The sequence below is a fragment of the Cinclus cinclus genome, chromosome 17 (genome assembly GCF_963662255.1).
Source record: "Cinclus cinclus chromosome 17, bCinCin1.1, whole genome shotgun sequence".
In the NCBI taxonomy this organism is placed as follows: domain Eukaryota; kingdom Metazoa; phylum Chordata; class Aves; order Passeriformes; family Cinclidae; genus Cinclus; species Cinclus cinclus.
This window is the reverse complement of record NC_085062.1, coordinates 5,142,310-5,412,749: the sequence shown is the minus strand read 5'-3', so window position 1 is coordinate 5,412,749 and position 270,440 is coordinate 5,142,310. Positions and strand designations below refer to the sequence as shown.

General features: G+C 44.9%; 8 protein-coding genes across 20 annotated transcripts; 6 read left to right on the top strand and 2 right to left on the bottom strand.

Annotated features, from left to right (window-relative positions):
• Nucleotides 1-44,819: 44,819 nt before the first annotated feature.
• Nucleotides 44,820-47,900, top strand: XBP1 (X-box binding protein 1). Of its 3 annotated transcripts, none has more exons than XM_062504692.1 (6): nt 44,820-45,055; nt 45,136-45,232; nt 45,312-45,436; nt 45,724-45,737; nt 46,015-46,124; nt 46,892-47,900. In XM_062504692.1, the coding sequence occupies exons 1-6, from the start codon at nt 44,847-44,849 to the stop codon at nt 47,447-47,449; spliced, it is 1,113 nt and encodes a 370-aa protein (XP_062360676.1). In that variant the 5' UTR covers nt 44,820-44,846; the 3' UTR covers nt 47,450-47,900. The 3 variants fall into 3 exon arrangements, with proteins under 3 accessions (XP_062360676.1, XP_062360677.1, XP_062360678.1); XM_062504693.1 differs by lacking the exon at nt 45,724-45,737 and having other exon boundaries at nt 45,312-45,443; nt 45,961-46,124; nt 46,892-47,082; nt 47,293-47,330; XM_062504694.1 differs by lacking the exon at nt 45,724-45,737 and having other exon boundaries at nt 45,312-45,443; nt 45,970-46,124; nt 46,892-47,215.
• Nucleotides 47,901-48,219: 319 nt separating this feature from the next.
• Nucleotides 48,220-56,321, bottom strand: CCDC117 (coiled-coil domain containing 117). Of its 2 annotated transcripts, XM_062504696.1 has the most exons (6): nt 56,272-56,321; nt 55,869-56,167; nt 55,197-55,247; nt 54,605-54,838; nt 53,078-53,215; nt 48,220-52,543 (listed from the first exon to the last, which is right to left on the bottom strand). In XM_062504696.1, the coding sequence occupies exons 2-6, from the start codon at nt 56,159-56,161 to the stop codon at nt 52,291-52,293; spliced, it is 969 nt and encodes a 322-aa protein (XP_062360680.1). In that variant the 5' UTR covers nt 56,162-56,167; nt 56,272-56,321; the 3' UTR covers nt 48,220-52,290. The 2 variants fall into 2 exon arrangements, with proteins under 2 accessions (XP_062360680.1, XP_062360681.1); XM_062504697.1 differs by lacking the exon at nt 53,078-53,215 and having other exon boundaries at nt 55,869-56,304.
• A 205-nt stretch (nt 56,322-56,526) lies between these two features.
• LOC134051100 (solute carrier family 2, facilitated glucose transporter member 11-like) lies at nt 56,527-67,552 on the top strand. Of its 7 annotated transcripts, none has more exons than XM_062504632.1 (13): nt 56,527-56,666; nt 57,099-57,169; nt 59,156-59,254; nt 60,817-60,977; nt 61,672-61,796; nt 62,035-62,164; nt 62,663-62,811; nt 63,658-63,845; nt 64,347-64,457; nt 64,565-64,666; nt 65,186-65,261; nt 65,698-65,825; nt 66,733-66,960. In XM_062504632.1, exons 2-13 carry the CDS (start codon nt 57,116-57,118, stop codon nt 66,949-66,951), a joined length of 1,542 nt encoding a protein of 513 aa, XP_062360616.1. In that variant the 5' UTR covers nt 56,527-56,666; nt 57,099-57,115; the 3' UTR covers nt 66,952-66,960. The 7 variants fall into 7 exon arrangements, with proteins under 7 accessions (XP_062360616.1, XP_062360617.1, XP_062360621.1 ...); XM_062504633.1 differs by having other exon boundaries at nt 57,080-57,169; XM_062504635.1 differs by lacking the exon at nt 56,527-56,666 and adding an exon at nt 56,782-56,788.
• A 195-nt stretch (nt 67,553-67,747) lies between these two features.
• Nucleotides 67,748-71,650, bottom strand: HSCB (HscB mitochondrial iron-sulfur cluster cochaperone). Of its 2 annotated transcripts, XM_062504640.1 has the most exons (6): nt 71,442-71,650; nt 71,279-71,375; nt 70,799-70,888; nt 70,133-70,277; nt 69,205-69,252; nt 67,890-68,027 (listed from the first exon to the last, which is right to left on the bottom strand). In XM_062504640.1, exons 1-6 carry the CDS (start codon nt 71,642-71,644, stop codon nt 67,936-67,938), a joined length of 675 nt encoding a protein of 224 aa, XP_062360624.1. In that variant the 5' UTR covers nt 71,645-71,650; the 3' UTR covers nt 67,890-67,935. The 2 variants fall into 2 exon arrangements, with proteins under 2 accessions (XP_062360625.1, XP_062360624.1); XM_062504641.1 differs by lacking the exon at nt 70,799-70,888 and having other exon boundaries at nt 67,748-68,027.
• Nucleotides 71,651-73,036: 1,386 nt separating this feature from the next.
• CHEK2 (checkpoint kinase 2) lies at nt 73,037-84,881 on the top strand. The gene is made up of 15 exons (XM_062504502.1): nt 73,037-73,286; nt 73,804-73,928; nt 74,190-74,337; nt 74,754-74,844; nt 75,800-75,908; nt 76,975-77,028; nt 77,589-77,650; nt 78,110-78,209; nt 78,676-78,762; nt 79,468-79,631; nt 79,847-79,962; nt 81,303-81,388; nt 83,563-83,643; nt 84,232-84,323; nt 84,633-84,881. The coding sequence occupies exons 1-15, from the start codon at nt 73,037-73,039 to the stop codon at nt 84,667-84,669; spliced, it is 1,602 nt and encodes a 533-aa protein (XP_062360486.1). The 3' UTR covers nt 84,670-84,881.
• Nucleotides 84,882-86,626: 1,745 nt separating this feature from the next.
• On the top strand, nt 86,627-193,108 carry TTC28 (tetratricopeptide repeat domain 28). 2 transcript variants are annotated; one of them, XM_062504420.1, is made up of 23 exons: nt 86,627-86,710; nt 92,481-92,759; nt 148,510-148,657; nt 150,273-150,545; nt 151,575-151,705; nt 163,503-164,010; nt 166,619-167,960; nt 168,302-168,825; nt 170,403-170,512; nt 170,729-170,858; nt 171,249-171,467; nt 173,420-173,585; nt 176,272-176,412; nt 180,458-180,602; nt 181,474-181,653; nt 182,699-183,419; nt 185,100-185,224; nt 186,262-186,493; nt 186,909-186,985; nt 189,038-189,061; nt 189,872-190,001; nt 190,526-190,633; nt 191,097-193,108. In XM_062504420.1, exons 1-23 carry the CDS (start codon nt 86,627-86,629, stop codon nt 192,716-192,718), a joined length of 7,419 nt encoding a protein of 2,472 aa, XP_062360404.1. In that variant the 3' UTR covers nt 192,719-193,108. The 2 variants fall into 2 exon arrangements, with proteins under 2 accessions (XP_062360404.1, XP_062360403.1); XM_062504419.1 differs by lacking the exon at nt 189,038-189,061.
• Nucleotides 193,109-199,201: 6,093 nt separating this feature from the next.
• PITPNB (phosphatidylinositol transfer protein beta) lies at nt 199,202-214,779 on the top strand. Of its 2 annotated transcripts, XM_062504506.1 has the most exons (12): nt 199,202-199,232; nt 200,195-200,225; nt 201,052-201,197; nt 201,816-201,907; nt 202,034-202,041; nt 203,163-203,237; nt 204,399-204,482; nt 209,242-209,319; nt 209,806-209,916; nt 210,429-210,551; nt 213,583-213,667; nt 214,524-214,779. In XM_062504506.1, the coding sequence occupies exons 1-11, from the start codon at nt 199,213-199,215 to the stop codon at nt 213,628-213,630; spliced, it is 816 nt and encodes a 271-aa protein (XP_062360490.1). In that variant the 5' UTR covers nt 199,202-199,212; the 3' UTR covers nt 213,631-213,667; nt 214,524-214,779. The 2 variants fall into 2 exon arrangements, with proteins under 2 accessions (XP_062360490.1, XP_062360489.1); XM_062504505.1 differs by lacking the exon at nt 213,583-213,667.
• Nucleotides 214,780-224,517: 9,738 nt separating this feature from the next.
• On the top strand, nt 224,518-255,208 carry MN1 (MN1 proto-oncogene, transcriptional regulator). Its single transcript, XM_062504567.1, has 2 exons — nt 224,518-227,959; nt 254,035-255,208. The coding sequence occupies exons 1-2, from the start codon at nt 224,518-224,520 to the stop codon at nt 254,220-254,222; spliced, it is 3,630 nt and encodes a 1,209-aa protein (XP_062360551.1). The 3' UTR covers nt 254,223-255,208.
• The last annotated feature ends 15,232 nt before the right edge of the window (nt 255,209-270,440 follow it).

Here is a 270,440-nt window from a genome sequence, read left to right as displayed (position 1 = left end):
GTACTCTCTTCTAAACTACCAGGGCAGATATACCAACATAATTAACACCAAAAAGAGTCCATGGGATCCTTTAAGAAAACAAGAACCTTTAATCAATATTAAGTACCTAAAGCAACAGGGAACCATTTCCTTGATGCAATTCCCTTGACATAGGGTGTATCACCTGAGCTTTGAAACCATAACCCGTATCCAAGAAGTTTCTAGTTCAAAATCCTTGAAATATGCTGGGGCACTTTGCACATGCCTAAAAGGGTAAAACTGAAGCCACGACTCAGGTGCTTTTATCCAAGGTTACAAAATCTGTATACATTGCTGAAGGTCTAAAATAACTTTATAAAGAGCTGCACCAATTTTATGTGGGTTAGTATTACAGGGCAGACAAACATTAAACCAACAGACGAAGAATTCTTTGCTCTGTAACTCTATCGCCTAAAAAGTTCTGATGATTAAAGGAAAACTTTCACCCTTTTGCCCTTTTTTATGTCTGCCAGGATAAGGCATTATAGTATTACAAAATGCTGTATGAACAGCTCAGGATCTTTCTACACACTGTCTCATGTATAGAAAAGCTTTGGTCTTTTTTTCCCAATCAGAGAATAAATAACAGCTCTACCTACTTTAGTCCAGAGGAAAAGGACTAAAGAAGGTAGAAGGCCAAAAGGAACAGAATATTCTCTCCACTGCCACTTTCCTCCAGAATACTGTTTTCTGCAGCAGCTTCCAAGTGTGAATGACCCTCTGGATCAGCCTCACCAAGCACACTCTGCAGTTATGTCCCTGGAAATCAATATACAACTGAAGCTGAAAGAGCTTCTTCTTTTCCTTTTACAAACATGTATTAAAGACACAGAATCAGCACCAAGGCCAGTAAGACATGGCCTTCAATGACAGAAAACTTTCTGTCCAGAAAAGCACTCCACTACTCCAAGCCACAAGTAGTTGGTAGATTCTGCTTGGATACCACAAGCTTACATTGTAACAATCTCTGTAGATCATGACAGATAAAATATACTGTCATTTTCCAAAACAGAGGTATCAACAAAAGTGCAACATGAGCATGTGAATTTAAGAATTCAAGCCCAAAACACTGGTGTTACTTCTGATTAGGTGCCCCCATGGTATAAAACACCATTCACTGGGGCTGATGGTGCTTATGACACCAGTCCAAGTGTCTGTCATGTTCTCATCATCTCCTGTCACAATACAAGTGAATGAAGCACAGAATCACAGAACATACAAAAATAAGGCTAAATTAAAATATCTGTCAGGCCTAGGGAGGATCCAGGGTGTTTCTCAATTGCAGACATGTTTTACTTTAAACACACTAAGCAAAAAAGATGATGGACAACCTACAATGGCAACAATAAAACTAATTATTTTCTGTGAGGTGGAAAACTATCAGTAGTTTCAAACTGTCACAGTAAAAAGCAAATTCAAAACACTACAGTGCACAAGCCTCTGAAAAGGAGCAGGACTATTCAGACCTTTTGTGAAGACTTCAACTCTTTATTGCTGTACAGCCTGAAACAACAGACACTCCATATAGCTTTCCCACTTGGAATGTACTTGGCTTGGATTCATCTCTGTCCACATGAATTCACATTCCTACACTAGACAGCCTTTTGGAATAAAATTCATGAGGTTTTGCAGTGCTTAAAAGAAAACATAAAAAACGAGTCAGGCTCATCATCAGGAAAAGTTTTCTCCTAACCCAGGTGTAACCAAAAGGAAGAGTTCCTTTCCTGGCTTACCCCAGGTGTACAGAAGCAGAGCCTGATAACTCAGTTCAGACTTCAGTTACTTTTGGTTACCCAGCCCCTCAGTGTCCTATCTAGGTCTTGTTTCCTTCCTCCAATTCCATTTCCCAGGGAATCTTCTTCTAAAGGAAGGATCCAAAGTCTGAAGTGTATCAAGCCTCAAGTGAAACAAGGCAACCAAACAACGTAAGTGTTTCACAGGGAGGAGAAAAAACATTAGTATACTTCTGTAGTAAGCATCTCCCCTGTCAAATCAGCCTTATTAAACACAAAAAGTGGACTGAGTGCACGTGCTTTTTTCAAAATGCAGTAAGTCACCAAACAGATTTTGAACAAATACCAACAACTTCATTCAACAAAAAGTTCTAGAGGATGCAGAGTGTCTGATTCAGAGACAATCTAGTATTTTGGTGCTAGACTCAGCAGAAGTTGGATGGAACAGAGATATGGGAAAAGGGGCACACTCACAAATATGGAAATATTCCTTGGAGACACAGAGAATTAGGAAACCATGTGTCAAGACTAACAGGTAGATTAACAGCAAGAAGAACTGCAAACACTAAATGTCTGCTATTGAATGGGGTTGGCACAAAGCAGCAACCAACAGCTGTAAGGAGGGCCGAGTCAGGAATCATCCCTGGCATACAGATGTCCAAGGAATCTGATGCCTTCAGGTGTCTTATCAGAGCTGGCTGCTGTAATTGCAATGTCAAGCTCTATTATTTTTCACAGGACATGGAGACTGGGGAAAGCCCCTGATGCCAGGAAAAGAATGCCACACTCAGCAAAATCCAAGAAGCCAGATCTGAGAAACCCCAGTGTAGTCAGCCTCTCTTCAGTACCTGAGAAAATCATGGAACAGATCTTTATGACAGCTATTTCCAGGTACATAAACAAGAAGATGGCAGCTGAAAACGACAATCTGGATTTACTAAGTATAATTCACGCTCGACCAATCTCTATCTTTTCTGATGAAGCAACCTGCTCCATGGATGACAGGAGAGCTGTGGATGTCATTTACCTTGATTTCAGTGAAGTATTTGACATCGCCCTCCTTCAACATCCTTGCTGACAAACTGCTAAGATACAGATTAGTGTCCTGGTTTAATTTTCTTCTTAGCTGGTACAGTGCTGTGTTTTATATTAAGAGTGAGAAGAATGTTGACAACACACTGATGCTTTAGTTGTTGCTAAGAAGTGCTGACTCTGTATTAAAGACTTTCTAGTTTCCCATGCTCTACCAGTGAGCAGGTACACAAAAAGTTTAAATGATTATTTGAATAACCAATATGAGACCAAGAAGGCTGAAAACCAGTCACGTTAAGTCTTAATAACACTGTTTTTTTGCACTTCCTCTGAAATTTTAGCTCCTTACCTATGAAAAGAGAAATTACTTCTTAAGAGTTAAAAAAATTACTTTGTACTCATTCTCCAAGACAGGCTTGAGTCAACTCAGCTGATCGAGATTTACCACTAATTGTCACCACCACTGTGATTTTGATCTTCAGCATAATGCAGCTACTCATACAACTGCATCATCACAAGACTATTTGCTCCTACTGCCTACAAATACAGAATGAAGAATTTAACTTTTCCATCTCCATTTACTCTTCTGTACTGGCACAGCAACCTGTTACAAAAACTGATTTAAGGTTCTTGACTGCAATATTCCAATCCAGCTTTGCTAAGACTTCATCAGAAAGAAATAGCTCAGGCCTTAACTCCACTGTGTCATGCTGTTTGAAAAAGCCATCAGCAGAACATGCCATTACAGATAAGCAATCCAAAACTGTACAAATAGGAGGAGGAATTTTTTAAGAACTAAAGAGTAGGGGTTTTTTTAGAAAAGTTAGGCATTGTTATTGTTTGTTATTGTTTCTGCAGCCTCATGATAAAACATCAGGCTTTTTGTGCTGGCTGCAGCTGGAACACAGCAGCCTTTTCAGAAAAGGTGAAAGCCAGAAACAATTCCCCATCACTCTGCAGCTTTGCCATGCAGAGAAGAATGCTTATTCCCCAGCACAAGTAGAAAACTCCATTAAAACATGGTTTCTTTTCCCTTTCACGCCTATTTTTTTTTTTTTATTTTAAAGAAGTACATCCTGCAAAAAAAACACTGCCACATAAAGTAACATTACAGGACCTGAGCACTTCAGCAGTGCGCTTTTCTTGGCTATCAGCTGTGACTGTGCCATCCAGCCCAGCGGTCAGCATTGAACCCACAAGGGCTTCCACTCAACTTTCTCTATAGCAAGAGCACCAGGCATTCCTGAAATCCTCTTACAGTCCACTTACTCCAGGAAGTATGCCAAAAGAGATGATGAGAAATTCAGCCTATGCTGTAACTGAATGTAAAACCAGAGATACTCAGTTGAGCACATTCACCATGCAGAATAGGCCAGGCATATTCTACAATGCAGACTCGTCAGTACTACACAAAGTCCACCAGATTCTGTGAAAAGGAGCAGTAAGTTTTGAAGAGCAGCCAAAGGAGGTTTTGTTAACTAGGGAACCAGATCTTAGTGCTGATCTAGTTCATCAGCAAACTCAACTCAACTGTGCCATGTTCCAGCTTCAAATCCCTCAGGACAGGAGAAGAACTCCCTGAAAGACATACCTGGCAGCAGCAGCATGTTCCCAGGCATCCTCCTGCTAGGTCTGTCACAGCTCAGAGACACTACAGATACCCACAGCACGTGTACAGTGACAAACGTTCACAAATCTAAACTCAGAACGTTTAGATTTGCAAAGCTGCGCCAGATTTGCTGCATAAGCAGGGATTGTACTGCCCAAGCTATGCAGCTGAGGAATCTATTGCAACAAAGCAGCTGGACACTAATTATTCCAAACACTTTGCAAAGGAATCCCCTGGTCCATTCAAACAGAAAACTGGCATCTCCTTCCTTTAAAGCATCTCAAAAAGCAAAATTTCCATGAAAAGATGTACATAGTGTAGACAATTTGAAGGAAGATTCATTCTCTCAGGAATTTAAGTGCTTTGATTACACTGAGTTCTCCTACCATAGTGTTTGACAGACCAAAGGAAAGCAGTCATGTTTACAATTGTGGCCTTTTTCCTCCCTCTTTAGATTGCTGGAAAGATGCTGACAAAAAGTGCAGGCATAATGTCATTATAGATGGGAGAATCCAAAGAGAAAATCGGGAATAAAATTATACCTTCATAAATTACTTTTAGCAGAAGAAGTCCAGTAGCTACATGATAAAATATTTCTGGCTCTATAAGAAACAAGACAGACTCCCCAAAACACACTAATTACCAAAACTTTAGACATTATCATAACTGGCTGGGAAAAGCAGGATTATCTTACATCTCATGAAAAACTACATTTGTCCCATAGCACTCAAGTGGGGACTTGTAACTGAAAATATTAGGTCACTGCCACATAATGTCCTTGTCTTAAGTCAAAGGCCTGATATGGAGTTATCAATACTTTGCAACTAAGTTTTCCAGCAGAAAATGGAGTAGGAAGCACAAAGACACCCTGACAAAGACTGTACAACATAATGGGATTTGTTCAACCTTAGGGAGTGTTTGGGGCCCAGAAAGAATGAACACAAGGATTCAACAACAACAAAACCCAAACAAACAACAACAAAACCAACAAAACCAAACCAAACAACACTAAACCCCGAACAAACAAGTTACCAAACCCAGCTGACTGAAGCTGTTCATATAAGGAACCCTAAAAGAAATTTCCCTTTGCAATTCCTTGCCAAAAGCACACGAGATGCACACTTAGAAAATCTGGCTGTGATGAAAATTCCAAGACTGTTAGGAGGAAATCAGAAGAAAACACTCAAGTGCACATACCAGAGAAGGTAGTATCTTATTTTACAAAAGCACACAGCTCTGAAAAGTCTGAGAACTATTTATTTGCTGGCTGTATTTCAGCAAATAAGTTTAACAAACAGATTGACAGATCTGATGCTGACCCAAAATGTCACAGTACTGTAAGAGTCCAGACCAGTAGTGACTGTTCTTTGTACGTGCACACTGATTTGAGAAGTTTAAACTCACTACAACAGTTCATTTTTCTGACACCTGAACTGGTCTAGATCCTGGCTTTCCAGGCAGTCCTTGATGTAGTAAGAACTGACTTGCTTCTCCAGAGCCCTCTAGGACCTCTGACAAGAGAAGGTATTATTTTGTGTATTTTGCAATAAGCTACTAACATGCAGAGCTGGTTTGCTTGCATTCAGGTTTGTGGGGAACTTCACTAGACAAACAGAGGGTAGGGAAGGAGAGAAAGAGGAGTTAAAAATAACACAAATTATATCTGAGGCATCCTTTGGGGGAATCCTTTGGGTTGGAAAGTGAAGATCCAATTAAACAGCAGTATAACGATACATTGATTACATCTGGAGATCACCGATACAACCCCCCTGCATCCTATTCTTCTAATTTTGGGTGGAATGCTGCACTGAGGCATTCCAGCTGCATACACAGGTACATCCAGATTATTTTCTTAATGTTTGCTGTAACATATCTTACTTATCAACAACTTACTTACATATCAACATTCCACATCTCTGTCAACTATCATTTTGCTCTCCTTGCCACACTTTGATAAAGATTAATTTTATCACAGAAAAATTGAAAATGGAGATGGTAACATTTGTAAAACTGTGTAAACACTGTTACTTAAAATGTACTGTCATAAACAACCTCACCTGTTCAACTTTCACCACAGTGGAAATTTGATGTGTATTTCTATGCTTTGTTTGATCCCCTTTAATACCATACTTCTTACCCTACAGCTACTGTCCCTGTAAGACTCTCATGAAGGATATTCTCGGTATTTAGCAAAGTCTCATTGTTTGGATTTCCAAAAGTAGTCAGTGTCCATGCAAAATGTGAGCCAGCCACAGAGCTCTAGGGCATCCCTTTCCATTTCACACCACAGCCTTCCTTAACAAGGTGATTTTACCGTCCTGTCTCCAAGAGGAAGCATTCACTGGAGGGAGAGGGAGGGGAGAGGAACAGAAAACATGCACACAGAGAAAGGCTGCACTACAACTAAGAACAGTATTGTACTTAAAAAGAAGGATGGGGGAAGGGAACTAATGTGAGTAGATTGTTACAGAAGTCCTTACTACAACACTAATCAAACTTCCTTTGTCCTATATACACATGCCAAGCAGGAACTCTATTTCTACCAGAAACCATTTTCCATATGCATGACAACATTTTATCTATATAGAGAGGTAATAGCCACAGAAGGGGAAAAAAAAAAAAGGTGAGAATGCAGAAAGAAATGAGGCTTAAAATGCACAACACTCCATTCCATCCCCCTTCCCCTCACGCCAACCTCTCATCTATAATCCAACACAAGAGAGACAACAGGCAAACAGCAAGAGGTCATCTTCAAAGGGCTGGTTGCCAAGGGAGGCCAGTGGAAAGAGCGAAGGCATGTCCTCATCAAAGTCCAGCAGCTGTGGGAGAGCCACAGAGGTGCAGCTTCCCCTGGGGCTGCAGTGAAATTCAGAGATGGAGGATAAAGCTGGAGCTGGCAATATAAAGTGGGCAGCTTTGCACTTTGCTTCAGGGGAAGCACAAAAGAGAATGGTTAGGATATTTTAATCCTTCTCTCCACCCATTTTTGCACTTGAGATACTTGAACTACTATTTAAACTCATCAAGATACGTCGTGTAGAATATGCTGCAGTAGGCAGAATGCAGCAGCAAGGATCAGCTTTCTACTCAGTTCAAAATTAAAATTTTGTCTCAGCAGCTACGCTTAGAAGAGGGATGAAGAAGGTGCAGCAGATAATGCACAGCCAGCTGTAGTTTCATTGCTTCTCACAGAAAACATAAATATATCTTCACAGTTGGAACCTAAGAGACAGTCGCACAATAAACACTGCCTGCAAACACTACCCAACAAAGTATGTGCTCTTTTTCTAGGAGAAACTGTGGAATGATAAATAACAGGCTCCTGGCTACCTGCAGTATTTGCATAAAACTTAAAAGCCAACAGAAGAGCAATCCCAGACTCCGGTTTTTAGAATTGTCATAACTTTTTGAGGCATTTTTACTAATTACACACATGATGACCAAATGTAAAAATTAAACCCCTAGTCCTCAAATACAGCAAAAGCAGCTGCAAATGCAAGCAGTGAAATCTAACAGATTAAGTAAAATCTGAACACAAAGATGAATCAAAATTGCTCTACTATGAAGAAAAAAATAAAAATTCAAGAAATAATTAAAATTTTAACTTTGTAGTTCTCAAAAGCTAGGAGCTACCTTATTTTAGAAAACTGTCATTCTTCCCTGATAGAACCAGTACTTTCTTATTATGTTCTCTTAAGTGTCTTAATTAGCTGACAGAGCTTAAAAATACAGTTGTTCAATTATCAAGTAATGGTAGGATGGAAATAATTCCATTATATTTACCTCCCACATCATACCCAGTATCTTCCCCAAAACAGACAAAGAATGGAAGCAGCTGGCATCTGCTAAGGATAAACAGACACACTTCTTGAGCATGTGTTTTGGAGCATGAAGTTTGAGTTGCTGTCAGCACAGTGGCAGCCTGAGTGGTAATTCAAATGGCACTGAAGTGACATGGTTTGAACAAATCCTCTGGGTTGCAACACAAAGAAAGCTGTCAGCAAAAAAGGTTTTAATATTTAGAAAATTCTCGATTACTACCTTGACTGCAAGTCATTCTGGAAGTACCATTAGGGAAGGAGAAGACAGAACAGCAATACAGTCAGCTTTAGCTAGCAGGAAAAAGAAATTATTTTTCAAGGCTGAAATGTAATAGCTCATAGCATAAAGATGTACTCTGTTTCTCAGTTTAGTATGTGAACTCATCTTTGAATATTTACATAGACACTCTTTCAAGATTCTATGAACCAATCTCTGGCCAAGAGAAAAGCTCCTTCAGTCTATGCTGCACAAGATGCTCTTGAAAGTTTTTGAAAATGATGAAAAATACAACAGCATTTTATGTCTTTCAGAGCGATGTGATGGAGACAAACAAAACACCGTCTCTGAGACTGTGCCTCAGAGATGTGCTCTCAACTCAGTGGTGGAATAAAGATTTCTCAGTTCCCAGAGCATGCCCTGAGGCACAGGCCCAGCAGAGGTGGGATTCCTGCACTGCCTGCTCTCACTGCCCAGACCAGACTTTCCAGCACCCACTCTTCTCCACACTCTCCTCCAGCTGCTCCTCCCTTATATCAATTCTAAGGAATTGTATTTATTCCTCGGTCTTGGTATGAAAGTACCTGCATACTCTGTTCAGTCTTTCCTCACTCCTCTACCATAAATCACCCAGTTCTAACCCAGTCTACTGCAAATCCCTTCACACATCTCTCTTAAGACATTAGAGGAAGAAAAATATTGGAATCAGCTATGGGTATTATGGGTCTTCGTTACTTCTTTGTAATGCTGCTATTAGTTAGACTATTTTGGACACCTCCCCTTATTTCTTACCTTTGCACAGATTTCTCTAAAGCTTAATCTTTAACATTTCTAAATTTACAAATAGTTGACTTGAGGATAACTATCATATTCCTGTGCTGAATTTTGTCATAAATTACAAAGCACTCTCCTGCTCTCTACATTTAACTTTAGCTTACATTGCAACAACCAAAAAAACGTTCCAAGAAAATCCCTGTGACAGTTTAAAGTCTGAAGGCAGTGTTCATCTTAAATTGTTTTTCAAAGTTTGCCTTTTGGTCAGATTCTTGTTAACTTTTCATAAGACATTCTGGACCAATACACAAACCAGTCAAGTTTAGAGAAGTTCAGTTTCCAACTCCAGCTGCCACATGCCTTCTCATATGCCTGTTCCCCCACTTTATGCTCCAAGCTTTCCTCTCCAAAACTTATAATTTGACTTGATAACCCAGATTACTTCAATGGATTTGTATTCAACTTATGGCTTCTGCCCACGTGAAAACATTTCAAGGTGCTAGGTAACTTCTAGAGGGAAAGGACTCAAAAGGGAAAGCAGAGGTCTCCAAATAGGTAATGTTTGCTTCCAAACTGTCTCTTCTTTCTCCAGCATCAAGTTCTCAAGAAATTACTTCCACAGCACCCTTCATGCTCTGCACCTGCTTTGCACATTTTCTGGCAAAATCCAAACATTACACCTAGTTTTATGTCACTTTATGTCAGTTATGGCAGTTCTCTGTCAGCTCCAATCAGCACAATCTCTCTGACCTATATAGTGTGGAAATACCAGTAAAGCCAAAGTCTGCTGCAACTACACAAGATGAGGTTCTGGAACAGGATGTATGCAACAGAACATGATCTCCTTTACTGGAAGGAGAGATGTCCCTGCCCAGAGAGGAACTGAGAACTTTAAAAGAAGTACAGGCCAGTAATGTAAATAACGTGCCAAGAGTTGTTCCTGTAAACATATTAAGGTTTAATATTTGGGTTTTTCCATAAAATAAAAATACCTGGTGCAGTGGGTTCACCATTTCAAGTAATGAGTAATGCACTGTTTCAACACCTTATATTACAAGAATTCAGTGCATATTGCAATCTTTCATGTTACCAGACAGAAAGCACTCAAATCCACTGGGGAAAAAAATGCCCTTCTTAAAAACTACCACCTGATGGCAGCCTGTGGCTTCGGTCCTATTGTTCCAAGTGGCAACTGGCAACCATTTTGAGAGAGATTAGCTCTACCCTGAGTCACCACTGAAGAATGCTCAGTAGTAGAGAGAATGACTTGAAAATAAAAAACTAGGCTTAAGTCTAATGTAGCACATTGCTGAACTAGTCTCTGCAAACATTCCCATTTCACACACTGTGAAATTGATCCTCCCTCTTTCAGCTCTGATTTATTTTATTTTGCACAGGAAATAACCAACTTAAATGTAACACAGGCTCCACAACTCAGTCCAGTGCACAATTCATAACACTTGGTCAGATCAAAAGCTGACTTGATGGCCAGTTTCACTCGCTGCACACAGCCTATGCTTCGACATCTTGAACCAGAATCTGAACTATTCTGCACTCAACTAATTATCACTTCTTTGCACTTTTTCATTTATCAAAGGCACTTGCAGGAACTTAGCACTTGGTGCCCGAAGGAGACAATTAATGTTATTTAAAGTCAAACTAACGATAGTGAAAGTTTCCCGAATTCTGGAGACCTGATGCGCTCCCTTTTTATTACAAGGAATTTATTCCTGATCTAAGAGCAAAAATCAATTCCACTTTGAATAAAAAAACTACAAAAGCGAACTGTTTTACAGAACAGTAAACCAGAATAGGTTTTCTTAGCTTTTTCTAAGGAATATTAATGTACATACTTATCATATTACAGCACCCTATGTATGGGTGGAAAAATCCAGGTACCAGGAGTTTCTGAAGTTAATTTTTTACCCCAATTAAAATAACAAGACAAATTCAGCCTTAAATTTCACATGCTTGTGCTGTATTTCAGGATACTTCAAAAGTTCTTCCTCCGTTTCCCATCTCTTTCAGGTGATTTCTCAGATGATTTCTCCTTCATATGGTCACTAATCTATTGCCTCATTTCTCCTCTCTTCCAGACTAGCTCTTCACTACTTCCCTCCCACCCCATGCTGCCCCTTTTTTCTCATCTAACTCCTCCAGCCCTGACATACAACCCATGCTATTAAGTCCAGTAAAGCCTATTGGCTTGGGTTTAGTGCTGTGTGTGATTCCTGCTGGCACACCTCAACACTGAGGTATGCCTCACTGATTGGGAAATTAATGCTGTAAACTGCACTCCAAAAACACAGCAGTGTGGGGTGAATGAGTGCTGTCTGCAGGACATTCCCCTCACATGTCACAAAGTTTGGACAGTGCAATGAATGAGGTAAGATACTATGAGAAAAGAAAATACAGTGTTGTGGTTAAAGCAGCTGAATGCTTCCCAACAGACGGGCTTGCTTCCTCTGCCACAGGATTCCTATGCAATGTTGGGCAAGTCATAAAAACAGCCATGCAGGGTGTGACCAAAAATCCAACCAGCACAGTATCCTATCTCCAACAGCTGCTAACTGCAGAAATTCGGAGATTATGAAAAGCAGAAAAATACGGATTTATTATGCTTTAGCTACATCCTATTAATTATGGCTATCAGTGATTAAGACTTCCAGAGCTGATACTTCATCCAGAATACTGTGTTTAAGTAAACGTTGCATCTATGTTCCATGTTTTTACCTAATTCCTTTGGAATGACACACATACTTATGCTTTTTACACCATCCTACAGCAAGAAACACAAGGACTGTTTTTAAGATGTACTTTCTTTTGCTTGACTGTAAAGCTGTTTTGTGAACGTCAATGAGAATGTTCTCATAATCCTCGGGTCACAAGGAGTAAGCAGTAATTGTTCCTTAATCAGTGTCTCTACATCAGATTCAAAGTCTCTTGTCAACAGCCTTCCAAGCTGACAAAATTCAGGTCTTTTCCAGTGAATGTCACTCTGCTACATGACTCAGCTGATCCACAGTTTGTGATCTACCTGTTCCTTTATCTAGTCTCTCCTTCCAGTTTTACTGTGCACTGCATGCAGCATTCATGCTCTTGGAGCCCAATGGTGCTCACCAAGTCTTCTGCTTTGCTCTCTGATAATTTGCTCTTACCTTTCCTACTAATTGTAACATTCCATGAAATTTTCAGTGTAAAGAATAAGATCTTCAGAATACATTTTATTCTTAAGAAGGAAAAGAAATCTTAGCCACAATTTTGAGAAGCTTTTTATGTTGCTTCTTTGTTCTTCCTGGTGCATGCCTCCAGCCTGTATTACAATTAACCAAGATGAGCACTGATAACCTGCTGTACATGCAGCTGTGACTTGGGAGAATCCCTTTAATCAAGGTCCATAAAAGGCACATTCAACCAGATAGAAACAAAGGGACCGGTCTGCAGAAAAACGTGACAGACACAAAAATAAAAACAAAGTCAATGGAATCTGTGCCGAATCACAAAAATAAACAGGAAAGGCTGGGCATTGTGAAAAGAACAACCACACTCACTAGCACATCTAGGCCCTCCACTGCTGGGGAGCTGCTAATTTTGTCTGTAGTATTTAAATAACACTGAATTGGTGTTCATTTTTAAAAATACATGTAAGAGTCCATTCCATCAGGCATTTTGAGAATAGTTTATCTATCTATAGAAAGCTAATATATATCACAATCACCAAAAGCCACATGAGAAAAACATCCGTGCAGGAAAAGCCATGGTTAGGATGCTTCATTGACTGTCATACAACATGCAGCCTCTGTCAGGTAGCTAACAGCACAGCAAAGTATTTACCATCAGTCTTGAAACAGTCATTCTAGCTCAATAAATCACAATACCCCCCAAAAAAGAAATACAGCCATTCAAGTAAACTTCTCATTCTATCACGAGGCTACAGACAGAATAACTGTATTTGTACCTGTAATACTGTCGTTTTCTACAAAAATTTAGCACATTTTCTCCTAGATTAATAACCTTTTCTAGTTTCTTACACAAAAGAAAATCTGAATCAACAAATCAGACATTGTAGCTGACAGTGCTAGAGCTCTGTTCCTATATATACTCCCTCAGGCTGGAGTCTGAGTAAAACCTGTTCATGATCAAACTCATCTGCTCACTATCATCATCAGCTTCCTGTTCATTCATCAGTATATGAATGGTTACAATAGGGCCATCAAGACAAAAGATGGCTTCAGAGGGAATGTCTAACAGAGGAAGAAGTTACATCAGCCTGACGCTCCTTTGTTCACAAAGCTCTGACCATTAATAGCAGCTAAAGACAAGGCAGCTGCTGCACAGAATTAGGAAGAGACAGAAAGAACAATTACTTCCTGGCAACGTTTTTTCCCCTGCAGCTCAAAAAAACCCTCTGCAGAATTCACACTGAACAGTAAGAGAATGAGAAAAATTCTGGAGATTTAATTGTCTTCCCCTCCAATCGTGTTAGTGAGCAATTTAAGTAGGTACCTGTCAGACATGGCAATAAAACTGCTGCTCTACACCTCCTACACTACATGCAGCAACATGGACTCCACTGCTCTTCAAAAATAAAGTCACAGTGTGCAGCAACCCCCAAAATCAAAACAGATCTTCCCTGTGTGCTCTCAGATTTAGACAACACATGAAGTAATGGACTGGGAAAAAAATATGAAAGAAAAGCCCACCAAGGGCTCTCCTGTAGAACTTGATCCTTATGGGAAGACCTAAGCCACAAGCTGGCAGAGCCGGGAAACATGTACTGCAGAATTCTCACCATATGCTTGCTCTAATCTTACATTCCTTCACAAATATCTGCTACTGGTTTCTGCCAGAGCCACTGAAGCAGAGGAACTTTTTTGGTTAACTCAGCATGGCAGTTGTGTTAATTCACTTGGTTGCATGAATCAAAAGGCCACATATAACCACTGGCAGAAGTGGCTGCACAAACTCAGTAGACCATACAGAAAACCAGCTAAAAACTCTTTTTTTTTTTTTCATTCTGGTGCTCACTAGAAGAAAAGAATGGGGATGCTATACTGATGGCAGAAATCATCAATTTACCCTGTTCTATGAGCAGAGAAACCTCTGCTTTATTAACTGTCTTCTACAACAGACTAGAACAGTCTGTCCTTCGCATATCTGGATGGAATTTCCAAAAAGAATGTATTTTAAAGCAGAAAGCCATGATAACTGCTAGGATTCCCATCCCAGAATTTTTCTCTAGCCTCTGTGTAAGGTGAGGGGAAAGTGCCTGCAGCAGTAACACAAGTACATGTCAGAGCCCATCTCAAACCTCTGTAAGATGTGCAAATTTCCTGGTGCCTGAAGGTTTGCTAAGTAGAAACCAAAATCAGAGTATTTCAAGTGTATTGGAGCACTTTCTATTAGTGTCAAGTATCAAATCACACACATCTGTAGAAGCAGCATAGCAGAAGAGAGATGCAGGAGGGTGAAGAGAAAAAGTTTTGATGCTGACCAGCAAAATTTAGAAATTTCCAGATGAGGCAACACAAGAATGCCATTATCATCCCACATACTCCACAACAAAGAAGATTAATCCCTTTTTCATCAGGAACCTTACTACTTGCCTTGTTAAGGTAATAAACTGATTCAGCAGACTACAAATGTAGCTTTGACCCCAGAAGAAGGCATTAAAGTTAACAATATAGGCAGTCACCTTTCCTTCATGATAGATTTTCAAACTTTAGAGAACCACAGTTTTGTGTACTAGCCTGAACTGCACTGCAAATGGTCTCAGGCATACAGGGGAAGGAAAGCTGTAGATTTTGCCAGCAGAAACAACCACTTTGATCTCTGGCATTCTGGAATACATTTCAGGACTGAGATAATCCCATTAGGCCTTTCTTCTAAAACAGTAAGTGAAACAATGCAAAATGGTGAAGTTGATTTTAAATTTTGGAGTTAACAGCTTCCCAAAGACTTACAGAGGGATGGGCTCTCCCTCCCATGGACCTCCAGTCTCTGCCAAGAGACGCACACAGGCTTTGCTCACCATCTAAGCAGAAAAGCTTGTCCTGCCTGAGTTCCAAACATGTGTAAAATCAATGCAACTATATTAATTGATATGCACTGCCTTTCTGGTAGTACGTACTCATTCAGGCTTTGAGTCATGTGTCCATGTAACTTTTGGGTATCAGACTGGACTAGCTCAGGTCATTTGCCACACTCCACACAGACACACCTTTGGGTGGAAAAGCTGGACTGCCATGCTCTTATGTCACAATTTCACAAGGTTCCCTTTGAATTACAAAGGTGGGACCTTAATAAGCAAAATGAAGGTTCAGAAAACATATTTCTACAGCTGTAGCATATAAAGTGAGGTCTGTAACAGAGAAGATTGAAAACTCCCTCCACCCCTGCACATCTGTTCCAGAGAAGTCCTACCTCTTCTTCCCCCTTTCCACAGATAAAAGGGGAGAACAACTGTTTCTTTCCCATTCACAGCTTGTGCCTGAACAAGCCTGGGCTTCTTGACAATGGATCTGGTTTATCACTTCCCCTCCAACTCCACCTTGCCTGTGCTTAACTTCTTTTCATACAAGTCCCAGAAATTTTTAACCACCATTCTCAAAAGAAAACAAAATAAGCTTCTATTTTAATAAGGACAGCAGCCTGAAAACAAGCATTCCTTCCTACGTCATATTCCTACTTCATTCCACATGGATACCACAAGTGAGGGAATACCACATGCAGAAGTTGTGCAAAGTAAAATAAGAAAAAATGCAACTTTGCAGTCACTTCAAAACGTTTGAGCTCCACACTGTTCATGAAAACCTTCTATATACTGAGGTATCCCTGCTCTATCTCTGTGGCACATGCTTCACCTCTCTAAACAAACAAGGACTGTCTTTGTGCCTTTGTTTAAATTAAGAAAAAGAAAAAAAAAACCAACCTGTCTCACAGGCTGTGATTACATCAGCAAGAGCATTCTCCTTTTCTCTATCAATCCTCCCTTACTCAGGCTTTGAAGAGCCTCTGTGTGCTGCTGCCACTTCCTTTGATCTTTCTATTTTATGCCCCAGGGCCAGCCCTGATAATATCTGCTTTGCCTGCACAGTTTTGGAAAAGGCAGCAGCACCCATTCCTGTCCAAGAGCAGCCTTGTGAACACACTGCAGCGGCATGTGCACCCTGTGCTCCCGGAGCAGCAGGCACACAAACACACAGCCTGCACACACGCCACTGCAACAACATGTGGGCAGCCTGCCTGTGCCTCCTGTTAGCGCCTGCATTTCCCTCCTCTTAGAGGGGATGACCGTGACAACTCATGGGTAGTCTTTCAGCTAGGCAAGGCAACGGCACGAACCCTAGAGAAAAACTCTGCCTATTTTGGCAACTAAATTCTTGACACTTTTTTTTGTTCAAAAAGAAAAAAAGGCAGAGGTAGAAAGCTAAAGACTGAGTGGCAGAGCAGCAGGGAAAGAAACACAGAGATGCTACGAACAGTCAAGTGTCTGATTCTTAAATGAGTAAAGAGGACAGGACACTATCATTATTACTACTTTTATTATTATAGATAACTCAGAATTGGAGATCTGACCTGCAGCACTACCATCATAGTCTCTTCAACAGAAATAGCCAGATATTTTAATGTTACCCCTCATCAGCTGATGGGGAAATTGCTTTTCATCATCCCTTTAGTGGCATTGCTAAAAGGAAATTTGTTTTCCTCACTTTCATGTAATGGCATATCCTCAAAAAAAAAAAGCATGCAAATACTGACAAGAGATTATTAATCCAAGAGACAAAGTGTTGCCCTAGAAAACCAGGGAGCAACCTCAGTCTGTCTAGTTCCACTGCTGGTCCTGGCAGGAGACACCACGTGTATCAGGCCCAGTGCGCATCAGGTTTTGCCGGTGGCAAGGTTTGTTCTGCAGAAGCAGAACCCAGCAGTGCCATGCCCAGCTCTGCAGCACAGGGCACACAGCAAAGGATACACACAGCTTCCCACTGTACAGCACTGTTAACCCACAGCTTTTCTTACAAACATCATATTTGGGTTTCCTCCAGTTGGAGCAAGTGCCACTACCGTCATTGGCTGTCAGCTCTTGCTACACTGAGAGCTTATAGCCTGGCTAAGGTGTAACATCAGGCCTCAGATTTCACAGGTTCTAGCCAACTCTGGAAAGCTCTTGCAGCAAGAGTTTGACCTGCTTTACACCACTCAGCAGAGGTGAATCCTTCTCATCCCAGAGCAGCAGGGTGCACTTCACTACCAGATCACATCAGAAGTAGTCAAGGAACTTAAAAGAGCACCCCCCTGTTTCTCATGCCTTTACGGGAAAGGGTATTTTTAATCTCTATTTTTTGCAATCTGTCCTAATGCAAAAATTTCTAAGAACTAAATAGCATTTGAAGAATTTCAGAAAGAAAGCCTTCACACTGAGACAGTGATGGCAGGACTGAAAGAAACCCTGACCTTCCCTGCCATCTCTCCCTGCTCCAAGCTAAGCCCACTGCAAACTGCTAGCTACAACCCCATTCCAGGTTTTACACTCAGCCGCTCCTCCTAGTACTTCAAAGGAAAAGTATTTTTGTACAGCCCAGCAAGGAGTGTAAACTGTTCAGCTGCTTCCAAAGCAAGATTATTTAACTCTTAAGTACCCAATAGCCCTGCCCTCAGCAAGGGATTTCTGTGTAAAGAAAAAAAATTTACTAGGAACCTAAACATTAAGTCTGATGTGTTCATGCCTTAACTAAAAAATAACATGCCAATAAGTCACCTTCCCTTTTCCCCTCTTGTTTTGGAGGCAAGAAAGAGGTCAGAAAAATTAGGACTCATAAAATCAATTTGTGAGGGCCACAGAATCACAGAATGGTTTGGCTTGGAAGGGAATATAAAGTTCATCTCATTTCCAATCCCCCTGCCAAGGTCGGGACACCTTCCACTAGACCAGGCTGCTCCCAGCTTCTCTGGGCAAACTGTGCCAGTGCCTCACCATCCTCAAAGTAAAGAATTTTTTCCTAATATCATACAGATACTTTCCATAACACATTACGAATTTGTTTATACAGCTAGAGGACTTCATTTCTCTTCAGTAATGTCAAGTCAGCTATAACTATCTAAATACCTTCTGAAGTTGGGCCAAAGGATCCCACAAATCCAGCAAACTCCAGTAAACTAAATGCTTCCCTTGACCTCCCACCCATTCTCACAGTAGTGTCAAGCTGGAGCACAGGCTTCCTAACAAACAAAACCTCAAACAAAGCTTTGCAGAAAATATGAAAATAGCCTGGCTGTCTTTATGCTGAGAGAAAACTGTAAAGGTAGACACTCAATGTTATTTTCTTAAACTAAAAATGAGACTAATTTAATTACTTTTGTTCCAAAGTTCCTCGTGAAGTTTGAGTTTCCACACTCAGCAGTTATTTCCCTACCACTTGGGGCACACAGTGAGTGGGCCACTGCCAACCACTCCCCTCCTGTTCCCTGGGCTCCCAATTTTTTTTCAGTCCCAGATGGCTCACAATTGTATACAAACACTTATAACCCACCTTCCACCAACACAGAGATCCAGGGAAAGGCACTCATCTTTACATTAACAGAAGATGGGTGAACTTTGATCTCAAACAAGCCACTTCATTTTGTCTGACATCAGCATATATACTCAAGCATATGCACTCATATATTTCAATTACAGATTCTGCAAAAATCATTGGGATTTACTGTATCTAAGCTTTTTTCTGCTTGGTTATTAAACAGAGGTTGCCTATTAATTAAATACAAAACTCTTGCTTACAGTGAGGCTGTCCATGCCATTTTTATAATTATGCTTTTATTCTATACTTTATTTTTTATATCACAGCTTGTCTGACTTGTATTTGTACAAGGCTACACTCAAACTTAAGATCCATCTTCTTCACTAAGGCACACCTGTGTTTAAAACACTCAAAATCTGGTAGATATGCTGCCAAAACCTTCATCCAGATTACAACACCAGGTAAGATATTGCTGCATTTTTAGTTTGGCCATTTTAGTTCTTAATTTTTCTTTCCTCTCACACACTAAGCTGATACTTCAAATAACTGCATCTATGTTACCAGCACAGAGAAATAAATCTCAGATTCAACTCCTCGTTGCTTTGTCAAATGTTATCCTATATGTGCATAATGGAGAAGGGGTTCCTTTGGAGAGGTAAAGGCAAATATAAAGGTGAGTCCCTTTCTCTGAAGGAGAAAGTAAACAGTGTCTTCTGCAGCACTGCTACAGCAGCAGCAGCACCATTATGATAGTTTTGCTAATAAGGATTTGGGATTTGCCACAGTAAATAACTGTGCTCCCACATTGCCTTCTGTCTGGTGGCATTAAAATTTCTCTTTTCTTCTCCTTTCCTTTCAGCACTCACTTATTTCAAGGAAGTCCCAAAGCTCTGAGAGCAGGACAGAATTACCATTAGGAAAGTCAGGGGTGCACATGTGGAAAACACAAGCAATAAAACTGGTGTGTGTGTGTCTGTGTGTGTGTGTGTGTGTGTGTGTTAAACACATTTGGGTGTGCAAGGCAATGAAGCATAGCCAAGTGCTTCTACCTCAGACCTGATCTTGCTGAATGGAGGAACAGTCTCAAGTTCTTCTCCTAAAACTCTTAGGAATCTTTAACATCCAGCCCGTGAGCTGCCTCTTCCGACCTCTCTATGGTTTCAAAACTATGGTTTCAAAGTTAAGAACAGTCAGAACTAAAGACAATCTGTAAAACTACAACTTACTGTGAGAATTTAATGTGATAAAGTTGTTAATTTCATGTTCATAGTTTTCTACAAGACCTGTCTCAGTACACAAGATGGACAAACGGAGTAAGGGTTAAAAAATTAGAAAGGTTACTGCCTATAATAATTTCTTATTTGAATGCAAGTTGAAAAGTTACCTTCAAGATTCTGTGCAAACCTGAAAGTGGCTAAAAAGCATCCCCAGTATATATGATTCATATGGCTGCCTGAATAGCTCCTTCACTGAGCATCTCTACAAAACATGGGTAAGCAACTCACACCAGAATATACAGAAGTAACAGCCACTTCTACATTCTTCAGGCTTTTGAATTCCCACTCAAAATATTCATTGTTCTAGGTGCTGCATTACTTCACTACTACTGGCTAATATCGCAACAGCTGCATCACTCAGCAGCAGAGCCTGACGAGTCAGCACAAACTCTACATATAGACAGGAGATCCAAAATTTCAATTCTTTTTCCAAAGACTATGGAAACAGCTTGGGCAAATCACAACAGCAGGCTTCCCAGACAGATAAACCAGAGAGAGCTCAGTTGAGCTGTATGTGAAAACACAGCTGTGGCTGTTTGCAAAACTTTGGTGCTGCAATTGACAGCTACGAGGCAAAGTGTGTCACAGAGAATTTCCATGTCATGCAGCAGTGCCTGTGGCTGAATGTCCAATACAGTGCTCAAGGTCAACTGCCATGCCCAGTCCTTCCCAGTGCTGAACTGGAAGACTGGACAGAATCCAAAATATTTGATAACAGATCACTATTACCCGGAAGAAGTATTAACTCTATATCAACATTTTTGCGCAAGTGATTGATGCAAGGGGATGTGTCAGGCCTGAAAGAGACATTAAAACCTATTTTGAAAGTTAAATTATTGTTCTAATATTTTATTAGGGGAAAATGAAGCTCCGCCTTTCTCATTTTCAGTCTGGAGACAACTTCAATCAATGCAGCAGCTTAAAATCTCACACTACAGTTTCAGAAACTTGATTTGGCCTTAGGCAGGTAGGCTGGGGACAGGTGGTTGGCAAACACTTCTTATCACAAAACATACTATAAAATGAAGTTGATGACAAATTTTCAGGATTCTGCTATATACACTACAAAAGTAGTATATTACCTAACAGACTAGCACACTGATGCATCTATTCATGCATGACCCATCTTTTGGGTAATATTAGAGCAAGAAAAATGTAAATCCCACTGGAACTTTGAGATGTGTCTGAATAGCCAACTTTTGGATCTGCTTATTTGCACTTTAATTCTCTCTGTCACATCCCTAATTTTGACCCTAAGAAGGGCACTGATTTCCAAAGCACTACTAATTAGCTTTATTCAAGAAAGCTAAGGTCTCTTGAGATAAAAAATACCAACCCTAGTTTCTCTGCCTGGAACCCATCTGTGAGTAATTCCATCATGAAATATCAGAGCATGACAGAAATAGTGCCACCTATAAAATTGTCCTGAAGGATAACCATGACTCAGGCACCAGTGATTATTTTAACAGACCCTGCAGGGCTGGGTTGGGAATTCCAAGATTCTACACCAACCTGGCATTTGACTTCAGTGTCCTTTGAGACCTGGTCCATGTCAAGGAACCAGAGATAAGATATAATAAAAACAACACTTAAGTAGCATCACACATAAGAAATTCTCTCTTTTCCTAATTTAATTCTCTTTTAGTGCACATTTGTGGCTAGATATAAAGAGCTTTTATCAAATACCTCCAACTGCAGGTCTAAATCAATCACATTTCAAAACAAACCGAAGCTTTCTTCTCTACCCTCAAAGATAGATGAGAAGAGAAATTCAGCTACACAGAGATTAACTCTGAATTAGTTAGAGGTTATTATAATTTTTTCATGTCTTAATTATTAAAGAAGAGTGGGGTTGAAACGTTAGGATCATGAGCTTTATTAATTCTCTTGCAAATCATTTTCACCTTCAAGTACAGAAATAGTTTTGTGTTTCCCTGATAGTGCCCTGAGAATTCACACAGGAACTAGAAGGAATTAGAAAGTGAGAGTTCAAAGGCAAGAAAAAGGCACCAGGAAATAAATCAGAGGTCAAACCTAATTTTTTTTCCCTTGCTCACCCACCCAGATTTAATATCAGTCACTTGTCCATCAGGGCTCCTGTAACCAGGCTGCCAGCCCCAGAAACAATCTCAGGCTACAACCTGAGAGCATCAGGGCCCTTCCAGAAAGCTGCTCCCCACCTCCTCTCCATCCACCCCAGACAGCAACAACGTGAGCTTGGAAAAGCAACCTGTAGGACAGCAGGGGAGAACTGCTGCTCTGCCAGGATTAAGTGCCAAATTTTAAACTCTGTGAATGAAGTTTATTCACCCACTGAATAATCCAGTACCTGCCTCAGTACTAGAAATTTGATCCAAGTCTTAACATCAGAGATCAATTCCCCACCAGCTAATGAGAGACAGGAGCAGGCCAACATCAGAAAATGCATTTTCCTAAAACATGCATGATTTCAAAGCAATCTTTTCTAGCACGTCAGTTAGGCAGCATATGCTCACCTGTTGTAAACAGAGCATATGTTTTGTTCTAACCCATTTTGTTCATGCTTCCAATAATTTGCTTCATTCACTGTTAGCAGTCATCCCTCAGCATCTGCAAGGACATTTCATTGACAGGTTTCTAAATGGAAAAAAAACAAACAAACAAACCAAACAACACAGCTCCCCATAAATTCCCAGTCAAACAGCACATTGTTAATTGCTTTAATGATTACTACACACTTATAAAGGTACTCTGTATCCTTAAGAAGTTGAAGGAGAAGCACTGAAAATTCCTGCACTTACTCTTAAAAAAAGAGTATTTTTAATGTAAATTGCCTTATCTCTAAATAGATATTGGTTTGGTTTTGTTTTTTTTTTTTTAATTATATTCTTCTAGCAGCTGTCTCAGCTTGAAAAGGTAAATAAAACCAACTTCTCTTTCCAGAGGCACAATTTGTAATGTTAATTCCATATAAGACCAACAGCAAAAATCTGTGAATTCACGTAGAGATTCTCTTTCAGACTAAGAAATGCTATTCTGTGCTGAGAAATGGAGCCCTGCAGTTGGGCATGGACATGCCACATTATCATGCTGACACCAAGATTAAATTCCTCTATCATACAGTTCATGAACCATTCCTTAAAGCAGAGTAGCCATAACCACCATGCCTCTACAGGCAGAGAAAGTGCTAGAGGATATTCTCCAGCTGGGCAGTGCAGTGCTTACAGTTTGCTATACCCCAGCAACTGCTTTAGTATGGCTTTCATCTAAGGCTTGTTCAACTTCTCTCTTGTTCTTCTGAGCATCTCTTGTTTGTTGTTTAAGCTTTTTTTCTGGTAACAGCGCTACAAAAAGGTCAAGTTCCCTGCCCTACAACTTTCCCTTGACAGATACTTAGGATTCCTACTACTTTTCTCAGTGGTTCCTACCTGGACTAGTCCTAACCTAGGTCAAAATTCTGCTGTCTTAAGAATAAGAACAGATTGCATCAGTTTGTGCATTTTGTTTGAAAGACTGCAGAATCCATTCTATCTGGAATATCTTTATAATGACAAAATTTCAACATTCACCTACTCATTGGATAGTACAACTGTTAAAAAACACCATATATATAATTCTTAATTAGTGCTACCTAGTTTGACAAATACCTTTATCTACAAGGTTATTCACTAGCATTATCCTTACCACCCAGTATGTTTTATCACTTACACAGGAAGCAAATATTTTCCCAGCTTCACCAATTTGAATTCTAAGACACCAAGTACAACTTCAAGATGGAAAAGTAATTTGATTTGCAAACATTTTCATTGCAATAACATTTAACCAGATGTACGCTACTGTCTATTACTTCCTACTAAGACAAAAGCACACTTTTTGACAGAGGGAATCACAGAATTATTAAGATCAAGACCAACACCACCATGTTCACCACGAAACCATATCCTTGAAGGCCACATCCACACCTTTTTGAACAATTCCAGAGACAATGATACCACCACTTTCACTAGGCACTGTCTTCCAATGCTTAACAACCCTCTGAGTGAAAATTTTTTTCCTAATATCTAATCTAAAACTCCTCTAGCACAACTTGTGGTTGCTGGAGAAATCCTGCCCAGAGACAGAAGCACTGAGTACTACCACACTTGATAAATTTTCCTGTCTCACAAGGATATTTCAGGGTATGTAGGGAGAAGGAAAACTCCCTTTGTTAAAAACAGTTTGGAGGGAGGAACTAAAGAAAAATGAAGTCGCTATCACATCCACCCATCCCTAGACACAAGCACTAGAATGGCACTCAGCAGCCATGCAGCTCTTTCTCTAGTTTTATATATGACAAAGTTCTGCTTACTGGTATATTGTAGAAACCCTCACTGTTCCATTAGTAAGTTACGGGTCTCTATTTCCCTGCTGAATGTCAATAGTAAGAGAAGCCTTACTCTTTGAGCAAACTGCTGATGTCAAATAGACAAGCAAGCACTTTCTTCCTGTTGTTGATTTCCAGTGCTATTTACCACCTAGGCAGTGACATTGATTTCACTTGCTGAACTAGAAAAGGCTGTACCAGCAGAGAAGTGCATCTACAGCAGAAATGCATAAACCCACAGACCTTTTCCTCTGGGGGCTGTGCATTAAAGCAAATTATCATCACTGAAAGGCAGAATTTTTTACAAAGTGAAACCATTCAAAATAATACATTAAAGAATCTGCTACTTCAATAATGCTGTTCCAAGTTTACCTAGCAGATCATACTGTAACACAATGTGTATGGAACTTCACAATAAATGGTGAGTGCAGCAGAGCAGGACACAGGAATCTGCCCAAACTACCAGCATCCATGCAGAAAAGTTCCAGGAAAAAATGCCATTGCTTTGCTGTCCCTGTTGGCCATAGCAAAGTTTCTGTGGGTCAGGACATCAGTAATAAGAGAGTCCACACGACATCCACAACACAGGGCTAGGAGGATAAAGCAGAAGGGAAACATGGCAGGGGAAGGAAGAGAAGAGAAGCCCACAGCAAAAGCTGAGGGAGAATTTTCTTATGACACACACGCTGCCTCCTGTGGCACCATCAAGGTAAAAGTTCAAATCACAGCCAGGCCTAAGACACCTAAGCCAGTGGCATTTTAAATGCCCAAACCCTACACCTCTGTTTCTTCAAGTACAGTGCCAGCTCTGAGTACCAGTGCAGCACGGAAGTCACTGAGGCAAAGAAGCCTGAGATGGGTTAAAACTTGACTGAGAGCTCATCCATCAGATGTCTTTTTTAAGAGTCCTGACCAAGTCTGGTCAAAGTTTCATTCAAGTCAAACAATCTGAGTGACAACTTCCTTCTGAAACTTTTTTTCCATAATTTCTGATCAGCTCCTACTGAGAGCCAAATCCTAAGTTTTCATTTCCTCTTCACACCACAACCCTCTCCTTCCTGAGGGTATATGACAAACACTTCTGTGATTCCTGAGGGTGCTCCAGGTCTGACCCACTGCAGACCTACCTGAGTTTATACAGGTAATAGAGAAGGATGGACTGTAACTGGATTTTGCTCAAATTCTATTTTACTGATTCTACCTCTTTTACAATGTGTCTGTAGCAAGGCTCAAACAAGGAGCTGCAATCCAGTTCCTGGACTACCCCCCAAGCTGAAGGAACTAGAAAGGAAATCAAGTGGTTCCCCCTGTAAGTATTTAAGCAATATTTCTGTAACATAAAACCACTCTGATGTCTACAAATCCAAAAGAGACCAAAGAGTAAACAGAGGGAAAGAAATTTTGTTGTGTGAGGAAGAACTTCTGCTCCAGTTAAAAAGAATACATACTGGAGTGATCTGAAGCTGCCTATAAATATTCAAGAACATCAAAGCCGGTCCTGTTAAATTAAAAATGCTGTCACACAGATAGGAACTAGCCTCTAGCACTGCCAGCTTCAACATGTGAGCCTCTGATCTGAGAGGCAGAGGCTCAGCTCTTCAAGAAATTTTATTCAACATAAGAAGAGGAAAAAAAAGTGAACCAGCAGTTGAGTTTAATAGGGATATTAAATACCTTATGAGTGAGCTAAGTAGAGCTTAACTCTTTCAGGACACTTCAGCCCTCTCACTGAAAAGGACAGTGGCTTCTTCCCATACAACTTCCAAGGCTGGGATGTGTCTAGGCTCCAGGGACATTCTTATCCAAGCCCCTGAAACAAACACCTAACACAGACTTTGGAAACAGAGAATCTGTTCGTACTGCATACCTTACACATACACGTGCATACATTTTGGCTGACTGTTCTACATCAGAGATCTATGTTTAATACTAAAGCTGTCCAGAAAGATTTCAAATCACCTTTCCACAGTTGCCTGAAGACAACAGGAGTGGTAGACAACAGGAGAGCAGACCACTTCGTTTGACTTTTGTTATTTGAGGAGATTCAGCTCTAGTGTGAGAAACTTACCCCAATCTGCAACTACAACTGTGTTATTTCACTTAGAAAAAACTCTGTCAATTCCCAGTATCCAAACCCAAGAAGACTATCCCTGACAGTTCTGAATGGGAGCAGGGGGAACTCTGGCAGAGTAGCCTTCTCAAATAAAATAGTGGAAAATGAAAATACGATCATACTTTGGAAGTAATTTTGCAATAGACAGTCCACAATGTCTTCTCTTCAGATACAGTTTTGGGATGTAAAAGATATTATCTTTTAAGGAGGCAAAACACTGCTGGCTACCAGGCTGGGGATACCTTATGTCTGAGCGAAAAGCTGTCTCCAGACCTTGGCTCTTCTTAAATACTGAACTCAGCAGCATCCCTTGGCACTGTTTCAAGAGTTCATTTCTTGCTCCCAGACCTGCTACACATCATCCAGGATATCTGCCAGCTTGGCATCCAGATCCTAAAATGTTCACCTACTCTTTATTCTCACAACAGGCAAGACAGCATCTGCTCTAAAAGGCTTATAAATAAATAGAAATCATGTATGGGAAAATATGCTAGACCTATTAAAATGTAATACTGGAATGGTAACCAATACCCTTCCCTGTTACAATACACACCTTTAGAGACTGCCTTAGGAGAAAACCTGGTGTGCCTAAGAAAAGGGCAGCAACTGCTTCATTGCCTATCCTAACCTCTAAAGCCAGCAAAGACAGGTTAAACCTCGTGCAGCAGGAACAGAAAACACTAGTGCACACAACTAGTATGCTGTGCATCTAATATTGATGTTTTATCTATGGAACACAGGTATTATTATTATTATTATTATTATTATTATTATTATTATTATTACTGCTGTTAGTAGCATAGAACTGATCAAGGCTCAATGAAGAGTGCCACCATTTAGCCAAGTGCAAACAAGAAGTCTGTAAATCTTCAAGGGCAGTCTCTGTGAGGAAAATAAAATAAAATAAAATAAAATAAAATAAATAAAATGTAAGAAACCTCACAGCCTTTAAAAGAGGTTCTTCTCCATGAACCACAGAACTGTGAAACTGACCCATCAGTATAAAAAGCCCAACAGAGTACCCTCTGCATTTCCAATTCAGTCCTTCAAAGATACATTTCTTAATGTGTCATCAAAGCAGATGGTTTAAAAGCTCAAAACTTGCAGTTTCAAAGGTGAACTCAACTGCAATTTTGGTTTGCACCTCTTCTGCTTGGGGGAGGAGGGGCAGAGTGGAATGGATAAAGCAAGAAGAAGAGAAAGATTTTTCACAGCCACACTTAAACCACTTTTTATTGTGTGTATTTTTTTAAAGCAGGCAAGCATCAAAAGCCTCAAAGTAGGAAAACAGATCTTGGCACAAACTAGGCTCTTTTCTGAATTAAAAGCAATTTTTCAAACACTACAAGCAGCAGTATTTGAAAGTTGCTTACCAAGCACATGCAATAAATTCACGGTAGGAGGCACATACTTGCAACATGCATGCCTGTACAGCTAATTAAACAGTTCTACTCAAACCATGACTGCAGACTCTAAAATATGCCCCTTAGTTCTTCTCAGGCCAGTCACCACCTTACTGATTCTTCCATTTGCTTTATTACTGAAAATTATGCAAAACAATAAAACAGCTTAAGCTCAAGGAAACCAACAGAAAGCTTAAGCTGGCCATCAGCTTTAGAAAACAACTAAAATCCTCACATTAATGCACCGAGTAACATGCGCCTGGGAAGCCTAGAGAGTCTGCATATATTAAGCTGCATATTTAAGGTTGTACTTGTGTCTGGAACATAACAGGCACCTAATCAACCTTTGTAAACTGGCTCTTCATCTTAAAGCCAAGTGCAACAACAAAAGCCTCTAAGCAGCATGAAAAGGAAATTCAAAAAAATGAATGAAAGCAGTCCGCCACTGTAGAGGACACCCGAAGTCACCAGAGGCTTGTTTTCCTGAGCACTACTACTCAAACCTAATGTAAGCACAGCTTCACCACTGGGATAAGTGAAGTAAAATGCAAATTTTGGGAGTCTCAATTGGGTATCCACAAGATCACACCTCCCTGGTCACCGCTGCTTTTTGCCAAGCAATGGAGAAAAATGCACAAAATAGAATTACTTTTTTGCTTAACATGAATCTTCTGTTGCTATTTTAACAACTTCAAACCATGTCTTTGTTTAAAAACAATCTATTTTTCCTTTGCTGATCTCTGTGTGTGTGAAGGACCCTCCTTTTAAGTCAGGAAACAAGAAATAAGGCCAAGCATTCAACTTGCATTCATTCTGTTTTTACATGTGGGCACACATTCTGGTTACACATATTTGAATACTGAAGGGCAGATGCCCAAAACAAGAGATAGTATGTACCAGTTAACACTTAATGCTTCCTAAATCGAGCACTTCCAATGTAGTAAGTGTATTAATGCAAACACATGTACCACCTACATAACTGGGTAGAACATACAGCAGGATTACTGCATCTAGATCTTATCTTTCCTTAACCAGTCCAATGCTGGCCTCCTGAAAGTATCTGTACTTTGAAAAGCCATTTCTGAAAGTTATTTTGGTTCAGAAGGGCCTCACTTTGCAATTCCAAAACAAGAAGACTGTAATAAAAAAGGGAGCCTTTTTAAATACACACTTCACCACAGGATGGTATAAACTGGAAGAAAATTACTATGTATGCTAATCAATGGTTTTATACAACTACTCAAGACTTTCCTATAAGATCTGCTCGCAGTAGAGCTGCCTGAGGTTCCTTCCCTCTGAGTCTGCCACACTGACTTATGTCCTCTACACACTCCACCTGGAGTCATTTCAGAAACCCTGCACGAGGCAGAGCACTAAAGAAGCAGCTGTGCTGTCCACTAAGGGCACCAGCGAGGTGCCCAGGGGGACTGAGTGCCAGTTCCACCCATGGGGCATGGCTGGCCACAACTGCTGGTAACACTATGAAGTAGGCTGTAATTATATATAAACCACTGTAGTCACATAGATCCAGTCTAAACATAAATATATATAAATGAAAAAAATTCTCCAAATGGATCCATGTTTAACAGTTTTTGAGCACCACTGTTCTCTGGGATTTTTTCCTACTTCCACCTCCCAAACAGGCAAGAGGAGCACATGGAAAAGGAAGGGCTCAGCATCCTGCCACCAAAGGCAAGGTTTTCAACAGTACAGACCTTCAGCATCTGTGAGGAAGTTTAACTAAACATATAGCCATATGCAGAAAAGTTACCTGAACTCCCTCCCACCCACAAGCTGTTTTCCCCACTCGATTCCCCACCTTTACGTGGAAGTAGAGAAATTTCAGTGGTTGGTCTGAGTATTGAGGCAGTGCTGTGAGCTTTCTGGTTTCATTTACTTACTTAACCTACTTTACTCTTCTTCCTCTAAATGGGTCACATTAGCATTTTTTGTCCTTTCCACTGTATCTTCTCCATATTTTCCTATCTTTTACTGCATTTTCTTACACTGTGCCTCCCACCTTTTCTTGGAGGGACTGCCTTGGTCTTGCAACAAGGTTCTGATAGAAGGATTCTGGTATTGCTGCAGCTCTGAGCAAGTAACACAGATACTGGAGCTTCCTCCAGAACCTCACTGTAATTAATCACTGAATTTGGTATCTCCTCTTTGGATCAGCCCCCTCCCATGTCTTTTCACCACCATTCTAAGAGACACCTTAGATATTGTAACATTGAAGAATTAATAAAAAAAATACGCATCCTTATTTACAAAATCACAGCTAGAAGCCAATGAGAACAGGCAACTCCTTGTGAAATAAGCCAGCGTTGATGTGACTGGGGTGGAGCTCAGGGTGTGAGGACAGCGCTCAGTGTCAAGACAAAACAGTACAAGAGGATAAAAACCTAAACAAAACACCTTAACAGGCTGTCTTCAACTACCCCCCACATCACAGTACACAGCAGGATAAAGCATGATTGAAACTTTAAAAAAAAAAAAAAAGTACAGAGGGAAGGATAAAACTGTGAAACAGCTGGGCTAATCTGTCCTGAGATCAAGACCAAGCCTCTGCTGCAAGCAAGATGCCTGTGCATTACACTCTACTAAGGCTGTCCAGGTACAACAACCATGCAAGCCTTTGCCTAAGTGATCTCTTACTTTGAAAGCAAATTGTGCTTCCTTTAAGGACATAATGACAAAGCAAACCTGAAGCCCAGATAAATGTATTGTGCCTGATGTCCTCAGGATCATTACTGCAAGCCACAGATTTACAGTTAGGTATGGAAACTAACACAAACCCAATCACAGGCGTCTTCATATTCTAAGAGGATAACTAGCAAAGAAAACATTCAATAAGACAGTGACTCAAAGCCACAAATAATTCCACTTCCTCATTTTGAATGGCCTTCAGGCACTCAGCAAGAAGAAACTTAACCTGTGTGATCACAAAAGAACAACCAAAAAACCCGAAAATACGTATTTTTGTCTTCCACTCAAAAGGACTCAAACATTCCCTTGGCTCGGCCTCCTCTGATCATGGCTAGACATCTTATGTGTCTGTACAGTTATTTCAAGTCACTCCTTTCAACACCATTAAAAATTGCCAATGCTTCAGAGTGCAGTTTGCAACCTTTAGTAACCTTTGCATTTTGAGAAAACTGAGAGAAGATTCAAAGCCATTGAAGTAAGGGGTGGGAGGAAGACTGAAGAAAGGAACACATATGCACTGTCTTGCAGTCCAGTTTGAGGCCTTCCCACCGTCTACAAGATGGGCAATAATTTGCTACTAGGAAGTGTCATGCAAGAAGTTGGGAAGTGTCCCACTTCTGTTTTCCTCTGGAGCTTAAAAGCACTGAGTTATGCACATTCTCCCCAGACTGTTACCTTTTAAACACAAAAAATATATGCAAGTGGAGATCATTACATCATCTACACACTACTCCAGTTCAATGACTACATAAAGTTCATCATTTCCCTGCTGAAGCTTCCAAGCAGAAACAAACCAACCAAAACACAAACTTTTGTTGCACAAGAAAAAACACGCATAATATCCTCAAATCTCTTCTCCATGCTGCTTCTCTCCAAAATTACATGTATCAGTAATCCACCCATATTACTGTATTCAGCAGTACCTTTAAGGCAGGACTACAAAAAAGTAAGACTGAGAGAAAAATTACAATGATGAACGCACATCATTTAAAGTTTTTGACACATCACAGGCATTAAATTCAATCCTCTTTCCCAAGCACCTCGCCTGAGCAGTCCATCACAATCACAGCTTTTTAAGAAACATGAGATTAGATGCTCCACACTTTAGCTATCAAGCTGAACAAGCAACAGGAACAGGATCTTGCCAGCTGCAAGCAGAATTAAGATACATAATCTCACTCTGAGCAATAAAGCCACTGCTAGTCAAATCAGTGATTTTTACTGCCCAAGCACTGTCAGTCTGTGGCCGTGTAACATTTAGTTTTGAGACAAGACTACATCTGAACTTTTGCCCTGAATACTATGAGAAGTTTCAACCATGGGGAGTTCTCCAGTCATAATTTGTTTCAAAGCAATGTATCATTTTAGAGGTTTCAGCAAAGTCTGGTTTTCACAGTCACTCTCTAACCAAACATCTGCAACTTCCAATCTCTCAACCATATCAATGGCCAGTATACTGGCCCAAGAAACATGGGATATTCCAGCATGCCAGATACCACCAAAATGGTTAGACTTTGGAGCAGTTTAAGGACCAGCTGACACAGCAACCTAAGGATGAGTTTGCTGAATACAAACTGTGGCCACATGAAAGAAGACATACGAACATTTCATCTCTCTGAAGAGTTATTCCGGGGAGACACTTGACCCTAGTAAGATTCATCCACAATAACTTGAGAAACAATATAATAGCACACCACTACTGGATAGGAATCTGACCAATAACCAGTTCAGGAGTGGATGTATGACCTATCAAAAGCTGAAAGTGCATTGTTTCTTAAGGTTGGGGTTTTTTTGTTCAGACTTTCAAGACCAATGAGTAATTGATGCTATTAACATAAACAAAAGTAAGCCTTTGTGTAGTCCCAAAACCACAACTCCTTTGATCCATTCTTTAATGTGTGCCTGATTTTCAAGAATTTCTAATATTTCATCTTAAAGAAAAATGCATCTTATTCTAGGAAGAGCTGTGTGCACTGACAAAGGGGCTGGGGCCAAGAAGAGCTTGCTTCACTGACTGATGTACAACTAGCTGCTGCTGAACAGGTTCTGAGTGGCAACAGCTTCATGAGCCTTTTCTAAACCTCACACTGAACTTCACATGATGATCCAGAACAGCGGATTCAAAATGTTCTACAAAAATACAGCCTAGCTGGGGAAAAAAAAAAAAAAAGGGAGGCAAGACAATGCTGTGAAAATCTTTATCAATTTTGGCACTGATAAACTCTTTCAGGGTGAGATAGAGGAAGCAGGACACTGACAAGAGATGTTGTATGCAATCTAAAACCTCAACAGTGAAAACACAAGTGATAGCATTCAGTCTAGCTGCTCTGGAACAGTATCTGCCAGATTCCCTCCTCTGAAAAAAAAAACCAGCAGCACACATAGCTTATGAAACAAAAAAACTCCAAACCTGCCCATGATGTATGTTATCTAGAATGCGTCCAGATGAATAAGCAAATCAATTTCTGAGTGATAAATGACTGTAAGAGATTTGCCACATCATGTGGCTGTCGCTGCAGTCTTTCCTATTTGGGGTGCTGTCTATTCAGGCACAAAGAGGAAGCTGACAGGTGATGTTACAAACAATAAGGCCTGTAAAAGTCTATTTAATACACTTGTTTCAAGTTGTGCAAATCTGAGTCTTAACAGAACAGTTCATTTTTTTCCACTTTTGCTTACAGTCACCAAGAAAGCATGACCTCAGTAAATGGCATTTGTTCTGTTCTTAATACTAACACCTGACACAAAAGGAACCTTTGAAGTCTCCTGCTGGCCTCAAATACACTATTAAGTCTTAAAATGAAAAAGCCCTAAAAGGTTAAAAAAGTCCCTGTCAGTTCCAGCCCCTACTAGCACCACCTCTTCTAAATGTCATAATTATAACGTAATTGTTCCATCCCTCTTTTCTCTGAAAAATTACCTTACATCAGCAATATGTCCTCACAACTCTTCTGCCTTCAAGAAAACTTTTATAAGAAATCCCAGCTGAAACTGTTTTGAAATATAGTGCGTTCATAACCAGTATTCTCTACTTTTAGAAGTTAATTCAATAATAATGTATTTGTGTTTGTTGAGCTTTAACAGCTGTTTTTCAAACCTTCTTGCTATCAGTTAGATTATTTTAAATTTTGTATTTATAGTTACACGTGTATGTATGTGTACATATGCATACATATATGGAATGCAAACAAATCAACCCCACAGCTGTTAAAGAGAAATAAAGATTGCTATTGCTACCTGCTTACCAGTCAAACTTACTAAAACAACATTCATGTAATTTTTCCTCTACTTAGCCAAAGGGGGAAAAAAAATAACGTCAGCAATTACAAGCGACTACAAATAAACTAGATAAGCACTTCAAGAGTTTCAGTAAGAGTAAAGGATAGTTGCGTTCAGCCAAAGACAAGAACCATTTCTCTGGCGAGCAAGTCAAGCACAGCTCTGTACGAAGCCCCGCTCCGAGGGACCCCGAGCGCAGCAGTACCGGCTCCAGCTCCGTGCGCCGTCGGGCGCGGAGCGGGCAACGACCGGCACAGCCCGAGGGCGCAGCACCCCACCGCTGCCGCGGCACTTCCAGCGCGCGGCCCGGCCGCCCCCGGAGCGGAGCGGCCCCGCACGGCTCCGGGACCGGCAGGGGCCGCCCGGCGCGGCGCGGCCCCGCCTCCGCCCGCCGGCCCCGCGCCCGGCGGAGGGGCGAGCGGCGCGGAGCCCGCCGCGAGTGTGAGGCGGCCTCGGCTCCGCCCGCTCCCGCCGCGCACAGCCCGCGCCGCGCGCCCGGCTGTCAAAGCGAGGCGGCCCCGCGAGGTGAGGCCGGCTCCGGGCCTTTGTGCGCGGGCGCGCATCTGTCACCGCGTCCCCGGGCCGCGCGGCGCACGTGGGGCGGCGGGCCCGGCCCCGCTTTGTGCCGCAGGTGCCGGGCCCGCGGAGCCATCTTGGGGCAGGCGGCGCCCCCCGGCCGCGCTCACCTGCACGATCTCGCCTTCGGCGCTCAGCGTGGCCCCCGCGCGGGAGAAGCGGCCCTGCAGCCCCGTGGTGTAGGTGGTGTAGTCGCCGCTGGGGCTGGACTCGAAGAGCACCACCTCCACGAACGCCGTCTCCTTGCCCAGCGCCGCGCCCGGCGCCGCGGCCAGCAGCACCCCGAGCAGCAGCACGGGCGGCGGCAGCGGCGGCACGGGCAGCCCCGCGCCGGCCCCGCAGCCCCTCATCGCGCGGCGGGAGGAAGCGGCGCTCCGCCGCCGCGCATCTCTCCCGAGCGGCTCCAGCTCCGGGGCCGGGGTCCCGGGCCGGTCAGCGTCCCATGGCAGCGGCCCTCCCGCCGCGCTGCGCCCCGCTCCTCGCTGCCGCGCTCCCCTTCCCTCGCCCCGGCTCCTCTCCGCCCTGCCAAGCCGCTTCCCTTTCATCTGCTCCACGTGACGGCCACCACGGGGTTATCCCCGCCCTCCGCGCCGCGCTGACCCGCTCAGTCCCTCCCGCCGTGCACACAGCGCCCGCGGCCCCGCCGGGCCCGGCCGAGCCGAGCGGTTCCCGTGGCTGCCGGCGCCCCGGCCCGGCCCGGCCCGGCCCGGCCCCACGAGCGTCTGAGAGCGAGCGGCACTCGGGACGGCCCTTCTGAAATCGGCCTTCCACGCGGCCGGGCCTGCAGGGCCGGGACGCGAAGGGCGGCCCCGGCGACCTGTGGCGACCGCCTGGGCCCGTGTCCGCCGGGCAGCTGCCAGCCCGTGCCGGGGCTCCCGCGTTGCCCAGCCGCGGGCTGCCGGCCGCGGTCCGTAGCGGGTCGGCCGCGCCGCTTGCGGGCGCTACCGCGGCTCGCGGCCGCCGGCCGTGCCCGGTGGGTTGGGCACGGATCCCGGGTGCCGTGGCTGCGCGGGGCAGCCCCGCGCGTGGCACAGCGCGGGTGGACGCGCCCCGGCGGGCGGAGCGGTGCTCTGGCAGCGCACGTACCGCGGGCAGCCGTCCTCCCCAGAGACACCGCTGCGCTGCGGGACGGACGTGTCTAGGGCAGGACTCGCTAATCGGACCCCTGATCCCAGTCTCCTGGAAGTGAGTTAGGGGAGGCTGGGTTTCCTGGGCTCTTTTGCTTGGCTGTAAGTGCGAGTCTACAGAACCTCCATCAATGTTGAGGGGGAAATGTGTTGGTAATGATTTTTGTTGTAATCTCACACAAGAACTGGACGTCAGCCAATCGCACGTTTTTCCATTAAAAGTATGTACAGCTAAGTCACGGAACTCATTAATACATGGTGTTACACAGCCTAAAAATATAACTCAGTGACGAGGAGGATTGAGACAAACTGACCCAAGATCCCTTGTTGGCTACAAAACACAATGTTTGGAAACAAAAAGCCCAGACCTAGCTCACTGGCAGAAGAAATAATAGCGCAGTCTATAAATGGCCAGCTCTTTTCCTACATATACTTTGTCACAGGTGGAGACAAGGTAGTGTTTTCCTTAGCATGATACAGCGAGCAATGTTAGCTTAACAACTCAAGGAAGATTTCTTTGGCGGCAAAGGGTCAAGAAGGGATCACAAGACTACTACAGTAAGCCAGAAAATATCCACCTAAGACTACGGTACAGTGGATCAAAGGCCACAAAACAATTGCATGTTTAGAAAGGGAGATAGAAGGGACATCACTGTGGTGCTCTATGCAAATTTAGATGTCGTCAACAGGTGCAAATTTTTGATTACAGGTATGTTTCAGTACAATTTCAGAAATTCATGGCATCTAGTGTACTAAATATAAGCATTTTAATCCCTTAGTACAAACTACCTCTACTTGATTCTTCACCCATGTGGGAAATGGTTGATGCATAGTCAACATACAATCTCCTACATCACAACACAGGAACAGCTTAAACTGTCTGAAAACTACCTACGGAAAAAGATGTGAATGTGGCTCTATATAGCAAGTGGATAGATCCTATGCTTAAAATAAAAGTTGATGAAGATCTGATCCATTCCACTTGGACTACAGACATAGCAAAATTGCCTTGGAGCAGCCTCACAGTCAAATACTGAGGAGTGACATGAGGCACTAGGTCTCAGTTCACCAAGGTCCCTCGACTTGGGCAGAAATCCAAGCAGGAAGTTACAGGAAGAGAATGGACTGTCTATCATTAAAGCATCAAATATTTCTAATTGGCATCCTGCCCAGTTGGCAGTATACAGTTCACAATTCAGTTATGCCATAGTACTTCAGATATGTTTTCTTTTTTTTTTCCCTGGATAACAAACTGAGGCCGAGGGTCTGAATACAGAAGTCTTAAGAATTTATAACTACAGCTGAGGACAGTGAGAGCTGTGATTTGAGCATAACTAAATTATGTGCAATGTCAAATGGTCTGAGAAAGCATTCTCTAGGCACTCAGTCTCTTCTTCCAAGTAACAAGTGAAAGAACCAGAGGAAAAAAAACTCGGGTTTCACCAGGGGAGGGTTAGATCGGATATTAGGGAACGTTTCTGCATGGAAAGAGTTGTCAAGCTGTAACAGGCTGCCATGCATAGAGATGGAGTCACCATCCCTCTGGGGGATTTAAAAAATGTGACACTTGGGGACACAGTTTGGTGTTTTAGCAGTGCTGGAGGAATGGTTGGACTCAATTGTCTTCCAGATCTTTTCCAACATAAACAGTTCTATAATTCTATCTCAGAAGCAGGCAACACTAGAGGATGCTTTTGACACTGGACTTCCTACATCTCATTTCCCTTGCAAAGAAATGGATATTATAGAACCCTCCTCTCTCTGCTCTTGAGAGAACACAAAGTTAGTGAAGTAGCCACATAATACTGTGATGAACGTTACAGAAAAAGCCCAAAACAATCTCCTCAGAGCAGACTGGCTGTCTGGAGGAAAGATGAAGAGACTCATTGACACACCCACATCTGCCTGTCCAGGTGTTTTCAGGAACTGATAACTCGGACTACTGCCCACATTCCCTACATGTTTTCACACTGTGCTCTGCAGAGTTTATTCCGTAAGTAAATGATACTGGTGTAGCTCTTAATAAGCGATAGGAACAAGTGCTATCCTTTTCCCAGTAAATTCAAGGACATGTACATGCCTGCCCTTTTCCTCTGAGCCAGAATTGCACAGCACAGAGTTTTAGGGCTGACTTAAAGCTTTACTCAGACACACCCGAGTGCTTGCCGAGCCCTTCGCTGTAAGTAAGGAGCAGCGGCAGCTCCTCACGCTCCGAGGGGCGCCCGGGGCCGGCCGGGGAGCGGCCGGACGCACTGCGGCACGGCCACCAGCAGATGTCCCCTGCGGGACGCGTCCGGGCCGCTGCGGAGCCACAAGTGCGGCTGGAGGTGCCTGACATCGCGACATGGGTTAAAAGTTATCTCCCACAGCCTTGCATCTTCACCTTCTTCATCATCCTCTTGTATCTGCAGCCAAACTTTATCGTTGCAGCTTGGGCGAGAAAGCCCATCGTAACGGACTTTTTTTTTTTTAATATTTATGGAAGTGATGCTTTCATCATTATCATCAATTATTCTAAATTAAAGTAACAAACCGTTGTAGCTTGTCAGCTTAATTAAAGACCAAAAAGAAAAGTCCGTGGATATTTGTACTAAGAAAAAAAATGTCGTGCCAAATGGCTTTGCCTCTTTCTATTTAAGGTTTGGAAACACAATTAATCCAAGTAAATCAGCATGGAAGCAATGCAAATTAACCAACTGACTAGCCACAGCAACACAAGAATTGTAATTATACCATTTTTTGTGAATAAAAATTTAGTCAATGTTTCAATAGTTAAGGTTTCCAATGTTTTACACAATGTGTGGTCTTGTAAATCTGTAAGAAGGGGAAATATGGTTGAGGAATCCTTTACCTCTTTGTACATGTAATTGTCTACTGAAGGGAAAAAATAATAATGAACCAGGTCTTTAAAACTGAATTATGTAGATGGTACTTGAAATACCCTTATTAAGATGAATTCAGTCATTTCTTTTTGCAAACTATTGCCCAATACAGAGTACAAGCTCAAATAAGAGTTGCAAGACAATACAGCCATGCTTGATGCTTTCCTCCAGAGTCTTCACCAGGCAGGCACTGCAGATCATGTTACCAAAAAGAAGAAAAAATAATTCTAAGAAACAAATTTAGGAAATAATTTCTATGTGCTTTTTGATAATCTAAAATCTCTGACAGGAGCAGAATGGATTCAGAGAAAATTTGGAGCCATATTTTCCAAGATTCTCAGTATCTATTCTGCAAGAAAGATCCTGAAATGCATCTATACCAATGTTTTTCACTGTGCTCTTGTATTCCTGAGATTGCTCTGTGTCACATCTACCCACTTGCAGTTCCAGTTGCACTAAATCCCAGACTACTGTTAATTTCATGTGCTCATTATGTCAGTGCTTAGCAGTTTCCTCATTCATAATATTGAAGGAGCAGCCAATGAAAAAAATACATAAATAACATACCCTGCATATTTCACGGAGTCATAATTATATACAATCTAGATATTGACACTTATTTACATAATTCAACATTGCTATTAGTGTTTCTGGAATAAATGTAGGGTACAAGCTGCTGTTCATGGAGCTCTACTTCAAGCAATAATATAAAATGAACAATACCTAAACATCACAGAATAAATTTGAAGCACATGATAAAAGTGCAGGATGTATCAGCTGCTAATACTAATTGCAATATGAAGAACTCTATGCTAAAACCAAAAAATAGATTTCACTAGTTCTGAATACCAAAAGCAAAAAAACAATCTTAAAATGTTACTGGATAAAATGAAGGAATTCCTATATTAACAATGGATTCCCTCGTGTGACGGTGAATTAAGCAACTATTTACTCTATTTCATCTTGGGTTATCTATTATATTAAAGACTTGCCTAAGTTAAAAGATCTGACTGGCACTTTTAATTAATCACCTTAAAATACTCATTTTCCACATTCAACTACTATTATAGGCTCTATTTAACTAGTAGATTAAGGGCTTTAGCTGTCCCTACCTGTTTACATAGGAGTTATCATTAAAGTCAGTGCTAACACAGCAAATCAGTGAAGCTAGCAGAGACAGACCATAATGGATTTGTCCCTCTCTGAACACCACCTGTTACCCTGTGCCCTCTGAGGAGTCAGCAAATCAAAGATATAGGAGGCAGGAGATGGGTTATTCTGATAATATCCCCCACGTTTTGGGTCCTGCTGAACCTACGCTGAAACAGAACTGATTCCTGACTTGACATTTCCTGATAATTTCCTCTTTTCATACAGCGTCACATGACAGTTGGAGACAGGGTTCTACATACAAAAGGGCAAATGGAAGAATATAAGGAAATAAATTCAAAATTACAAAATGAGAAAGCTTCCAGGACTCTCAGGGGCTCTGGACTTCTAAAATAATTTCATAGCCTAGGGAAGGTCTAAGAAATAAGAAAAAGTTTTCCCTTTCAAAAGCTGGCAGTGCTCCAAAGAAGAGCTGGCTTCTGCCAACAGGAAATAGCCATCAAGTTTCCTAAGCATGGTTGTTTACCTCCCTGGGTGTCTTCCAAGAAGAGGTTCCAGTTCTGAACCAGGATGTGCAAACAGAAAAACTTACAGGAACAGAAGCTTTTAGGTATGTGAGATTTCAAGTGAAGTGTTTTCCTCAGAGAGCTTGCTGAACATGTGAGACACTGGCACAAAACTCAGAAGAGCATTGTGGGTTCCCTGGGACAGCGCAGCAGCAAGTTCAGTCTCTCCTGTACTGTCCAAGCACATTCTGCAGCATCACCCCAAACAATGCACTTGCTGTATCATCTCAAATAAGTGTAGGACCCTTACCTTTTTTCTTTTGTTTGTGACTACCACCTCTAATGTGTTATTGTGCATCAGTGTACACAGGTGAGCACAACATCTCTCCATGCACAACTCCTGTGGTATCTCCCAGAACCTCCAAACCCTGTGTACTCTGCACAGCTCCCTGGTCCACATTTTCCTGCCAGCAGGAAGAGAAAACCCTGCAGAGGAACTCTGTGCTTGGGACCAAGCTAGAAAGAGAAAAGCCAAAGAGCTGAAGTAGGACTACACGTGGAAATAGGTACTACAGTCAGACAAACCACAGCAAAGCACCACAGTGCCAACAGCTGGACCTTTTACAGGGAAAGGGAATGCATGAATGGAAGCAGAATTGAGAGAGCAATAGAGCAATGGTGTGGGAAGAGGATGGGCCAAGCTGGTTGGAAGCAGAAGCCAGAACAACAAGCAAAGCCCAAATGACAGCTACAACCTCCTCTTGACCTGTGGGATTCCTGCAGAGATCAGGGTGCTCACCAAACAGATTACCTGACCTGAGGCCATTTTCCTGGCTAAGTGACCAATGCTGTTTGATTCTCAGCTGGAGTCTCTCAGGGACTGGCAGATGGCATGAACCTTCCCAAGGGCATCCAGTGGCTATGTTTAAAGATCTGTTTACATGACTAATGTTTGCAGAGTTTTCCAGTAACATTTCACTCTTCCAGAACTGGTAGCACAGGGCTGCCAACCTTTCTGTTTACTGTGGCGTGGATATCCTGTCTTCTTTTAAATTCCCATCAGTGGTTTGCTCCAAGCTCTGAATGTGCAAGAGAAATTTGCTTCTCTGACAGAAAGAATCACATCAAGAGATCTTTATCTCAAAATATTGCCATGTCCTTGTAAGCAGATAGATTTTCCCTTTATTCCTTGACAGTGTGAGGGGGATTAGGAAGCTGTCTCTACACTGGGACCTCTGGTGTTTAATAAGCATGTCAGTTTTCTGGAAAAATTAGTAAATTGACAAAAAATTGCAACTGCTACAAAATTATACACATTTGTTGATTTCTGGTCTTGCCTGAGACAAGTGAATTCTTGAGTTTCAGAGGAGTCTAAAAATGAAGAAAATTGGAATTACAATGCAAGTAAAATTCAGGGGGGAAACACAATGGAGATTCAAAGAACCTTCTGAGACTTTTACAGAGATTGTTTGATCTCAAATTTACTGTTATCGCTCAAAAAAAAAGATAATAAATCATTAGACTGTTTTAAGAAAAATCTGCCATCTTGTGTTCTGTAACAATAGAGAAAGGAATTACACACACAAAATGTCAGAAGCTGTGAAACGTGAGATTATTTTGTTGCCAAAAAATCTGTGATGCAAAGAGGTCACTACAGAAGAAGGCCACAATGGAGGCTCATATTTCCTAAAAATTAAGTTAATCAGTTGTTATACATTCCTGTCCACCTGGCCTTTGGACAGTCTGCTTCCTTTCTCCCCTTTTTTACAAGGTACTGCATTGAAATTTATTGCTGCTAATCTACCATTAAACCTGGAATAGGGCACAACCTCTTTGAATGAGCGCGGTGGAATTGAACTGTCCAAAGAAACTCCAAGGTGAGCCTCAGTGCCTAGGGCTTGCTTGTGGCAGTGCTAAGAGAAGGGAAAGCCAGTGTCACTTTGGACAGCAAGCAGGCAGGGTGGCAGTTCCTTGCAGTAGCCAGAGGATACAGATTCTGCATATTCCCTAAGACTGAGAGCACTAGAACTTTGAAAGATGTACTCCTGAATCCCAATGTGTAATGACAAAATTTAAGAATAAATAAAACTAGTTTACAGGTTTTGAATAACCTTGTTTTAGGCTGCAAAACAGGTTCTCTTCTCCTTTAATCAGCTATTGATACAGGTATGGGAACACTTCAGCTGTTGTCAAGAACTTGGGGGCCTGGGCCACCATCCAAGTATTTTCAGACACACATTTGGCAAGCAAGTTCTTTCTCAGATTATGATTATAAGTTAATTTTACTTTCCTCCCCTATTCCCCCTTTTCTCATGTGTAGATAACATTCAACACACGTTTCTTTCTCTCTATCTGAGATTACACAAGTGCAAAGCCTCTCCACCTTCGTTAAACAAAATTATTTCCTTCCTCTGGTGGGTTGGCCACTTGGAACATAAAACATAAAGCTATTTTAACAGGAACTAATGTGGTTTCTGGCAGGACAGCCAACAGTATCTTTGTTGGCACATCCTTGGTGATAGTGCTGAATCCCCCATGGGGTGAAGGCAGGGTGAGAAGTATTCTTGAGTCACGTGGATCACAGGATTAAATCCAGTGACTGGAAAAAAAAAATACGAAGGTTGGAATGTGTAAACAGTGAAGGGGGGAAAAAAGTAGAAATCAGAATCAGACTTGAAGCTTTTTTGTTAAAACTCTCTGAAAGGGTATCACAGTGGTATCACCTGCTTTATGGACCTCTTTTACCCAGTGACTCAACCATATATTCAATAAAACACTTTATATATCCTAATAGTAGTAACATAATATTTGTGAGCCTAAATATATTCTAAGCAACTGGACCAGAGCCAGTTTTAGTACTACTACAACTATTCAACAGGACTAGAATGCAGGGTGTCATGCACTTCTTTCACTAGCTATTACTGCCAACACTAGACATGCTAATGGATGCCATTATTATATTCAGTAACAATGGACACCACCAGTGCCAAGGGCAGCTTCCACTTTTGTTGGTTACACATCACTGTGAAGCAGCTCATATTGTACATATTTCCCTGCACTTCTGTGGTTTATTCATGATCACAAGTGTTTGTTGCAAAAGGAAGCATGCCTTACATGGGCTCTGGTTCCACATATAATTAAATAGGAAAATTAAATCACCTGCGGACAGAAGGTTAGGATTTTTCTTCAGTCATAATGCCAAGACATTTGGGTATCTTTATGATAAATAATTTCATGATAAATCAGATCTCCCCAGTATAGCTGTAAATACTACAAATCAACAATGTAAGGCAGCCCTGTTCACCCCGTTCAACACTTTTCTTGCAAATAAGGGCTTCTTGAAATGGATGTCTGAAATCTGAAGCAGTTATTAGCACTGAACCTGCATTTTGGTAGAAAACAGTAGCACTTTAAACTGGGATATAGAATTACAGAAGAAACATGAGCCCAAATCCAAAAGAGACACAAAAGAGAAGCAGATAGTTTTCAATGGCCAGCATCTAAGGGGCTTAGCAGGACCAGAACAAATAAATTTTTTGCACTCAGATTAAAAGGCTTATCGAAAAATGCCATATTTTTCACAAAGGTGTCAAAGTAGAAAGATGAACTTTCAGCCTTAGCTCAATGTCATGCTGCAGTGCGCAAGAAAAGAACAAACACAAACTTACAAATGCAGTTTGTTCTCTGTATCATGAAAGCCTGGCAGAACTCCAGTCCTGGATTAATGCCAAGCCAGCACACCAGTGTCTTTGATCTTCCAAAGCTCGTGTTTTCCTTTAGTGTCCAACATCTCAACTAATTTAAAATCAATGTACAAATGGCTTTCAGAAATAATTGTGAGCAGCCAAAGTCTCGACATTTCATAACTATTCAGGTCGTTGGCAAGTGTCACAAGTGGAAACTTGGAAAGCTTCAGGCACCGAGCTGTCGACAGTTCAAACACCCCTCGATGCCCTGCACGGCTGTGCTTTGCTGTCGGTAGGTCGCTGAACACCTGCATTCCCATGGGCAGAGTATTTCTGGGCTCTCTACCTACAAAACGTTTGTCTGAACCCTAGATCTATCAGATTTGACACCAACCCATCGCGGCCGGGTGATTTTCTTCGACAGGCACCACAGAAGTGTGGAGCTCACTTCGCTCACCGCACAGCACTGCTGCATCTCAGAACAGGCTGGGGGCAGCCTGGGACACCCCTGAGGGATTTCTGCATGGTCTCCTGCAACTTCCTCTCGTCAGTCACGAACCTTGCCGCTTTTTTAGTCTTCTCAGCCCATTTTCAGCCCATTCTTATGGCATTTGCTACAGCTCCATTCGTGGCATTTGTGTTCCCCATTATTATGCTTGTGTTACTTGTGACAGACGGGCTCCAGAAAGGAGACCAGAGAGAGGCTTCCGCTGCATCGCCCCTCCAGGCGCGGTTCACTGCCTCCTCAAGGAGCTGGTCAACTTCGGCGACCGCCATCGCGGGCGGGCACGGCTTGGGTGGGCACGGCCCGGGCAGCCACGACAGTCCCTCACGGTCCCTCACGGTCCCTCACGGCCCCAATCTCCCCAGACACCCCTGCAAGCCCCGCCCCTCGCAAGCCCCGCCCCTCGCCGCCCGCAGCCCTCTTGTCTGATGCAATTTGCTTCCCCCCTTGCTCGCGGCCTAGGACCAATCACAGACTCTTCCTGCCTTGGCGTCACTCCCCGCAGCCAATGAGCAAGAGCCACGATAGTAGAAATCCGGGCGTGGCGGCGCGGGCCGCAGTCGGCCGCGCTGGTGACGCCGGGCGGCGTGTCCGCTGTACTCCCGTGCCGCCATGGCAGCGCTGCCCGGTGCCGCGGCCCCGCGGCTGCTCCTCATCCCTAGCAAAGCGGCCGAGGCTCCCGGCCACGCGGCTGCCCGGCATCTGTCCGTTGTCCTGCCGACGGGAGCCGACCCCGGCGTCCCGGGGATGGAGACCACGCAGCCGGCCCGCAAGCGGCAGCGGCTCACGCATCTGAGCCCGGAGGAGAAAGCGCTGCGCAGGTGAGTGGGGACCAGCGGTGCGAAGGCTGCGGCTGTACTCGATGGGTACAAGATCTGCTGACAGCCGCTCTGCCCTGCAGGAAGCTGAAGAACCGGGTGGCGGCCCAGAGTGCCCGCGACAGGAAGAAGGCGCGGATGACAGAGCTGGAGCAGCAGGTGGTGGAGCTGGAGGAGGAGGTAAGGGGCTGGGGGAGATAAGGGGCTGGAGGAGGGGGAGGAATGGAGCGGCCTCCCTGCCTCACACGGCTCTTTGCAGAACCAGAAGCTGCTGCGGGAAAACCAGCTCTTGCGGGAAAGGACGTGTAACCTCGCGCGGGAGAACCAGGAGCTCCGCTGCCGCCTGGGTTTAGATGCTCTGAAGACGGAGGAGGAGGGTGATGAGTTCCAGGTGAGCCGCGCTGCTGCCGTGTCCGCCCCCGCCTTGGGCAGAGCTGCCCCGCTCTGCAACCTCGGTGCTGTGGGCAGGGATTTACTGGAAATACCTTTGTCCTCCATATGGAGGCTCTCCTGAAACTCAGCAGGTGCCAAGTCGAAATGAGTGCCACTGGTAATGTGAGAGGTAGAAAGCTGACTTGTTCCAGGCTGTTTTAAGACAGTTTTATCTGGTTTTCTACCTTTTGTTATAGAAGTGAAGTAGAAATTGTTACAGTCACATAGGTGGGTCTCAGACGTGGTGGAGAGGGTCAGGCAGTCATTTAAAAGTGTCAAACAAAATAAATGTGCCAGTGTAGGGAAGCTTCAGCTAACCTTGGAAATTGTCTTACCTTCAGGTTCTTACAGAACAAGCAAATAGGGAATTTTATGTTGAAAGCCTTTGCAGAAAAATGATAATATTCAATATAATGTACTGTACTGCCTGTGAGAATATTTTCAGTGACTAAGGTTTTTTTTTTGTCTTGGTACAGGTTATGAAGGAATCCCAGGTGGATGAGATCAGATTGGTGACCGGGTCCGCTGAGTCCGCAGCACTCAGACTACGTGTTCCTCTGCAGCAGGTGCAGGCCCAGCAGTCACCATTTCTGATAGTTTCCACATGGATTCTGATGGTGGGGATTCTTCAGACTCTGAGGTGAACATCCAGTCCTATACAAATTGTCCATGAAAGTAGGAACCACTGTAGATTTAAGACTAGCGTTGTAACGTTTTGATGTTAAACCATTAGATGATATCCATTCATAGTTGATTTGTTTTCTAAATCTTGGACTGCCCTATCTGTGGCTCAGAAGAGCTGTGTTAGGCTGTGTCAGGTAAGTATAGGAGTTCAACACCACCCACATGAAAAAACCCAGCCCCCACAGCTTTGGTCATGTACAGATCTGCCTAAGCCAGGTTCTGGTCTGTGCTCTGTATAGCCAGCAGGCACGGTGGTGTTTGTACTTCATGCGTACAAGATCTCAAGGAGCTTCTAATAGTGGCTGTAAGTCTCAAATGCATGTATAAGTCTCTGGGATTGCCAGTACCCTTGCAAAAAAACCTGTGGGCAAAGAATGACTGTGCCCACATGGGAACAGATTGCCCAGAATGGTGTGGAATCTCCCTCACTGGAGATAGCCAAGAACCATCTGGTGCAGTCCTGTGCCATGTGCTCTATGATGACTGCTGGTGCAGGGAATTTGGACCAGATGTGACCTACTGTGGTTCCTACCAACTTACCATAATCTCTGAATTTCTGCAGGATAGCGAACTGCCTTAACTGTGTGTTTGATATTCTTGGTAAAACAACTGTGATTGCATCAGTGTATTTTAACTTGCACCTGGGGGTTAACAGATGCTGTATTTGGTGTTTGGCTGTAACAGTAATAACCTGTCTTCCTAAAACTGCCTTTCATTTTGCAGTCTGATCTCCTACTGGGCTTTCTGGACAGTCTGGACCCAGAGATGTTTCTCAGATATGCTGATTCAGAGTCAACGTGCCTGGAAAAGCTGGAGGAAGAGATCTCTGGAGAAACAAATTCCATACCAACCGCCCTGTCTCCCTCTTTGGGGTCCCCATCAGCTAAGCTGGAAGCCATTAATGAACTCATAAGGTTTGATCATGTGTATACAAAACCCCTAGTAGTGGAGATTCCTGTCAAAGTGGGCAACCAAACCAATATGCTTGTGAAAATCGAGAAAGAAAATATCTCCTCATCTGATGACAAAGCCATCCCTGAAGTCCCAGTGTCTGTGAAGAAGGAACCTGTAGACAGCTTCATGCCTGAACTGGGCATTTCTCATCTGCTCTCTTCTTGTCATAGCCTTGAAGCCTCAAGCTACCTGTTGGATGGCTGTAGTGACTCTGGGTATGAAGGATCCCTGTCGCCCTTCAGTGATACATCGTCTCCGCTTGGCGCTGACCACGCGTGGGAGGACAGCTTTGCCAAGGAACTCTTTCCCCAGCTCATCAGTGTCTAACCTGGTAGTGTTAACTCCCCTTGGATAAATGTCCTGGAAGAATATCAGCATATGCTCCTTTGGAGGGGTGTATGTGGGGAAAATCCAGTCCATACAGAAAAGTGTTTCTCATCTTTACCCATGCTAGTAGATAGCATGAGGGTATGAAAAAGCCTAGGGTGTCCTGTCCTGCCCTGGCTGCCCCAAGTCAGTGTTTGCTTAGGAGAGAGGCAGGTTTGTTACTCAATAACTTGCTCATCCTCTATGTACCTGAAAATGTTTTGTTTTCGGGTTAAAATTTTAATACCAAAAACTCAAGTGGGATATTCATGTATAGACAACTGGGCTAGACCTTAATAGTCTCTTAAGTCTCACAGCTTCACTAAATGCTTGTTTTCCATTTGCTATGTAGAATTGCTTTGTCCATTTAATATTTAACTGTATCAGTGCAATTAAAATGCAGTGCAGCTCACTGACCCTTTTTTTGCCTTAGAACCCAGTGGGGAAGGGAGAGTATCTGGGCCTTGGAGCATTTAAGTTCAGGTCCCTTGGTGTCTCATCCTACCACAGTGCACTGATTGATGCTCACAGGGTGTCTTCAGCTGGATGCTTCAGCAGTTCCCTTTTGGGATGTGGTAGGGGGGTTTATACGAGGGCCAGAGCTACTAGGGCAAAACCTTCATCCTCTGTAAAGCAGGCAGGTGGCAGGAACTGAAAGTCTGAATATTCAAAAAGTCAGCAGTGGTGGCACCCTAGTGGCCAGTCTGAGGGGAGGTAGGTATGAGACAGTGTGAAAACAGTTGCAGATTCTTTATTCCCACAGGAAATCCAAATGGCCTTGGCAGGCAGGAGCCAATTTTAAATACCACAGCAGGACTTCTCATTGTCCACATCCATTTGCTGCAGTATTTATCACAATGTTAAAAACACTTGGAGAAACAGAAGAAATTTTATACTGAAAATGAGAGCTGTTGCAGGTGTTGGCACAGCTGTTCTTGGTTTCAGTACTGTCATGTTTTGCATTCTATTTTGACAAGAATAACTTGGGTGGAGAGGAAAGAAAACTAGAGATGTTTCTGTCAGTAACATTCCAGGTGACAGGAGTGCTTTGGATGACAAGCTTGATTAACCTAGCTTATAATGAAGGCTTCTACCTGAAAAGTGGGTAGAAGTGAAGACTACAGCTGCACAGTATAACAAATTTGGATTGAAAATTCAAGTAGCCAGAAGAGTAAGTTGCTTTACTTTCAAGGTGGTAAACAGGGATGACTGCAAGAGTATCAAATAAATTGTTGCGAGTCCAAAAAAAAAAAAAAGTGAGGATTTGATCTGTAGTTGTGCATTACATTTTGTTAGCACCCTTTTACAGAGCCCCACCCCCTCCTGGAAACCATGAGCAAGCCATTTCAACATCTAAAAACTTCAAGGAAAGTGTGGTAAAACCTTTCCATCACAGGAGGACATGGGATGTGCTTAACATTTCAACCTTGTTAAGCACAGGAGACAGAAATGTTCAAGGACAGGGTCTTTACATTGTTTTGCGTCCCTTTTTCAATTTAACAGCTCTATCCTGGCATGCTTTATCCTGACTTACTGCAAGCACTATGTCCCACAACAAGCTGTTAATAGTTCCTTAGATGTCTTCCACTAAAAACACCAAGAGTTCTTGTTTGGCAGCTAGAGGCCTACTACAATTTTCTACCGGAATCAAGTCCACTATGATGGTACACAAAAAAGAAAAATCTTACATTCCAACAAAATTATTAAACTCTGAATTTAAAACTTTACTCAAACTTCCCTTAACTTCAAGAACACCTAGCTTGCTTAGTGCTGAATAGTTTTACTCTGAAGTAAAATAAAACATCTGAAAACACAAACTATAGCAACAGCTACTGGTAGCCCTATTGCTCTTCTTTCCTGGCAGCTTCAGGTTTATTATTCTACCCTGCTGTTGCCTTCCCTTGTCCTGCTGAATACTGTGGAAGAAAAAAGGGGCATGTCTTTGCCATAACATAGTTAAATTCAAGTCTTCTTAAGCCAGAAGAGTACTTTACTGTCCAGCTGAAGGACTGTAGATAGTGTCCCAAGGTTTTTTCACTCTTACCACGAATGAAACAGTCATCTAAAAAATATTTTAGAAAATTTATTGAAAACTGACATACAAAGGGTGATTTGGTCCCAAGAGAAGACAGACCAGAATCAGATCTTCCATATTTCAAAATAAGGTTTTCCCTAATACTGCATTGCATTTACCATCCCATCTGTGAACAGCATTAATAAAAATCTTTTAATGACAACAACAAATAAAACCCATAAATACAGAAGTCTGTAAATGCCCACAGCTTGATCTCTCATCCAGTCACCCTCTCCAAGTGATTGCTGTAGCTCAGTGCTCCTGTCACTTGGTTCCCACTCTAGCCCACTCTTTTTATCAATTTAAGCAATTCAAACCCACTGTCTCCTATCTCAAGGGCAGAAATGCATTGTGAAAAAATGAAAGCAAATGTTTTCTATCAAAGCAAAATTCTTAAGACAACTCTTTCTCCATCTCATAGTCTTTGTCAACAGTCTACCACTATACTGTTTTAGATGGCAGGTAACAGATCAGTGATGCCCTACTGGCATTGAATTAAGAGGAAAGACACCTCTGAAAGTCAACCTTTGGTACAAACCTAGCAGGGAAAAAAGTATGCTTAAAAGCCATCTACAGCAGCTTCTTGTTCTGCAAATCTGATATGCAATTTGGTGTTTTTTAAGAGGAAAACAACTGCAACATTTCATATATTTAGGCCTCCTACAGTTTTTTTGCATCTTCTATTGCAACTTCAGTGTTGCTGAGATGGTTTCATCACATTTTTGAAATTTTCATCCTTTCTTTTCAGTTTATTTAGGATTCAGAGCTTTCCCCTGAAATACTTCCAACTCTGAACTTTCACTATAATCCAGCAAGCTGAAAAGCAGTTATTTACTTGGAGGCACCACATTTTCTACCTGCAGTGACTACAGCCTTCTCCAAACTGCACTGCTTTATGTTCTACTCAACCACTGGAGCACATCAAAGGCTGTAGGTTTTAAACACCTTCAGCAGCTTAATAACACGTAAGAAATATTACACAGTTCATGCAAGAGCTTCATAGCAGACCCTGAAATGAAATTAGGCATTATAGCAAGATAGGCTGCACCTGTTCTTCAACTTAATGAACCTTCCAGAATGGTATAGGTGTATACTGGTTTCCAGAGTAAACCTAATCAAGTGCTGGAGTGTTTCTAGTGAAGCTCTGAAATGTTTTATCAAGAGACAGAAACTTTTAGACAACCTTCAACAAAAGCAGCAAGATAAACAGGGTTTAACAAACAGGCATCTTGAACAACCAAAAGGAAATGAAGCATGACTGCAGAAACAGAAGCTTGATTTTAAACTTTCAGCTATGGGTTATTCAACAGTAAAGAATATTATCAGAAGGATTATCTCTTAACTTGCAGAAGAAGAGTAGATTTTCTTACATGAGCAGCTGTGTTACTTTGTACTTGCTCCTTTATGTCAGCAAGATGTCAAAACCAGATTGGGATGGAGGACTCTGAACAGAACCTGTTACTGGGAAAGGGGTTTCTTATGAAAAGCTTGAATTCAGGTATCTCTGAGAAAGCTGAAGGACTTATGAACAAAAGATAAAAACCTTAAACAAGTTAGAGAACCTTAAGCATAAGGAACTGCTGTGCATTGAGAAAATGTACAAGCAATAGCTTATTGTGGATTCCTTTCCTTGGCACCCTGTGCAGGGTAGAAAATTCTTTTGGCATACATCTGTATAAGCAATTAGATGCTATGTTATTGGCACATACTGTGGCTTAAATTTTATGTCTATAGATTCTCTCAGGATAAAGACAGGCATCTCCTTTACTTCACTACGTAAAGGCTGGGACTTGGGTACAGACAATAATCCAGCATCTGACCCTCCTAATGGCAGCAAGCAGCTCCCTGTTATCTGATTTACTTACCCTGTTTATCCAAATTAATGGATGCCACTCATCAGAAGTTACACTGTCTTCAACTGACTTTCCAAATCCATGCATACAAAGAATCTTAAATGTAAAATGTGAATCTCTTTGCTGAGAAGCACTTTTCTCCAAACTTTGCATTGTTTGGGGAGGGGAACATCAAAAACCCACAAATAAAATTTAAAAGCCAATGAACCAAAGATGACTGAAGTTAGCAGGTATCCTGCAAATTATAAATGCTGGTTTTACTTTCTACAAAGCAAAAGACTTCAGCTCAGCTGTAGTATTCCTTCCCCACCACCCCAAGGATTGTATAATTTCTACATGTGAGTTTACATCAAGTCCAAACAGATAAGATGGTGTGAAAAGCTGTATTACCAGAGGGGTTGCTTTTCTGTCAGTCACCAGATTTGAAGGTATTTATTCCTCTACATTTTGTAATTCAAATTAAACCAAATGGCCAAGCATAGTATGTGCACCAGTTTCAATGGCTCAGTAAGAGAAAGGTGTGGCTTAAGCCACAGTTACATTCAGTATTTGGATTTTATATTTTACCAAGGACAATTAAGAGGATATTTCACCATTAAGCAAGATGGAAAGCTACTTCCTTGTTCCAAAGGCCTCTGAATTACCTTTTGAGTAAAAGTAAGAATATTTAACAGATAGGAACACAGAAATCTTAGGGTGTTTCCTGGCCAACCAATGATTGTGGTGTGCTTATGGTTGTTAGTAAGAACAAAAAACAAGTAATATAACTTCAGGATCACACATCAAACCAGAAAAAAAAAAAAAACAACAACAACAAAAAACCCCATCAACAATAAGCATCAGAAGCTCACCACTTCCAGTCTAAAATCTGGCATCTACAATTCCATTTCTTCTTCTGCACACCCAGATATTCCCAAACTAGCATATGGATCTGGAGACATGGCAGTCTGTTGTGATGCAGGGAACGTTTCAGTCTGTGGGTCAAAAGGAGCTCTTGGTGTTGGCTGCTTAGCTTGACACACTTCTGTACTTTGCTGCTTGAAGTTCTTAACAGAAACAGACTTCAATTTATCTGTCATGAATTCAGGAAGAGGTTTCCAAAGCACCAGCTCCATAGAAGGACGGCTCCTAGAAGGGATGGAGTTTCAGTAAAATTTAAGTTCTCCAAGCACAGCTATTAAATGCAGAAGACTTGTATCTTCATCCTTTGAGCTAGCCAGGAACTATATTCCAGAACATATATACATTTTTTCCCCCCCTTACTAAATTTCCTCTTCCCTAACTAGTTCCATTATTTCTAGTTCTAACCCTTTATTTCCTCTCCGTTTGCACCAAACTTGACCACTGTTGATCACACTTCAGGATCTTCTCATTTTGAAAACTCATATACATAAAACCAAAACTTAGATGGGTTCACTGAACAAATTTCACTCAGTAGAAATGAGGAGTACAAATCAGATGCTTGATGACCACTACAGTTACACTGATTTCTTTTTTGCACTAGGATAGATTTTCCTATTTTTAACCATATGAATGGTCTGTTATGCAACATTGGCTGCATCATGCAGTAATCAAGGACATCTCCAAAAAACATGAAACGAGGTCTCTCTTTTCATTTGCACGTGTTCACTACATAGCACCATGATTTCCTCCAGAACTTACATAGATTCTATTATTTTCTTTGTCAGGACTTCACCAAAATCCCTCTTCATCCCTTTCTTAAGGGTATCTGACAGGATAAGAGTGGGCAGATTGCTAACATTTCCATCAGCATGAACTTCCTCATCTTCATCAATTATCCTAGGAATGGAGGGGGAAGAGGGAGATAAACACTATTGAACATACTGTTAACAGGAACATCCACTGCAGACTACAGTCACATCTACGTGCTCTGCTCTGTGCAGATCTCTGACCTAGGCTGGGTACCAGAAGCAGCAGGGCCATGTTAACATGAGTCTCTCTTGGGCCAAAAATAGCCTGAGAAGGACTCATCACACAAGCCACTGGAGCAGCTATGCCACTTCTAGTACCTGAGGTAGCTTTGTTACCCCCTGTGTTATGCCAGCAGTGTGTGCAGACATACACTGAGAGAAAATAAACAAATTCCCTCCAATGGAAACTGTACAAGTCAGTCACATTACACAAGTGAGTCTCAGCTATGCAGCTGCTTCACCCGCTCAATTCCCCAAAACTGGACTTTGAGAATTATTGCCAAGGTACTGAAATCAGTGCTTCACTTTTTACAACGTTGTGCCAGTTTCTGAGATCGAATTGGCACAAATTGTTGAAGTGTTTAGAACAAATAGAAACATCTTCTTTGTTTTTGGTAAACCTTTTATAGAAAATTTAGCAGAGTAGCTGGGAAGAATAGGGGACAATCCTCCAAGAGGACTAAAGCAGACATAGACAGATAACAGAGACATATTTCACTACTCTCATTTACCCATGAAAAAAAAATAGCAGCCAAACAGTACCTTACTTCTCCTTATACATCATCTATGGAGTAATCTACAAAAAAACCCTTGTTTTAAAATTTCTGAAACTTTTGGCTTTTCTAATCATCTGCAGTGGTCATTTTAGATAGTTTGGAATACCAGCTCAACTGCAATTAACTGATACATACACATGCCATTCCCAGAAATCTTTCAAGGGCCAGAATGCACATAAATTTATTAAATGACTACAGCAGACTGTCTATAGCCACCCCATTACCCAACATCACACCATCAGCAGGACGGCTCTCAGCTTTACTGCAGTATGCAGAGAGACCTCTCTGGTTTATGCTAGTCTCTACAATGGCAAATTCACACCTATTTTAAGTATTAATCACCGAACAAGCTGCAGTTGGTTGAAAAAAGCTGAGGTCAAGCCTGAGCAGGTAAATGTTAGAAGCTGAGCTCTGGATGCTCAAAGAAGAGCATTAAAACCCCATTATGGTATATTAAAGCTGCATTATAATTGTGAGCAGGGTGTTATTTACTCAGCATCTCCTGCTCTAGCATCCTCAACTTTAGATCAGCCTGAAGACTCACAGGACCATAGGTAGCCTAAAATAAAAGAATTTGAACATAAGGTTCATCTCAGACTTACAGCAGTGTTATCACACTGTTAAGTGCTAGATTTACCCCTGAATGCCCACCAGAAAAGGGAAAGCTCAGCAAAGCCAGGCTACTCAATCCCTGCATTTACCTGTCCTCAATTTCCTGAAGTTTCCTGCGAGCAACCTCGCATTGCTGTTCCCCCATTGTCTGATCCATTTCTTCACAGGGAATTTCTAACATGGCAGTTTCAGGACCGCTGCCACCATACTGACTTGCTACCTCCCCAGCTGCCTGCTGACCTGCACAAAGAATCCATTCTTCAGTGCTGGGATTCAAAGGGCAATTTTTGGCTCCTGTCAGTCTCTTCTTCCGCACAGGACAGCTAGGAAACAAAGTAAGTTTACAATTGTCAAAAAAGAAACGTGGCATTCTACAGGAACAAACATTATAGAAAGTGCATTTCAGCAGCATTGAGACACTATGGCGATGCAACCTCAACAAAGATAAATCCACATTGCTCTTAGTAAAAGGTGAGTACCTATTCAGGAAAATCAGTGCCACACAATTAATAAGGTAACAGAAATTGATTTGGGCTCATGTGCCATTCAAGGGAAGAGTTCCAAATGGAAACTATTATAGATTTCCTTCCTGTTTGTATCGTAGGTGAGATGTGCTCAAATCTTTTACAAAACAAAAAGCAAATCAGGATTTTTCAGGCTATAAAAGACAAGTTAATTTACCCTTCTGCCTCTTCTTCTAGCTTATGCTTCTTTCCACATCGCACAGAGACACTACAAAAGAAAAACAGTTACTTAGCTTCAAATCATATCTTCAGGTTACACTGATATTTTTAAACAGTATTTTCCCCCCTTTAAAAATTTCATCTGAAATCAACAGTCACAGTATGTCACCAGCTGTGAAGGGAATAAAAGTTTGGGACAATAAATGACCACTTTGTTCCAAAGGAAGTCAAAGGTGCCCGTAATTGCTCAGTTCTCTGAACAGAATTCCACGCAATTTTTTTCTCCTTTACGTTATTTATTTTTCCACAAGGGGCAAGACCAATTTTTTGCTAAAATTCAAATGCTTCAAGAGCAACACGTGACCCAGCTTGGGTTTCTTAATAATCTGGATCACAGGGACATACTCAAAAAACACTGAAAAAAATACATTAGTTTCAAAATATGCAAAGATGCTGGTGCGCTCGATCACCCTTCTTGCCTCTTAAAAGGCTCCTTCATCCCGCACCAGACAGCGTCATGATCTTTAGCCGAGCACAACACAATTCTAACCTCCTTCCAGTGCAAGACTGCTGCAAGGAAACAAACCCCAGCTGCCTCGCAAAGCACCCGGAGCATTCCCCACTGCCGGCGCTCCGGCCTCGGCCCCGCGGGAACGGCTCTGGCACTTACTGGCTGCGGCTCCTGGTGAAGGAGCTCACCGGGGCCACCGTCAGCCCCTCGTGGTGGCTGCCGAGTGCGGCCAGGGAGGCCAGGTCGAAGCTGCTCTGCAGACAGAGGCCGGAGGATCCGTCGACGCCGTCGTTTCCGATCCCTGCCATGACCATCCCGGGTGGCTGCAGTCGGCCGTGGCCGCCGGCTAAGGGCTGCGGGCCGTGGCGGTCCGGGGTAGCGGCCGGCGCCGTGGGGAGCTCCACGGCCGGGCCCGCCGGGATGCCCTGGCAGGATCTGCCTAGCGCTGCCATTTCCTGCTGCGGGGTAGAAAGCGAACATCAACGCCGCAATCCGCGCTGCGCTACGCGTCGGGCCTGCCCGAGGACCCCCGCACGAAACCGCTTCCCTCCGCAGCGCTCACCCGGGCCGGGCCGGGCCCACGGCTGCGGCCGCCGCTACAGCCCGGGTCCTTCCAGGCCTTTCGCCCAGATCGGATAAGGACCCGCGCGCACTCTGGGAGTTGTAGTCCCGAGCGCTGTGGGACCTCTGGGAGTTGTAGTCCCGAGCGCTGTGGGGCCTCTGGGAGTTGTAGTCCCGAGCGCTGTGGGGCCTCTGGGAGTTGTAGTCCCGAGCGCTGTGGGGCCTCTGGGAGTTGTAGTCCCGGGCGCTGTGGGAGACGCCGTCTGGAGCGGGGTCCCCGCCGCTGCTATGAGGGCGCCGCGGGGTGCTCGAGGAGGGCCGAGATAGCCCCTCTCTTGTCCGTCTCCCGGCCTAATCCCCGTAGCAGGGCGGGCACGGTCCGGCAGCCAAATCCCGGTCAGTTGAGGAGCTCAGTCGGGTTCGGGGAGGTGGCGAGAGGAGCTGAGCTCCGGGCGGCAGGAGGGAGGGAGAGAGGGAGGGAGGGAGGGAGTGAGGGAGGCATGGCGCCCAGACGCACGGTAAGCGCCCGTCCTTGTCTTTAGTTGCGGGAGGCTGCGGGGCTCTGCGCGGAGTTAGAGAAGGACAGTGCGTGTACACAGTGTAAGAGGTGGGAAAGCTCCCTGAGGCTGCTGTGAGGCTTTCTCGAAGTTGGACATCCCTGTCACAAAAAGTTCCGTACCGCTGAGGAGAGTCCCAATGGGCGGGGGGAAAAGCCCAAAAGCGATCAAACAAAACAACAGAAAAGAAAAGCTGTGTCTAAATATATTAGTAACTAAAGTTCTTTGGCACCTGTTTTTTCTGTAACGTAGTTTATTAAATTTTGCAAAGGAAATGTAATTCAGCCCATGCTCAGAATGGAGCACCAGCCCCTGCTCAGAGGGTCTAGCTCGCCCTGCAAGGTAAGCAGAACAATCCTGGCCTCTGGAGGTGGATCCTGTAGGGAGTTTATAGTTTTAGCAATGATGTACAGATGTGGAATGTGCGGGTATTTAATGTAAGCTTTTAAGTAGAAATACATTAAGTGATTAGACTGATAAAATTTTGCGCTTTCCTTGGACACCTGGCTGTGTTGGAAAACTGAAGCTATAAAACTGAGTTTTCTGATTCTCATGTTTTACATTGAATACAAATTGAATGTTGTTTGTGTCATATTTCTGAGATGAGGTGAACGCCCTTTTAAACTGTCAGGAGTTGAGTAGCTGACAGAACTCATGAGGCTGTTTGTTATCTGTGCTATCTCCAAACTCCAGTGTGAGACAGCATGCCAGTGTCATGAGTCCAGCTGATTTGGGCAGGAAGAACAAAAGATCTGTCATGACAAAAACCTAAGTTATATGATGTATGTACATTATTTTGGGTTGTTTGTTTATTTTCTGTCCGTTCTAGATTCCAGGTTGTACCCATAAAACACACAAAATAGTTTTACACATAAAACACAAAATAGTTTTACAGTACTTAGTTAATAAAAGGGTGTGAGTGTGCAGTGCCAGTATTTACCACATCAGGTTTTACTTTTTTCTGCCATACTCACTGCAGCCCTTACTTATTACTCTTGATTCATTGCTTTGGTTGACATTCAGAGAAACACTTTTTATTCTTGGAAACGGTAAGGAAATGTTAATTAGATTTTACTTTAAAAGATCAATTTCAACTTTCAAATTTCAGTCCTGAAGGAAGGAAGGAAGGAAGGAACTTTTGACAAATTGTCTTTAGGAAGGATACAGCTCTTTCAGAATACAGTACAGTATCTGGAATAATGCAGCTTTTCTGGGACCTGGACCAAGAATGAGAATGATGAAGAATTAGTCTACATACTTTACAATGAGAAATTCAGGGAGTACTAGTTTATTAAAATAAATATGTACAGCCTTTATATATGAAGGAAGGAGAAATTCACTAAAGTGCCTTTAATACAGGAGACATTGTGTCCAGCTGAAGTTAGTCAATAAGATGTTATGATAAGACTTAGGGCCTAATTTGAAACAAAAGCTTTTTTAGACATTTGAATTTGATGTTATTTTTAGTATGATCATATTCAGTAAAAAGTAAACTCAGAGAGCACTGCATGAGGATATAAAATAAAAATCTCTGGAGATCTCTGGGCATGGGGCTGAGAAAAGTACATTTTATGACCAGTTATGTTCTTGAGATTTGAAGGTATCACAGTAGTAGTTTGTGTTGACCTTAAAACCTGTGAATCTGTGACTCTAGGAATTTTAGTTTGTAAATACTGATTTGAGAGTGAAACTAGGTGATAGATATTGAAAAATAAAAAAAAAAATAATACATGCCAATATGCCAATAAACTTTAAATTGAATATTATTACCAGTGAATAAATTACTGTGATTGAGGTACTAAGGCTTTATACCTGCCAAATTGCAGACATCGAGTAATCATTTTAGGGACTTAAAATATTGTTTAGAGGGAAAATAAAATATTGTTACTTCTCAGATCTTGGTTAAAATATGACTCACAGAAATTGAGATTTGGTTAATTCTTATACTGAGTTGTTTTGTCTCTAACACCAAACATGAACAGTCACAGCATTCCTGCATTAAGGACAGACACTGTGAGCAGTGTGGTTTATGCAAAAAGCATTTACTCAGTTTCCAATAACAGCTGTAATGGTTTTGTTGCCTACACTTAATCTGGAGACTTGTAATTGTGGTATTTCTAAAGGCTATTAATGCTCAGGGCCAAAGCAGCCTGAAATGCTTCCCGTGCTGCAGGAGTTCAGATGTTTTGTTTTTTTTTGTTAACAAATACTTTCACTGCTACAAACTAAATACATGATGTATTTCACCATAATTTTCTTTTAGCTATGACGTGTGTGGGCTCAAGGTCCTATCTCTTTTCATGCCCATGACTTTCTTTTGTTCCCCAGCTCCCCAGCTGGACGTTGCTCCTGGCTGTTTGTGCTGTTGGAATTGGAGGGACCTTTCAGTATGGGTATAATGTCTCTATTATCAATGCACCCACTCAGGTAAAAGCTCATCTTTTGTTCACTGGGCTGTTTCCTCTCTGAACTCGGCCAAGAGGCCAAATGTGCTTTTGCTGTGATCTCAGTGGGAACTAAAGCAGTCTTCCTCTCATATGAAGGAATCTTGTTAATTTGCCACGTGGTTTGATTTGCATTTGTGTGTGAGTAACTCCCATCAGAGGTATTCTGTGTCAGACAAAATGCCAAATAGGCCATATAAATACCTTTATTATTAGAAGGACTAACTGAATAAGTTATAGATTTTTGAATTGCCAAAACAGCCCAAAACACAAAGGGTAAAATAGACCAAAACATTTTCAGTTGGAAAGGACCTACAGTGACTATCTAGTCCAACTACCTGACCACTTTAGGGCTGACCAAAAGTTAAAGCATGTTACTAACAGCATTGTCCAAATGCCCTTGCAGCATTGACCACTTGACTAGGAAGCCTATTCTTCTGTTTGATCACTCTTTCTGCAGGATATCACCACTGTTTCTCCAAATGTCAAGTTTAAACCTCCCCTGACACAACTTTGAGCCATTCCCATTCTTTCTATCACTGGGTAACAGGGAGGAAGGATAGTCACTATGTACAGGTGTTCATCACAATGCAGATTAATGAAAAATATCATCTTAGGGAATTAAAATGTTTCATCTGTAGTGGCTGAGTAACTTGTAGGTATTTTCACTTACTTGTTACTTGAGCGTTCTTTGCTGTGGCCTCCAGGATTCTGCGTATTTTGTGGATGCTCAAAGATTTGAGCGAGTGGTCTTGTGAAAGTGATGGGTATCAGTTTTTGCTGCCAGCTGATTTATTTGCTTAGGAAACTCTGATGAATGAATTTGCTTCAAGGTTGTATGCTTTTTACAAAGCTTAAAATAAGCTCTTAGTGAAAGAACATGTCATACGCTGTGAACAGAGGGAGAATTCAAGAAGTTTGTTCTTCTCTAGTCTTTCTTTGCAGGCAAAGAACAGGAGCCTCTGATTACAGATACATACCAGTTCAAGAGTTTCTAAAGGCAAATTTTAGAAAACCAAGCATGTAGAATAACAGCTTAAAAGCTCTGACACATGAATAAGAAAGTTGGAGTATTATTAGAGTTGAAGAAGGGATTTTGCTATGATTTTTTGGGTTACACTAAGGCAGGGAGATTTAGCTCAAGTGTCAGAATGAGTCCTCTGACAATAAATTTTTTTAGGTTGCAAGGCTTCTGTGCTCTGAGATGTTCCTAGAAACAGTAGGGCCAGCCATCCACCCTGTTACTCTCCTTGTTCAGAAGGACCTCAGAGCTCTCTCGTGGCAGTGCATGTCAGGATTGTGTTTCTCCTCTGTTGCAGCACCGGAGGCATGGCACAAAGCAGAGCTGCTCAGCAGCCTTTGAGGTGTGTGGGGAGTAGGAAACACAAGGTCTTCCTTGTGATCAAGGAAGATTCTGCCAGTCAGATGATATCTCTTAGAATTAACTCCCAGACCTGATTTTCAGGATTGGGGTGAAAGTTATTTGTAGTGCTGTGTGTAGGGCTGTATAAAATGCTACACATTCACCACTCTTTTCTACCGCAGCATATACACAAATTCTTAAACGAAACCTGGAATAGTCGTTATCAGAAGGAACTAAATCCAGATTTGCTGACTTTTCTTTGGTCTGTCATTGCTTCTATCTTTTCCCTCGGAGGCCTGTCTGGAGCCCTGATTGGAGGCAGCATGGCAATACGGCTGGGCAGGTCAGTTGCAGCAGCAGGCATAGAAAAGCATGTTTGCTTTTCCCACCTTCTCACTGGAATAGAAAGTAAATAAATGGCAAAATAGGGGGAGGAAAAAGTACCTTGGGTACCTATCCATGTTTTTTCACTTCAAAACTGAGTTTTATAATATAAATTTTACAGCTTATTCCAATGTGACTTTCAAGTCTGAGCCCTGAATTACAACCTTTGACTTAGTCTTTGCATTACATTTACTGAAATCTGAGTTGGAGAATGCACACAGAGTGTGTTGGAAACATGAGTTCCTCCCTGACACATTTGCAGCCCTTGTGCCAGTAAGGACATGCTGCTTTATCTGTTGCACTTCATTTGTCTAAATGAAGAACACTCACTCCTACCTTGTCAGGCATTTCTGTCATATATTATTCTTATGTTTAGACATTTTTAAAAATATAAGCAGTTGTATCAGATATCTGGGTTTCCAGATACTGCATGTTTCTTCAGTATAAAGTCTAATTCCCCCCCATATTATCAGAAAGGAAAACTGTATAAAACCTCACATTATTACAGATTTCCTTACTATCTGGTTGGGGTGGGTTGTTTTTGGTTTTGGGGGGGCGTTGTTTGTTTTAATGAGTTTTTGTTTGTTCTGTATTATTATTATTATTATCATTATTATTATCATTATCATTATTATTTTGTTCCTCCCCTTTAGGAAAGGAGCTCTTTTGATGAATAATGTTATAGCAATACTAGCCTCCATTTTAATGGGGATCAGTTTTCCTACAGGATTGTTTGAGTTACTGATTGCTGGAAGGTTCTTGATTGGCATAAATTCAGGTGAATGATTTCTTATTCCTACTATCAATAAACTATGGAGAATGATAAATTATTGTTACTTCTCATCCTTTTATGATACGTTTTTTTGATGAAGATGTTCTGTAGTTTAGTTTGGAATCTGAAGGCAGCTAAATTAATAGGAAATTAACTAAGTCCCATTTCATATGTGTTTTGGTTTAGTAACTCTTTGCAAAGCAATTTCTATTGATAGGAAAATGTTTCTTCAATTTACTTGCAGGTATTGGGCTCTGTGTGCAGCCTCTTTATATTGGGGAGTTTGCCCCAAAACACCTAAGAGGTGGCTTGGCCATGGGGACTTCCATCTTTCTGACTGGGGGAATTCTGACAGGACAAATAATTGGTTTGAGGTAAGAAATGTTTTTTGTTCCTGTTTCATGTTAGTCCTGTGTAAAGAATTCCAATTTCCTGCAGTTCATTGCAGAACATTCCTTGTGCCATTGTAGCATTAGAATTCATACAAGGTCCCCCTGGGGTAAGAATATCCTGCTTAAGTCACCTTATTCCTATAACTGCCAGCCATCAGTGCTGTCTCCTCAGGGAAGTGTCAGTTTAGATGGGTCACCAGAACAGCATCAGTACAGCAGCCACATTTGAGCTGAGTTCATGTTTTCTGCCAATTTCTTGCTGGAGACAGTGGATGTTGGCAAGACAGGACTTGAGAGCAAAGGACTCATGTTTCTGTATCACATCACTACCACTGCTTTTGTCCCCTGTGTGATCAGAGGAAGTTGCTCAGGCCTTCATCTAGCTGGAACTTAGAAGTTCCAAGAGCAGAGGCTACACTAAATAATAACCAATAGCTAATTATTATATTTCTTTGCCTTCTTTTTCCACATTTCTCACAGAGAATTATTAGGTGGAGAAAAGCATTGGCCTCTGTTGCTATCCAGTAGCTGCATTCCAGCATTAGCGCAACTTTTATTCCTTCCATGGTTTCCTGAAAGTCCCAGATATCTTCTTATTGACAGAGGTGATGAGCTGAGCTGTGCCAAAGGTAATATCCAGCATCTATACTTTCTGTTCTCCAGAAGGGTACAATGAATATATTGGGTTCCAGATTCTCCTTTTATCTTTATCCACACAGAACAGTTGTATCATCTGGTGCTTTTTGGCCCATGTTCTTCCTACAGTGAGCTTATATGGAAGAAGGGATTGTAGAACTCAGGAGCCTACAATGGGTTATGAACAAAACTTTATTATCCTGTTTGAAATAAAAGTTCATTGACTGGATCTTCAAGCTGATTACTCTTAGTGGAAAGTTCATTATCAGGATCATCAAACTCTTACTGTTAGTCTTAAGAAGAAAGATTCTCACTTGAGATATATTTAATCATCAGGATTTTAAAGGAACAGATGCTGTATACTCTTTAAGTTTTAAGACCATTTGTAAAGATTTTAGTCTGGGATCCAAATGACTTTTGATTATATTTGCCTTAGGAGAAGGATTTTCTGTCTTTGCTCTAGCTGACTAACTGCATCCTACTGGCAACAGTAAAGTCAGGGCCATAACAAAGAAATATCTGCCTAGAATTTAAGAAAAGCACTTCAAACTGGTAAGAGTGTCCTTTAAGGCAAAGACTATTTGAAGGTCTGAGGTTCAGATACAAAGTATTTGTCTGGTGAATATTTCATGGTCAGATATTCCTCTAAAAAGAAGCAAAGAAATGCCACAGAATTTTCCAAATCCACCACAGAAAAAAAATGTTGAAAAAACAGCAAGGAACAAGCAAGTCACAAAGCAAATTTTTTATATCCTAGCAAAAGCCAGGTCATTATGGAAAGAGATATTTCCCATGAGTTGTAGCTAATAGGTAAACATAATTGTTTTTTCTCTTTGTAGCTTTGAAACGATTTCATGGTTCCTCAGAGTATCACAGGGAGATGGAAGACATCCAGCGGGAATGTTTTGCCTTAGATGGGGAGAAACCCAAGAAACCCTGGCAATTATTCACTGACCCTGGTGTGAGATGGCAGCTCATCACCATCATTGTGATGACAATGGGCCAACAGCTCAGTGGCATTAATGCTGTAAGATTTCATATGAACAAACAGCTTATATAATTACTTCGTTTCCACCTGTTTTTCAGTCATTTATTTAACACAAAGGATCCACATAGAGAAGCTCAGAGAAATGGGATAAGTGGGAAAGAATGTCCTTGCATTATTTTGGTGTTTCTCTTTCATTTTTTCTCATTTCTGTGTTTCTGGTATGCAAAATTTTTTGAAGAATGACTTGATACTTCCTCTGAAAAAGTAAATAAAGGTGGATCAGCTTATCCCAGTGTGTCTGGCTTAAGAATATTAAGTATATTCAGTAAGTTGAATAATCCTATTGGCTTTTATGATAGCAATATGTTTACTTAGACATTAATTTAACAGATTGTTATTGCTGCTTATGTTGAATTAGTAACTCACAATATAAAATAAACTGATCTATATGTTTAGTATGAATGTGACTCTGTTTCCAGACAATGTTTTGAAAACCAGAAAAACCTCATTGTTTTTGTTGTGTTTTTTTTTCTGTTGTAGATTTATTTCTACGCAACTTACGTTTTTGAACAAGCTGGGATCTTGGCAGAAAAAATCCCGTATGTGACACTTGGCACTGGAGTTTGTGAATGTCTCACAGCCCTCTCCTGTGTAAGGAGCAGTTTGTTCAACCTCCCAGTACAGAGAGTAACGATTCTTGAAGAATATTGGTAAAAAGGAGATGAGTATATTAACAGAAGATTGTATCTCGTCCACAGGGTTTGCTGATAGACTATGTGGGAAGAAGATGCCTTATCATTGGGGGTTATCTCCTCATGACATTCTGGTGCACTGTTCTGACCTTCTCTCTGACTTACCAGGTGCAAAGGACTCGTTCCTATTAGACAAGGACAGAGGAGTGAAAGGGGCACTTAGTGACCTGATAAAGGGGAAAGGGTTTAAACTGAGAGTAAGTTTAGATTAGGTAAAAGGAAGAAATTCTTCTCTGTGAGGGTGGGGAGCACAGGGTGCTCAGAGAAGCTGTGGCCACCTCATCCCTGGAAGTGTTCAAGGCCAGGTTGTGTGGGGCTTGGAGTGACCTGGGCTAGTGGAAGGTGTTCCTGCACATGGCCAGGGATTGTGGGATGAGCTTTAAAGTCCCTTCCAGCCCAGCCTACACTATGATTATGTAATTCTATGATACAGTTTAGTAAAAATTACTGAATGAACACTAAATTCCTCTGAAGCAGAACTGTTAAATAAATTAGCTATAAAAGAGTATTGAAAGACTGCTGGTCTTAGTTGAAATAAAATACAAAAGGAAACATAACTGTTAAACCAGACTTTAAAACTGGATTATCGAAATCTGAACCAAACCTTCTCATTGTCTTCTGTTTCAGGAGCTGTACTCCTGGGTGCCTTACATGAGCATGACTTGTGTATTTGCCTTCATCTTGAGCTTTGGGCTGGGCCCAGGTATTGCACAGGAATGTGTGTGAGTGGTAGAAGGTCTGGGAGGGCTGGGCTGTCACACAGGCAAGAGGCCTTTGCAGCACAGCTGCTGCTGCTCTGGCTAAGGAACCAAATGAGGCCATCCTGCAGCCCACAACTGTGTACCATGCACACTTCTGGTGAGGGAGAACGTGTGAGGGAGACCTTAGTTCTGCCCTTCAGAGCACAGGGGTTCTACACTTGTCAGAAGGGGCCTGCTGCCTGATCAGTGCTGCTGAAACGGGGCTGTGTTTTAGTGGGAAACTTCCTGCAAGGGCAGTAGCCTCAGCATTGTGCTGTTAGGAATTATAAGAGATCAGCTAATGGCATATTCAAAAGCAAGTCAATCTTTTGTAGCATTGGAAAAACCTCAAATGGACATTTAGCACAGTTCTCTGTTCTGTTTCTGAACCATCCCCAGGTGGCATAACAAACACCCTGACAGCTGAGTTATTTGTGCAGTCCTCACGTCCTGCTGCCTACATGATCGCAGGGACTGTGAGTTGGATCAGTTTCTTCACAGTTGGAATGCTCTTTCCCTTCATAGTGGTGAGTATGCACAGCACAATTTCCATTTCATCTGCTCCCAGGTTCCATCCCATTGCTTCTATTGGATTATATGCACTTGTATATATTGTTGACACTTGACCAGGATGCACACTGCCCCTCAATTGAGTTTAACTAGGTTTTATCCCTCTTAAAATAACTTTTCACACATCAATAATCCCATTATAACATGATAAATGAAAAGTGGAAGGAATGTGCTGGAGGGCAACGTTCATGTTCAGATGAAAGAAACCAGAGAAGGTATCAAAATCAGGAAACTTAATCAGATACTGAGATTTAGATAAAATATTTTTTTAATTGTGCCTTGCTTTTATGGCAAAGTAATATCGAGGTGATACCTGTGGCCAGTGAGTCACATCTCTGAGAACTTCCTGAACTGACAGAGAGTTCTGTAAACAGAAGATTCTTAGGAAAGGCAAGACAGGCTTTCATCTCCAGCTTTGTATTTTTAGTTTTATCACATATTCTTGCCAGCAAAACCTGCAGGAACAGCATGCATCAGGGTATCTGGATCTGCCTGTCCTTTTTTCATGGTTGAGCTCTGCTTCTCCATAAGACAGTTGTATTTTTTCTTAATGTACAGCATTGAAAAATATTAACATTCAGAAAAACTTAAATTACATAATCTTAAAATACGTGACAGCTAAGTAGCAAATGTTGACTTCTCCCTAGATTGTGAGATTTAACTGTTTAAATGGTTTATCTTATTTTTAAAATAGAAGTATACCCAGTAATTGCACAGCACTTGACACTCTTTTATCTAAAAAGTTACAGGTAAAGAATAGGTTGAATGACACTTTTTAAAAACATCTGAGCAGCAATATTAAATGTGAATGGAAACAAAAAGCTTATTACACTTGAAATATGTTACAATCACATTCATTTTCAGAATGGACTGAAGCAGTATTGTTTTGTGGTGTTCTTACTGGAGTGCTTCTTTGTTGCTGCTTTCATCTTCCTCATAATTCCTGAGACAAAAAACAAATCTTTTCTGGAAATCAAAAAGGAATTTCACAAGCTTAATTTTGGAAGAAATGCCAGGAAAAAGGAAACAGAGCTTTATGAAAGAAGACAACTTCAAGATGAATTTTTAAAGACTTCTGCATAATTTCACAAATGCTACAGAACTTCAGTGAGAATTATGAACAGTTTTCTAAATTAGGAGTGTAATACATGATCAAGTGGCTTATTAAATCTTCCTGCATATTTAGAGGAAGTGTAACTAAAGGCAAGTTAGTATTGCTGAAATACTATTAACAACATATTGTATTATCCATAGAAAACTTGATATTTAGCTGTAACCTGATGCTGTAGGATGCAGAAATGCCAGGGGGGATGTTCAGTGAGCCCCTCTGGCAGATTTCTGCAGATAATTCAGTGATTCTTCTTGCAGTTCAAAGCTCTGTCTTTGTTTTGGGTCATCAAGAGCATCCAAATGCTTTGCTGAGTGTAACATTCTAAGTTTTAACAAGAACTTACACAAGAACTGATAACTGATAGCTTGCATTTGAAATATTCCAGTTTAGTAGAAATAGGGGTATTTAGTTTATGTTTCTGCAATTAGGTAACTTTGAAAGCCTTAAAGGCATTACTCATCCAGTCCTACTACTGTACTTGTACAACAAAATACAGCACCTCTCTGAGTTACTGGTATTGGTAATAAAAACTTTTATCCTGATAAAAGAGTTCCTGGGGTTTCAATGTGGTTTATTTTTCCCCCCTAACCTAGCATCTTAACATTTTAAACTATGCAGCAGGGTAAAACTTCTAGTTTTGGAGGTTAGTTTGCATCAGATTGAGGTACATACCAAAAGCACCCTACCATCTTACCCAGTACAACTTTTCCTGGCTGTAAGCATTTCCAAATGCCATCTGCCACTGAACTGCTGAGGCAAGCATGGGATTTTATTTATTTTATTAATTTATATATTTTAATTTATTTTCTTTATTTTATTTTTAATATTACATTTATTTTCCTTCTCTCAGCTTTTAATGGAAGTATAGGAAACAAACACCGTTGGTCTGATTTTGATAACAAAACCATCTGTTTAATTGAAAATAACACTAACTCTTAATAGCAAAGGAGGCAACATCAGGAAGGGACCTTCTTGGCCTTTAGTTTATCCTCTAAGTTTGCAAAATACTTCATTTTTGCTAGCAGCTTCTTGGCTTCTTGAAGATCATCTAAAATGAAATAAAACAGTTTACAGAGGGAGAGGTGAATTTGCATTTTCAAAATGAATCTCAAGACTCCAGTGACAGCACCTGTTTTAGTACCAAGACTTGTGAGCTGCAAGGACTCAGTCACTATTAAAGCCATGCTGCCTATTGTTTTAATCTGGGATGGTTTGGGAACATCTCAACTCAAATGTTCCACAAAACGTGTAACAATGAACAATTTGGAAAAGAAACGTTAATGAATACCCTTTAATGACCTCTGTGGCTGCAGAATTGATCTACTCACTAGTGAAGACAAATGTTTCTGTTTGTTTTAAATGTGTAAAAATAGACCAACTGACATAACTGAACAATGCAAATCAGGAGGAGTCTGGTCTGGATAGTGCCAATTCCAAAACTGATACCGAAAGAATTTCTCCTCAGTTGAAGAATTGGAGGGGGAGGGTAGTTTATGACCTAGTGACAAAGACAGATGCAACACATTCCCTCTCCTGGCACAGAGTAACAGAATGTAACCCCTCACAGGCAGGCCCAGCCAGCACTGCTTTGATGCTTTCAGTTACACACACCCACACCTGACAAACCTGCAGCATTCTGGACCTGGCACAGAGCTACAATGGTTTCTTCCCAGCTTCAGAAGCTGGGGAATGATTCCAGCTTGTGCCTAGCCATTGGCTGTAGAATAAAGTTATGTTAATTATTGCACAGGAAGTCCCCAAAACCTTAGGCAGAACAGGCCTTAACTTGCCACACAGCTTCTGTGGTTTTCACTGCAAAGAACAGCACTCACTGTTCTGCTGCAGCACCAGAACTGCAGAATAACATCTCCCAAATTCAAGTGTGAAACCTCAGAATATGTCTAAGATGAAGTCTGTCCTTCCCAGTATTCTGGGAAACAAACAAATAATTTCTTAACATCTACACTGCCACTCAAAATTATTATTTAGATGCAAGATGAATGGAACTTTTGTACTGGACTTTGTTTTTAATGTGAGGTCCTGAATTTCCCAAATCAGCAGGAATGTCAGTTTAGAAGTGCTTATTCTAAATACCTAACAAAGAACCTTTGTCAATGTAGTACTTCTGTTCCATAGCTCAGGAAATATTTGCCAGTAACAGAATGTGGAGCTTTAAGCATTTGACAGGTATGTATGGCAGCTAAAAAATTCATAAAAACAGGTACCTCTTTCAAAAGCTGCAGCCACCTCTCTGGTCAGTTCTTCTTGTTTAACTGCAAAACAAAATATTTCATTTACTTTCTATTATATTTAGTATATTTGATACCACTGCATTCTGACTGCCTGTGGGGGGGGAAGTTCATTACTAGTTTCAGCCTATGGGAGCCAAGTGAGTTTTTCATAATACTGCTGTCAATGTAATTTTAATTATCATTTCAAACATGTATTTCTTTGTTTAAACAGGTATACTGACAGCAATTCCAATGCACATCAATGGTCACTAATTTCCCAGCAATGTAACCTATTTCCAGTCTGTCAGTTTACCCTGCTAGAGTTAATTTTCTCCTGTGGTACTCAGTTTTTATTCTAGTTATTGTAATTACTTTTAGCACATGGCTGTTACTGCAAAGAATCAAATAGAGCAGTAAACCAAATGTTCTTGGTGTCACCAACAATATAAAAAGAAAGTTGCTTGTGTAAGGAGAATAAACACTTAATATAATGGCTGCCAGATGAAGAAGGTGAAAGAATTATAATGCCGGTATAAATAACATTATTTAATGTGGTCAGACAACCATTTTATTCAACTGCATTCTGACAGGTTTTTTCTTTGGAACAATTGACTAGCCCTCACCTGATGAAGGTTGAGTAAATTCCTTTTTATTGTCCATATATATTTCTTTTGACATCAGAATAGGTTCTTCTATACAAATGTTCTCAAGACAGATGTGATGTTTAGGTGCATAAATGAGTAAAGACAGCATTGGAAAAGGGGGCACAGGGCAGAAGCTCTTGCAGTGAGTCAATTCCAAACTAACTCAAATTGAAGACATCACAAGAAATATACCAAAAAAAATAAAAAGCTTTCAGACTCTTGTATTACACAAGATCCAGTATAATAGTTCTGTACAAATTCCTCAGGTCATAACCTACCTTTAATTAAAGTTTCAATTTCTTCAAGCTTATCCTCATTTTTGGGCTCTGCTAACTTCTCGTTAATTTCCATGATTTCCATAAGGAATGCTGAGTCTGCATCACAGTCTGTCTCTTGTACTGGCTCCACTCCACTCAGCTCCAGCTGGCAGAGGAAATGGGAATTTGAAAATAAATATTCCCACATCTATTTCAATGGGAATTATTTTCTTTAAGTCTCTTATCTCACAGATTCATAGCTGATAAACCTACAGCGCACAGAGTCAGGCTGAAAGTTAACTCCATACATAGGCTGACCATAAAAACCAGCAGTTACCCAAAGCAAAAAAAAAAACAAAAAAAAACAAACCCCAAAAACCAAACAAAAAAAAAAACTACATCAAAAAGGCTGCCATGGGCCAGACAAATTCTAAATAAGCAGTCATGGCCAAACACCACGTGAGAAGTGAAAGACAAATTAGTGTAAGAGGAGTTGCAAATGAGATGATACGCTGCTGCTTAATTTTTGGACAAACTTGGTTCTGGTCTCCCTTCAATAGCTGGTGATCCTCTTCAGAGGAATGCAAATTAGCACTTGAAGGACTGAGTCGAAGGTGCGGTCCCTAAGAGCAGCACCAGCCCCCAGGGTTAGCTACGGGAACACTGCAATATTAACGGAGACCTTACTAGATAGAGGCCTCGGCTCAGAGGGTTCAGCAGGGTCTGGTACGCCTTGTTGATCAGGGAAGAGTGTTGCTCAGAGTAGTACTGCTCTTTCTGCAAATGGATGGCAAATAATTGGAAGCTAGTAACAAGTGGTGAGATACACTTTGTTACATGCTGAACAGCAGCGTCCCTACGGCAGCCGGTGTGTGAAACGGAGAAGGCTCTGTGGACCTGGGGACTGTGTCACTGCGCTCAGCTAAGGCCGGACGAACCGCAGCGGCCCCTCATCGTCCACCTCCACCGCAAATCCACGGCACAGTCTCTTCTGAGCTCCGAAAGACAAACACGGGCGAATCCCCTCACTCCCCGAGCGGGAGAGAGGTGGGGACTCGACACTGCGACCCCGCCACGCAGCCGAAGGCTAAAGGCGAATTCCTCCGGCGGCCACCGAGCCCCGCGGGCCCCTCCCGGCCCGGCTCCCCCGCCCGGCCCGGCGCTCACCGGCGGCCTCTGGCCGAAGCGGTCGGGGTGGACGGCGCGCTGCAGGCTCCGGAACCGCCGCCGCAGCTGCCGCTCGTCGATGCGGAAGGAGCGGTCACTGCGGGACATAAGGCGGGTGAGACCCGCGGCCGGCCGGGCCCGCGGCCGCCCCGCCCACACTCACCAGTCCATCAGGCGGAAGAGGTCAGGCCGCGGTGCCGGCGGCTGCAGAGCCTGGCAGCCGGGGCAGAAGCGCGGCGGCCCATCGCCGCCGGGGAGCGCGGCGCCGCAGCTCCAGCACGGCGGCCCCGGGGCGCGGCCCAGCACGGCGGCCCCGCGGAGCGCCCGGCGCGCCCACCCGAGCTGCGCCCGCAGCGCCGCCCGCATCGCGCCCCGCTCCCGGCGGCCCCCGCGCGGGCCGCCCGCTCATTGGCTGCGCTCGGGGCGCGCGCGCAGCGCGCACGGCGGCCCCGGCCCGACGGCGTGAGCCCCGCGAGCCGTGAGTTCGGGTCCCGCTCCGGCCCGGCCGCTCCCGGCCCTCCTCTTTCCGCTTCTCCCGGGACGAGGCCGCAGCGCTCGGTGGGGCCGACGGGGCCGTTGGTGCCGGTGCCGGTCCGGGGTAGCAGTGCTGTGTCGGGCCGGGCGCTCGCTGCGCCCGGCAGTGCCGCCCTGAGGCTCGGCCGCTCCGCTCCGTGCGAGGCGGCCGCTGGTGGCCCGGCCCCGCGGTCTGAGCGTTGAGGGAGGTTTAGGTTGGATAGGAAGCAAAGTTCCTCTGCGGAAAGGGCTGCCCGGGACAGAGGTGAGGTCACCATCCCTAGAGGGGTTTCACAGCTGTCTGGATGTGGAACCAGGGGACAGGGCCAGTGGTGGCATCGGCAGTGCCGGGGAAGCGGTTGGACTCTGCGGCCTCTGTCTTTTCCAGCCCAGAGGGTTCCGTGATTCTGTTCTGTCTGCGGGCGGAGCCCTGAGCCTCGCCTGTGCTTGCAAACCCCCGTAACAAACGGGAGGGAACGCGGGAACTCTTGCGGCTTTAAGGCTCTTAATGAAATGTAGCAAACCGATAAGGAGAAGTTACATTAAACTGTGTGGTAACCAGCTGAAACCCCTACATATGCGGGCGGTAAGGTTGGAAGGCTCGTGGACGTTCCAGGAGCCCCGGTGAGCACTGATGTGTCGGGGGAAGCTGGCTGTAGGGGCGGGCGTGGAGAAGGAGGCACCGCAGGCTGTGAATTTCCGTCTCTAACGGGGCAGGGACACGAGGGAGATGCTGTTTCTTGCCATTGCTTGTGCCAACAGCTGCCGGGGCTGTGCTGTTTGAACCTGGCAGGGTTACGTGCGGTGATTGTGTACCGGCGTGATAAATCTCTGGGGCACTTTCAAGAAAACCTACATCGTTTTATAGTTCTTGCTCCTTTCAGTTTTTCTCTTTGTGTTGGGGGAGCAGCCGTGCTCCCTTTGCTCCTTGCGGGGATGCTCTCAGAGCACAGCCCCTGCCCGTGTGACACAATGTGAGCGCTGAAGTCCCCGGTAGCGATCCGGGAATAAGGGTTAGTTCTGCTTCAGAACCAGCAGAGGCCGCTCCACGTTGTCATTGAAAAGGAAAATCATTCTGGTGTGCAAAATTCCTGGGAATTCACGTATAACCCAGACATGCACGTTTTGTTTGGAAGTTTTACTTATTTGACCCTGAGAATGGACTTGGACATTAATAGTGAGTGTTTGCCAGTTTTACTTTTCTGTAGTAATTGTATTTTTTTTAACATTCTCTTTTAAGCCATCATGTCTCGAGAGACTGGAAGTGAAACACAGCAGTCACAGAGTGCCCAGCAGTCACAGAGTGGTACCAGTTCCTCTTCCAGTGGGTCACAGAGCACTAGTCAGTCTTCCTTAAGTTCTGGGACTCTCAGTTCCTTGGACACTGTTCCCACTCAGGAGCTCCCGTCTATTCCTGAGGATCAGGAATCTGAAGAGCTGGTTCCTCAGCCTTGGGGTCGACTCTTTGCACTTGGAAAAGGTTTCATCAACTGTGGTATGTGCATATTGTAATACATCTCTTGGTTTCTTTGTAGGATCTCAGAAAAGTTCTGAGCAGCTTGCTGAAGAGCAGTCTTTTCATTTTCAAATTAGGTACAAGAAAATTTAGGTATGCAGCTTTTTGCTATAATGTTTTATTCCATGCTACATTCCAGTGTTTACACTGAGTACTCGGATACACAGCTTCCACAGACTTACAAAATTTCTGGGGTGTTCATGTTTTTTGTTGCATGCTTAACTTTTTACAAACGTTATAATTTATTTTATTTAGTTATACGTCTCTGTATTGCTGAAGATGAACTGAGAAATACTACTGCTGAAGAGGGTAAAATTATTAAAGGATTTGACAAGGTGTGGTGTTTTGTATGAGTTAAGACAAACTTGATTCTATGTGAAAAATCTTGTCTCTGTTACCCTATTCATTACCATTTGGCATCATTCTGTAGTGCCATAGTTATTGACTTCCTGCAACATTGTCTTCTCTCTCTGCTGTACCTTCCCCTCCTCTGCAGACTGTGTGAATGAGGAATACTGGTTTGGGAGGGACAAAAGCTGTGATTACAGTTTTTCTAAGCTGGGATTGTCTGAGACTGGCTTCTACCAAAACTATAGCAAGAAGCACTTCCGAATTTTCAGGGTAAGTGCTAAAAATGTTAACTGTGTCTATTTTGGCATAATTCAAAAGGAGACTTTGGGGCAGAGATCCTAAAGAAATCGAAGTATCTTCAGGGTTGACTCCTTTAATGACACTCTAGGCCATGCTCCATTTACCTGGTTTATTAAACAGCCTCAAGGTCTCATTTTTAAGTCAACAATAGTAAATTTTTAGAGTATCATGTCTTTATTGTAAAATCATTTGTTCTTTACTGTCATTTTCTCCACTTTTTTTCTCTTTGAGGAAATTGGTCCAAAAAATTCCTTTGTTGCCTACATTGAAGACCATAGTGCAAATGGGACATTTGTTAATAGAGAGCTCGTTGGAAAAGGGAGAAGGCTGCCACTGACACACAACTCTGAAATTGCATTGTCTGTACAGACCAATAAGGGTAAAATGTGCTTTAACTTAAGTAGATTTTTCATGTATTGACCAAGAAGTTGTTTCTGCATTGATTTGAGTGTGTTTCTTGGGAGCTGAGCTGCTTCATGGGCACCTCTCATTAATAGGTGTTTTAGTACTCACATAAAAATTATCCAAGTCCCTGTCAACTCTAGGGAAAAAAACTGAAAATGAAAACTTAAAGTTAAAAACTGTTGTGAATTTAATCCCAAAATGTAATTTTTCAACAATAAGATCACCTTGCTAAGCCATAGCTGGTGTAATTTATAGCATATATTTAGTTTTTTCCTCTAGCAGGCAGTACTTTCTTTCTGTTGACTATAAAAGCTCATGAAACATAGCTGTTTGTTATAATAAAAATTTTAAACTTCATAATAGTAAAATTTTCTCCACTTGTCTTCTCAGTTTTTGTATTTTCTGATCTTACGGTGGATGATCAGATGATGTTTCCTAAAGAATTAAGAGAGAAATATATCATGTCAAAGACTTTGGGAAGGTAAGCATCCTTTTTCCCTCAATAAAAAGGGTTCACTTCATTATCAGTATCTTGTGCTGGAATTATTATCACTGTTTGCTGAGCTGCTGTTTTAAAATAAAAAGGGGGAAAAATGATAACATGTGAATAAACATGTTCTTTGCAACACTTTTAACAGGAATTTTGGCTTTGTCTCTGTTTGGTTTGGGGGTTGTAAGCTGCCACCAATTGTAAAAACCAAGTTTTGTTTTGGTTGTTTTTTTTTTTTTTCTGTAGAAGAGAATGGTCTGTAAATTCTTAATGAGTTTTTAAAGTTTGTGTATTAATTTACTCAGTGTCTGGAAGTAGGAGGACAAGCTTTATGTCAGAATACAGCTTCCTACAATATCACTATTGAGGCCTTCAGACAAAAAGGAAAAGAGCTGTCCAGGAAAAAGGAAAGAAGCTGTTTTAAATGGGGGCTATTTTTTTCTCTTTGGAAAGAGTTGGCCACTGAAGAATTTGGACATGAATAATTAAATTGAAACAAATCCAAGTGGAGACCAGAAGAATTTCTTTCTGTAATATAATTGCTATTTAGTAAAAATACAAGTGTTATCATATATTCCTCAGATTTGTGCAGTCCATTGTTGAGATAACTTTTCCTAAGTTCTCCTAAATGCCTTTGCATGAAGGAATTGCTGACAGAGCTTGTCTTTCTTATCTGCCAGTACATCTGGTACAAACAGAGTAGCTGCTCTGCATATTGACTCCTGCAGCATTCAACAAATGGCCTTTGACAGCACTTACTATTTAAACAGACCTTCTAACTCTTGAATGTTTCCTGAGAGGTACTGTAGACTTTAACTGTTGAATACTTCCTCAGAACTGGCAGTGTGCCTTATTCAAAAAGTTAGAAAGCAACCAGCTCCAAATTATAAATGAAATTATATTTCATTTGCCTGCACTTGTTGACAGAGCTGTGCTCTTGTTTTAGTGGTGCCTGTGGAGAAGTCAAACTGGCATTTGAGAAGAGCACGTGTAGCAAAGTCGCAGTGAAAATCATCAATAAAAGGAAGTTTGTGGCCAGTGGCCTGACAGAGGTAGTAAATATTTTTGTTTGTCTGCCTTGGCCACCTTGCAGTGGTCCTGGAATATTTTGTAACTTCTCTGACTCCTCAGATATCTTCAAATGAGGATTTTCATACTTAATGTCTTCTGTGTTTAGTTTCAAAATGCTTTTTGATCTTGTATGAGGTACAGAATTCTGTAGGGAACACTTGTTTTTATTCCTTGCCCACGTTCCATTAGGTTCATCATTTAGGACTGTTAATGTGAGGTATACAAGGGGTGGTGTGGAGTCTTGTAGGGTTTGCTTTATGTCCTAAAATCCATCAGATAAACACATCATAACCAGCAGTCTTGACCAAAAATGTACCAATAATTATGATGAATGCTCCATTGTAATACATTTTAAGAAAATTGTATGAAACCTTTTGGGAAGGGCTTTTCATGTGTCTAATGGCAGAAGCCAGAATTTGAAGAAGAACAAGGACAACTGGCTCAAGATACTATTGTGAATTTTAGTTACTAATATGTGCTATTCTACAAAACAGACACAGGAGTATATCTGGAATGTTGTGCATGGGTTAAGTCGTGTATTCCAAGATGATTGATTTGGATTGGAAGAACAGCAAGAAAAAAAGTAAACCTGCTGAGTTGATTTCATTAGTTGAGCCTAAGCCACAGATTATAGAATCTGTTTATGTTATCATGCAAAATAGGAGAGAGTAGCATGTGATTTTAGGTTGGCCCATCTGCAAAGCATCTTGAGCATCTTGGAGGGAGAAAATACAGGACAAGTATATAAGCAAAAAGTTGGGGGGTTTTTGGTGTTTTTTTTTTTTATTTGGAAATTAGTTGGGGATTTCTAACCTGCAGTGAAATTACATGTCCAGAGCAATATCTTGCTTCAGATAGTGACAGCACTCTGTTTATTTAATTCACTGAAGACACCTTATCATTTTATGGAAAAGAAAAATTGTATGTTATGATCACTAACAGTAGCAAAAGGTATGATATGTTGTCTTTTCTGGTACTGTGTCTTATTTCTCATGTCTTATTCCAGAACAGCTCTGTCTTACCCAATATGGTATTTGATTCTTTTAATAGAACCCAGCTTTAAATATCAATACAGAAATTGAAATTTTGAAGAAAATAGATCATGTGAGTGTTACTGTACATTTTTATTATTTTTATGCTTCTTCCTGTATGTACTTTAGTTACTGACCTTAGTGTAGTAATGAAAGAACAATTTTATCCATTTAGAAATATGTTAAAGGATGTGCATAATTTTCCTTGTAAATTATTGAATGGGTCTTTTTTTTTCTTCCTTTAAGTATATTATATCCCAGCAGATTTGAGATTTTAAAGCTTTGGATAACTGAGATGTAAATCTGAGAGGAAACATCACGGGGGAAGGTTTTACCTGAGCTACTGTTGCAGAAATTTTTATTTGATTCAAGTTTTTGTAAATGCTGTGAAATAACTAAATATAAAGACTAGTTCTCACTGGCAGTTTCTTGAATTTGTATCCACTCTTTCCTCTGCATGCAAAATAGATAACATAATAAATAATGTTGAGGGTGTGGTCTGGGGTGTCCACAAATAACTTGTGTTAAGTGTTAGTTTAAGTGACCTGGTTTGAAATATTGAAATAAGAGCTTTAGGATTAAATTTTACAAATTATTCTATTTTGTGTGTCTCTGTATTCCCTTTTCTATTAGCCTTGCTTAATCAAGATTAAAAATTTCTTTGAAGCAGAGGATTACTACATTGTTTTGGAACTGTAAGTAACCTGTTTGAAAGTAAATGCATACACTGAAATGGTTTTTTTCGTAGCCACAATGAACTGTGAAGATTTTGCTTGTTTTATTTTGTTTTCCTATTGCTGCCCTCCACTGTTCTCTGAAACCTTTGTAAGATTAGGAGCTAGGATAACCAGAAGAAATCATCCTTCTATGCCTGGATATTATTTTCTCTGCTGCTTTTTTTATTTTTATTTTTTTATTTTTGAACTTGTAAGAGGGGCCTGATCAAAAACAGTGTAAAAACTCCCAGTGAAGACTCAAGAGATTGACCTTAACTCAGCCATGCATGTGCTGTGTTTAGGATGTTGCTCATTCATTTTCAGAAATATATTCTTTCTCTATAGCCAGAATATCCAAATGTTTTGATCTTAGTCTTGTCTAGTGGGATGAATCTTTTGGAAGTTATATGTTGGCTTGTTAACCTGCATTTGTTTTAGGATGGAAGGAGGAGAATTGTATGACAGAGTGTCAAGGCCAATCAAGATGAAAGAAGATACCTGCAAGTTGTACTTTTATCAGATGCTGCTGGCAGTAAAGGTACATAATCAGGAATTCTACAAAAAAGAAGTCAATAAGATGAGTTTATCTGTCATTTGTCCCTGCTGAAACCCATGCAAGCAATCAGCACAGCGTTCTTAACAAGTTGGTTTGACAAGAGAGAGACAGAAAAGCAGAATTTCTACAAAGGTGACACAGAACATGGGTCTGCACACTGCACTGAGATTTGACATTTGAAGCACGATGATTTCTAAGGGTTTTTTTTGTTTCTTTGTGATGGCATTTTGGTGTTGGTGTTTTAATTTTTTTTTTTAAATTTTGTTTTGTTTACTTTTTGCTTTATTTTTAAGGGAGAGTCCCATGTTAGGGAGCTTCAAATGCATGCCTGACTCTTACACAGCAATTTCAGTTACCCTGCCATTGCCATGAGAAAAAATTGAAAGCTTGCATTTTAAAACAATTTAATAGTCTGTTTTTCCTTAATTGCCCATATGTGTGTATTTAGTATCTTCATGACAATGGAATTATACACCGAGATCTAAAGCCAGAAAATGTGCTACTTTCATCTTCTGAAGAGATATGTCTTATAAAGGTAAGGAAACTCACATTTCTTGTTAATGGAGAGATTTGGGGGTGTTCCTTCATATTCTTCTTCATATTTCATTAAGCATAGCCAAAAAAATATTATGGAATTAGTCATACAAACCATGAAGTTAACTCAAAACATAAACCTTTTCTTTCATAATTGTAATTTTACTTTTATGGATATTTCAACCCATACACTGCATACGTAATTTCAAATGTCAATTTTTTCCACCCAGTAAAATCTAAATTCTTGAATTACAGATAGCATTCCCACAAATGTCCTGTCCAGGCTGTATGGTGACAGGGATTTTTGTTGTTGTTTTGTTTTCTTTTCTTTTTTTTTTTTCTTTTGTGTTTTTGTTTTTATCCTCCAGAGAAAGCATTGAATATATTTGCATGATGAAATTCTTATTTTTCACAAAAACTCTTCTAGTAGGCTACAACACCTTTATTCTGTGGTTGTCAATTTATATCCAAATCTGAGAGTACTTTTTGGTAGTGTAAAGTGTGATCCTTTGCCATATTTCTCCCTCTTCCTCCTCTCCCATTCTCACTTAATAGTATTTGGGGTGACTTCTGTTCATAGTCATGTACTGGAGCTGGCTTGGAAGGAAGAAATTAATGCTACCTCCTGATGTATGTCTACAGTATGATGTGTTCTAGTACAGTCCGTCCTAATATGTAATCTGGTGTTACCATTTTTAAATACAAGATTACAGATTTTGGACAATCCAAGATTCTTGGAGAAGCTTCTCTTATGAAAACATTATGTGGTACTCCCATGTATCTTGCTCCTGAGGTTCTAAATTCACTTGGGACTGCTGGATACAGCCGAGCTGTGGACTGCTGGAGTTTAGGAGTTATTCTTTTTGTATGGTAAGATATTGTGTAGATGTACCTTCACTGGGCAGTCTTTGACATACATGGCTTGAGACTTGGCAACTTCAGTGTCTATATGAGGAAGTAAAAGTGAGTTTAAAACTCTACACGTAAAAAACCACTACAATAATAGATGCCTTAAAATGTGTGATAACAGTGTTTCATTTGCTATGACAAATTAGGTGTTAATGAACTTGTTTTCTTTCATACAGCTTGTGTGGATATCCACCATTCAATGAGCAAAATACTCAACTCTCTCTGAAAGACCAAATCACTCGTGGCAAATACACGTTCATCGCAAAAGAATGGAAGCATGTGTCAGACATGGGTATGACTCCAGCACAGTGGGTAGTAAAATATCTACCTCTTTTCTTGTAGTTTTTGTTTTCCTTTATCCTCCTTTTAGCTGCATGGCACATTGTGTGTTAATATGTACAGTTTTTAAACGAATATATTAAAAACTTTACAGTTCATTGTTAAAGCATTAGAAAGAACACTTACTTTATTATTGAAGAGATTTCTTAGCAGTATTTAGCATAATTAACCACACAAGTATAGAATTTGTGGGCACGTCTATTTCTCCTCTTTTCACTTTTTCTTCTGACTTTATCAAGCTGGTCTACAGACTTTGCCTAAAGATTCTTCAAGTGTTGTATCAAAAATACCAGGAATTTAAGGAATAAGAGTTAGAATTCCAAAAAACAAACGTTCCGAGAGAGTCCTTTCATGGTGCTAGTCTTTGAGCTGAAAGTATCAGTCACATTTGAGGAATCATCTATTATGTTTGGCCCACTGTAAGTCAAAGTAGTCTGTAAAACAGTTTTTGCACAGTAAACTACAATCGTTATTACTGTCCGTGTGCTTTTAGCTTTTCAGGACATTTTGTACGCACAAAAGAATTGTAGTATTTACCTTGGACACTTCTTTGTATGTACAGAGGAGTTTGTAATAAATGATGTAGTCATCCTTTGTCTAATAAAACTTATCAAATATAACTCCTTCCCGAATAGTTTGAAGCTTTTTCAATAATAAATCAGACATTCATGAGAATGTACAATCTTAACATAATTTCCATTGTCCTCCTGGTATGTATTCAGAATAATCTGATCAAATGAAAAGTAAATCATGCTGAAATTCCTTTATGGGAAATTTGGAGTAATAAAATAAAAATAAATGCCATCTTTTTCACAGTGTCTACTAAGCAGTTTCCTAATAAGATGAAAGTTTGAAATTGTTGAGCATACATGTTTATGTTCTGTCTCTTCTTTCCCAGATGGATAATCTGCTTTCCAAGACACTGCAAACCAGGATAAATTAAGCTGTCTTTACTTTTCCACAGTGATACTGAAGCTTTTAGGGAGGTGCTGAGCTTCCTGTGCATGCTCAGACCATAAATTGTGTACATGCTAAATATATCTATGGGTAATTCTGGCATCCTGAGAACTGTTGAGTCGTGTACATGTGAAGGAAAGATAGTTGCAGTCTGTAGCCCTTCCCATGCACAGAAAAAAGAAAAGTGATCTGCCCAGCCCGCAGATCATTTGTACATTTTTGTGCATTGCTTTGAAGGGGTATAAGGCACATTGTCACACATTATTTTTGGTGTAGGCATATTTCAGATAATGAATGTATTGATCATATGCCAACCAGCTCTTTTTATTATCTTAGCTCTGGATCTTGTGAAGAAGCTGTTAGTAGTGGATCCAAGCAAACGTCTTACCACAGAGGAAGCCTTAGAGCATCCTTGGCTTCAGGTAGGAATTGAGTTTTATCTGAAAGCTGAGTTGTTTGGGGGATAACTTGTTTATGTCTTGTGTATTCAAAGATTTAGTCCCTGTAGAGAGACTGCAAAAGCAGCATGGAGTAGTGTCCTGAATACCTTCTTCCAATACAATAAGCAGCTTCTGCATCCTTTCTGAGACACCTCTTCCCAGAATGCTTTCACTTGTGAGGATCAAGATGTGTTTTTTAGAGCCCAAGTCTGACTGTGGTTCTGGTAGGATGGACCTCTCCTTCCAAACATTGTAACAGAGCCCCATTTCCTCAGATGTTTGTGTGGACAGGCAGTGAAGAGTTTGTTTCTGGCAAGCATCCAGTACTACTTTGGTTTTATTCTGCTGTGCAGGAGTAAGTGTCCACGGTTTGGGAACCCTCTGTGTAGGAAGTGATGGTTTCCCTGCCTCCTGTTACAATCTAATTAAATTTGAGAGAGGTAGTCTTTAGGTGGTTTTTTTTCTTAATTTTGGCAAAGGTGCCCACTGGAACTTTGAGCTTTCTTGAATATTTTTGCTTGAAGAGGCTGAAAAGTGTCACCCAGCCTACATCTGAGCTATGCAACAGGTTCTGTTTATTCACACCAAGCACAATGCTGTTCCTGTTCCCTGATGGGGAGCGGGAGAGTTTCAGATGCTTTGGTAAAGAGCATAAGAAACAGAGGGGGAGCAAGGGAGTGTCTCTCAGTGTTCAACAGCTGATAGTGTTCTGAGACAAAAAACATGTGTGGATGACTTTTTAAAGTGATTAACTTGTTTTGATTATGCTCCTGGGCATCAGGAAACATTTCCTGGAATTCATGGATTTTACTTACTGTAGTTTTGTGTGTAACATCTACAGCAAGTTAATCAGATATAGATTCTTACATTTGAATTATAAATCCAAGTAGAAAAAGTTATTCAGAAACCTTGCAACACTGATTTTAAAAATTGCTGGTATGCATAAGGGGGAAGGGGAAATAGATTTAGATGAGCTAAGAATTTAAGATATTTCTGTATATAAACTCAAGTTTTTATTAACTTGATTATATATTCCATGTAAGGACATATCTTACTGTTAAGTTTAATACCGAAGACAGGACAGAAGGTTCCAGAAAATATCACAGCCACAAATCCAGATGTTATGTAGCACTCAGATGCTGTTCTTTGAACTATTTCCCTTCAGGGGCTGTTATTAGGAGTGTCAGGTGCTCATAGGTGATGCTTGGAAGGGCAGCATCCAGCATGCTCAGTTCTAGATATCACACACGTTGAATACCACCAAAAGAGCTCCTGGGTCCTGTTACTGTGAGTAGTGAGGAGTTACTGGCTCCTCTCTCCCTCTTGTGTTGTCTGGAAGTATTGACTTTACAAGTCAGCAGGAAAAAACACATTCTCTCTGTTACCAGCTGATGCCTCTTAGCCCTCTGGTGATTTTGGGGACACTAGGGAATTTTTCAGGTACTAGAAGTAAACATGTTCTGCAGATTTATTTAAACTAGTAGTGCTTGCAAATTTAGTGTTTTCAAAACAAGTTGTTTACTCCATCCTTTGCCTAAATCTACAACTTTAAAACTTTTTGAGCTGCATAAACCTAAGTACTGCTCAGAGGAAATGTTTTACCTGTATTTACTTAATAAAACATTTCTTAAAGGTATATAAACAATTAACTGCTGATTCTGCCACTGAAATCTTCACTGAAGTCTTTTGAATTGCACAAGATTAATTTGGTTGCATGCTGAAGAAAAAAATGCAGGTCTTTTATTACATAAATGGAAAAATATTTCTTACCTTATCCATCAATTCAAATCTAGCCACAATCAAATCAGGTGACACTGGAAAAGAAAAATAAGTAAAATTATATATAGAATTAAATGGATATTCAGCTCAAAGCCTTTTTGTAGCAAATAAGTATAATTATATAAAAAAGAGGACATACTGCAATACTCCATTGCTTAGGAAAAGGACCCTCTCCACTGCCTTCACCTAAAATAACTCAGTTAAAACAGCTGAAATCCTTAGGAGCTCAATGGTCTTTGTTTCTCATTGTCTCTAGCAGTGAATGTCCCATTCATTTCTCTTTGAGTTTCCCAGTCTTTGCTTTACCCTTAAATATTCTATATACTACTTAAATGCTGGGGGGTTTTTTTGTTTGTTTTTTTTTTTTTTTTTTGCAGGATGAGGATATGAAAACTACATTTCATCAGCTACTTTCTCAGACATGTAGCAATATGAATCCACCAGAAACGTCAAAAATGGTATGTGCAATAGATATTTGAAGATTAATATTTGATGCACAGAGAAACTAGGTTTTGAAGTAATCTTTAATAAGAAAATAAGTTAATTTTGAGAATTTAGAGAAATGCATGTGTATGTATGTGACAGCCTGCTGGTTAGTTCTGCTTCCTGAAGAGCAGCAATGGATTACCATGCTTTGTCAACACTTTGTTTAAATGTGTAGAAACACTTGTCTAGGCTTTAAAGGATTATTTCTATATTTAGAATAAAATTGTTGAATGTATGGGGTTTTTTTAATGGATCCAAGTCACTAATGTTTAGCATTCAAGTGAAAATTCTCATGCCTGTGCAAGGTTAGGACAGCATTGTGCTATTCATCCCCAGATGCTAATTAGGAAAATTGTGAGCAGTAGCTCTTTCAAGCTGGGAACAATGTCTTATATCAGTACCATGAAATATAATTAGATAGATCTTGGGAGAGAAACATGGGTTAGTCATGCTGCTTTTTTGGTTACACTGTCCAACATCTCTAATTCTGGAGCAAGCAGAGCAGTCAGGTTCTGCCTTACCTGGTTGCCTGGATCCATCCTGCTGTGTTTTTCTTCCAGCCAACCACAGTGAGAAAGCGTCTCCATGAAAATGAGGAAGAATATGGCTCTGCTAAACGTGCTGTTCCTTCTACTTCGTTTCAGAAAATGAGGTGAAAAGGAAGAGAAAGTGACTTTGTTAATGACAACTTTTTTATGGAAAGCAGAATTTTTTATTAAGAAAAATCTTAATAATGGAATAAATGGTTGAAGATGTATAATTTCCAAATAAAAATAACTTTGTAAGACTGAAGTGACTGCTGTGCATGCATGAGAATCTGCACAATTAGTCATGTTCTAGGCCATCCAGCTGTCTAACTCAAGGAAAGTATCAGAAAAACTCCTGAACTAAGTTACTAACAATGTTTTAGGCTAGCCTCATCTCCAACTACATTCTCTGATTTTTCTTTTCCAGTTTTTAGGTTAGGCATGGAAATAATGCTTAGTCCTAATAGATGAAGAAGGAATACTAAACTTGCTGAGCTTTTGCCTGCGACAGAGCATTACCTGACACAGTGCTGCCCACAGACTTCTGAGGACACTTAGACTATTTAGTTCAGATGTAAAACTTCTGATGGAGCTTGAGGTGCTCTGTGCTTCAGGTAAAGCTCCACAGTAAATGCTGGACTGGCAGACTCACAGCATTGTGCACTGGGATGGGGCTGATTGGCTTCCAGAGCAGCAATTACCATCTATATGGTGTTTTTAACATGTGTATATTATGTTTATTTCTCAGGGGAGGGATGAGTAAGAGGAAACATGTCTGCAAGAGATGAAACGAAGATGTATCCTTTTCCTGTCAGGGAAGAACTAGGAATTGAACTGAGAGAGAAAAACTTGCTTGTCTGTTAGGTGAAATTTTTGAACTGTGTGTCTCTTACTGAAGGATTATTAATTTAATTACTGACGGAAAGAACAATTTAGTAACTTTATTCTTCAACATGCATGTTCTGGTTAAAGGCATCTACTCTTAAGTTGACTTGTAAAGAATAAACCCCAATGCATCATGGAATAAACTCATGTCATGTAGGAATTAAGATATTGATGAGTCGCATTTCCTATATGTGCCCATTGCAGAGATCTTGTGTATTTTGATATATTTGATTTTAACCAATGTCAGTGATAAAATTCTGATTCCTGTACATTGATATCTTTCTTACTGGATTGGATGGGGAAACATCCATGGGCATCTGGATGGAAACAATACCAGCGGTTCCAATCCACTCCAGATACCCTGGGATGATAGAACAAAGGTGTGTCTGTCCTTGGGGATGTTCTCTTCTGGTGCAAATCTGCCCCTGTCACATCCTTAGGGAGTTCTGGTGCTTACTGTAGTTTGTTTGAAGTAGAAGGGAGCACTCAGCTGTCATTTGCTACATAAAAGAATCAAAGGATGCAATGTGTTTGAGCCAGATTTGTGTCTTGGTGTACTGCAAAAGCTGATACCTTTGCGCTTTGGCTACCAGTTACTTTGAAAAGGCCTGCATCATTGCCGATGAAAAGGTAATTTCCTAGCTCCTACTTACACTGTCAATTTGGTTTTAGATAGAAATAGAAAACTTCTATAATTTTTCCACCCTTTTTTTTTTTTATTAGATTAGATTAACAGTTGTTAGATAATCAGTAACTGCTTTGCTTGGGTCCTTTCCCTGGGTCCTAAGACCAAGACATGCTGTCCAGTGATGTCCTAAATTTGATCTCACTCATTTGATGGCAACATCTGGGGGCTATGTGTTCATCATTTGATTGCAGAAAGCTTCCTCAAATTTCAGACTCATTTTTTTTCTATGGAAGAGTAAGCTTCAGTACAGTGAAGTGGCACCCAATTTTCACTTGGATAAGAAATTATTTCTTTATCACTTACTGTCCTGTAGCACAAGAGTCTTCAGCATAATCCATTTAGCCTGTTCATATCAAGAGGCAGGATGGGTCACAGCAGTTGGAAGACTTAGGTTAACCGAAGTGCTGAGGCTCGCTCTGCCGGCCCGTGCGGTGTTAACAGCGACCAGCACCACCACCTGCGCTCCGACGTGGGCTCCGCTTACTCTCGACCTCCGGCTGCAGCTGCTTTTAGGCGAGGGTCCCTCACCATCGGCAGAGCGACGCTGGAGCTGCATCCTCGGTGAGGACGGAGCTCGGCCGAGAGGCGACCGCTGCCCTTGCCGGAGCCCGCAGCGGTGGGGCCGGGGGAGCCAGGGCGGCAGCCGCAGGACGTCCGGCGAGGGCCCGGCGCCGTCGGGCGGGGGTGCCCGGGGTCCGGGCGGAGCCCAGCCCCGGGGCGGGGCCGGGGCAGTGCGGGTCCCACTCAGCCGGGCCCGGAACGTGGCGCCGGGGGCCGGAGCGGGATCGGCCTGGCGGGGGCGGCGGCGGCCCCGGCCCCCGCAGGAGAAGGAGGAGGAGGAGGAGGAGCAGCGCGATGGAGCAACAGGCGCCGCCGCCCCCGGCGGGGGCCGTGGCGGTGGGCCGGGCTCGGCGGGAGCAGGACGCGGAGCCTCCCCGGGTGAGTTGACGCCGGACGGGCAGCGCCGGAGCGGTCGGGGAGGCGGGAAAGAGCCGGCGGGCCGGGCCGGGCCCGGGCACGGCGGGGGGAAGCTGCGGGGCGCGGGCTGGCGGCCGTCCCGGCACGGAGCGGGAGCGAGCTCGGCGGGGGCGCAGGCCCGCCGGCCCGAGGCGCCGTGAGGGGCCGGGCGGCGGTGGGGCAGCTCCTGGCGGGGCTCCGGGAACGGCAGGCCGAGCGCTCGGCTCCGCTCGCCCCTGGGCACCTTGGGGTGTCGCGAGTGACCGCGCTGCCTGGGAGCCCCTGCGCGGGCGGGGGTCCCGCCGCAGCCCCGGCCGGGTCGGTGCGGAGCGGAGCGGAGCGGCGGAGGGCCCGGGCCTGGCCCCGAGCGGGGCTTGTGTGCCCCGAGCGTGCTCGGCCGCCGCTAGCTGGAGCGGGACCCTCGCGAGCACAGAGCTCGGATGTCGGCATGGGCATTGTGCTCGCTCTGGCGCCCCCGTAAACAAACTCGAATCCCGTTAAAATCTGCGAAGTTTGAAGGTAAGCGTGTCAGGTGTACTCGGCAGCACTGCCGAGCTCCTTACGTGGTACGGAAAGTTGTAACGAACTTCTTTGTTACTGACAGAACTTAGAAGCTGGAGGTTGGATTGAGTCTCGGCGCGTCTTGGGTGACAGCAGATGTCACCACGAGCGTGGCTCTGCCCGCGCCCTGGAGCACAGATTGGCGATCAGCGGTGCTCGGTGTGATCCCGCTCCGCAGCCTGCGCTCCCGCAGTTTGATGTTGCAGTCGCAGGGATGCCCCTGGCTATCGCCAGTGAACAGAGAGTTGAAATCCAGAGAGCTGGGTGCCTATGTCTTCTTGTCCTTCCTCTTCTTTCTCTGGTGTTGTTAATAATTTTAGTGTCTTTCGTATTTCTTGGAGGTTTTCACAGTCTTAGATAATACCTCTCCTGTGCTTTCTTCTGGTGTGAAACAAGAGCTCTCCAGGTGCTAATGGAACCCTTTATAGGCTCTTTGAAATGTATATGTGGCAAGTGGATAAATTTCTAAATGGATGAGTGGATGTGCCCTGAATGTTGCCCTAACAGGTGTTCGTGGAGTGAGGTTACTGTTCATGCCTGGCTTTTGCTGAATTAGTGGTTCATCACTCCCTCTGTCTCCATCTGGCTCACAGGCAGATCAGAGGGAAAGGTCTGTTTCCTCATTGATACTTTATGATTTAATTACATATATAAAAAATATTATTACCAAAAACTAGCTTTAAAATCATGTATGAACCAAAAAGTACTGTTTAAATTTAACTATGGGTTGCACAGTTGTTATTACAAATTTTAGCGAGAGGTAGTATGCCTTATATTATATATGCCTTATATGATCTAACTGCTGTCACAAGTGCAGATCTCTTCAGGCTCATTATTGGAAGCTCACAATTTCTTTGCATTTTTAAGAAATTCTTTAAGAAAAAAACATTTTCTATAGAAAATTTTGTTTAAGCTCCAGATAAGAAAAAAATCTGTTTCTTTCCTTTTGATAAGTTCTTATCATCCTGCAGTGGCTTAATCCTCCAGTTTTGGTGGTCTTCCATTTCTTTCCACACTATTTCTGTTGAAATTCTGCTCTGTTTAGGGGAAGGTTTTGTGTGGTTGGCAAGGTTTCATATCTGTTCAGGAGTGTGGTAGAGCCTGGCTGAAGTTCTGGCTGCTGGGAGGTTTCAGGGACAGACTTCATGTGCTTTATTTAATCTTGGTCTCCTGTTGAAGCTAATTTCTATTGCAGAAAATCAAGAATACCCCAGAATATGTGGAGAAAACATAAGACCATTTTACAGATTAAAATATAAATTGGGTAGAAGTTGTCATAGAAAGAAAGCTCAGTTGCTGATTTTGGAAACCTGTGTTTAGCATAAGATACTGTCACTCTTTCTTTGCAGAATCCATTAGGAGTGCCAATTTTTCTGCTTGCCTCTTTGTGGTTTTTTTTCCTCTTCCTAGTTAATTTTTGAGCTATTTAGATAATTTAAGATATAAAAATTCTGCATATCACACAGTATCTTTTTTGAAAATTTAAACAATTTTTTTTAAAAAGTGTCTTAGTTATGGACTTGCCACCCAAGGCATCATCTGTATAAGGCATATTTATTTGCATGATGTAGCATTAAATAAGAGGAATTACACACAAACCAACAAGCTCTGATGCGTTGATAATGATTTAATGTTTTGATAAAACATTTGCTTTTGTACCACATTGTTTTCTTTAGTCCTCTTGGAGCAGAATGGGGATTTGCTGTTATCTCTTCTCACTGGTCTTACTGGAACTCACTGTGAATTTGTTCCCTGTGGCTTTCTGCATAGCAATATCCTGTCCAGACACATCTTTTAGTGTGTATGGGCACTTCTTTTATTTGATGGATGTTCTGTAGAGAGGACTAAGTTTAACAAGCTCGATCAGTGAAGACAAAAGTTCTTGTCAGATAAGTTTTGCTGTATATTCAAGTTCCTGTTTGCTTTGGGGGTGGTTGGGAGTTAATTTCTTCTTGAGAATGAAAGGACCAAAGAAGATTGTGTGTGTTTTAACACTGCACTTGCATGGCCAGCAGGGTTGAATCCGGAGCACCTTCTTGCAGAGGATACTTTTTCACCAGTGAAGGAAATTTGTTGCTGAGTCTGATCTGAAGCAGATATTGTGGAAGCTTCTGTCTGATGTGACCCCTGTAGTAGCAGCTGATTTCTGCTGTCTTATGCTGGTTTGAAGAAGTAATACTGAGAAGATTAGAGAAGCGCCATCTTCTACTTTGTTAGAAATGTATGAACTTCTAACTCAGACTTTCTCACTAGATCCTCTTCTTAGGAATTAGAACCACTAATTTGAACTTCATTAGAACCTTATTTGTTCTGCTGCGCTAAGAAAATTCTTCTTAAGCATTGGTTTAGTACATGCAAGCACCTTGTGTAGCAAAATGATAGGCAGCCCAAATATGTGCATTACCATCACCTTCCACTGTATTAACAGGAGAGGAGCAGTGGTGACTGGAAAGTGGGGAATGGCTTTCTAAGGAGTACATTTTGTGGGTTGGTACCATAATCATAATCTTTTTTTATTTGTGGTTTGAGTGCCAGAGTGACTCAGTTTTACTGTTTTAGGGTTTTTTCTTTTACCTCATGATGTTTTAGTGCCTTACGTAGTTCTCATGATAGCAGGAATTAAACGGTAACATATTCCACAAATTATCATAGTTTCTTTTTTTTATTTTTTTTTTGGTGAGATTATTTAGCATCACAGGATATTAGAGGCAGAAACCACTTCACTTGGACCGAGAGGATGTCTCCTCATGGATTCTCCTTGTTGTTGCAGACTCACAGTATGATTCTGGAAGGATCTTTAACAGCTTTGTGTGTTCATTTGTTTGTGCATAATAAACTGCCAGAAAAGACAGCTGTTGTTGGACTTGTCTCACTGGTCTCCTCGAGGTTGTGCTGGGTGCTTTGTGCCCTTGCAGAGGCCCCAGTGCTCTTGGTGGTCCTGGGCATGCACCTTCAGGTGACTGAGCAGCAGAGTCCCTGTGGTCAGGCACAGGGGTGGGTGAGATGGCCACTGCTACCCCTGAGCTCTCCAGGGTGGGGCTGGTGTGCCTTTGCGTCAGGCCAGGCCTCCTGCTGGAAGCAGTTATGGCCACAGCTGGTGAGGAATCTATTGAAATAGATTTATCTTTTTTCTTGAAATATTTATCTTTTGAATACTGAAATTCATGGCTAGTTGTGGTACCACTTGTGGAAGCTGCAGTCGTTCATTCTGAATGTGATGGAAGCATGAGAAATACATGACATTTGGTATTTTTCATTGTCCCTGATGCATGTCAGTGACCAGGAAATACCCATGGAAGGAGGCAGCAGCCACCTTTAAAGACACATGAAGAAACTGCTGCCCCTGGCACGTGGGTACTCACCAGCCCTGTTTACTGCAGTACCTCCAAGCCTTCTGGTGACTAATCACCTTTCTCAAGGTTTCCTCATCTTTGTGTTTGGACACGTGCCCCGTAGTAGCTGCTGAATCTTTGTATTCAGTTTTTGCCCTCAGGTCACAACAAACCATCCATGTGATGAAGTTTATTGTCAGATGCTCACAGATGTGTAAGTTATTGCACTGCTGGAACGAAGCAATGTGTTCAGTGCTAGCATCAGCAAGAATAGTACAGAAAAAGCAACCTCATAGATGAGAAGAAATGAAGTTTTGGTTCTACAGTAGACCATAGCTCAGTCTAGTACAGGAGAAGAAGCAGTACATTTACTGACACAAAAGAGATTTCGGTTTTAGGAAAAATATTTTTGTGATGAAAATCCTGAAGCACTGTAAGAAGATTGCCTGAGTAAAGCATGGAATCTCCTTCAATAGAGAAGTTTAAAAAAAATTTGGACAAACAAACATTGTCAGAAAAAAATGGATATAATAAGAAAAATAAGAAATCAGTAGTTTCTAACTTGACGCTTTTCTATTGTTGTTATTTGACTTAAGGAAGAAAAGAAAAAAAAGTCTACAGACCAATTGATCCTTGTGACAGGATGTCAGTTTGCAGCTTGCTTCCCTTTCCACCTTTAAAAATATGCCCCAGCTGGCTCTGGTAATGTATTTAAGCCCTGTGGTTGTTGTGTTGTGGTAACAATATGTGATATTCTTAAACTTTTTTAATCTGCAGGACTAAAACTAGATGATACTACTTGTAATTATAGTAGTCTAAACCTTTAATGAATATTTTCAAGTACTTTGTATGTTACCATATGTATTGTATTGCCTGTTGCCAAATACTGTTACTGCAGAACTCCCAACTGCCTTTTGATCAGAGTTGGACTGAGATATTTTTGCTGAGTTCTTGAGTATCCTTGGGAGAGAGTAGGGCTTGCATGACAGAAACAGCTACTGGCTGCAAAGGAGTGGTTGAAGAAAATGTGCAATGTAGGAAGTTAAATAAGGAGAAAAGGTGTACCACAGTCAATGGAACTATGACTTTCTACAGCTTGCTTTAAATAATGACTTATAATTAGAAAGCTTAAATCTTTTTTTCTTTGTTATTTTCTATTATCTGGAACTGTCAGTGTGAGAGGGTGGCTGTGCCAAGGATGACTGTTCTGTTGTTAAAATAAATTGTATGTCCCACTTACTTTTGTGAGTGTATATGATTCTAAAAGCTTCTCCTTCCTTTCCCAGATATGAACAATTTGCAGCTGCATGTCATTGGATGTAGAGATTTGTGAGCAGAGGTTGTGGTGCAGGTTCTTTGGTTTCCAGAGATTTTACACATTTTTCCACTGTTTGTGTGTACCTGTGCTTCTCTGTGATCTGCATATCAAACTTCAGATGTACCAGCATCATCTTCATACTCACAGCTGCCACCTGTTCTCTACCTGGCCACTCTGCCTAGTGCTGTAGAATCAAATAGTGTGGCTGAGGAGAAAAGCACTTCTGAGTGTGTGGAGTGCAGCATATGTAAACAGACTGCAGCTGCTCTTGTGTCTAGAAGACATCATTCATAGGGAATGATGTGTTTTGCAAGACTCTGTTATTCCTGTACCCTCAAAAAGGGATTCAATAGATAAACAATTTACTTTCTTAAGAATCTTTTTCTGAATTCATAATTTGTTCTGCAGTGATGCTGGTGACTTTAATTTCTGCTGTACAGTTTCTCATAGTTTGATCTCTTTTTTATTTTTTTTTTCCTCTTTTGAGTAGCATTTCTTACAAACATATAATTTCTCCCTTCCCCCCCCCCCCCCCCCCCAGGTTTCTTTCTGTGGATCAAAATCCTTCAGAAGAAAAAGTCCTGACAATCCAATGTTGAGCAAAGCTGAGTTTGTGGAGAAGGTTCGCCAGAGCAACCAGGCTTGCCATGACGGCGATTTCCACACGGCAATCGTGCTGTACAACGAGGCCTTGGGGGTGGACCCTCAGAACTGCATTCTCTACAGCAACCGTTCTGCAGCCTACATGAAAATCCACCAGTATGACAAGGCCTTGGATGATGCCATCAAAGCACGACTCCTGAATCCCAAGTGGCCAAAGGTAGGGAAGTGTATTTGAACTCCTGTGGGATTACTGGTCACATGTGTAGCACCCAGTGTAAAGGAGTGCATGTATTTCTGTACTAAAGTCTGGTTTTGCTGAAAGCTCCAGATAATAGTATGTTTTCTGTTTGAAAGTTGTTTGACTTGAGTTACCTGTTGGGTATTAAACAGTTTTCTGTGTAAGCATACTGTTCCCCAATGGGAGTATGCTACTATTTTACTGTTTTAACACAGCATGGTTCCTGGGTTGTGAAGACCAGACATCTGTTTTAATGTTTAATGTAGCCAGCATTCATCAGTATCCAGGAACATGTGGTTCCAAAACTTTGAGAGGCAGCATGGAGGTTCTTATTAGTACATTAGAACGATAAAGCCTTTCAGAATACTATTCAAAGAGTGTTTGTGTGTAGTATATTCTGGACAAACATTTGAAGAAATATGTATCTTGGCATTCTCAGTGAGACCTGACTATGTAAGGAAACATTTGTAAAGAGTAAATGATGTTGGTTGCCTCTTCCTCCTGGGCTTGCTTCCCACCAGCTGCCATTGCTTACTCCAGTAGCTGCCTTGCCTTGGCTAGTCCAGGGCCAGCCCTTTGTGTGCTAATTGGTTTTAACAGCATCTGCTCCAGATTCCATTTCTCCTGTCAATCCCTCACACATCCTTGTGAGCCACTTTAGCTAAAGGGGCAGTTTAAGAGCAGACTCATCACCCAGGTTCCTCTCCTCAGAAATTAGAGCAGGTGGCAAGCATGGTGCTCTGCTCCAGCTGGGCTCCAAATTATTGAAGTTAAGTTTTCTTCTATTTCTAAGCAGATCTCTCTAAGTATTGTAGTTTCATTTGCAGTTTTTTATTAGCCTCTAGAAAAACATTTTCCTATGCTTCCTTAAGACTTGAATTAGTTCACATTAGAAGAAACTCCTGCTTTGTCAGGGAGATGATTTATAAACTTCTAAGTTATGCTGTTGTTGAGTAGTAGTTTCTTTGGTCTGTTTTTCTTTGGTCATTAACTGGTTTCTATTAGCGCATGTCATAAAAGATTTTGTATGTTTAAAAGTAGAAAATTTTGTTACTGTCATTAAACTCTAGCTGCCCAGGTTGGTTGGCTGCCTGCAGGTGGCTGAGGAGTGTTAAATCCAGGGTGCCTGTGCTCAGTTTTGTATCCTGGTTCTAAGAAGTCTGGTACTGATTTAATACAGAGCTGACTTAGATGAAGAGTTGTGCAAAGATTTCATACAAGAATACTTTCAAAATGCCAGTCATAGAAGTATAACTACCTTTGAAATTATCAGTGGAAAAGATTTGTTGATCAAAATAGAAGATAAGATGTAAAAGATATATGAGCTTAAAAAAGCTATCTGTGTTACATGAAGGCATTAATAGCAGTCAGTTAAATACAGACATAATAGACTTAGGTATTGATGCAGTACTAAGGTGAAATATTAAAAAAACCCAAAACATTCTTAATAGTAAAAAAATGAGATTTCTTTTCTTCAGGTAGACCATATCAGTGAGTTTAAAAACGTGAAGTAACTCTGTTTCAATTCTATTTCTGTTATTAAACGTCCACCTGACCTTAAGCAAACTCTATTTCTTTTTTTTTATTCTTGTCTCACAAAAAGTCAGGAGTCACTTCTACAGAACATTTTGAGCCTCATTGGTGGAAAAAGTACTGGAAGACTTAAATGAAGTTGCTATGATGACATAGTATCTGTTCTTGTTTTATTCCATCCGTGTGTGATGGGTATCTTTCTCTGTGATACAAAATGTTTATATACTTCAAAAGTTACTATCAGTTGGCAGTGGAAGAGTCAACATAGCTTTTGCAGGCATCCTGTCCTGAATAAAGCTCAGCCACAGCCACTGGTTGTATCTTCCCTTTTATCTTTTCACAGTGCTATCTTCAGTATGTCAGTGCATCACACACTTCCATCTTTTCTTTCAAACCTTCATAATCCCATTTGGTATATTGTCTCTGGTTTTTTAACTTTGAAAGATTTGGTGTTGTTTTTTTTCAGATCATCCCTCAGTATTTTGCTTCAGAGGCTGTGTCTCTGCAATCTTTTGTTGTCATGGTTCTTTTAAGACTTTGTATGTAGAAACAGATTTTTTATTTCATTTGGGCTGAAGGTACAGTAGTAAATATAAACATGAAATGAATTTCCCTTCAAGGCTTTTCATTAGCTGGACTGAAGGTCAAAAAGGTGTTGAGCAGAGATGTTTTGTTAGGATTGGAGTTTGGCTGTGCTGCCTGCCTTCATTGGCACAGTTGTGATAGAAGTCTCATAAAATTATCTTGGCTGGGAGTGTGGCTTGGCTTTTAGAAAGGAGTAATGATGCTACTAAAGTAACTGAAATGATGAAAACCCACAGCTGAATGAATTAATTAATTTTTTATCCTCTGCATGTTCATTCCACTGGAGTTGTGATGTTCACACCCTTCTACATAGTACTTCCCTTTCACTTTGAATTGTTGTTTCCACAAATCATCTGCAATGACTCTAGGTTTTAGAAGAGAATGAAGAATTTTAGCAGAGCCTGTCTGTCTGTTACTGATTTGGCAGCTCCACAATGAGGGTGACTGCTGGCTTAATACACTGAGGCCATTCACTGCCCCTCTGTCTTCATTCTGTGTCCTGAATTTGTGTTAGTTTGGTGAGGACTGGCTGCTTCTAATTTAGGCTAGATATTAGAAAAAAAAATTTCGCAGAAAGAGTGGTTCAGCATTGGAATGGGCTGCCCAGGGAGGTGGTTGAGTCACCATCCTTGGAGGTTTTTAAAAAAAGACTTGCTGAGGCACTCAGTGCCATGGTTTGGCTGGTAAGGTGATGTTAGGTCACAGGTTGGACTTGATGATCTCCAAGGTCTTTTCCAATCTAGTTTATTCTGTGATTCTGTTTTCCTCATTTTCAACACTTACAATCTCTTGCAGGTCTATTTGTATTTTTATTACATATTCAATCCTAACTTTAGCCAGAACAAGGAAAGGTATACTTTGGGGAATGAATTAACTAGTCTGGTATTGACTAAATACCAAAAATTGCCTGGTTTTGAACACAAGCATTTCAAAAATGATACCAGAAAACAGGCAGTGGTGTTCAGAAGCTTAGAGGAGCTGCAGATAGTGGAGTGTCAGTTTGCAGAGTGTCCCTGCACATTACAGGGATATTTATTTCCTTGTGTGTGTTTGTGTAACTTGGCAGCCTGAGACAAAAGGAGGGCTCTGTCTGAAGTTGAAAACTTGTATATTTTGATGTCAACCTTTATTTACATTTTTTTTTTTAAATAATTGATTTTTATTGATAGAACAGAACTGGGAAGATCAAAACTTCTGTGTACAAAGTCTAAATGAGTTTATTAATTAGCCAGAAGAGGGAGCTTAGTAGGGACAACTGCTATTTGGTTAGAAAAGCCTGAGTTTTAAATACAGAACCTGATTTCCTTTTACCTAGGAAGCTGAAAAATTAATTTGAATGCAGGATTTTTGAGTTGTGAACTAATAAATGTTAGTTTCTATATTTCTTTTCCTCCTTCGGGTACAAACTCTATTTCTTGGGTAGTTTGTTAATTGTTGCTTTTTTGCTCCTACTCTACTTAATTCTTGTTAACATCAGTTCAATACAATCTGTGGCTGAAAGTCATGCTCTTAACATCCCCACCCCAAGGTCTTTCTTTAAAGCATTAATTAATATTGGGTAATGAGCAGGTATGTTTATACAAATGCATATGCTTATCTGTGCAGCTCAAGACATGAACAATGAGAAAGTGATTGCAGAGACAAACGTCAGATGTCTTACAAACCACAATAACTTATTGTGTGTGGCTGAAACATATTTATACCAACAGCACATAAACCAGTTCATAAGCTTTGTCTGAGAGAGTTGGCTTGTGAGTTCTGCTATATGAAAATTGTTTTGTGTACCTAACACTGAGAAATTCAAGGATAACAGAATATTTCAGGAATTAAACTGCGTTTTGGAGATATCCAAGAGGCAAATCAGATCAGGCTCGTTTTGTTCTTTGATTTCCCACTGAACAGTTTTCTTTGTTTTGCTGTTGATCATGCTCTAGAAAATTTTTATTCTATTTCTCTTCACAGCTGTGCAGCCTTAGGCTAGGTACATGAAAATGAAGGGATATACATTATGTGACTCTGATACCTGAACAGTCTCTCCTTAGTTCTTGCTGATTTTGAGATATTTTGAAATCCTCACATTATAGGAAAAATGCTGTGGCTTAAATGGTTTAAGTTTGGACCTAATTCTGTGCTAAAATGTAGATTTCACTACCCACTGAGTGCTGGCTCAGTGCTGTGACAGCTAACAAAAGGTACAAACAGCTTACTGCTACTGAACAATTAACTGGGTTTTGGCATTGATTTATTCTCTTAATCTCTCAACAGAAAAGTTGTTCATTAACAGGAGATGAAATGACTTTGTCAGACTTGAATACATTTGGCTAATAGGAACATTCACAGCCTAAGACAAATGGAAGCAAGAATCACAAAGATGGATTTTTTTCACCACTCTGAGGGCTACCTTGATTTTATTTGATTCCTTTGTGTCCTGTGTGAGTAGAAGGATGCTGACTGTACCATTCAGTGACTCTGCTGTTTGAAGCCCCAGGGACTGGTGCTTGAGGAGCAGCATTCCCTGAAAAGCACAGTGGGTTGCTGAGTGAAGGGGGCCAAGCTGGCAAACAGATTTGAAGATCAGGGTTCAGCAATGATCTCTGATTATTGCAACTGTTCAAGCCACTAGGCAGGGAAAGATGTTATTTCTTGAAACAGGACCAACCTTTTTTTAGAGCTGAAACACCATTTAGAGAAAAGTTGGATAGTCTGGAGAATGCAGTTGATGCAAAAGGAATGCCCTGTGCGTATGTAATTCAAAAGTAACTAGGATGAATTACAGCACTTTTCATCAGGCACAGATTTCTCTTATGGTCTGTCTCTCCTAATTTAAAATTACCATCTCAATTTAAAAATGTGGCTTTGTATCTCTAGTGGAGAAAAAATATGAAAGACCAGAAAGAAAGGGGAATTCTGAGCCATGGAGCCTTTGGGTGTTTGCAGTGCAAGAAGGGTTTAGGTGTTGTCGTCTCACTGTGGGGGAATTTGGCAGAATAGCTTGCACTGGTATTTTGTTAAGTGACTCCAGCTGTCAGTCATGTTAGCAGGACTTCTACAAGCAAAAGAGACACTTGCATGTCCACTTGCACCTCTCCTGACTGTTTGCCCAAACCTTCACATGCTCTAGCAATCCTTAACAACCTCAGAGTTTCTCCATGAATGACAAGCAGAGTGCCGACCCTCGGTTGCATGTAAAACTTTTGAGCAAAGAATGTGGCTTGACCACATAACTTTTTTCATGAATAGACCTCTTGTTTTTAATTTGATGAGCAAGGAACTTTCCAGTCCTGTCCTTCAGCTTACAGTCTGTCTTTAATTTGCAGAAAGTTGCATTCCAGTTTTTCAGACATAAAACCATTTAACAGGCTTTTTTCACTTTGCTAGAACTTGTGTTACGTTATTGTGAGATTTGTGCATTTCTTTCTGTCTTTTTGTGTTGCAAAACCACAGCGTGGTTGAAGTTGGCTGGGACCCTTGGAGATAAATGCAGGGTCAGCTGGAGCAGGTTGTCCATGACTTTGTCTGGTCAGGTTTTGAATATCTCTAAGGGCAGAGACTCCACAGCCTCTCTGGGCAACATGTTCCTGTGTTTGACCACCCTCACCAAAAAGTTTTCTGCTCTCCCTCCCCCCTTCTTTTTTTTTTTTTTTTCCCAATTAGATATTTAAATAATGAGCATCATGTAGTATTTTGATAGCTCTGTGGAGTTAACGTTTTTCCCAACAGTCAAGTTCACTGGAGAAGTATTCTCTGTTCCAGAAGTGATGGTTATGGCATTGCTGGGGAAAACCTGCTGTGCAGATAAGCTGTATAGGTTCTCCTTTCCCTAGATTCTTAAAATTACAGAGCAGTGGCAGTGCAACATGAGAGTGGGGGACAGGGACACAGTGAACCAAAGACACTATAGTTATGTCATCCTAAAAATAAAAGTACAGAAATACATGTTTTCTCATGTTATGGCTGTCTGTTTTAAACAAGTACACAAGAAAAATTGCTCCTTTCTAAAAAATTGGTTTATTGCCTTAGAATTGGAAAAGCTTACAGAGGTACTTGAATCTCAGCATGCAACAAATCAACACAAATTTTCCAAGCACTTACTGTAGGGTTTCATTATTCCTTCCTTTGTTTTCTGGAACCCTTTTGTATATGGAATAAAACAACTTAAAATTTTCTTTTATGGAATTAACTGCAGTTATTCTATTTAATCTAAATGCTGTAATGTAAATTTTTCTCCTGGAAGGTGCTAGTTTTTTGCCCCACAGTTCTCTTGCCACTGGAACTAGTTATATTACTGTGCAGAAATGGTATAGTACTTTTTATTCCTCACGTTTCTGAATATCCAAAGCACAAATGCAGAAGTAATTCTGAAATGAAGAAATGAGGATTGATCTGCATGAGTGATATTTAAGAAAAAGTATCTTGTTACCTGTTCATTGAGATTAAAGCTCATTACCACAGGATAGCATGTTAAGGCTGCCTTCATTTATTTACACAATACTGGGTTTTGTACCCCATAATTTCAGACTAAAGCCTTAGCATGTGTTGTTACCTCTTTTTCTCACCTCCCCAAACCTTCAGGAGTTAGTTGCCAGATGATTTCTCTGCTCAGATTTTAGTTCTTCAGTGGTTTGTTCCTTCGATTTGGTTATTCTTAAGAATGAGATACTTATTCCTTGTTTTTAGTCAGCCTACAAGGATTGAGTTTTCTCATCTTGGTGATTAGTTCCTTTGATTTCCATATTAGTGACTCGTTCTGAAGCTGTGGATTGGAGTGATGTGTGGAGAAATGAGTGAAGCACATGAGAGGGCGCTCTGTGCTCAGGCGTTCAGCAGGGCCTGGGGTCTCATTTCAGCTCTATGCAGATATTCACATATTTCAGATATTTTAAGTGGAATTTCCTTAATTTCTTTGCACAGTTGGTGCTGTTCTTGCTGCCCATTGTGTTTGTGTGTCATCAGGCAGGAGTGGCTGGCGGGGCAGTGCTGGCAGATCCAGCTCCTGAGGCTGCAGTGTCACTGATGCTCAGCAGTGGAAGGAGAGCAGCTGTTCTGAGCTTTCTGAAATGGTTTGCTTTACACTCATGTTATCTGTACACATTTGGGTTTCTCTGCATTTTAATTGTTTGTTCTAATTTTGTTACTCTAGGGTCTGTAAGCCCCATCTAATTTTTCTTTTGCTACAATTACATTATTTGCTGCTTTGATTAATCAAATCACCAACAACCCTGTCTCAGATGTTTTTGGTTTTGTTCTGAAGCAAATAGTCCTGTTTTTCTTAGGGTTTGCTATCCTGGGTTCATCCCAGCTCTCTGAATTTATGCTGTAGTTCTGGCTGGCCAAGGACTGGAATTTGAGCAGCATAAGGGAGACTGCCTAAGAGGTTGTGGGTTAAAAGGAGGGCATCAAGCCTTCCCCTCTTTTGATAGCTGCCCATTGGTGGCTGAGTGACAGTAAAGAACAGGAGGGGATTTGAGTGGATTCAAGGATGCTGTGTCTGCTTTCTCTGTAATAGACAAGAATGCTCTTACAAACCTGCATTTCTTGTTTGGGTATACAGTCTGATACATCCTGATATTTCTGTACCTCACTGGATCCTCATTACACACCTGTAATCTCAACTGGTCCCTGAGGAAATTAAATTAAATTGAGAGTTTGTGAGAGCAGTAGGCAGGAGAAAATACTAAAAATGGAGAAAGCAGGAAATTGCCTTGACTAGCAAGTCAGTAGGAAGCACTCAGGGATGCCATTTACACAGTGTACTGCACTGTGCCAAGGGCAAGAAAACCCAACCAATTAGCAGGGGCCTTGCTGAGAGCTCTCTGACAGCTGGAAATACATCCAGGGCTTAACATTCCATCTTCCTGGCCTTCTAGTGCCAACAGGGGTTTGTTCAGGTCATTCCATCTCACTCCCTGTAGCCAAGTCAGATGTGAAGTGTCTGGTCATGTACAAGTAGGAAATGCAGCACAGGGATAATTGCTGCATTAAGCACGGGCATTTTCTGAGAAAAGAACATGATGGCACTTCAAACTAATGCAAGCAGGGAAGAGGTTTGTGGCAATTATTTTTATTTCTATAAACCTGTTGTTCTCTGAGTCACTGCTCCATTTGTGTCCGAGGGCACTGATGTCTGAACTGCTGGATGAAGCAGATGACATTTCCCTTTTGCCACAAGCATCTTTGTACATGATTTCTCTTTTGCTTCAAAGAGGAAATTATAAAGCCCCTTGTGTTACATGGAACAATAGAAATAAATGACTGATAGTTCAGCTATTATCCACTAACAGAGAATTTACCCCTGAAATTTAAAAGAAAGGTTGAACAATGTTGTAATTTCCATCATGTAGTGAATAGACACTCTAGTTTTAATTTTATTTTCTGGATTTATGTTGGTGTTGAACTCTTCCTTTCTTCCCTTCACTCAGGAATGTCAAGTTTCTGTCCTGGAAGTCAAATAACTGAATTTCTCTAGAAGTTCTTAGAAGTCTATCACAGACACAAATTTTTTTATGCTCTTCAGTGAAGTTATTTTTGTAATTCCTGATGACTTTACCAGAAGTTGGCAGTGGTATGCAAATTCCTGTGTTGCTTTTTTCGTTCTAAAACAGATGAGGAACCAGTTCATAGAAAAAAAAAAGATCATATGAATATTGATGTATATCAAAATAATATAATAAAGGATTTTTTCTTAGTGTTCAGTATTTGAGACTGTTCTCCCCAGGCAATGTATTTGATGGCTTTTGTTATTCTTGTCAGGGTCAAAATTCTGTTCCATGTGCTTGATAGGTGTGTAACTGAAAACTATTCCTTTAATTTTTCTTGTGTTAGAACTAATACAGTGCTCACTTCCCCTAGTGGAAAACTTATTTTTTATTTAGACAAGTGTTAAATTCATGGTTTTATGATTAATTTTTAATGAACTTCTTCAAAGATGTATATCAAGCCCTAGATATTCTGGATGCTAACAAAGGGAGAATGTACTTGGATGAAACATTTGTTAATAGAAGCTTGTCTCATATGGGAAGTGGAAAGAAACTTCTTGAAACACTGCATTAAATGGGTACTTCAGGCATAATTTTCCAACTTTTTTCAGGGTGAAAAAGGAGGTTTAATTTTTGCCATGAGTTATGTAATCTGTGTTTTACTTCTTGTGGCTTGTCCTTCACAAACACAAAATCCAGTGCAAGACATAGCAGAAAATAAAATAAATAATTAAATAATTTAACGCTAATTTAATAATTGCTATTTTGCATAATTAAAGGTGATTTCATAAACCCACATTCTCACAAGCACTAGGAACCACATGTCACAGAATCACAGAATCATTCACAGCCTCTGTTCCCTTCTGCTGATAGAAGGTGTTGGCTGTTCCTTGAAAGAGGCTGTGCTGAGACTGAAGGGCCACGCCGTGGAGTTTAAGCTCTGGTGGGTGGGAGATGTTTAAGGAAACAGGAACTGTGGGGAGTATTTTCCTGGCAAACATGTCAGACAGCTGTCAGAGATTTTCTGTCAGTCTTTCTGTCCTCAAGGTCACATGTGAGCTGTTGTATCTTCATTATCACTGATGGACTTCTCAAGAACTGAATTTCCGAGCCCATTCGTCCTGTAAAGCCATAACATCTAGTGGAATTCAGTTTCATAATTTTTCTAAATGTGTGAAAAAGCTGATGAAAGGTGATTTTATTTCTGTTACCATGGTAACATTCAGTTCTGTGTTTGCTGGACAGCTCCCCCGTGAGTTGGGCAGAGCATGGTTGGGTCCTGCCTCACTCTGTTGGACTTTTGTAATAAGTCAGGATAGGAATTCTGGACATATTTTATTATTTTTTTATTTTATTTTTATTTTTTCTTGCACTGTAATTCATTCTTAATTGGTCCAAAATACAAAATAATGGTTCTCCTTTGCTCTTCCTTTACCAGATGAGTAGGAACTGGAAAACAATCTAATATCAGATTTTGTTGTAAGTGTAACCTTCAGCCCTCTTCAGTTATCACACAGGAATATATGTAAGCTTCTTGATTTTCATTGCTTGGACATCTTGTTTTGGCCCTGATAGCTCTCCTGCAATGAGCCACGGTGTTACTGGAGGTTTGAAATCACTAATAGTGATTAATTTTAATGACAGTTGCCCTGAATCCTCTCCCATGCCTTTAGAGGTACATGTCAAGCTTCAAGGCCTCTTATTCATTTAAATCTTTGCTGGGAACACAGAGTAGTAGTCTCACTCCAGAGAATTCAGATGTGCGATGTGCTCATGTTTATTTTATGGTGATACATCTCATTCAGTTGCCATTGTTACCAGGCTGTGCAAGGAAATTACTTTTTATCATGAGTAGGGTGGATAGGAAATGCATGCAACTGTATTTCAGGGAGTAAATTTTTCATGGTTATAGCCCATGGGTACTAAATAAAAAATGTCAGCTTCTTGGATTTGGTTGCACTCTAAAAGTGTGCCGAGAAATTAATGGCTTCTGTGACTGTTTGGGAAAGGACAGCTACACCACTGAGCCCTCCTAGGCTTAAAGCAGAAAATATGTGCACTTAACTCAGATGGAAGTGTTTGGTATTGCAAGGTAGAGTTACTGAGGCTTTGGAGTGCTGTAACAGAATAGGGAATGCAGCAGAAAAGGAATGTGGCTAAGAGGAGTGTGTATAGTAAACGTAGCAGCTTACTAAAGAGCCTAAATTAGTGCTCCAATGAATAAAAAAGAAATCAGTTGTCTGTATGATTTTGTGCCCTCCCACATTTGTTCTGCTTGATCTCACACTTGGGCTGCACTGAGTGAGGATGCTGATCCTGGAGTCTGCAGAGGGAGCAGCAGCGAGCTCTTAGTTAATGATCCAAACCAGCAACTCATTCCTGGCTCAGACACATCCATTGTCTCTCACACAATTTCTCCTCCTCCCAAATACTAATGCTTTTGTTCTTCTGTGTCCTCACACAAAACTGTGTTTATACTAAACAAAAAAGAAAAAAAATCACAGAAAAGTAATTTTTATTGTTTGTAATTTGGAGTGCTCAGTACTGTTAAGTACAGTGATAAATCATATCTGGAACTATAAATATTTTTATGCATTTGCAAATACGGTGCACATTGTGTTGAGTTTGGTTGGTGCTTAAGAAAAACAGGAAAATTTAAAATTTGTATGAAAATAACCATCTGTATTTCACTAATTAAAAATTTACGGCAGCTTCTGTGAATTTGTGTTTTATAAAATCTCACTGTAGAACAGAAAGAAGCAACTTGAATGTAACAGATCTACAACTCTCCATTCTGTTAATCTGAGTTGAAGACAGTTTTGCCAGGAAGGTAAATGCAGTGAGTTCACTGCTCTTTCAAATGCTGAGGCCTCTGAAGGGCTTTTGTGTACATTTAACTGAATTTTTTTTTTTCTTTCTATCATGGTAAAGAAGGTAGTGTTTGCATTTTTCTTTAGGTACCTCTGTGAATCTCTGTAGTGCTACAATCCCCTAAAATTCTAGCAGTACAACATAAAGAAAGCTTGTTACCTAGTTATTTCCCTTACTTTGGGGTTGCCCCAGTCCCTTGGTCTTTGAAGTGAACAGTAGCATTGTTCAAATTCACACTTTCAATATTGTATAGCCCTCAGGTTCAGCCTGAGATTGTATATGAGGAACTGGCTCTGAAGGTGAGGTACTCACAGTTCATCTACTGTTTTTTTAGTGAGGTGGCAATAATAGAGGTGGAGAAACACATACTGTTTGTGATCTGGAGGTACAAAAATTTTATTGCTGGAAATGCACAGGAAACAGGCACAATAAATTTTTTTTACTCTTGAAATATTTCCAAGCTTCTAAATAGCTAAAAAAACCCCTTGAACAGTATCTGGCAGGTTTTTATTTTACCTGAAAACAAATGGAGGATATGAATATTTGTCTAGTAATACAGAGCAGGCTAAATGTGCAGTCAAAAATTTAAGCAGATGTCCAAAACAATTGGTTTTTATAACCTAAAGGACCCCCAGACACTTGCACCAACAAAAGTTGTTTTATTTTTTATTCCCCACTCACAAAAATTAACCATCTGCTCATTAGAAGTGTTACAAATGGAAGAGCTGAACTGGGGCTGGTATGGCTTGCAGCTTTTTGGCAGCTGCTGAGAGACATAGTAGGGTTTAGTAGTACTTTTCCTAGAGTCACAGAATGGTTTGGGTTGGAAGGGAACTTAAAGCCCACTTGTTGCAACCCCTTGCTATGGGCAGGGACACCTTGTACTAGCCCAGCTTGCTCCAAGCTGTGTCCAGCCTGGCTTGAGCACTTACAGGGATCCTGGGGCAGCCACAGCTTCTCTGGGCACCCTGTGCCAGGGCCTTGGCACCTTCAGAGCCAAGAATCCTAAGTGACATGGAGGTGCAGATGTCATAAGATAACAGAAGTAACAGAATGCATGAGCACAATTTACATCCCAGCAATGCCTGTGCCACATTCAGTGAGGTCAGGAGCCACTGAGGAGGTCTCTGCCACATGTCACAGGCAGTGGACAGTAGTGGGCACCTTTGGAAGACTATTGGGAAATTTCTGTTGTTCGTACCAATGCAAGACTCAGTCCTCTGGGAGCTTTAAGTCCATATTCTATGCTTATTGTAACATAGAATTCACAGGAAATGGTTTGGGTGGGATGGGACCTTTAAAGACCGTCGAGTCCAGATGTGTTTAAACCAAATGTGCATCTCTAGGAGGTGTACAGTTTTTGGAACAAGCTATGGAACAAGAAGATACGGAGGAGATTTTGTAATTGAAAAATGTTTATTTTGGTGCCTGACTGGGACATGTGCTGAGATCTGTTCCTTCATGCAGTTTGCTGGCTGTAATGTTTGAGGAGCACATGGACAGTGTGTTCGGGTGCCTAGTATTTCATGGCTAGACCCTCATCATGGCTAAGATGCCTTTAGGGGCATCTAAGAGCTACAGAAAGTGACATCTTTTATGATAATGCAAATAAACTTTAAGCTGATGTAGGTTTACCTGCAGTCTGTTTTCCAAATACGTTTCAGTTATCTTTGTAGTCAAATCTCTTTTCAAGTTGTTCTGAAACATAAAAATCAAGTGAATATATTTTCAGCTCTAGTTTTTTGATACTGCTGTAGCTGGGTGAACTGGGGAACTGACTGATGCATTTCAAAGGATTAACTGAGATAATTTTTGAGTTAATTTGATTTTACATGATTATAAACTTAGCTGTGAATTAAGAAGATTCCTGTTTTTACATAACTAAATAGCAGTTGATGCTGAAGAACTCATGCTTAGAACGCTGACACTTTTCTCAAAGATAAGTGTGCTAAATAGAACTGACCTTTATTTTGAAATGAGCAAGGGTAACTGCTAATGGAGAAGATGATGAATTAAGATTATTGTCTATTGAGCTGGTACTGGCACCACCCACAGCTGTCACAGTAGTAGCCAAGCTGCAGGAAAGGAGAATACCTCTTCAGGCAGGTGGAGAAGGTGGGTGGACACAGCTATTAGAGGATAGCTTTGATAGCCCTCTCTATTTTGCTGTAGCCATTCCAAGAAGGTAATTAATCATGTTGGGCTATATCTCAATGTAGGGTTGATGCACTGCATTCTAATTAAACTCATTAGTGCTCCATCTCTATGATCACAGGATAGCTTTTCTTTAAAGCTTCTATAAAGACTCTGTCAGGAATAACTTGCCATTAAAACTGACACAGAACTGAAATTCAGGAACATATATTTCCTTGCATTGCTGTTACAAGTGAGGAAGGGTCAGAAATATTCTGGACTCCTTGAGTCAAAGCAAACCACCCCATAAAATGAGAGTAAGAGTGCCAGACTGACTCTTCCTTCTTTCAGTGGTTTTTTTTTTTTTTAATCTGGTATTTCTAAGGCTTTTTACTTTATCTGCAGTTGGGATTCTCTTTGTATCACACATATCCCTACCAAAAGTAAAAAGGAAAATACATTATCCCTGGAGTGTCATATGTGGCAATTAATTAATCTGAGATTTTTCCAGGGGAAGAGGTAATATAAACAAAACACGTACATTTCAATGTGAGAAACACTACATAGTTACGTGTATATAGCATGTTTTAATCTTTATTAATGAAAAGCAAATTACTTAGTTTAAACACTGGTCATCACTGGAAAAAAAATCTTAAAATAATAATATTTTTTTTAATAATACTGGATGTAAAGTAACTCAGGGACATTAGCTGGGTGATCTTTCCAAGAGTGCTCTGAAGTGAATGGCAGTAGCCACAATTAGTGAGTGCAGTTACCTGGTGCCAAACACAGCAGCTGGGCTTGGGAACCTTCAGTCAGGGGGACAGGCAGTAGGAAAAAATTGCTTTTTCATTTGGGAGGGCAGTGACTTGAAATCATGCAAGTGCCCTCATTTTTTCTGTTCTGGAACATTGGACTGATATCTGGAAATGCTCTGGTGGCAAGCAAGGGAGATGTCAGTGGAATCACTGTATCCAGAAGTGCAAGGACTGTCTTGGAGAAATGGATTTATGGGCTGTTGCTGCCTCCAGCCAATGTGCCTGGTAATTTGTGATAAACCTGGCTTCTGGCTTTGTCCTGTTTCTGTGGATAACCTCTGAGTGACCCTTGCCTGATGAGTGAGTTGGCTCTTTTGCACGAGACCATTTTGCATGAGAAGAAAACTGAAATTTGTCATTTTGAAATATCAATCTGTTGCAGTTTTCCCTCACCCTTTGAGAATTAAGCCCTATTTAAGAGGAATCAGGCTTGGAGACCTTGTTTTTCACCTCTGTTAGTGAAATTATTTCAGGGAAATCTTGCAGCCTTATCTCTCATTGTGACTTCATGACCAAGTAGCATTATCTATATTTCTATTTCCTTCTGGCTGATTAGTTTGGGATTGATAGCAGGAGTTGGAGCAGAGAGCCAGTTTTGGTAAATTCCAGGGTCTAATCATGCAGCAGTTCTTGGCTCCAGGGCTCTCCACCACTGAGTGTGTAACTCATGGACCTTTGATCTTGGCATTTGTTTGCCTTTCTTTAAAGATTTTGAACATGAACATTTTTCAGGTAATAGAATTATTTTTCTTCTGATTTGCCCTACAATGTAGAACCTATTTTCTTAAGTGTGCCAGGGAGCTTCCTTGCTGCTGAGACAGTGTTAAGTAATGAGTATGACACAAGATGAGCCATTAATCCCATCTCCAGAGAGCGTTCAATCTGTGTAGTGCCACCTACTATTACCCATAGCAAGGAAAAACAAACGTAGGTTTCTTTGGGAAATGCAGATTTCCCAGTTTTCAGGTTGTTAAAGGGTTAAAAACCCACTGTGAGTGAAAGAAAAAAAGGGCTGTTCTGCTGAGAAGTAGCTGAGTAGTTACAGCTTTGTGCAAAGAGAAGCTCTTTACAGGCAGGATAGAATAGAAGCAATTTAGGAATGATTTGAAAACTGTTTTTGAGTAATGGGTGTGAGTGGGAGAGCGTGCAGCACTACAGATGAAACACTGAACAAGATTTTGCAAGGGGAAAACTTTTGGGGCTGGAAGTTAGCCCTGTTCCCCCCAGGGATGCTGGGGCTCTGTTTTGGTGGTCTGTACAGTAGAGACTGCTCTTTGGCAGGCTGAGGAGTGCATGATGTCATGGGATGCAGAGCACATGCACGGAGAGCCAGGAACTGCTGTTCGCGCCGCGGCGCTGCCAGATGTGCGCGCTGGAACGCGCTCTGAAAAATGGGAAAACCATCTTTGTAAAGATGCTGAGACATGTCCTGTGCTGAGCCTGCTCTCAGCCACGGTGTGTGCCGAGTACAGATATGCTCCGTGGGATTTCTCAGTCCTGGAGCCCAAGTCCTGCTCATGGGAGCAGCCTATGTAGAATGCCTTTCCCAGTTTTTTTTCTGAGATGAGCTCGGAGAAATTCCTGTTTTATCCTGAAAACTTACTGAGGGCTCCTTCGTAGGAATTACTTGCAGCAGAGGGGAATCAAAGGGATCTATTGGCTTCAATTTTCACTTGTACTTCCTATTAAGAATGGTTCCACATTCCAGCAGAGGCTCTGGTGCCAGACATTGCTCTCTGTACTGATGCACAGCTCTTTCTGCAGATTAACTGGCCTCCAGGAATTATTTGAATCTCTTACCCAACAGTTCTCCACATGCAATAAAGCCAGAGGTGGGTTTAAGCTTTTCTGTGTTTCAGGGTGACAATACGGGTTTTTTTCCTAGATTTTTTCCCCCTGGATTTTGAGGTCAGCTGAATTTTTTTTTTTATTCAGTACAGTATGTGTTATCTGGTCATTGGTGTACAGAGAGTTAAATATAGTTTTGCTTCTCCCTCCTTTTGCACAGGCTCTAATTAAAGGGAGGAGTGGAGATGCTGGAAGGCAGCAACAGGAGAACGCCTACAGAAAGTCAGGAATTCTTTATCCAAGTGGAACAACATTTCAAGCTTGAGAGATATTTTTCTGTATTATGTATATTTTTTATGTTTACTGATGATTTTTCCTGCTAAAAGGATCGTTGCTAACTAATAGTATTATAATCTTGCTGGTCTGTGTACAAGACTGCAAAGAAGTCTCCTGCAGTAGTCACACAGGTAAATTGCCACTCTGGAACTGTGCCATTCTGAAGGATCTGCTTAAGGGTACTCTGATGGTTGCTTGAGAGGAATGTGAGATCTGTGAGTTGCCAGAAGGTTCATGTTTTACACTTGTTGAGTAGAAATTGTTCTGCTGAGCTCAGGGACTGTACCACAGCAGGGATCTGGTTCATCCTGTCTGGGATGCCCAGGCATTTCTGCCCTGCTGGTGAGGACTGGTGCTGGCAGTGAGACCCTGTCCTCAGCATGTGGTTGTGATTCTCCAGCTGGAAAACTCAGGAGGAAAACTTTGTTCTGTGCTGTTTTGATAAGGAAGGGCATAGTCCTGTAAGTGTCCCTGTGCTTGGATAGGTGTGATTACTGCTCCCAGACATCAAGGCATAAACTTCTAACAAGTGGCATCAGAAAGGAGTTTTCTTCCTCATAAACGAGATGCACCATTTGTTGTCTTCTTCATCTTGTAGAAGATGGATCTACAAGAGGTATGTTCCCAGATTTTGTCTGTTCTCTTAGAATGATCAGGACACAAAGCAGAATAAATTACTGACTTAATAGATCAGGCTGTTAGATTTAGGGACCAACTTGTCTATCTGATGTGGGGTTCCTGTAGCACCTCAGTTGAGGCTAGCAGCAAGAATATTTTATTTTATTTTATTTTATTTTATTAGTTAACTGATTTTTATTGAGCCTGGAATTCTTTGGAATAAACTGTTATAAAATTGATTCAGTTTTAGGACATTAAAGTCATGGTTATTAGGCCTAAACCTTTATACACCTTAATTAGAAGAAGAAAGACAGTACACTTCTCTGAAGTGTAAATATGAGCTTATTGGCAGCATTTTGCCTAAACTCTGATGTTTTTAGAATGGTGGTTGGGCAGCAGTGAAAACCTGACAATCACTGCATTTCTGACAGCCTGCTACAATGTCATGTTGAACAGTGAAAGTCTGTGCCCAGGCAGAGAGAATATATCAAACTAATTTGTCTCTCTTTTGTCTGTCATTGCTTGTACATGCAGTGTATAAAGAAGGCATCATGTGTAGCAGTGTAATTCAAGATCTGTAGAGTCTTTTCCATTTCTCCTAGATCTTAATAAATTTAAAGGTTTTTTAGTTAATTCTTCCCCTTTTTTATTTTTGCTTTTATCATTCAGGTAATTCCTTCCCACACTTGCTTTTTTAGTATTTCTGACACACATTCAGAACCTGCTGGCAAAGCTACTGTGTATCGGGTTAAAGATACTTACCACAATCTTTTTTTTCAGCTATAATTACTTAATGACATTTCAGTTCTAATTGTGTTTTCTGTTCTGCATGGTGGGGCCTGGGCTTTGGGGTCTGTGGGTAACAGCAGAGTCCTTGTTCTGAGGGATCCAGACACATCAGCTGGGACGTTCTGGGGAAGCAGATAATGTTATTTTTTCTTGTTTGCCCAGTGCCTGTGCAAAAAGCCTCTGTTTCTAAAGTGTCTGCTGATAATCTCACTTTTTAAAATGGAAAATTCTGTGCTGGAGAAAAAGAAACGTGAAATGAGTACAGGTGACTCTTCAAGACTTATGGGTCTGCTGCAGGGTCACCTTTTGTAATAAAACTTCAGTAAGAAAAGATGCTAATTGCAAAAATAGATTATGGAGTAATCTCATATCTAGTAATTAACTTCCATTTACATAACCTTCAAAAATTATTTTAAATCAATCTGTTATCATCAGTAAATGCTTTTATGTAGGTGCAGATTGATTTTTTTCTTTTTTTTTTTTTGTTTTTGGTTCTTGCAGATAGTTCACCTCTCATCTTTCCTGTCAGGCATGAATTGAAAGTGCTGCATGGTTGGCTCCTTCTGTTTCTCCACAGAGAAAAATTTTAGTACCACTTTAAGCCTTATGCTTTTTCAGTGCTGGATGTTTGAGCAAGTGAAGGTAAATTAAGCAGATGTGTTCTGTATTTTTAGACTGGAGCCAACAGCTGTCCTAGTTATTCTTAAATGCTCTCACAACTTAATGCAGAAAAAAGCCATTGAGGTCAGGTTCTGAGAAAGTCTTGTGTGATGTAGCTATGGCTTCACTGTTGTAGGACAAAGCTGACTGGGGTTGCCTTGGTCACTGACAGGGTCTCAAGTGCCTATTTTGATGAGCTCTCCTAATTTTACTGTTTGAACTAGTGAAGCTAGCTAAAACTGCATCAGAAACTCTTCATGGTGGTGCTGAAGTGGAGATGCTTCTTCTCAGCAAACTGCACTAGATGATTGTTTTAGGTCCCTCCCAGCTGGAACTATTCTGTTCCAGCAATCTTAGATGTCACTCCTCAGAGAGGCCAAGTTGTCTCTGCTCCAATGATTTCAGCCTGTAGGGTTTTACAGCACCTTAAGGTTGTTCCCCACTTTTGAAATGGTTATCTCTGACATGGCAATGACAAGGTATTCTTCAGATTAACTGTAGCCTACAGAAGAATTACCTTTTGAACATCTATCTTTCTGAAGGTGATTTATCTGATTCTGCTTTTGAGGGTCCGTCAGCTGTCTGTAGACACTTTGTCATTGTAGAGGAGTTCAGTTTATTTCTTTCCTCTGTTCTCTTACTGCTACAGCAGTGAAAAGGGCAGCTGTGAGATACAGCATGCTGTGCTTTGGGAAGATACGGTGCTGCATATGGATAAATTGTGTCACATCTCTTATTCATACAGTCTTGACTGAAAATGTGAACAGACACAAGCGAAATTCCTAGTACACATTTTACAAGAAAGTTCAGCAGGTGAACTGCCTATCACTCTATATCAGTAAGAGAAGAGTCCTTAGAGAGTTTTAAGTGCTGTTTCTGACTGTTACAGGATCTTTTGTTGAGTATCTCAGGGCTCAGGATTAGGACAGCTTGTGTAACATGCTTACATTTCCATTGTGTGGAATAGAAATTTAGAATAGACAAAACAGATCCTTTATAATACAATGCTTTTATTGTGTAGCCCTTTCAGGCAAAGCTAAAATGAATTTTTATTAAAACTTTGTAAATGCTTCTATGATTTCTTTAAATTTAGAAGGTATGATATTTGTCCTGGAAAACAGGACAAATTTAATGTGCAGAGTAGTCACCAAACTCTAACTCCCTCTCTGCTCACCTGTAAGCTCCAGAAAAGCTAATTGTTAAAGCAATAAGTTTGACTCTAATTTTCAGGTTTTTTATATCATTGTCAGGTGTATCTGAAGTCTACCTCTTTAGGAGAAGTGTTTAAGTGGGGATGTGATTTTAAACCATGATTGAAAGGTTTCACATTTAATTTGCTGCTAGGTTTTGGGAGTTTGTTGGTTTCTCTAGCATATTGATGGATCTATTTCCTCAGTGTTTGAGTTTCTTTAAAGGTACCACAGCCATCCTCTATCCTGCTTCATGTTATTTCATATTCAAACACAGAATTCCTTCATTTCAACACAAACCTTTCCTTTGAATTAATTGCTCCTTCCAGTAAATTATCATCTCAGGTCTTTAGTCCAAACAGCATCATACCAGGAAGGGCAAGATTGTTTTCAATCTCACTACTGTCTGAATGTAAGATGACACAGCTTGCAACTGGTTCTTTTGGTAAGAATTCATACAAATATGTTGAAGGTGTGCTGTGAGGAGCAGGCAAAGGGGACTATCTCGGAGAATAAAAACAGTGTTTTGGTTCAGGAACCTGATAACATTGTCAGGATACCTAAAAAACAGTTTAAATATGTATAGCCTTCTCCACTAAATTCATGTAAGTCTCCCATTTTGGGCTAAGAAGAGCTTATTTGAGGCTGTTATGCCCCCAGAGATGTTGATGATGTGAGTGCTGGCAGATCCTGTGAATGGCTGGAGTCACTGGGTAGGGTGTGGGGATTGGGGGGGCAAGGGAGGAAGAGCAGCTCTCCTGGTGAGAAGTTTCAGGTGTTAGTTACACGTGATTTATTTGGCTCTCCTTACCTGAGACAGCAGCTGGTGATGGAAGTTGTAAGGGAAGAATGGGAGAAGACCCTTGTCCAGGAGAGGACAGATAGCAGAAAGGGTACTTTTCTGTGAATCTTTGCCTTCCAAGTATTGCTTTGACCCACATCTTGCCTGAATTACACTTGTCTCCATAGCAGCAGTAATTGTACTTCCTATGGAAAAAAGGAGGGGAAAGTCATAATTAGAAGCAGGTCCCAAACATGGCTTTCTGCTCAGGATCATGTAAGGGTAGAACTGAAGTCTCCCAAGCCAATGACAGAGTCTCAACAGTTGTGAAAGCAAGCACCTTCCTTGGTAAGATGCAGTTAAAATTTAGGATATGTTTCCTGCCCACTGAACTACAGAAATATGTTTTGCCATAGGACTATCACACAGGTATTTCACAGGCACATCATGTATATATAATACAGTGCCAGCTGAGGTGCCAGCAGGGACTCTCACTGCACTGTCAAGGGAAGGATGATGGAACAGGGCACTGTGGGCACTGTTCTTCTCTCTCTCTCTTTCTAATTCTTTCCTCTCTTTCCCCCATTATCCTCCCCATTTTCCTTTCTCTTCTCCGAGGCGTGGAGTAGGGCTTTCATTTGAAACACAGAAAGATGGCATGGACAATGATGAAATGTTGACCCTTTATTTCCTGGAGGGTGTGAAATAGATGGAGTTTTGTCACAAGACTCGGTCTGTTAGTTAAAAGAGAATTTCCTAATTCTTGCACTTGAAGGGAGTTCCCTCCTCCCAGGTTTTCTGAGCTCCTTTTTCCCTTTTGCCACACTTGCTCAGCAGCTACCATAGCTCAGTCACTTGTGCAGAGTCTTATCTGTAAACCCTTGTGAAGTGCTGTATCTGTCTGCTGCTCTCTGGCTGGAGGGAGGCAAAGTGACAGAGGCAGAATCACTGTAATGAATTGAAAGCTGCTTTAATAAATTCAGAAATAAAAGGACTTGATTTCATTATCCTTCATGAATTTGCCAAGAGACTCAGCTGTTAGGAGCTTGGTCTGCAATGCTCTGGCTGTGTGGGTGTTGCTACAGTGCTGGCATCTCACAGCTGCCAGCCCAGGCAGTGCACAGGGAAGTGCAGGTTGTTACTCTGAGTCTTCATGTACCTGCTGCACACTGTCCAATTTAGCTGCTACCTAAGTAGAATGACACAATGAACTGAATTCTCATGCTGCTTGGGTAACTTGACTAGCAAACTGCTCAGCAAGCCTTCTCCAACAGGCCCTTTTCCTACTTGCAGTGTGGGATTGCTTCTGGGTGATGCTCACGTGGGTTGAGCTGAGAGAATTTCAAGGTGTAACAAAGATATCATCTTAGAAGTTATTGAAAATGAAGGATTATGCAAGAAATGTGTTAGTACATTGGATAGTTCTAGGTTCCTGCCAAAGATTAATTTGAAGGAGACACTTTAAAGGGTTTTTTATCCATTGAGCTGTAAGATTGAGAGCTATCAGATATGTCTAATAATGCACAGCTTGTTTCTGATATTTACTGATGTAGGAAAGGAGGACCAGATACTGATCTATAATGCAGATTTTAAAAACACCAGTAAATCAAGAAAAGTAAAAAAATATAAGGTATTGGTATAGACTGTCATTTTGCTGGGTGATATTGTGCCAACTGGCCAAAACTATGATCATTATTTGCTCTAAAGTAGTAAAATAAATATTTTTATTTATGTATTTCCTTGTTGCTAGACCTGAGATAATTGGAAATAGTGTCACCTTTATCTTATCTCAAGTTCCCTTAGGAAGCTTAACTCACAATCCAATGCTTCAGTCAGGAGTCACAATACAGGGAGGGATGAGCTTTGGTGGTTGCAGCTTCTTTACACAGTGTTGCCATAATGGGCAAAAAGTCCTTCATAGCAATTGTTAAGCCATTAAGTGTAACATTTCAGTCTCTCACAACTGCTCCTGCATTACTTCCACTTAATCATCCTTCTTGGGAAGAATTTCAAAAACCTCCTGTTGATTATGTCAAAACACCACATTTTGTGATCTGTCTGTGAATTTGATGAAGCTTCCTTCTGACAGCAACGTGGAGAGTGGCATTGTCTGAATGCTGAATGTTTTCTGAGGCTGAACACTTATTTTCTTGCTGAAGCACGGACTGCTATGTACAGAACTTTTCAGAATTGTCAATACCAGTTTTTCAATTTATGGAAATCTGACTTTCAGGGCCCACTGGCTCTGCTGTTGATGTAATAGAAGGACAGAGCTCTGTGAGACACTAGCTCTGGAGAGTAAAACCAGCAGAAGTTCCTTTTCTGCTCAGCCACACCTGTTCTTTTCAGTCCCCACTTCATTTCAAAGCTTTGTTTTTCACTTGCATCCCTGTGCTGCCATATGCACTGTCAATAATCCGGGGGGATGTGTGGGAACAGAAACACGGGACACAGAGCTCGTGTCTGAGGCTAGTGTGGGACAAGGTGGGACCTGCTGAAGGCAGCTTTGGGGCTGTGTTCATGGCAGAGTACGGTCACTGAGGAAGGGAGTGGCATCTGAGCATCAAGGCTAGAGCTGAAATAGCCCTGTCAGTGTTCTGGCATCCCTGAGACCCAAGGCACGGTGTCCTTCAGGACTGAGGATCTGCGATGGAAAAAAAACAACTCTTGTATTGCCAAGGGACCTGGCAGTGAGTCTTTTTTTGATATTACATTTGCCATTAAGTTTATAGTTTACCTCCGAGGTGCTACATTGTTGGTCATTCCTCACTGCAGTGAAAAGTACACCTCTGCACCATTTCAGTAATATAAGCCCAGAGTTCACTTGTGTTGTGTTCATGCCCTAAGGATTGGTAACTCTCCTGAGCCTGTGTTCATTTATTAGAGCAGTCTCAGAACAGCCCCCAGAGCTCAGGCTGAAGCTCTGTGATGTTGGAATAACTGGCTCCTTGGAGATGGCCACGGTGCCCAGCTCTGCCTGCAGCCCCAGCCCTGGCAGCGACAGCTTGACAGGGAGCGACTTCAGCCACACCATGGAACTGAGGTGCACAGCGCTGCCACTGCAGCACTGCTCCACCTGTCCTGGGCCCGGGTGCACGCGTGTGCCGGTGACACAGGGGCTGACCCCGTGTGCCGGTGACACGGGGGCTGACCCCGTGGCCGTGACACAGGGGCTGTCCCCGTGTGCCGGTGACACGGGGGCTGACCCCGTGGCCGTGACACAGGGGCTGTCCCCGTGTGCCGGTGACACGGGGGCTGTCCCCATGGCCGTGACACAGGGCCTGTCCCCCGTGTGCCGGTGACACAGGGGCTTTCTCCATGGCCGTGACACAGGGCCTGTCCCCGTGTGCCGGTGACACAGGGGCTGTCCCCGTGTGCCGGTGATACGGGGCCTGTCCCCGTGGCCGTGACACAGGGCCTGTCCCCGTGTGCCGGTGACACAGGGGCTGTCCCCGTGGCCGTGACACACGGCCTGTCCCCGTGTGCCGGTGACACACGGCCTGTCCCCGTGTGCCGGTGACACGCGGCCTGTCCCCGTGTGCCGGTGACACGCGGGCTGTCCCCATGCCGGGTGGCACCGACAGGGGGCGCAACAGCCGCTGCCGCGCGCAGCGCCCCCTGCCGGCCCTGTGCCCCTGCGCCCACGCGGGTTCGCGTGCGGCGGGGGCGGGGCCGGGCGCGCGGCGGGGGCGGGGCCGGGCCGGCTCCGCCCCTGAGCTGCCGCGCGCCGGGCGGGCCGGGCCGGGGCCGCGTCCTGGTTCGGGTCTCGCCGCCCGCGATGCGCCCGGGACCGACCGCGCCCCGCGGGCCCCGGGCGTGACCGGTGCGGGCGGAGCCGCCGGCTCGGCACAGCCCCCCCTTCCCCCCCCCCCCCCCCCGCCCATGGCCCGCGCGGCCGGGCCGGCTGCTGTCCCGCGGGACGCGGCGCGGGCCTGGTGGCGGGGCCGGGCAGCATGACCGCGGGCTGCGGCCCCGCTGCGCCCGCCGCCCCAGCGCCACCTTGATGCTGCACGTCCCCGCTTTACAAATATGATGAAATGGCAGCCCCGGAAGAAGGTGAGTGCCGGGAGGGTCCGCCCCGCTCCCTCTCGCGCTCCCCTGGCCCGGCGCTCGGTGCCGCCGCTCGGTGCCCCGGGCGGGATGCGGGCGGCGCTCGGGCCGCGCCCGGCGCGGCTGCGGGGCCGCTCCCGGTGCCCGCGGAGAGCCCCGCGCGGGGCGGGCGCGGGGTCCGTGCGGGGCCGCGGCGCAGGACGCTTTTCCTTGGCGCTTGGCAGCGCATTTTATGGGTATTCTTTGAAGGGAGAAGCCAGCAAACCGAGTGTGCTGTGCCGCCCCTCTACGGCAGTGACCCTTTGCTCCTGGCAGCTGTGGACCGTTAAACTTTTTATTTTCTTTTTTTTTTTTTTTTTCAATTTCGTGGGTTTTTTTCTTTCTTTTTTTTTTTTTTTTTCTTTCGTTTGGGAAAGCCTGCTTGAACCAGCAGGGCTCCTTCTGTAGCATGTTGTGCGATACTGTGTCTTACATCAGGGAAGAAATAGAAATCATATGTGAAAGGCATGAGAGTGTCTCTGGCTGCGAGCGTGAGACAGGAATAAACGGTGTTAGTCTGTCCTGGTAGGAACGTGCCTTGTGCCACTGCAGCTCCGGGTGGTCAGTCAGGCTTTGTACACTGGTACCTCATCTTTTTCAGCTAGTCTGAAGGTGTTCCTTCAGGTTATTTTTTTTCAAACAAGTGATTGTACCTAGTGAGAAGAGTTCTTATTTCAAGTCATTGTCTCATAAGAAGGATAAACAGATGACAGTCAAGCTTGGTGGGAGTGTCAGTGCATTTTTCAGGCCCCTCTGTGCCTCCTTTCAAACTGGTTTTAAGATGTCTACAAGCTGTAGATTTTTAAATGTCTGTTTTTACTATTTTCAAGTGAATGTGCAGTCACTCCTGTGGTTACGGCTGTGGAAACCCCTCCAGGCCATGGTTACAGCTGTATTGACTGAACCACTGAAATATTATTCTTGGCTGTTGGCTGGACTCCTCGGCTCTGGAAGATTCTGTTCAGAGTGTCAGGATTCACTCGGCAGTATTGGCTCACCCACTTATGTTTAAATCACCATGTCAGATGGTTATTTTTCTTCTCTGCATTATTGTCTGTGTCCAAATCGAGTTGATTTTGGGCAACCAAATTTGATTGTCTAGAGAGTACATGAGACAGCTGAACTTCCCTGAACTGTCAGGCATCTTGTCTGAGCAAAAAATAATTCCTGTTCCTGATGTGATGCAAACTGTGTTCACGTTAGCCTAGGCTGTGTTTTCAGCTGTAGTCCTAGTGAATCTCAGCAGAGGTTATTTAGTCCGTGCTGCCAGCAGCCTCACGTGAGTGTGGCTGGGATTTCTCCTGGCCCAGTGCCGTTGCAGTGCTGCCGTCATGTGCTGCACTGAGTAGCCTCAGGGAAGAGGCTCATGCAGACCACGCAGGAGGTTTTGCTGCCCCAGGTCTGAGTAGCGTAGAAAATGAGACAGTGCAGCACTGAGTGTACCTTGGTGCTGCTGGTTCTTTCCTCAAGTGACTTCCCAGAAGTTATTTGCCTGCCTTGTCCCTATTAGAAAAGCCAAATAAGAGAGCTGAATGCATGTGCTGCTTCACTGAATCAGGAGTCTCCCTTGATCTATTTATTTATACTCGTGTTCTTTTGCTTTACCCGTGTTCTTATTATTAGATGTTTAAGGTGTTTTGCTCATTCAGAGATATTTGCTTTCACAGCTGTGAAACGGTGCTGTGTAGGATCTCATGCAGTTTATTAGTCCTGTGTGTAACCCTGGAGTATGCTCCTTTGTCTGGTGATTCCCAGACACAGCTATTGCCTGGAATGTGTAACGGGTTCTTTTGCCTTCAGCAAGTGAAAAACTGAATTTGATTGTGACTGAAATACTCCTGTTCTGTTGTAAACCATGTGTGGTTTTAAGTTTAAAAAATCATTGTTGTTTACTAATTTTTTTTCCCCACAGGCATCAGAACTAATAAAGACACTTTTCCTGTGGACTTTGTTGACTCACCTCTGGCTCCACTTCCTTCCAGGTTCCCCCTGCATCCTTGCTTCTAGTCCAGAGCAAGGTCCATGCTGGACAAGTGCCCTGGGACACAGGCACTGGGCCCAGGAGCCAGGGGCTGCCAGCGCAGTGTGTGAGTCTGTTGCCTTGGGAAGTCAGGCTGGAATTCCAGCATGAGACATCCCCTGTGTTTGGGTGAGCACAACTGTGCCTCACAGGAGCCAGTAATTGTACAGGATCTGGCTACAGCCGTGACTGATTCATTACATTGATCATATTCTTTGAAAAGCATAAAATCAGTCATGTCAGTGTGTTCAGTGGCTCAGTTTCTAGGAATTACATAGAATCCTAGAATTGTTATGTTTGGACAAGATCACCAAATCCAACTGTCAACCCTGCATCACCATGTTCACCACTAAAGCATGTACCTAAGTGCCACGTCCACATTTTTGAACACTTCCAGGGATGATGACTCCACTGCTACCCGGGGCAGCCTGTGCCAGGGCTGGGCAATTCTTTCCATGAAGAAATTTTCCATTATATCCAGTCTAAACCTTCACTGGTACAACTTGAGGCCATTTCCTCTTGTCCTATCACTTGTTACTCAGGAGAATAACCCCCAGGTAGCTACAACCTCCTTTCAGGGATTTGTAGAGAGTGAGAAGATAGATCCCCTGCGAGCCTCCGGTCCTCTAGGCTGAGCCTGCCCAGCCCCTGCAGCTCCACTCCTCATCAGATTTGTACTACAGACCCTTCCCCAGCTCTGTTTCCCTTCTCTCATGACCTCTTCCATGATCTTCTCTGGCACTGAGGGCAGGCTGACAGTCTTGTAGTTCTGGAACTAAATATTTCCCTTATCAGAACCTGTTTTTGAAGATTCCTTTGGCTCCAGGGTACAGTTGCTGGCAGAGCCACGTGTGCTGCCCACAGGATGCTGGCTCAAGTGGCTCCCTCATCAATGGAAAGGGGATTTTTTGCTGGATCCCATTGCCCTGGACTTTCCTTGGCCAGGATTTGCTGCATCCTCTGGGCTAAGGGGAGAAAAGAATGGCATGGATGATGGCATCGTCATGTTTGCTAATGCAGATTAGTGAATCTATGGATAATAATAAAAATGTTATTATACTTGTGAGTGCATAATGGGGTACTGGAGTAAGGGTGAGAGCACTCCTGTCTGAACTGTTCAAGCCAGCAAATTGTGTAAAGTGCTTCATGTTTATGAAATGTACCTTGTTTTTATATAGGAGCAGTGTGGGAAATTCTGCCTACTTGAGTCTGATAACAGCAACTGGTTTAGGTACTAAACAAAATTGCATATTTGAGTCGATTGCTAATCAATTCTGTGACTAACTGCTAGACAAAACCTGAACTGACTGTAGTGGGTGTGGATGTCATGAAGGGTTCAGTAAATCATCAATAGCAACACAGTGCTGAGCTGAAATATCTCTTTGTTCCTGACTGCCACAAGTTAGGCATATTTACCAAGAGCATTTCAGTAAGAAGATTCATTCATGTGTAATGCCTCTGTGTACAAACAGCTTCTTCAGTTTTCCTGGAGTGCAGAAGAAAATATGCTCTTAGTAAATTCATGCAAATCTCATTATCTCTCTGCCATAACTTACTCTCTTGGAGATCTGTGTTTGTTTTTTGTAGTCTGAATCTGTATATTATGGTATGTCCAAGTCCTCTGTTTGGATTTTCAGTATATGCTCGAGACTGAAATAGTGCATTTCATCCTGGTCACTGTGTAATAGTAGGATCCAAAAGATCAGATTTTTTTTTTTCTTTTAATCTCTAACTTGGTGCCACCATTCCTGGCTCCATCTGTCCCTGCTGCTACAGACTCTGGGCACACAGACTATGTTCTACATGGGAGAGGAGCTGTTTTCTCACTGTGCCATTTGGAGCTGAAGTGGAGTTGAATGGGAGTGTTTATGTTCCTGGGACAACCTCTGTTATTCACTAGAAACAATGAAATACCTTTTTGTGACCTTGTTCTTGTCAGTAATGATGTCTGTGTGACTCTTACAAGCAAGCACTGTGGGGAATCTACAGTGATTGCAATCTGTATTGTATTGCAGCTCAAATGTCACAGGCTGTGGAGTCCTTTTCCATAGGGAATGGAATGGGCTGGTTCCTGGGTGGGCTCTTGGTGTAAAAGTCACTTTTTCACTCTGTATTGTGTGGTTAAATGGGTTATGCTGTGGGAAAGGAATAGGGAATGCTTGCAAATTATCAGTAATTCCTGCAAAGGAGCATGAGCTTAAGTGACCTTGGTGTCCTTCTCTGGGCAGGTTGGCAGGTGATGGGCAGCACTGGGGTTGGTTGCAAGAGGATTTACTGATGTGGCAAATCCCATGAGTTTTCTAAGCTGGAAAAGCAAACTTGTTTTCCAGAATTCTTTCATATTAGGTGAAAATAAACAAACGTGATTTTCTCTGAAAATATTTTTTTCTTCTCCTCTTTTCTCACCCTTGCTTCTTTTCCCACTTTTGTAACTGGCAGTTATCGGAGGAGTATTCATGAGCTTTCCTATTTTATATTTCTTAAGATACTTTTAAAATCTAATCTACCCTCTTATATGCTTAAATAAACAGAAATGGATAGTATTCCTGACCTGTTAAATATTGCAGATCTTTTCCATTTAAGGCAATACAGTCCCTGGCTCTGGAATGATGTTATGCCTGAATTCATTGTTATCTGAGCTGGTAATCCGTCGTTCTGCTGTGATGGACCACTGTCCTGCCTTCCTCTTAACAATGACAGAAATCAAAAAGCTTCTTTCAGAGAGGGGAGAGCATGAGGGCACCTCCTGGAGGGGAAGGCTGACTGGGTGGGAACAGGGCTGATAGAGCTGATGTGAATATTTCCAGTGGAAAAGTCTTCAAAATCCTGTTCGGTCTTACCTTACGTTTAATCAGATTTCTGTGATGAAGTGTGCACTTTGTAACTGCAGTGCATTATCTGAGGTTTTTTATATCTGATAATATTTTCTATATCTTCACTTCCAATCTTATGGGCATATAGAGATATGTGACACCTGCTTGGTGTTTCAAGCTCTTTTTCTGTACTGTTTACAGCAAAGACCCAGCAACTTTTGAGGGGACAGTCCCCTAAAACGTCATTTTGTCCCTCGCTATTAAAATTGCTATTGCTTTTGTCATCTCTTGTGCTTCAGGATCTCCTGCTGTATGGATGATCGACTTCCACCTGTCTGTGACCATTTAGTTTTCCAACACACTGAACATTCTTTGATAATACTGTTTACTGTTGGGTCAGTTGTGAGCTCTGATAATATTGCTTTGAAAACTCATGTTCTGCAATGCCTGGAAGATGCTGTGCTACGAGCAAGCTCAGCCCATCACTGATGGCTCAGGTGCTGCAGAAGATCAGTGAACACTGTGCTCCACTTTCCACAGGCTTGGAGCAGGATCTGTTTTGCTGTATTGCTGGAAGGCTGAATTGGGATATTATACAGTAAAAGAGATGTACGGGGGCATCAGCAGTGCAGTGGACTGTTTCCACAGTTGGTCACAAGAGATGTTGGATTGTACATATTTGCTTATGAAAAATAGTGAATAACTGACATTACATGTTCCTGACAGACATTTTCCTTATGCACAAGGAGAACAGCTGACAGACATTTTCCTTAAGCACAAAAGCAACAAATGCAAATATTAGTTTCTTGTAACCTCTGGTATTTTGTTTGCGTTTATACAGCTTTTGCAAATACTGGAGCAGCTGTTGCCATACTTGTCCTTATTGCCCAAAAAGGAATATATATCCAAATGCTGTCTAGGAGCCTTTGATTCACTCAGCAGAAAAGAACTGTATGTCCAGTATGCAGTGTTAGAACTGATCTTCCTTTGATGTAATCTGTGGATATGATCTATTCCTCCTCCTCTGCATGCACTTCTAAAAATCTGTATCTTTTAGGCTTTATAAAAACCTAATGATAGGGTCATTAAGTAGGGTTTGGTGATTCTTGTTAATGTTATCAAAGATAGATGCATATTTTGGCAGAGCAGAACTGTGGGTTAATCAGTGTGATGGCAACATACAATTCACCAAGAAAATATTCCTCCTCTGTTTCCTAAATAGAGCATTTGATGGGAATGTCCTTTGCAGTAAGTGCTGTACTGCAGAATTTCAGTGTAGAAGATAATTACTTGTAATTATGGAAATTTCTGCAAGGGAAATGGTTTGAATTTGTTCCTGTTAGGAAATGGAATTGCTGTACTTGCAATACTTGAATCCTTTTAGATGATTAATGCAGTCTTCCTTAATTCCTGTATATGGGCCTTGTAACCTTCTGATACACCTAAAATCATCTGTTCAGTCCTGCTCATCCATTTGAATTTCAGCTAGAGCTTACTTGGGTTTAGAAGAAAAATCCATGACATGCGCAAAGCTTCTCTTAAACTGTGTCTGTTACTTTAAGAGCTGACAAAAGAGGTTAAAAATGAGCATGAAGTTAGATGTAGGTGAAGGTGAAAGAAGAGGATGTGATAGCTGCCTAAGGTCAGAACTTATGCCTTATAGCAGGGGTGCATGATATGTACATTGTACCTGCATTGCACCCTGGGGTCAGGTTGGATTTGTAAGCACTGCTCTGCACAGCTCATCATCTTGCTTTGTTTGTACATGTTTGTCAGAGTTCTGTATTTGAATTGAACACTGGAAAATCATTTCATGATTTGAAGTCTTTCTGATTAGTTGCAATGTCACATCGCAGTGTTTTGTGGAAAAATGAAGTCTTCAGCTGCCAAATGACATTAGTGCTTTTTAGCATATTTGTAATATTCTTCTCTGTGTTACTTTATTTAAGCAGAAATACCCTGCTTGGTAAATTGACCCTTGTAATAGGGATTCCTGGGTCAATTTGTAAGAACAGTGGCAGCTTGTATTGCTATGTATATTTAACTGGAACTTGGAATATTAGTTTGGCAGGAGAAGCTAAGCATACAAATCTGAGAAAATAGAGGCAAAATTCGATACAAGTTGGATGGGCTGGTTCAGCCGTAGAGTCTTTGGGAAGGAGAGCTTGCCTCTGAAGAAATGGAAAAGAATTCCCTGTGTGAGGCAGACACAGTGGTTTCATAACTGGGCTTAATGTGGGGCAACAGCAGAAGCCCAGCGGAGTGGGTTTTTTTTCAGAGATGCTTGTTTGAAAAGGTTTGGAATAATGAATAGGGAAATGTTCTCAGATTGCTTTTTCCTATGCTATGAAAACCAGGGCTTTATGAATAATAAAATACCTGTCTGTGTCATCAGTTTAATTGGAATAATCTCTGAGACCATTACTCTTTGGTTAGCCACAGTTAAAAGTGTCAGTAACATTCCTACTGGGTTATTTATTAAAGCTGTGTGGATTGTGCTTTCAGCATAGCTTGGGTTTGTTCCCCAAAAGCACATCTGCCTGGCCAGAGCTGCTCCCTGCTCCTGCCCTGCTCATCCTGGGACTGTGCTGCTTGGGAGTGACCCTCAAAAAGTGTGTTTGATTGCAGAGGTCTTCCTTGGTATCTCGCTATGCTCTGAGCCTTGGTGTTACTGATGTGATTATTTTTTTTTAAATAAGTCATGTTTTAAAAAAACCTGTTTTTTCCATTATATGAAAACACAGGTCTTCCTGTCAGAGTTACTTATTGTTTCTTTTATTCTTGTTTTTATTATTTAGCAGCTTACTACATTTAATGGAGTAAATGAGGACGGTGAGATGAACAGAAGCGTGACAACTTTCTGCAAACTATGGTTACATGGTTTCCAGGGCAGCACTAACAGTTCAGTGCCCTTAGCTATTTGAATAACCCAGGTGTAGGCTTGTTTAGTTTCTTGCCTGATGTATGCTATATTGAAACAAAATTGCACAGCTGAGATGGGAATGTTTGTGAGGTAAGGTAGTCTGAAAGTCCGAATCAGAATTGTGCATAGTGGCTTCAGTTGCAAAGAATTTCTATCCTTTTATTGGAAAACAGCTTGTAGAAGCACTTTTTTGTGGTTACTGTACAAGTGATTGAGTCTTTTCTGGACACAGGCTGCTGTTTGGCCTGCCATGGAGCACCATAATAGCTGGGTATTGCAGTGGTGAGTCGAGCTGAGATGGAGCTGACACCTCAGGAGCTGGGCAGGTTCTGCAGCCTGGGCTCAGTGGTGTTCAGGGGAGGCAGGTTCTGCAGCCTGGGCTCAGTGGTGCCCAGGGGAGGCAGGTTCTGCAGCCTGGGCTCAGTGGTGTCCAGGGGAGGCAGGTTCTGCAGCCTGGGCTCAGTGGTGCCCAGGGGAGGCAGGTTCTGCAGCCTGGGCTCAGTGGTGTCCAGGGGAGGCAGGTTCTGCAGCCTGGGCTCAGTGGTGCCCAGGGGAGGCAGGTTCTGCAGCCTGGGCTCAGTGGTGCCCAGGGGAGGCAGGTTCTGCAGCCTGGGCTCAGTGGTGTCCAGGGGAGGCAGGTTCTGCAGCCTGGGCTCAGTGGTGTCCAGGGGAGGCAGGTTCTGCAGCCTGGGCTCAGTGGTGTCCAGGGGAGGCAGGTTCTGCAGCCTGGGCTCAGTGGTGTCCAGGGGAGGCAGGTTCTGCAGCCTGGGCTCAGTGGTGTCCAGGGGAGGCAGGTTCTGCAGCCTGGGCTCAGTGGTGTCCAGGGGAGGCAGGTTCTGCAGCCTGGGCTCAGTGGTGTCCAGGGGAGGCAGGTTCTGCAGCCTGGGCTCAGTGGTGCAGTGGTGGACATGCTGCCCAGGGTAACACACTGCAAAGATTGTTAGCCAAGATGCTTCTCTTAGCCAGTGCTCTGGTGCAGAGTCCAAAGGGACTGTGCAGGTCTGGGAGCTGCTGCCACCTCGGATTAATTAAGATGTTGTGTATTTGTAAGGAAGCATTCCAAAATGTATTCTGAACTAAGCACCCATCAAAGGGATAAAACCAACTGTCTGACCTCCTGGTAAACCATGCTGGTTTTCTTTTAGATTTCTTTGTATTTTTTTTTTTGTACTTCACCATTACTCTTTTCTGATTATCTTGTAACCTGTCAGGTGATGATATGAGCTCATCTACCCTGAAACCCAAGTCTGAAATAGAAGGCAATTCCTTTGATACTCTGGCAACTATCCATATTTCCCTGACAAACCTATTAATGTTGTGACTTCCTTCAGCAAACACCATTTAGGCAGGCTATCCATGTGCCTCCTATATGGATGGCTGCAAGAGTCTATTCTGCCCTCTCTTAAAGTGGAATCATACCTAAGCAAGTATGAACTAACATCCATAAAACATTCTACTATTTTTACCCTTAAGTGGCAGGAAGGAGGGACTTAGTTGATACATAAAATATCCAGCTGTGTTATTCATGTTAATTAGGCCTTTGCAGAGACTCTTATGACTTGGCACCATCCCATTTTCCATAGAAATGTTAGTCTGTTGTGGTTGGAGAGCCCTTTCATGAATTTCTGGGTTCTGAATTTTAGCTCTTGCTCAGTTGCAGACTTGTGACAAGGATATCTGGACAGAGAAACACCTTTGCTAGTCTCTCACAATATGTAATGCAAACCACAGCTTTCCCTGCCTCAGACTTGCTATAAATTCTTCCCTGTGATGGTGCTGAGGCCCTGGCACAGATTGCCCAGAGAAGCTGTGGCTACCCCTGGACTCCTGGAAGTGTCTAAAGCCAGGTTGGATGGTGTTTGGAGCAACCTGGGATAGTGGAAGTTGTCCCTGCCCATGGCAGGGAGTGGAATGGGATGAGTTTTAATTTCCCTTCCAGACCAAACTATAGAACCAAACCATAGAACTGGTAATTCTGTGAACAATTTCCTTCATGTGGAAGAGTGCAGCCCCTCAGTCTCAGCAGTGCATACAGATCACCTTTGATGCTGGAACCAGCAGTGTCTTGTTAAAACTGCTGCTCTTGAAAAGTCTGGGGGTAAGCTTTGTTTGGTGTAGAAAGAGTTGAGAAATAATTTTGAAGTAATGTTTAACTTCTGTCTGTGATTTTCTGAGATCAGATCAATGCAGCTGAGATTAAAGAAAGGAAGAAAATATCATCCTTTCAGGAAGTAAAGTAGCTCCCACAGTAAGTGTTCCTACTGAGCTACAGTTTTCTTCAGCATGCCACCAGTTACTAGCAGCACTATAAAGAATAGATTTCTTAGGTTGTGTGAAAAGCAGGTTGAGCTGTAGAGTATTTTGCAGTGAAGAAATGTGCTTGAAAGTGAGCCAAAAGCTGTCATTTCCCTTTTCATCTATTAAGAAGTACATTAACACTGTCAATCATCAGGCTTCAGAGGTTAGGCAAATACAGCCAGTATCTGCCAATAAAATCAAAGATTTAACACATCTCGCTATCAAAGTTAGATTAAAGAGAGGAATTTACCATATGGGCATAAGCCCCAGCTGTGCTCCAGCTCGGGTGACTCTAAAGTCCAGGATCCTTTGAAATCTGCAGTTAAAGCAGTGTGAGTGGCTGTGCAGTGCTGGGCAGCAAGGCCAGCACTCCTGGGCGTCCTGCACCTTCTTGTTCTGGGGAAGGGTGGAGGGCCAGCTGTGGGAATCAGCAAAACCTGTCAGCACTTACTCACAGGGTGTCCCAGTTGTAATGCAGCTAGTTGGATGGTGATGAGTTGTTTGAGTACAGGTGTCACTTTTATATGTTTTTCTCAGGCATTAATTCTGTTCTTTGTGTGGCTGGCAGAAGTTTAAAGCATTTGGTGGATTCTCTGCGCTGCTTTCCTTTCTAACTGGCATTATCTTCTGAGCAGTAGCAGCAAAGTCCATCCAACAGTCCAGGCTAAAAATCAGCTAAGTTAGCAGAGAAATTTCCATCATCCAGGGTAGCTGTTGGATCTGGGTCTGCCTGACCATTTTATGCCAGAATTGCTGAAGACAGTAGTGTATATTATTTTTCTGACACTGCAGATTAAGCTTAAGACCTTGTCAAACCTTGTTTTTACTGTCTTTTCAGAAGTAAGTTTGTTTATGGTTTGTTGAGTTTTTTAAATAGACCTCCTTGGAAGTCTTCAGAGTCTATGGAAATGTCCATTTCCTCTCATACCTCCCATCTCTCCCACCACAAAGCTTTTTAGCACTTTAGCAGCAGTTGCTTTTCTCCCTCTGCAGCTAATTGGATATTGCAGCAAGATTGTTGGTGTTTGTGCATGCTTGTTTTCATGGGAAAGTGTTTCCTGGGCCCAGAAATCTCCATATTGTACAGTACTCAAATTTCCTATGAGCCAAACAAGAACTTCTGGGGTAATTTTTTTTTTTTTTTTTTTCTTTTGTGGTTCTGAGTGTTTGCAGTGACTTTGAGGGTGTGTTGGTGGTTCAGTATGGCCAGTCTTGCCACCTGGTTCAGGGAGCTCTGGAGAGCTCTATCTTATTTTTGAGTCTTTCCCCATTTTTGCCTTGAAACTGGATTTTTTAATTTGTCCTGGTTGGGGAATAGGACATCTAGATCAGACGAAATGAAATTGTAAACATGCTACAGCTCTGTAAGTTAAAAGCAATTCAGCTGTTTTAAATGTAAATGGTATAGGATTATATACTTGATTTGTTATAGCTTCCTAATTCTGCCTGTCTCAGCACTTTGCTGGCAGTTAATTGCATCAGGGCTCAGAGAAACATTCCAGAAGCTGCTGAAGGCAGCTTTGCCACAGTCTGACACACTTCTCCCTTGGTTACATAGCAAATGGACACTCTGGGATAATTAGTAAGGAGGAGCTCCAGTGGCCTGGGCGCTGTTCTTTGCAGCCTTTTGCTTATGAAATCCTCTCTCTTCCAAGTCTAGAGTTATTTTGTTTTGGATATTGGTGTGTGCAGTGATTAGAATGACTAAGTCTGTGTTTTGGTGGGTAAAGAAATGTAGGGAAATGTTCAATATTTTGCACAGGCACTCAGTGAGGGAGATACAAAGTTCCCCCAAAGCCACAATTACTTAAGCTTTTCCCATTTTCTTCAATGAACAGAAGTCATCCTGGGAGAGTAGTAATGCATTTAGGTTCTCACTATTACAGAACCAAAGTCTCAGCAATAAAAATGCCCTGTTCAGTTTGATCTCAGACAAGGACTTGTTGGCATTGAGATGGGAACTGCCCAGTTACAATCATGCTTTAGTTCGAGACTCTGAGATACAGATTGAATCACTGTCTTTCTTGTCTCCATTTTCCCATCTTCAGCATTTGTTTTCTTTCTTCTGTAGGTCAACATCCCTCTGAATTGGTTGTCTTTGTGCCTCACAATCCTGACTGGCTCTGTACATGGTATTTAAAAAGCAGGACATGATAAACCCCAAACTGTTAACGATTAGTGCAGGTGAATTGCTCTGTGTAGCAAGCTGTCTGATGTGAAATAATGCATTAGAGGAAAATTCTCCTAAGGGAAATTAGAGTTGAAGATGCAGGTGGACCGTGTATCTGTCTCTCCTGGAGATGATGTGTCTTCTGAGGCATAATTAAAGTTCTTTGCAATTATTTTCACAATACACAGAGAATAGATAAGTGTGACAGTTGAATGACAAGCATATATGCAGACTAGGACAAGCAGAATGGGTGAATATAGTTTTCTGACTAAAACTTTTTTGTGAGCTGAATTCACAGCTGTTAAGAGATAGACATGAAATTGAATCTGCCATTCTAGATGCTGATTTCTTTTCTTCGTGCTTCTTTTTGTATGTTGAACCTCTTAGTAGCTTTCTTCCCAGATCCTGCCCCATTCAGGGGTTGTGGTACATTGAGTCTGTGGCAGTGGAAGCTGAGGGGATGGTCTATGGCTCGTTCTGCTGAGTTTAGAGAGAAGTAATGTCCCTTCTGGTGTGGTAAGGCAGTAACAGATCCATTAGCCTTCACACAGAGCTTTTGGCTGCCTTGGTAAGTCTCCTGTTTGCTTAGAGCATCTACACCCTAGAGGCTTAAAAGACTGATGACCTGCCAGGTGCCACATTTACTTCTTAAACAGGTTAATAGTTTTTCTAGTTTTAACCTTAATCTTGTCTTGTTAATCATCTCAGCATTGACTGATTTATGTTTTTGTTCCAATAAGCAGTTGAAACTAGGACTCGCCCCATTATAGAGGTTAGCTACCTTAACCTGTACTCACTTGGATTGCATCACAGCAAAAGTGACCTCAAATCTTGCACTCATTTCCAGAGGCATTATTAACAAATCTGCTGGAGTCCTTATGGTCCTGATAATGGTTGAACTATCTACTTCCATGAAAAGTCTGTGGCTTCTGTAGTAAATCCTAGAACGCCTCAACCCCACCCCAAGGTAATGGTGTCATGTACACGGGTGACCTTTGGAGCTAGGATATGTCTCATGCCATTTGTACCAAGTGTCCAAAGGATCATTATCTTCATGTGAAGCTGTATCCCGTGTCTGTCTGGGTCGTGACAATGAGTGGAGGAATTACCAGGAGGTGTCCCCACTCTCTGTATTGGCTGCTGTTTCATTTGCCATATCCAATTGAATCCGTTTGACCAGTACAGGTTCCAGTGGGACTCAGGCATTTCCTTGCCTGATACTTATTTTCATTGGAAAATAGTCTTTCACAGAATAATCCTGAGTTGGAAAGGACCCAGAAGGATCATCAAGTCCAACTCTTAAGTGAATGGCCCATATGGGGATGAACCCCATGACCCTGGAATTATTAGCACTATTCTCTAACCAACTGAGCTCCTCTCAGGCTCTCACTTGACCAGCTTTGAATCTGTTGAGGTGTTCAGCCTGGTCTGGTTGGGCAGTTTGAATGCAGACAGCATTGATGCTTTTGTCTTGTGCAAAAGGTTACTTAAAGCTGCATTGAAATCAGGTTGTCCCTTAACCACCTAGACCTGTTTTAGGGGTTCTTATTATGGGGTTTTTACACTGCAGCCCTGTGCCTCATTCTTCTCCAGTGTGCCTCCATCTGATGGGGAAAGTCTGAAGTGCTGAGACTCAGGAACTGGCTTTGTTATGGACCAACTTGCAGGAGTGTTTTCATTTCCATTTGTCTCAAGTATCTCACTTAGGAACACACGAGGGAAAGAGCCCTTCTGCCACTACTGGAGTGTGTCCTGCTTGGCCTCCTGTCCCCCCAGGGTCAGGCCTGTCCCTTCTCCTGCAGCAATTCCGCCACAGCCCCTGCTGCCAGGGAGACACAGCACCAGTACCCATTGCAGTGGTGCTGAGATGCAGCTCCTGCTGTGCCTGCGCTTCCCATCATGCTGCTTCCATCAGCATTTTTATGGTTTGAATCCTGCTTTGATGAATTCCATCTTCTCCATGCTCAGAGCACAGTGTCCTCCCAGACATACATTTGCAGATGTAATGCTTTGTGACCCAACAGAAGCTGTCTCTCTCTTACTCTGATACCTTTTAATCATTTAAATGGAGCATTTTGAGCTGTTTCTAACATGTGTTTTTCGCATAAGGCTTCTCCTGGCTTTCACATGATGTGTAAGAAGTCAGGAGATGTGCATCTTCCGCAGAGGAGAGGTGGTGCTGTGCCCATGGGATCAAGCTTGGGATACCTGTAATTCTGGTATGATTAGGGACCCAGTGTAATCCCTGTGCATTAAATGGGAAGTTTTCTGCAACAGGCAAGTCCTGTGGATTCTGATGTACCTTCCTTTGCCAGAACTATAGCAAAGAATACGCTAATCAGGCAACACATCAGGATAGAATTTAAAGGTTTTTTACGTACTGGCTGTCAAATTGGAGTCAATTTGTTGTAATTCAGTTTGGAAATGGTTCAAAATTGGTTCTGAATGATGGCACACAGGTCATGTGTAGCCTCTGAAGGTTCTTATGCTGGCCAGGCCTTTGGTGGAGGTGTGAATAGTGTCTCCTCCTCTGGTGGGATGCCAGGTGCTTGATCAGTACAAGCAGGGCTCATATCACTTGCAGCTGCTGCAGGATTGGCCTGTGGTAACTATAAAACAGTTCTCAGGATGTGGGCAGGGCCCTGGCCTTGCTCTGTACACCATTTTCTTGGGGTATTTACTTATTATGAAGCTGCTACAGGAGCTGTAGTTCTGTAAAACCCTGGGACAGTCGCCCTGGCTTCTTCAGAGCATCCAGCAGGAAACTGCCCTAAAGTCCTGGTGATTGTATAAAGCACTGATCAGTTTATTGTTTTAATTTTCATTGTGGTTCATTTCAACTTCTGGCTCCCTAGCATTCACAATACAATTCCATCTTTGTTTCGGTGTCACGGTCTAATGTGTGGTGGCTGGTGACAGTGCTACACACGGAGCTTGTGGAGTCTCTCTGAATTAGTTTGCTCACATCTGTGGGAAGAACTGTAGCCAAAAACCTCTCTTTTCAGAGGATTAGAATCACATCATTACTGGAGGGAGTTCAGAGAAGAGTGAAAAAAGTGATTAGGGGCCTGGAGGGACTGATGTATGAGGAAAGATCAAAGGGGCTGAATTTGTATCATTTGGATAACTGACTGAGTGGGGAACATGAAAGTCTGTGATTATGGAATGCGTACAAACTGGGATGTGTCAGGGAGAGATTATTCAATGTAGGATGATGGGGGCAGTGGAATTACAGTAGAAAGGGGCAAGCAGCTGTTAAATAGGAAAATTTCCCAACAATGAGTTTGGGTATTCATTTGTCTCTTGCTGTAAATCCAGCAAGACTTGACTTGTGACTTGAGCTATTGCTTTTTAATTTACTGATGAATGCACATAAAATGTTTCAAATAGAGGTGGGAATGTAAAGTGAAGATTGATGCAGCAGTGGCTCTCTGGTTTTATGTCCCTTTGGCCTCTGTGACTGCATCTGTAGGGTCCATCCAGCTTGGATGGGACTCATTGAACAGAAAGCAATGAATCATCAGGAAAACACCTTTCCTGCCTTTTTCATCAGTTTAATGTGATCAGGCTGAGAAGAGGTCACCTCTCTGTCCTGCTGCAGGTACTGGGGATTTCAGAAGATGAATATTCATAGAGTCAGTAGCTGTGTTGCTTTGGTTCAGGAGTTTGGACTGCCTGGACTTTAAAGTGGCATCTAGGGCCTTACTTCCAGAACCAGCAATTGCAGAAATTAGTGTTGTTTTAGATGGTATTTCCAGGATTCTACTTTCATGCCTTCTGCCAGTTGTCTGTGCTCTGTATTTCATGGCAGCTACATTCCTACCTCTGCCACTGAATTTCATTAAATGAGTCTGGGCTGCTGTATGAATTGACTGGTTATCTTCTCTACTGATGTTAACAATATCTTAATAAATGCAAAACATATTTTGGAAATTCCAGGCTTCAGTTGCAGCTGAAGCTTTTCTTTGCCTTCAAGCTGAAGATCTATTTTAACTGAAGTGGTGGCTTGAAAGTTTTCTTTCCTGCCTGCTTATAATACCAAAGCCTGGAAGGAGAGTTGCTGTCATTATTAACTGTATTTTCTATCTTGTCAGTAGTTTAAAGAAAATCTTTTACATTATCTTACATATCTTTGCCAGCATAAACTGTCATAGCACTTTTTAAAAATTTTTTTCCTGTGTAGCTAGGAATGATAAATAACCTGTTTGAGGCAATGTTCTGTGGCCTGTGCTTGTGGGTTAGCTTTGTCCCTGCTCTGGGAGGCTGTGCTCAGCCACATGAGGGCTGGCACGAGCCAGGAGGAGCTGGGGCATGCCTGATGTGAGGAGATGCTTGGCAGGCTCTGTACTGAGTCTTGTGTGTGCAAAAGAGAAGATCAGTGTGTATGTGTAGGGTAGGAACGGGTGTCTTTGAAGGCAGTGGATTCTCTTGGCTTTGTGTATTTCAGAGCAGAGGCTTATTGACTCAGATACATGAAATAGTGATGCCTTGAAGCAGGATTTCCTTTGGGATCAGTCACGTGAAAGGGCAAAGGGGAGATGATTGAAATTGAAACCTTCAGACCCTGCTGAATTACTTTTTCATTTTTTTTTAAATGGGACTGAATTACTGAAGGAACATTTACTCCTACCCAGGTCTGTAACTGCTGTGTCCATCTCTGGGATAGATGAGAGATGAGATGTGGCAGGGGTAAGGTGCTGCATGGGGCATGAGAATTGCCTGTGATTGGAGCTGCTGTGTGTGCTGGCCATGGAACAGATGTTCTTCTTGGGGATATGGTGGCTGTTGGCTTCTTTTCCCCTGGATTGCTATACCGAATCTCCCAGCTGTATATGAAATGCATAGCCACAGAACTACATGTCAGCATCATTATTTATAAACTGCTTTCCTCAATGAAAGGATCTGGTGTGAGAAGTGCCCAGTGTCTGAGGTGGTATTTGCCAGTGTTACTCTAGGACAGCAGCTGATGGTTGGCTGACAAGCAGGCAGTCTTATGGGGGGCAGGTTTTCTGGTAAAAGTTTTTTTTTGTGAGTTTTTGGTTTGGTTTTTATTATGAAGAGACTTCTAACACAATGTCAGAATGCAAATACCAATATGGTCCTCAAAAAGGTTTGTCCTAGGCAGGGTTAAGAAGCTTCAGGCTCAGAGTAATTTTCCTGAAGAGACTGCTAGAGGATTTTTTGATCTGCTAAAGTATGTTTGGCTTATTTTCTGCCTGTAGACTGCCTTGTGTGAGAGCTATTACATTGCCATTTTTCAGAGCTTGGCTGTGTGTTTGCAGTTTTGCCACAGTAGCATAAACATGTGCAGAATCTGTGTGTTCAGTCCCTGTAAAGGATGGCCCTAGCACATTCCTTACCAAATGATAAATAACAAAATATCAGTTTTTTATGTTGCAGAAAAAAATTAGAACACATAATAGTGTAACATATTTATAGCAATTCTCTATATTATATTCAGTGTGTGGGGATCTGTGTTTATTCCTCACAGATCCTCTGTTTTTCTTGTATTTTTATGCCCAGAGATTGACCAGGAAAAGCTTTCAGAATTGTGATTCTTGAATATGTTGGTTGAGAAGTGCCTTGTGGCAGTGAATTACTGCTAATGGCTGTCAAGCTGCTGCAGACCTCATTGCACAATGCCATTAGTAGTCAAAGAACTCTCTATATCTTTATAACCAAGCAAAGATTTTACAAGGTGCAGTAGTTTTGGTCATTATTACTCTGTTAATTGTGTTGCAATTGCTAGCAAAGTATTGTTTCTGCTTCCCTTTTTGAAGTAAAAGAAATTGTGATGAAGAGTAGGTTGTTATCCTTGCCTGTACCATGAAGGGGAGCTTTGAAATATTGATGGCAATGCTGGTGTCTGAGCACAGAGGAGTTTACTGCTGTGACCTTCTGCTACCTGGGCTGCAATTCCAGATGGGGATTCAAATTCCATGAGCATGTGGCACATCTCACTTCTAGCAGCACGCAAGCTCTTCATCTTCTTGACAAGGGAGAGCAGGATTCAGCTGTTTCTTCTGCACAAGTTGGTGCTGCACTTCAGTGGTTTTGCCTGTGCAGAAAGATAGAAAATTTTTTGTACATTCTTATAGTCTTCCTGCAGGTTGGCTCTCCCTTTCCAAGTGTCCACTTCCCCACTCAGTTTGGTGTCCTCAGCAAATGTTGTCAGGCTGCACCTCTCCACCACTGTGTTCAGGAATACACAATTCTGCAAGCTTTTCCTGATAAAGTCCAATTGTACAGCGGTGGTTTGAGGAGTGAAAAAGTGCATGCTCAGGGACTGGGCTGAGAGAGACCCACTGAGTTCACAGATCCATCAGATTCTGCATAGTCTAGATTCCAAACAGACCAAAATGAGGCATCAAAATATATTATTTTAAAAATCTTGATGCTTAGTCGCCCCACCTCTTGCATGCTTAATTAACTCCTCCTTCATGTGGTTTCTGAGTGCAGAACAGGAGTCAAAACAGTCCTTTTAAATTGTGTCATACAATTGTCTTTTTTGCCCATGAGTCTGTTTGAGTGGAAGGAGCAAAGCACGGCTGGAATTTATAACCTGTGACTCTCTTCACTGAAAACTGTAATTTTCAAAGCAAATCTCTGCAAGGGGACCATGTTACTGCGATTTCTCATGCAGTATAAATAATGTTCTTTTCAGTTTACATCAAACAGAGCAGGCCATTGCTTCCTGATCCAGTGGAAGCTCTGGTAATTGCTTCTGTAGGTTCCATTTATAGATCAGACTTCTATGACTAAATTTAATTACTTACAGCTGAATCCAGTGGAAGTAATAAGTTCAAAATAACCTCTGTCATGCTGCCGTGGAAGCAGCATGTTCCCAGGGAAAGGCACTTCCTAATTGCTTCATTTTTCAGGAGAAGTTTTTAACTTTCACCTATTCATTGTCTGGTCAAGTGAAGGACGGAACTTTGCAGGACTCTCCCACTGAAAACTGTGGGCTGTGATGAAACTCCTGTGTCTTGCCATTTCCAGGTTGTACTGAGTCACAAATAGGTGGATTGTGGGGAAGGGCTGTGAGGATTGCATGCCTGTCTTGCTCCTCCCAGGGGATCCAGGCTGATAGTGGCCAGAATCACCTGCAGGTCTGCAGGAGCTTTTGTCTGACCCAGTGTGGTGGTTGTCATCTTGCACAGAGATGTCCTTCTTGAGCTGTGGCACCCTGATTGGAAATATATTTGGAGATGTGTGATGAGAAAGAGCAGATGCTTTGAAAGATTGTCATATAATGAGAGAAAAGCTTGGAATTATTTACTGAAGTGTTAACAAAGACCTAAAGGATGATGTTCTTGTTTTTCACTTAATTAGGCAAGAATTAAATGGAAGACTGCTTAACTGATCTGCAGAAAAAATTGCTGCAGGACAGTGCAGGGATGTAGTGACACTGGTGCAGTTGTGGCAGTTGTGCCTTTCCTTACGTCTCTGTTTCTATCCCACTGGATACACACAATCTCAGACCTGCATTTTCTGATGTTCATATGGTCTGTTAGCATGATTGATCTGTGGCTGGCTGTCTCCTTTCTGTTGCATATGCATGAGTGCACACACGTGCTCATTTAAGTGAATTTGATTTCTTTATTCCTTGTCTTTTGCCTTTGTCTGGCACGTTGTCATTTAAATGACCAGTTCTTTCCAGACTCTTAAGTGTCACTTTTCATTTATTTTTGAAACATTTCCCCTGCCTTTTTAGCACTCAGGTGTTTTCTGAAATCCAGTTACTGACAATCACCAGTGCACAAATATCATTGTATCAGCGATGACATTCAAGAATCTTTGAAAAGTTTGTCGTATCGTATCTTACAAATAATGAATGGATGTAATTAATGCCTCAGGAAATTTACTGCAATTTAATCTAGACCCTTTCATCTAAATGATATTTTTAAAAGAAACAGTTGAAAAAAATTATTACTGTGAAAGCCAAAAGAATATGTGCAAGTGTATCTGCATCTAATTTTTTCCCCCTCAAATAATCTGATACGTTACAAAACTCTTGTCAGCACAGGTGGAAAGGGGAATTCCTTGGTGACTGCTTGCCTTTTCCACAGGGAAAGCTACAGGCGTGCAGCTCTGCTTTTGAATACTGCTCCTTTCCAGAGAGATGCTCAGGGGAATAGCTCAGCTGGGAAGGATTCCTCTGTCATTTAAAGGATGAACTAGGAGGTAATTACTCATGCTGCCAGGTCAGTCAGTATTGATGGGGGCTGTTTCAGGATATTAGTATGTGGGAAAGTCTTTGATTGTTGAGAATTGATTTCAATCCTAAAAGCTTTGTTGTTTGTGACCTGCCTGTGTGCTCATATTATCTGAAGCAGATTTCTAGGAAAGCAGATTGTCCGGACAGATTGAGCTGTGCTCTCTGATCCCATCATGGGTGGTTGGGTGTGGCAATTGTGGAATTCCACTTGGAAATGCAGGGATTTTTTCCTGCTGCCATGCAGTTATTGATTACATAGGCTGGGTGTGGATTACTCCACAGATACCTGCCCAGCAGTGAATGCTAAAACTGTGGAAAATTTAGCCAATAAAATCTGAGTGCAAATAGCTACCTGACAAGTTCCAAATGATGTCTGGGCAAAGGCTGTGCAGCGTTCATGGCCTGCTCTGGTAAGTAAGTGGTATTTAGTGCCACAGAGCTGTGGCTGGGGGCATTGATATACTACAGACAGGTGAGCCTCTGGATCCAAGCTGGATGAGCCTGAGTCTGGGTGACAGGATGGCAGGTGCCAGCCTGAAGCCAGCACAGGAGAGCTCCCTGGTCTCTTGTGCTGAGCAGCAGCGTGGGGCAAGGTGGTGCTGGGCAGCACTAAAGCAGCTTCAAAACCTGTGGGACCTCATGCACAGGGCATGACTGAAGGGTCTACACATTTTTATCTGAGCTTAGTGTCTGGAAGGGTGAGTAGGTTGAATTTTCATCACCTCTTCCCTCTGGACCCTGTTCTTTAGTCTGTTCAGACCTATTCAAGTGTCTTGAAGCGTGCTGTGAGTGAACAGCTGATGACCCAGTGCTGACACAGAGATAAATTATTCAGTGTGTCTTATTTGGGAATTCAAAGCTTCATGATGAAACCTACAAAACTGTATTATGCTTCTGACATTCTGAGATTTCATCACCGTATCGTCAATTATTCACTGAGCCTGCTTGTTCTCTTCCCGGCACTCTGACAGGGCTGCAGGCCAGTGGCAAGCAGCAGGCAGGGCTTTCTTCTCTTTGTTCTCCTGCTTGCTCTTGGTACCCTGTGGGGGAGACTTGCCTGGTGCTGTACCATATTAAACCTCTCACCCAAAGTTCAAATTTGTACAGTTCACAGACAGGGGAGAGTTTACAGCCATCCCTATTGCTGGAGCTTTCTCAGTGAACTGTAATTATTGTGAGCTTTCTCTTTCCCTAGAGACACAGTTTTCACTGTGGCTGCAATTACCCTGCACAAATGCTGCAGCTGAACAGCAGCGACCTGGTTGTCAGAAAATCCTCTGGGAAATGCCAAAAGAGAGGCCAGCAAAAGAGGAAGTTGCAGGAAGAGCTTCAGGAAGGGTTTGTCATTGGGGGCAAAGCTGAGAAGATCTGTGCTGCTGGTGCCTGCCTGGTGCTCAGGGTTCTGCCTGTGCCCAGGGGCTCCTGGCTGGAGTGGAGCTGTCACCTTGGGGTGTTGTGTTGCAGAATGCTGAACAGATCCTCAGCACCATAAAACTCAAACTGTTGGTTTTGTAGGGGCAGTTGCTGTGTCTATTAGTCAGGAAAGAATTAACCAGATTCTGCTGCTGAGCAGCTCCAGTGAACTGGGACTCCCTTGTCCCTTGGCCAAGCTGTGGTCCCAGAGCAGGACACTGCTTGGTTTTCTCCTCCAGCATTCCTGAACCGTGCCTCTGGAAGTGCAGGATCTCTCTTGACTTAGCATGTCCCCTCATATTTGTACTAGGGAAGCTCTTCTACCATGTGGCACCTGCCTGCATCAGAGTCCAGATGTGATGAGTTCCCACTAGCTGGAAGGAACTGTGTAACAGTAGACATTTCTTGTTGGTTTTGGTCTCTCTGTAGCTATGTCTGCATGATTCTCAGTTTCTATACAGCCCTGATAACTTTCTCAGGAGTCCAGGCTTGAGCTCTGCAGGCAGGCAAGCCCTGGCCTTGTGAGAAGCTCTTCTGCTGAGTGCATCCTAACAGAGCAATGCTCTGGTACCTGCTGTGTTCGTGTGTGGAAATTTTAGTCTGTGGTGGATAATTTTAGAATAGAGAACTGAAATTAATACTATGAACTCATCGCCTGACGAAGGAGAAATTTTCCTGTGGATGTACAGAAAAATATCTTCATTTCTTCTGGGATTCCTGGGGGTGGAAAGTCTGAATCAAGGCTGGAGTCACCATACCAAGGCATGCCAAATACCTCAGAACTTAGAATATTTTCTTCCAAGCCAAGACTTTACACAAGTAATGGAGTTCACAGGATATATGAGAAAGACCAGAACTTGTCTACATAGACACAGCTTTTGCTTTGTTTGTCATCACTTGAATAATTTCAGCCAGATGAAGAACGGAGAGAATGTATGAGAAGGGAACAGAGCCTGCCCTTTACTGGCTTGCCCTGGGCACAGAACTTAGGTATGGCTGTCATTAGAAAGCGTGCAGCCTCTTAAATTCAGGTATGTTCTGTAATAAAATGGTCTCTCCTGCCCACTCCTGTTACTTGAATTAAGTACAGTTGTAACTTAAAGGTTACTTAAAGATAGCATTAAGGGTAACTTAGTTGTTGGAATAAGGATTTCCAGGATGTCGCCTAGTGCAGCTTTTTGTCTGTGGAAGAGAGTGCCTCTGCACAGGGGAGCTGCCTGTGTCCTCCACAGAGGAAGCCTTGCTCCACAGACACACATTCAGTAAATGGGAATAATAAGAAATTTGGCACTTCTGTGGAACTGACACAAATCCAGTGAGTTCAATGGCAAAGCTGGAAATGCAGCCGGTACTCCTGCTGTTCTCCTGGCCTGTAGGAATAGAAGCTGCTAACTAGCATTTGGAATCTATGGTGCCATTTTCTGTAAGATGAATAAAGGAAGGTAGATTACATTGTTTTCTGGTAGTGCAGTACAGTCAATGCAATGTTTTGTGTTCCTAGAGCACCCACCCTTGCTGGCAAGGGACACTGTTCTTTCTTGGGGTTGCAAAGCTGAGAAGAAGCTGGGTGCTTGCTAAGGAGGGCAGGGAGCTCTTCTGCTGTTTTGCCTCTTTTCTGAAGGCACAAGGGGATCAGTCTGATGGGTTGTTCATCTCATGGCTGGTGCAAGCAGCTGTGTGAAAACCCCAGGGATCATGGTGAAAACCAGCTCTTTGTGTTGGTTACCTTCCTCAAGTTGGGGCTGATGTGTGTGAGAAGGAAGAGTCCCCAGTCCTTTGCTATTCTGCCCTCAGTAGGGCTCCTTCGTATGAAGGATTTTACAGTGTATTAGAAAATGAAAATTGCTATTTTTGGACTTGGCTGTTGCAGCCCCACTGAAGAATGACACCTATTCTGGAGTCCATCCAGACACTGTTCTAACAGCAAAACAGAGAAGTGGTAGGGCAACTAAAATAAAGCAGATGTTTAGCAGGGAAATAATTTACAATTGGCCAGTTTGATGGTACCTCTTGACCCTTTCAGGATTGTTCAATAAAACTGGCAGTTTCCATAGCAACTACTAAATTACTTGGTGCTTCAGAGATCTGTGATAAAAGAGGCGAATCAAATCATTGTAGGGAAACATGGTGTTGATGTTTCTCCCCTTTGCATTACAAGAGTAATGATCTGGCAAAACTTGCTAAATGGGACGCCCCTGCTGAAGAATTTTTCCCACGTTCACTTGGGCCAAAGGGATTTATGTTTCGTACTTTTGCAAATTTGATTTTTCCCCTCTCCCCTGTCATCAGCTTTGTCCTTGGCAGGCGGTGCTGGCTGGGCGCTGGCAGGGAGACGGTGAGCCAAGAGGCAGGAGCCCGTGTGAGCAGTAGGTGTGTGCTGGGCTTCTCTGTCACAGCCCCTGCTGAGCATCAGGTGCTTCTCCAGGGAATATGGAACAGCTCCCTGCTGCAGGTACACTGCAGCCACCCACCTGTGAACACGTGGCAGTCACTGTTATCCTGTGCTCTAACTACTGTGTATTTCATCTTCTGCTCTGCTCACCTGGAGATTGTACTACTCAAACTTTTTTTGTACTTCAGCGGTAAGAAAGGATGTACCTTAAGATCAGGGCAGTCTTGAGAATGGATCCATGGAGATAAGGATAAGATAAGGTGTGATAAGGAAGTGGCTTTGGGGCTTTGTTTTCCACAAAGCCCATCATATCTGGCAGCTCTCGGGGTGCATTTTACTTCTCTTTGAATGTTTGGTTGTATGCAGAGCTGTTGCTCTTGTGGAGTCTGCTGTGTTGGAAAAACTCAGTGTTAAAATCTTGAAGTGCTAGTTCAAAATATTGCACTTAACTCATTCTTATGACACACAAATCACCATTTACTGATCGAAGTTTATCTGACTTTCAGCAGTTAAAAAGATTTTGAGTCATTTGGGCGAAGTCATGGTAAGCCAAAGTTTTTAAAGGGCTGTTAAATGACCTCTGCTGTATCTCAGTGTCTCAGTGCAGACAAGAGCATTTCCAAAACAGCCCTAAATGCTTTTAAGATTCACAGCAGTCAAACAGCAGCTAAAACCAGGAAGAGGTGGGATAATTGGGAAGTGCAAGACAGGGATTTTACAGATGGAGAGTGAAGCCAAGAGGGCTCAATGTTGCAGTCCAGAGGAAGAATACCTGGACTGGGGAAAATAATGAAATTTACAATGTATATCATAGTACAAGGCCGAAAGTAAACTAAGCACTGGGTAATAATGATGTTCAAACCAGCCCTGCCTCTGTCCCAGGCTTCCCTGAGAAGCCACCGACTGGTGTCGGCTAATCCATTTAGTTTAAGTTTTGTATAATTCTCTGTTAAATATGTAATAGTATCTTACAAAGACTGGTGTTACTTCTGAGCAGGATGAAAGGTGGCCTATCTTTTCTTCTGCCATTTCTGAAATAAGTTGTTTAGCCAAAAATTGTGCCAAATAGTCCCGGTCCTTGTGGAGGAACTGCAGCAGATGCTGCCTGTTGCCCTTAGGCAGATGAGGCTGGTTCTGTTTTCCTTTTGTTGTAGTTGGGCACTGACAGGTTGGTTGTTACTCCTCTAGAACACTTCCCTGCCTCCACTTATAGCTGGTTCTTGCTGTTAAATGATGTTTAAGAGTTGTAGCTGATAAAGACAGGAAGATTGTCTCCTGGCACCTGCTGTTAGGGAAGGAGAGGGATGTCCCCTCTGAAGAGGGGTTCCAGGATGTAGCTGCTGTTCCTAGAGGAAGCCTGAAGCATGTGAGAAAGGAGGAATAAGGATAAGCTCTGTGAAAAGCTGGGCTGTTTACTTCAACTAGGTAAACAAAGGTTTGACTCTATTTACTGATTAAATTCGATTTATTTCAGGTGGGCAAATGAGCTGTGCAGAGAATCCCATTAGCAGGTAGTGGAAGCCCAATTAATAAGAATGATTAAATGCTCTTTGGATAAAACCGGGCAAGTTATTTTACACACACATGCACACACACCCATCTTGTTTTTCTCTATAGGCTCAAGGGGGCTTAGAGGAAATTTCCATTTCTAAGTAGTGTAGTTCTGCAAGAGGCATCTTGGAAACAGGTAGAAGATAAAGAAACAAAACTGCAAAGACAACAAATCTGTTGTGCTGATTCTCCAGGGCAGGCTGACAGCTGTGATTCAGGTGTCAGCCAGATGTAGGACTGTGAAGGAAGAGTGTTACCTGGGGTGTAACCTTAATTTTGGGAAAGCAGGAATTCAGCTCGTGTGGTCAGCAGCAGTATTTATGCATGTGCTACATGTGTTCTGAATTAAAGTGCAGTCTTCCCTCTCCTCACATTCCTGAAATCCCACAGCAGAGGTTTGTCCGTATTTTTCTCTAAAGTTTGGCTGTAAAACAGTTACAAGGGGAGAGGACAGATTCAACCTGGTGCCTGGCCCTGAGAAGCTGTGGCAGCTGTTCACACATTGCCTCTCTTCTGTTGTTCCCTTGCATAGCTCTGGGCAGCTGTGGGCACAGCTGGCGTGGGCAGCCACGAGGGGCAGTGGGGTCTGACTGCACAAGAGGTGTTCTGCAGGCTGAGAACAGGCATTAAATGCATCAGAGATTATTCCTGCTATTTTTGGCTTCATCTCCTGATCTGGCAAACCAAGGGAGCATTATGGAAGAAGCATTTTCTGTGTCTTTGCCTTTCCTGCCCTGATGGCCAGCTGTCCAGGGTTTGAGGCTGACAGCACGATGGGGGTGCTTTGAGTTTCCTCCCCTGTGTACAATGGCAGCCTTTGTCCAAGACCAGGGTGCTTTTTTTCAAGATTTGCATGTTTGTTTGACAGGAGTTTTTTACTGCAAGTTCTTCTGATGCTGTTCCAGTTTTGTTTCTCTCTGTTATCCAGTTAATGTTGGCCAGCATTGCACCATATCCATGAGCCTGTGGTGTGAGGTTTGGTGGCAGAGGGACCAGGTGAGCCCTGGCAGCGCAGCTGTGGCCTGTGATGGCAGTGGGATCCCTGCAGAAAAGGGGGGTGCAGGGGGAGGCATAGGAGCTCCTGAGCAGGCAGGAGAGATCCCAAATGTAGAATCTGTTGCTGCATTCCTTGTGGGCTGGACATTGACTTGGTTTTATTTAGCAAAATCTTGGGGAACTTAAAGGTCCCATTCATTATTTGCATGCCATGTCTTTGTACTGTATTTTTATCTTCATTGCAAATTTTGAATTAATTATAAACCAGTTACTGTTGCCTAAAACAGTTCTTGCATATTGATATCAGAAGATTTAATAAAAATTTCAGCTCCCCTCTTGGTATTGGCCATTCAGTTATGACATTTGCATTCTAATCCTGTTTTAGATTGCACAGGGAAATCTAGAATTCAGGGATGGGATCTCAAATGGGACTTAGATGGGATCTCAAATGATGAGAATCAAAAGAGTTAATAAGCATGTTTGTGTTGCCCGGGCACTGTAGCCATCAGTCCAGTGGCAACTCCTGGTAGGACAGACAGAAATTCTCCTTTTCCATTAAATGGGCTATAATAAACACAGGTGGAAAATACTGGTGTGTACAGAAACTATATGGGTCAATAAATCGAGCTGAAAACATGGGACTTGTGCTTGGAATTGTAGAGAGGGGCTGTGTCTGCCTAGGCAGATACTGAGTGTGCTGTGGCCTGGCCACCAGCTGGCCCTGGAGAACTGCCCTGGCCGAGGGGCAGGGCTGTCTCTGTGCTCTTCTTGTGCTCGTACAAGTTTTGTAAAATTAAGTTGCGGGTAGGGAAAAGCAGTAAGAAACTTTATTCCAGCATTGAAAACATGGAATGTTCTGAAAAGCGTGGGGCGAATAGGGAAGTCTGCAAAAATGGGTGACAAAACCTGAATGAGGTGAGAAGATTTATTCCCCTTTGAGTCCTGTGGGAGTGATGCCACTTCACCTTGCTGGGGTCTGTCCTGAGGCCAGCAGTGTGAGCAGCATCTGTTACAGCAAGAGTGTTTTCCATGGAAGTCTCAAGTGCCAAATATATTTTGCCAGTTAATTAATTAGAGTAACTTATTTTTGCTTCCAGAATATCAACAGTGCTTTCAAAGTTTTTCTGGATAAAAGGTGCTGTCTATTCTTTGTCCTCCCTCCTTCCCTTGACTGCATGAAGTTGGGTAGCTGGGCAGAAGTGCAGCCTGTTGTGCTGAAGGCTGAGCCCACCTGCCTGTGTGAGCCCACACTGGTGTCTGATTCTCAGAGATGTATGGGAATGCTCACTTAACAGCCTCTCCAGCAGCATATCAGGGACTTGATGAGATTGGCTGCTTCTTAGAGCTGCTTTGGACTCTTTAATCCTCTTCCCTTCCCAAAAAACTCCTGCTGGCAAAAGCTGCATCCCTGCTCTCCCTGTCCTTCTGTGGGCAGTGGGTGTGCTGGGCAGAGCTCAGGCTGGAGGGGTGGGTGCAGGTGCTGGGAACCCCTGACATGCTGTGGCTCTGGAGGTGGGAACAACACAGCTGTGTCCATCCTGCTAAAACAAGGACAGGAGAAAAGAGTTCCCATTGAGGGAGATGCATCTGGTGCCAAATTCCAGCTGAGAGTGAGGCTTTCTTCTTGCACAGTGCCTTGTTCCTGGAAAGTGTGGCGCAGAGTCTGCAAAAATGAAAGAGATGGTTCCAGCTGTCTGTATTACACTGAGAATGCAGAGAGTCAGGTTAGAAAACACCTGCTGTTCTGTCTTGTCTTTAGTGAAACATTGCCTCTCTCCTTGCTTTAATCTACTTAAAAGGAATTGATCATTTTTTCTTATTTGGGATCACTGGAAAATTAATGTCACTGTTACTGTAGAGTGAGCACTGTAGTATCTTCACATAATGTGATTTAAAATTTAAAGCTCTCCCAGCAGGGGAAAGCTCTGTCTGTGTTGGGACCAGGAGCTGCTCCTTGGCTCATTCCTTCATCTGCAGCTGCTGGCTCCCTGCCTTCCCTTTTCCTCTCCTCTTCCAAAGGGTGATTCTCACCATTTCCGCTTTGCAGACTTTTCCTCTTGATACAGTGTCTTCATTCCAATGCTAAACTAACTTGTGAGTGCCTTTTGGGGAGGAAATAGGTGATGTGAATGCTTTTTATTTAGTTAGCTAATGGTCTGTGGAGAACACAATGTGCAGGGAGCATTCTTGTGTATGCTGGAAACTGGAAGAGGAAGGAAGGAAGGAAGGGTTTTTTGCAGGAGAAAAATGGGCCCAAGTCGTACTTTCTGTTATGATTAATGGATTTCTCTTTTGGGCTTTGAATGTTGTGTTTGTATTCAAATTAAGTGGTTTCCAGGGGCACTTCCAGGAATAGACGTGGGGAGCGGATAAAAGCCCTTTCCATAAAGGATCTTCAGAATGTGCGGAACTGAGCTGTATGGTCGTGGGTCTTGCTGCGTCTTGTCTCCTCCTGACACCTGGAGCCTCTGTTTCTCCTCCACGTGCAGGGTTCAGAGGCTGGGGATTCTCCTTTCTCAGCATTCAGGATGTGCCAGTGAAGCACAGGGTGCTGAAGATGCCCACACACCACATGGAGCTCGGTGCTGGCAGCTGCGTGTATGTGCCCTCCTTCTGCAGAGCTGAACCAGGCAGGCACAGCTGTCCTGGACCAAGCAGCCTTATGGGCTGGAAATGTCCCAGTCACAGTCGTGCTGTGTCCAACTCCCTCTGTCATCAGGCAGTAAAGAATGTAATTAGATGGTAATTCTGTAAAAACAAGACTTAATAGTGTACAGCGTGATTTAGGTGACACTTCACACTCTGCTGGGAGGACTTGTGCTTGGTGGCTGCTGCATGTTGTTAGTTCTTTGTATTTTCTTTGATTTAAAGCTTCATGCTTGTAATCTAGTTAACTCTCAATTGGGTTTTCAGTACAGTGGCTTGTTTGGTTCAATAAGAACACATTTATACTAAAGGTTAATGAAAAGCATTTTGCTTTCATTGAATTCATTAAAAGGGGTTATACAATCAAGACTTACTAATGGAAAAGAAATTAAATATTCATGTCTCTAAATTTCTCACATCATTTCTGATTTTCCTTAATCTCTGCCTTCCTGGATTGGAGTCCGAAAGTTAGAGCCTGAATGCTCTAACGAGTTAAAAAATTAATTAAAGATTTCTTCTGTTTAAGTAAAAGGAATTCCCAGATGTATACCTAATGTATCTTGAGTACAGGTCTCTGTGCTGTTATGGATGAAGGGAGAGTGATGATGTGATGTGCTACAAATACCTGAGTACTTTGTAAATACTGGATTGTGTTTTCTGTGTTTTTTTCCCCAGTATCTCCCAGGCAGCTCTGGATACCCTTTGGGCCAGGGGTTTGCCTGTGCTTGTTGTGTGAGCAGAGTGTGTGTCTGAAGTTTCTGCTTTGTGTGTAGGTTCCTGGTATGTGTGGAGATGTGGGAGCTCTGTTTGGCAATGCTTTGCAGCTGCATATTGATGTTACTGATGTAGAAATGGAGATACATGGTGATAAAAGAGATAAAAGTTACTTTGAAGGTATTGCAGGTTCCCATAAATGGTTTTCTGGAAAATAAAGAAATGAAGAAAAATGGTCTTGTAAACAGTTTCAGGATTATGAGTGTCTTGTTTTAGTCTAAGAAGCTTGTACAGATCAAGGTATACATGTGTACGTGTGTGTGTGTTGTATGTACGCCGTGCTGGACAGTGTCTGTCTCAGTGGATGTGAGTGGAGGAAGAAGGCTCAGCTCCGGGCTGCATCTTTGTGTTGTGTTTCATTGCAGCTTGAGCTTTCAGTACATTTTGGGCCCTGCTAGTAGTGGATGTTGATATTGGACTCATTTGCAAGAGCTGATGAGAGAGGAAGTAGGTTTCTTCTGTGCTGTGTGGGCCAATACTGCAGAGGAGGGTCTTGAGAAAAAGCACCTGGTTATAAATAGTTAAGAACTAATATCTGGCCACGTCCAAGGGGGAAGGCTTTGCCTTACTAGTAGTGACCAACCCTGGTCTCCAGAACAGTTCCGAGGCCTTTCTAAAGCCCGAAAGGCGATCAGAGTGAGGAGGCACACGCTGGTGGGGTTCACAGACCGGACTGCAGTGTTGGTGGCATTGGCTGTAGCCAGCCATTGATCGTGACCAGAGAAGCCGGAGCGCGACGGCGCGGCCCGTTGTCCACGGGCGTGAGGTCAGGGCAGCCGTGTTATCGGTGCCTGTTTGTGATGGCTCGGTGACGGTGACGGGCATTGCTGTTGCCTCTGTCCCTGCAGGCATACTTCCGTCAGGGCGTGGCCCTGCAGTACCTGGGACGCCATGCGGATGCGCTGGCAGCGTTTGCGTCGGGGCTGGCGCAGGATCCCAAGAGCCTTCAGCTGCTGGTCGGCATGGTCGAGGCCGCCATGAAGTCTCCCATGCGAGGTAAGCACACGGGGGTTCTCAGGGGTGTGACCTGCTGCTGAGGTAGCCAGAGGTGGGAGCTTCAATCCCAGCGTCTGAGGACAGGAGAACTTAGAGGCCTGAAGGGAAAGATTTTAAGGTTTGGCTTCTCTGCAGAGCAAGGAGGATGCCAAGAATGAAGCCTGAAGTTACAGGAGGAACAAAAACTATCCTTCTGGTTGAGTGGGACAGTAGGATGGTGATAGGCGGCTTGAGGGGCGCTGGAGATGAATCGGAGTGGGTTTGTACAGCAGTTCCCATGGAATCCTTGTTCTTTTTTTTTTCCTTTCTCCAGTATTAGTGCAGGCAGAGTTGTGTGCTGCTGTGGCTCTGGCTGTGTTGTTACTGTAACAACTTCCCACAATGTTTTGGCTGGGAGCAGCGCATCTGAAAGGCCTTAGGCCAGTGTTTGCCCAGAGGAGCACATCAGCAGCTTTTCTGTGGTACTAGTGTCTCAAAACACAGCATTCCAGAAGGCAAAAAGGCTGCTCTGCTAATTCACTTCTGTTCAAGCAGTGTTTGAAATCACAGAGACCTTGAAGCCATATGAGCTGTGCAGTGTTTGCCTCTCTTTCATCATGTCCCCGTTTCCAAGATTTTTTTTCTCTAGAGGGAGGGGGTTGTCTCCTCCTAGCTCTGTTTCTCTTTGCAGGATTTGTGTTGCAGTGCCCTAGTGCTGTTAGTCAGGAGGGAACATGGCAATTGTCATCCTCAGCATGTGATGCTGGGGACCACAGGGCTTAGGAGCCAAGGAGCACTGAAATGAAAAAATATCCTTGTTGGTGTTTCCTTTTTAACAGTGTTTTCTTCATCCTCCAAAATAAATTCATCTGGAATTTTCTGTCCTATACAGCAGTTTCCTGGTGAATGCAATTTGATTTGCTGCCCAAAGGTATTAAGGCTGCTGCTTAGAATGCAGGTTACATGGTATTCTGTGGGAGCATCCCCAAATTTGGCAGGATGATCTCTGGCCAACCGCCCTGCAGCTGTGTATCAACTGTGCTCCCTGCTGCAGTCAGACAAACCAAAGCAGTTGGGCAGGTCCAGTGCTATCATGCCACAGGAGCACTGTCTCCTGCAGAAGGAGCAGCTTCTTTCTGCAGTTTTGGTCACCACTCTTAGCACACATCATGTGCTTGGGTATCTGGACAGGCACATTTTTTGCAAATGTTCATCTGAAAGTTTGTGCTGAAAGAGCAAAAACTGCAGTGCTCTCAGACACTGCAGATGGCCCATTTCCAGTTTCCTACAAAATTCCACAGATATCTTCTGTATTTTTTCTGCCATTGGGACTTCAGAGCTCACTATGAGACTGCTCTGTGCTGAGACTGCTCTAAGTTCTATTCTGCTGCCTTCCTGAAATGCTTTCTGCAAAGCAAACAGCAGCTTGCCAGGTGATCTGTCTTGATATGCCAGATCTTAGATGGTACCTTTGAGCCCCAAGCTCCCTTAATAAATCTTCATTGGATTTGGGCTGTCTGGCCCTTAAATCACGTGTCATTTGTTTACCAAAAAAATCAAGATGAGTTGTGAAGGTAATTCCTGATGCAAATAACTTGATTTGCTGAGTACCTCTGTCTTCGGTTTTGCACTTCAGAGTCCTTGGAGCCCACCTACCAACAACTGCAGAAGATGAAGCTGGACAAGAGCCCCTTTGTTGTGGTGTCTGTGATTGGCCAGGAGCTCCTGACTGCAGGCCACCACGGGGCCTCTGTGGTGGTGCTAGAGGCTGCCCTGAAGATTGGCACTTGCAGCCTGAAGCTGCGGGGATCAGTGTTCTCTGCACTGAGCAGTGCGTACTGGTCCCTTGGGAACACGGAGAAAAGCACTGGATACATGCAGCAGGACTTGGACGTAGCCAAGAGTTTAGGTAAGAAAATCCTCCTTTCACTCCTGGAGTGCTGGGTTGTGACTGGTGAAACAAATCAAGAGCTAGGGTAGTGATCAGCATCTCTCTCGAATACTCAGGTTTCTGTGGGTTTCACAAGCTGTTAAATCCAACCTGAAGCTTCTGAAATGTGCAGTCTGCAGGTTTGTGCATCCCTGTTTGCCTGCTTGTGTGAAGGGACAGATGATCAATGGATGTGCTAAGGTTTTACAGGGTCTTCTAATTACCTGATGTCGTGTATGTGGGAACTGCTCTTATTCCCTGTGTAGACTCAGGCTCAAAACCTTACATGAGTCTTAAATGAAGCCATCTGCTATTCTAAGTATTTGATGGACAAAAGTACTCACTCGGAGATTCTGGGGCAGAAGCCAGGGAAGGAACAAATCAGTAGTGAAGCAGTGATGAGCAGAGAGTGTTTAAAAATAAACAAATTCAGAAGTCTCTCTTGAGTACAGTATATTCTGCACAACAGTGAGAGCATTCAGCTTTGTGGGATGCTCTAGGAGAGCAGACAGGTGTGATACAAAGCCCTGACTGTGCAGAGCTGGAGAGACAATGCCCAAAGGCTCGAGCCAGGACCCTTCACTGAGAGCATAGGGACTGCTCTCTTGAAGATGGTTGTGGGTGTATTTTGTACATCTGAGCAGAGCTGTGCTGCAGAATTGCTTTCTGGAGAAAGCTAGAATGCTTTGCGCATGTTCTAGGCCTTGGCCATTGACTGACCTTCGCAGTGCAAGCAAGGAATAAACAGGGAGGAATGGAAAATTGCCAGGTGTTAGGCCACAGAAGAAAGTAAAACAATTCTAAAAATAAGATTGATGGCTATTGCAGAAGTTTCTGAAGGCCAGCGAAGAGGGAAGTTTGGCTGTGTATTAAAGATAAAGATGAGTTTGTTCTAATGCTGGTTCTCACACCAGGACATGACTTGTACCTCAGGTTTCAGTCTTCCCACTGGATACTTCCAGCAATGCCTGTATTAGCTAATCTTTGTTTTGTTTGCATGTGACACAGGTGACCAGACAGGAGAATGCCGAGCTCATGGAAATCTGGGCTCTGCATTCTTCTCCAAAGGAAATTACCGGGAAGCCCTTACGAACCACAGACATCAGCTGGTGCTTGCCATGAAGCTCAAGGACAGAGAGGTAGGAAGCTTATTAAACAGTCAAAGCTGGCTGTCTGCACTGCATGGTTTTCCAGACAGATTTGAACATATCTAAAAGCCTTGTTGGTCTGCCCTGTTTTGCCCCAAGAATTTGGAAGCTGTGACTTCTCCTCCTGGGTGTCCACTTGCCTTTTGTGAAGGAAAGTCTTTGTACCAGTAGATACGATAAGTGAGTGCAAGGGGCAGGATGCTTGGGTTGTCCAGTTGTCTCCCCATCTCTAGTCTCTGAGCAGGTCCTTTTGCCTCCCTGTCCCTTGCCATCCGTGTTCCTACAGCACAGAGGCTCTGGGCTCCACGGGTAGGAGCTGCTGCTGGGTCAGTGTTAGTACCACATTGCTGCAGCTGAGCCCTTGCTGTCCTCAGCACATATGCCAGTGTTATAGATGCTGCTGACCTGGACTCTGCCAAGCTGCATCCTAAGTTGTGCTTTTTCCAGACGAGAAATGGGCAAGATCCCTGTCCTCAGTGTTTGCATAAAATACATTTAGTCTAAACACCAGTGAAAACAAACAAACAAACAAAAAAAACTCATGCAGACCTGAAAACAAATTATGCAGGATCTGCTTTGCCTTGACCATTCAATTATGCTGGGCTCCCTGCCAGTGCACGGACTGAGGAGGCTGTCCCAAGGGATTTCTACTGAAAGTTCACTGTAAGGACAGAATCATATTTTAGTGCACAGATACAAAATCTATCCCCTGCTCCAGGGATGCCCCTCTACTGTGAGTGGGAAAATGGAGACTGGTGGTTTCACGGCAGGCACAGGGAAGAGCTAGAGGCGGCAGGACAGGTGAGAATTCATGCAAGCACTAGTAATTTTGGGGGAGATCTAAAAACTGAGGAAGATCAGTTTCCCACTGCTAAGTTGTGGAAAAGATCTGCTAGAATTTACTGAATGCTTTACTGCTTTACTAACTTACTTGGCAAGTTAAAGATCAAGTAAGCCTTGGAAAAATGCATCTTTCAGTAGGTTGTGGAAGGACTGTGGCTGGGGGAGGGACTTCCTAGACATTTTCTTGATTATTTTACCAGCTGGAAAACCTCTTGAATGACTCCAGATTTCCTTGTTTCTGTTCATGAAGAGCAGAAAAGCTGTTTCTTGTCATTGTTTGTGCAGTTTTCTTGATTGGGGTCCCTGTTGCTGCTAACAGGGTAACCTGTGTGGCTGCTGCTCTTCCGTGGGGCTTCTTGTCCAGCACATCCCCTGTTGTGGGGCCTGGAGGCAGCAGCAGGGAAGTTGATGTGCTGGCATGAGCACAGGAGCCCCAGAACCCCAGGCTGGCCTGGGATGTGGGGCTGGAGCATTTTGCCTGGTCTTCAGCCCACTGATTTAAACAGATCTTACTGGGGGGGAGTCCAGGGAATGAGGGCTAATCGTAATAGCCCCTAGATCATGACACATCTGGGCACATAATTAACAGTTATTGACAACAAATGACTACTTGGTTTAGCAAGAAAGCTGAGCTTCTTGGATTTCCTGTAGGATGTAACCACAGGAAATTAATTTGGCGCTTTCTGATGACATCATCTTGACCACAGAGCTTCCTCTGAACAAAAAGCTGTTTTTCTTGGCCTCCTTTGCAGACATTTTTATAATGCAAATGTTATAAAGTTGCAGTAGACCTGATGTGAATTCCAGCAGAAGGGAATTTGGTGTGCAACTGTAATGAGGTAATTGTTTTACCCCTGACTGTACAGAGAATTGGCAGAAAAGGTAAAAAGTGCTTCTTTGTATGGGATACTGCTGTCTTTGGAGAGGCTGTCGGGCTCTGAGGCTGCTGGAGCGAATGTTTGCTGGGTAGTGCTGCCCATAAAGGGAGGAGGAGGTTGCAGAGGGTCTGTCTGGAGCATTCAGGTCTGTCCTCCCCCATGCAGGCCTGGAGAAGGGGAGCTGTCAGCTGAGCAGGGAAGCATCTCAGCTGCTCAAGGGACTCAAGACTTAACAAGTTTTTCTTCCTTGGCACAGGAGTCTGTGCAGCTCCTGTTACAAACAAAGGCTATGTGTCCAGGCAGGCCATTTGCTCTTTCAGTCGCTGTGGGGAGAATTTTGAGCTGTTTTGTTGTACTTGTGTCCAGAGAGAGCATGGGGCAGGTGTCGCTGGGGTTTGGCATACCTGTAGTATCTCTAAGAGGAGATTTTGGGGATTTGAACACACGTGTGGGTTTGGTCTGTGCAGGTGAGGGAGAAGTCTGGTTCTTAGTGAGATGCTGTGAAGGGCACCATGAAACAGCTGTCTCAGGTAAGGAATGGGTTGGATTTCTTGACCAGCTGCAGTGGCTGGTCGGGAAATTCAAATGAGCTAGTTCTGTGGATATACCTGTCCCTGCTTCCACCATGGCACTGGTGGCAGGGTGAGCATCACTGGTCACGTGGCCCGATGGCAGCATGTACAAAGTGTAAGCATCCCATTCTGAGTGAGGAGGGTGCTGCACAGCCCATCTGAGCTCAGAGGGAACACATAGGCAGGGGTGCAGGACTCTGGCTCAGCGCATGTGTGCACCTCAGGAGCTGATCTTTGGGCATCTCTCTTGGCACTAGCTCCAACTAAGGCCCACACAGTTTGTGCAGAGGTGGAAAATAAAACTTTGCTGGGCTCTTGAGGCCCCTAGGTAGAGGCTTGTGTTTTCCTCACTCATTCAGAGCCAGCTGCAGGCTGTTGGAGTTCACCCACTCCTGTCCTGCAGTAAGCAACTGCTGCCTGTGCAGGGATAATCACCACTGAACAGGAACGAGAGGGTCCACTCTGAGCAGACCTGGCTGCAGTGGACTGAAATGTAGTCTTTACTTCCTTGCTGATGGATAAAGAGTCTCAGCCTTGTCCTAGAGCAGCAGCAGCCTCATGTTCTTGTGATGTTCCGTGCTCTCTGTGACTGAAATGTCAGTACATGCTGTCCAGCAGTTCACATGCTGAGGAAACCCCATTCTGCTAGCTTGGGCTGCTGCTTTTTTTTCCAGTCTCTGCCTAGTGCTCATGAAAGAGCTGCGAGTTGTATAAAGAGAGGTTCCCCAAAGCAGCAGCCAAGGTACTGGAATGTGCCAGAGGAGGAGTGGCAGATGATGTTAGCAGGGAAGACTGCATCACATTATTTTAGCTTGTTGTCTTGTCACAGAAGCTGGCTCTGATGAGCAGCAGAAGCTTGCAGCCTGTTTCTTCTCAGAGTGGTCTGAGGGCTGCAGTTACACCAGCCCAAGATGGAGCTGCTGAATGTTATGTCTGTTCTCTATTTCTGAATTAATTGTTTTGTTTTTAACACCAGGTAACCTAATCTTCTGGAAACCATCAGGTAACTTGTGTAGGTAGGGTGTGTTGATGCCATATCACAGGCTGTGATTTAGACAAAGATTATGCAGCTGACGAGGTATGCCAGGATCAGAGGAAAGAATGGAATTAAAATGTAAATGTAAAAGCTTTTGATGCCTGTAGCACTAGTCCCCTGCATCTCTTTTCATTGCTAGCTGCTCCTCAGGTGTCCAGAACTGTCTTGTGTTCGATATTCCGTAAGGCCAGAGTGTAGAGCCAGGGATGTGTGATTTCTTGGGATGGGTTGGGGTGGCCCTATTTGGTGATCATTTTGAAGGGCCTGTGTTATTTCCAGAGCATTTCATTTAGAGAAGTAATACTTGAGTTTTGGAGCTGTGAGTGGCTGACAAGCAGAAATGGACAGGGAAGCTGTGGAGCCCTTTCTTGTGTCCAGTGTCCAAAACCTCACAAAGGCTGTGCTTGAATCCTGCTGTGCAGAGGCCATGGACACCACAGGAACTCTGCAGTCTAATAGCTCCCTTCTCTCCTGGGCCTTCAGACGCCTTCTATTACAGCCCCACTGTTCAGAAATAGCAGGGCAGGATGGCAAGATCATAGACTAACCATCATGAAATGAGTGCTTGTGCTGCCAGCATGGAGCTCTTGGGAAGGATTCTGCTGCCAGAAAGCCACTGGGTGCTGGCAGCCCCTCTATGTTGGCTGGCAGGCACACTTTGAGCTGAGCTCTGCCTTTCCCTGGGATGCAGCATCTGTCTTCACCATGCAGGAGTGAACAGAAGGTGTTGGGTGAGAAAGAGGATTGATTATCTGCACCCCTGAATTCTCCTCAGGGCTGGGGTGAGGGTGCAGCTGAGCAGGAGTGTGGCTGAAGAAGGGCAAAGAGCTGAGGACAGACTGACAGACTGTGTCAGTACTGTCTTGCCCCTGGGTCAACTCATGATGACCAACAGCTTGCAGCAGTCATTCCTGGCCTGGTTTTGAAGGGATTTCCCTCCACCTCCCTCTGGAAGCAGCTATTTTTGGAAGGAAAAGGTGCAGAACTGCTGGGACTCAGTGCCCTCTTGTTGCTGACCCTTTGTATCGGCCTCTGGCTGCTGCCCTGGACATCTCCATGAGCATCTGTGGCTCTGGGAATTCTCTGCAGCAGGTGGGTGTGCTCAGTAACTGATGAGCCAGGTTCTGCTGTCTCAAGATGCTTTTTAAAACAACTGCAAATGTAAGGCAGAGTTCATGTTTGCAGCTTCAGCAGATTTTGTTCAGAAAGGCTGACTGTTTGCAGGAAATGGGAATGATGAAGATGATAATTAGAACTGGGTAGTTAAGTAGCACAGAAGAAAGATGTTTATTAAGCAGGCTTTGGTGGGTTTTCTGTGTCACCTTGCTCTGGCGTATCTGTGAGGGTTCTTACATGGCAGGGGAAATACCAGAATACAGAAATACCCACTGGAAAGAGAAACCATGGGCTTTGCAGCACAGGAGACTGCAGAATCCATCTGGGTGCTCTGCTCCTTGCTACAGAGGGCATTGCTGTGGAGCTGGCTGCACCTGGAGCCATGGCTGTCCATCCCTGGAGGAGGAGTATTAGGGAGTATGGTTACTGGGACAGACGGTCCATGGTTGGATTCTGTTGGGAATTTGAAGATTGTGCAACTGTCTGAACATATTTTGTGAGCAGCTCAGCCACTGGTAGTTATTTAGCTTTGCAGTTTGGTAGTTTTTCCCAGTCCTCTTCAAAGCAATGACTTTCAGTATAAAGCTCCCACATTTGGTAAACTGCAGCTCCTTGCTGTCAGGCTGTTCAAATCAAAGATCAAATTTCACCTTCTTGTTTCCAGAAGGAGATGCAGAAGGAAAGATAGATCATTCCTTTCTAATGAAATCTGTAAATTCTGTAAAGCCAAGTCTCTCTGCCCTTTCCTGAGGGGAAGGGGAAATGCTTTCCAGGTGTCCCTCCAGCCCTGCTTTGTCTGTAAAGCCACATCTTCAGTCAGTAGCAGGGCTGTATGGATTCAGCTTTTTCCCTGAACTTTTATGAATTCTGGTTTGGGGCAGCAGAATGGGGATTTTTTCTGTTCTTCTGACTTAGAGGATGTGCTCCTTATTGGCAGTCTTGGGTGGAGTGTGGAGGATCCCATGCATTCATGAGCTGCAGCTCAAGGGAGCCCACGGCAGTGTCCCTGCCTGTGGGATGTGTGTGGCACTCAGCCATACAAAGAGGTGGTCTGGCCCTGGGGCTATCACATTTTTCAGAAAGGAAAAATCTGAAAATCTTATGACCACAGTTGTTTTGTTATGTTTGCAAACAATCTGGAAAATGAGGACAGGATATAAATACCTCACAAATGAGAACTGGAAAGAGTCTTCAGGCTAAAGCAGTTTGTCATGCCTGGAAACATAGACTAAGATGTCAGAGACAGGCTGTGATGAGGAAATGATTCCAGCAGTCTTGCTTTATTAGGGATCCAGGGCAGACTGCCTTGTACCCTGGAGGAAGGCTGAGTGCCAGCTGCTGGGAGAACACTTACCAGTGGAGTTTACTTGGGAATTGTGGGTCCACTAATGCTGCATTACAGCTTGGACCGAATCACCTATGTGGTTGAAAGGATGAGTTCAGTGATGTGAATCAGCCTTAGTGCTTGACCTTCAGCATTTGGATTTGTATTCAAGAGTATAAATTCTTTGCCTTTCCCTTTCTGTCTTCAGCAGTTTTTTTAGTCAGCTTGACAGGATTCATACAGGTTCGTCTGGTTCAGAAGTGATAGGATTAAGCAGAACAAAGAGAAATCTGACTGGTGCAGGAAATTTGGGAATGCACTAAAAGGCCATATGCTTTGTTTTGTTTGGACTTGTGACTCAAGAGGGAAATGTAATACTTCCTGAGGATCTCCTTTAAATGTCCCCATTTGACCTCCACAGCACATGGATTTTAGCTGAAAGAAATGCAGTCTTCTGGTTTTGCTTTCACAGTGTCTGCAAAGCTCAGCATGCTGCTGAGGCCTGGACCTGCTTGCAGGAAAAGAAATGAAGCAGAAAACTCATGCAAGAGCTGCAGCTGCAGCACTCCTTGGGTTTTCAGGAGGCCCACCTCAGCCAGGGCTTTTCTCCTCTGTATTGAGTTTGCAGTGAGGGGATGTCCAGCTTATGAGCAAGAGCAGCAAGGGTTGGCACAGGTCAGCACACTGCTGTAGGAGTTGGTGTTTTCTTTGCCTGCTCTGAACTTGTTAGATCCAAGTTTGTGACTTGCTGGCTTATTCTTCCTGACTGAGTTTGACCAGGGTATGAGTCACTCCTCAGGGTTGCCACGGTGGAGAAACTTGTGGTTTAAAATGAGGAATACTTACATCACCACTAAAAATGTCAAGTCAGCCATTCTCCCCTAAAGTGATTGCTCACAGGAGCCTTTCAGACTGTGTCCAGAAAGCGACCAAATTTGGACTACTTGGGGTAAAGATAGATCAACCCCAGGTGATGTGTAGGCTCGATGATGAGATCTCCTTTGTAGTGTTCTTGGGCTGGTGTATTTTGTGTGATTTCTTTGTGGAATGAGTGGAGCTTTGCAGAGCCAGAAAGGCAGCCCACTCTCCCAGGTCCCCAGTACCACATGGTGAGTGAGGGGTGTTGCACCAGTTCCCACAGTGAACATGAACAGCCTGGTTACTATGAGTGACAGACAGATTTATTCCTAAAAAAACTGAGTGGAATAGCTGTTGCTTCAGCTTTCCAGCAGGACCCTGCTAACTTGGTCAAAGCTATTTTGTAGAACTATTCTGTTAAGGGTGCAGCTCAGGTATACTTTTGCAAGTGTTCTAGGCAGAACTGGACACTTTGCTCTTAAGTGGTAACGGAAGAAATGGAGTCAGTGGATTTTCCACTGGAATGGAGCAGCATTATTTTGGTCTCTGAATGAGCACCTGAAAGTCAGCATTCCCCTTGGAGTGACTGAATGGTCTGGCAGTCAAACCCTTAGTACTGCTCAGGTTTGTTGGGATTCATGTACTTTGTGTGATACTTTTGCCATGGAACAGGGAGAATGAGAAGTCCTCTGAAATGTTAACAGTTTCCTGACTAAGTAAGAACAGAGGGGGCTGGGAGCAGATTGTCAGCACAGTCCATTGAAGGCTCTGTTGTGAGCAGCAGCTCTGTGACACTTGCAGAGCTGTGGATTTTACCCATTAATCAAGTGGACGTCAGGAATACCTCTTTATGCTGTGTGTTTTGAGTTTCTTATTGTGTCATTAATTCCTGGTTGTTCTCTTTCAGTTAGTAGTTACAATGCTCCTTTCAGGCCTTCACATACTAGTGCTTTTGTTCCATGGCTTTGGCTTTTTTGGGGTTTGCTCTTTGGTAGCTCCTTTGTGAAAGACTTGAGAACTTCTACAAGTAAATAGGGATACCACAGATATTGATTGGTAAGGATATTGATTTCAGTGTATTTTTCCCCAGGAAATAATTGCCTAAAAGCAAATCCATTCCTTCTTTCTGCATACTGATCATGTATAAGAGGGGAGGATATTGTCTGCTGCTTCCTTTCCAGTTTTCTAAAGCATGGCACACAAAGGAAGAAGCTAGATGTGGTACTGGCATATCAGCCTCACTTTTAAGGGAGGAGAGAAGGACAAGTTTTAATTTTGATGGGGCACCTGCTCTGTTTGGATGTGAGACTTGTTTTAATGCATAAATCAGGTGTTGTCCAAGCCAGGCTGAGGCATACCTGTGGATTCTGAGGAAATTATGAAGGGGCTTAATAGAAGTGGAAATAAAGGGCCATTTACAGCAAATGATCATTTTAGCAGGTCCTGGAACCACCCCCATCACAATGCTGTCCTACTTGTGTACACAGCAGTTACTTAGTCCTTACCTGTAAACAAATAGCTCCTGTAGAGAAAGGGATGGGATGTGTCCCTGGTGTCAGTTAACCTGTGCCCTTCCTACCTGGGACAGTTACAGCAGCACAGGACACAGTGAGATTTTACTGTGTGTGGTGACACTCACAGCACTGAGCCTGTGCTTTCAGAGCTCTGCCTTTGTCTGTTCTGGAACAATCTGCTCCCCTCAGTACCCTCAGAGGGCTCTCAATGAACCAGCACACCTTTGCTTGCATTCAAGAGCAAGGATATGCAGGTGAGGGGTGATGGGATGCAGATGAGGTTGAGGATGAGGAGGTACACTGGTTTTCAGAGGTGCTGCTGCCTGCCCCCAGTACAGCTGTGATGAATATGCATGGTAGCATGGTAATCTGCTGGATACAGTTCCACTGCATCTGTAGGATCAAGCTGCTCTTACTCTGTGCCCAGAGGGAAAAAATTGAAAGAAGCAGCATGCAGCAGGGCATGCTCCATCTCTGATCAGTCTTAATTAGTGTCTGTGTTCAGGGATTAAGGGTACCTTATAGTGATATACCAGACAGAGCATTTTCACCTCACCCATTTTAGGATGATTATAGAGGGTTCTTATTTAAGCAGGCTGTGCAGTCAGGTGAAGACTTGTTTAAATGTAACATGATTGGGAAATGACCACTCTCTGGCAAGGGTGAAATACCCAAGGAGTGCATCTTTCCAAATTGTCAGGTGCCATTCTGTGATGCACATGTGCTTAACATCAGATTCTGCTTTACTCAGCTGAAAAACCTGAGCTGGCTGTTGCTTCTGAGAGAAAGAGAGCACTTAGGAACCTTTTTCAGAACTCCCTTCTGTGCCTCAACTCAATGGCAGAAGAATCTGCTTTCTATTAAAGTGATAAATTGCTTAATTGGAGGTGTAAGCAATCCCCACTGTAAAATTTGTCTTTGTCAGATACATAAAACATTGATTTTCTTTGTTTGCTGTTGCAAACCCCATGTGGTATGGAGCTGTAGTCTCACATCACTCTGCCACCAAGCAGAGGCGTGTGCTATCAGAGATGGAGTCTGTTTGCCATGTGTCAGCCGTGTGCTGTCCCTGCCACCACAGGGCTCTTCTGCCCCTGACCTGGGAACACCCCATCCCTCTTGGCCCGGTGTGTGAGCCACTTGGGGTTGCCTGTAATGTGGAGGATTTTATTAAATACCCAGTCATTAATTTATCTTCTGGAATCTTATTCCTAATCCCCTGAAGTGAGTCACTGGAGTCACCCAGCAGATGTTATCACCAAATTGTTCCTAAACACTGTCATAAGTGCCAGCTCCCCTTACTGCCCCCAGAGCAAAGAGAGCACTGATGGTTCTCTTGCTTGAGGATTGCTGCTTGGATTGGATTGGGTTATGAGTCAGCCCCAGCCTGGGGAAGCCAGAAGTGCCACAGGCTGTCCTCATGCAGACTCCCAGAGGGTTGAGAAATGCTGTTCTTGGATCAGGTAACAGTGGAAGCTGCTGCAGAATCAAACATGAGGACCATTGGTATGAAGGACACATCAGAGGGTAGAGTGGCCTTCTGCCTTGTCTGGATGAGTCACAGCCTAGCTTCTAAAATCAGCCCCAGCTTTCTAATCAAGTTGTGCTATTTCTCGTCAGTTCTTCACCCTTTATTTTCTGTTTCTCTTTTTGTCTCCTTCAACTTATTTTTCTTTTCTGCTTCACTAGTCCTCCTGTCACATCCTGGTTTAGATAATCCAGCCCTGGGCACTCAGGCATGTCACCCAAGCTGTTTTTGCACGCACTGAGAATGATTGCCAAGCTTGTACCCTTCATTCTAGGTCTTTACTTGAAAGCCTGGGCATGCTTTTGGGCAAAGGGATTAGGAGCCCTAAGAATAAACATTTCCAGCCTCACTAATGTCAACTCCTATCATCTGCTGCCCATTCTAGGAGACATCCTAAAGATTTCTTCCCATGTGCGGGATATGCGGTCCCTGCTTCTGTCAAGTTTTTCTTGTGCACACACAATCTGAGATCTGCTGCTTTCCATTTATGCCTCTTTTCCCCAGCCATAGCCCATTAACATCATCCGAGTCTCTGCCTGATGGCTCTTGGCCAGAGCTGATCTCCTCAGCAATCTGCACGCATGGATGTCCACTTTTTTTTTATTTTAGCAGCCCCAGGAGACACCAGATTTCACTGACTCATTGTTTTCCAGAAAGACTCTTCCCAGCAATAACAGAAGTTCTGTTGCTGGTGGTGGCCGGTCTTCCAGAATTTCTGAACTTCCAGGCCGGATTAGTTCTCATGGCATTGAACTGGGCTCCACTTGGCTCAGAGGGTGCTGCTGCCTTGATCCACAGCAGTGGGCACATTGCTTCCTATCAGAATGAAGGGAGCTCTGATACATCTTGAGTCCTGTAATGAGCCCCACTCAGTACTTTGGTCTGGGCTTGTGGAAGATGGCTGAATGTATCTGTTTTTTTTCCCTTTTCTTCCCTACTTAGGTTGCAAATAACTTAATGCTCTGTATATATTAAGCTTCATGAAGTTTTATGTAAAAATGGATTCAAATTCAGAGCAACAGTTTTTGTGCTGGCTTTTTTGCAGCCTCCAAACAAGCTCCCTCAAACCCTCTAAGAGCTCTCCCTCATGGTATCAGCCAAGAGTTTCTGTCACTGTGCTGCTGAAGAGCCTGTCCAGGGCCAGACCACCCCAGTTCTGCAGCCAGTCTGACCAGCATGGAGCAGGACCCAGTCCCAGTTCTGCCTGTGGCCACACTAGTAGCAGCTGGTCTGACCTGCACTGAGGAGGGGCTGGGGCCACTGCCAGGACTGCCCAGGAGCTGTGAGTGGCAGCCCTTGGCCAGCTGATGCCCTCACCCTGACAGCTCCTTTCAGGAGGTTTGGAATTGGGTCACAGCAGCAGCTGGGGAGCAAAGGAGATGCACATGTAGAAGCTGCAGAGGAGTTGGGGTCAGCTTGCTGGAAGGAACAGCCTTGCTGAGGCAGCAGGCATGTGAGAACACATCCCTGCCCTTGGCTCCTTGCCCTGCTGACTGGTTGGGAGCTGTGGCTCTGCCAGGTGGAAGGCGAGTTTGCATCCTGGGAGATGCAGGGGGCAAAAGAGTCTGATTCTCAGATTATTTCTCTTATTAAATATGGCTGTTTCTTGGTGGTAGGAAGTTATGTTTTCACAGAGCTATATTTAGGTAAAATGTGCCTAAGGGACAGAGGCTCCAGCTATTGAAATGCTGTTATCTTTACTCCATTCCCAAGGTTGTATGGGGCTGCACAATAAGAACTGTGCTATTTGGAGCATGGTGTGCTTGGTGAAGCACAGGTGTGGAAGAATGTTGGTAACTGCAGCAATCATTCTCTGTCTCCCCAATAGTCTTTGCATCTTTGTAGTGCTGTCCTTCCCCTCTGCCAGGTACAAACATACACTGCACATATCAAAGAAAGAGGTGGTGCAACCCATGTCTTCCTGAGTAAACCCCATCCATTCCTGCTGCCTCCACCTAAGCTGCCCTGAGCAGTTTAGAACTGCAGAGAGCAGGTTTTCTAGTTGGTAGTCACAAGCTTTCACCAGAATGGCCTCTCATGGTTTCAGTTTCTAGGACTGGGGCCATCTGACTTGTTACCATGAATGCTTGTACTTACATTGTCTCTCTTCCCCCTGCAGGCAGCATCCTCAGCACTGAGCAGTCTGGGCCACGTGTACACAGCCATCGGGGACTACCCAAATGCACTGGCTAGCCACAAGCAGTGTGTCCTGCTCGCCAAGCAGTCCAAAGATGAGCTCTCTGAGGCACGGGAGCTGGGCAACATGGGGGCAGTGTACATTGCAATGGGGGATTTTGAAAATGCAGTGCAGTGCCACGAACAACATCTGAAGATCGCCAAGGAGCTGGGGAACAAGCGGGAGGAAGCTCGAGCCTACAGCAACCTGGGCAGTGCTTACCACTACCGCAGGAACTTTGACAAAGCCATGTCCTACCACAACTATGTGTTGGAGTTGGCCCAGGAGCTGGCTGAGAAGGCCATTGAGATGCGAGCTTATGCTGGCCTGGGCCATGCAGCTAGATGTATGCAAGACCTGGAGAGGGCTAAGCAGTACCATGAAGAACAGTTGCACATTGCTGAGAGCCTGCAGGACCGAGCTGCTGAAGGCAGAGCCTCCTCCAATCTAGGTAAGGTCCTGACACGGAGCAGAATTTGTCATGGAATGCTGAGACTATCAGAGCTGCTGCCAGGATGCCCAAGATCTGCTGTGTGCTGTCTTCTTTGTCACCCCAGTTTCACCAGACTGCCTTAATAAATTAAACAGACCCTTGGCAGATTGTGTGCTGCTGAACTGTATTCCATGTTCAATTATTAAATTCCTTAGAAAAACACTAGAAAGCACAAACTCATAGCAAAATGGAAATGAAAAGATAAAATGCGTTTGAGGAGCTCTTCAGGAGTTAGGAATAAATGTAGTTCTTGCACTAATGTGAGGAGCGATGTGGTTTGTTATCTGGCCATTTCTTTGGGAGCTTGTCAGCAGGATATGTCACTAGATTGCTGCCTTGAGAGGCAAGTTGAGAGACAAGTGGGTCAAATCCTAGCTAAGTTTATACATATATATATATATGTATACTCTTTGAAATAGTGTGTAGGAGTGTTGTGTTCTCCTAAGGAGCAGCATTGGCATGCTGCTGGCAGGCTGGGAGAGACTGAGTTAGATTAAAGTGAAGCCTGTTTCTCCTGCTGCCTCACAGCACCAGATGTGGGAGCAACCAAGGATGCATTTCCATCTCTGCCATGGCTGTGGCAGTTGGTGCTGCCAGTGTTCCAGCTGTTGTTTGGGATGTGTTCTCAGTTGGCTGGGAACAACAGAACAGGGCTGGTGCTGGGATATCAAAATAAGTGTTTGTTGGCAGCCCCTGAATCCCAGCCCTTGCAGGCTGCCCCACGCTGTAAATCAGCTCCTGTTTCTGCTTGGCAGTTGGCACTTGGTTCATTTGTAGATGCTAATTGTACTCTGATGTTATCAACAGCAGGTAATTGAAAAGAGCTTGATGAATTACTTAATTTCTCTTAGTAGCTGAGTGTTCAGGAGCTGAATGAAGAAGATAAGGGAAGCTGCAGAAAACAAAACAGTCACTTTTTTTAATTAGCGTTGCAGATCTCCTCCTTTATACAAATTGAGGCAGATCCATGGGGCAAAATAGGTTTGTAATGCAAAAATGCTTGTGGGTAGTTTAGCACAAGAGAACAGTGAGCATGAAAAAGGTTTCTGTTAATGTGACAGCACCCAGCAGGCAGGAGGGCTGGGAGAGGAGGCCTTGCATGAACAGCAAAGCACAAACTACATTCCCCATCTCTTCTCCAGTCTGGGACCTTGTCTTGGGGGCTCTGTGGCTCTAGTCCTGGGGAGACACAGAGACGTGAGAGATGAACTGGTGCAGCAGAGAATATTTTCCAGTGTTGGATTTTAGCCTAAATATAACTTCAGTTGGTATGCTGACTCAGCCACTCCACACTTTGTGTTAGAATAGTTCTCCTAGTGTCTGAGCGCGGGGTCTCACGTTTCAGCTGTTATTTGGCTATATTTTTGTCTTCTCTGTCAGAGTTAAGTTATACTGGAGAAAGGGAACATGCAGTTCTTGTTGAGACAATCTATTACTGTTGTTTAAAATGCATCCAGTACCAATCAAAAAGTCAAGTTTTAATTGTCTCTTTCATCTAATCCACATGCAAAATAAAACCTCATCAAAATAACCATGCTGACAAGCAAAAAAATGTATCTAAATGTGTGTTTCCAGGCCAGAATGTTAGAGTTGGCCTCTCTGCTAAAGCAACAGACATCTTCTGTTGCATTTCCCTGATGCAGATGGAAAGCACCCTTAAGTGTGTGATCCAGTGTTAAGTAGGGCAGACGTGGACTGTAACAGAGCCCAGCTGCCGCAGTGTTCTGCAGGGAGATTCTCTGCTCTGGGAGGAGGTGAGCAGAAGGTGATGGACTGAGGGTGAAGCACAAGCTATCAGCCTTTCACAAGTTGTGGAGTTTAACCAGAAGTCTCAGGTTCTCAACCTTTGCAAAGCATCTGGTATTTCCAAACATTCAGGCTCCATGTGGAAACCAGGCTTTCCAGCCTATGCTGCTTTTAAGAGTTCCCACTATGATGGAGAGAAGACACTTCACACTATTAGAACACAATTTAAAGTCTCTTAGTGCTGCCTCTTTGCAGCTCCAAGAGGACTTCTATACCTCTTTTCATGTGCTCATCATGTTGCCCAAGGATGACAGATATTTTCTCTTGAAGCTTTTGCAATTATTGTCAAAACTATTTCCAGGACCTCCTTCAGTGGCTCCCAAACCTCCAGGCTTGTTCACAGGTCTCTGCAAAGTAGCTACAGACGTTATTAGCGCAGAGTTTTATTGAAGCGTAGGTGGTATCATCAGAGCTCCTGTTCCCATGTCTCATAATAAATGCAAGATGATTTGACTGAAATTGAAAAGCATCTGCAAGCGCTGTCTCACTCAATGTGTTGAGTCTGAGCTCTGGAGCTACCAGGCATCATTTCTGGAAATGAACAGCAATTTTATAAGGCCAGACTGTGTCGGGTTGTTGTGATGATTGGGTGCTTTTGTATAACATAAAAGCTAAGCCTTCCCTGGGCTTTCCCTGTTAGAAGCAAGGAGACAGTTTGTTCAGAAGGGGAGTATGAGGACTGGGCTGCAGGCAGTCCTGGTGTGCAGGGTTCTGCAGAGGCTTAGTCCAGGCTATTGAGCCCGTTTCTGTTGTTTTTCAGGAATCATTCACCAGATGAAAGGCGACTACGACACCGCGCTGCGGCTGCACAAGACACACCTGTCCATAGCGCAGGAGCTGAGCGATTACGCGGCCCAGGGCCGAGCCTATGGCAACATGGGCAACGCTTACAATGCCCTGGGCATGTACGACCAGGCTGTCAAGTACCATCGGCAGGAGCTGCAGATTTCCATGGAAGTCAACGACCGTGCCTCTCAGGCATCCACACACGGGAACTTGGCAGTTGCTTATCAGGCACTGGGTGCCCATGACCGTGCTCTGCAGCACTACCAAAATCATCTCAACATTGCCCGGGAGCTGCGGGACATCCAGAGTGAAGCACGAGCCCTCAGCAATTTGGGCAACTTCCACTGCACGCGGGGAGAGTTCGTGCAGGCGGCCCCGTACTATGAGCAGTACCTGCGCTTGTCCCCAGAGCTGCAGGACATGGAAGGCGAGGGGAAGGTTTGCCACAACCTCGGCTATGCCCATTATTGCCTCGGGAACTATGAGGAAGCTGTTAAGTACTATGAGCAGGATCTTGCCTTAGCAAAGGATCTTCATGACAAGCTGAGCCAAGCCAAAGCCTACTGCAACCTGGGCTTGGCTTTCAAAGCCCTGATGGACTTCAACAAAGCAGAGGAGTGTCAAAAGTACCTGTTGTCCCTGGCACAGTCTCTGAACAATTCCCAGGCCAAATTTCGAGCTCTGGGGAACTTGGGGGATATTTTTGTCTGTAAAAAAGATGTACATGGTGCAATAAAATTTTATGAGCAGCAGTTGAGCTTAGCCCATCACGTTAAAGACAGGAGACTGGAAGCCAATGCCTATGCAGCCCTGGGCTCTGCATACAGGATGGTACAGAAGTGTGACAAGGCTTTAGGTTACCACACGCAGGAGCTGGAGGTGTACCAGGAGCTGGGGGATATGTCGGGTGAATGCAGAGCACATGGTCACCTTGCTGCAGTGTACATGTCGCTTGGGAAGTACACCATGGCCTTCAAGTGCTACGAAGAGCAGCTGGAGCTGGGGCAGAAGTTGAAGGACCCCAGCATTGAAGCCCAGGTCTATGGTAACATGGGCATTACCAAGATGAACATGAATGTCATGGAGGAAGCGATTGGCTACTTTGAGCAGCAGCTGGCCATGCTGCAGCAGCTCAGTGGGAATGAATCTGTACTAGATCGGGGCCGAGCATATGGAAACCTAGGAGACTGTTATGAGGCTCTGGGAGATTTTGAGGAAGCTATAAAGTATTATGAACAGTACCTGTCTGTGGCTCAAAGCTTGAACCGTATGCAAGATCAGGCAAAGGCCTACCGAGGCTTGGGCAGTGGGCACAGGTAAGGAGCTGCACGTGTGTTCTAATGTTGGTGAAGTACAAGTACAGTCGATGCAGGGTGGTACTGATGGGGTGTGTTTGAGGGCCTTGGCACACACACGCAGTGATGTGACACAGGAGTGAGTTAGAGTCCTGTGGGTGCTGAGGGCTGTGCTGACAGCTCAAATTATGAAGCTGATGTCACTGCCCACAGAGGGGGAGGTTATTCAGAAGTGCTGGGGATGTCTCCTAGGGGAAAGCCTCTGACTGGAAGATTTGAGCTGGCCTCTGGGGGAAATGGCAAAACACCTTCTCTCAAGGAAATACCGGCAAAATAAACACTGTTGTTTTCTTCCCTTGTAGGGCGATGGGAAGTTTACAGCAGGCTCTGGTGTGCTTTGAGAAGAGGCTCGTAGTGGCACATGAGCTGGGGGAGGCATTTAACAAAGCCCAGGCTTACGGGGAGCTGGGAAGTCTGCACAGCCAGCTGGGCAACTACGAGCAAGCCATCTCGTGCCTGGAGCGGCAGCTGAACATCGCGCGGGAGATGAAGGACCGAGCCCTGGAGAGCGATGCTGCCTGTGGCCTGGGAGGGGTCTACCAGCAGATGGGCGAGTACGAGACAGCCCTGCAGTACCACCAGCTGGACCTGCAGATCGCCGAGGAGACCAACAACCCTGCGGGCCAGGGCCGGGCTTATGGCAACCTGGGCCTGACCTACGAGTCCTTGGGCACCTACGAGAGGGCGGTGGTTTATCAGGAGCAGCACCTCAGCATCGCGGCGCAAATGAACGACCTTGTAGCCAAAACTGTGTCTTACAGCAGCCTGGGAAGGACTCATCATGCTTTACAGAACTACTCTCAGGCTGTGATGTACCTGCAGGAAGGTAAGAGGATGAGTTACACTGCAGAGCATGCAGTGGTAGGGTCAGAAGGGTGGAAGGGAGACCTGAAGACATGGAGAGGTGAGGTGCTGTAAACACGGCTCAAACGGGATGTGTTTGACAGTGGCCTTTCATGCAGAAGCTCTTGCAGACATCCACAGCTACTGCTGAGCATCTGTGTGAGTAGCTGTCTGTGGAGCTGTTATGGCCAGCCTGCCATCTCAGTTGGAGCCTTCTTGGTGTCCTCTAGACAAAGCATGATCTGTGCCTTCCTGGGGGCATCTTAGGTGCCTCCGAGCATGAATCTGGACTGTACCTAGCAGAGTCTCCTTGTAAAGATTTTTGTGCCTGAAGGTGTAAAACTCCTCTATAAATGGCATTGCATACCAAGATCTGGCTCTGGGAAAACCACAGAGTATTATGATGAATCTCTGTGATCCTGAGAGGTCTGTTATGAGAGATTTATACCTTGCTGGTATCCACCTGCCTCTTCTTATGTGTTTACCTAGGAGCGAGACAAAGTGTGTGAATTTCTCTAAAATCTGAGTGAAACAAGTGCAGTTTGATAGAGAGACAAAGGAAATTCAGCCTGAGGTGTCCTGGAGCCGTCTGCCACTGCTGAGTTCTGGGTCAGTGCTGGCCTGGGAGCTGTGCTGCTGCAGGGGTTGCAGCATGCAGGCAGCAGCTGATCAAACTGTGGGCTCTGATGCAGCAGATGAGCAGTGTAGCTGGAGCGTATGAAGCTGGAGGCTGAAGGATGTATTACATCAGTTAGTTTGGTTTTCATGAAACTGACCTTGGCAGGATTCCAGTTTGCTGTTGGAAAGGGAGAAATGAAACACAGCTCCTTCTCCTGGTGTGCTGCAGAATTCCTGCCTAGCCTGGGAGTGCTAGCTGCTGCTGAGCTGTGTGGTGACAGCCAGGGCCCTGCTCCCCAGGCTGGGGCAAACCTGAGGTGCCTCAGAGGAAGTGTCCCTGTTGTCAGCAGAGGCCACCAAGGCGTGAGGTTTGGAGTGTGTGGAAGCTGGGACAGCATAGAACATGCTGCTGGAAGTGAAATGAGCTCCAGGTTGTTCAGGCCAGGCTTCTGCCCTCTGCTCTGGCTCAGCACATAAACCATGCAGAGCCTGCCAGAGGGCCAGGGAGAGTTGATGGGAAACAAACCAGGAATGTGGCAAGAGGTGTCTTTTCTGGCAGTGTTTGACAGCAAAGTGTGATTTTGTTTGTCCGTGTGGCTTTTACGGTTTAAAAGTTGAACTTTCTGATAGGGACTTACTGAATGTGTCTCAGGGGATGGCCCCTTAAGCTCACTTAGGGGGGGCTTAGTCCATGGAAGTGTCTGAGCCCTCTCATGCTGGTGCTGATGTGAGGGCTGGCAGCAGCTGCCCAGCACTGGTACTGCCCCACTGGTCATCCTGGTGCTGTCCCTGCCCTGCTCACCATCCCACCACTGGTGCTGCCCCACTTTCTGTCCCAGTGCCAGCAGCTCACAGCTGTCTCTGCCTGCACAGGAGCCCTGTGGGACTGAGGCCACAGCCCCTTCTCCCCTCTGGCACTCTCTCACTCTGACTCCTTTTCAGGACTGAGGCTGGCAGAGCAGCTGGGACGCAGAGAAGATGAAGCAAAAATCCGTCATGGCCTCGGCCTCTCCCTCTGGGCGAGCGGGAACCTGGAGGAGTCCCAGCACCAGGTACACCATGGTCTGCCCCGGGCTGGGGGCTTGTGGCCTCCAAGCCCGCTGAGTGGTTCCTATTCTCAGGGAAGAAAATGTCTGCTGTGTCCCAGGGAGGGTGTGAGCCAGAGCTCCCCAACCTGAGGGGATGCTGGCCCTGGATGTTCCTGCTTTCCCAGCCAGTGCTTTGAGCAGTGTCCATAAGGAAGTCACTATGGCTGTTTTCCCTCCCAGCTGTACCGGGCCTCTGCACTGTTTGAGACCATCCGCCACGAGGTGCAGCTGAGCACGGATTACAAGCTGTCACTCTTCGACCTGCAGACATCCTCCTATCAGGCCCTGCAGCGAGTTCTTGTCAGTCTGGGTAAGAGATGCCTTCAGATGCTGAGGCTGAACTCCTGGCATGAGCCAGGACTTGTGGGGTGGCAGTTCTTGATGTGTCCTTTGCTCCACAGCTGTCCAAACACGGCACAGCATTTCTGTTCCAGGACAGCAACATGGGTGTTTGGCTTTGGGGTGCCTTTGGTTCTTCTTGCTCCACTGATTTGCCTTTCTTTGGCTTGCTGTGTTATTGCCTGCAGCAAATATATTCTGTGGGACTGTGTTCCAGTGCAGAGACTGCTCTTTTGGGAAATAGGTGACACTGCTTCCCCAGGTTTCTGTTGGGATTGGGATAGCAACTGTCCCCGTTCCATGAACATGGCACTGCAGGCCATGCTTGTGTCAGGTCTGAGAAATGGCTTTGTCTTTTCAGGTCACCACGATGAGGCACTGGCAGTAGCAGAGAGAGGACGAACGAGGGCTTTTGCTGACCTGCTCGTGGAACGTCAGACTGGGCAGCAGGACTCAGATCCCTATTCTCCTGTGACCCTTGACCAGGTCCTGGAGACTGTGAATGGCCAGAGGGGACTTGTTCTCTATTACTCACTGGCTGCAGGTTATCTGTACAGCTGGCTGCTGGCTCCTGGGGCAGGTGAGCTCCTTTGTGGACACAAAAGCCTGGGAACAGACCTTACAAAGGGAGAATAGGAATTGGGACCAGAGTGAATGTAGGAGGGAATCATTTCCACCTAGTACCTTAAAGCTGAATTGACTAAAAACTACGGCATAGCCACAGCAGTAATGACTCAGAAGTGCTTATTCAGGACTTTGATGTTCATCTGGAGATGGAAATGTTTCACATACTTAATATTTTCATTTTTCAACCTCCACTCTGTATATATTTCCCATGGGGCAGAACAGAAGAGTAATGAAATTCCAAGTATGTTTGCTCTATGAGAATCTTCTGTGCATAAGAATCCCTACTTTAATTATAGTTCTATGCTTTTTTCTTCCAAAAGCTTTTGACGTTTATTCACTGAAGTGGATTGCAGAAAACAGAAGGGCATCCCCACTTCCTGATATGCCATTGAACTGCCTGATCCTCACATGAATGTGGGAACACTTATCACAGAGAAGCAAGGAGGATTAATTTGAAGAGGATTGCTTTTTGCAGACAGCTGTTATTCATTATCTAATAAAGTGATGACTGTAAATTTTAACAAGTTCTTTCTGGATATAATTTAATAATTGCAGCCCTTCATCATGACAAAGCTAAAGAGATAAAAAGCCCTCTTTAGATTATATGAAAAATGCTTCAGAAAGGGAAGGAAGCACTCGCACATGCCTGACTTAGATGGGATGACAGTGGGTGGAAGACATGCTTTTTGGGAGCGTTTTGCAATGTTGCATGTCTGAGTGTAAGATGGGATTCTCCTGATGTGCATTTGGTCACTAATTGGCTCTTCAGGCCTGTAGTTTGCACAATGAAATGCCAGTAATTCTATAGTATCACTATCAGGCTGAGCTCATTAAAATTATATGGATCAAGTGTAAGATTTGCTACTGGGCTTCATGATCAGTCTCCTCCTCGTCCAAAATGACTCTTGGAGAAAAGCAGTGTTTGAGTCCATGGTTTGTGACTGCCTCTTTGAAGGTTCTGTCAGGTGATGGGAAAGGGTGCAGGCTTGGTGCTTCGGGGGTTTTGCTTAAGAAACTTTGTTAGGAGCTCTTCAATAGAGACTCTGGTCCAGCCATAGTGACCTGTTCTTGTTCACTGACAGAGGGAGTAGCTTCAGTTGCAGCCCAGGGTCCTCATTGTCCCACTGATTTGGAACTCTCAGAATGTCTTGGCTGTTGCTGTGTTTGCTGCTGTTGCTGCAAGAAGAGTTGCTTTATTCTTTGTTCCTCCACTCTTTAACTAGTGTAATAATTGATGCTGCTAAGGCATCTAGAGCAGGCTTTTACTGTTGATCACAAGCTGCAGAATTAATTATATCAGGAAGAATAGACCAGTCTGAAAGCAGGCAGGTTTTATCTGCAGTAGCAGTGGAATTCTCAGCAAAACAGGAAGTGGCCTTTATCTGGTTTACCCATTGTGAAATGCTATCCTTTAATAATTCACTGTGCTTTAATCCATCTTCTTTCCTTTTATAGAGTGAAATCACTGTGTCTGATGTGAGGAGGTTCTGCTGTAGTAAAAACACTCTGTTTCAGCCTTGTGTGTTCAGTTAATTTGCTCAGAGACTATTAATAGGTATTTTTCATGTGCATCAATTGAAACGTGAATTACTGTAGTAGGAGGTTTTATGGAAGATGTGGTTTATAATTTATATGAGTGCTGCAATAGCAAAGGCATTCTGAGCATCTTGTTAAAGCTCTCCTCTGCCTTTGTGCCTTTGGGCCATTATCTGCAAAGTACAAACCCTGATTTTAAAAACAAAGCTGGAAATGCTGGAGAAGTTCAGTGGAGACCTGGCACAGAACATTTTGCCCCAGTTACGCTGAAAATGCCAGAAGCTTGGGGCCATTCCATTTTCTTAGACAGATGCTGGCAGCACAGTTCTAGCCCTGCAGAAATAACCTTCTGATTCTGGTGCCTTGCAGGAATTCTGAAATTCCATGAGTATTATCTGGGTGACAGTCTGACAGAAAATGCTGGGGACTTCCATGAAGCCAACAGCGTGGCCCTGCAGACACTGACAAACTCAGCACTGGAGCAGCACATCTCCAGCGTGCGGGAGGCTCTGGGAGTGGACTCCTACTACACCAGGTGAGTTGGGATCAGGGAATCTAACATCCTGGTCTCTGCTCTCCCACCTGAATTTATAACATTTTGGGATGAGCTCTTTTGCTGAGAAGTCTGAGAACTGAGAGTCAGAGAAGGTGCAAAATTTTCAGTGCAGCAACAAAAAAATGTGGTGGTTTTTTTTGTTTGTTTGTTTTTTTATGTTTTTTTGTTTGGTTGGTTTTTTTTTTTTGTAACCATGATTATTTTCCTGCAGAACGACTTAATGCACATGCAAATAAGATCCAAACCCACAGGCTGTGTGGTGAATCTGTAGGTTGGATGAGGAAGCAGGTGCCATGTCTGACTACATATGGACAGATTTCATCCTACTTACAGTTTCCAGTGTAATTAGTTCTCTTTCAACAGTTTGCTTTGAAAGACTGCAAATGCCATAGGAATTCTAACCACCCCCCCAATGTGGCTTCTGGCTATAGCTGAGTAAATAATTTAGAACCCACATGTTGATTGTTGAGTCCTACCCTGCAGACATGCAGATATACAAGATCCATAACTGAAATCTGCAGCTGGACCTCATGCAGCAGTTCTGCAGATACAGTTTTTTGTTTCATTAACTGTTTGTCACCACAGATTCTCCTCCTGGCAAAGGCAGTCTTTCAGTCTTCAGGTTGTGGGATGAGTTTTTAATTTGCTAGGATGTCTGCTTCTTCCTCACTTTGTGGTAATGGTAGGGGTATGTTTTTGGTTAAGGATTCTGGGTTTAATGCTTGTCTCCAAGATCCTTGACCAGCGTGGTATGATCATAGGCAGATGTTCTTTCCCCATGTCAAAATCCTGTGCAAAGACTAAAGCAAACGAATCTTGGCTGTTCCATGTGGGTGAGCATCACTTTCTACTTTGAAACTCCTTCCCTGTGTGGTTCAAGTGCTTCCCCTCAGCTCTGCTGATTCCACTGCTGTCCAGCCCCCCAAGGCCCCAGCAGAAGCTGCCAGCCTCAGTCCCAGCCCCAGAGAGCAGCAGGGTGTGAATATGCATAGCACATGTGAAGGAACTTGAGTGCTCAGTCCCTGGCTTGCTGGAGGTGCTCTAGGGTTGAGGTTGAGGAGCTGGTGCTGTCCACGCTGCTGTGAGCAGGGTCACAGGTACTGCTGAGTCTCCAGTGCATGTCTTCACACTTCCAGGAGGGGAAGGGATGCACTGGGTGTTCAGTTCCACAGTGCAGCCTTCAGGTTCTGCTGGAAAGGTTCTTTTCAGTTGGTCTAATTAATCCTCAAAGTAAAGCATTCTTGCAAAAAAAAAAAAAAAAGTGGAAAAAGGATTTTAAAATCTGCTTGAACTTGTGTCAGAACAGACTCCATTCTCTTTAGGGAGAGCATGTGACCTGCTCTCTTGGGTTCATGAACTCAGGATTTTTGCCTCTTTAAGGAGCTGTGAGTGTTACTCCAAACTGTGCCAGGACTCAGAGCTGAGCATGCCTCAGCTGGAGGAAAAATGCGAAGGGAGAAGCTGTTGACAACCTTTTCTTCTCCCTTTTTCCTCTTATGTTGTTTTTTTTTATCCCTGTCTGTGGTTCAGCTGTTCCCCCTTTCAGTGCTCATTAAGTAATTGGCTTTTGTCAGGACTTACCAGGTTATCAATCATATTGACTAGGAAATTCACTCACAAGAGATCCATGATCCATACAGCTCTTGTACAGCTCCATACAGCAACTTGTGCAGTTGATTGCAAAAGTATGGGTTATATGTTCATTTAATTCCTGTGTTCTTTATTGGGAAACATGCCCTTGAGGAGAGGAGTCAAGCTGTCAGGAACCCAAAAAGAAGCAGAAATGAGATGCAAGGAGGCTTTATCAGGTAGCATCATAGGTTTATCTTAAGTGTACAGATTCCAAGGTTTGTGATGTGCCATTGTTGTGGTTTAGGAATGGTACTCACCAGTTTATTCTTCCACTGAGACTCTCCAAACCCCAATACTGCTTGCTTCCTTCCTCCCCCTCTCTCCCTCCTTCTGGTGGCTGGAGAAGAGAATTGGAGGCACAAAAGGTGAAGATCACGGGTTGAGATAAGAACAGTTTACTGGAAACAGTAAGGAGACAGTAAACAAAGAGTAACAGCAACAACAAAAGTGTACCAAATAGAGAGGATGGTTCACATGCAAAAATTTAGATATTAATGACAGGAGACCAGGAATTCAGAATTGTTGGGCTGTTTCTCTGTATTGCTGCTGCACTTAGGGCATTGAATAGAGTAAATCGTTCTGTGCTTTCCCTCCTTGTATAACAGGAGTGGCTGCACAGCTCCCTCTGCTATGTCACTCTGCCAGTGAAGGAAGTATGTGGAGTTCTGAAAAGGATGTGCTCAACACGTGTTCTTAGGCAGATAAGGGTGGAGTTGGTGTTTCCTGCAGACTCAGCTTTTCAATATTGTGCTGCAGCTTTTGAAGTCTCTGCCTGCAGTGCACAGAAAGGGTCCTGCACTCCCACCTGTGTGTGCCACTCACTAAACCTTGAGGAATCCCAGAAGAGGAGGAAATGGGGCTGGTACTCTCTTATATATACCTGACAAAAGGCAAGCCAGGGAAGATTTGGCATTAGCATTTGGTTGAATTTCTGTTTGAAAAACATTTTCACTCGAACTGGCCGAGCATTTGTCATGTAGCTGTTGCTTCTTCTTGCATCAGTGACCCCTTCATCTCTCTGATTCCCCCCCAGAGCCTGTGCTAGCAGTGAGACAGAGAGTGAAGCTGGGGACATTATGGACCAGCAGTTTGAGGAGATGAATAACAAGCTGAACTCAATGACTGACCCAACTGGCTTCCTGAGGATGGTCAGCAGGAACAACCTATTGAACAGGTAGGGAATGCAGCACTGCTGTGGGGATCAGCAGCAGGAGATGTTGCGGTGATGGGCTTCTCTCTAAACTGCAAGTTTAGGTGCAGCCAATGCTCTAGGGGATAGCCAGCAAGGACTGGTCCCAGTTGTAACTGATGACTGTCCAGAGGAGCAGCTGTTCTGAATTTGCACTTCTCCTGGCCAAGTGCTGATTTTGAGACTCCAAGCAATTGCAGGGGAGTGCTGTTTTGTCCCTGCTGTGAGATGTGGAACTTGGAGCTCTCTCCTGCACACTTGTTATGGAAATACATGTTTCTGTTGATCACAAGTGTTGTACAATTAGGTGGCAATCTGCTGCATTTCCAGAGTTACAGGACTGTACTAGCTGCAAGTCTCCACTCATTTTCTGCCTCTTACATCTTGTTCTCAGCCTTTCACATGACTGTGCTGATTAGGGCTTAGGGCAACCATTTGGAAAGAAAATTGAAGACAGAATTTTTCCAATGTGGCTGTGTGATGCAACCCAGGGTTTCTGACTGGATCTGTGCTCGATTGTGATTTATGAGCACAGGATACCCTAGGCCTTTCTCAGCTGGAAAAGCAAATGTGATCAGCCTGGAGTGTTGTGAGCCACCACTGGAGCTTGTGAACTGTTACAGCATCCCCATGGAACTGGGAGCTGCCTGCTGACACCAGCAACTGGCCTGGTTTTCTTCTCAGAATCCACAAGCATATCTGTTCAAGCTGCTACACTCATAAAACACTATGAGTACTTGCTAGTTTTGGATCACACAGAATTGCTGAGATGTTTTGCTAGTTTATCAGGCTTAGAAAGAGAGGAGATTGCCCCTCTAATTACAGGGGAAGGTAGGATGTGATTCTGTTTCAGGGAATGCTAATCTTCAGTAGTACTGAAGTGGCCAACCATGCCTCATCTGTCTTTCTACTCCACAGTAGCCACATACATTACTTTGAATCCAGAGCTTAGCTCAGGTGTCTGGTCAAGTGAGTAGTTTGCAGCTCTTAGAAGCATCAAGGGTATGGGGCTTCTTGGGCATTTACCTAAAGTGCCCTTGGAAGAGAAGCAGGGGAAACATTAGAAGCAGCTGTGTCTGTGATGTTTTTGCAGTGAGTACTTGCAGTGAGGTGAAAAAATAAGGGGACACTGCTTAATGGCCTCCCTGCCTGCCCTTCTCCTTTTGCCTGTGAAGGGGGACCTGGGAATGGAGTTTACACTGCCACATCTGTTTGCAGCTGGCTTGCTGAGCCCTGAATTCAGGTTAGGTGCTTTTAAGCAGAAAATGGTAGGATTTTTTTGGTCAGTTCTGCTTAGAAAAGCAAACTTGGAGGGATGGCAGTTCACATAAGAACTTCTGAGAGGAAATGAACTTTGGAGGAGTAGGAAGCACTGACGGAATGCTGTGGAGATCTCAGGACTGGGCAACAGCTGTCTGAGCTGAGGATGCCACTGGTGCAGCCACCAAGATAGCCACGGTGGCCCCTGTCTTCGTGCAGCTTCTATTTTCTCTGCTCCTTAGGTAGGGCAAGCTGATCAGGATCATTGGAGCCTATTGCTGCCCTCAAGGGGTGACAGCTTGCCCTTGAGAGCTATACAGCTGACCCTGTCCAGAGCAGAGGGATGGGGACAGCCCTGGGGGGCTGGGCAGCCCAGGCAGATGGGACAGCAGTGGCTGGGGAGTCCCTTCTGTGGTGGTTCTCTGCCATCCAGGATGCAATACTGCAGCTGCTGACATGCAGACCACCCTGGCAGAGAGTGCTGTGTGGGCTGTGGGATTTTTGCAACCACTAGTGGGTTCTGGAGATACTTGTGGATCTTTGAAAGGATCCACAGGGAGCTCAGATCTGGCTGTTTTCTGGAGCTTCCTGCAGCTTTGTATGGTGTGTGTGTCAAGGCCCTGAATGTGGATTTAGGGCTGCATCTTTAGGAAGAGTCTTTTTGAGCAAGGCTTGATGGCTATCCAGCTTCCTGAGGCTGGATCTCTGCAGCATCAGGCCTGACTTCCAGCACTCCTTCAATGGCTGTGCTTGGCCACGGGGAATATTTGACTTGCCCAAAATCCTAATTAGTGCTAAGGCAGGAGCAGCTCCGTGCTGATTCTGAGATGAACCCCTGCTTCCTGCCCAGGCCCAGCCTCTCATCCTCATCAGGCAGAGCCAGCACCTGTGAGGCTGGTGGTCAGCCAGGTCAGTCTGACCCTGTTCTCTGAGGCTTTGCTTTGTTCCTGCATCTCCAAGACAAAGGGAGGGAGCAGAGCTAAACCCTGGCTGTTTGTGCTGTTTCTCTGCTTGCTGCAGGCTAGGCTGCATGTACAAAGGGTTATAAATCAGCAGTGCTGCAGAGTCTGAGCAGAGGCTTTCAAATGAGAGATTTCACTGTTCAGACATCAGGGAATCCTTTGCATTGTAAGAGCAAGGTGGAAATCATTAGTGCACCTGGAGCCTTTTGTTGACTTCTTTGGGAGGAAAGGATAGACTGGCCAGGGCTCCTGGTCAGCTCCACTTTCCCCAAAAGATCTGTCCATCCTCCCCTGTGGATTTGCTCACTCTGTGTACACACACCCCCCACACACACACACAGGCAGGAGATGTGAAATATTTATGGTGCTTCCTTGGTTTTGTTCTCATAAAAAGCAATCTGAGTGGTGAAGAAATAAATCTAGAGCTGCTTGTCTGGGAAACCCAAAATGCAGGAAGGCTTTGCTGATTTGAGTAATCAAGCCTCTATTCCCTGCAGTAAATGAGTGTGTAACGATTGCTGAACATGGTCTGTGGGGCTGGCAAGTGCTGCCTGCTGGCAACAAGCTGCTATGGGAGGATCAGGGCACAAGGTCCTGGGGGACTACTGGGATATCCCTGCACAGATTTTCTTTCCTGATCTGATTTTAAAATCTGTGCTTCATAAAGCTGAACCCTGCAGCCAGGTGCTGGAGTGAAGCAAGGCAGATGGGTGTGAGGGGAGCACACAATGCCAAGCCTGTGCTGATCCCCTGTTGCACAAATTCCCCAGATGAGTTTCCAGCAGCTCTAAGTAGCAGCAGGAGCAGCATACCCGTTCTGTCACTGGAATCTCTGGGTTGGAGAGCATGGGCAGTCAGACACCAGGCTTCTTTTGACATTCTGAGGTTATTCCTATGTGCCTGTAAGATGGAAATTCCTTGTGGGTGGCAAGAGCATTTTTTCTTCAGAGAACTATAGGTTTTTAGGCATGATGCGAGCTGGGCCAGGAGGCTTGTTGCAGCAGCTGAGGATAGAAACAGGCAAAAATGCAATTTCTGAGTCTGCATGTTGGTAGGTATCAGAAATGGCTATGGGCTATGTCCCAGGCCTCCCTACCTTTCCTTTGAGGTCCACCTGCTAAAATGTTTTGGAAAGTTACTCTTTCCATGTAAAATGGTTGTTCATGGCCCCAAGCCATGAAGGGTAATGTTTCTGGGTAACGTTTCTGGGGAGCACAGCTGCTTGACTAGTGAGCCCAGAATGGGGCAACTTCATTTCTTCAACAGGGCAGACACTTGTGGCTGCTAATGCCAGGAGATCACGTGCAGAGCTCTGTGGGAATGTCAGAAATATCAGAATGGGCACTGGGCGTTGTACAGCAGAGGCAGAAGTGCAGAAACTTGATGTCTCGTGGTTTGCCTGGTGTCACATTTCCTCTGGTATCATACTAGGTCAGTTTGGGCTCAACCTAAGTGCAGATCCTCCTGTGGCTGTGGTCAGTGCTCAGTGGGTCTCATGCCTGCCTGCACACAGCTGCTACTCATAGGTGTACAGGAGCAACTGGGAACAGCACTTCAGGCACTAGAGTTTGTAGAGAAACTCCATAAGCAATGGTAAATGCTGTCTGCAGCTGATTCATCCTGCCATTGATGTCACTGTTCACTGAGGTGTGAGGCTGAATGGGAGACTGAAGTCCTCCCTTGAAGGATCTTACAGAGCAGAGTCCCCTGGATGACAGGGCCTAGCTTGTGTCATTGTTGGAAGTCAGGGCAGCCACGGGGCAGCTCAGATTCCTGCAGCTAACCTCTCCCTTGGCTTTTGCCCACAGGAGCTGCCAGAGCATGACCAGCCTGTTCAGCAGTACCATGTCTTCTGTTAAGGATGGAACATCATCACTTCCAAGGAGGCAGACTTCTTTCTCCAAACCCCCACTCCGTGCTCTCTACGACTTACTGATAGGACCCATGGAAGGAGTAAGCCTTTGGCACAGACACTTACCAAAACCCTCTCAGGGTGGGACAACAAGAACAGACAGCTTGGGGCTGGTTTCTGAAGTGTGGTATTTCCACAGAACAGTCTGGGTTGGAAGGGGTCTTAGTGACCATCTAGAGACAAGGCTCTAGTCCTGCATACCTTCTGTTTTTTGTGTGCTGCCATTGTTTAAGCTGGAGCAAATTTCAGTGCTTTGAAGGTATTCTTTCCAGGAGTGAAAGCTTATTATTTTTATGATACACTAGATGAATAAATTTCTACAGTTACAAGAGATCACAGTTACCACATTTTGTGCCCAGTGCATGTTCCCTATTGACTAATCTCTCTGCTTTACTTTTCTGTCCATAAGATGCTTTGTGGTTAGATCTTTTGGTGACTCTGAGTTGAAGACTATGTCAAATGTGTGGAAGTGCAGGCATGGGCACAGTCTGTGTGTAGATTGTTCGGTCTTCAGAGGAAAGGGCTATTTAGAAATTCAGTATCAGAAAAAGATATTCTCTGACAAAGGGTGAGGTGATGACAATACTGACAAGATGTAGGTGATTTGGGTTAGACAAGGTTTCAGGCTGGAGCAGAAGGAGCTGCAGTACCAGGCTGAGGCCAGGATGATGACCCAGAGTGGACAGGTCATTGTCCTCAGTGCTCACTCATCCCAGTGGAAGTGGCAGGGCACAGGTGAGCAGCAGTCCAGCTGCACAGGACATGTGCTCATCTGTCACACACAGCGTGGTTCTGATGTGGGTGTTTCCAAACCCAACACAGGGTCAGACTAGAGCCTGATACTCAGGAAGTGCAGGCAGGGACAGGGATGGAGTGAAAGGTCCAAACGAATTCTCTCTCCTTTCTTTTCAGGGTTTGATGCATTCCAGTGGGCCTGTTGGGCGCCACCGTCAGCTGGTCCTGGTTCTGGAGGGAGAACTGTACCTCATTCCTTTTGCTCTCCTGAAGGGCAGTTCCTCCAACGAGTACCTCTACGAGCGCTTCAGCCTCATTGCAGTGCCATCCATCCAGTCACTGAATCCCAGCTCCAAGGTCTGACACTGCTTATGAAACCTCTCTCACAGAACCTCTCCTGTGGGTGCAGGTCCTGGTACACGCTCAGAAAGCAGCAGCTCTGTCCTGCTGTGCCAGACAAAAGAACAGAAACCACAAACAGGCCACCCTGGGTCTGAGGAGCATGCTGAGCACCACAGCTCTGAAGTAGGTTTGATGTAGTTCCTGCAGCACAAAATCACAGCCCCAGGCATGCCAGGAAGGACAAGGGGATTGGATCATTTGGATATCCTCCTTTATAAAGGATTGCATGTGCTGGGTGTGGAACTACATGGCAGACTACAGAGATGTAGGTGTCTGTGATCTGTGCTGAGCTTCCTTGCCAAGCTGATTGTCCTGTCACATTGCTGGTATGTTCACCTCCATTTTAGCATTCTGACTGGGGAAGGCCACTAACATGGACCAAAGCTATGAGGGAAAGCAAATCCCACAGATGAATCCTGCAGAAGTATCTTCATGCTGACGTTTGGCAGCAGCATTTCTAATGCCCAGGTCTCTAGGAGAAGTCACATTTGCTTTTGCTGGGCAGTGTTTTGTGGCACATCTTGGTTTGCCCTGGGTTAAGCACAATCAGTGGAATGGCAAAAGGGTCTGAATCTTGTCAGCATTACTGCTGTTCCATTCAGTATCAGTTGTATGCAGCATCTGCTGCTGGCAGTGCTGACACTGATCTTGGAAATACAAGTACAAGGAACCACTTAGTGAATGATTGCAGGTATTGTTCCAGTAATGTGAGAACCTGGAATCTTCTTTATGTTTTTGGCTCTGCTGCAGCCTTCAAAGGGACCTGGGCTATATCTGTTGCTTTCTGTTCTTACGTTTTGTTCACCCAAGATCTGGGAATAGAAGTCTTGACCAGACTCAGAGATGTTCCTTGGAGCAGAAGAAACTAAAGAAATGCAATCTTCCTGTAATTATGACAACCGAACTTATGCTTAGAGCCAAAGGGACAGGATATTTTATTACCAGCACCATAAAAACCAGATCTTTGAATGTCATTTTCTCTTTCTCTTTCTCTGTGTAGTCCCATGTGAGGAAGAATACTCCTGCTTACTCCAGTTCTACCTCAATGGCAGCTGTGATAGGAAATCCCAAGCTCCCTTCAGCAGTTATGGACAGGTGGCTGTGGGGACCTATGCCCTCTGCAGAAGAGGAAGCATACATGGTATCTGAGTTACTTGGCTGCCAGCCCTTAGTCGGCAGCTCATCGACAAAAGAGAGAGTCATGAGTGCCCTCACTCAGGCAGAATGTGTCCATTTTGCAACCCATGTCTCCTGGAAACTGGCTGCTTTGGTCCTGACACCCAACACTGACAGCAACCCAGCCAGCAGCAAGAGTTCTTTTGGGAACCCCTACACCATCCCAGAGTCTCTTAGGATGCAGGATGATGCCAGTGATGTGGAGAGCATCTCGGACTGCCCTCCTCTCCAGGAGTTCCTGCTTACAGCGGCTGATGTGCTGGATCTGCGTCTTCCTGTCAAGCTGGTGGTTCTTGGCTCTTACCAAGAGTCCAACAGCAAAGTCACTTCTGATGGAGTCATTGGCTTGACAAGAGCATTCCTGGCTGCTGGGGCTCAGTGTGTCCTTGTCTCACTCTGGCCCATTCCTGTGGCTGCTTCCAAAATGTTTGTGCACGCCTTCTATTCCTCTCTCTTAAACGGGATGAAAGCCAGCGCAGCCCTCGGAGAAGCAATGAAAACCGTGCAGAGCAGCAAGCAGTTCTCCCATCCAGCCAACTGGGCAGGTAGGAGGAGTCTTCTGGACAACTCAGATGGGGTTTTTAGGGAGCTGCCAAACTATGTGAGCTAAGCAAGGAGCAGTGCTGGCAGGTAATTGGGAGCAGTGTGTGCCCTGTGCTTTCCCGGAATTCAGCCGCTGTGTCTCAGACCCTGATTCATCTGACTGTGACTGAATGTCAGTGTCACAGGACTCATCAGCATTTCACTGGGCACAGTAGGTGGGTATGGATTGGGTATAATTAGAAGCAATTGTGAGGGGAAGTGTGTTTCATGACTGGAAAGAAACAAAAGTGCAGTACAGCAATTCATTCTCTGTGTTTGAAATCTCCAGGCTCTTGCTTCCTGTGTCTGTGGGATGGAGTCAGCTGGAGCACACAGACTTTTTAATGGAAAATTTAGTGACACTTCAACAGGAGACAGAAGTGCTGCTAGAAGCAGCAGCAGCAGCAAGGAACTGTGATTTCTGTGACATAAAACCCTGTAGGGCTTATTCCTTTGGTCCTGTTAGGAGAAAGGTTTCCCTTGCTTCCATTGGGAATGTCTCAGCAGTGTCAGCTCCTTGTGCAATGCTGGTGCTTGCTCCCTCTCAATTAGATCTGTACGTTTGAGGTTTGGAATGACAAAGTCTCAAAGTTCAGCAGTGCTAGTTGCTGTGACAGAAATATGTACAGATAACCTAATTTTTGTTCCTGGCATGAGGCCTGGTTTTTGGAAGCTGCAGACATTTCCCAAACTGATTTTTGCACAGGCAGCAGAACCATGTTATTTAGCTCAGGAAATTGTGGTAAATATGGCTCTGGTGTGAACTGCACATGGCTGGAGGAGCATGAGCTTGTTAAAATGAGTCAGGCTGATAATGATTTCGGGCATGTTGAGTCCAGCATTGGGGTGTGGTTGAGGTAGTACCAGCTGTGAGCTGAGTTCAGGTTACAGTCCATAGTTAAGTTGGGATTTTATTTGCCTTCCAAGATTTTTCTGTCTCAAAAGAAAAGAGCACTAAAAAGCCCCAAAAGTGACCACTTCCTAGGCAGAAAAGGACAAGTGTGGACATGGTGCTTGGCATTGCCAGCAAACAGAGGCTTTCAGCTGCTCAAGCTGAGTACTGCCCCTTCCATGGCACTGTGCATCACACACAGTCCCTGACTCCCACTGCTGACCCTTGGCTGCTGACCCTGAGTCTTGGACAGAGCACCAGAGCCAGGAGTAGCTGCATCCTCACTGCATGTATGAGAGGGGAAACATAGAGCTCTTTGTGCTGACATCTGGTGAGTCTGGCATTGAATGGTGCATGAGCCAGGACAGGTTTCCGACCAGGACAGTGAAAACTTTCCGTGTTCACAGTCCTGTTCTGCCACCACTGTTGGCATGTGTTGATTTCCATGGCTATAGACGAGACCTGGAGCATGCCTGGACAAGTTTAGCTGCAATCCAGTGTTCTTCTGCTTGCTTGAACAGGAAGATGCTATTGATTTAATAGCAGAGGACAGTAAGAAGTATCTAGAAACTTTCTGGAAGTTCAGTCTGAACAACTGGGCAGGGAATGGGAAGCGGCTCTGGGAGAAAAAATGTCCCTTTGCACGGTACAGTGAGCCATCGTTCACTAGTCTGAGGGCAGAGGACATCTCTGGTTTGAACATTTTCCACAACAACAGGAGATTCATTGTCTCTCATTCTGAATCCTGCAGGCTTCATGCTTATTGGGAGTGATATGAAGCTGAACAGCCCTTCTTCACTGGTAGGACAGGCCCTGACTGAGATCCTGCAGCACCCTGAAAGGGCCCGGGATGCTCTGCGTGTCCTCCTTCATCTGGTAAGGGAAAGGAAACGCTGTCACAACAACGAGTGACTCCACAGCCCATCTAGTCCTGAGACACCCTCACCTGGGGGCATGAATGGACCCATGAGTGGAACAGCAGCCACTCCCACTTGAAAAAAAAATTTAAAAAGATACACCTTCATTCCCCATCCCCTGCCATGACGTATCCTCTTGCAAAACTCTGGGTCAGTGTGGAAAGACTCGGACACCTAAGGAAGTGTTCAGTGCAAAAAGAGGCAAAGTAAGCAAAATCTTAGATTGTATTGTGACAGAATCCTCCCCAGATCCATCTGGTTTGCATTAGCTGTTGAATTGGGTTTCTGCTTAAGGGGTAAGCATTGGGATTAATTGTTTATACAGGGAAATAGCTATGAACATGGCAGTCATGGAAACACAGAGCACAGTCACTGCTGTCTGTGCATATTTGGAAGATAAGAGGCCCTTCTGTCCCCATCTGTGCCACCAGTCTGTCCTGGGGAACAGTGGGACTGGAGCCAACTGCCAGGTGGCTGGAATGATCACTCATGGCTTCTAATACTTTTCTTCCCAATACATCATCTGTGGTCTCACAGGAGTGTGAAGTATCCATAGAATGAGGGAAACCTGTGAATGTTGCTGGTCTTCCCAGTTACTGGGGTTTGTGGACACTCATCTCTCTTTCCTGTTTGCTGTGTGGCTGCAGGCTCTTTGTCTGGTAATAAGCAGTCTGGAACCCCAAGGTGAGTCATCTTTTGGGGAGAATTGCAGCTGCCAGGCTTACAGGAAACTATCCCAAACAAACTTCTGCTTCGTTTCCTGTGACATTATTGTTCCCAGAAAGTATTGACACTCATCACTGTGATGTTACAGCTGTGAATGCTGAATTACTGGAGCTTCTTTTTTTTCAAGGCATTAATGTCCTCTTGCGTGAGCAGGCCAGGACCAATCTTGGATTTGCTGTCTCCCAGCCTGCTGTTCCAGTCTCTCCTCTGTGTAAAAAGAGGCAGTCAGTAACAGCATCCTGTACAATGAGCTGTGTCATTTCCCCACAGGTGGAGAAATCATTGCAGAGAATCCAGAACGGGCAGCACAACTCCATGTACACCTCCCAGCAGAGTGTGGAGAATAAAGTTGGTGGCATTCCAGGCTGGCAGGCACTCCTCACAGCAGTGGGATTTCGGTTGGACCCACCAGCCAGCGGCCTCCCAGCAGCAGTGTTCTTCCCAACCTCGGACCCTGGGGACCGGCTGCAGCAGTGCAGCACCACCATCCAGTCCCTCCTAGGTGAGAGGAGGCAGCTGTGGGCCCTGACCAGGCAGACGTCAGCCTTTCACACCTTTCTGTGATGTCAGCATGTGAAACAGGGATGTTGTATGTCAATGAAATCAATGTATTGGACTGGAAAGAAGTTCTAAAAGTAATATTAACTGAACACTTTGTCACAGATGAGAATCATTTCCTGCTGGGTCAAGTAAGCATGATGTGACTGTTCCTCTCTCTCAGCTCTCAGTCAGGAAACCTGTCATCAGATGCAAAGTGGGAAGACCTTTTGCTTTGTGGAAATTGCTGCTGCTTCCAGAGTTGTCCAGTGATGTGGGGGAGAGGTTTTAGGAATTAGCTGAGTGTGTTTTCTGTTCAAGTTTGTTGCATTTCTTGTAGTCAAGAAACGGATACAGATGTTTCTGCTGATGTTTTTCAGGTTTGCCTAACCCTGCACTTCAGGCACTTTGTAAACTTATCACAGCTTCAGAAACAGGAGAGCAGCTTATCAGCAGGGTGAGTTGGGAGGTTTTCTTCCAGTACCAGGTTCCAAATGGCTCTTCACAGGTCAGTACATTCAGAAGTATGCAGAATGGTTGATGCCCTGGTTTACCAACCCAGAGCTTGCTAGGGGACTTGAGGGTTGAAATTCTAAACTTGATTGTTTGTGTGAATGAAAGTGTGTGTCCAGAAGGAAAATATACAGGTGGGTTATTGGGCTGCGTGGCCCTGGGACTCCCTGTTCAGTGACAAGTGAAAGGATGATCCCTACAGCACTGTGGGGGAACTGAGTAACAGATCCCTCATTGCTGTTTGGCCGTCCCGCCTAGGCCCACGTTGGCTGCTCATTACCCACTGTATTTACTGAAGCTCCCAAGGTATGGTTGGCTTTGGATAGTGCAAGGTTTGTCAGAAAACTCACTGAGCCTGTGCTGCTCGTGTGTGTGCTCACAGCTCCACAGAAAGGATTCCTGGTCTTTAGGGGAAGGGCAGTGCTACCTGTGGTGATGGGACTTCTCCCTGCTCCTCTCAACCTCCTTCACACTCTTTCCTTTCCCTCTCTGGAGCATGCCTAGCCTAACCTGACCTTTCTTTGTGCCACCAGCCTGGCTGCTTTCCATTCCATGGTTCATACTGTCCTGAGTGCTCCTGGAATGAGGTTTCTCTTCATCATTTGCCTGCTTTAGTACGTGGACACACTCACACAGGGAATGGGCCTATATCTCACTGTCTTTCCCCTTTCCCAATGCAGAAGCACTCCAGGCAATGCTGTGGTGGGGAGCTGGGACTGGTTCTGTGTGGTGTTGGGCTGCCCTTCCTTTGGTGACATGGAGTCTGCAGAAAATGCCAGAGAAGAGCCCCAGCTTCTCTGTTCCTTGCTGAGTGACTCTGGCAGCCCACTAGGATGAGTCTGCTCCAAGGAAAGGGCTCCTGTTAGGATCTGCAGCAGAGTTTGAGATGTTCCCAGTGCCCTTGGTGACCAGTGTCCTCGGTGGTATTTTGCCCCTTGCCTTGGCTCTTACCAGTGCCTGAGAAGTGTGTGGCTAACTTCAGGGTTATCTCCCTCATGGTCACCCAAGGGAGGCCAGGTCTGAGGGGTGTGAGTAGGACAGGACAGCATACCCATGGCTCAAAATGCCTTAGAGTGCTAATGAGGTGGCTTTCATTATTGCTGCCCTGCCTCAGATAATTAAATTACCCAAGGAAAAACATTCAGCTAGCTGTGCACAAGTAACAAAAGGCACACTCACCCTTTCCTCACTGCCCCACAGAGTAAATACTGGCAGGGATATTGCAAATTTTCTTCCATAGCCCAGACCCCTGGCAGAATTCCCTTTTGCACCAGTCTGTCCTGTTACATGTTGGTTTTCAACAGCTCTTCCCTCCATTGTGGTTATTGCTTTTTCCCTCTCCTGCCTCTTGGCAGTTCACGGTGTGAGCAGCTGGAGCTCTGCCTGTCCCAGAGGAAAGCAGACTTTGTTCCAGACAGAAGCAGGATGTCAGACATTTCAGTCAGTGGGTGCTGCTCGTTGGTTTTCCTGAGTGGGTGACTGGCATCACAGGGGAGTGGGTGCTCTTGGTGTTGGTGAAGCAGCAAGAACCTGTTGGGAACCTGAGCAGCTGCACTGGATAGAAAATGCTGATAATAAGAGAAGGCAGGAGTCATAAAAGAGAGAACTTCAGACTACTGCATGTGCAAGGAAAAGTTAGGGATTTCTGACTGCATTGAGCACCAGTACTGTGTCCCAGAAGAAACAAGAGAAGTGCTGTTTTATGTTCAGCCTCCTGCCAGAGTGTGGGTTGGCCTGGGTGTCTGCCTGCTAAGTGTCTGAGCTGTCATGAGCTGGGCACTCCCAGATTCCAGCTGCCTGTTCCCATGCTGTTGGATTCACAGCTCAGGCCGTTCCCCTTGCTCCCTTCTTTCTCTGGACAGAGCATCTTGCAGTCAGGGTGCAGGCTCTCACATGGATGTGTCCCTGCAAGGTTCCTCAGCACAGGCACTTTGTAGCACAGAGTAACCCATGTTCTTTTCTCCTCTTTTCCTTTCTTGTTACCTGCTGTCCGAAGGCTGTTAAAAATGTGGTGGGAATGGTGAGTATGACGTGCACGGGGATGACACTGCTGTGCAGGGTGAAGTGCCGGGGTCGCTGCGGACCCGTGCCCTGTGCTGCAACGTGTCTGCACCCACTCTCAGGCCTGGGATTTGCTCCACAGAGCTACTGTGGAAAAAAGGCCTGCGTAAGCTTTTGTGGGTTGTGAGAGATGGGTGGTCCTGAGGTTAGCTGCTCCCTGATTAATGGCTTTCCATCCTTGCTGCCCTGGCTGTGTTGGTGAATTACACAGGATGCTGGCATCTTAACTTGTGTCAGATCTTCATAAACACATTTTCTCTCAAGCTTGCTACTCCTGTCCCTTGGGCACAGTTGAGAAACTTCTTTTCTGGAGGCCATGGAGATAGTAGGAAAGTCTTCCATGGTTTCATATGTCTTGTTCTGCCCAGTTAATGAGTTTCTTAGGATTTGCATAAGGAGTATGGCTCAGTCATGGAATGGGCTTTAGTATATTTCTGTGAGCAGCCCCAGAGTATCTTTTTCCTTTTCTTTCCCTTCACAGATGTTCCTGCTGTGCTTCCTTCTTGCTCAGTTTCCACTGGCCACCCCCCAGCCCTCACCCCTGGTCTGTCCCTGCCTTTGATGCTGTTCAAGTCTGTCTGATGTTGCTGTCCCTGAACTGTCCTTCTTCCCAGACCTTCCCATCTCACTGCTCTGTTCAGGAGCAGCAGCTGAACTGGGTGTCCAGGGAAAGGGTGTCCAGGGAAAAGGCATTGCCTTATCTGTGGCTGTAAGAGAAGCAGTGATGTGACTTGTAAGGAATGGCTAATGTCTGTATTGCTGTCTTCAGCTGCATCAAGTCCTGGTTCAACTTCAGGCAGGCGAGAAGGAGCAAGATTTCCCCTCTGCACCAATCCAGGTCTCCATCAGTGTCCAGCTCTGGAGGCTGCCTGGCTGTCATGAGTTTCTGGCAGCTCTAGGTAGGAAAACACTTCTTCCTGTTGTCTCTCTAAACCCATCACTGGTGTCTCATGTGGGGGCTTGAAGCACTGATAAGACTCACAGCTTCACATTTGTCTGCCTCCTGCAGCCCAGCCTGCATGTGCCAAATTACAAGGTCTGTTCTCTTTAGCTCCATTTCTGTGAGAAAACCTGGAATTAATAGTAAATGGTATGGCATGCAGGATACTGTCCCCTGAGATATGTTTGGTATATCATTTCCTAACAACTCAAAATAATTTGCAGCTACAGAAGTGTTGACTGGAGTGGTTTGTTAATGAGTGTGTTCCCAGTCCAGTGCCACAAAGCTCCTAATACCTGGAGAAGGTGTGCTTAAACAGTAATAAATAATAGACAACAAACTGCACAGGATAGGTCAAGTCATCCTTCCAAGGCTGCAGGCTGCCATACCTCTCTGTTCTGTCTGTTATAAATGAAATAACTCTTATTTGAGACAGAGGATCTTTCTGTGAGCTGTAATTTTCTGTTCCATGTCCCACTACAGGTTTTGACCTTTGTGAAGTTGGCCAAGAGGAGGTCATTCTGAAAACTGGGAAACAAGCTACCAGGAGGACCATGCACTTTGCTCTACAATCCTTGCTGGCACTTTTTGGTAAAGCTGTTCAGTGTGTTTTTGCTCTTGTGTCATCTGATGATTTGATCAGAATGGCTTCTGCTGAAATCTCACACTCTCATCTTTGCAGAACTCACACACGTGTCACACAGACCAAAGTGACACAGAGACTGGAGTAAATGTTATTTTTGTATAAAATGTCTGAGCAGAAGCTGGAGATAGAGTCCAGCGACTGGAGGACATATAACATTCTTTGTTGTGAGATAAAATGATAATGAACTGACAACTTCCATCTAGGCTACCTGGACAGAGGTTCTTGCCTGGACTGTACGCTTCTTTTTCCTTACTTAAGTAGTAGATGGTTGTTCTGAGGTAGCATAGAGCCTGAGGGCATGTTTTGTAGCATTTTCTCTTAATTCTGATAGAATGTTTCCTGGCTTTATTTGATGTTATGGTGCATCTGGGGGCATGTTTGTACATACTGTTGCCTTTCCTCTTTTAGATTCTACAGAGCTGCCCAAGCGCCTTAGCCTGGACAGTTCCTCATCACTGGAGTCACTGGCTTCTGCTCAGTCTGTTTCCAACCCTGTGCCCCAGTATCAAAACCCTCCATTCTCTCCTACCTGTCCAGACAGCATTGCTTCAGATGCCATTTCTGTGTACAGCCTGAGCTCCATTGCTTCTTCCATGAGCTTTGTTTCCAAGCCAGAGAACATGCTGGATGGCACGGGACATAGAGGACGCCAGGATTATGAGAGGCCCAAGAATATCTATCCACACAGGTCTGCAGCTCAGAGCCAGCTGTCACCACAAGCCACTGCAACCAGCAAAGATGAGGAAGAGTATGAAGGTTTCTCTATAATCAGCAATGAGCCTTTGGCCAGTTACCAAGAAAGCATAAAACCAAGGTTTTCCCCTGATCACAAACAGCCCAAAACTAGTCAGAATGGAGGCATTAAAGTATCCATCAACTCCAAAGGGAGCATAAGTACTCCAAATTCTCCTGTTAAAATGACTCTCATCCCCAGCCCAAATTCACCTTTCCAAAAAGTTGGGAAACTTGCAAGTTCTGATACTGGAGAATCTGACCAGTCTAGCACTGAGACTGACAGCACTGTCAAATCCCAGGACGACAGTAATCCAAAGCTTGATCCGCAAGAGTTGGCCCAAAAAATTCTGGAGGAAACTCAGAGTCACCTCATTGCTGTTGAACGTCTTCAGAGAAGCAGCAGCCAGATAAGCAAGAGCAACAGCTCGGAGGATGGGGCTGCCAGCCCGGCCGGCGTGTCCGCGTTCCGCTCCTCCGAGACCAGCGCCTTCAGCCGCCCGCTCAGCTGCAGCCAGAGGAACCAGTCCTCACCTCTTGCAATTAAACCAAAGCCTCCAACGAGGAGTTCGTCCCTTCAGAAGGTGAGCTCTGGCTATAACAGCCCCACGACGTCAGAGATGTCAAACAGAGAAGGCACGGGGCAGTACAGTGGGCAGCCATCTCCAGGTTGTGATTCACATGGGTCCCTTACTGAGCAGCCTCCTTTTAAACTCAAGTACCCCAGCTCTCCTTATAGTGCTCACATTTCTAAATCACCCAGAAATATCTCTCCGAGCTCAGGGCATCAGTCTCCCGGTGGCAGCACTCCATCTCCTGCTCTTTCTTATTCCTCAGCTGGTTCTGCTCGCTCAAGCCCAGCTGATGCCCCAGACATAGACAAATTAAAATTGGCTGCCATCGATGAAAAAGTGCAAGCAATTCACAACTTAAAGATGTTCTGGCAAAGCACTCCCCACCACTCCACTGGCCCAATAAAGATTCTCCGAGGAGCTCCTGGAACAATGACTTCTAAGAAAGATGTCCTCAGCTTGCTCAATTTATCACCACGACACAGCAAAGAAGAAAGTGCAGAGAAGTTGGAACTGAAGGACCTGTCTGTTGGGCAACACCTTGCTGCTTCACCACAGAAGATCCCTCCAAATGGACACAGACACCCTGAAACCACAAATGCCATGACATCAGCTCATTCCTCACCTGGCAACACTCTGGGAGCTGTGCGTCCCCTGAGGCTTCCAGCTGGGAATGGGTATAAATTTTTGTCACCAGGAAGATTTTTCCCTTCCTCCAAATGTTGAAATGTCCCAAGTATCAGCTGATGACTTACAGTCTTGTTGAAGTATTTGCTTCTGCCCACTTGCCTTTACCAAAACAGAACCAGTAGCTAAGCAGCCGTGGTCATGCCCTCAGCTGGCAGTGCCCAGAGATGGGACAGGCTGGCCTGCTGTCACTGTGGGGGCACACGGCCTCACACACATGGGTTTTCATTTCCCTTATCAGGACCTTGGCCAGACTCACCTGATAAGAGGTTCTTTGTAGTATTCAGTATTTGCAGCAGCAGGTGCAAAGCATCTGGTTGTCTGTTCATTAAATACTGGCTTTTAAGCCACCTCCTCATATTTCTTAACCAGAAGTTTTACAGCTGGCTTTTTGTACAGATATTACACATATCAGGGGTTGGAGAGGAAAGGGAGAGGAGGCAGAACATTCCTGTGTACCACAAAGAACTTAGGTACAGGTCTCTGCCTGGAGAAAGATGAGCCATTCACTCGACTGCTTTCAAAGGCTGACAGAGGAGAAGACCACATGCCTCTAGATACCTCTGCCAGGTTGGCCAAACCAGAAACTGCTGTCAGTAAAACTCCATAGCAGCAGGATCTGGCAGTTCTGTTGCATCATTTAGAAACTGGTGAAAGAAAGGCAAGAGGAGAGAGATGCCCCATTCTAAAATCTGCATCTCAGGTAACTTTTTTGGAGGGAAAGCCCCCAGATGAGACTTTGCTGGTTGGTCTGCTCAGAGGAAATATTTGGGGCCTAACAAACCAGGTGAGCCTGCATGTGTGGTAGTGAGTGTGTGTCAGAGAGACAAGTTCTGGTTTTATTGAGTGCTCTGGTCTCTCTGGCAAACCACATTGTGAAGGTAAACTTTTTATCCTGGCAAGTTTTGGGCAGTACTTACATCTCTGTCTGCTCAGTGAGCACAGAAAAGGATTACAGATGCAGCAGTTCAGAACATTATTTTGCAGTTTCACAGCAGGCAAGAATGTGGCATAAGTGTGTGTGATTGACATCACTTGACCAAAAACATCCCTCCTTGATCCTGCTAAATCATTGCCAAGGCTCAGGGCAGGCAGGTCTGAGCACCTTTTCCCTGCTGTAGAGGCAGGTTTCCTTTGGAGCAGGTGTGGAAACAAGTTTCATTTGGAGCAGGTGGGCCAGTGTAAGCAGCTGTTGGTGCAGCTGGAGCCAGAAGGCGAGGCAGCAAGCGGAGGGGCTGGATGCAGAACCTGAGTGCCCTCTGACATGTGGAGGAAAGGGGACCAAGAGCACCCTCAGGGCAATATATAGTCAGCTTCCCTAGGCTAGGTGGGGTTTAGGAGTTAGGGACAGGCTGGAGATGGTTTCTAAGTGGCTGTGGAATGCAGTGATGTGATCAGGATCCCAGTGATGATTTACATGCACTGAAGCCGTGGGCATGCAGCAGCACTGACCCCACCACGTGAGCTCAGATCCACACAAGGTATTCACAGGCTGTGAAGTCAGAGCACTGTATCACCAAGGTTTTTGGTGTCTGTTCTGCACTCCCAGAATTGGCTGAGTGACTGAAGGCTAATCACTTCACCTCTCCGTGCCTCGTCTTCCCTTTCTATCTAAATGGGGATAGTAATACTTACCTACCTACCTCACAGAGGTGTTGTGAGGCTGAACTCATTAGGCCCTGAGTTTTAGCTGGATCTTAAGTCAACTTCCAGTCTTGCAGCTGAATGGAGAGTGCAGGCAGCTCTGTGGATGTACCAGGGGTACGTTGCTGATGCAGAGAATTGTACTTAGCATGGCTGGATGCTCTTGTTGTAAACATGGATCTGATAACTTGTGATTTTCTTAGGGATCTTGGAGGACAAGCATGATAGCAGGGCAGAGAATTCAGTTCTGATACGGAAACATGAAAATGCTTAGGCTCAGCTTATTCACAAGGCATAATCAGATGTGTGCTGTGAGAATATTCTGGAGTCTGCTGGTTTCAGGAGAATGTTTTCCTTTTTATCATCACAAGAAATGAAGACAATTACTAAAGGCAAAGGATACTGGGCTGGGTTGTTACAGCCAGCTAACAAGGGAGGGGGGATCACCAAAGTTTTCAGTGCAGAGGGAAGGAATAGTTACCTACTCATACACAATGTAGCAGAACAGTTGAGTCAATCTGTTCATCTCATTATGATGCAAGTTATTTGTCTGTACATGACATCTTCCTGTGATGGTTTGGTGCTAAACATCATTCGTGTCATTTGGCAGGAAAAATTACAATAGTGGGCCAAAATGAGTCAGCACAGCGTCTGTCCTTTGTGGAGACAGCGGTGCTGTTGATCATGCCACTTGCTGTGGTCACAGGACTGCTGAGAGACTTGCTCTGTTTCTAACCAGCATAAACTTTTTGAAACGACATCCCAGGAACACCCAGGATGGAAGTGGGCAGCTTATTGTTTATAGCAACAGCAAATACTCCCTGTAGTGCTGCATAACATGCCAGAAATAAGCCTCTTTGTTGTAGATTACTTCTGTAACTAAAGGATTTTTTAACCTGTAGAAATTCTATGCTGCCATTTTGTTACAACCCATTTCTGTGCTCCAGCAGGTTTCATGCTGGCTTAAAGCTTTCAGACAGAGCTAAATCGGGGTGGGGGGTGTGGGGGAGTGGTTCTTCTGTTGTTGTTTTTAAGGAGGGGGGAGCATTAGAAGCAGGGAAGGGTTTGGATGTAGAGAAAGTTCAGTATTTGGGGAATTTGATGTTGTATAAATATGGAAGGTGAGTGTCACTAGAACAAGTCTTTTGGGAATTAGGTCTCCATTGACTTGGCACAGGTCACTTCCATTGGCTTGCCGGGAGCCATGAAATGCATGCTTACTCGTGGCTGGGAGACACTGCACACCTTGTCCCTCACTCCTCCACCTCCTGAATGAGAAACAACCCCTTTGTGAGGAAAGAGTTGTATCAAGTTTGCCCAATACATGGAGAAGTTCAGGAAATGAAAATCATGTTCTCCATTTGCTATTAGAATTCCTTCTGTGGGTTTAATGCATTTGTCGTTGTTGTATTTGTGCATGGTACAAGTGACAACACTGCGTAATACAGTGAGCAATAACAATTAGGTATTAACCACTTTCACATTAAACCTGCCACATGCAGCCATTCCCCAAGGTCACAGAAAGTTTTGGTTTTGCCCTGTACGTTTTACTGTGAGATTTCAGATTTTTTTTATTGACTGTCTTTAGCTCCAACTAAATGGGAACAGTAAACAACCCCAGTGATCAAAATCTAGTTTAATTTGATTTTGTTGGTTAGCCTGTACCTCTGGCCTGATACTGGTTTTCCTTCTGTTTAATCATAGCTTACTGAAACAAGGAAAAAGCATTGAGGGGGTGCTACACCCATGCATATCACTCTAGGCCATATTTTCATTCATTAGGGCAAGCTCGTTCTGTGAACATCTCTTCCAAGTTGCAGAACAGATCCAGAGGCACAGAGGTGTCTGTGAATCTGTTAGGAAGCACTGGTAGTTTCAGCTGGATGGTGATAATGGGTTTGAGCAGTTTCGGGTTCATTGCACTGCCATGCTGCCCAGCAGGGCTGCACGTGTGTGTGGACACTTGTCCCCTCAGCTACAGAAGAGCACTGGAGACAGTGACCCAGAGAGGATGGTCAGCAGAGGCTTCCCAGCAGCAGCCCTTCAGCACTCGCTCTCCCTATGTGCAGTGTTAGCCATGTTTGGCCTCTATGGACTTTCTTTGTAAATTAAAACTCTGTTTCCAGACAGCATTAAACTTTTTATATTATGAAATTTACCATGTAAAAAGATTTTCATATTTTTATTGAAATTGCTAAGGCATTTGGCCTTTTCTTCTTTGTGATTTCAGTGTCTATTAAAGCATGAGTTCTCTCAGTGCCTCAGTCTCTTGATCTGGAAGGATGTTGGGGAAGGGTGGTTGTTGGCTCCCCTGTGTGACTGTGTTGTGTGGCTGAAACTCACAGAAGTTCTCCTCAGCTCCCTCTGGAACTTTCCTCCCCTTTTTGTACAGTGCAGTGTTCTTGTTAGCAGTGCTCATTGGAAATGGCTTTTCCTTCTCCTCACAGGTGGTGGGAGCACCAGTATTTGCTTGTGTCTCTTGTAGTCAGCAGCAGGACTCACAGGGCTGTGAGGATCTCTGAGGGTTGTGAGAGAACCCAGTGCTAAAGGGATGAGAGTCTCCCCATATGCTGCCAGCTGGAACCTGATGAGTTAAATTTTCCTTCTGCCCCCATGTGAAAAGTGCCCTTTGGAGACAGTGGAAACCAAACCCACAGAGCTGTACTGGGGCTGCAGGACTGCACACTCAGCCTCTGAGAGCAGCCACTGGCAGTGCTGGTTCTGCCCCAGAGTGAGCCTGGGCTGGAGCCCTGCCATGAGGAGCAGCTCTTGGGGAAGCGTTCCCTCCATGAGTGGAGCTGTGGTGGAGCTGGGCTCAAGTGGTTTGTCTGTGCCAGCTCTGGGGTCAGTGGGATGTGGCTACTTGTGTCTCTGTCGTGTGTGGCAGGATGCAGCTATAAACAGAGGGTGTGGGGACTGAGCAAACACCAGACAAATGTTGTCCATATGGGGAAGGAGCAGCAGCAGGGACTGCACGCTGCTAGCGTTTTGAAAAACCAAATAAAGGAAAATCCTGAATGCTTGGGGAAACAGTGATTTACAACCCCCTCCAACTGTGCCCCAGCACAGCCCTGAGCACTGCTGTGCCTCATGGCCAGAGCCAGGGCACCCTGAGTCACCACTCAAGGACTTCCATGGAAATACGAGTCCACGGGAAGAGCCTGCCGCGGGTTTTCCTTACAGCCATTTATGCGGGAGAGGAGTTGGGCAACACCAGATTTTACCTGGATTTCTGTTCTTTGTGTAAATGCCTCCCTGGTTCTGGCTCCTAGCAGAAGAAATGTGGGGAACAATGTGCTTCTCCAGGGAAAGGGGAGCCAGGGGGCTGCAGAGAGGGTCATGGGTCACCTCTGGGGAAAAAGATGCACCATTGCACACAAGTGGAGCGTATGGTTGTTTTTTTTCCTTTCCAGTTTACCTGGTTTTACCTTTATGTGTGCATTTTAAACAGCAGGAAAGTGGAAGTCTGCATGGCTGTGTAAAACATCTGGGGAAACAAATGAAAGCTAATTATCAGGAACTAGAAAGCAAATCAATATATTTAGAATACATTATTTTAAGTAAATCCTGTTGTTTTCCCTGAATTACAGCTTTTGAGAACCTCAACGTAGAAGTATGCTTCCTGGCTGCTTTGTTCTTAGGGCAACATTTTGCCACAGGATAACTTCAGTCATTATGTAAACCAGGATAAAGCCAAATTCAGCACACAGACCATGCTTTGGGTGGTCCCATCCCTCTGCCCCCCCCCAAACAGGAGCTTCGTTAGAACTTGTCCCTGTCATACTCCCCTGCACTGGCCAGTATCACTGCCCCAGCACACCTGAGGTACCATGGAATTCCTCTCCTCCAGGAGCAGTGTTCCAGGTTCCTCACAGCCTGGAAGCCCACTTGGGGATTTCAGCCTTCTTTCGATGTTTCTGAGCTTTTAGACTTGCAGACTCCTTTGATTTTGTATCTTTAAATGCTAGCTGAAGGTCGAAGCCCCAGCCTGGCTAAACCTTGTTAGGTTGTCAGGTCGTCAGGTCATAATTAATCCCTATGGTCCTTCTTGTGACTACGATGGAGGCTAAAAGAAATGGTCTCACAAGAGGGCGGCATTGGCCGCGGAAACCGAGTCTCTTAAGGATTTGGTGTGCTTTCATTTGCGTGGCAATACAGGGGCAGTCCAGAGTTAACTAGGATCCGCGGGTAAAGGATTTTGCTTGAAACCGATTGTAAAAGGGATTTTAGTTTCCCCCCGCCGTGTGACAGAGGCAGTGGAGGGGCCGGCAGTGACAGAGCGGCGCTGCTGGCACCACGCGACCAGAGCGACAGTGCCAAGGCAGGCGGAGCCGCACACGGCGCTCGGTGTCACGGCGGAACCGGGCTCCCCGAAATTCATCAACACTGCAGCTTCTCACTTCCCACACGCCGGGAAGGCGCTGGGGGTGACCCCATTCGGCAACGGCGGCGTTCCGTGAGGGCGCGACACCGCGGAGCGGACAACCCGGGCTGTGCGGCACAGGCCCGTCCCCGCCCGCCAGGCAGGCAGGCAGTGCGGTGGGTCCGTCCCGCGGCCCCCAGCCCCACCCTCGCTCTCTGGCTCCTCTCCGTGCTCTCGCTCCCCGCCGGGCCGGGCTCCTCACTGCCCTCACCGGACCGCCGCGTGCGGCGCCTCGCGATGACGTCACCCCGTCGGCAACCCCGGGACGGCGGATGCGCGCCGGAGCCGGCCCGGCGCGTTCTGATTGGCTACTGGAGGGTGAGGTGTGCGCTCGCGGGAGCTGCGCGCTCTCGGATTGGCGGCTCTCTGCGCGTGCGCGCCTGCGGGCGAGGCGCGCTCGCGATTGGCCGCGCGGGCGGGGGCGGGGCCTGGCTCGGGAGCGGCGCGTGCGCGGAGCGGCGGGAAGATGGTGCTGATCAAGGAGTTGTGAGTGGGGGCGGCGGGAGCGCCGGGGGGGCCGGGGCTGAGGGGAGCGGGCACCGGGACCACCGCCACCGCTGCAGCCACCGCCGCCGCCCTACCCGGGCCACGCCCCGACGGGTCTCCCCAGGCCGCGCCCACCGCCGCCGGGGCCCGCCCTGATCCGCTCGTGCCGTGTGGCCCCGGGGTCGCCGCTTCCTCCGGGGAGCGGGGCCGCTCCGCTGCTCCGTGCGCCGGTGCCTCCGTCCCGGGAAAGGCCGTTGGACAGGGCAGGGACGCGACCCGAGCGGTGCCGAGCGGTCCCTGCCTGCAGCCAGAGCCGCGGCCCCGCACCGGCAGCTCCGCGAGCTCCGGCTCTCGGGTCGGGTCGGGTCGTGGGGAGGCGGCGGGGCCGCGGGGGATTTCTCCCCGTTTTCCTTACAAAGCGGCTCGGATGGCAGCGGTGACAGCCCCACAGTGGGATCACAGCCCTTCCCTGCTCCCGGTTCCCTGTTGTGGTGGCGCCGGGAGCTCCACGCCACTGGGTAGATCTTTCCCCTGGCAGCTCCTGCCAGCAAAGCTGGTTTGTTTCTCTGTCCCACCTTTTGGCTGCTAACTACTTCGGAGTCCAGTGGCTGTAGCCTCAGTGGTAGTAAAGATAACGTGTAGGTTCAAAAGTTTATAAACAAATTTAGCATAGCACAAAGTTGTTACGAGAGAGCTGGAAGTAGATCCCAGATTTCCTGGCTCTTTTGTGCCGCTTCTACTATCTCCCGTCCCTTGTCTTTCATTTTGTAACATGTCTGGCATTGAACTTTGCTTGGGTTTGTTCTGTTATATGCAAAGCCTCCTTGTCACAGAGACTTCTGAAGAGAAAACTTGAATTGGCTCCTTCTGACACTTCTGTCTTGAATATCTGTGTTATATCTGTTATCTGCAGGTGAAGTCTAACGATTAGTTTTACTGAATTTTCTCTTTTCCTCTTTCAGCCGAGTGGTTTTACCTTGCTCAGTGCAAGAGGTATGTCCTGATCCTCCCTGCTTTATTCAGACTGAGGGTTGGGAGGGGATTTTCTGTCAGAAGTGTGACCAAACATTCCCTGTGCTGTGGCTGTGCTGACTGAGTGACACAAGTGTGATCCTTGTTCCGATCAAGGAATTTCCAAGGAAGCAAATGCAGCACAGAGCCTTGAGGTGTTCTGAGCCTTCCACTGCTGCCAGTACAGTTGTGCCCTGTGGCAGCACTTTGCTGCTGATCCAGCACTGAGAGTCTCCAAGCCTTTTTCTGAAGCCACAGGTGTAGGAATTTTCTTCCCAGATCTGAAGCCAGCAATTCAAATGGCACTGAAGTACATTTAAATGAGAGTCATGATAGGATGGCTATCGTGGCAGAGTGTTTAACGTGCTTCTGAGGGAAACATTGCACTTGTTCTGCAGTGTGTGTTTCCTGGGTCCTGTAAGGGCAGGATTTAGTTGGTTGAAAGTGTGAATTGGGAAGGCTCAGAGCTGAAATTGGTCACTCCAAAATCTGTAAACTCACTATTTCTTGGTGAGGCAGAGAATGACAAATACACTTAGGTCTTGGGACAGGAATAATGAAGTTATGGTGTGCACCAAAGTGCTGGGTTCTTGTGGAACAACCTGTAGACCTGGTACTTGTGAGCTGTAGATATGTGTTGCCAAAAAGTTGTCAGAGTTCACTGAATTTATTTTATATGGTGTATTTTACTTTGCTGATAATCTTTTTTGTACTACTGAATTGTCAGAGGAAACAGCTAATTGTTTTTAGCATGTTAAAAGTTTTAGCCAACTTTGGTGCTAACATTTGACTTCTCTTTCCTTTTCAGTATCAAGTTGGGCAACTTTATTCTGTGGCAGAAGCTAGCAAAAATGAAACAGGAGGTGGGGAAGGAATTCAGGTCTTAAAAAATGAGCCTTATGAACAGGATGGAGAGAAGGGACAATATACTCACAAAATCTATCATTTAAAGAGGTGAGAAAAGCCTTGATGCATGTTTTAGTCCCTTGGTAGTGAGCAAGAAATGTTTGAAAGTGAGGGTAGCCTTCCACTGTTTGCTATTCACACACTTGTGTGTGTTTTCCTGCCACTTCCTAGTTTTCTGAATTGTGCATGAGTGATCTGGTGAGTGGGGAGATGCGATGGGTGAATTTAAATATGTGGGATACTTGTCTGGGGTAGCTGGAAGAATTGTGTTTACTTGCTCTGGACAGGAGTCAGAGATGAGTGGGACATAAAGTTAATGCTGCAGGTTAGGAGCTGCTTGCCAGGGAGCTGGAGGTGAGGGCTCTGAGCAGTGCTCTTCTTCAGCAGGTCTCTTTGCTGCTCTGCAGGAGAAGGGATAGCACAGCCTTCCTTGTGATCACGCAGCTCACTCAATCACCTTATCATTGTCTTTCCCATTTTTTTCTTAATTATGTCGTGATCAGGAAAAATTTTGAAGTTCCTGTGTATTTCACTGCAGGTGACCACGTACGTCATAATCCCTCAAATGCTTGGGTAGAATGTGCCTTTCTTATTGGAGTGGAAGGAACCAGTGAGGAATTTCAGCTGTTAGGATTTTAAGCACATTGTCCATGTTTGTTTTCCCAGTAAAGTCCCTGGGTTTGTAAGGATGATTGCTCCAGAAGGGTCCCTGGTGTTCCATGAGAAGGCCTGGAATGCATATCCCTACTGTAGAACAAGTGAGTGTCCCCTGTGTGTTCTTTTCTTGGTGTTTTTGTATGTGAGACCTTTGAGAAACAATTGTATCTAATAATGCTCTGTGTTTTCTTTTCCTTTTCATTGCACGTGTTTTCCAACGACACCAGTTGTGACAGTGAGTATTTGAAATCCTCCCAATTATATATTGGTATTTTTGGAGATGTATTTTGTCTGTTACTGCCACTACAATTGTCTGGCTCCAGCCTGACATATGTGCCTTGCTAGGACTCCTGGTGTAGAGCTCCTGTTAATTTATTTGTCTGCACATGGCTGTAATTAGAACTATAATTTATCAGAGAAATTACTTCGTTTTCTGTGTGTTCTTTTATGCTTTTAATTACCATTACAGATGCATAATGTCTGTCCTGGGAAGACATAATGCTAAAAAAGATGGGAGGGGGAAAAGTGACATAGCAGAGACTTCTACACTCCTGAATGCAGGAAGAGCAGTGAAATGAAATCAGTCCCTGTCTGAAATGCCATTGCTGTAAAATGAATTCCTGCCTCAGTTGAAGTGGGGTAACTGGGAATCTAAATGGATGAGTGCAGCTCAGGATTTGGGTTTGGTTTTTTTTTTAGTTGCATGGGAATCATGTCATTAAGATTTTAATTCCATTTTACATGTTTTGGTGACCTGTTTAATGAAAACTTACTAGTTAAATGTTAAACTGCTTTATCTGCTCACTTGCAAACATGGTTTAGATTGTTACCATGTGGATGTGATACAAGGAGAAACAAGTGAGTTTGAACTGTTGAGCTTGACTCACCGTGATACCTGTGCATTCCCTTCTGGAATCAGCAGGGCTCTCTCGTTCTTTTGAGATGTACAATTTGGTGGCAGCTGGACCATTATGATCCAGCTTTATGGTTGTAATTGTGCTGTACAGTAACATCTAAGTGCAGGATTAATAATTTGAAAATTACTTGAACATTGAGGTGAAGAACTTCAGGGTTGAGGCAGCAGGACAGCAAATGGCAGGGTTATTTCTACTGGTGTGCACAGGTAGAGCTGGATTTCTTAAACATGACTGATTTTAATTTAGTACTCACTGCTTTAGTTCAAGATTATCATGTACCTGTTTCTGTGTGTAGGTAAGGGGGCTGTTTCTCTGGTAATTTCTGATAGATTGTGTTGCTAGTCAGAGATTAGTAGTGGCTTGTGTGAAGATATACCATTTATCTAAACTAGAGCAGAGAGGTAATCAGACTTGTGCTTTTTGCTTTTAATTCTTACAGAATGAATACATGAAAGATGACTTCTTCATAAAAATTGAGACCTGGCATAAACCAGATTTGGGAACAACAGAGAACGTGAGTGGGGGTTTGGATACCAAGCCTTAGTGCAATTGTGCAGTTAGTACAGATAAAGTATTCTGTACCTGGTGATGGTGGATAATTATACTGCATAAAGTCAATGCCTGACCAGTGAGTAGAACAAGAAAAGCATTTTTCAAGTCCTTGCAAGGTGGTGAAGCTGTCTCATCTGAGGAGATCCAAGGACAGAAGAAGGGGTCTGGTGTTTATGTTTAGAGGTCAATACAGGTGCTTGATTCTCATGCAAATCCTTAAATAGCTTTTTGGCAAGTCCTTTTTTTTTTATTTCCTGTTCTTTTACTATAGACATACTATTGAGAGTTAGGCTGACAAGTTTATTTGAGAACAGGTTTCTCAGGACCACTGGAGTTGATCTGTGAATGCTCTGTAGTTAAATATTGAAGCTGCCTCTGTAAATTGTCCCAGCTGGTGATATTCTTGTTTTTCTCCCCAGACAGCCAATTTGGTTCATGTGTCACTTCAGGAAAATTTTGATCTGTAGTGACAAGTATTTATAGACCATCCAGAGAGGAGTAGATCTCAGTCTGTTCCCAGTGCTTGGGTGAGCTGTAACTCTGGATGTACTACACAGAAGGGGTATTGTTCTTGAACAGCTCTTCTGGCTGTGACTGAGTTTAGGTGTGCTGGACAGACCACAGGTGTGCAGGTGATTCCATCCTCAGACCTTTACACACCCTCAGATTACACCTGGTGCACCTTCAAGGCAGTCCTATGCTTCAGGGAACCTATGAGATCAGTTATGTTATTGAAATCTTCATATTTGCACTTGGAATTTTTACACCTTCTTTCTAGCTTAAAAAATTCATGGAGATTATGGAATGGGTAATGGTTCTAATTAGAGCTTGATTTCATTAGTGTTAACCAATGTGACAGATGAATACAGCTTATTCTTAAATCCAGGTTTCCTGAATGCACAAGACGTGAAGGCTTTGTGCTGGTTTAAAATTGATTAATGAGTGAATTAAACTGTAACTGTGGAGATCATTCCCTTTAAGAAAGGAAGAGGAAGAAAGGGTAGGTTTGCAGAATGCTGCCTTTAGAGCATCCTGAAAAACTCCCTGGCACACACATGGACTGCACAAGGTGCATCACTGTGTGATTCCCAGCATGGGAATAATTCCTTCTCCTTTTTTGCAGGTTCACAATTTAGATCCAAACACATGGAAGAGTGTTGAGGTTGTCCATATTGACATTGCAGATAGAACTCAAGTAGAACCAGGGGTAAGTAAATGTTCTCTGGTGGGACTGGGGTGTAGCATGCAGCTGATTCCACTTGTGCTTTGTGTTGGTAGTGAATAAGATAAAACTGTGTGGATTTCACCCAACAGACACATGAATGTCAGATGTTCTTTTCCTGTAGTTTCTTAATCTTTGTTCAGTGATACTCAAGCAATCACCAGTTCTCTCTGAGGGGTAATGTCTGAAATCATTTGCTTTGTATGGTTTTGGATTTTTTTTTTTTTTTTTTTTTGTTACGATGCTTGTTTAGGAATTATAATTCTAAGTGGCTGGGTGAGGTTTTTTTTGTCTGCTCCATCTTTTAGGGAAAAGAAATAGTCAGTGTTGCCAAACGAGAGTTTTATTTGTACATTTATCTTCTCAAACACAGTTTTACCTGGAAAAGCTCAAAAGTACGACCTCAGGTAACAATAGAACTGAAAGAGTGGAGCTGCATCTGTAAAATCCGGCAGTGTTGAAAAAGTTTTCATGTATTCAAGTTATATCCTTTTGTTCTGTGAATGAACACTGTCCACCCTCCTGTGGTGCTGCAGTTACTTTAGTTTCAGAGCTACAATCAGCATAAATATGAAAATATAAGTTTCTTTAAGCTACTGATGGCATGCATGTGCTGACTTGTGCTCATTTAAGTATGTATAGAAATAATTTGGGTGACAGCAGTGACTTTCTTTAGATACACATTTAATCCTGCCTTCTCTTAATCATCTCCAGTATAGAGTCTGTGTCACTTTATGTTGTTTGTATATAAAAGTGACTTCCCAGGAGAGAAATACCTTTTAAAGTGTAAGCAAAAATGAACACTCGATTAACATCAGAGGAGGTTGTGGTTTTGGAAACAATTTGTAGAAAACTAGAGTGTAGTGAAAACAAATTGAAATCAGGTTTTCAATAGCTATTTTTGTACAATGAAGGCAGTAAATGCTTGCTTAGGTCATAGTGGATCTTTATTACTTGAAAGAAAGTTCTGTGAGTACAGTTTTATATGAATCAAATTACACAGGCCTTAAGAGTTTGGATTTCTGTGTGCTGTCTGTTTTTCTACAGTTTGAGGTAATATATTGGACTATAAGAATTGCTCTTCTGTAGTCTGTAAGGAAATGTTAAAAGAGTCTCAAGTTGCAGAGCTTGATAGGTGGATCTCTCCCATTTCAGACTTAATTTATCACAATAGGCAGCTAAACAGCTCCACGTTATTAGAGCTGAACCTTGGAATCTTCATGCTATGACACATCCCATGGGACAGCCTGTTTGTGTACAAATATGATGTGCTTTTAGTTTTATGCCCCTCTTTTCATTCTGTCCTGGGTGTTTATAAATACTCATCTCTTCCAGCCTCCTTCTTAGAGACCTTTAACTTCTTGTTCTGGCACCACGATGTGCGTCCGTGATAACCAGGCTGGTGTCATTTCTCATTTGAACCTTGGCATTCTTTCAAAGGTGATCTCAGGCAGTGGTTCCCCTGATAGCTGTGCTGTAGCTGCAGGGCTCTTTAGGAGATGGGAGTGACTGCAAGACATTTTTTATCAAAAGTCATTTAGCTAAACCTACCTAAAACACACGAGTGCGTGTCAGGGCAGTGTAAAGTGGTGCTGGTGACTGTTTCAGTTATAAGATATGGGAGTATGACATACTTGGATAAACCTGATTTTGGTCTTCTGTTGTGCTGTGACTGAGCACTCAGGGCTGTGGATGACATTGGAGGGAAGTGCTGGTAGGTGTTTCCTTCCACAGGATCTGCATGTGAGCTTTTTGCTCAATAACATCAGTAGTATGTACATTCTCTTGCTTAAAACACTAATACAGTATTGACCTGGAAAGCCAGAATTTGTGTCCATCTACCTAGTTAGTGTGATCCCACTCCCATGCTCAGTTCCATTTTCATGGGTTTGCAGATCAGGTATCAGACTTGTGTAATTTTCCCGTTGGGTTCTAAAAGTTTTCTTAAAATCATACTCTTGTGTATGTGTGCTTTGAATTTTTATACCATTTGATAGTGAACCATGAGTTCTCAGGAGCACTGTTACTACTCTGAGCAGGTCTAAAGACTGACAGTGAGAATTGTAAAGAAGTGTCCAGGTCCTGGGTTTGTTGTGGTACTGCTTTATTGTATATGGTTCATAGACTCTCTAATTCATTCTTGATAATAGATGGTTGCATTCCTGCATATTATATTGAGAATTTAAGCAGAAACTGCCTGTGAAATGTTATTTGTGTGTTTCTTTGAAATGGTTTTGCTCCTCTGTCTTGTTTTGCTGCTGCAGGCTGATGTTTGTCTTTCTAGCTTTCCAGGGAGCTTCATGGGTTTGAGCTGTAATATTTGCTCCAGCAGCTGCCTGTGTTTCTTCCTAAGAAGGACTTGTTGTTGTCAGGAGTTAAGCTCTTGCTGCACAGATATTTTCCTTAAACTCTGCAAAGAACTGTTGTTTATTTGTACTTTGGCTCTAGTCCAGTCTTCTTCCCTGCATGCTTGTAGGATTTGTGTGTAGAGAGGAGTTCCTGCAATGCTGTCTTGTCCATCTAGGCTTTAGCCTATAAAGGGTTTTTCCTGTCCTTAACACGATTTGGGTTAACTGAGTTCTAAAAGGTCTTGGTTCAAAGCTTCTGTCTCTAGCATAGAAAACTTTACTGTGACTCATCTGTTTTCTTGGAATTTCTGTTTTCACTCCTACATCTTACTCATAGATAACATTTTCTTCCCCAGTGTTTCCAGCTGTGGTTATTTTTATGCTCTTGCCCTAAATGCAAGAGCACAGTTGCTTTTTACCAGTGTCCCTGTGCAATGGGAGGCAGGATTGCAGGTAACAGCATCGTGTAGACTTGAGTGTCCCTGGGGAATCCAGACAAATCATGTCACTCCATAAACCAGGCAGATCAAGGCTGCACATGTAGCTCAGTTTAAATGTCTCATGCCTCACACCACTACAGTGAGCTCTGCCTTGGCAGGATGTTCCCACTGTGAAAATAAATTCAGGGTTGTCTCAATGCAGTACCTGGTTTTATTTATAAAACTGGCACTAAGATGTGGAATTCTTGTGTTTCTGTTTGGCATGCTGCTGCCCCAAACCAGCAGCAGTTCTGACAGCAATTGGTTACATAGAGCAAAATTGTTTATCCATTGCTATGGCTTGATTCACTTTAATGTCTTCTATCCAGTGGTTGAGTGAAGTTTTTAAAAGGCAGCCACGATCAGTAATTTAAAACATTCAATGTATTTCTGTAAAAACATTTTGCTGTAGTATTTGCATAGGTATCTTAAAGGTGATTTAAATGTAAAGAAGATGACTCTTTTCCACACAAGGATTGTTAAAAAGTAATTTTTAAAGAGTGTATCACATTGAGCCTCCAGGACAATGCAGAAACTGAGGATTCCAGTGGGTTGCAGCTGTCCTCTCTCACAGTATTTGGAAATAACTTGTGAGATGAGAAGTTGTTCTCAGACACAGCCAGTGGCTGTGGCTGAATGCAGCAGGAGGGGACTCAGGGCTGGTTACTGGGTGCTGCTGTGTATTTGCTCTTTGTGGTGTCTGTGCTTTATTGCAGTAAAATCATAAATAAGTGGGACAGGTGACAAATAGGCTGGTTCCTCAGGCTCTGAGGCAGGGGAAGGCTTGTGGAGAACCGTGGCAGCCCCTGCTGAGGTTGGCTGACTGTTGTGTGAGTTCTTCAAACTAGACTATTCTTTCATCTTAGAGAGAGAACTAGAGTAGGGTCCTGGCTTGTGAAAGTTCATAAAACACAGATTAGCAATGGGATTGAAATGTCTTCACTCACTTTGCTGTTTCTAGGAAATACCTGCTCAATTCCTAAAGTATATGTTTGAGTCCTCAATATGGAAGTTTGTCTGAACACCTAGTAACGTTTTTTAGATAAATTAGGGTTTCTTCAGCCTATTTTAATATGCAGTTGTATCCAGTATGTTAAAAGAACTGGGAACAGTGAGAGAAGACTAGGGAGAACAAAGTGTAACAGCTGATGTTCTGTAAGTGCAATCATATTCCTCTGGGAGGACTTCCTGGATTTTTCAGCTCCATTTGGCTTGCAGTAGGTTTTTGTAAATGTCAGAATGTCTGTGAAAGCATTAACAGTTAATATGTGTAGCCTTTCTCTGTAGATTCAGAATTTAGTCTGGAAGTAGCCTTTGTTCCTCTGTGCTGAGGGAAGGAGCTGGAGCTGAAATCTGATGTGATCTTCAGCAGCCAGGAGCTGCTTCACTTGTTGGTGTTTCTTTCACTCCGTGTGCTGCAGATCATGACTTCACTGAAACTTTATTTAAAAATGAAATCTTAAATTCTGCTAAACTTTATTGGGCTTTTCTGTAGCAAGCATTTGCTCTGCTTTGAAGCAACTTAAATTGTTGGATTGTGTGGGTGAAATGGTACTCTTGGATAAATGCTTTTTATATACACTATAAACCTTACTTGCTTTCACTGAGCCTAGAGTTTTTAATCCTTTCCTAGTTTCTGTGGCAGCATTTTTATCAATCATTTTCATACCCCTCACCAGTAAAATTCAGTAAATCCATCTGTTGGAAGCATTTGTCCCTTTCAGCTCTGTACCCACTGGCTTTCCCCCCATGCACAGGGGTTGAGCCGAGCTGTCCATGGTGAGGCAGCACCATCCTGCACCCATCCTGCTCCAGAACACTCAGGGAATTGTTTTGGCAGCCATGAGTAGAAGCTTAACACAGTGGGATATTGAATCTGGTGGTGTTTCCTGATTTTCAGAGTGTTTTATGTTGCAGGACTACAAAGCTGATGAAGATCCTGCATTATTCCAGTCAGTTAAGACGAAGAGAGGACCTCTGGGGCCAAACTGGAAGGTATTAGGAGCTGCTGTTACAGCCTTATGAAGTCTTTATCAGCAGAAGTTCATGGTTTATTCAGAACTTGGCTCAGCTCCAACTGAGGAACAGATTTCCTGTGGCCCACCCAGCACATCCCCCATGTGACACCCCAGTGACACCCCAACAGCAGCACAGAGCTTGCCAGGACCCCCTGCCAGCCATCAGAATCTATCCCAGCAGGGAATGGGCTATGTGTGCCACACTAGAGATGCCCACAGGGGTTGAGCAGCCCAGTGCTGTGCCCTGGAGTGAATCACAGGGAGGCTGTCAGGAACAGCCCCACGTTATTGATTAGAATGTTGTTTTTCTGTAATAACGCTTATTATCGTAACAACATAGTTGTATTTAATTGATTTACTAGAAAATAATTATTTATCATTCTAACACACTAATTAGAATTATAACTTCTAATAATTAAAATTGCAAAGTATTAAAAACTTCTTTTCTATTATTGCCAAACAGAAGGAGCTAGCAACTGATGAGGAGTGTCCCAAAATGTGTGCTTACAAATTGGTGACCATCAAATTTAAGTGGTGGGGACTGCAGAACAAAGTCGAAAACTTTATACAAAAGGTGAGTTCTTCTGCCTTTTGGGGTTGTGTTGATGTGGGGGCTTGAGCAGGAACAGTGGTGCAGTTTCACAACCAGGGAATTCCTGTCCATATCCCCAGCCAGTCAAACAATTTGTGTCTTGGTTTGCTGCAAGTGGGGCTTCACTGGTAGTATCAGAACAGTTCTCTAGGGGAAAAAAGCAGTCTTCAGGAAATGGCTGTTCTGGTTTGGCTGCTGCTGCCTTGGAGCTGGAACAGATTTTAACAACATTCTTCATAATTCTCAAGTAATGTGAATGGCTGAGTTTTCTTGAAACTTTTTTTGATAGTGAAATTTGTTCATTTTTTCTATGTTAAAGCATTTTGAGAAATTTTGCGTTGAATTTAAATGGGATCCGGGGGTGTGAGGTGGCTGAACCCGTAGCAGTGTGAAGCAGCACTCACTTGAAGATTTTAATTCTTCAAACTGAGCAGCTGCTGTCATTTCACCAGCAAGTCCTACCTGCGATCTAATGCTTGTTTATCTTCTTAAAGCAAGAAAAAAGGATATTTACCAACTTCCACCGCCAGCTGTTCTGTTGGATTGACAAGTGGATTGAGCTGACTATGGAGGACATCAGGAGAATGGAGGATGAAACCCAGAAGGAGCTGGAAGCGGTAAGAAAACTTTTTTTTTTAAAAAAAAAGCTCAGATGTGCATGCTTCTACCTGCAGATTTATCTGTGCAGAAACTGAGGCGAGTTGTGTGGTGTCCATGCCTGTGTGTGTGTTTGGGCAATTGCTGGTGAGCGCTGTTGCCCCTTGAGTGCAGCCCCATGTGCTTCAAGCTCCTACATTCTGTTGTGTCATGCTGGAGGTGGCTGTAAGGTAAGTACCTCTGATGTCATTAAGTGCAGGATGTCTGCCCTGACTGCCTCTGTGTTTATGGCACCACTCCCATTGCACAAAGTCCCATTCAGGGCCCTTTTGCCACTTGTTGGTTGGAACTCAAAGCTGTCACTGTCCTGTTCCATCACGTGTCTTGCTTTGTTTCTTTTCTAGTTTTCACTAGCTCTGATTACTTTTTCTCTTCAAGCATGTTTTCAAGCAAGTTTGTATCACCTGTCAGCTGTTCCACTTCTAATTAGCACACCAAACCAAAGTTTTACTTCTGAAATGGAAGTCAGTAAAATCAGCTGACATCATGTCAGTTTTCCTGCTTTAGTGGCAGTGAGGACCAAATCTGTGTGGCCTGGTGTGTCATGGGCTGATGTCTGGGAGAAAGCTCAGACTTAGGGAACTGTCACTGCTGTCTCCATTCAGAGGAGGAGGCCACCATAGGCTCTTCTTCTGTAGAGTCTTTCTAGGACATGACCTGTGGCATGAGCCTTTCCTGTGTTAAATCCTGCTGGCATTTTTGCAGTTCTCAGATTTGTAGTTGTATTTTCTTCCCATTTTGACAATTGCCTCATCCCTAAACCCAGTCAGGTTACCCAGACAATTCCAGTGTCTTGTTCCTTCCAAGACACAATGTGTCTTCAGCTACAGCTTGCTGTTTGCATGGTTTGACCCATTCCAGTCACCTCTAACCTGGTTGCCTGAGGCTTCAGACCAGCTGTGGACAGGGGCCCTGTGACACATTCTGTGATCTGTGCCTGGTGCATCTTTGCTCTTGGTACCAAACCAGCTGCAGCTCCTCCCTCCCCACTCATGCTCTCCAGAGACTTTCCAAACAGTGTGGAACAGCCTGTGTTGTGTAGGGATGTTTCCTGGCTGTGGAAGAAGTGTTTCTTCACAGTCCTGTGCTGAGCTGTAGCACCAAATGCTCGTTTTCCATAAGCTGGAGGGTTTGGGTCAGCAGCCCCAGAATACCCTTTGGACAAGGCTGGTGTTCACTCACTCTTGCAGACTTTGTTCTCTCATGGACATTTGGGTATTTTGGCAGTTGTTCTCTCAAATCATGGGGGGTTTCTTCTTGAATTCTAATTCATGCCTGATCCTGTTCCTATAGCCACCTGTTCCCAGGTGTCTGTGGAGGAGGAAGCATAACAGCTGTCCTCTCTAAACTGATTTTTGCCAGAAGGGTTCCCTTTTGCACATCCCTAGTTCTTCATTTGCACTGAAACAGACTTTATCCAGTTTCCCTGGGCAAGGGTAGTGGCAGTGAGGAGTGCACACCAGGGGTGTGCTGGAGAGAGGCAGCAGAACCTGACACACCTGTGTGCATGATGAAATGATTCCTTTGTGTCTCTGTGGACTGTGGATGTTGTGTTTCACATTTCTCACTGGTAAGTAGCTCCTTTTAAATATTTTTTTCCAAAATATTTGCTGCTCTTTTAGTTCTTACCTTAAGCCGAGCCCAGCTCATGTATCTCTGGGTGTAACATTTATCCTCATTCTTAAGCATCAAACATATTTACTTAATACTTTCTCATTTTGCAAAGGCAAATTGTTTTTTGCAAATATCTTGTTATGGAAGATGTTAGTGTCAGGAATTTGGAATTTGTGTATTGTTGAAAGAGTTGGGTTGCTTCGGTTTGATTTTTTTGCACAAGGTAAATGTATGATGTTACACTAACCTAGATTTCTGTGGCTATTGTGAAATGTGAGAGGAGTGAGGACCTACTGTCTCAAGGTTTTTCCAATTGTTGCAGGAGGGGTATCTACAAACACCTATAAATGATGTCATTTCCATAGGTTTGTGGTGCAGTGCGTTATTGGACAGCCTAAAGGCAAAAGTGTCACGGCCAAATGATATGAATGCTAGTTTTATCCAAAATAATTTGTCATCTTGCTTCATATTCAACTACTCCATCTGTTGTGCTCACCAGTAACTGCCATTACATCCCCAGTTCACCACAAAGTGTGTTTATGGCCAGGACCTCTGGGAAGTGAGTGCTCAGGGATGAGGTGCTCATTGTGACAGATATGTCCATGCCCCTGTCCCTGCAGAGTGGTCAGGAATGGACAGGGCTGCCCTAGGCAGTTCTGTGATGCTGAGAGCCAAACCAGGCACAAAGCAGGGCTGGCAGTGCATGTTCTCTCCCACACAGTGTCCTGGTACTCTTCCCCTTCTCATGAACACCCTTTCTTCCTTCTGCTCCTAGCTGATCTTTCTCTGGGTTCTGTGCACATTCCAGTTCTTTTGTTGCTCCTGTGCTTCATCTTCAGTCGATTTTTTATAGTCAGGATCTCTGCTTTTGTTATTTTCTGTTACTCTCTGAACCCTCATCAGTGTTCTTCCGGAGTTTCTCTGTCCCAGTCCATCTTTTTATCACTGTTTATGTTTCACTTGGTGGATTCTGTCTCTGGCTGCTGGAGATGAGAAGCACCTCTGCTCCATGAAACATGCATCGGCTCATCAGTGCAGAGTAGGAAAGCATCTGGTCCAGCCAAAGCCCTGTGACCAGCCTCTCTCATGCCTGTGTGAGGGTAGAGATGCCACACTGGGAATCCTGAGCGGTGATTCCATGCTGGAGCATCGTGGGCTTGGTAAAAATTCAAGCAGCATTGTTTACAGCTGCTCTCCAGTTCCCAGGTCTCCTTGCCAAAAAGAAATACCATACCATGGCCAAACCCCCTGAACTGTAGCTGGTCCTGGCCCTGGCCAGGGAGAAGCAGATCCTGGCCCTGCAGGTCATTCCTTCTCTCATACTAACCACGGTGTGGCAGGTTCTGTGTGTGGAGCTCACGTTTTATTTCACTTCAGATGCGTAAGAAGGGTTCCGTTCGAGGCACTTTGGCTGCGGACGTCTAGAGGAGTTCTCTGTAGGTTCTGAGGCAAAACGAGCTGTGTAAGTCAACTGCTGGATGGAAAAGGAGAAGAGGGATTAATGTTCTTTTGGATGGGAATTGCTAGCAGAAATCATCTTAATGTCCACATAACCCATGTGGGCCTTACCTTCCTCCTGCTCGGTGGTGTGGTGTGGTGTGGTGTGGTGATCAGCAGGTGGGACTGACCCACGGTGCCCAGGACACCCCAGATGGGCACTGATGCAGGCACTAAGGCTGGGAGCAGAATTCCTGCAGTGTTGGCCACCTGCCCTGGTGTCTGATGCTCACCCAGTGCAGGCACCCGAGGTGTGGGATATGCTGCTGAGTCCTGGCACCTGCCCCTTCTAGGCACCAGTTAGACACGCCAGCATGGCTTTGCTGCACACCCAGTAGCAAAGTGGTCTGTGGACTTGGTCCATGTCACTTAGGGCAGCTGTGGAGCGTCACCTTCCAAAGACGTTCAGTTCTTGAAACCCAGTTCCTCCCAGTCTTTACAGACACTGAACTGTGTCAGAGCCATTACTGCAGGAGCAGCTTCTCCAGGAGCTACAGCCTCCTGGTGCTTGTGCCCAGCACTTGGGTGCTGCTGTTCCTCACAGGGACTGATGTAACATCCCAGCCCAAGGTGCCACATCCCACTGATCTGTGTGGGCTCCCCAGTGAAGGGAGCTGCTCCCACCCCAGGGGGCAGGTCCTACCCAAGGACAGCTCCCACTGAAATTCTCTCAGGAGCCAGCATTGCTTTGGTGTGACTCTCAGTCCCGGTGGCGTTCTGAGTCCCTTGTCCTGCTTTTCCCTGGAGCTAATCTCCCTGCATGATTGGAGCTCTGTCTGAAGAAGCTGCTCATGCAGAAATTGCACTTCCTCTCTCCACAGCTGCGTAACCAAGGCCAAGTGAGAGGAACGAGCGCTGCCAATGACGAGTGACGCCGGACGGACGCCGGTGCCGGACCTTGGCCGTGTGTGTGGGTGCATGACTCTGTATATAACTCCACACACACATGCAGACAGAAGGGGTGGTTACAGTGTCTCTGGGTGCTATACCTGTCCTAGCAAAGATTCCAAGGAAACTGCTTTCATTATGTATACCCCAAGCAAATAAAAAATCAACTGAGTAGTGTCATTTAAAGGATGAAGTTTGCTAACTGGTTATGTTCATGAATGTCAATACTGGACCAATTTCTGCCCTACTTGTTTTCTCTCCTGTCCAAATCACTCTGCTCTAACTTGCCCATCTCTCATTGTAAAGGAACACTCAAACAAGTTAATTTCAGTCTTATGTCTTCCCTATGTGATGAGTTTTTGGAATAGGAACAATGAATGTATTTATAGCTATTTATTTCTGGATTGTCATTATCCTCTAGTCAAATCAGAAAAAAATTTCTGTTAGTGGAAATTGGAAGACTTTTACTGTTGAGTAAGTTTAACCCAAACTTTACCCACTCACTGATTTAAAAGAAAAAAAAAATAATGTTTTATTGGACTTTTGTACATTGAAATGCTAACAGTTTTCTTCATTAAAATTGGCAAGATTAAGGAAAAATGGCTTGTGATTTATAAAGTAATTTACAACTTGAAATTTTCCAGAAGCTGCTTTTTAGACAAGTACACTGACAGTACCTGTAGGGCATTTTCCAGTGTATCTTAGGCTGGGCAGTGGGGACAGGGTCAGTCCTTCCCTCCAGGAGTACTCCTGCCAGTGCAGTGGCTGTTTTCCAGAGCTTCCCTTTGGAAGCCAAGCAGGCATTCTGGATTTCACACACAGCAGTGGAATATAATTTTGACTGTAGCTGTTTTCATGTTGGAAATACACTTTGGGAGATGTAGACTTTCAGACAGGATGACAGTTTCAGTTGTAGCCCCTGACATGTTTCCCTGCTGTCTGTGAGGGGCTGATGTGTGAGAGTCCCTGGGAAAACAAATGCCTCCTGTAGGAAACTCCATAGGAAAAAGGTCTTCAGCACATTTAAGGAACTATTCAGAGCACATAACAGGGACATTATCTCAATGCTTGTTGGATCAAAGAAGTAGTATTTTAAAAAGCACTAGTTAGATAAAGATCTGTTGGTTTCCTCCCAGTACCCTTGGCAGGGCAAGCCTTGCCTGACTTCCCAGGAGGGCTCTGGTTTCTGTTACCAGCAGTGACAAAACATTGCTGTCCTGGCAGCATGGGCCAGGTGTGCTGTGCACCTTGTCCTGGTGCTGTGCACGATGGCACTGCCACACCTGCCCGGTGCTGGTGTCTCACCTGTGCCCTGCACCCACCCTCCAGCACCACAGTGATGTGTTTGGTTTCCTTTCTGGGTTAGTTCAGGGATTATTTGTCCTGTCCCACCAGGAGGCTGGGCTGTGGTAAGTGCAGAGACACGGCACACACACAGAGGTCGTTGAAGTACCCTGGAAGCCAAGGGGTTAGGTCTCGGTGCTGGAGCTGTGTCCTGCCATTGTTCATGTGTTGCAGTGCAGAGGGAAAGGGGCCCTGTGACTTCCATGGATTTGGACTAGTTGTGAAAATTTGAGAGAATCTTGTAGTGAATGTACAATGTTTAGTTTCCTTTGGCAGTCTCTGGTGTGACTGACAGTAAAGGAGGCAATGAAATTTAATTAAATAAATTTGATCACAAAAAGCTCTGTCTCTTATCTCAGGCACTCACATTTTGCTCCTGAGCTGGTGTTTGGGGTCCCACTCTCACCCAGGGCTGCGTTTGGTTTGGGATTTCAGGCTGAGCAGCACCTGGAACCTTGACTCTCCTGAGCAGGGAGGACTCTGTGCTGTGGCTCCCACTGCGAGGTGCTGGGCTGGCAGAGGTGGGACCCGGGCAGGTGGGAGGTGCTGAGGGGCTCCTGGGTGTCCCTCCCTGGCTGGTCCCGTTCCTGGAGCTGGCTGAGCTGTCCTCAGGGTGGGCCCAGTGCTGGCTCTGGGGCAGGGTTCTTCGTGCTTGGGTTGTGCAATCACCTGCTGCAAACCAAGGCTTGTACAGCTCCTTTGGTAAATGCAGAATTGAATTCTGTCTTTACTACCAGCTTGTTTAGCTTCCAGATGGTGAACCAACAGGAAGCAGTGGAAGTGTAACGTAGTTTTGATATAATGGATATGTAAACGTGATAGTTACTCACTGCAATAGACTGCTGTGAACCATATTCCAGCAGTAACCTTTGAAATCCATCACTTGGCTATACACAAGTGTGATCTAAAGGAGACTTGTAAGGAATTTGCTTTTTTTCTGGAGGACTTTAAATCACTGAAGAGAAAGGAAAATTATTTCTGTCTTTTACCTTTACATGTAGACTGAGAAATGTCAGGAAAAAAAATCTGTGGAGATTTTGGGTCTTTTGGCCTTTCTAAATATTTTCTGAACAGTCTGAAAATGTCCTGTAAGGCAACTTACTCTGCATTTCCAAGCCCCAGTTGATTTATCCACATTTAGGAGCTACATCAAGTCCTTGAAATACAGTGCTGTGGTTTTATGGCAAAATCTGAAGCACGAGGCTGCTGCTGTGGTTTTTATTCAGTTCATACAATTCAAGAGTCTTCTCCATTTAATTTTATCTTGATAAAGTCACTGGGAAAATATTTTCTTCGAACTTTTTTAAGTTTTAATGAAAGACTTTCTACTTGCTTGAATTGATGTGGAAAATTAATTTTAATCAACAGCATATAATTGTGGGGAAGCAAAGATTATCCAGAGTGATGGCTGCAGACATTTCATTCCTGGGAGCCTCCTCTTCTTGTTGCTTGCTGTGGGCAGAAATCAGTGTGCAAACCCTACCACAAACAGAGTTCTGGCACTCACAATGAAGATTATAATGATAATGTGTCAAGCCCAGGTTTTGGCGGCAGATTTTCAATTGCTTCCACCTGAGGTATCACCTGCATGAGGACCCTTAATGTGAGTTAAGTGAAATCTTGTGTTGCTGTCCCTGTCTCCTCAGCAGTGGCTGTTTGAGGTCCCACCCCTGGCAGTGGAGCCAGGAGGGTGCCTGGTGTGAGGGGATATGATTTCTTTGCAGTGCACCTAAAGACACAGTCTGGAAGTATTTCTGCTGCTGCCCTGTGCCTTTTTTTGCTGGTATGCTGGTACTTGTTCTGATAATCGTAGTCACTCTGTTCTGGTGCTTGTTCCCCACTTTTGCTATATTTTATGCTGTATTTTTTAAAAACCTCTCAGCAGGCACCAGCACAGCCCCAAATATGTTGCTGTTACCCTTCAGGGATAATATCTGCTGTCCATGCTCCAGAGCAGCCTTGGATTTCTCATTGCTATAAGCCCTAATTTAACTTTAAAACTTTATTCCTCAGGTTGGAGATACGGTTCTTTCCTGAACCCCATCTACCTTTATTCTTAAATTTTTCTGTCTAAAATTACATGGCTTTCTGGTTAAGAATTGCATATCCAAGACACAGAAGAAATTAGTGGTATTTGTTGAACCTGAACTATAGAGCTTCTCCAATCCCAGCTAAAATCTTGTTACGCTTATTTACCAAAATTCTGTTTTATAAGCTTGTAGCACCCTCTAGAACAACACCTGTTGTTCCTTTTGCAAAAGGCTGTCTCCTGTGTTTCTCACACAGAGACACACACAGTCCAAGGTAAATTAAAGGAATGTGATGCTGAAAAACCCAGTAGTCACTGGCTGAACTGTACCATGAAAAGAACTGAGCTACAAAAACATGGGAAGTCCCTGAAAAAGGCTGGAAGCAAAATGACCGTAATTGAAATGTGAAAGCAGCAACTTCATAAAGAAGTAAGCGAAGAGGTGGCTCTTTGTAAATGATGATCTAAAAAGTGTTCTGGGTTGTGAGACCTCATTTCAAATGTATTCGTTAAATAATATTTGAATCATTTAACAGTTTGAACTCTACTGCACTGCTAATATCTTCAGGGGATTTTTTTTTCTTCAGTAACAAAGGTGCCTTTGTTCCCGCTCAGCGCTCGGGCTGTGCTTTGGATATTAGTTGGAAACCTGATCACCCGACATCACTCCGAGGCTGCGAGTACAATGTGAGTCGTCTGCAACCCGGATTAAATCAGGCCCTTTGTACAGATGCTGAGGGGCCGTGATGGTGGAGGAGCGATGGTTATGGGCAGCAGGAGCTCGTTAACCCTTTGTGGCTCTGGCGAGTAGTTGGGAGGTTTGGGGGAGGCTGTGGACGAGGGGCAAGGGCAGCCGGGCCAGCTGTGCAGAGCAGCCGATAGTGCCGGAGTGATTCCTGCTGGAAAGAAAATAATTCTGTAAGCGGGGCAGGTGAATTCATGGGATGCCTCTTCACTACCGTGTGTGGGCAGGGGCACTTGATGTAAATTGGAAAAGTCAGGACTATGAGCCGAAGTTCAGGAACGCACGTCGTGTGCTGTTAAACTTTCTGAAGTAACACGATAAATAACAAACACAGGAGCAGCTTATTTGCCTGGTGGCTGTGAGTTCTGCGCCCCAGGGTGTCGAGCATCCCGGCAACTCCAGGATGTGCAGTGTGTTCTCCAGCAGAGCCAGGAGGTCAGGGAGCCCCGGGAGCCAGGGTGTCCCCAGTCCTGATGGCAAGGGGAGGATGGAAGTGCAGCTGTGGCATCCCAGGGGATGGCAGGATGAGGAGAGGAATCACCAAGGAGAGTGCTCTCCCCTAATACTTAGGGGAAATTAAGTCATCAGGACTTTATCGAACACCCTCTGGCTCTCTCCTTTCACAGTAATTCAATTTATAAGATGATGAAAAATGAATTAACTTTTGTGGTTTTCTGGCATCACCCACAGTGAGCCAGACTTTCCAGATGCTCAAAGATTGTTCTTGCTCCACCATACTTACATAAATTCCCACCTGGTTCAAGTTTAGGAAAGCAGCAGAACAAAGTTGGTCACACAAACTGCACCGTAAAACACTGAGGAGAATTAAACACCGATTAGCGAGCCATACAAAGAGGTGCTATTTTGTTATTTGTGTTTCACTGAGCTATTTTAGGAAACATAAAACTTTTACTGTAGCCAAACTAATTCACTACTTCTGTCTGTTTCTGTTGTGTTGTATATATATTGTGTGTGTATATATATATAGTTGTGCTGTATATATATATTTATTTTTTTTAATATCCCCTTCTCAATGTAATGTCTGATCCTACATATGTGTTTTTGAGATGGGAATTGGAAGGGGAAAAACAAAAGCCCAAGCAGTGAACTGTGCTATGAACAGGAAAAATTGCTTTAAGGTTTCCTATGTTTTTACTAATGTACACTGTCAGTGTCATGATTTTAGCACTGTCCTGTTTTTTGAGTCATCCAAATTATATGTTCAATCAAAACATATTTTTGGTGTTTATTTTATGTACACCAAAGTGCCCCATGTGCTGCAAAAATTTTCACCTAAATGGCATAAAGGGCTCCCAATAATACTAAATTGGCAAAAAAAAGCTGTTTGCAACAATGGAAAACTCTGCTGAAATTATGAAAATATAATGATCTATACTGAGGAACCTGTAAACTCAAACAGGAAAAAAATACACAGCTTAAGGTTGCAGCCATGTAGAGGAACTAAAACCAACTGAACCAACCTTGCAGAAGAGCCAAACAGGAAAATCCCTGTGAAGGGCTAAGTTCTGAAATAGCTGTCTATCCCTATGGGAAATTACTGAGGTGGTTTTAGTCCCTTAACTCTGTTTATTCAGCTATGCATTTGTTAAAATGGGAAGCAGTAAAGCGCCTGAAGGAATTTGGTTCAGTCTTTCTAGAAACCACATTGTTGGTAAAACTAAGCATGACATTTTTACACCGGCAAGGTGAACTTCCCAGAAACTGAATGCAAATCAGGTTTCGCTGATGAAATTGTCTTTAATCTCAATTACAAACCATGTCACCTCCAGACACTCAAGCAGGGAAGGACAAGGAGTGGCAGAGGTTGGATCTCTGGAAGTCCCTACATGTTGGTTTTTAGCTGGTGCCTCCCAGCTCAGCAGCGTGGCTGTGCTGGCAGCAAATCCCTGTGAGGCACCATGTGCAGAGCAGGTCTGCCTGCTCTGAGCACAGCCTGGACCATGCCAGGCCCTGGGACCTGCCCAGAACAGAGCCCTTCCACACCCCAAAATCTTCTGTTCTCAGGAGCTCAAGCAGATGCACACAGACAGGCTCAATCCCCTGCAGAGTGATGCCTTCCCTCGGGAGCTGGCTCTGTGCTCCCTGCACTCACAAGCTCATCTAATAATTTTACACATTTGCTTCCTGCGTCCGGTCCACCACCACGTTCCCTGTAGTTTGAGAGACATGAGATACAAGGGTTTCCTCAAACTGTTCCAGGCAGCAATGCTGAAAACTTTACTAAAAATATCAGGTGACAGATTTGGAGACCTGTCCTTCAAAATGTTACAATTTCTTTCACCAAATATCCCTGCTAGAAAGGGAAATCCCTGCCAAGAGAAACCCATGAGCTCTTTTGTGAAGTGGCTGTTGGGAGCCCCTGCTGCAGGGCCGGTCACCGGGGCTGCTGTGGGACACAGAGGCGTTGGTGGCACCACGGAGGACAAGGGAGTGGCTACAGCTGAAGTACCTGAAGCTGCACTAAAGACAGGACACCTTTGGAGAGCTGGGACTACGAACACCCCAGAGAAGTGAGCTTGGGTTCCCTCCATGTCAGGGTTTAAGAGGCTCTTGCGAAGGGCTGGCTGAGCTAAAGTGTCTCGAGCATATGGGCTTATTTTGTGCAGTTTCTGTGGTGGTTTCTTCGTTAGATTTTCAGTGGTAATGAGCCCACACAGTAGATTGCTGCAGGGAGAAAAAATCATTCTGAATAGGTTTGCTGAATAATTATGAACTGAGCTGAACTCTTACATTTGCTTACTAATTGTATGGTCCGTGATGTTTTATGTATGATGCATTCATTTTGTTAAAAAGGATTTTTTTCTTTTTTTTTTTTTTTTTTTTTGCTGAGCAGCAACTTTTCTAAGTGCAAGTTAAACTGTCACAGTGGAAAGAGCTGGATTTAAGTCTGATGAATTGATGTTGTTTGAATTATTTTTTTAAACATCAGTCCCACTATTTGGTTTTTAGAGCTTGCAATATGAAACCCAAAATTGTGCTATTGTCTGGAGAGTTGAAATAAATGAACCCCCTCAACTTCGGATTTGGCAGGCACAATTACTATTGTTAATTTAGAAAATAATCCCCAGCAGCTACAACTATTTAAATAATGCCTTTCCTTGCTTCCCCCAAGATGACCAAAACCCCAAGAATGAAAGTAAAAATATGTTTCATAAAATACACTTTTCACTGCTTGGTCTGATGGAGAGAGGCTTCCTTCTCCTTGGCTGGGGACTGCGACCCTTTGTGACACAGGTGAACCGACAGTGCTGGCCACAGCCCAGGGCCACGCTCCCACCAGTGCTCCCAGCCCCGTGCTGGACACCGGGAGCTGTGGGGCAGGTTGGCAGCCCCAGAGCACAACTCACGTTAGGAACAGGGGCTGAGCCAACTTCCCACATGCACACCACGGGCCAGCAGAACTTCACAGCTGGTATCCGACCTTGCCATTCCAAGCAGCTCCCTGTTTTTACTGTCAGAATACTTCGCTGAGATTATTTCCATGTTTGCCATTGTCCAGTTCAGACACCATCTGGCTCCCACCCCAATCCACGGAAGGGGTGCCGCTGGGTCAAGCCAGGGCTGGGGATGAGAATTCCCTCTCCAGCGCGACCGCGATGGCTCTGGAGGAGGGGGGCTCAGCCCTAGAGCGGCGCACAGACTCGACGTGCGGGATGCAGCCCCGAGGGCGACATCGCCGCTGGGCTAAGGGCCGTTCTGTGTCCATGGCGAAGAGAGGCTCCGGAGGGAGCGGCGGCATCCCGGGGCGGTGGGCCGCCTGCCCAGGGCCCCCACAAAAGCGGCAGGACGAGCCGGGGAAGGGAGTGGCGGCGGCGCCGGTGCCCCAAGACGAATTTGGGCAGCCGCTCTCGGCGACTCCGCCCGACATCTCCCGCACCGACCCCGTCCTTCCGCGACGAGGAACGCTCGCGGGTCCCGGCCCGCCCCGTCCGGCCCGGCTGCCCACCACCGGGGCGGAACGGGGGCACGGACCTTGGGCCGGAGCGGGGGCTCTATGACTGCCGTCGGAGAGGAGCGGGGGCGCGGACACGGAGGGGAGCACGGAGAGGGGACATGGAGAGAGGACACGGAGAGCGGATACGGAGCGGGGACAAGGACAGGGGATAGATACGGAGAGGGGACACGGAGAGCGGATACGGAGCAGGGACACGGACAGGGGATACGGAGAGCGGATACGGAGCGGAGACACGGACAGGGGATACGGAGAGGGGACACGGAGCGGGGACACGGACAGGGGATACGGAGAGGGGACACGGAGCGGGGACACGGAGCGGGGCCTCGCCGCCCGGCGGGAGTGCGGCGGGGCCGGGCGGGCACCAGGGGGCGCTGTGCCCGTTCGGAAGGGCCGCTCCGACGGCGCGCACGCAGGCGCAGAGGGGACGGCGCTGGGGGAGCCCCGGGCGCGGGGCCGCCTCTGACCCGGAGGTGCGGAACCGGGGTGCGGGACCCCGGCCGGCGCAGCTGTCGGTCCGAACAGCTGTCCCTATGCTGGGGCCGGCGGCCTCGTCTCTCCTTCAGTTCCTCCCTCCGTTGCCGCCGTTCCCGTAGCGAGGAGCGAGACATCCCTTTCGTTCCTTTGTGCCGCGGTCGCACCGCGAGTGCTGCGTTTTCCACCCCGGTGCCCGCCCCGCAGCTCGAGCCCCGCGCCCCCCTCTTCCCCCCTTGTCACTTCGCTAAGTAATAATTTCCACGTCCAATTCCATTTCTTCGCCAGTTCTGAAATCTCCAGGCCATCAGCAAGGAGGATAGTTCACATGAAAACTAATTACACAAAATCAATATTTAATCACAGCGCAGCATCCTGATCCTGCAGAAAAAAATCCCGTTAAAACTCTCCTGCCATATACAAACAGTTCTCAGCCGCTTATTTATAGATCTAATTTTTTGGTGGGAGCAATATTCATTACTATTTCTTTAAACTATCGACATGTGCGTCCGCGAGCACCTGAAGCACCGTGTCCCGCCGGCGATCTGTGGGCCCCCGGGCCTGGTGGGTGTTTGTCCCTCCGGGGGAACGGGGTTGTGACTGCCCCGCTGCCGCAGCGCCCGCTCCCCGAGAGGCTCCGTGCGGTGCCCGGCTCGGGGCGGGCCGGCGGGGCCGCTCCTGCTCCCGGGCTCGGGGCTGCCGGGCGGGTTTCGCCCCGGTGGCTCCCCACACCCGCCACCTGGTCCCAGCTCCAGTGGCCCCTGTCCCGTTTCAGGACCCTGTTTCGGGACCCCGCGCACCTCCCGGCCGCCTGCGCTCCGTGCAGCGGCACCGCCGGGCACGGGGGGCGGTGCGGGGCGCGGTGCGGGCGGGGCGCGGGGCCGGCGGCGGAGCCACCTTAACGGCAGCTCCGCCCCGGACCGCGGCGCTCATTGGCGCAGCCCCGATGGCTGAAATTCATCGCTGAAATGCAAAACTTGTTGCTGCTCCGCCAGCGCTGGGTGAGAGCGCGGCAGCGCGCGGGGAGCGCGGCGCAGCCCTCGCAGCGCCCGCCCGGCCCCGCGCCCCGGCCCCGCCGCCGCCGGAGCGCTGCGAGCCGCGGGAGCGCACGGCCGGCCGGCGATGCGGCGCGCAGCTCCCGGGCGCCGGAGCCTGTGAGCGGGGGCGCGCCGCCCCGTCGGCTCTCGGGCAGCAGCGAGCGGCGAGCGGCGGGGTGAGCGCGGGCGAGCGGCCGGTGCCGGTGGCGCGGCAGGATGTGAGCGGGGGCGGCCGAGTGGCGCGGAGCGGAGCAGCGGGGAGCGGCGGGCAGCGGGACGGCGGAGCGGCGCGGAGCAGCCATGACCTGCTGAGGAGCCGCGCAGGATGTTCGGGCTGGAGCAGTTCGAGCCGCAGAACAGCGGCCGGAGCGGCGGGCAGGCGGAGCGGGGCTTCGGCCAGCCCGGACTGAGCATGAGCGCGCACTTCAAGGCGCCGGCATTCCCCGGCGGCGGCCCAGCACCGGCGGACCCGGCCCTGGGAGCGCTGGGCGAGCCGCCCCTCCTGGGCATGAACATGAGCCTGGCCGGGGACGGCTACGGCTTCCCGGGCCGCGGCCCCGCCGAGCTGCACGGCGGCGGCATGCAGCCGCCTGTGCACGGCTTCTTCGGCGGACAGCAGCCGCACGGCGGCCCCGGAGGCGCCCCCCACCCGCACCAGCACCCCCCGCACTTCGGCGGCGGCTTCGGGCCCGACCCCGGCGCTTCCTGCGTGCACGGCGGGCGCCTTCTGGGCTACAGCGGCGCGCTGGGCGGGCAGACGGCGTTCGCCGACGGCTACGAGCACATGGCCGAGGGCCAGGGCGGCGAGGGCTTCGGGCAGCAGCGACCCGGGACCTTGCCCGATTTCCAGCACCACGGCGCCGGCGCCGCCAGCCACGCCGTGCCGGCGCCCTGCCTGCCCCTCGACCAGTCCCCCAACCGCGCTGCCTCCTTCCACGGGCTGCCGGCGGCCGGCTCCTCCGAGCCCCACGGCCTGGAGCCGCGGCGGCTGCCGGCGCAGGGCGGCGTGGACTCGCTGGAATACAATTACCCTGGCGACGGCCCTGCCGGCCACTTCGAGCTACCCGTCTTCTCGCCGTCGGAGCCTGAGGGGCAGCTGCCGCACTACGGCGGCGGGCGGCAGGTGCCGGCGGGCGGCAGCTTCGCGGGGGCGCCCGCCCTGCCCCGGGCGCCGGGCATGGCCGTGGCCAAGGCGCACCCGCCGCAGCAGCACGGCGTCTTCTTCGAGCGCTTCGGGGGGGCGCGGAAGATGTCGGCCAGTATGGAGCCGGGGGCCAACGCCAGGCACCCGCTGATGCAGCAGCAGCAGCAGCAGCCACCACCACCACCACCGCAACCACCGCAGCAGCCGCCGGGCTTGCTGGCCAGACAGAACTCCTGCCCGCCAGCCATCCCTAGGCAACAGCAAACAGAAGCCAACGCTCCCAACTCCAACCTGCAGGACAATGGGCCCATAATGCAGAACCAGCATGCACAGTTTGAATACCCTATTCACAGACTGGAGAACAGGAATATGCATCCCTACACCGACCCCGTGTTTAATATGCAGCACCCTCCTCCGCAACAGCCACCAAATCAAAGACTGCAGCACTTCGATGCCCCCTACGTGAGCGTCGCCAAGAGGCCGCGCTTTGACTTCCCCAACACTCCTGGCGTCGAGCGCTGCGCCTCCTGGGGTGGCGGCAGCATGCACGGCCCGGCCATGGAGAGTCACCTTTCCCCGACGGCCTACCCCGGCCTGCCGGGCGAGTTCACCCCGCCGGCACCTGAGGCCTTTGGGGGCCCATTGCCACACGGCGGCCCTGAGCACCCGGCATTGGCGCAGCGCCAGAACGCGGCCCTGGTGATGAAGCAGATGGCCTCGCGAAGCCAGCAGCGCCTGCGGCCGCCCAGTCTGCAGCAGCTGGGGCATCATGGTGAGGTGGGCGCACCCGGCAGCCTGCCCCCGCCAGCCTTCGAGCGGGAGGCTGGTGGCGGCCGCAGCTTCGATGCGCCGGCGCCGCACCTGGCCCCCGACGGCGCCTGGTTCGCAGGGCCGCCGCCGCCCGGGGAGCTGCTGCAGAGGCGCTTGGCGGCACCCGGGCTACCAGCCGAGGCAGCCCCCCACGAGCTGGGCCTGCAGCCGGGTGGCCCTGCCGTGCTCTTCCGGCCGGGCGCCAGTGGGCTGGGGCTGCAGGAGCCCTTGCGCATGGCGGGTGAGGGGCCGGCACAGGCCCTGACGTCGCCCGGCGTCCATCCGCCCTTCACCCCCACAATGGGTGGCCTCTCGCAGCTGCAGTCACCAGGCAGCGGTGTGGCACTGCCCAGTGCCCCCGCTGAGCGCCGTGGCCCCGCCGACTTCGCCGCTCAGCCCGGCTTTCCCTTTGGGGCGGCAGCGCGGCAGCCGGCGGCCCACGGGGCTGCACCTGCCCTCAGCGCCTCGCCCGGGGCCTACCCGCCGCCCCCGCCCGAGTTTCCCCCGCCACCCCCACCACGGCCCGCCGCCAGCAAGCTGGGTGCCCTCTCGCTGGGCTCCTTCAGCAAGGCGGCCAGCAAGGACAACGTCTTCGGGCAGAGCTGCCTGGCTGCCCTCTCCACTGCCTGCCAAAACATGATCGCGAGCCTGGGCGCTCCCAACCTCAACGTCACCTTCAACAAGAAGAGCCCGGCCGAGGCCAAGCGCAAGCTCAGCCAGGCCGAGCCTGACCCGCCACCTGCTGCCCCGGACTACTTCCCAGCAGGGCCACCAGTAGGTGGGGGTGGCACGGGCAAAGCAGGGGGCACTGCCCCGCTGCTGCCCGCGGAGAGCAGCCTCTCGCCCGGCTACGCGCTGGAGCCGGTGGCCGGTGGCGAGGGGAAGGCGGGTGGCGGGAGGGGTCGGGGTCGCCGGAAACGGGACAGTGGACACGTCAGCCCCGGCACGTTTTTTGAGAAGTTCTCAGCTGCCGAGGGTGGGGGAGCCGGTGTCAGCCCAGGGCAGCCGGCAGTGCCGGTGGCGGCGGGGGCCCCGCCGGGGGCTGCGGGCGCTGAGCGCGGTGGAGGCACCCCTCATGACAAGCCCCTGACCTCGCCATCCTGGGGCAAGGGCAGTGAACTGTTGCTGGCGGAGCAGCCCGACCTGATGTCCTCCCTGGACAGCGGCATCCAGAGCGTGACCAAGTCAGACGGCAGCTCCCCGCACGTGGACTTTCCCGACGAGGTCAGCACCAGCTATGGCAACGAGGACGAGGTATCCTCCAGCTCCGACAATGCCACCTCCAAGCCCACCCGTAGCCCGCTGCTGGGTGGTTCGCCCAAGCTGCCCCGTGGGGAGCACGCACTTCTCAACGGACAGAAGCCCCTGGCCCTTGGCCTTCTCAGTACATCTACCTCGACCCCCGACAGCTATGGGCTCAGCACCACGGCGGGTGCTCACCCTGGCACACCAAGCATGGAGCAGGTGCGGACCCCCACAAGCACCTCGGCCCAGGATGAGATCCACCCCCTGGAAATCCTGCAGGCACAGATCCAGCTCCAGCGGCAGCAGTTCAGCATCTCGGAAGACCAGCCCTTGGGGTTGAAGAGCAAGAAGGGGGAGTGTGCGGGGCAGAATGGGGACAGTGACCTGGGCAGCTGCTGCTCGGAGGGTGTCAAGGGCACCATGAGCACCATCGACCTGGACTCCCTGATGGCAGAGCACAACTCCACCTGGTACCTGCCTGGAGAGAAGGCTCTGATGGAGGGGCAGGAGGAGGACAAGCCCATGGCGCCCTGGGAGAAGCCCAAGCCCCCGAACCCCAGCAAAGAAGGTATCAGTTGTCCCACGTGGGTGCTGGCACATGGGTAGGGGTGGTTGTGGGCTGCTCAGGAAAAGGGACATGGTGAGGCTGCAGCTCTGGTACTCTGAGCACATGCTGACTCCACACCCTCTCCACTCGTGGTGGGTGCCAGGCACCTTCCCAGTTTGGGCTGGGGTTGCAGAATGCTGGGTGGCTCTGCTGGGGGGGCCAGTGTCAGGGACAGAGTGCCTGCTGCCTGACTAACCCAGGTGACAACTGCCCCATGGCACCTCTGCTGCCAGCCCTGTCCCTGTCATGCCTCTGAGGGAATGGGCAGGTGGAGGTGCTGGGCAGAGGGGTTTCCAGTGAGCCCCACCTGAGCTCCTTGGGCCTGGGGTGCTGCAGGAGGGGACTGCAGCCTGAGCTGCTGAGGAGGGGGCTCCTGCAGGGTCCCACCAGGCATGGGGTGCTGAGGAGGGGGCTCCCACAGAGCCTGGTGCCAGACGAACCTTCCAGTCACTTTCCCAAAACTGTGACTGAGGATTTCCCAAACCACAAAAATATTAATTTGGTGGTAGTGCTGCCCCTTCAGGTCTAGGTGCCCCCTGCTTATGTTTGGAGCCCACAGCAGTGTGATACTGAACTGAACGGCTTGTAACAAATTATTTCTTATTCAAAGAAAGGCAGTTTAACATAAGGCTCTGGGTCTTTTAGTGTAAAACTTGCTTAGTTGACAGATGTTTATTTTTGACATTAGTTGTCATTTTTGATCCTTCCTTGTGTCCAGAGGGCATCATAATTCCCCAGGCTTAGGAAATATTTTAATGGAAAACCTTCTATTATAAAAGCTGTTTAAGATAAGGATGATTATAGATTCAATTGGTTTCTATTTTATCTTATCAAATCCCTATTTTGCAACCTGCCTAGCTGTATGTGTGATTGTTACAATGGGTGCACATGCTGTACCTGCTATCTGAGGGCAGGCGGGTAGGTTTTGGTGTGCTAGAAATACATGTGTGCAGTTTACACAATATAAACTCATTATTTGTGCCTAGGAAAGGTGGTATTTTGGTACCGCAGTGTAGCTTGAAATTGTTTTCATTATCTCTGGTAGTAGAGACTGACTTTTTACAGCTCTCCACATTTAGTAATTTTGCTGAGAAAGTTGTTGGTGAAATTGGAAGGGAGCTGGTTAGGAAACTGGGCTGTTTCCTTACCCGGTTCTGGTTGGCTTTGCAGCTTTGGCTTTCTGAAGCGTGAATCCTAGCCCCCACGGTTTGTCTCTTTGTTCATGTTTAATGCCCAGCACAGGAGACTCTCATTTCGAGCAGAGTGTTTAGCATGCACGGCAGACCCGAGGAAGCCCATCAGCATTCTCCATGCTTCACCCAGGCAAGGACATAAATTGGTTTGTTTGGGGCCCTTCTTTTCCATTTTTAAATGGAGTTGCACGCAGCATCCTTCCTGGCCCCTTCTCTTTTATTGTTTCTTGTACACAACATCTAGATCTGACTGGATCAATAGCTAGTTAGCACAAATCACAGTTCCTGTTACTTCTGCCTTGGCAGGCTCAAGCACATACATACGTTCTCTCACACCACATGCACCCCATTACGTGTGCACTTTCACACACACATACACAAATACACAGATCTTGCATCGTGCTGTGATTAGAAATAGATTTTGAAAGAATAACTTCTAGAGATCTCGACTTCCTGGATGAAAGAAGAAATCCTGAGCAGTGATTTAAAAGAAATCCTGAGCAGTGATTTAATTCTGAACAGCACATTTATTAAAAGTGTAATTTGGCTTAAAATGATCTATATTGTGTGTGTGTGTGTCATACGGAGCGATGCTTCTGCAGCATCTTTTAACAGCACTCCTCCAGTCACTTTGATCACAGCTATTCTTAGTAACAGCTAGTGAAAGAAGTAATTGCTTTCTGGTCGCGATAACCACAATGTTGGTGTTAAAACAGTTCATCATTTGGAAGGAAAACCATTTAATCAGTGTTCCTATATAAGGATATGTTTTAGTATTTGGGAGGCTTAACATAAAATAGCAAACCAGTTCCACAACAATGCAGAGGCGCTCGGGTTGGTTCATGCTTTAGTCACTTGACGGATTTGAATGGGCTGGTTCCTCGGATGAGGAAATTTATACAGTCTCACTGAGAATTTACTTTAACTGTTGTTGGAGATTATAAAGATACAATGGGTGAGACTAAACAGACTGTTCACCTCGGTCAGTAGAAATAATATAACTTAACATTGCCATAGTGCAAGTGTGTGAAACTGTATTTAAGAAAAGGCCTTCTTTAGACGTGGGCTGAGATTTTAAACCTTCTCAGTCGGCTGGGATTTGCACTGTGGTGCTTGTTCCAGCAGTAGCCCAGTGTCCGGGTGGATGCGCAGGCTCCAGATAGCGCTGCTCCGAATTCAGGCAGCTCCTCGGCGTTCCGTGCTGGAAGGTGGGCACTGTTTTAGGGCTGGGCAGCGTTAGTGAGAGCAGCATTAGATTCAGAGTCCTCCCCAGTGCAGACATTATTGATTTAAACCTGCCGTGAGAGGGCAGGTGCTCGGGGATTCATTCCTATTGTGGCATCGCTGCGATTGGCACCGTCGGCTCCTCAGGTGCCGGGGAGGTGGAGGAAGGGGCAGTGGGTATTGGGGGGCAGCTTCCCCTTGGTGCAGTGCTGGGCACTGTTACCACTGCCTGCCACTCTCAGTGCCAGGACCGGAGGGTCCAGCTTCAGCGCTGGCCATGATGGAAAGAGCAGGCTCCCCAAAGCACAGCAGAATCAGGAACTTCTCAAATACTCTGTTAAATGCGCAGGTTATGGGCGAAACAACTTGAGTTGTTTTAATTAATGACTGCTTCGATTCCTTCAGCTCACCTTTTTTCCCCATAATGGTGGTAAAATGATTTGCTGGTTTCTGGCAGTTGTGTGAGCTGTGGGTCTGGAGGTTGCTGAGAGCAGACACCGGTGCTGCTGGTGCTCCTGCGAGGTGTGACACCTCCGATGCTGCGCGAGCACGTTCCATTTCGGAATGTAGAATTAGTAATGCTGCCTGGACATGGCTCTGCCCTGAAATGTGTTTTCTGTAAGGAGTTTTCTCTAATGCATCATTTTGTGTACCAACATGTTTTATGTGAAGTAGCTGGTAGGTTTGGGTTTTTTTTCCCGTGAAAATGCTTTTTCAAATTTAGTGTTTGCCTAGCAGCTTGAACTGGGAGTGAGAGATAAATAACACTGAGTCTAGAGGGGTTGTCTTGACTTCCAACACCACAGCTCTAGCTGACAAAGAATAACAAGATCAAATTTGCTTAAAAATCTGGGGCCAGTTTAAAGGGGTTTTGGTTTTCCTCATTTGATCAAACCAGAACAATTTCCCCTTCAGTGAAATGTGTATTAGTATTCTTTAGAAACCCAGTAATTAAGTATTGGTGGGGTTTTGGTTTTAGTTTTTAATTGAAATTTTGAAGGTCCCATACTGCAGATGTCATGTGAAGACATCAGTATGTACCTAGAACTTTGCAGGTGTTGACTGGAAAGGATGGGAATATATTTTGCTGCTCGGTGTCTGTTGGGCTCATCGGTCCGGGCTGACGGGCACGTGCCACGCGGCACCGTTAGCCTTCATCTGTGAGTTTTTGTTAATATTTCATTGTTACACCAAACCTGTCACTGGAATGAGCCCACAGGCCAACCCTCTTGCTGGAGCAGCGTGTAAGATCTGTAAATTACTAGAAATACATTAACAAAGGTCAAATTTGGTCCAGATGCGGCTGGAAGCCTTTGTTTTCTTTCCCTTTCCAGTGCATTCTGCTGCCTGCTTTATTTTAAATACTGCTTAGTTCTTTTAGAGGCTTTACTAAGGGACTGCGTTCGTTTACTGGGACTGAGTTTGTCAAGAGCTCTCGTAGAGGTTTTTCAGGCACTGAACCCTCGCTGCAAGCAATGTTGTAGTGTTGTAGTGAGTGCTGAGGAAGCGAGTTCAGCAGCAAAGCTCAGCGCCTTTTCCAACGAGGGGGCTGTGATTCCCGGTGCTGCTTTGTCTGCCTCACAGGGCTGCTGAAACTTAGACAATTTCAACAATTTAGTGAGAAAAGAAGCTATTGCCTTTGTCTTGAAGTTCCATGATGAACTCTGCATCTATCAAATCCACATCTTTATTAAATCATCTGGATTAGCAAGCAGAGTGATGAGGGAAGAACGCTCCCGCTGCTCATCCTGGGAGAGAGTTTGGTGTGCGTTAGATCTGGATTTAATACGATGCTTTAAACTTTTCTAACCTGTTAAAAAAAATTAGTTGGAAGGGTTGCCCCTGCTTGGCCTCATGTGAATGACAGAAATTCTCTATTGTTTACCTTGTCTGACTGTAATTTTTAATACTTTCTATTAGAAAATGGTCCTGTTTAGAAATGTTTTCCTTTGTTTCATAAACATTCTGTAGCATGGTGCTTGTTGACCTTTATGACATATATTAGAGAAAGCAAGGGACAGAATTTTCAGTAGTATTTGCTCTTGCTGTGATATACTAAAATATTTAGTGCAGGAAGTGTGTAAATTTATTGGCATTTCAGTAACAACTGTGGCCACTGTTTGCCTTTGCATCCACCGTCTGTCTGGCTATTAATTTCTGATCTCTAGATTTACCTGTTTCATTTCAGTGGACAATCTAGCTGTGTGTGAATTAATACAGATTACCAGATTGTCTGGTTTGCATCCTGGTGCTTCCTTGCCCCAAAGTCTGTTATTTTCTGATGGCCCGTTCAGTTGCAAGGTGAGTTTTAACAGGGTTGTTTTGCACACACTTGGTGTGAGGATGTGCATGAGACAGACTTCAAGGGGGATGTTTCTTGAAATTGATGTGTGAATGTGCTTCAGATCTTTATGTATGATGTAAAAGGAAATGAATTAGACTTAGTATTTATATATGAGCCTGGATGACAGCATAGATTTATTTTGATCTGTGATGTATTACACCGTATCTCCTCAATTTTTAAGGTACGGTACCTGTTCTTTTTACCAATGACCTAGTGGAATGCTTGATCATAGAACTGCAAATAATATTTTGATAAAAAGCATTATTAATTAGCAATGTCTATAGATGCAATTTGTTGTTACTTGTGTAGAACAAAGTATAAGGCATCAAACAAAAATCTAACCTAAAACTAAATAGGCTGCTTTTATTTGAACCAGCTGACTTCCAGCCTCAGTAGAGTTCTATACTAGGGAAGGGTTTTGGTACAGTAAAATACCTTTATGTGGCCATATAAAATTTTAGTACTAGACAAATTACTGTACATTTTCAGTCAGTGGTTTCTCGTGTATTTCTGTTAAATCTGAGTATGAAGAGAGTCTCCTCAGAAAGTGCAGAGCCAATTCTAAAATGAATCTTCAGGTGGTCTAACGTGTATACTTTGTTAACACTAAATTTACTGAAGTATCAGAAGCCGTTTAATGACATTTTTCTCAATCACATTGAGAACTTTGAAAGAGACCTGTCAGATTGTAGGCAGAGGATCATTCCCTATTTTATCTCTGGTATAGAATAGATTGTCCTTGTGCATGTTTTGGACTGGAGCATGTTGGGTGCAGGCAGTGCGGGTGGTCGGTGCTGGTACCCACCTCGCCACCGCGCCACGGCTTCGGCCGGCATTCACCTCCCTGTCCAGCTGGTCTGGCTCTTCCATTCAAAAATCTACACCCTTGAAAAGAACGATGTTTGCACCTGTAAACACATTATTAAGGTTTGCAGGACATGTTTAAGATTGGTGTGTTGTTTATTTTTAAATACGAAATAGTTCTTGTTTTGTTTTTTGAGCGGCGTTTTTAAACGAGAGCCTCGGTTAGTGAGGGCTGTTCAGAACATGGCTGGCTGTGCACCAGATCTTGGGTAATGGACACGGGGAACCTTATGGAAATTAAATAGGTGAAGCTGTGGAATCGCCCAGGAAATTCAAGGTCTGCTCTCACCTTCCTGGTCTTGGTTGGATTTTTCAGTTTTTAAAATGTGATTCCAAATTTTTGCTGTTCTGTAGGTAGACCCAGTTTACACGCAGTGATTAGATGAATGACTTACATAAAAATACTGCAATTCTTTGTAATTTGCTGCTTTTCCTTTGCCAGGTGCTTTTGTGTTGGTGCAGTTAAAATATTCTGAGTTATTAGTGACCTTTTAATACAAAGGATTTGGGGTTTTTTTTACAAATTTAAATATATTTTATGGATTATGTGCCAATGTTCCAAAGTCAAATGCCTACTAAGTTTAAAGCTGAGACTTGAACAGCTGGAGGTCTAATCCATTAATTTTTACAAGCTGACTTTCTTAATACTTCAAAGAGAACATCTTAGATGATATTGCTTTACTGTTCCCCTCATCAGCACCCCTTCTTCTTGTCTCCCCACCACTGCCCTCTCCTCTAAGGCTTCATGTTCCGCTCATCTCCTGGCAAATGACAAAAGCATCTGGATGGGATGAATGCATTTTCCTTAGTTGATGTAATAAGTTTTAAGACTCGATGGTCTAGAAATGTGCCTTTCTTAGAGCTGCACTTTTTATCCATACTAATGCAAAAATACTTGGTCACCACTGTTGTGTTTCTTTCCTGTACTTGGGTTATTTTTTTTGTAGCAGCAGGCATTGTCATAGGACTATTTTTGCTCCATGCTTGTGCCCTTTTGAGACACCTCACTCACACGTAGGGCACATCCCTCTCTGTAGGATTGGGTCAGATCCATGCTGGCCATTTGGAAGTAACATTTTCCCAAGTTTTGCCTTGCCTGTTTGGGCAGGAGCTACTCTGGCACTGCGGACGGTGCCGCTCCCTGGGATGCACGTGTGCATCCTCATGGGCAGTTCCAAGTCTCAGCTGCAGCCTGAGGTGCTGCATGGGTGCTGCAGAGGGGCACTTGGTGTCTGTTTGTTTTCAATTCCAGCAAATCTGTTTATGTCTGTTTGGTGTTTTAATGTAACACCACCGAGCATGACACTGGGCGGTCTACTTTTTTTTATCAGCTTTTAACATTTGTCTAAAAAAGCTTTCTTTGGTTTGGTAAGCAGAAATCTGGTTACGTTTAAGTGCTGCTTTGGTAGGGTTTTTTTTTTTTTACATCGAAATAAATACAGTTTATTTGAGTTTAAACACAGACAACACGTGTGGGAGCTCGAAGGGCTCTGCTAGCTCTGACTGAACGATGGGAGAGACGTGCCACAGTCCTGCTCCTGCGGCCACTTTGTGTGAACTTTGGGATATTTATCTTATTTTAATCCCCCTCTGTGTTTGGAGCATTCAAAATACAAAATGAGGAACTTTGTTTTTTTCCTTTTAACTCTCCTACCTTCAGTTCTGACTGCTGAGCCTTTAGGACTTGATCTCCTTGATCCCAGCAAAGCCTGTGATCGGTCAGTAGCTGGAAGACAGCAGCGTTTTTTTGTGGTAAAATATATGTTTTCAGAGTTAAGTCTGCATTTAATTAATTTTGTGAATTAGTATTCACAAAATACTCGAAAGCATTCTATTTCTAATAGAAAGATCATCCTGAGGCTGGGGAAGCACAGTTAATTGAAAAAGCAGCCATTTGTAAAGTGAAGAAAATTTTAAAGCATTTCATACCCTAATTAAGAATGTACTCCTGAGTTAAAATTGAGAATATTAATTTGCTGTAAAAAGCAAATACAGTACAAAACCCTGGAAAGAGTCATATCCTTCCTTCCTCTTTAATCCTCTCCCAAAATGCAGTCTCAGAAGAAAGGCGTGACTTTTTGCTTTTTTATACTGTAGCCTGAAACCATTTTGCTAGAAAGATGTAAATTGATCTATTAACATAGGAAATGGAGGTTGGGCTGGGGTTATTATCTGGTCAGAATTTTAGGATCTCTTTCCTAGAAAAATCTTCCACTAATTTTTTTTTTTTTACTGGGGGGTGGGAGTGAGTGGGTATAATATTCCTCTCTAATGGCATTTAAAAGCCTTTTGATCTCAGGTGAGAGCAGTCAGAAGAGGCAGAGGATGCTGTCGGTCTGAGGCACAGCTGCGCATCATTGCAAGCAGTGCCGCTCCCTGGGGAATGGGGCTGAGCCTTCCCTCCCGTGCCCTGTTGGAGGTGAGGCTGTGAGTGGAAACGGGCAGGGAGGGAGTGTCTGCACAGCATTCCTGCTCCTGGCTGGATGGCTCGGTCAGTCAAGGCATCGCCGTCGTTCTCACGGAGATCGGGGTCTGCGTGTGATTTAGAGCGCGGTGGAGTCCATGTTCAGGTCCCACTCTAGGATTATTTTTATTTCTGATCATATTTATTGCACCATAAATTGCCACGGTGCTTTAGAAACCTGGGAGATGGTCCCACTGCTAAGGATTTACTTTCCAGACAAAATCAAACAGGCGTTGTTGGGTTGGTTGTGCCAGTGTGCCGCTGGAACACGGTGCGGGGCCACCAGGGTTTGGGCGGAGGATGCTGGTGAGGTGCAGAGTGGAGCAGGAGGGCACTTGGGTACCCAGCAAAGGCTGAAACACCAGTGCTGAATGCTGCTGGGTTGGGAAGCGTGTGTGGGCAGGGAATGAAGGGCTGAGAGCATCTCGTCCCACCTGCTGATCTCATTTCTGCGTGGATTCCTTCTTCGGTGGGGATGGCGCGGCTGTGCTGCCCTCTCCGGGGCAGTATTTCTCCTCTCGTGGAAAAAATGAACCCAAACCCCAGTTATGGCACTTCTGATCTCTGTGTGAGTGAATTTCTGAATAACTTTGTCAGTCTTAGCAACGGGAAAAGAGACCTGAATGTTGAAGAAGTAGTTTGGTGCAAGGTGGGTTTTCACCTCCTCCAGATGCCTGGGGTTGGAAGCACCACCAAGAGAGGGCTTCTTCTCCCTGCTCCCTTGGGTGATGGCAGAGGAGGACACAGACCCCAGGTCTGAACTGCCCAGCAGATTACAACCACCTGGTGTGACTTATTCCTGGAGTGGTATTGAGCTGATAATTAAAAGGGGTGTCCCTTATGCCTGCCAGTTAGCCAGGCAGCTGTTGGCATCTAATGTTACAGATATTTTTGATCTGTCTCAATTGTTTTAATTTCTATTGGTGTCAAATATTAGGCTGAAAAATGGTTTTTTGCCTAGTCTGAAAAGTAACACAAAATTTCAGACCAAACGCAGATTTAAAAACAAGAAGATAATAAATGGGCCTATTGATTGTATTCTACAAAAGAAAAATAAGGAGTTCCTCAGTAACTGTAATAAAAGTTACCACAATCTATGAGACAATAATTCTGAAACCCTTTAAAAATAGTAGTATTATTTGAAGTGCAAAGCAGCTGGTATTTTATGATGGAACAGATTTTATTGTTGCTGGATATAGGGTCAAATGCTTGCAGCGCATTTTCGATTTAAAAAACCAAAAAAACACAAATGCTTTTTTGAAGATAAAATCAGTAAAATTTCTTTCTTTTTTTTTCCCTGGATGCTCTGGTTCCCTTCTCTACCTCTAAATATAGACACATGCTGTTCTTTTTGTGCTAGGAGAAGCCACATGCAGCCCAGCTCCCTGTGCTCTCCCTACCATGCCGTTGTTCTGGAGGCAGAGGGAGAACACGGGCTGTCCCAAATACAATTCAAATCTCACACAAAATGCTTTGAAAGAGGCAGATCACAAAAAAAGGGAGAACAGCAAAACATTCCTTCATTCTGAATAATAATAATAATAATAATAATAATATATTTAAAGCTTCATCCCATAATTTGCCAATTCTTTGTGCTGTTGGCAGGGTGTATTGTCAGGGTGATGGCTCGAAAAGGTGCAGGGGAGCAGGGAAAGCTCAAGGGCAGGGCAGCCCTGGTGATTTGGGTGAGCTTTGCTTTTAAACTGTGCATCAAAGTCGTGTCGTATGTTACATGACAAAGTGTTGTGTCCTGTAGATAAATCCAGTTCATGTTCTGTGTGCTGATGTTACTTGTTTTTAGCTGAGGTGTGAATGGGAAAGGCAGAAGGGAATTTGCTGCTCCCAGTGCTCTGGGCCCTCAGGGCATGGTCCTGACTGTGCCAGGGCTCCTGCTGGTGCAGGGGCACAGAATTCCAGCTACTGTGGACCAGCGAGCACCACTTTGGAAATGTGAGGTTTTAACAACACAGTGAAGTCTTACTCCAAATAATTTTCCAGATCCTTTAGTGTTTTGTGTAGTTTTCCTCGAGTGGCTGACGCCAATGGTGCTGCAGTGTTTCTCTTACGGAAAAGAACAGATAAAAAATCTCTTCTTTGAGCCAGACACGTGTGAGCCTCAGAGCTGGGAACGTGCGTTGGGAGATTGTGATACAATTATGTTTTATTTCTACCTATTAAGCATAATGAAGGGTTGGTTGCTGGCCTTAAATTTGGAAAGAGCTTACTGTAGAGCTTAAACCAGTAGATTCCTGTAATTACCGCTTTGCTGTGCGGAGTGTGGCGAGGTAGAGGGAATAAAAACTGTTCATTGTCCAATTGTATTTTCATAACTGCTGCACTTTTAAATGTCTGTTTTGAAAGATAAAATTTTTTGTTATACTAATTTTCTGAAGTAAGCTAATAAAAAGCCAATGGGGGGGGGGGGAATAAAAGAGGTGAAGAATGTCAAATGAACAATGCTTAGAAAACACGGAGGTTTAGCTTCTTCAGTGAGCCCTGCTGCAGTGCTTGGAAAGTCAGTGGCTTTGTTTGTTAAACACAGGGCCACTGTGCTGTTGAGGTTTGGGTTCACTTGGATCTCAGATCCATGATGATGAAATGAAGAATTTTAAAAACTTTGAATTTTATGTTTGCTTTTCTTTGTACTAGATTAGGCAAAGAGGGTAAAACTCAAAGCAGTCAGTTCCGAATCTGCTTTTGCTTTTACTCGACGTTGTTCTTGTTGTGTGATGGCAGTATGTCAGGGAAACTTGGATCCCAGCATCAGTTGTTTGGAATTATTGTTTGGATTATATTCAGTTTGAAATTGTATGAAACTGTAGTGAGAAATGAGCATTTGTTTATGATAAAGTGAGTCTTTCATAGCCTACACTTGTTTTGGTTGTACGTACTAGTACATGTTATAGCTCAGAATGTCCATTTTTTTCAGAGTGATAACATGGCCCCATTCTGCTCTTTGTGTGCGTTTGGGACTGGGAACTGCATCAAAGAGGAGGTGTTTCTGCTTCAAGTGAGGAAAAAGAGAGGGAAGACTGAAACCCTTCTTGGCCCTTAGGGAAAAAAACACCCTAAACCACATCCTTTTTCCTCTCCCCATCAAAAATTTGGCTTACATCTTTGAGAAGTTTTTTCCTTTTCTTCTCCAACCATCCTTTAAGGTGTGCTGTTCTGGCCTTTTTCCAGTTTGTGGAGCTTCTCTTGGAATATGTTTTAAGGGGTTATATTTGACACGTTCCTGAAGGCTGCCTTCCACAGTGGTCTGGCCCAAATAGAAATGTGAAAAGTTCCCACTACTGAGCTGTAAAAGAATATGGAAATGGGTTATGCAGAAAAAACCATTTAGATAAAAATGAAATTTTCCCTTCCATATACGCTGCTAAGAATTAATAGCACATTCTTCCTAAATAGGTAATTCTGTATTATATTTTCACCTTAATAAAATTCTTTCCAAAACAGGAGAGTTTCATTTAAAATCGTAGGGCAAAATTGATCTGTCTTTATCTGCAGTGCTTCCTGCTTTAAAATATCATGGGATTGGCTGCCATGGGTTGTCTGGGCACTCCATGGAAAACAGATGTTGGGTTCCAAGGTGGGTGTCCCAGTCTGACTCTGTCCCATCACAGGGTGTGCTCCTTTCCCTGCTGTCACAGCTGGATTTGGGCTGTCACTGTGGTGACGTGTGCTGTGCACGCCAGCTGTGCTTTCACGGCTCCACTACTTGGCACGTGGCTACCACGCAGTGGGGACATGAACATGGCACTTACCAGGGCATTTCTGCCAGAAATACTCCAAAAGGGAGAAGGGCCAGACCCACTGTGGCCTTGGCCCGTGTTGGTTCATTGTTGCACACCTGGAGCACAGGTAGTGAGCCCAAGTGTGGTGTGACCTGGAACAACATCAGCAAAAACATGCAGACATCAGTTTCAATATGTTCCTTTTCTGCAGAAGATACATAAATGTCTAATGAAAGAAAGAAGGTGGAATCCTCTGTGGTAGCTGTGAAACCAAAGTGGAGATGCCTCCAGGAAGACTTGCCAGTTCTAGCCTAGAGAAAACGAAAACCAAAACATATATTCATGCTTTTTAGTGGTTTCATTTTTGGTGAAAGGTTTTTGATGTAGTGGTGAGAACAGGAATGTGTGGAAGAAGTAAGGCTCGTAGACCCAGCTTTAAACAGCTTTTCACTGCTGAGTTACAGTGGAGAAAATGCTTTTATTAAATAAATTGTTTGGTGTTTTCATAGTTTTAATAAAATGGTTCCCACATATAAGCAATGCTCATAGTGATGGAGTCAGCCAGGATTGATACAACTCGAAGTCTCCATGTTAAAAATAAGAATTTTGATGGTTGTAATGCTGCACAGCTTTCACATCATTTTTGTAACAAATTACCCTTCAGCAGGACTGTGCTTGGGCTTTCCCCTAAAAGGCGAAATACAGGAGAGCTGTGAGGCAGTCTGTCTGACTCTTACACCCAACTAACACTGAGCTAAATCCAAATTCTGTTTTTGAAAGAGGTGTTTATAGTCGTCTCCCAATCAAACAGCAGCAAATACGATAGTGCTCGTTAGGTGTATTACAGAGCAGCTGGTTTTTTTTAGTCACCAAACTTGCCTTTTGTGATTCATTTTCTGTGAATCACACTAGTTCAGTGGAGAGTGCAGATCACGACTTCTACAGCCAAATATGCAATTCCCTGGAAGCAGATGTTGAGAATTTAAATATTTTACTGTGCTGCCTTGTAACTTGCAAGTTTTGTATTATGGGATATAGGCTTTTGAGTTTTCCTGTAAAACTCCACTCCTTGGGACAAGCATGCCCATCAGTAGGAGTGTTTGCTCCCTGGTGTGAGTGGTTCACACTCAGAGAGCATTGCTTGGTTCCACTTCAGGTAGGACTTTCTTAGGTGTCACTGTTTTATTTTTTTCACATTTTTTTTTGCTGTTGGTGCTCAGTGTACCTGCAGGCACTCAGCATGCTGAGTGATGCATTTAAACATTAACTGCTACAATAAAAATCTTGATGGCCATTGTTTCAATCAAAAAAACTCTTCTCATCTTCAAAGTCACTGTTGCTACAATAATTTTCTCTTTGAACATGTCAGGATTCTGTCTTTGATTATAGACTGGATTGTCTCTTGTCATTGCATAATGATTTTTTTTTTTTTTTGGTAGGCAGAGACCTTTTTCAGTTCCTCACAGTTCATCCCCCATCCCAGTACTTCTTTAAAAAGAGATAGTGTTGAAACCAGGTATTTAAGAATATAGATCCTCAAGAAAATAACTGGTTTTGACTTTGTATTTTCCTGGGAATTTTATAAAGCTGATGTGAATTGCAGATTTATTTTACAATTTGAACTTAGACTTTTAAATTTTCCTTTCCCCCCCCCCCCACCCCTTCTTTTGCTTCTGATTGGACCAGAAGTCATTATTACAGCAATTTCCTGATACTTTTTTATTTTCTCTTTCTGCAAGTTGCACAAAAAGAACTGATCTCTGTAATTCTACCATTGGCTGGATGATTGTTTGGATGGATGGTTTGGGTGAATGGTGGTTCAGGTGGCTGACCTGGGGGCCTGAGCACTGCTGCCAGACCCTCCCTGCCCTGCTCCCTGTTGAGAACTGATGCTGAACCTTGGGAAGTGCTCACTGAGGCCTCTTCTGTTTTGGGATTTGGTGGTCTGTCCACTCTCTGGGGTCCAGAGTTTCCATTGCCATTACAACCTTCAGAGACCTTACAGCTCTCTGAGCATTGTGGTGGGATGAAGGCACCCTGCAAAGCAGAGCTCCTCTTGCACTGCTGCTGAGGTGTGGAGGACTTGCCAGCTTTGTGGCCCTTCATGGCTTAAACTTCGGTGCTCTTCACTAGTACAGTGTTCACCTTGGATCAAAGGGCAGGGCACCTCCTGAAATGGAATGTGCCTTGGAAGGTCCTCCCAAGTCTCCTCAAGCTAGATGAAAGCCCAGAGGCAAGAGCATTTGCAGTTGTCTTCCTTTATGTTTATGTGCAGTCTCTTCCATTGCTGTGTGATGTTGATGCCACCGTGGGAAAACTGTACAAAAATGGGTGACAGTAGAATTGCTCCAGGCACTGAGATTTATCCCTTGGGAAATGGGTATTGTGTGGGAATGGCAGAAGAGTCCAGGTGAGATCTGCAGATCCATGCTTGGTTGTGATTACGTGTGCAGGCTTCCAGCTGCTCACTAAAGCTGTCATGTGGTGGCTGTGTTGCCTCAGAGGGTTTGGTATGACTAAATCCAAGATGCCCCCTCAGTGGGGGTTGTCTGCATGTGTCCATGCAGTGGAAGCCTTTGCCACAGAATTAGTAAATCCTGACTGTGGTTTTGCCCTTGTGTTTTGTAAGGAAAGAGCTAAAAAGGATTCGCTGTGTCTTTAAACTTGCAGGTCCTCAAAACCTCCCTGGGAAGTAGAAGGGGGAAGGGACTCTTTCAGGATTAATTAAACAGAGATGTCTCGCTGTAGACTTCAGGGTTTACTGATAAATGCCAGCCCCTCACCCACGTCTGGTGGTGCCGCTGTTATTTAATCAGGACCTTGACAAGGAATCTCAGCAATCTTCCCTTTCTCCTCCTCTGTTCCATTTATCTGTCCTCCCAACCTGTTTGTTTGTGTATGGTTAAGTTTTCCATGCCAGGGAGAAGCAGAGTGGAAATGTCAGGGGTCAGGCTGCAGGCAGGGCAGGCAGGAGCAGGCAGGGAGCAGAAAGCCCAGCTCTGCAGCCTTGGAGTTTCTGAGAAACTGGAGATAGGTTGTTCCAGGCCAGATTAACTCCTTCAGCACAGCTGCCTTCTGCTTAAGACTGCAGGAAGGGAGGCAGGGTGGGTACATTAAGACACTGAGCTCAGACTCCATCCCTCTATCCTTGCAGTCCTGTGGGTAATGGGTGTTCCTGCTGCCATTTTGCTCACCCTCTTGTTGGAAGTCTTGCTGGCCCATCTGCCTTGGCGGCTCTGCTGCCGGGGGATGAAGCTGTGTGGATCCAAACCTGACGAGGATGGCAGATAGCAGATTTCATTGCAGTACTGTTATGGATACCTGAGTTATTTGGCACATTTCCCAGTGGACAAAATGTTCATCCATGGAGGGCATGATGCTGCTGTTCAGATACATGCATTTGAGTAGAGATGTGACTTGGGTTTGTCACTCAGAAGTTAGCTAAAGACCAGTTTGGATACCCTCGGCTTCAGAAAAAACAGTTTTGATATTGTGCCAGTAGACTTGGTATCTCACAAGCTCTCAGCTGTGTGCTCTGTGGTGGTTCACAAGTGCCTCAGCCCCAGCTGATGCTGCCATGATGGTTGGGGTTGGGTGAAGTTTTGGCTGAATGACTCAAGCTGTTGAATTTGCACTTCACCCCACCTGTTTGAGGGAAAGGCCTGATTCAGGGTGGGGTGGAAGATTTTGTTTGTTTGTTTGGTGATGCCTTTGCATTTGCAGTGTGGCAGTGAAGCAGGTGCTGCAGAGTTGAATCCTGCCTGGTTTGACAGTGTTTGCATTGCAGGCAATGCCCTGCCTGGGACAGCTGCAGGTAGAGATTACAAGGTGCTGTGAGTGGGGTGGTCTGTACTTCTGCACTGAGCAGATCTAGACCGGGTTCCCAGCAGTTGTCACAAACAGCCGTAGTTACAAATGGGATAGGAATGAATCAGAGAATTGGGTTGGAAGGGTCATCTCATTCCAACTGTGGGCAGGGACACCTTTCATTAGACCAGGTTGCTCCAAGCTCCATCCAGCCTGGCCTTGAACGCTTGCAGAGATAGGGCAGGCACAACTTCCTGGGGCAACCTGTTCCAGTGCTTCAGTACTCGCTGAGTAAAAAATTTCTTCCCGATATCCAATCTTATCCTGCCCTCTCTCAGAGGGAGGACATTCCCCTTTGTCTTGTCGCTCCAGGCCGTGGTTAGAAGTCCCTCTGTGTCTCTCTTGGAGTTCCTGTGGGCTGCTCCATACAGGGAAGTCTTGGGGATGTGCTGTGCTCCCTGTGCCAGTGCTTGGGTGCTGCTCAGCCTCGTGTCCCTCCCCTGCCCTTGACAGGGCCAGCTGGAGCTTCTGGCCCCCACTCCCTGGGGAGGTGCTGCAGGGCAGAGCCCACACAATCCCCATCGTAGTGGGATGAACTAATTGTCTGCTGTTCTTTCATTTTCCAGGACTGTTGAAATTGTTGTGGGTCATAAATCACGTGAGCATATGGCCGGAAGGAGAACACAGGCCCATATATCAGCTTAGGGCTGGAAGATGAGACTGTTCGTCCTGTGTTGTACAGGCCCATTTTGTTGATTTACTGGCCTGTGAAACTTTAGAGTTAATTTCTTGTTGAAGCAAGGAAAGTCTGTCTACCTGTGACTTTCCTGCTTGAACAGCTGTTTGCTCCTGATTCGTTGCTATTCTGAGAATTTCATGAAGACTCTCCACAGTGATGTGACAATTGGAAGTAAAAGATGAGCTTATATTTTTCTTATCCTAATAGTGGCACTTAGAGCCATACCTAAGAATGCCAGGTTTCTCTGTGTGTTTTTTTTAATGCTGAATTTCCCTCACTGCCATTGCTCCTCAAATGGTCGTGCATTTCTTCTGATGATTTTTTTTCTTTTCCTTCAGGTAGATTTAATTTTTAAACATGCTGTTCAATCAAACCCTGTTCCTCCATCAGACTTCTGGGTCCCAGCTCAATCACCACACCTTATTGCTGCTTTAGGGGATGTTTCTGAATATGCCAAATCCATTAGATGATGACATTTCTATCTCTTTCTGTAGTCAAAATTTGGGGTATACCAGAATTTGGGATTTTTCTATAGCACAAGAGATTTAGCAAGAATTTGCCCAGGAAGTGCTGGGTTGATAATATCGGCTCTCGGTCAGATTTGCCAGCACTTAAATGTTTTCCAGCAGAGATTTTGATCCTTCTTTAAGAAGCTCAGGCCTCCTGACAATTCTGCTTTTTATAGTTATTTCTTGCAGATTCTTTAGAACTTGCCTGTGAATTGCTTGCAAGGGACTTGCAGGCAGTGATTTGGAACCCCCTGTTTTTAGAATGTCAAGTGTCAAGCAGCTGGTGCTGCTGAGCACAGAGCAAGTCAAGGAGTGTCCCATAGCATCACAGAATTATTTGGGCTGGGAGAGGCCTTAAAACTCATCTCGTTCCCCAGGTGCTTAGAGCCCTGTTCAGCCTGTTTGTTCTGTCCATCTCTGAACTGTGTCTCTGCAGGTTCCAGCTTTGACCTGAGGTCTCTGGTCTCCCTTTTCTCTTGATCTGTGAGTGGTAAAGTTGCTTGAACACCTTTTGTTTTCATGAATGCTGTTTCCCAAAGTCTTCTCATTCACCCCTGAGACACCAAACTTCAGCTGGAGGTGTTCTAAAGAGAAATGGGATGTGTTTCAAGGTAGGCTATAAATAAATGGCATAAAAGAGCTAATGATCCTTGATGCTGGTTCTTCTCACTAGTGTTAGCCTTTGGTAAACTCCCACTGTGTTTTCAGGAATATCCTTGAACTCGTGTGGTTTAACCCCAAGCATTACTGCTCATGATCACCATTTCTTGGTGTGCAGGAGCCTCAGATGTGTGAGGCCCCTGGGAGAGATTGACTTTGCCTGTGGCAGTTTTCTGTTACGGTCTCTTGTAATTGTGAGTTATAGATGGGGCAGAGAGCTCCGGGAGCTGTGGGCAGAGCCAGGGAGGAGACAGAGGGACCAGGCAGATCCCTGTCCCAGCCCTGGCAGTCAGGATGGATGCAGGTCTGGCTTTGGGATATGAGAACATAGCTCCTTGGGGAGCTCTTGGGGGACAAGGTGACAAAACACCCAAAAGTCTTTGGCCAAATGTATCTGAGCCTTATAAGAGACTGATAGTATTTCAGAGTTAATTCCCTTCTTTTGCTTGGCTAACAAGTGCTCATTTAATTTGCAGCCTAAAATGACTACAAACAAAGTTCTTTGAAGGGAATCTTCATCTTTAATTCTGTTTTCATTTCAGGAGGATAGTTTTCCACGTACAATCTGCAGGGCTTAAATATCCTACTTACTACTGCAATATCTATGTTTGCCTCCACAGTTGTGTCAAAGCTCTTGCACAAATCTGATAGAGTGCTGGAATTTACGTGTTTCCCTTTCTGTTTGCTCTGTGCATAATCATGAGCTATTCATTGCCTTTACATATCCATTGGTACACCACTTCCCTTGCTAGTGGAAGTGGGCATTTTATCTTATTTTTGGACGCCTGCTCCGTGTAACATGTCCAGGTGGTGATTTAATACAGAATATTTAAGTAGCAACTTTTTTCAGTTTTGGCCTGTCCTGAAGTAATTCTAGACAGTGTCCAGAACTGGTTTTATTTAAGTGAGGGCTTACTGAACAATTTCATGTGACTTTTGTGCAATCAGAAAATTCCACTTTGGATTTTATTGAAAACCTTTTGTTTGCTTGTGCATTCTGGCAGTCAGGAGATGGGTTTTGCATGGGCTGGAGCTGTGTGTGAAACTGTCATGTGATAGTTTGTGTACATATGAAATAAATTTGAAAGAAAAACCCAGTATTTCCTTGCTCGTCATGGATGTGTCGTTTGTCATTCTTGGTGAAAATAGGCTCAGAGCATTTAGTTAGTGCAGGCAGGTGATGTATGCCAGAAGCACAGAAAACACAAGATCAGTCAGCCAGTATTCTTTCCTGCTGTGGAGGTGGTCTTCTCAGGTTGGGGACTGGATTCAGAGGCAGGGACGTGTCTGAGACTGCCACAACCTTTCAGAAGGAGTGGTTATGTGGAGAAGTTGGTTGTAGCATCTTGCCAGTGCTGGGTCTGTGTCAATGTGATGGAGCTTGTGGGTGGGGCTTAGGCAGTTCACTCCTTGTTGAGATGAGCAGAAGTGTTCAGATTTTTTGAGGGGGGAGAACAACAGACCCTGGAAAATAACTTGGAGCTCCCCGAGGCTTCACTAGTGTTGGATGGCAGCATATGGATGTTGTGAGTGTTGAGTCAGCTGTGCTGGAATGGGCTGCAGTTGCTGGACTCACATCTATTTTCTCATGGAAATGTCCAGACACTGTTTGACTGTTGTTGGCAGTTGGTTTGGTTTGATTTTTAATGCCAGTTTACCTTGTTTGGGCGGGGTCATGGTTCTCACACCATGTAGAGCTGAGGAGAGCACACTGTTGGTGATGGCACCAGGAGCTGACCAGGAGCTGTTTGGAGCTGTGTGGTTGGGTTAGGCCCTGGTTGGAAGCTCAGGCTTCCATGGCTGTCACAGACAAGCAGTGGTTCACCTGCATGGCAGGACCAGACTGGCAGACAGTAGCACTGCAGCTGGGGTGGGACCTGGTTTGCCAGAATGGTCTTTTGTTCTGTGAGAACCAAACCCCGATATCAGCCACTTCACCAGGGGGTAGGCAGGACCCCCCCTCTGCGGTTTGTGTTTTGCAGGGAAGGCATCCTGAGAGTCAGTGTGTTAAAGTGAAAAGAGGAACTGAAGTTAGCCAAAAGAGAGGAAGGATATGAGTTAGAAACAGTTTGTTGTCCCTGTGGCCATCTAGCAAGGTACAGGAGCTGGTGTTGTCCCAAGGCCCAGAGCTTCTGGCTTCTCCAAGCATGCAGAGCTTACCTTTCTTCTTGAAGAGTCATAGGGCTGGAAAGCAGTGATTTAACAGTAGCCTCCAGAGAAATAAATAGGTGTAGGCAGTTTCACACTTGCTGTGAAGCCATGGTGGCGTGTTGCTCTTCTGCCGGGCACTGGCAGCAAGGTGGGGAGCGATGTGTTCCCCGTCTCTTGTCTGCTCCTGGCACAGTGGAGGGAACATGGATTTTAGAACAGCAATGCCATTGTCCTCCTCCACACATCCTTCATTCTGTGTCTTCAAGGTCATGCTACATGTAAGATGAGTGCTGCCTTTTCCATTGATAGGGTTAGCATTTTTCCTACCTCACTTTTTTTTCACCAGTTTCTTCTGTTTCTTTCTGCGAGCGTGTGCCTCACAGGCTGACTGTAACCCTACAGCCTGACAGCAAACTCTTAACGCTGCCATGGGTTTGGGCAGCCTCCCTGTCGTGGCGTGCACATCCTTCCATTGCTCCTGGTGAAAACAGGAGCAGGAAAAGAGGTCAAGGGAGAAAAAAGAAAAATATGCATTTGCAGCAAGCACTATGTGTCTCCTGTTATCTGAATTCTGTGCAAGCAGTGAGCTCTGATGGAGCCCCCATGCCAGCTTGGAGACCTCTGAAAGCAAAATAAACATCTCTGCAGCATGGGCTGATACACGCTCCCTTTAGAGCCTCGGGCACCTCCAATTAATCAAGCTGTCAGTGAAGGAAGGGTCTGTGAGGACCAGAGGATGCTGCCAGAGCTGATGGGCTGATGAAGGGGTGGGCAGCAAGCAGCATTAAGGGTGAACAGACTGTGTGTTAGCCTGGGTGTGCCGTGCCTTTGGGTGAGTCTTGTCTGAATTGCAGCAAAGTCGGAGCTTTAATCCTGGTTTGTGGGATATATGAGTGCTGTGGGATGGTGCTCAGCGCTGTGCACGCATGTTTGATGAAGAGCCTTCCCTCCTTTCGTGAGAAAGGCTTTCAGAGAGCTCTCAGCTGGCTGGGCCTTGCCAATAAATTGAGGGGCTGACCAAGCCAAATGGCTTCTTGAAATGTCATGAAGTGAAATGTGGCTGATAGCCTGGATATGGGGAGTCTCTGCAGAGTGCTTCTGGTCAGCAGTGTGAGGAGTCACCTGTCCCCATTTCCACCGAGCTCGTCGTGACCAGTCCTTGGCATCAGCTGTTCACCTTAACCACCAACACTGAATTCTCTGCATACAGAGCAGAGAGCAGCACCTTTAAGTGTCTTACGGGCAGGGATTACACAGGATAAATGAAGAAGTAAGATCAAATTAAGAGGAATGTTCTAGTAATGGGTGGTTGGGCCTTTTCCTTGAGTGCCAGCAGAGCTGGATGCTGCCAGTTCTAGCCTAGAGGCAGTTTGTGCCCTCCAAGTGTTGGGAACAGCAGAGACAGCCAGCCCAAAGTGGGCACAGGTTGTCAGAGGTGAAGACGTCTGAAAGCAGTGCAGCTTTATGGTGTAAGCAGGTGGCAGGTACCATGTGTGTGTCTGGGAACAAATGCAAGCCATTGCCTCCTTGTATTCCAGGGTCAAGAAAATGCCTTTGTTAAGAACTCTGTCAGTGCTGTAGAGGTGAGGAAGATGATTGCTCATTTGTTTATCAACACAAATGAACTAGTTATCTTTAAAAATTAAATTTTGGGAGTATTTAAAAATACAATTTCAGGAACAAATTAATCTGTGGAGACTAGGTCCAGCGTCCAGGGAAACATGAAATGTTTTCAGACCTTATTTTTCTCAAAAACTGAAAAGAGATGCTTCTGTGCTGTGTACAAATGCAGAGCTATGTGCCTGAACCAATATGTCAAACTGTCATGTGGGAGATTTGGTGAAAAACATCTTGTCCTAAGGGAATAATTTTAAACACTATATGTAGGTTTGCTGCCTCATAAGGGATCATTACTCAAATCTATTCCCTCTTATGGTAGCTTGGCCTCTGCTTAACGGGCACAGAGTGAACGGAAGCCCATTAACGTGTCCTTTAAGAGTGGTTATCAGATGGTAGAGGGGAAACAGATCTCTGATCGGGGAATATAGTGTTATTGGCCAAATCCTCACATTCAGCCTTAACAAGATCAGTAGCAATCCAGGGCCTTCACGCTTGGCTGGCCATCGAGGGCGGCGGCGGGGCCGTGCTGTGCTGGGCAGCCGGACCCTGGGCAGTGCAGGCGGCCGAGGCTGTGTCAGAGCGGTGAAGAAGTGTAAGGGATGAGCCCTGGGGCAAGGAGCCATTCTAGGGATCTTCACCTCCTGTTTGTCACTTCAATCTCACAGGAACGCTGAAATGTGGAGTGGAACCCACTCCCAACCAGACCCCTACCAGACTGTGTCTGTGCTCTCACTCCTGTGTCTCACTCCTTTCTGTCCTTTTGTTGGTGGTGATTTTGGCAAAAATGAGAAGGATGGCATAAGCAGCACCTGAAGAGCAGCATCAGCTCCTGGTATCTCAGCATAGCATCTACAGTTGCCTTGGCTACACCAGCCTTCCCTCAGTTAGCCTCCTGTCTAATGAGAAGATGCAGGCAAAGTGTGGTAGCTGTGCAGGTGAACTAGTTTTTAATGGGATTACTTTGCTTAAGGATTGGGACGCCTCTGAGTTTGCACAGTGCTCTGTGGGGTTGTCACAGTAAAGAGAACACGTTTGTTTTTTCATAATGCATAAGAAGATGCTGCACAACGAAAGAGGCTTTATATGGAGCAGCTTAACTGCTCAGAGTCTCACCAAAAAGGGAAGCTGGAGGGACTGAAGGTGTGTACACGTGGTGTCCGCAGTGTGAGGTGAATGCCAGGGTCTAACCTCACTAGAGAAACGTGCTTTTCCTGAGCTGATACGGAATAGCAGTATGCAGTGTGTGTATTGAATTTTTTGTGGTGCAGAACTCCTGATTCTCTTCTGTCCCAGCTGCTGGCCAGATTCCTGGGTTAGTCACCACGCTGCCATTAATGCTGTGTAAACAAACAAACAAACAGCAACCTTTTCTTTTCGAAGGCTGTGTGCCTTTGCAAAGTAGAGCAGAACGAAAGAACAGCTTCCTAAATGTGCAAGGTCAGAGCAGAGGGTCAGGGCTGGAGGGAGGCTGGGGAGCCTGGCTGGGCACTCTCTTCTTGCTGTTTGTCTGGGGCTGAATGGCTGCATTTGTGTGTTTGTGCTGGGTAAAGCTTGGTCAGAAGCTCTTACCTAAAAGCAAACTGGCTCTTGAGACTACCACAGCGTCACCAGCAGTGGTGAGGAAGGACAGCATCATGGGGGAGCATTTTTCAGACTTATTTTAGTCTTTGGTCACTTTACAGCTTTGAGTTTCTTGCCTTTCACGAATACATGACAGCTTATCTATGATGTTCGATTTCTTAGCTCTGCTTCAGCATTTGCTGTTTCCAAGTGGCATAAACTGTCCTTTGTGCAGGGTGGTTGTGCTTTGGTCAACCCTGGGTTCTGTGTCATGTCCTTTGGTTTGGAGGGGAAGTCTCCACCCAGACCATCTCAAGATCTTGGGTGTGGAGGATGGCCCTTATTAGAAGTGTACTGCTTTTTTTAAATAACACTAATTCCTTGCAGTAGTTGCTAATAGAGGCATTTGTGCAGTTTAAAGATAATTTGTTTAAAAATTCCATGCTTTCAGTGAGGTACTTCATGACTGGCAATAATTTATCTGGAACTTGGCAGCTGTGAGACAATGATGTGGTGACACCATCTTGCATTACCTGAGTAATTTTAACACACCAAGTCACATCCGTCTCAGCTACCAGAACTGCTCTGGACCAGGGACACTGTGGCTGGGGAGTGCTGGGATGCTGTGGCTGTGAGGGAAGAGGCAGAGAGGATGGCTGGTGAAACTGGTCTGCTTGGGAGAGTGTTACTGTTCTGGACAAGCATCAGGCAGTATCTCATTCTTAAGAACATAATTCTCATTGGATGGATCAGCACAACTTTAATTTTTTGCTACAAAGTGTTTGTTTTGTTTTTTTTTTTTTCCTGGAAAGCATCATACCTTTGTCAAGACAGAAATACTGGGAAAAAGTAAATTGCACTGAAAATTTCCATCCAGATTGGCTTTGGGAATTCATGTGCCAGTGCAAGCTTCGCTGTGAGCTCTCTTTGTTTTGGATTTGAATACGTCATTTTCTGTGCTCGTTAACAATAGACAGGAGAGCTGGAGCTCCCACTGTGGTGTCCCATGGTGAGCAAGGCTCCTGTGGACAGTGGCAGTCAGTATTGGCTTTGCAAACTGAGGCTCAGTTCCTGCTCACCTATTTACTTGGGTTTTCCTCTCAAGCCAAGGAATCTTGTTCATCCACGTGGGACAGATTTTGCTTTGATTTCTTTATCAGTAGTTTGCTTATGAATTTTATCCACAGCAAATGGCTTAGAAATAATTGGCTGATTTACAAGCAAATAAGCCTAACTTTTTTATTCTCTAATTGCTTGTGGCACATGAACTTGTTCACACAGTCATTGCTGAGGACCAGCTCTGTTCTAGGTGTTGGGGGTGCCTGCACAGCCGGTGCAGCGGAGCTGTGATCCCAGCCTGGGAATGTGCCACCTCTGCCTTGGCTGTTGGAGTCCTCAGCTGTGGGGGTCTCCTGCAGCCCTTTTAGAAACACCGCTGGGACCCCTGGGCCCCTTGTGGCAGCAGTTCAGCTGTGGGACTCTTTCCTCTTTCTCTGCAGGAGAGGAAGAGAGCTGCTGTCACAAGGACTAATCTCCAGGCGCTGGCTCTTCCTGTGCCGAGCCCTGCATGTCCTGTGCAGTCAGGGAGACCTAAGAATAAAAACAGTGGGTACTGTGTGTCTTGTGAACAAATACAAGTCAGGAAAACATTTCCTGTTCACAATTTTCTGCACAAGCCCATCTGAGTTTTGAATATTTTATAAATAAAAAATGTGTTAGGTATGCTTGTATTCTAGACAGTAAGTTAAATTGAACATCTGATCAAATAGTGGTTATTTGGGGAGTCTGGGGTTTTTGCCCTGTGGTTTTCCCAAAGCTATAGGACTCAGGGGTGACAGGAAAGAAGACTAGAAGCTCTATGTGCTAGGAAGGGGTCTGTGCCAACACCTCTGCCTGCTGGAACTTTGGGTATCATGCAGCAGCCTCTGCTCCACGCTTGTGCTCAGCCCCTCAGTGCTGCCTATCTATCAAAACTTACAAAAACCACCCAACACTGACTGCAGGGAGCTGGAATCCGTTTGAGTGTAGATAGTATGAGCACCTTCACCCTGCTGGAGCTGGATCCCTGACTGCAGCAGCACAGGAGGGTGTCTGGAGAAAAGCAAGCGCTAGCCCAGCTGAGGTGTGCAGCAGAGCTCTGTGTGGATTTTGCATGTTGCAGTACTAACACAGAGCAGGGCTGAGCAGGAAGCAGTGCTGTCTGAAGCCTGGTTCCTTCTCCCAGCATTTATGGCATCATGTCCTCAGATTCTTGGTAGCTCCTGTTAGTTAGGTACTGTGGTATTATTATACTGTTTTAGTTATGAGCATCTCTGACGTCCTGTGATAATCAAGCATTGAAAGCGTTTTCCAGTTTAAACCAGGGACTTCCTGGCTAGTTTAGCATTGTCTTTTGATACCACTGTGATTGTGTAACAAGTTGTTCAGTTCTGGTTTTGCACCTTGTATAGCAGGAGGTTCAGTAAAAGTAAAGTGAGTTGTCCCATGAAGTGTGGTATGCCTACAGTGCTTGGCTTTTTGGAACAGGAGAAAGGTGATGGGAGGAAAAGTCCTGAGATGTTAAACATTCACAGCTGGTTTTTGGTATCTTTGTCATGTTCCACCCATTTTAGGTACTCTTTACTGAACTGTAAAATCCAGAGGAAAAAGGCCTAGGGAAATTTTTTAGGATGTTTCAGTTAAAGTCTTATATTTCTGTGGTTAACAGAAACTAATGAGAGCTAAAGATCATACAAAGTCCTAAAATTTTAAAGAAGAGGGGAAGAGGGAGAGCAATGCTGGGAGGGTTGGAGGGTTGGGGCTGGCTTCCTGCTTGGAGGTGTTTCAGCATCCGTTTCCAGCAGCAGGGGAAGGAAAGTTCCCGATCGTGCTGTGGTCTGGGACACACTCATCATTCCCGGCTCCATCCCCAGCACTCAGACATGTCTCTGGTTTCTCTCAGGTGGTGTTCTGGCCCGGCGAACAGCCACGGAATCTGGGTTTGGGACAGGGAGGGGGAGCCGTGCCGGTGGCGGTGACCCGGTGGTGGTGACACGCCATCCTCCCGAGTCAGGGATGCAGAAGAGGGGCTCGGTGGAGCGAGGGTGTAGCAAAGCCACTGGCAGGCTGTGAGTTGATGGCGTTGCGTGTCACGGGTCTCCTAACCTCTCTCTGTGAACCCTTTCCAGCCCACGACCTTCCCCCGAGCAAGACCTCGGCGGCGGCGGCGCAGACGGGCACCCACCTGCAGTGCCTCTCGGTCCACTGCACGGACGACGTGGGCGAGGCGAAGGGCCGGACTGCGGTGCCGACGTGGAGGTCCCTGCACTCGGACATCTCCAACAGATTCGGGACTTTTGTGGCTGCCCTGACTTGAACAAAAGAAATTATTATTTTTTTTTCTTTTTTTAATTTCAAAGGGCCGCTACTGCTAGGTGGACTATTTTTCTAGGTTGGTACCTGCTTAGTGGCATATGGACTGGAAAGGGTTAATTTAAAGTAAACCTCAACTTTTTTTTAATCTTCCGCCACAGTATGTTACCAGTGTTAACCCTTCTGCAGTTAGCACACTTTTGCTTAAGATTTTCCTGCTAGACCACTTTTTCCCATTATTCTGTAACCTTGGCATACATTTATAGATGAGGCCTTTTCCTTTTTCATCTCAGTGTGTGTCCAAGTCACGTATGTCATAATAAGACAAAGATTCTCCTTTTCCTCCTCTTCCTCCTCCTCCTCCTCCTCCTTTTCTTCCTCATTTGCTTTGTTTTTGTTTTGTTTTGCTTTGTTCAGTGCTTATTAGGATGGTGATCCTGAGGAGCAGCAGTTCAGGAATAAACGCCAGTGAAGGTGAAATGGTCAGCATTAAATCATATGTTATAGTGACACCCAGCCTTTGCCAGTCTCATACAAACCAAGTAGTTGATGCTCTGTTGAATGTTTAGGCATGAACCTGCCCTTTCCTGAGAGAATGAGGCTCTGCTATTAAGAAGGTTCAGCCTCGTTTTGCTCTGTGCCTCCTGGTGAGGCCAGGATGCTCTTTCCTCCATGTACCTGGGTGTAGCCCTGGGATGGAGCTCTGTCATGAACGGGCTGGTTCAGGCACAGCAGGGAAGGTATGGAGAGGTTTTTCTAAAGAAGTCTAATAGTCATTATCTCCTCCTCCAAAGGCCCAGGCTTCATTTTGCTTGCCTGGGCCTGGTGGTGCTCCTGCAGTTCCTGCTTTGTTCATACTGGAGAAGAAAACCCCTGCACCCTGCCCATATTTTGCCCATTTTAAACTGCAGAAAGATGCTGTTGATTGGGAGCAGGTCCAGTGTCCCTTGCATTTACCTGGTGGTGCTCCAGCCCCTGCCACAACAGGTCCCAGTGCAATGGCAGGGGTCAGGGACGGCCCAGGTTGGAAGATGCAGAGGGCTGGGAGCCCAGGGCGGCATTTCCTAATCTGCCAGGGCAGGGAGACCTGGTGTCAGAATCCCCCAAACTCAAGGCCCTGTTTCTGCCACACACCGAAGAACAACATTGCTGGATGCACACAATAAAAGGAAAGCCATACTTTCCTGCTCGGGCTAGATAATGCTCATTTGAGACGAAAGTTGGAAGCAAACCAGATAAACCCACGACTGACATGATGGGCTGATTCTCCGGTGGTTTTACGTCACACTGTCCATTATTTGTGTGTCCTTGTGCCCAGGAGTGGCCCCGTCCTGCCCTGCGCCTGCAGGTCACCTCCCACAGCTCCTGGAGCTCAGGAACAGCACTGGAGGGTTTGGTTTTGGTTGTGAAATAAAGGTTGGCCTCTCTAAGGTTATTTATTCATGATTTCACAAATGTGTCCCTGCTGAAGGAACGGAGTTGAAGACTGCTTTATAGTTTACCTTTGATGATTATGCTGGGTCTTTTATTATTTTGACGTAATATTCTTGGTAGACACCAACCGAGAGGAAATTCTGCCTAAAAAGCCAAGGGTGGTCTGGAATCCTCACTCTCAGTCATATGTGGCTTCAGAGAGACTCACAGTGTTTGGAAATGTGATTTGAATGTGCTCTTATTAACCATGCATGGATTGATTTATGGGTCTGGTCAATTAATTGACTTTGGATAAATTTGGATAGTTTTTAATCTTGGTTTTCAATATTATTTTACTTTGTATTAAAGCTGGAGCTTCCACGAGGATGAGGATTTTTGCCCATCCTGGAGCAACTGGCTGTGGAGCTGCCTCACACCCACTTGGTTTAGATCAAAAAGCTGGGATGGTTTGTACCTCTGTCAGGGTGTGCAGCCAGGAGCACAAAGCTCCTCCTGCACCTGCAATAAAATGTCACTGTCCCCAGTAAAGTATCTCCTAGTAATCACTGTCAGCCCCCTTCCGGAAGGTGCCTCTTTGCCTGTGATTCCTCAAGTCCTGGCTTACCTAAGTATGTGTTTGGTTTTAAATCCTGCTAGCAGAGCACGGGTGTTCTGTGCATGCCAGAGCATGTGTGTTGCTCTGGGGGGCTCAGTCTGCAGCAGGGGGCCCTGGGATGACACCGGTACAGCACTGCATACCATCACTTAGGGCTGAAAATTTCGGCCAAGTTCATGGTCTGGTGGCATTCCTGCTCGGAGTGCAGTCCCTTGCCTTGTGCTTTGTTTTTAGTTTTTCCTGCTGCACTGAAGAGAACAGGTTTTTCAGGCTTCCTGAGGTCAGGGATGCACACCCTGTGCCACGGGAAGGAACCTGTCAGGGAACACCGAGTTCAGATGCTTTTAAAGAGAAATCCCTGTTTGAGTGGAGCTGTAGTGGCTTGGTCTCACCCCCCCAGTTCTGCTGTCTCATTCTCAGCAGCTTGCACTTCTCTCTTGGGGTCTTTTTCTTATCCACTTGGAGCTTCCTTTCTCATTTACGGAAATGCAGAGTGTAAGCAGTTCCTTTAAAATCAGTGAAATCCTGTGAGATGAGGAGGCTGGGGTGTCCTGAGGCCAGGGGCTGTGCATCCAGGTACTGAGCTGTGCAGCATGGAGCCATGGGTGTCGTGCACTTGGCCACTTCTGGCTCTGCTCCAGGCAGTGCATGCAGCGCAGGGCTGGGACTGTCAGAGAATGAGGAGTTAAGGCAGTGGCTGGCAGTGTGCTGGACTCAATGGCCGAGGAGTTTTACTGAATCATATGGTCATACACAGTCTTTTTGCTGACCTCCTGTCCATTTGATCTTGATTGAACGAGCTCTGCTTGAGGCAGCTTTTAGCCAGGACCAACCAAACCTGCGCTTTTAAGGTTTTGTTGCTTTTTGCCAAAGATCAAAACAGAAACTCTACATTCTGACCAGGACAGGCATAATGTCCTGCTCATCAGCTGGGGATTGTGGTACTGACAGCATATACAGAAGGATCAAGCTTTGTCACAGAGCTGGCGGTACCTGCAGTAATTTCATTGTACCCATTCTCTCCATTAATTTTACACTGAATGCACTGATCAGGTTTTTTAACATGTGTGAAGTGTCAGCATGGCCTGACACAGTAAGAATGGAAATTATGTCATTTTCTGAATAATAATATTCCAACTGAAACATGTTTGGAAGCTGTAGGTAAAAGCCAGTTGTGGAAGAGCTAAGTTGCACTCTCATGGAGAAGGAAACTGAAGCACAGACAGCAGTGGGACACTGAAGGGACAGTGGCAGGGCTGAGCTGCACTGAGGTCTGACCTCTGCTTGCTGTGGAGCCCCGTGCCTGAGACTTACTTCCTTCAGGGGCTCAGTTGGGTCAACAGGGAGAATTTTATCAGATACGTGTATTCTCCAAATGCCTGGGAGAAACCTCCCGCCCGTGTGTCCTACATGGCTTCCAGATGGAGGACAGTGGTACAAGAAGCCAAAGACCAGTGGTACGATGCACAGTCAGCTTTGGATTGTGAACAACAGCTGAAATGTGGCTTTCCCTTTTACCGTGGGGATTCTCCGTGGCCGGCCTGGCGCCGGAGGCTCCCACGCAGCCTCGGGGCTGGGCTGGGGGAGCCAGGACATCTCCCATCTCCTGGCCCTGTGCCCTGGCTTCCTCTGTGTTTCCTAAATGAAGCCCTGTGCTTAGTCTGCGAGTTACAATGTCGTAGCAAACGGAGCAAAATTTCCCTTGCATTTCAATTGGGAGGAGTGATCAAATACCTCTTTGCCAAAAAAGGACAGAATAGGGCTCATTTATTAAATACTCTTGCAGATTTTCTCCACATCACATTCTCTTGGGGGTTACTTACTCTCTGCTGTTTGAGCATCAGTAAGGGGCTTTAGGCTTGTTACTTAAGGTTTTCAGTGTCTGAGGGTGGAAGGGGATGAGCACCATAATTCTGTCACCTGGATCACCTGGGGAGTTGTGCAGGTCCTGTGCTGTCCATGGTCACTCTGGGGCTGGCTGGCCCTTGGGAACCTGGCATCGGGACTGGACTTCCAGACACCACCAAAAAGGCAAAAAGTTCCAGTTTTGGGAGGTGGAAGGGATGAGGTGAGCACAGCAGTGGGACAGGCACTGGGAGGGTGGGGAGGGGCAACAGAAACCAAACTGGTACATTTGACTTACTTTTGTTAAACTGCAGTGTAAGGTTTTGTCAGCTACTGGATTCACAGCTGTTCAAGGGATGGTGTGTAGGAGCATAATCCATTTTTATAGAATTGTTTCTTCTTTAATGCTTAAGGCTAATGGAGGAAATAGTCTAATTTTGTCTTAGAAATTCTCTATTAAAATTGTTGCTTTGAGTCCATCCGCTCATAGGTTCTGACTGATGAAACTGCAGGTTCTGATTTCCGGCAGTTATAACTTTATCACTATTCACTACCCAAGAATATTCCAGCTTTAAAACAGCCTTAAGCAAAAGGATGTTACTTCTTTGTCCTAAATTTGGTTCATGGAAAAGAAAAAAAAAAGAAACCTCAAAACACTGGTAATCCGTACTGCATTAGCAAACTCTTCTGAAAAATGTTATTGCACATGTAAAATATGAAAACTTGACTCTGCTGTGTGTTAGGCAATCCTGTAATCTTTTTTTTTCCTTTTTTTTTTTTAATTCTTGTTAAATTCATTTCCTAAATGCTTGGTTGGAAGACTGTGACAATAGCTCATGAAATTGAGTGTTATTTTTCTTTCTTTTTTTTTAAAATATGTAAAGTGCAGTCTTCTGTATTCCTGCATATTGTACATATCTGTATATGTTTTACTGAGCAACTAAATAACAATAAATATGATGTTAATGGTGGCTACTCTATATTTCATACCAGGTTTGTTGTTTTTTTTTTTAGTAAGTCCTTTTTCCCAGGAGCGTGAAGAAGTGAACTGATACTGTTCATGTTCAGGTAAGGCCTGGGTCTTGTGATGGTACAAATTTGCCCAAGATCGTGGGAAACCCTCACCCATGTGTGGATCCCTGGGGTTCCTGGGAGGTTTGAGGTGCACTTTGCTTTGCTGATTCCTCTCTGCCATCAGTGGCAACCCTCTGCCCATCAGGATTGGTGAGTTTTAAGTTTTACTTCTTGTTGATCCTGAGGGAGGAAGGAAGGCAGTGTTTGTGGCAGCTGTGCAGTGCCTGCTCTGCAGGGAAGCCCACGGAAGATAAGACTTTTCCCCTCTGCCCAGGCAGTACCCCCATGAGACTGAGGACTAGTTGGGCAGCAAAAGCTTCTGGTGTTCTCATTCCCACTGGCATGGCAGGATGGTGGCCCTGTCTCTACACAGGTTGTTGCTGCCCACTTTTCTGCTGGGTGGTGGAGATGTCTGTGCAGCTCTGCCCAGATGCCATAGGATTTTTGGGGCTGTCCTGCTCTCTATGTGTCCTCTCTCTGTGTCTCTCCTCTTGTCACTGGAGTTTGTCCAGAGAGGCTGGACCATGCGTGGAGATGCTGGGCAGTGGGAGCAGCCCCCAGGCTAGCTCCCCAAGCACCCAGCCCTGCACAGCACTGCTCCTGCTTTGTCATAGTTGTTCAGTAAAACTGGCCACGAGCTCTGTTAATGGTTGGATTCACACGGCTCCTCCAGCACACGAGGCTGTTTCTTGGCTCCCAGATCTCCCACTGTGCAAAGGCTCTTTTGCTTCTGCCAGCAGCTGGAGCAGCCCCTCCTGCTCTGGCAATGCTCCGCCCCAAGCTCCTGCTTCCAAAAAGGCAGCAGGAGCTCACTGTTCACTGCACATCACATTAACAGATGAAAATCAACTGACTGGTCTTTGATTTCTGCTCTTGACGCTGGCTTTACTTGTCACCTGGTAATGTCACCTCTGCTGATGCTGGCACGGTTCCTGCCTATCCCATACACTTGCCTTCATCCCAGAGCACTGTGCTCAGAGGCTCACCTGGTCTGTGTCAGTGTTAAGCATGGATGATAGTTTATTAAGCAAAGAAAAGCAAGTGGTTGGTCCTGGAGCTTTTACAATTCTTGCTCTCCTAATCATTTCCTGCGGCCTGTGACACTGTTGAGAGTTGAAATCTGTCTGTAGCTACATCTCTTTGCCCGAGCCATTTAACTGATCTAATTGCATCCTTTGAGTTACTTTCTGCATGAGGCTTTGGAATTCCTGTCACGGAGGAGGCCCTGTAAATATGTATTGTATGTTCAGCAGTCAGTAATCCATAGGCAGTGCAGCTGGATCCCATGTGCTGAGATCTGCTTGGCTCCCTCCGTGGCCACCACAAAGCCGTGTGGCTGCTGGGCAGCTCTACCCCTGCAGTGCCAGCCAACATTCCTGCAGTGCTGTTTGGGGTCCTGTGAGTGACCCCAGAGTCGTTTAAACCCCCTTTTCCCCAGCTGTTTGGGTGAGCTGCTTGCAGATTGCTGCTGGTGCTGTGAAAATATGGCAGAAGGCATCTCCATAAAAACAAAGGTAAATAAACACAGGAATGAAAGTTTGGGTCAATGGCATCCTTTTGGCTGAGCAAGTTGTTAGAAAATAGAACTATAATGGGTTTCTTTTAATATTTCCAGAAGTCCCTAGGTCATATACCTGAAGTGGTTGCTCTCTTGCCTGGGGACCAGGTTGCAGCACCCCCCCCCTCCCCCCAGCAGTTTTAGCATTATGGCAAATAACATCATATATATTTTGCTTGTAAAATGTTTAAAAACTCTCTTCTCAAGTGAGCTCTGTAAGGCTGTGCCTAGAGGGCAGAGGAGTGGATGGGGGTGATGTCTCTTCTAAGCTCTCCTTTCTGAGATGTTGCCAGAGCTCATTAATGGCAATGGAGGAAGTAGAGGTGACAAGACCTGAAGAAAATCATGTAGGTCATCTTTGGTTCACTAGTGCTGGGTTGTGCCCCTGTTTTCTTATGCCCAGCACAACCAGAATGGACAGAGTAGTGGGGGGCCTTAACCTTTTAGTGAAAAAGAATAAAAACAACCTACCAAACATCCCCTTATTCCAGCTATGGAGTGTGGATGATGTTTGAGGTGATGGAAGAGGATCCCTGGCTGCCTATTTCCAGCACATGCAGGTAGCAGTGGGTTTGGGCCCTTGCCAAGCATGGGTGGGAGGTGCCAGGGGTGCTCTGACAGGACTTTGGGTGTCCCTGGTCTTGGGACAGCATGTGATGGGATAAGGGAGGTGGGACCTGTGGCTCCTTTGCGTTCCTACTTAGCCTCGGACACGTGTCACCATGTCACCATTGCTGAGCCTTGTTATTTCCGTTTAGATCGTCTTGCTTGTGTCACACCTGTGGAACAAGGAACAGAGGAGGAGCCCTGGTGAATGGTTGCTGTGTCCTCTTAAGGGTTTCTGTTAGCAGTCCACAGACAAAGGAGCTGTTGAAGTGTCGCCCTAAATGTGATATTGAAACACTCATTTCAGCCTCCATCTCGAAGGAGGCTGAGAAGTTGGATGCTATGAGGGCTCATGTTCTGCCAAAACATCCTCCTGCTTTGGGGTTAACTGATGGAGAGTATTCAGGGCTGAGCTTCAGGAGGTGGGAACTTTTCTCAATTTCCTTTTATCCTCTGCAAAATGCCCCTGTCTCCCTTCCCCCTTTCTTCCCCCCACCCCCTTTTCTCTTTATAAAGCTGGAATTCTTCCAGACTCTGCTCTGGGCTTGCAAGAAAACTTTACTGTGTAAATTTGCTCTTTGTGTTGGGAGTCCTTTGTTTAAACAGCATTGTGAGCTTGCTGGGGAGGGATGGAAAGAGGGGGAGCTGGGAGGAAGAATTTGAAAAGCCCTGACCCCTGATGAATAAAATCCAGCACATTAACACATTCTTCAATAAATTCATGATTGCAGATAAGGTGGGAGTCCCCAGGGCCGGGCTTTTCATTAACCCCCTGCTGACTAACCCAAACAGACGGAGTGTTTTGTCAGCGCTAGGACAAGCAGAGCCCTTTTGTGGTGGAGGGGCCGGGTGAGCATGGGGAGCGCTCCTCCAGGAAGCCAGGTTACAAAATGGGACTCTATTTCAGAACAAACTCCTTTTGGTTAGTTTGATGAGATTACAGAAAGGAAAAGGCTTTAACAAGGGGCTTATTGAAGCTAAGTAACTGTTCTGAATACAGTGAGGACCAGGGCAGAAAACATATGATTCCCAAGTAAACAGGCGCCTCAACAGTATGGCTTGAACAACAAAGCTGGACATGGTCTGCATGGTTCTCCTGAGGCATGAGGGAGTGCTTGGAGACATGAACCTATGTGGGAGCCCTGCAACAACCTGTGCACAGCACCCAGCACAGCAGGGCACTGCTGGCCAGAGCTGCCCTGCACCGTGCTGGGCTGGAGAGTGGCCTTGGAAGGACACGAGCACCATGTCCACAGGGGGAGGTGTGCCTTGTCCAAGGTTTCAGCCTTTGAAACCTTATTTGTTCCTCTGGTGGAAAGCCTGCTCCAGGAAATATTTTGCTTCTGTGGAAACCTACCCACAGAATGCTTCCCTCCCATATTAGGGAGGTCTTCTTGGTTGTTTATTAGAACACCTACATTTCTGAATGATCTGAATTCTGTGCCTCGTGTTCCTAAGTCTTGGTCAGCCAAGCAATTCAAGGTATCACTCAGCCCAAAGAAAGGGTTTTGGGATGAAATGCAGACAAATCCTGAGTTTGTCTCAGGTTCCTGCTGCCTGCTGGTGATGATGCTGTGCTTTTCCCATTCTGCCCACCCTCTCAGGAGGTAACAACTTGTGGTAGACTCCAAGCAGCTCATGCCCAGGTGAAGTGAATCCTGTCCTTTGGGAATAACCCCAGGTACTCCTGCACAGGATGCTGCACATGTGCACCCAGAACCAGGTGGGCCATACTACATCCCTCCTGCAGACCTGCACATCCCACTGGAAAGCAGCTTCCCATGAGGGATGCAGTGCTGGGGCTGGGGATGCAGGCAGCGTTAGCCCTGCTGTCTCCCACCTGAACTCTGCATGCCCATCCTTCTCCCACTACTGTGGTTTTGCTGTGCACTTTCATTTACCTGCAAGATGCAATTTGAAATTATTTCCCATTGCTGCTAACAGAAGCTTTTTATTAATTTCCATGGAAAATAATTCTTCTCTTTCAGGGGAACTGAAGTGTTCCAGCTGATGGCTCCTGGCCCCATCAGCATTGTGTCTCCTCTCCTAAATGCAAGGGTAGGTGCTGGGTTTGATGTCTCAGAACTTGACTGGTGCAGCCTCCATTCTGTGCTGAGCTCCTGGCCTGGTCTGTCAGCAGCTCTGCGGTGATATTGGGGAAGTAGTTGACAATTTAAGCCTGCAATCCCTTGTAAACAAACATTATGTCTGCCGTGGCCTTCCCTCCCAACAGCAAACATGGCAGGGACTCCTTTGCAGTCTGTGTGAAACTATTTACATTTCCGATGTTAATAAAGATAGAGAGAGAAATATTGTATTTGCAGTAAAACCAAATTATCTCAATTCATGGACCCTCAATGTCCCTTATTCTTGATGCAGTGAGATTAAACATTGCCAGTTTCCCCAGTTAATGGCCCACACCCTCATCTTGAGAAATCTCTCTGTCTGGCTCAATGCTGTGCATGGGTTTTGGACTGAAATAACCCCAGTGGAATAGCCTCTAACCCCTGGAATAACCCCTAATCCATATGCAAACACCCTCCAAAACATGCTGGTTTATAAACCTGATACTCCTTATCAAGGCTCTTCCTTAGGAGCCCAGGTGAAGGCAGCCCCGTGCATGAGAGATTACTGCTGCACAAATGCAATTTCATATTTTACTGTTACTTCATCTCATTGACAAGAAGTACCTGGAAGAGAAAAACCTTGTTGTTTGGGTTCATACAAGTGATGGGTTCAGGCTCTGGCCATGGATCTCTGTGGCCTGTCTGCCTTGTGCCAGGCTGAGGAGCATTTCCCTCTGAATATCCCTCCTCAAAGCTCTCTCTCCCCTCACTGTTGGCAGAGCAGAGGCAGCAGTTTAATTGTTTGAACACATGGCTCTGCTGGGCTGACATGTTCAACTGGAAGGAGCAGTCACAGCTCCTTCCCATGGAAAATCCATCTGTTCCCCTGCATTCCCTGGTGTGTGGGGTCTCAGTGCTGGGGCAGGGGGGGACAGTGGAGTGGGTATTATTTGCTGTGCACCCTGCTCAGCTGAGTGACGCTCTGCATGCTGGAGGAGATGAAGAGGGGGTGCTCAGGCACGTTCCCTCCCCTTCCTCTCCCTTCATTTACTGTTTGAGACTTTGCTTTGTAAGAAAAGGCTGTTTTTTTACGTTGGGGCTGTTATTTATTCCCCTCAGCTATGCTCATGCTTGCAGAGGGCTGCAGAGCCCCTTGGAAGAGCTCCACAGGCGCCTGTGCTGCAGAGCTGGGGCTGGGTTTGGCAATGGGGGCTGCAGAAGGGGTTTGTTCAGGGTGGAGGCCCGGGGATTAATCTGAAGACAAGGTTTTGCGTTTCTTTTCCCCTGGAATGATTTAAGTTTGGCTCTTTCCAGGCACTGGAAACCCTCCAGCAAAACTTGAAGGGATGGTGGTGGGGCAGAGGGAGTGTGCTCAGAGGGAGCGTGCCCCAGGCTCAGGATTCCCAGCCCCAGTGACACCCAGCAGTGGGGTTGTGTGAGTAGTGGCCATGCTTGGCTGAGGTCTGACCATCCCAGCAGGATTTCTGTTTCGGGTTGGCCTCCCTCGAGCACTGGCAGCATGTGCCCGTGGTGGGGGCCGGGATGATTTGCTCCCTCCTGGGCAGGCTGTTGTTGGACAGTCATTAGCTGATCATATTGACCCAGTTGCTGGCCTGGTTGGATGGGGGCACAGCCTGGATGCTGCATCCTGGTGTGCTGCTCTGTCCCCTGTGGCTGCACATCTGCAGTCCGTGTGGCTGGGACATCTCAGCAGTGACACACACGGGAATGGCACAGGTAGCTCCCAGCCTGAAAGTGAAGGAGTTTCATCTTAATTTGAGCTGTTAAGAAGTATCTCTTTTCCTGTGATTTATGGAGCAAGATCAGGCCAGGAGGCCCAGGTGGGTCCTGCACAGCCCACGGGGTGTGACCCGGGTCGGAGCCCAGTGGGGCCAGCACAGCCTGTGATGGGGCTGGCTCAGCCTCCCAGCACTTTGAAGGCTGTTTGTGTTTGATGGGCTGATGCGTGTCAAATGCAATCCAGCTTCCCACTGTCTGCTCTGGCAGCCCCCTGAGGTTGGCCTTTGACAGATAAAGCACCCCCTCCCCGAATTTCTGATTTCACACTGATGCACAAACATTCTTTGGCAATTTGAGCCCATTGTATTAAAGTAGTTAAATTCCTTAAGCATGTGCCTCTGAGATGACAGTGGTGATATTCATTACAGAAATACCGGGATGGTGGCAGTGCTGGCTCTCTGGCTGTGCCAGACCTGTAGCAGTGATGGACCCTGAGCCAGTGGGAACCCTCCAGAGGCTGTGGATGAAGCACGGGTCCACGGAGCTGTGGACTCTGGGGCACAAACTGACACGCAGGACATCCATGCTGTCTGCAGTGCTGCATCATGCAAATCCCTGCTCTCCCTCATCCTTCCTGTGCTGGAGCAGCCACACTGGCCACGGGAGCAGGAGCTCTGTGTGTGTGTGAATGAAGTTTTAAAATATGAGTTTTCTTGTGTAGCGCCTTTGTCACTGTGCTGGGCCTCAGAGAAATCACTCTGCCTGTCCTAATGTCAGCGTACTGTGGGATTTGGCTATTGCACCTGGTCTGGAAACCTCCTTTTCCAGACAGCAGTGCCCATTTGTTCCAGGAATAGCCTGGAAATCAGGAAAAAAGGGCTCAGAAAGGGAAGTAGCTTTGGCAAATGCAAGAATTGAATTGTTTGTTGCTAAGTGGAAAAGCTGGAGGGGGCACCATTGCTGGGATGTGTTACAGTCCTGCCTCTCCTCTGTGAGACCTCGCCTCAGAAACTACCCCATGTGATGGAGTCAATTGTGAGTTAAGATTTTGTTTCAAATGTCTTAAGTTATTATTGATGCTTGAAAAGGTTACATCTGCAACTCATTTTCTATGTCACTGACGTTCTTTTCTGACAAATAATTTCAGAAATATGCAGCAAAATGTTTTGGCCCGCAACCGCTGCAGCTCACCAAGTGTGCGGACCAAATCTTTACACATTTTTGTACAAAGAAGCTTAACTCCTCATGTTCTCTCACAGCTCTGCTTGCACAGCCAGGCACAAGGAGGACACAAAGTCCTTGCTGCTGACCAGACCTTGCTGCTTGTGCAGTGCCCAGGTGGGTGATGAGAGGCACGGTGGGCACAGGGTGTGGGCACAGGAGCTCTGCTCCATTCCTGCTCTCTGCCATGGGTTGGGTTGTGAAGGGCTGACCATGTCACTCTACAGGGTGCTCAATGCAGGATGGAAACACAAGGGAAAGAAACTGGTAGGTGGCCAGTTGTAGTCACAGCCACATCTTCAGTTCCAGAGAAACAGAGATGGGGAAGAGAATAGTTGGTAGTGATGCCAATCCTTTATAGTTTTGTTGGTACCCAGGATTTGATGTGCAGGTGTTATGTGGTTGCAAGACCTGGAAGAGCTTCAGACAGCAAACCTAAAAGGGAGAATTAGATAATTTTTCTGAGGTAGTCAGACACTGTTTGCCACTGCTCCCCACCATGGTGTCAGTGACTGCCTGCAGCCAGGCACGCTACTCTTGGGCTCACAGGAGCATCCCAGACTGCTCCATGCAGAGGGACAGGCTTCCCAGCTTCCCAACTGCTGTCACAGCATGGTGATAATTTCAGGGAGACATGATCCAGATCTTTTGAATGAGAAAGCAGTAAGTGTCCTTGACTTTGTGGTTAATGCCCAGGTGTGTGAAGGTGAAATGTGAGACTTGCCTCCTAGGAATCACCATCAAAGCCAAACATCATTCATGTGGTTTGCTTTGGAAGGTGGAATTTGTCTCTACCAAGCACTGCCAATGTCCAGCATAGCATTTGTAACAGACTGGAGCTTTTATAGTGCTGCTCAGACAGAGCTGTGACCTCCTTCTGGTCTCATTAAATGTTAGGCAATTGACACGTTCTCTTCTGTTATCTGAATTTCCAGCCTGGCTGAGAAAGGTGCTGCTGCAGCGAGCTGGGTGAGGTTAGATGTCATCTGAGTGTCTGTGCTTGATGTGCCTTTGCAGGCAGAGCTCAGCAGGAAGTGTGCTATTGGGATGAAAGCCGGAGCTTAACCTATGGGCGTTTGAAATGACTTCATTGTGGAGTGGTATCCAGAGTGAAGATGGGACTCCACAGGAACGCTTCCCTTTCCCCAGCTTGCCTTTGTTGTTGCTGCTTTGGTGAATATTAAGAGGGGTTGCTGACCCTTGCAAGCCCTCGACCTTTGTATCTAAAGGCTGGTGGAGAAGAGCCTTCTTCTCAAACTCGCCAAGCCAGTCCTTCCCCAGTGCTCTCCTTTCTTTGCCAGCGTGACCCTATGGAAATGCAAGCTATGGAAATGCACCTTCATAGCTGCCACCCTGAGAGCAGACTCAGTGCACTTCCACCGTGTGTGGCTGACTGCTCTGCTTTGCATCCATCAGGCAGGGTCATGTCTTCCCTGGGATGGGAATCTGCAGGTGGTCTGGCTCACATCCTGCAAGACAGACACGGTTGGTCAGAGTGATAAGAATGACGGAAAAGCGCAGAGGAAACTTATCTGGGAGAACGTGGGAGGCACATGGCTAAAGGCTGCACCTAGACCTAAGGGCACAGCACAGGAATGGCTGTGGTGGCTCTTGTGGGTGGCTGGTCTGTGCACAGCATTGCTGCTTTCCATTTGGAATGCAGGACCATGCAGGTGTGGAGAGAGGGACTGTGTGAGCTGAACAGTGCCTTCAGGAATGAGGGGATCAGAGCTGGATTTCCCAGAGTGGGATATTATAGTGTTTTCTACAAAGCCAGACTGTCCTGCAAATGGCATGGGAAAGGCAAAGAGCAACGGAGCAAATCTTTTGCTCCTTTGCCCTCCTGTTCTTGCCACTGATGAAGCAGTGAGGTGTGAGTGTGATGTACCTTGTCATCAGTGGCCATCAAAATCTGATATTTACTGAGAGCCTTTGCGGCGGACTGGGAGCTGGAACCTCTGGCTTCAAACCCCATGCTTTAGCAGCTAGTAGTTTCTTTTTGTGTTTTATGAGGAGGTGCCTAGTGAAGCAAGACCATAACTTTAAAAACATTTATTCCTTTGGTTAACACAGCTGTTTTGAGCCCTCCAAGTCTTTTTCATGGCTTTGAGGAAGTAAAACGTAAAGTCAGGTAGTGACATAACAATACCAGTAACATAAAGATAGCAGGCTGTCTCTTTTGCCTGTATTTTGAATTCTTTTCCTAATGACAGTTAATATTTGTCCTTCAGCTAAAAGGAGTTAATTTTCTTAAAATTTCTAGCTTACTGTAACTTAGTTCATGTATTTGTATTTTACACTTGTATCTTTTCTATCTTACTTTTCTTCTTGTTCTGCAGTGCTGAGAGTTTCACATCGTACCATCTTCTTTTCATGTGGAATCATGTCTGCAAGTGGAAATGTAGCTCCTGTTCTTGCAGCTCAAGCTGTGAGAACTCTTTGCAGAGGAAAGCATGTCATACCCAGCCTTTTGCAAAGTCCCTGCCCCGTCAGGTCTTGAGATTCTTTGAACTTCTCTCCCTTTGGGTATCTGTGCTTTGCTGCCTAAGAACTGTCAGAGGATGTTACTGTTTTCCTCTGGTTGGTGAGGATGTTCCCTAAGATGTGTTCCCATTATTCCAGCTGCATTAGGCAGCGTAGTGCAAGGCTCACACTGCTGAAGTGAATCTGGTCCCGGTACTGGAGCCCCCGTGATGGACAGTAATGAGATGCTGAGTGGATTTGCAATGAAAACCCAACTGGCTGCACACACAGGCAACAGGACAGCGGCTGCTGTCATCTCTCGTTTTGCAAACACTAGCAGCTATGAGGATTTTTTAATGTTTCATTATATTTAAGGAGGCTTTGTTTCTAAAATCTGGTAAAACATCTCCCAGGTTCCCTCCTGTATGGTATCTGTCAGCCTTTTGGGAGCAGTCAATATTAATTTGAGACCCTTGGGAATTTGTTTGGATGTTATGGTGCAGAACACAGTTTGCATGTCCAGACAGACAGATTCACTAGGTTTGTTCTCCTGTGTGGAATCACGAGTGTTTCTGTCGGCCCTGTCTGTCTGCTTAGAGTGTCACTCAGTGGATGCCCATGAGACAGATGTGCTAATGAAGGGGTAGGACTTTTTGAGGAGGAAGTGGTGGAGATTAATTCCTCTTCCAGGCTGTTGGAACAAAGGACAAAAATTTTATTTTGTCTGGAACATTCTCATTCTGGTTGCTAGAAGCTTCCTGCTGATCTGTAGCCTGGGTTTATTCCTAGCCTGCTTCTTCCTCTGTGCTCCCATGACAGCTTCCCATCCCTTCGGTTTCCATAAGGCTTTTCTTTCCCAGTGTCTTTCTTTCTCTGTACTGTCGGTGAAGCATCCAAACACGCTTATTTCTGAACCTGAGCAATGCTAGCATCTCTCGTGGGGTTGGCTCTGCAGTGCTTTGTCAGCCCTGGTTGCTTTGCCCCTGTTCTGGTTGGCCTCATTTTTCCCGAGCCTGGGCGAGTGGCATTTGGGGGTTTGCAGGTTTGGTTACTTGAAGCTGTAGGAGATGAGGAAATATTATAAACAATAAAAAAGTGAAAATAGTGAAATAGTGAAAAGTGAACTTTCTGTGCAGTCTGGTAAAGGTAAAAGGGATCCTCCATAGGTGCTCTCAGGATGACATGCTCTGCCCCTGGCATGTGAGCACACAGCACTTCCCTGCAGGAGTGTGTCCCCTCTCCAGTCACACTCAAGTGTTTTAGAGGAGAGGAATTAATTAAAATGACTTGATAGATTTCTTGCTTGGGTGTAATATGAACTGTATCCTCTGAGTAAGAGGATTTGTGATCTGCTGGTGGGCAGAATCACCATCTATTTCCCCTTGTTGTTGAAGGTCTAATTGAGCTTTCTGACTGTAAGGAGATCGATGCACACAAGCTTTGTTGGAGCTCATCTCAAAGAACGCCTCTTCCTGCCGGAGCAAACAACATGAAAATGAGTGTCAGGTTTTAGGGCTGAGCTGAGCTCTTGGCAGGACAGGTGAGAGCCAGGTTTGCAGCCCTGGTGCTGCATGGAGCCACGACTGCTGGGGAGCGGGGCAAGGGCAGTGCTGACTTCAG

Excerpts from the sequence above, each read along its gene's own strand:
- XBP1 (XM_062504692.1), top strand. The coding sequence starts at position 44,847 with ATGGCAGCGCTGCCCGGTGCCGCGGCCCCGCGGCTGCTCCTCATCCCT. Across the intron at positions 45,056-45,135 it reads GAGGAGAAAGCGCTGCGCAG|GAAGCTGAAGAACCGGGTGG; the intron begins GTGAGTGGGGAC and ends TCTGCCCTGCAG. Across the intron at positions 45,233-45,311 it reads TGGTGGAGCTGGAGGAGGAG|AACCAGAAGCTGCTGCGGGA; the intron begins GTAAGGGGCTGG and ends GGCTCTTTGCAG.
- CCDC117 (XM_062504696.1), bottom strand. The coding sequence starts at position 56,161 with ATGGCAGCGCTAGGCAGATCCTGCCAGGGCATCCCGGCGGGCCCGGCC. Across the intron at positions 54,839-55,196 it reads CTAGAAGAAGAGGCAGAAGG|CTGTCCTGTGCGGAAGAAGA; the intron begins GTAAATTAACTT and ends TTTGTTTCCTAG. Across the intron at positions 53,216-54,604 it reads CTTCAGGAAATTGAGGACAG|GATAATTGATGAAGATGAGG; the intron begins GTAAATGCAGGG and ends CTCCATTCCTAG.
- LOC134051100 (XM_062504632.1), top strand. The coding sequence starts at position 57,116 with ATGCTCAGAATGGAGCACCAGCCCCTGCTCAGAGGGTCTAGCTCGCCC. Across the intron at positions 61,797-62,034 it reads CTTGATTGGCATAAATTCAG|GTATTGGGCTCTGTGTGCAG; the intron begins GTGAATGATTTC and ends ATTTACTTGCAG. Across the intron at positions 64,667-65,185 it reads CCTTCTCTCTGACTTACCAG|GAGCTGTACTCCTGGGTGCC; the intron begins GTGCAAAGGACT and ends CTTCTGTTTCAG.
- HSCB (XM_062504640.1), bottom strand. The coding sequence starts at position 71,644 with ATGCGGGCGGCGCTGCGGGCGCAGCTCGGGTGGGCGCGCCGGGCGCTC. Across the intron at positions 70,889-71,278 it reads GCTTCGGCCAGAGGCCGCCG|AAAGAGCAGTACTACTCTGA; the intron begins GTGAGCGCCGGG and ends ATCCATTTGCAG. Across the intron at positions 70,278-70,798 it reads TGAGCCGAGGCCTCTATCTA|CTGGAGCTGAGTGGAGTGGA; the intron begins GTAAGGTCTCCG and ends TTCCTCTGCCAG.
- CHEK2 (XM_062504502.1), top strand. The coding sequence starts at position 73,037 with ATGTCTCGAGAGACTGGAAGTGAAACACAGCAGTCACAGAGTGCCCAG. Across the intron at positions 73,287-73,803 it reads AAAAGGTTTCATCAACTGTG|ACTGTGTGAATGAGGAATAC; the intron begins GTATGTGCATAT and ends CCTCCTCTGCAG. Across the intron at positions 84,324-84,632 it reads ACTTCGTTTCAGAAAATGAG|GTTAGGCATGGAAATAATGC; the intron begins GTGAAAAGGAAG and ends TCCAGTTTTTAG.
- TTC28 (XM_062504420.1), top strand. The coding sequence starts at position 86,627 with ATGGAGCAACAGGCGCCGCCGCCCCCGGCGGGGGCCGTGGCGGTGGGC. Across the intron at positions 150,546-151,574 it reads GGACGTAGCCAAGAGTTTAG|GTGACCAGACAGGAGAATGC; the intron begins GTAAGAAAATCC and ends CATGTGACACAG. Across the intron at positions 186,986-189,037 it reads GAGAGCAGCTTATCAGCAGG|GCTGTTAAAAATGTGGTGGG; the intron begins GTGAGTTGGGAG and ends TGCTGTCCGAAG.
- PITPNB (XM_062504505.1), top strand. The coding sequence starts at position 199,213 with ATGGTGCTGATCAAGGAGTT. Across the intron at positions 200,226-201,051 it reads TACCTTGCTCAGTGCAAGAG|TATCAAGTTGGGCAACTTTA; the intron begins GTATGTCCTGAT and ends TTTCCTTTTCAG. Across the intron at positions 209,917-210,428 it reads TCGAAAACTTTATACAAAAG|CAAGAAAAAAGGATATTTAC; the intron begins GTGAGTTCTTCT and ends ATCTTCTTAAAG.
- MN1 (XM_062504567.1), top strand. The coding sequence starts at position 224,518 with ATGTTCGGGCTGGAGCAGTTCGAGCCGCAGAACAGCGGCCGGAGCGGC. Across the intron at positions 227,960-254,034 it reads CCCGAACCCCAGCAAAGAAG|CCCACGACCTTCCCCCGAGC; the intron begins GTATCAGTTGTC and ends AACCCTTTCCAG.